Here is a 273,782-nt window from a genome sequence, read left to right as displayed (position 1 = left end):
TTGTAGAAAAACATTGTCAGGGTGGGATGGATCTTTGAGAATGCTGGCGGCCTTTCCTTGTCAGCGGGCCTGGTAGATGGATTCTGTAGTTGGGAGGTTGGCCTTTGTGATTGTCCAGGCCGAGTTCACCACTCTCTGTAACCGTCTATGATCTGTAATGGTATAATTGCCATACCAGGCAGTGATACATCCAGACAGCATGCTCTTGATGGCGCTCCAATAATGGTTGCCATGGGTATTCGCTGTTATGTCAAATGTGCTCAGCTGCCTGAGGAAGAAGAGATTTCATGTCAGGCAGGTGTCTTGTGGGGTCTGGGGCGTTTCGTGTTGGTTCTCCCTCCTGGGGCATGTCTCATGGGTCCCTCCATTTTTCGGTAGGCCCCAAGCCTGGGGCTCGCAGTAGGCTGCCTCCTGCTGGTCTGGCCTTCATCCCGGGTGGTCAGATGGGTCATGGGCACCACGTGGTCTGCTGCCTTTATCCAGTAAGCTGGCGTTGAGGATCAGGAGTTTCAAACCTGAGAGTTCAGGCCATTGATATTGCATGGAAACCTACTACCTGGATGGTTGTGGAGGACTTAGTTTGGATTGTGCTTTGGTTCCTCCCCTCCAACAATATCTTCATGTGTGGCCCTGCCAGGAGTCATTCTGCATCAAGCACTTCCGTATGAGAGAGGTCGCAATGCCCAGCCCATAAATCATCTGAATTGGACTCTTATGTGTGATGCCAGAAAGACCAGTATCCTATTGTGACTGACCAATGACCAGTGTTTCGGGTCTCTCATTTGTAAAGTTGCTTTCCACCTGGCTGTTGAACAATTAAAGGTGGGTATTGGAAATCTGAAATAAACAGAATGATGTAGGAGGTCTAGCAGTATTTGTGGGGAGTGGAATTATTTTCAACAGAGCACTTCTGCGGACACTGGAGAATTGAAACAAAAATAGAAATTGCTGGAGTTGTAGAGGGAGAAACATTTAACATTTCTTGTCCAGTGACCCTTTGTCAGAACTGGACGAAGTTAACTCTGCTTTTCTCCACGGATGCTGCCAGACTTGGTGTTTTTGTTTCAGGTTTCCAACAGTTCTTTGTTTCATTAGTTCCTTCCTACTTCACAAAAGTGATCGTACGAACAAATCCCAGAATTCTGCTCTCAGAATCTCCACTGATAGTTCACTTCTGCCCTCTGCTGCCAGGAAGAAGCAGCTGAGGACAATCTTTAAGAGTTAAAAGTTGTACACATCTGAATTCACGCAACATTGCAGATCAGAAATGATCTGTTTGATCCATTAAGTCTACCAATGTTTTCATGAACCTGAACAGTCTAATTTAATCCCATCCCCTCTCCACATTGTTTCAAGCAACTGTATAATTAAGATTCAAAAACAATTCATGGTCTTGTTTTTGTCGATGACTTATGGAAGAGAATTCCACCATCTAATTACCCTGTTCTAAATATTTTGCGAACCTTTTGTTCTTTGTGATTTTAAATTTGTCTTTGCTGGTTACAATCTTGCCTGCCAAAACCTATCACTTATTATCCTTCCATGTGTTCAGCTCTCAAAATCTGTAAGTCCCTCACGACTGCTGTCGTGTGAGTCGAATCCCACTGCGTGTTTTTACTTTCTAATCTGAGGAAAGGATTTACATTTTCAAGCCCCTAATTTTCTTTCTTGCCATTTTTTGAGAAAACCAGGCAGGTTGGTTCTTCCCTGTGAATGTATTGCAGAGATGCTTCATTTTCGTCCCTAGATTGAGTATTGTTACCCTAGGGTGGGGGGGGGGGTGTCCAAAACTAGGGGGTGTATGTTTAGGGTGAAAGGAAACATTTAAAAGGGACCTGAGGGGCAACTTTTTCTCAGAGGGTGCTATGTGTATGGAATGAGCTGCCAGAGGAAGTGGTGGAGGCTAGAACCATTGCAACATTTAAAAGGCATCTGGTTGGGTATATGAGTAGGAAGGGTTTAGAGCGATATGGGCTGGTAAATGAGGCTAGATTAATTTAGGATAGCTGAATGATGTAGAAGTCAGACCGAAGGGTCTGTTTATGTTTTTTTAGACTCCAGTTGTACATCACACAATGTAGTTCATGCCTTTCAGATGTGACAAAATGTTTCTCAATCATTGAACTACCTTTGTTGTTACAGCAGCGAAGTCTAGCAAATTAAACCAAAGCAAGACATGTTTTTTTTAAAAAAGAGTACAGGTTCAGGAGAGTGAAAAATGAATGGGAGGGGAGTTTCAGGAGATGGGAGGGGAGTTTCAGGAGATGGGAGGCAGTGAAAGGTTTGCCTTAGCCCAGCGTAAGATGTAGGACCTTGATGGGAACAGCATCTTCAGGAGATCCTCCTAAATCATTGACTCCTCCTCAGGCTGCGGAGGGAACATGGCAATCCCAATGGGTTCTGTGGCTAATCTGAAACTGACCACAGACCGTATTGCACTGTCTAAAGTTCAATCTGGATGGTTGCGGTGATTTTTACAAGTCTGATTTCCAGAAATAAAAAGAAATTGTAATTCAGAATTGAAACAAAATGTAATGCAAGTGCACAACTAGTTCATGAATATCTGAAAGGGGAAGAAGGTTAATGTCCCTTTTTTCAGTCGCAGAGTGTGGGTGTCGCTGGCAGGGTCAGTATGTATTGCCGTTGTGAAGGTGATGGTGAGCTGCCTTCTTGAACCAGTGCAGACCATGTGCTGTAGATAGGCCGCAATGCCCTTTAGCAGGGAGTTTCCAGCGTTTTGACACACTGGTACTGAAGGAACAGCGATGTATTTCCAAGTTGGGATAGTGAGTGGCTTGGGAGCAACTTGCAGGTGCTGACATTCCTATGTATTTGCTGCCTTTGCCCTTCTAGATGGAAGTGGTCAAGGGTTTGGAATGTGCTATGGAAGGATCTTTGGCAAATTTACAGCAAGAGTGGCTTGTTAAGACCAGCATTTCAGTGAGCAGTTGAGACCAGCCGTGTTGCTGTGGGTCTGGAGTCACACGTAACCGGACCAGGTAAGAATGGCAGATTTCTTCAAAGAAAATGAATGAACCTGATGGGTTTTTCTGATAATCAGCAACGGTTTCAACGTCATCATTAGATTCTTAATTTCATGTGTTATTGAACTGAAGTTGCCATGGTAGGATTCAGGTCAGCACCCACAGAACATTAGCTACATTTCTGCATTTTTAATGCCACAAGGCCATTGCATTCCTGCTTTCAAACTTTTATTTCACTGAGATTGTTCCTTTTTATTAACTTTAATCTGGGTTAGGAAACAGTGAACCCAATTCCCAATTAGACTTTGGAAATGGCGAAGTCTTCAGCGAATGTCTAGATAGACATCCATTGTGTACTAGATTAATTTAGGAAATAGCCCATAGATGACGTTTAGTTAATGCCTTATGAATTACTAATCCCTCACTGTGGGTCCACCTACAGCCCATGGACTGCAGCAATTCAAGAAGCCAGTTCACCACCACCTTCTCACAGGCAACTAGGGGCAGGTTGCAAATGCCGCACAATAGCAGCGTTCAAGAAACACATGGGCGAACACATGTATTAGAAGGGAATAGAGGGATAAGGATTCTTTTAAGTAAAGACAGCATTTTTATGGAAGGGCAAAATGTATCTGCACAGGCTTGGAGGGCTGAAGGGCCTGTTTCTGTGCTGTACTCTCTGGATGTAGGTTTGCTCGCTGAGCTGGAAGGTTCATTTCCAGACGTTTTGTCACCCTACTAGGTAACATCTTCAGTGGGCCTCCAGGCAAAGCACTGTTGATAATTCCTGCTTTCTACTTATATGTTTGGGTGTCTTTGGATTGGTGATATCATTTCCTGTGGTGACATCATTTCCTGTTCTTTTTCTCAGGGGGTGGTAGATGGGGTCTAACTCAATGTGTTTGTTGACAGTGTTCCGGTAGGAATGCCATGCCTCTAGGAATTCTCATATATGTCTCTGTTTGGTTTGGGAATGACATCAGTACAGGAAATTATGTCACCACAGGAAATGACATTACCAACCCAAAGAAATCCAAACATATAAATAGAAAACAGGAATTATCAGCAGTGCTTCGCCCGGAGGCCCACTGAAGATGTTACCTAGTAGGGTGACGAAACGTCTGGAACTGAACCTTCCAGCTCAGCGAGCAGATTTACATCCAGAACCTCAACCTGAGCTACAAGTCTTCTCAAAACTCGCTGTATTGTTCTCTGTTCTTCGCTGAACAGAACAGAATTCCTTCAGTGTGGGAACAGGCCATTCAGTCAACAAGTTGAAACCGACCTTCCGAAGAGTAGACCACCCAGACCTATTCCCCAACCATACATTTACCCCTAACCTGCACATGTTTGAATTGTGTAAAGAAACCAGAGCACCCGGAGAAAACCCATGCAGACATGAGGAGAACATACAAACTCCACACACACAGTCGTCCGAGGCGGGAATTGAACCCGGGTCCCTAGCGCTGCGAGGCAGCAGTGCTGACCACTGAGCCACAATACTGCCCCAAATGATAATCCCCATGTCCACATGAATGAATATAAAAAATAAACGCCAAAAGAATTGTTCCTAGTTTGAAAGAGTACTATAGTCAGAGGATTGGTTTTAACATATCTGAAATTACACGGGTGAGTTTGATTCAAGGTAAATATAATCCATGTCAAACACATTTTCTGTGACCATTGACTGCAATGAGCTAACTGGTGTGGGGCAGTGGTAGAGCCCCTGCCTTAAAGTTCCAGAGGTGAGTCATGCCATGCCTTTAGCAGGTTGGTTTTTAAAAAGTATTTGGACTCTGGGAGGGCTCTTGTAACTCAGTGATGTCCCGAACTTGGGTCTGCAGGTCCAAGTTCTACCTGCTCTGCACATGTGCGTTTAAGCAGATCGCTAACCTGGTTAGCATGGCCGAGTGGTCTTCAGGTTTCATTCAGGTACCGGTCTCTTTGGAGGATGGACGAGTGAATCAGATTATTTGGTGTCTTCATCGCAGTAATGTGGCCAAATGAATGTGCTGAATTAAGATTCCAGGGTGGATGTGACAAAGATGTTCCCACCAGGAGGAGAGACAAGGACTAAAGGGCATGGCCTCGGAGTGAAGAGACAACTCTTTCGAACTGAGATGGGGAGGAATCTCTTCAGCCAGAGGGTGGTGAATCTGTGGAACTCATTGTCACAGAGGGCTGTGGAGGCCAAGTAATTGAGTGCATTTAATGTAGAGATGGATAGGTTCTTGATCAGTAAGGGGATCAAAGGTTCCAGGCGAATGTGGTTGAGAAATGTAGCAGCCATGATTGAATGGTGAAGCAGACATGATGGGCCAAATGGCCTAATTCTGCTCCTCTCTTTTATGGCCTGGGGAGGTTTGGATTTGAATCCCACTGCTACCAACTGTACAAGTAATTTGTGATGGAGATTTTAGGGGAACCTCAACTCTGTTCCCCATAGATGTAGAAAGAATTCTGGAGGGTTTGTATGGTGCAATGATAGTGTCCTTGTCTGTTGGCAGGAGGCCTAGGTTCAAGTTCCACCTGTTCCAGAGGTGTGTGTCACAGATCTCGACAGGTTAGTTTTAAAAGGAAATGTCCAGGTGGGGGAATAGGGAATAAATGTTAGCCTTGCTTGTGATGTTTGATTAATAATAAAGACCTAGCTCTCGAGTTATTTTTGGTTTTGTGATTACTCAGTCAGGGTTACAAACCAGCCAGCATTCCATAAGGAAACATGCTGCTATGAGTAACCTCAGGAAGTAAGAATGACACAAAAGGCATTTAACAACTTTTTTTGAGGGGTTGGTGGTGGAGTCAAAGAGTCATAGAGATGTACAGCATGGAAACACACCCTTCGGTCCAACCCGTCCATGCCGACCAGATATCCCAGCCCAATCTAGTCCCACCTGCCAGCACCCGGCCCATATCCCTCCAAAACCCTTCCTATTCATAAACCCATCCAAATGCCTCTTAAATGGTGCAATTGTACCAGCCTCCACCACTTCCGCTGGCAATTCATTCCAATCACGTACCACCCTCTGAGTGAAAAAGTTTCCCCTTAGGTCTCTTTTATATCTTTCCCCTCTCACCCTAAACCTCTAGTTCTGGACTCCCCCACCCCAGGGAAAAGACTTTGCCTATTTACCTTATCCATTTTCCTCATGATTTTGTAAACCTCTATGAGGTCACCTCTCAGCCTCCGATGCTCCAGGGAAAGCAGCTCCAACCTGTTCAGCCTCTCCCTATAGCTCAAATCCTCCAACCCTGGCAACATCTTGGTAAATCTTTTTTAGATCCTTTCAAGTTTCACAACATCGCTGCGATAGGAAGAAACCAGAATTACATGCAATATTCCAACAGTGGCCTAACCAATGTCCTGTACAGCTGCAACATGACCTCCCAACTCCTGTACTCAATACTCTGACCAATAAAAGAAAGCATACCAAACGCCTTCTTCACTATCCTATCTACCTGTGACTCCACTTTCAAGGAGCTATGAACCTGCACTCCAAGGTCTCTTTGTTCAGCAACACTCCTGAGGTCCTTATCATTAAGATTATAAGATTTGCTTTCCCAAAATGCAGCACCTCACATTTATTTAAATTAAACTTTATCTGCCACTTCTCAGCCCATTGGTCCATCTGATCAAGATCCTGTTGCAATCTGAGGTAACCTTCTTCACTGTCCACTACATCTCCAATTTTGGTGTCATCTGCAAACTTACTAACTATATAAATGATGAAAAGTGTTGGACCCCGCACCGATCCTTGTGGCACTCTACTGGTCACAGACATCCAATCGGAAAATCAACCCTCCACCACCACCCTCTGTTTTCTACCTTTGAGCCAGTTCTGTATCCAAATGGCTAGTTCTCCCTGTATTCCATGAGATCTAAACTTGCTAATTAGTCTCCCATGGTGAACCTTGTCGAACGCATTACTGAAATCCATATAGATCACATCTAACGTTCTGCCCTCAATCCTCTTTGTTTTGTCAAAAAACTCAATCAAGTTTGTGAGACATGATTTCCCATGCACAAAGCCATGTTGACTATCCCTAAATAAATCCTTGTTTTTCCAAATACAGGTACATCCTGTCCCTCAGGATTCCCCCCAACAACTTGCCCACCACAGAGGTCAGGCTCACCGGCCTATAGTTCCCTGGCTTGTCCTTACCACCCTTCTTAAACAGTGGCACCATGTTTGCCAACCTCCAATCTTCCGGCACCTCACCTGTGACTATCGATGATACAAATATCTCAGCAAGAGGCCCAGCAATCACTTCTCTAGCATCCCACAGAGTTCTAGGGTACACCTGATCAGGTCCTGGGGATTTATCCACTTTTATGCATTTCTAGACATCCAGCACTTCCTCATCAATAATCTGGACATTTTTTCAAGATGTCGCCAACTATTTCCCTCCATTCTATATCTTCCATGTCCTTTTCCACAGTAAACATTGATGCAAAATACTCATTTAGCATCTCCCCCATCTCCTACAGCTCCACACAAAGGCTGCCTTGCTGATCTTTGAGGGGCCCTATTCTCTCCCTAGTTACCCTTTTGTCCTTAATATATTTGTAAAAACCCTTTGGATTCTCCGTAATTCTGTTTGCCAAAGCTATCTCATGTCCCCTTTTTGCCCTCCTGATTTCCCTCTTAAGTATACTCCTACTGCCTTTATACTATTCTAAGGATTCACTCGATCTATCCTGTCTATACCTGACATATGCTTCCTTTTTTTTCTTAACCAAACTCTCAATTTCTTTAGTCATCCAGCATTCCCTACACCTCCTAGCCTTCCCTTTTTACCCTGACAGGAATATATTTTCTCTGGACTTTTGTTATCTCATTTCTGAAGGCTTCCCATTTTCCAGCTGTTCCTTTACCTGCGAACATCTGCCCCAAATCAACTTTCGAAAGTTCTTGCCCAATACTGTCAAAATTAGTCTTTCTCCAATTTAGAACTTCAACTTTTAGATCTGGTCTACCCTTCTCCATCACTATTTTAAAACAAATAGAATTATGGTTGCTGGCCCCAAAGTGCTCCCACACTGACACCTCAGTCACCTGCCCTGCCTTATTTCCAAAGAGGAGGTCAAGTTTTGCACCTTCTCTTGTAGGTATATCCACATACTGAATCAGAAGATTTTCTTGTACACACTTATCAAATTCTTCTCCATCTAAACCCTTAAAATCCCCTACCATAACTACCCTATTATTCTTATAGATAGCTAAGGTCTCCTTACAAGTTTGTTTCTCAATTTCCCTCTGACTATTCGGGGGTCTATAATACAATCCCAATAAGGTGATCATCTCTTTCTTATTTCTCAGTTCCACCCAAGTAACTTCCCTGGATGTATTTCCGGGAATATCCTCCCTCAGCACAGCTGTAATGCTATCCCTTATCAAAAATGCCACTCCCCCTCCTCTCTTGCCTCCCTTTCTGTCCTTCCTGTAGCATTTGTATCCTGGAACATTAAGTTGCCAGTCCTGTCCATCCCTGAGCCCTTGTTCCTAACCATGCCCTGAGTTCATCTGCCTTCCCTGTTAGGCCCCTTGCATTGAAATAAATGCAGTTCAATTTATTAGTCCTATCTTGATCCTGCCTACCCTGACTGTTTGACTCACCTCTGATCTCAGCTGTACCCATCTCAGAACGATCTCTTTCCTCACTATCTCCCTGGGTCCCACCCCCCCACCTTACTAGTTTAAATCCTCCCAAGCAGTTCTAGCAAATCTCCCTGCCAGTATATTAGTCCCTTTCCAATTTAGGGACAATCCGTCCTTCTTGTACAGGTAACTTCTACCCCAAAAGAGATTCCGATGATCCAAAAAGGTGAGTCCTTCTCCCATACACCAGCTCCTCAGCCATGCATTCATCTCCTCTATCCTCCTATTCTGGGTGTAGGATCATTCGGCACGGCCGGTTTGGCGCAGACCCATTTAGGCACAAGTGATTTGGCGCGGCGGGTTAGGCGTGAGCGATTCAGCGCGGCCGGTTTGGCGTGAGCGATTCGGTGCGGACGGTTTGGCGCAGACCCATTTAGACGTGGAACTGTTTCAGCGCAGTTCATATTTATCTATCACTTATCCAGCTAACCCCTCATTGCCTTAGAGCCAGACTCAATAACAGTTCGTGGCTGTTCGTGCTACGTTCCCCTTGAGAATCCATCATCCTCTACATTTTCCAAAACAGCATACCTGTTTGAAATAGGGATGGCCACAGAAGGTTCCTGCATTAACCGCCTCCGTCTCTTATCTTTCCTGGAGTTAACCCATGTATGTGACTGTATCTGAGACTTCCCCCGCCCCCCCTTTCTTTAATTGCCGTCCGTCACATCCCTTGCTCTTGTAAATTCCTCATTGCCTCTAACTGTCTCTCCAACCGATCCATTCGATCTGATAGGATTCACAACCAATGGCATTTATTACAGATATAATTCTCAGTAACGCAAAAACTCTCCCTAAACTCCCACATCCAACAGAAAGAGCATATCACTCTACTAAAGGCCATTTTTGCATCTTTCAATCTACAGGCCCAGAAAATAGCACTGTCTTATTCCTCTACAAAACACTGTTCCAGGTTAAATTAATAATTATGGCTGATATTTTAAGTTTCATCAAGAGACATATCTCAATAAAACATATAATCAAGAAAGAACCCATTATACTCACTACTGCAGATTTTGTGTAGGTCACACTTAAAACATCCACTTATCTGTTTCTGTGCTGTGACCTCTCCCAAGGTTCCTCTAAGATCAGTTCTGAATTTCACTGTTAATTTTCCCTGATGCAGCCCAATGTCCAGTGATACATGAATTCAACAGAAAGGCAGTAAGTGCTAACTCTGTCAGTTAGCAATGTGGGATTTTTCTCTGTCTGTCTGTATCTCTCTCTCTCTCTCACACTCCTGCACTGGCCTTACCATGTGCTTCCTTTGTCTGTTTTTCTCCCTTTTAAAAGTGCTGTTGTTTTGACTTTTTTTTCCAAAGTTCCAAAACAAAGCAACAGCATATAAAACAGTAATTACTGCTCCTGGAATTCAAGGAAATCACCTCCAGCACCTCAAATACCTCAAAAAAGGAGCAGCTGTTACAGCCAGAAATATTTCTTGTCCTCCATCTTGGGGTGCAATGGTATTTTATTTTTTAGTTGCAAAATGATTAGAATCAGAGAGTTAAAGGCTGTTGTATGAACACATTCCAATGAATCCAATCAGGGAGTGGACAATCAGTTCCCATTCCATTAGACCTCAGAAAGGGCACTGCATTTCGCAATTGGACCAATGTGGGAGATTCAGGATGCGGTGACTCAAGGTCATGCATTGAAAACTCCAAGAATAGTCACCCAGGGTTACCCAGGGTTGAAAGGAAAGTGTAAAATGCTGGCCTCTCTCATTTTAAATGTTCTAAATTAAATCTGCTGATTAAACAAGAGGTATTAAAAACTGTCACTTTCCCCTAAATTCAGACAATTGAAATTCATTAAAATGAACGATTGAATCTGAGCTCTAGGCCCAGTTGGATAATGTGTTGCCAGGGCTGGATGTTTTAAAGAAAGATCGCTAGGCGGCTAACTCGGTTTTTCTCTCTCTCCAGATGCTGTCAGACTTGCTGAGTTTCTCCGCAATTTCTGTTCATGTTTCAGATTTCCAACATCCTCAGTCCTTTGTTTCATTTTACTGGGTTGGGAGAGGTTAGGGATTCGTAATCTCGTTCTATTGGTGATCATAAATAAATGGAATTGTGTGTACCTTGTGTTCAAAGGATTTTCCCACAAACTGGGTTATAATCAATATTTGTGTGTTCTTTAATATCTATAATCAACGCATCTGAATTGTACAGATATATAAGCATTTAATTACAGTGTTAATGGTAGATTTGCAGCTTACTGTGTGTCTAAATGCTTTAATTGTAGCTAGCTTCTGACTTGGTAAATATGTGATCATTGTGGGTGGCCTGAAGGCTTTGTTTTAGGTATTTACCTCCAATTTCTTCTAGCACCCATTTCCCAGCAGAAACCCACAAGTTAGGGATGTTTCCCTGAGGTCCAAGCCATCATTCCTCCATTAGCCAGCACCACTTGAACAGACTCAAGCTCAGAGGACACTGGAGAAACTCAGGAGATCTCCCAGTGCCTGTGGAGAGAGAAACAGAGTTAGAATTTTCATAGAAAGATAGAATGTAAGTGCATGAGTATGGCCATTCAGCCCTTTGAACCTGCTCCACAATTCAATATGAACCTGACTGGTGGTGGTCTGGCCACTCAGTGGTTAGTGCTGCTGCCTCACAGTGGCAGGGACTCAGGTTCAATTCCACTCTCAGGCAACTGTGTGGAGTAGACACATTCTCCCCTTGAAGGCACCAGGTTCCTGCCATAGTCCAAAGATTTATTGGCCATGGGAAATGTAGGGTTACAGGGATTGTGTGGGATGCTCTTCAGAGGATCAGTATGGACTCAATGGGCTGAATGGCCTGCTTCCACACCGTCTGGCTTTCTCCCCATGCCATTTGCTCGCTTTAGCTCTCAGAACAATATCCAACCCCTCTTGGAGAGTTGTTGAGATGAATACGTTTTGGAATTCCGAGTTGGCATTCAAATAAGTACATGACACAAAAACAACCCTCTTAATCCAAAACTATGCAAAAATATCCCCCAAATAACAAAGTGCAAACTGGACAAAGTTTCCTGGGTTTGCAGGTTCTCCTGCCGGGACTCATGGCGGGGGTCTCAGGGTCCGAAGTTGAACCGTACATGTACCCAGTGTGGTGCAGGGAACTATGGGATCACAACCCAGACGAATGTGCTGGAACAAAACGGGGAGCTATAACATGAAAGTAATTCGATCTTTCATTACTGGTTGTTCAGAATGATGTGAATGTTTTGCTCTGAGGAAATCAGATGTAAACTCCATCTCTCTCTCCACAGAAGCTGCCAGAGTTTGCCCACTCTTCTCCAAGCTTGTGTCAGATTTCCAGCATTTAGTTTTGATTTCACTCGGCCCAGCGTCACAGTGTTTGCTGTTGGTGGGGCCATTGCTGTCCATGATCCAGCTGCCCCATTTGCCTGTGGGCGTTATTATATTCTTTCCCAGAACGTGGCCTGCGTTTATTGTCCATCTCTAATTGCCGTGGACAAGGTGGTGATTCCTTCTTGAGTCCTTTGGGGTATAAGGACACCCCACATTGCTGCTGGAGAGAGACTTTGATTCTGGATTTCACCCGGCGACAGTGAAGGAACAGAGTGATCTTTCCCAGTCAGGATGGGGAGTGGCTTGGGGAGTGGGGAGGGGGTGGTCTATCTGCTGCCCTGGTCCTTCCAGCTGGTAGAGGTGGTGTGTTGGAAGGGTGCTGCTAAAGGACTGTTGGGTAGTTGCTGATCAATGATGTACACTGCAACCACTATGTAACAGCTCTGGAAGGAGCAGATGTTGACGGTAGGGCTACTGACCAAATGGGCTGCTTTGACATGGATGGTGTCGGGCTTTTTGAGTGCTTTTGAGGCTGTACCCATCCAAGCAAGTGGAGAGTATTCCCATCATATTCCTGACTAGAGCCTTGCAGATGATGGACAGGCGTCAGGAAGTGAGTTACTTGCCACAGTATTCCTAGCCTCTGACCTGCCCTTGCAGCCATTTTTATATGAATAATCCAGTTCAATCAATGGTAAAATCCTAGGAATATCACAGCGCCAGGGTCCCAGGTTCGATTCCAGCCTCGGGTGACTGTGTGGAGTTTGCACATTCTCCCCGTGTCTGCGTGGGTTTCCTCCGGGTGCTCCAGTTTCCTCCCACAGTCCAAAGATGTGCAGGTCAGGTGAATTGGCCATGGTAAATTGCCCGTAGTGTTCAGGAATGTGTAGGCTCGGTGTATTAGTCAGGGGAAATATACGTTAATACGGTAGAGGAGTGGGTCTGGGTGGGATACTCTCAGGAGGGTCAGTGTGGACTTGTTGGGCCAAGTGGTCTGTTTCCACGCTGTAGGGATTCTATGATTCTATTCTATGATTCAAACACAGAGTGCCCTTCAAAAATGAAGTTTAAGAAAAAGCTTTGGGATATCCTGAAGAGATGATGGGATATTATAAAACAACAGCGTTTAGACAGTACCTGTAGCAGAGTACAAATCCCAAAGCACATGGCATGAGTGATTATGAGCTGAAAATGTGTTGTTGGAAAAGCACAGCAGGTCAGGCAGCATCCTAGGAGCAGGAGAATCGACGTTTCGGGCATGAGCCCTTCTTCAGGAATGAGGAGAGTGTGTCCAGCAGGCTAAGATAAAAGGTAGGGAGGAGGGACTTGGGGGAGGGGCGTTGGAGATACAATAGGTGGAAGGAGGTCAAGGTGAGGATGATAGGCCGGAGTGGGGTGGGGGCGGAGAGGTCAGGAAGAAGATTGCAGGTTAGGAGGGCGGTGCTGAATTCGAGGGATTTGACTGAGACAAGGTGAGGGGAGGGGAAATGAAGAAACTGGAGAAATCTGAGTTCATCCCTTGTGGTTGGAGGGTTCCCAGGCGGAAGATGAGGCGCTCTTCCTCCAGCTGTCGTGTTGTTATGGTCTGGCGATGGAGCAGTCCAAGGACCTGCATGTCCTTGGTGGAGTGGGAGGGGGAGTTGAAGTGTTGAGCCACAGGGTGGTTGGGTTGGTTGGTCCGGGTGTCCCAGAGGTGTTCTCTGAAACTTTCCGCAAGTAGGCCTGTGTCCCCAATATAGAGGAGGCCACATTGGGTGCAGCAGATGCAGTAAATGATGTGTGTGGAGGTGCAGGTGAATTTGTGGCGGATATGGAAGGATCCCTTGGGGCCTTGGAGGGAAGTGAGGGAAGAGGTGTGGGCGCAAGTTTTGTATTTCTTGCGGTTGCAGGGGAAGGTGCCGGGAGTGGAGGTTGGGTTGGTGGGGGGTGTGGACCTGACGAGGGAGTCGTGGAGGGAGTGGTCTTTTTGGAACGCTGATAGGGGAGGGGAGGGAAATATATCTCTGGTGGTGGGGTCCGTTTGGAGGTGGCGGAAATGACGACAGATGATACGATGTATATGGAGGTTGGTGGGGTGGTAGGTGAGAACCAGTGGGGTTCTATCCTGGTGGCGGTTGGAGGGGCGGGGCTCAAGGGTGGAGGAGCGGGAAGTGGAGGAGATGCGGTGGAGGGCATCGTCAATCACATCTGAGGGGAAATTGCGATCTTTGAAGAAGGAGGCCATCTGAGTTGCACGGTGTTGGAACTGGTCCTCCTGGGAGCAGATGCGGCGGAGGCGAAGGAATTGGGAATATGGGATGGCGTTTTACTGGGGGCAGGGCGGGAGGAGGTGTAGTCTAGGTAGCTGTGGGAGTCAGCCAGTTTATAGTAAATGTTTGTGTTGATTCGGTTATGAGCCATTGATTATGAGCCATGAAATGAAACTATTATGGGTGCTATCACAGAAGATGACCAAGAACTTGGCTCATTGGGTTTTAAGAAGTATCTTTAAGTAGATAAAAGGGGTTTAAGGTGGCAGTTCCAGAGCTTATAGTCCAGGCAACTGAGGTTCGACATCGTGGAGCAATAAAAATGGAGCCCAGAGCTCGCTTAGCAGTGAGATTGGTAAACATTGTACGGCTGGAGGGAGAACAGAAAAGTGAGAAGTTGGGAAAACAAGAATTTACACAGTGCAAGCCCTCCTTATTCCTTCAGCCTAATGTAAGGAAATCCTCACAAAGTCTGTTGCGTTTGTAGCTAAGGTTCATATGCCAAGGTTTCTGAAAGTACTTCAATTTCTAAAAAGCATGATCGAAATGTCAGCACTGTAAACTCCTGACTAGCCCCGACCTAAGCAAGTGTGAGCTTCAGAACACTTTGGTGTTCCTTTCTTGTCAGTTACTCTGTTTATTAGTGAAAGAGCAGGAATTCGGGAGTAATTGAATCTGCTGAACATTATCAACGGTATAAAATGAAAGGGTAGGTGAGATCTGATTTCTACTGAATTGTTTTCTGCAGATTTTGTACTAAGTTACTATCCTCAAGATGGCAATGTTGCCACATTTTTACTTAGCAATATCCCTATCTCGACTAGTTAACACATTGAATTCCAAGCTGTCTTTAATGTTATTTTACTGGTTTTTAATGTGGATGCAACAAAAGAATGACATTTAGCCTAACTTTATCTGTTTGATTTCCTTCTATAATTTTTGTAATTCAAATGTCATTAGATTATGGCAACTTCTACACATTTTACTGTATTCACATAAATTAAATTAGATTCCCAACAGTGTGGAAACAGGTCCTTCAGCCCGACAAGTTCACCCCGGCCCTCTGAAGAGCAACCCACCCAGACCCATTTCCCTACAATTACCCCGACTCATGCACCAAACACTACGGGCAATTTAGCATGGCCAATTCCCCTGACCCGCACATCTTTGGACTGTGGGAGGAAACCGGAGCACCCGGAGGAAACCCACACAGACACGGGGAGAATGTGCAAACTCCACACGGACAGTTTCCCACGTCGGGAATTGAACCTGGGTTTCTGGTGCTGTGAGGCAGCAGTGCTAACCACTGAGCCACTGTGCCATAAATTGCTGTGCAATTGTTTGTGTAGGTTCAAGTGAAAATCACCAGGCAATGCGTTTGTGTCGAAGTTTTGCAAGCTGGTATCAGTGAGCAGGGGAGGGTGGAACTGTTCACTGTGTGTTGCTACTTTGCAGAATCATTAACAAAGTTCTCAGATTCCAGGAAAACCAGGGTGTGCTCCAGGAACCCTCCAGCCAGCCTGCAGATTGGCAGCATCCCCAGACTCGGCCTTACTCCCAGTCTGACCTTTCTGTCCTTGACCGGAAACTGACTGTAATCACGAGGAACCAGCTACGCACCATTCAGCCCAGATTCCCCTCCCATCTTCTCCACTCACCAACTCCAGCCCAGATTCCCCTCCCACCGTCTACACTCACCAACTCCAGCATAGCTCCCCCTCGCATCGTCTGCACTCAACAACTCCAGCACAGCTCCCCCTCCCATCTTCTACACTCACCAACTCCAGCACAGCTCCCCCGCCATCGTCTCTACTCACCAACTCCAGCACACCTCCCCCTCCCATCGTCTACACTCACCAGCTCCAGCACATCTCCCCTCCCATTGTCTACCCTCCAACTCCAGCTCAGCTACACCTCCCATCATCGACAATGATTAGCTCCAGCCCAGTTGCCTCTCCCCTCATCAAAACTCACCTACACCAGCGCAACTCCCCCTCCCATCGTCTATGTTCACGAACGCCACGTCAGCTCCCCCTCCCATCGTCTACACTCACCAACTCCAACACAGCTCCCTCTCCCATCGTCTGCATTCACCGACTCCAGCACAGCTCCCCTCACATCGTCGACACTCACCAAATCCAGCAAAGCTCCCCCTCCCTTTACTGCACTCACCAACTCCAGCTCAGCTTCTCCCTCCCATTGTCTACACTCACCAACTCCAGCACAGCTCCCCCTCCCATCGTTTCACTCACCAACTCCAGCTCAGCTTCCCCCTCCCATCGTCTGCACTCACCAACTCCAGCTCAGCTTCCCCCTCCCATTGTCTACACTCACCAACTCCAGCACAGCTTCCCCCTCCCATCGTTTCACTCACCAACTCCAGATCCTGCACCCTCTCCCATCATCTATACTCACCAATTCCAGCACAGATCCCTCTCCTATCGTCCGCACTCACCAACTCCAGCACAGCTCCCCCTCCCATCGTCTACACTCACCAACTCCAGCACAGCTCCCCCCCCATCATCTACACTCACCAACTCCAGCACAGCTCCCCCTCCCATCGTCTACACTCACCAACTCCAGCACAGCTCCCCCCCCATCATCTACACTCACCAATTCCAGCACAGCTCCATCGGGGGACAGACCCACTATACATCACCATCCAGGGCCAGACCCACTATACATCACCATCAGGGGACAAACCCACTATACATCACCATCGGGGGACAGGCCCACTATACATCACCATCGGGGGACAGACCCACTATACATCACCATCCAGGGCCAGACCCACTATACATCACCATCAGGGGACAGACCCACTATACATCACCATCCAGGGCCAGACCCACTATACGTCACCATCGGGGGACAGGCCCACTATACATCACCATCGGGGAACAGGCTCACTATACATCACCATCGGGGGACAGACTCACTATACATCACCATCGGGGGACAGGCCCACTATACATCACCATCCAGGGCCAGACCCACTATACATCACCCATCGGGGGACAGGCCCACTATACATCACCATCGGGGGACAGGCCCACTATACATCATCATCGGGGAACAGGCCCACTATACATCACCATTCAGGGACAGACCCACTATACATCACCATCAGGGGACAGACCACTATACATCACCATCGGGGGACAGGCCCACTATACATCACCATCGGGGAACAGGCCCACTATACATCACCCATCAGGGGACAGGCCCACTATACATCACCATCGGGGGACAGGCCCACTATACATCACCATCGGGGAACAGGCCCACTATACATCACCATTCAGGGACAGACCCACTATACATCACCATCAGGGGACAGACCACTATACATCACCATCCAGGGCCAGACCCACTATACATCACCATCGGGGGACAGGCCCATTATACATCCTACTTGCGGAACGTTTCAGGGAACATCTCTGGGACACCTGGACCAACCAACCCAACCACCCCGTGGCTCAACACTTCAACTCCCCCTCCCACTCCACCAAGGACATGCAGGTCCTTGGACTCCTCCATTGCCAGACCATAGCAACACGACGGTTGGAGGAAGAGCGCCTCATCTTCCGCCTAGGAACTCTCCAACCACAAGAGATTAACTCAGATTTATCCAGTTTCCTCATTTCCCTTCCCCCCACCTTGTCTCAGTCCCAACCCTCGAACTCAGCACCACCTTCCCAACCTGCAATCTTCTTCCTGATCTCTCCACCTCCATCCCCACTCCGGCCTATCACCCTCACCTTAACCTCCTTCCACCTAATGCATTTCCAACCTCCCTCCCCCAAGTCCATCCTCCCTACCTTTTATTTTAGCCTGCTTGGCATACTGTCCTCATTCCTGAAGAAGGACTCATGCCCGAAACGTTGATTCTCCTGCTCCTTGGATGCTGACTGACCTGCTGCGCTTTTCCAGCAACACATTTTCAGCTCTCACCTCCAGCATCTGCTGTCCTCACTTTTTCCCATTATACATCACCATCGGGGAAGAGAACCACAATAGACAATAGGTGCAGGAGTAGGCCATTCTGCCCTTCGAGCCTGCACCACCATTCAATATGATCATGGCTGATCTGCCTTAATCAGTATCCTGTTCCTGCCTTATCTCCATAACCCTTAATTCTACTATCCTTGAGAGCTCTATCCAATTCTTTCTTAAGTGAATCCAGGGACTGGGCCTCCACTGCCCTCTGGGGCAGAGCATTCCACACAGCCACCACTCTCTGGGTGAAGAAGTTTCTCCTCATCTCTGTCCTAAATGGTCTACCCCATATTTTTAAGCTGTGTCCTCTGGTTCGGCACTCACCCATCAGCAGAAACATATTTTCTGCCTCCAGAGTGTCCAATCCTTTCATAATCTTATATGTCTCAATCAGATCCCCTCTCAGTCTTCTAAACTCAAGGGTATACAAGCCCAGTTGCTCCAATCTTTCAACATAAGGTAATCCTGCCATTCCAGGAATTGACCTTGTGAATCTATGCTGCACTCCCTCAATAGCCAGAATGTCTTTCCTCAAATTTGGAGATTAGAACTGTACACAATACTCCAAGTGTGGTCTCACCAGGGCCCAGTACAGCTGCAGAAGAACCTCTTTGCTTCTGTACTCAATCCCTCTTGTTATGAAGGCCAGCATGCTATTAGCCTTCTTCACTACCTGCTGTACCTGCATGCTTACCTTCATTGACTGGTGTACAAGAACACCCAGATCCCTTTGTCCTGCCCCTTTACCTAACTTGATTCCATTTAGGTAGTAATCTGCCTTCCTGTTCTTGCCACCAAAGTGGATAATCATACATTTATCCACATTAAACTGCATCTGCCATGCATCTGACCACTCACCTAACTTGTCCAGGTCACCCTGTAATCTCCTAACATCCTCATCACATTTCACCCTGCCACCTCAGCTTAGTATCATCAGCAAATTAGCTAATGTTATTGCTAATACCATCTTCTATATCATTAACATATATTGTAAAAAGCTGTGGTCCCAGCACGGATCCCTACAGTACCACACTGGTCACTGCCTGCCATTCCAAAATGGAGCCATTATCACTACTCTTTTTTTCCTATCAGCCAACCAACTTTCAATCCAAGTTAGTACTTTGACCCCAATACCATGCGCCCTAATTTTGCTCACTAACCTCCTATGTGGGACTTTATCAAAAGCTTTCTGAAAGTCCAGGTACACTACATCTACTGGATCTCCCTCGTCCATCTTCAGAGTTACATCCTCAAAAAATTCCAGAAGATTAGTCAAGCATGATTTCCCCTACATAAATCAATGCTCACTCTGACCTACCCTGTTACTACTATCCAGGTGTGTCGTCATTTCATCCTTTATAATTGACTCCAGCATCTTTCCCATCACTGAGGTCAGACTAACTGGTCTATAATTTCCTGCTTTCTCTCTCGCTCCTTTCTTAAAAAGTGGTACAACATTAGCCACCCTCCAATCTGCAGGAACTGATCCCGAATGTATCGAGCTCTGGAAAATAATCACCAACACATCCAAGATTTCTCAAGCCACCTCCTTCAGTACCCTGGGATGTAGACCATCAGGCCCCGGGGACTTATCAACCTTCAGACCTAACAGTCTCAACAACACCAATTCCTGGCAAATATAAATTCCCTTCAGTTCAGGTCCTTCAGCCACTGTTACCTCCGGGAGATTGCTCGTGTCTTCTCCAGTGAACACAGATCTGAAATACCAATTCAATTCTTCTGCTATTTCTTTGTTCCCCGTAATATATTCCCCTGTTTCTGTCTTCAAGGGTCCAATTTTAGTCTTAACCATTTTTTTGCCTTTCACATACCTAAAAAACTTTTACTAACCTTCTTTATACTATTGGCCAGTTTACCTTCGTACCTCATTTTTTCTCTGCGTATTTCCTTCTTAGTAATCCTCTGTTGTTCTTCAAAAGCTTCCCAGTCCTCCATTTTCCCACTTATCTTTGCTATGTTATACTTTTTCTATACATCACCATCAGGGAACAGGCCCACTATACATCACCATCAGGGGACAGGCCCACTATACATCACCATCGGGGGACAGGCTCACTATACATCACCCATCAGGGGACAGGCCCACTATACATCACCATCGGGGAACAGGCCCACTATACATCACCATCGGGGAACAGACCCACTATACATCACCATCGGGGGACAGACCCACTATACATCACCATCGGGGGACAGACTCACTATACATCACCATCGGGGGACAGGCCCACTATACATCACCATCGGGGGACAGACTCACTATACATCACCATCGGGGGACAGGCCCACTATACATCACCATCGGGGGACAGACTCACTATACATCACCATCAGGGGACAGGCCCACTATACATCACCATCGGGGGACAGACTCACTATACATCACCCATCAGGGGACAGGCCCATTATATATCGCCATCGGGGTATAGGCCCATTATATATTGCCATTGGGGGACAGGCCCATTATATATCGCCATCGGGGTATAGGCCCATTATATATTGCCATCGGGGGACAGGCCCATTATATATCGCCATCGGGGTATAGGCCCATTATATATTGCCATCGGGGGACATGCCCACTATACATCACCATCGGGGAATGGACCCTATCTATAGCACAAACAAACGCTGAAGAATGTTTGAGTTTGTTAGTTCTGCGGAAGTGTCTCTGGAGTGGAAATGTTAAAGCTGCTTTCTGTCCAAGGATGCTGCCAGACCTGCTGAGTTCCTGCAGCATATTCCTTTTTATGCCACTCTCCATCAGGGGATAAATACCTTGTGCCCCGAAGGTCCAGTGACAGGGTTTAATAACGGTGCGTTCACAAACCTGATGGTGTTCTGAAAGGACGTGACAAACAGAGCTAATAAAAGGGAACTGTGTTTGGATTTTCAGAAGGCACTTGATAGTGCCACATGACAGGCTCTGGTACAGGATCGGAGCTCCGGATACTGGAGTTTCATGTATTTGCACGGATTGATGATTAGTTAACACACAGAACGGAGCTGAGATTAATGGGTCCGAATGACCTGTTCATGCTGTTGATTTGGTGTTGCCACAGAGTGGCCAGGTTTCACACTAATACTGATCATCTTGAGGAAGGTGGAATGAGGCGACCTCCCCTCACAACTGTTCAGCCATCTTTTAGTCGCTGTTTTCCCTGGAGCGTCAGAGGCTGAGGGGTGACCTTATAGAGGTTTATAAAATCATGAGGGATATGGTTAGGATAAATAGTCAAATTATTTTCCCTGGAGTGGGGGAGTCTAGAACTAGAGGGCATAGGTTTAGGGTGAGAGGGGAAAGATATAAAAGAGACCTAAGGGGCAACATTTTCACGCAGAGTGTGGTACGTGTATGGAATGAGCTGCCAGAGGATGTGGTGGAGGCTGGTACGATTACAACATTTAAGAGGCATTTGGATGGGTATATGAATAAGAAGGGTTTGGAGGGATATGGGCCGGGTGCTGGCAGGTGGGACTGGATTTGGTTGGGATATCTGGTCGGCATGGACGGGTTGGACCGAAGGGTCTGTTCCGACCTGTCCATTTCTATGACTTCGCTGGCTGCTGATGTCAGTTTCAAGGACCTTTGAACCTCAAACTGGTCCCAAGGAAATCCAGCGTACACTGAGGCCCCCATTGTGCTGCAATTCAGGCTAACCCTCACACCACCACCCCTGGGAAGAGAACTTCCAGGAACAGCCCCAGGGAATACCCCACCCCTCCAGGAACAGCCCCCAGGAACACCCCCTGACCCCTCACCCCAGAAACAAATCCCAGGAGCACACCCTACCCCAGGAACACCCCTCCGAGGAACATACCCCCCAGGAACAACCTACCTGAGGAACACTCCGCCCAGGAACACCCCCATCCCCAGGAACACCACCCCCAAGAACACACCCCCCAGGAACACACACCCCAGGAACACCCCCCCCTAGGAACAGCCCCCCCAGGAACACACCCCAAGAAACACCCCCCAGGAACAAACCCTGCGAACACAGCCTTGAGGAACACCACCCCCCAGGAACACCACCCCAGGATCATCCCCCCAGGAACACATCCCCCAGGAGCACCCCTCCCAGGAACTCCCCCCCGCCAAGGAACACCCCCCCCCAGGAACACACCCCCAGGAACACCACCCCCAAGGAACACCCTACCCCACGAACACACCTCAGTAACACCCCCCCCAAACCCAAAACACCATACCACAGGAACACACCCCCCAGGAACACCCCTCAGGAACACCAACCCCAGGAACACCCCGCCCCCAAGAACACCCCCCACCCCCTAGGAACACCCCCTCCCAGAAAAACCTCCCCCAGGGACACCCCCCCCAGGAACACCCACCCCCAGGAACACTTACCCAAGGACCCGCCCCCCCACCCAGGATCAACCCCACCACCCAAGAACACCCCCCAAGGAACACCCCACCCACCCATGAACACTCCCCCAGAAACTCACTCCCTAGAAACACCCTACCCCAGGAACCCACCCCCAGGAACACTCTACCACAGGAACACACCCCCCAGGAACACACTCCCTGAATACCCCTCCAGGAACACCCCCCTCCCAGGAACATTTTCCCCAGGAACACAACCCCCAGGAACACCCACCCCCAGGAACATACCCCCAGGGACACCCCACCCTCCCAGGAATACCCCCCACCAGAAACACCCCCCTCAGAAACACTCCCCCCCCGGAATACCCTACCCCAGGAACATCCCCCCCAGGACCCTCCCCCCTCCCAGGAACACCCCCTCCACCCAGAAACACCCTCCAGGATCACCCCACCCAGGAACACACCCCCCAGGAACCCAATCCCAGGAAAACCCCTCCAGGAACACCTCCCAAGAACACCCAACCCTAAGACCACACACCCCAGGAACACACCCCCAAGGAACACACACCCCCAGGAACACCCCCCCCAGGAATACCCCTCCAGGAACACCCCCCAGGAACACCCCTCAGGAACACCCCCCCCCCCCAGGTACACTTACCCCAGGAACAGCCCTCAGTATAACCCCCCCCCCAGGAACACCTTACCCCAGGAACAGCCCCCCCAAGGAATACCCCCCCAGGAATACCCCCCCAGGAACACCCCCCCAAGGGACATATCCCCAGGAACACCACCCCAGGAACACCCCCCAGGGTCACCCCCTCCCAGGGACATCCCCCCCAGGGACATCCCCCCCGGAGCACCACCCCCCCAGGGACAACCCCCAGGAACACTCCCCGCAGGAACACCTCCCCAGGAACACCCCCCAGGTTCACACCCCCCACCCAAGAACACTCCCCAGAAACACACCCCAGGAACACACCTGCCAGGAACAACCCCCGCCCCCCAGGAACACACCCCCCAGAAACACCCCCCCCCCCCCAGGAACACAACCCCCAGAAACACCCCCCCCAGGAACACACCCCCCAGAAACACCCCCCCCCAGAACATGCCCCCCCCCCCCAACCACAGGAACACAACCCTGCAGGCACACCCCCAGGAGTATACACAGGAATACCCCCCACCCCCCCAAGTAACACATTCCCAGGAACACAACTCCAGGGGTACACCTGCCAAGAACACCTCCCACATTGCCCCTCCACCCCAAGGAACACACCCCTGGCAATACAGCCCCCAGGAAAACACACAGGAACACCCCCCCCCAGGAACACAACAGCCCCACAGGAAGACACACAGACCGCCATCCGCCCTGGGAACACAGCCGCCTGCCAGTCTGACCTCACTCAGCCTCCGCTCATCATCGCTCTGGCACATTTGAACCTCCCCCTAACCATATCTCTCTCTAACGGGCGCCGGCTCTGTTTTCGGCCATTCCAGAGGGCAGGTAGGAGTCCACCACATTGTCGTGGGTCTGGAGTCACATGTAGACCAGGCCAGGTAAGGATGGCAGCTTCCCTTCCCAAAAGGGCATTAGTGAACCCGCTGGGTTTATGGCACAACTGTGGTACTTTGTCACAGTCACCGTCACTGAATCCAACTTTTATAATTGCGATTCATTGAGTTTTAACTTCATCAGCCACTGTGTTGGATTTGAAGCTGTTATCCTCTGAATTACAGTGCTACCATCATTCACACATCTCTCAGCCCTATACCTCCTGGTGATGACTTGAAGGTGTCTATTTGCACAGTTTCCCCACGTGTTGAGAGTATGAGGGCAGCTTCCTCTTTCAAACCTGAGAATCCTTGATATCTCTTCAGGCAGTCAATCCCCTCAGAGCTAAACCAGTCCGTCCCCTATGAGTGGTCTAACTGTCCAGCTTCTGTCCCTTTCTTTCCCAATGTAAATATACATCTTTTTAATTAGCTCTGGCTGGGAATTACCTTTTGCAATGAATGAACAGCGACAAGTCCCCGATTAGATCAGCTTTTAAAAGTGAATTAAATACAGTGCCCAAAAAGTACAGAAGATGCTGATGAATACTGGAGTAGGTGTTTCCTACAGCCGTAAATAAAGAAGTGCTCATTCTGCAGATGTCATTTCACAAAATGTGTCTTTATCTTAGACTCATCAAATCGTACAAACAGAAGAGACCCTTCAGCCCATTGACTGTACTTGCAAAAACATACTCTGACCCACACTAGCCCCACTTTCCCACACTAGACCCATAACCTTGACTGCTGTAATGTTTCAAGTGCTCAGACAAGTCCTGCCTAAAGGCTGCGAGGTTTCCCATCTCAATTGCCCTCCCACGCTGTGTATTGTAGCCCTCCGCCAATCTCTGGGTGAAAACAATCCCCCCCAAACCTCCTGCCTTTCACTTCACGACAATGCCCCCTCGTTACTGACCCTTCAACTGACCCGGTCTCTGTTACTGATTGTGCGGCCATTTTCCCCTCGTCTGCCTTCAGTGAAACCAATGTCTCAGGGAAGAGCCAGCTGACTATCCTCCAAAACAATCGAGTGTTTGGTTTTCTGTTACTAGCTGGACCAGGTCAGGGCTGACACTATAAGAGCAAGATCGAATCTGCCGGTGTTATGATGTTCATGAAGCTTCACAGGGGCTAACGCAGCAAAATGTGGTGCCCAGGAGGTCTCAGGGCAGGCGCTATGTCAAAGGGCAAGGTTAAAGGAGAAATGAGAGGAGAGGTTGGATGGACAGTTCAAGAGCATTAATGGGTCAGATAAAATAATAGAGGGCAGAATTTTCAGAGCTCAAATTCCTCAAAGGTTCATATGGCTGGAAATGCCTGCAGGGGTAGGGGAGAGACAAGGTTAAGAATCACTCATGACCATTTAATAGCAATGGTCTACAGTGCTGAGCAGGGAGCCAGTGTAGGTCAATGAACACAGGGATAAGGGGTGAACAGAAGGTGTTACAACTGATCAGAGCCCTGAAATCCTGTGGATATTGCTAATTTATAATTCCAAGTGTGTTTTTAAAAGGAGGGCTGATGCAGATGTAAACTTAAGTGGCTTTCCAGAGAAAGAGAGACCCGTGGAATATCCAAATAAAGAAAAACCCACATCGTTTGCAGTCACAAGACATTCAAAAGAGCTTTCCTGACAGTTAAGTATGTTTGAAGCATAATCCCAGTTGTAATCCAGTGTTAATTTTTAAATCTTAAAATCTGAGATCGATTAACTTTTATGAAGGAAAGAGATCTGGGCCAAAGCTGAAAATGTGTTGCTGGTTAAAGCACAGCAGGTTAGGCAACATCCAAGGAATAGGAAATTCGACGTTTCGGGCATAAGCCCTTCATCAGGAATGAGGAGAGGGTGCCAGGCAGGCTAAGATAAAAGGTAGGGAGGAGGGACTTGGGGGAGGGGCGATGGAGATGTGATAGGTGGAAGGAGGTCAAGGTGAGGGTGATAGGCCGGAGTGGGGTGGGGGCGGAGAGGTCAGGAAGAGGATTGCAGGTTAGGAGGGCGGTGCTGAGTTCAAGGGAATCGATTGAGACAAGGTGGGGGGAGGGGAAATGAGGAAACTGGAGAAACCCGAGTTCATCCCTTGTGGTTGGAGGGTTCCCAGGCGGAAGATGAGGCGCTCTTCCTCCAACCGTCGTGCTGTTATGTTCTGGCGATGGAGGAGTCCAAGGACCTGCGTGACCTCGGTGGAGTGGGAGGGAGAGTTAAAGTGTTGAGCCATGGGTGGTTGGGTTGGTTGGTTCAGGCTTCCCAGAGGTGTTCCCTGAAGCGTTCTGCAAGTAGGTGGCCTGTCTCCCCAATATAGAGGAGGCCACATCGGGTGCAGCGGATGCAATAGATGATGTGTGTGGAGGTGCAGGTGAATTTGTGGCGGATATGGAAGGATCCCTTGGGGCCTTAGAGAGAAGTAAGGGAGGAGGTGTGGGCGCAAGTTTTGCATTTCCTGCGGTTGCAGGGGAAGGTGCCGGGAGTGGAGGTTGGGTTGGTGGGGGGTGTGGACCTGACGAGGGAGTCACGAAGGGAGTGGTCTTTGCAGAACGCTGATAGGGGAGGGGAGGGAAATATATCCCTGGTGGTGGGGTCCGTTTGGAGGTGGCGGAAATGATGGCGGATGATACGCTGTATATGGAGGTTGGTGGGGTGGTAGGTGAGAACCAGTGGGGTTCTGTCTTGGTGGCGGTTGGAGGAGCGGGGCTCAAGGGAGGAGGAGCGGGAAGTGGAGGAGATGCGGTGGAGGGCATCGTCGATCACGTCTGGGGAGAATCTGCGGTCCTTGAAGAAGGAGGCCATCTGGGCTGTGCGGTGTTGGAACTGGTCCTCCTGGGAGCAGATGCGGCGGAGACGAAGGAATTGGGAATATGGGATGGAGTTTTTACAGGGGGCAGGGTGGGAGGAGGTGTAGTCCAGGTAGCTGTGGGAAGATAGGTCTAAGGCCCCAGATCAGCCATGAACCCATTGAATGGTGCAACAGGTTTGAGGGGCTGATCTAATGTTTCTACATTACATTGAAACATATGTTCCAATATGTTTCAATGTAATGTAGAAACAGCGGCAAGCAATTTGTGTACAGCAAGATTCCACAAGCAGTAATTCGGTAATGGCCTGTTAATGTTTCTCTGATGTTGATTGAGGGGTGAACTGTGCCCTTCTTCAAAATACTGTAGTGACATGGATTCTTTAATGTGTTTAACAGAAATGAGACCTCAGTCTAAAGTCCCACTGAAAGGCAACACTGCAGCACTCTCCCAGTACTGCACCAGAGAGCTGGTGCTATTTGGAGGCATAGAGTCATAGAGGTGTACAGCATGGAAACAGACCCTTCGGTCCAACCCGTCCATGCCGACCAGATATCCCAACCCAATCTAGTCCCACCTGCCAGCACCCGGCCCATATCCCTCCAAACCCTTCCTATTCATATACCCATCCAAATGCCCCAGCAGGTTTAGTGCAGTAATCAAGACGGAAATAGTATTCAAGGATATGAGAAAAAAGCAGGAAATTGGTACAACGCCATTCTGAGAGCCATTGAAAATGTGATGGGATGAATATCCTCCTCTCATGCTGTGACTCTGTGAAACGTTCAGAATACTTTGCGTCCCCTACTTGCCGCCCCTGAGGTGGTGGGGGAGGTGTTGAGTTGGCCCAGCGCTGGCCACATTCTGCCACCTTGTCTCAGTGCCAGGCTGGCCCAGTAACACACAGCACTGCAGATACCACATTCGGCCGACGTGTTCACCGCTGCTGAATGAGTTCTCACCTGCAGCAACTGGTATTAGATTAGATTACTTACAGTGTGGAAACAGGCCCTTCGGCCCAACAAGTCCACACCGACCTGCCGAAGCGCAACCCACCCATACCCCTACATTTACCCCTTACCTAACACTACGGGCAATTTAGCATGGCCAATTCACCTGACCTGCACATCTTTGGACTGTGGGAGGAAACCGGAGCACCCGGAGGAAACCCACCCAGGCACTGGGAGAACGTGCAAACTCCACACAGTCAGTCGCCTGAGTCGGGAATTGAACCCGGGTCTCTGGCGCTGTGAGGGAGCAGTGCTAACCACTGTGCCACCGTGCCGCCCTAATCTTGTAACACAACCCAGTGAGTGTGGAGGGATCGATGTTATCACAGCCCTATCCCTGCTCTCCCCTGACAGTCTATCAGTGATGAAGTGAGAACTGCAGATGCTGGAGATCAGAGCTGAAAATGTGTTGCTGGAAAAGCGCAGCCGGTCAGGCAGCATCCAAGGAGCAGGAGAAACGACGTTTTGGGCATGAGCCCTTCTTCAGGAAGGTCGATTCTCCTGCTCCTTGGATGCTGCTTGACCTGCTGCACTTTTCCAGCAACACATTTTCAGTTTATCAAGGATGCCTGGATAGCAGCCAGAACTGTCATGCAAACTGGCAGGTGCTGGAGAAACTCAGCAAGTCTCGCAACATTTACAAAGAGAGAAAAGCAGAGTTTAAGTCTAATATAACTGGTCTTGGATGAAGTCCAGAGGCAGCTCTCAAGAATAAGCCTGAGCATGATGGGGTTGTCATGTGAGGAGTAGTTGAGGACACTGGGTCTGTAGTCAATGGAGTTTAGAAGGAAGAGGGAGGGATCTCACTGAAAGGTACAGAATTTTGAGAGATCTGGACAGACTGAACATGGAGAAGATGTTTCTATTACTAAGGATGTGAAACTCATTGCCACAGAGGGCTGTGAAGGCCAAGTCATTGAGTGTATTTAAGACAGGGATAGATAGGTTAGTGAGGAGATCAAGGTTTACTGGGAGAATCCTTTTGAGATTCTGAGGGAGGGTCACTGGACCCGAACCCTTAAACTCTGATTTCTCGCCATGGACGCTGCCAGACTTGCTGAGCTTTTCCAGTAATTTCTGTTGCTGTTAGAGGGAAAAGGCAGGAGAATGAGATTGGGAAACACACCAGCCATGATTGAATGGTGGAGCAGACTCAATGGGCCGAATGGCCTAATTTTGATCCTATATTTCACGGTCTTGTGGAAGAGGCCATTCAGCCCATCATGTCTGCATTGACACTCAGAATGAGCATCATTAAACAACCCCAATCTGTCCCATCCCTCTTCATCATCAAAACTCTCTGCTCCAGGAAACATCCTGGCAAATTGCCTCTGCGCCCTCTTACCATATCCTAGTTTAGCTCCTGCACACCAGACAGAGCAAGCAACAGTCCATTCTTTGAAAAACAATCCATTCTTTGAAAGGATTAACACAAAATCACTTCATCTTCATGTTGACAGAACTTGCTGGGTGGCTATGGAAAAGGGGATCAGCAAAAAAGCCTCAAACCCTTCAGAAAAACAGGATCATGTGTCAATGAAAGTGTAAGAGGTGGAGAAAGATCTTTTCAACCATCCTGTCCTGTCCATCTTCTTACGACATGCCTCTGGAGCAGATGGGACTTGCACTTGGCCTCCTAGCTTAGAGGTAGGGGCTCTACCACTGCACTCTAGAGGTAGAGCTAAGGAAAGTGATCAATACATTGCATCTGTAAAATGACCGTGTTTATTGTGAGCACGAAGGGTATTGAAATTGTATTGATGAACTTCTGTGCAGAAGGAAGTTTGAAGTTTCAAAGGATTTTGCATAAAGAAAAATGTATTTCTTTACCCTTTGTGCAGAATTACATTTCAAATCCTTTGCCTTCAGACCATATTTGGCATGGGACGTATAGAATAAATATTAAGTGTTAGAATTACATTGTGGCAACTATGATGAATGGAAAGGCAAGTTGAATTTGACTACAATTGTTTGAAATGGTTTGTTATGCACCTCCTAATAAATGTTCTCAGTAAAGTCGGAAGAGTTGGGGGGAAATTAAATTATCTGCATGTTTCGTGAGTGATTCCAAGACTTTTAATCTCCCTTGTTTTACAAATTTGTTTGATATGTACTTCTAACAGCTCTTCAAGGGACTCAGTGTCACAATTTGTCTAGGAATGCTCTTGGAAAAGTACCTCGAGGATGTTTTTTGCCACATTAAATACAAGCTGTTGTTGACTGTTGATAGCACTTTACCTTAAACTGCTATTCAGGTTTTATCTTTTACAACAATAATTAACATCCTAACTCTCTCTACAAGTTCGCCTCACATGCTAGTTCCCCTCCAAGCCACTCATCATCCTGACTTGGAAATACATCGCTGCTCCTTCAGTATTGCTGGGTCAAAACCCTGGGTCTCCCACCCTAACAGCATTGTGGAGGGATCTGTCATCTGAATGTTCACTAATACCTTCAGGAGGATAATGAGAGAGGACTATAAACGTTGGACCAGCCAGTGCAGGCCACATCCTTAAGGGTATGTTAAAGATCTCCTCTTGCTGAATCAGCCACATGGCATTGCTTGTGTCCCCTCCAGCGCTTACACTCCACTCCCTCATCATAAACAAGACTGAACACATTACTAATCAGAGGGCTGTATGATATGGACCTGGAAATCTTCAGTAGGTCCTCAACTCTGCATAATTACCTCCTGCTTTATGGTTCCCATCACTGTTACCTCTTGCCTTGTCAATCACCAACCACAACTCTCCCTCTTATCCCTCTTCTGTTCCCCCATGCCATCTCCAAATCCTCATATTCCAGAATTACCTCTCTCTGTGTCTCTCCACCTCCTCTTAGACCCTTTTTCACACCCACCCCTCAAACCGAACTGTGAAATGGAGAAATGCACAAAAAGGGGAACAGAATGCTGGGGAAAGGGCAGGGTGTGTTGGGGGACCTCTTCAGAAAGCCTACACACCCTTTCTGGGGCTCAGCAGCTTTCTCCTGTGTTTGGAGATGCCGGTGTTGGACAGGGGTGTACAAAGTGAAAAATCACCCAACACCAGGTTAAAGCCCAACAGGTTTAATTGGAAGCACACTGGCTCTCGGAGCGATGCTCCTTCAGGTGATTAGATATCACCTGGTGAAGGAATGACGCTTCGAAAGCTAGTGTGCTTCCAATTGGACCTGTTGGGCTATAACCTGCTGTTGGGTGATTTTTCACTTCTCCTGTGTTGACTTGGAGGTGCCGCTGCTGGACTGGGGTGGGCAAGGTCAAAAATCACAGGACACTGAGTTATAGTCCTACAGGTTTATTTGAAACCACAAGCTTTCAGAACCGCTCCCCACACCCCCTCCCCACCCCCCCCATCCCCCCATCCCCCCACTCTCCTTCCTCAGGCAGCTAGGAGGGGAGTGGGAGCTACAAAAGCTTGCAATTTCAAATAAACCTGTTGGACTATGACCCGGGTCGTGTGACTTTTGACTTTCTCCTGGATCATACACTTCCTGGTGCCTCTGGTGACCCAGATTTCAGCTCCCCTTCACGAACAGGCTGGCCAATCGTGAAGTGCATTGGAAGAGTTTTCCCAGTTTTAAAGGTACAGTAACACATAAAAGCTCCCTTCGTGTTTCAGCATCTCATTTACTTTGTTTGGTGCCCCACACTGACTAGACGTGCTAATTAGCAAGTCAACTGCAGCTCGCAATCAATTGGATGTTCACCCTCCTCTGTTTTGACACCTGTCACAGTATATTAGGTTGCTTGGGTATTCCTCCCAGGGTTCTAACACCTCACGCTTCTCTGCTACTGAACGACCTGCTGTGATTGGGTAAACAGCCGGGCTTGTTTGACAACTGCTGACAGAAGAGCTGACTCACAATTACAGCATCGTTTATGAGCAAGTTGCTCCACAAATCGTTTACCTTCCTGGCCTTTTTAAAAATAACACGTTACACTTTGCTATTGGTGATACAAGGAGGGCCAACAAAGCCATGGTGTTTCTTTAAGATATCGTGTTTCATTTGAAGGAAGTGCATGTAAAAATCTATTGGTAATATTAAACTTGAGATTGCCACTTTTGTTAACTAAGGGATTGTGAAGTTTCATATTTGACTTGAATTTCTAAAGACAGCAGAACAGTTAGCACTGCTGCCTCATAGCACCAGGGACCTGGGTTCAGTTCCATCCTTGGGTGATGTCTGTGTGGAGGTTGCATATACACACCCCCGCCCCGCCCCGTGTCTCTGTGGGTTCCCTCCAGGTGCTCCAATTTCCTCACATAATCCAAAGATGTGCAGATTAGCTGGATTGGCCCTGGGAAATGTGGGGTTATGGGTTAAGGTTGGAACTCTTTGGAGGGGTCAGTTGAGACTTGATGGGCTGAATGGCCTTGTTCTGCAATGTAGGGGTTCTATAATTTGTTGATTACATATGTCCATCAGCTCTGATCTCATTGAACAACAGAACAGGCAGCAGGGACTGAATGGTTTTGTTCTTGTGACAACATGATGTAAAAAATGGCTTAGGGTGGCACAGTGGCTCAGAGGTTAGCACCACTGCCTCACAGCACTAGGGTCCCAGGTTCGATTCCAGCTTCGGGTGACTGTCTGTGTGAAATTTGCACATTCTCCCTGTGTCTGTGTGGGTTTCCTCCCACAGTCCAAAGATGTGCAGGTCAGGTGAATTGGCCACGCTAAATTGTCCATAGTGTTTGGTGCATTAGCCAGAGAGAAATGGGTCTGGGTGGGTTACTCTTTGGAGGGTCGGTATGGACTGGTTGGGCCGAAGGGCCTGTTTCCACACTGTAGGGAACCTAATCTAATCATTACCGATGTTGTGATATTTTCCTGGGTAGACCATTTACTTTTTTACTTGTTAATATTAGTCTCTAAAATTTTCCAAGATTTTAGAGTCATACAGTCATACAGCACGGAAACAGACACATTAGACCAACTAGTCCACACTAACCATGTTCCCTAACTAATCCAATCTCACTTACCTGCATTTGGCCCATATCCCCGCAAACCTTTCCTATTCATGTATCTGTCCAAATGCCTTTTAAATGCTGTAACTGTACCTGCATCCACCATTTCTTCTGGCAGCTCATTCCATACATGAACCATGCCCTGCATTAAACTGTCTCCCTTATGTCCTTTTCAAAACGTTTTTCTCTTACCTTAAAATGCCCCTTTGTTTTGAAATTTCCCAATTTAGGGGAAAGGCCTTTGCTATTTACTTCATCTATACCCCTCAGGATTTTATACACCTCTATATGGTCACCTCTTAACCACCAAGGCTCCAGCCTATTTTTATAACTCAAACCCACCATTCTTTTTTGATTCTTATGGTCAATCTTTTTTGAACCCTCTCCAGTTTAATAATATCCTTTCTATGGCAGGGAGACTAGAACTGCACACAGTACTCCAGAAGAGGCCTAGCCAATATCCTGGACAACCTCAATACGACATCCCAACTCCTATACTCAAAGGTCTGAGCAATGAAGGTTAGTGTGCTAAATGCCTTCTTCACTGCCCTGTCTACATGTGGCGCAAATTTCAAACAATTATGTACCTGACCCCTTCGGTCGCTACATGTTCTACAACACTACCCAGGGCCCTACCGTTAATTGTATAAGTCTTGCTCTTGCTTGTTTTACCAAAATGCAGCATCTTGCACTTATCCAAATGAACCTGAATCTACCACTCCTCAGCACATTCAAGCAATTCATCAAGATCTCTTTGTAATCTGAGGTAAGCTTCTCCACTGTCCATTTTATCACCAATTTTGGTGTCATCCACTGACTTGCTAACCATTCCTCCTGAATTCCCATCCAAATCATTTACATAAATGACCAATAAATGTGAACCCAGTACCATTCTCCGTGGAACCCCGCTGGTAACAGATCTCCAGTCCGAAAAGTGAGCCTCCAACACCATCCTCTGTCTCCAATCATCAAGCCAATTTTACATCCAATTGGCAACTCACCCTGAATCCCGAACTTTACTAATTAGTCTACCATGCAGAACTTTACTAAAGTCCAGGTAAACTGGGTCTACCGCTCAGTCCTCATCAATTTTCTTGGTTACTTCCTCAAAAAACTCAATCGAGTTTGCTTTGGACTTTTCAGAATGTGGGTTAAAAAATGGGAGGGGGTGGTCGGAAGGTCAGTAGTAGGTTCGGGGGTGGGGCGTGAGTAGATTTGAAAGAGGCAATAACAATGGGAAGGAAAATGTTGTATGGAGATTCACTTCAACAAAAAGGTACATTTATGAAGCCCCTTTAACATGGCAGAACGTACTGAGATGCTGTGCAGAAGTGATGATCAAACCAAACCTAGGACAGAGTAAGGTAAGAAGGCATTAGGGCTGGACATGGCTTGTTCAGTGGTAGTCATGACGTGGAGGTGCCGCTGTTGAACTGAGGTGGACAACACCAGGTTATAGTCCAACAGGTTTAATTGGAGACACACTAGCTTTCGGAGTGCTGCTCCAGGTTGTGCATACTCCACAACAATCTGATGACGGAGCAGCACTCTGAAAGATGGTGCCTCCAAATAAACCTGCAGGGCTATAACCTGGTGTTGTGTGATTTTTAACTTTGATCAGTGGTAGGTTTTTGAGGAATGATTCTGTGGAGGCAAAAGAAGCAGAGTGGAAATCGGTGAAGGAAGGAACTTTCCAGAATTAAAGGCATAGCCACCCATGATGGGGTAATTAAATTGGGTGATGTTTGAGAGACCAGAATTAGAGAAGCATGGATCTTTTTATTCGTTGATGGGATGTCAGAAGCGCTGACAAAGCCAACGTCTAGTATCCATCCCTAATTGTTTTTGAAAAGGTTTGTTGGGTTGAAGGAGATTAGGTTGAAGGAGATGACAATGACAGAGAGGGCAGGTCACCTAGGGATTTGAAAACATGGCTGAGAATGTTAATATTGGGACAGGACGATGTACTCAGGAGATGAGACAGTGTAAGAACCACGATACTGAAAGTCACAGGGTTTTAGGAAATGTTACACTTCTAATTTTGGAGATGGACCCAGCTAACGTTCTGGTGGATGTGGCTGGTGGGGGTGAGGTTGGAGTATAACAAACTAGGAACTGGCTCATGCTGACACAGTCAGTCTGAGGGCTGATGGGAACCAAACGTTTGCAGATCCAACCCTGTGGCCAAACACAAGTATTGGAAGCATAAAGGGGGCAAATGGAAGGCATCTATTGGAGCCATGTTGGCCAATCACATAATGAATAGAGGGATGTTCGCCGAGCTGGGAGTTTTTGTTGCAAACGTTTCGTCCCCTTTCTAGCTGACATCCTCAGTGCTTGGGAGCCTCCTGTGAAGCGCTTCAGAGGCTCCCAAGCACTGAGGATGTCACCTAGAAAGGGGACGAAACGTTTGCAACAAAAACTCCCAGCTCAGCGAACAGAACCACAACAACGAGCACCCGAGCTACAAATCTTCTCACAAACTTTGAATGAATAGAGGGAGTTATGACCATGCCAGTACTACTTGTCTACCCACCCACCCCATCCACCACCCACCACCCACCACCCAGCAAACTGGCTAGGCCACTGAATGGTGAAGAAAGAAGATGCGTTCAGCAAGAAGAGTTTTCTTTACTGTGGGAATTACTGGAGAGAGCAAAGGGATGGAAAACATTGAACTCAGTTGTATTTTGGGCCAACTCAATGCCTGACTCCATGCACACCAAGATCCCCCACACCCTATTATTAAAAACTTCCTTTCTTTTTGGTGATGTTAACCAAGGGACAGATGTTGGCCAAGCCACTGCTTGCACTCCCTGCTCTTGTCGGAATGCAGCCATTGGAGTGACACACAGCCACAGTGAAGGGTAAAGTTGGTGAAGAAGGAGTTGGAGCTGAAAATGTGTTGCTGGTTAAAGCACAGCAGGTCTGAGCCTGCCTGGCACCCTCTCCTCATTCCTGATGAAGGGCTCTGGCCCGAAACGTCGAATTTCCTGTTCCTTGGATGCTGCCTGACCTGCTGTGCTTTAACCAGCAACACATTTTCAGCTCCAACTCCTTCTTTGTGTGGAATGATGCTTCTCGATATCACCCCAAAATGGCCTGGCATTAGTATGAACATGTTCCTTAGCTCTTGATTCCCTGTTTGCTTCAGAAGGCAGAGTCACTGAATCTATTCATAAGACAGAGGTAGATCGATTCTTGCTCGGTTATAAGGCAGTGGATGGGTGTGTGTGCATGTGTATGTGGGGTGTGTGTGTGTGTGTGTGTGTGTGTGTGTGTGTGTGTGTGTGTGTGTGTGTGTGTGTGTGTGTGTGTGTGTGTGTGTGTGTGTGTGATGTGAGTGTGTGGGATGTACGTGTGTGGGGTGTGTGTGTGTGAGGAGGGTGTACGTGCGTGTGGGGGGTGTGTGTTTGGGGGGGTGTGCGTGTGTGGGGTGTGTGTGTGTGGGTGTGTGTGTGTGTGTGTGAGGTGTGTATGTGTGTGTGTGGGATGTGTGTGTGTGGGGTGTGTGTGGGGGGTGTGTGTGTGTGTGGGGTGTATGTGTGTGGGTTGTATGTGTGTGGGGGTGTATGTGTGTGGGGTGTGTGTGTGTGTGTGTGTTTGGGTGTGTGTGTGTGGGGTGTGTGCGTGTGGGGTGTTTGTGTGTGTGTGGGGTGTATGTGTGTGGGGTGTGTGTGCGTGTGGAGTGTATGTGTGTGGGGTGTATGTGTGTGTTTGTGTGTGGGCTGTGTGTGTGTGGGGTGTATATGTGTGTGTGTGGGGTGTATGTGTATGTGGACTGTGTGTGAGGTGTGTGTGTGGGTGTGCGTGTGTGGGGTGTGTGTGGGGTGTATCTGTATATATGTGTGTGTGGGTGGGGGGTGCATGTGTGTGTGGGGGTGTATGTGTGTCTGGGGTGTGTGCGTGTGGGGTGTGTGCGAGTGTGGGGGGTGTATGTGTGTGTGGGGTGCGTGTGTGTGGAGTGTGTGCATGTGTGGAGGGTGTATGTGTGTGTGGGGTGTGTATGCGTGTGTGGGGTGTGTGTGTGTGTGTGTGTGTGGTGTGTGTGTGTGGTGGGGGATGTGTGTGGGGGGTGTATGCGTGTGTGGGGTGTGTATGTGTGTGTGTGGGGTGTATGTGTATGTGGAGTGTGTGTGAGGTGTGTGTGTGGGTGTGCGTGTGTGGGGTGTGTGTGGGGTGTATCTGTATATATATGTGTGTGGGTGGGGGGTGCATGTGTGTGTGGGGGTGTATGTGTGTCTGGGGTGTGTGCGTGTGGGGTGTGTGCAAGTGTGGGGGGTGTATGTGTGTGTGGGGTGCGTGTGTGTGGAGTGTGTGCATGTGTGGAGGGTGTATGTGTGTGTGGGGTGTGTATGCGTGTGTGGGGTGTGTGTGTGTGTGGGGTGTGTGTGTGTGGTGGGGGATGTGTGTGGGGGGTGTATGCGTGTGTGGGGTGCGTGTGTGTGTGGGGGGGAGTATATGTGTGTGTGGTGTGAGTGTGGGGTGTATATGTGTGGGGTGTGTGTGGGGGTGACGTGTGTGTGTGGGGTGTGTATGTGTGTGTGTGTGTGTGGGATGTGTGTGTGTGGGGTATGTATGTGGGGGGTGTGTGTGGGGCGCATGTGTGTGGGGTGTGTGTGTGGGGTGTGTGTGTGGGGTGTGTGTGTGTGTGGGGTGTGTGTGTGTGTGGGGTGTGTGTGGGGGGTGTATGTGTGTGTGGGGTGTGCGTGTGTGTGTGGGGTGTGTATGTGTGTGTGTGGGATGTGTATGTGTGTGGGGTGTGTGTATGTGTGTGTGGGATGTATGTGTGTGGGGGGTGTGTGGGGGTGTGTGTATGTTTGTGCGTGGGTGTGTGTGTGGGTGTGTGTGTGGGGGGTGTATGTGTGTGGGGTGTGTGTGTGGGGGGGGTGTATGTGTGTGGGGTGCGTGTGTGGGGTGTGTGTGTGTGGGGGGGTGTATTTGTGTGAATGTGTGTGTGTGGGGGGGTGTGTATGTGTGCGTAGGGTGTATGTGTGTGTGGGGTGTGTGTGTGTGTGGGGGGTGTATATGTGTGGGGTGTTTGTGTGTGTGTGTGGGGTGTATGTGTGTGGGGTGTGTGTGTGGAGGGTGTGTGTGTGTGGGCTGTGTGCGTGTTTGTGTGGGGTGTATGTGTGTAGGGTGTATGTGTGTGTGTGGGGTGTATGTGTGTGGGGTGTATATGTGTGTGGTGTGTGTGTATGGGGTGTATGTGTGTGTATGCGTGTGTGTGGGAGGGTGCATGCGTGTGGGGTGTGTGTGTGTCTGTGTGGGGTGTGTGTGTGGGGTATGTATGTGTGTGTGGGGGGGTGTATGTGTGTGGTGTATGTGTGGGTTGTGTGTGTGGGGTGTGTGTGTGTGGGGTTTGTGTGTGGGGGGTGTGTGTGTGGGGGGGGTGAATGTGTGTGGGGTGTGTGTGTGTGTGGGGTGTGTGGGGTGTGTGTGTGGGGTGTGTGTGTGTGGGTGTGTGTGTGGGGTGTGTGTGTGTGTGTGGGGGGGATGTGTATGTGGGGGGGTGCATGTGTGTGTGTGGGGGTGTGTGTGTGTGGGGTGTATGTGTGTGGGGGGTGTGTGTGTGGGGTGTGTGTGTGGGTGTGTGGGCAGGGTGTGTGTGTGGGGGGGGGTGTGTGTGTGTGGGGGGGGTGTGTGTGTGTGGGGGGTGTGTGGGGGGTGTGTGGGGTGTGTGTGTGTGTGTGTGTGTGTGTTTGTATTCAAAGCACAAATGGAACAGCCAAATGGCCACAATTGCTCCTAATTAGTCTGGATGGTCACTGGAGGAAAATATCTGAACATTGCAAACATCTCTCTTTCAACCACATCTTTTTATTTTTAAACTATTCATAATGGCACTGGATTGTGGCGACAATTGAAGCCTTTCACTGTACTTTACCGTGTTGTTCATTGGAGAGGACAAGCAACAATACACCGTCATTGATTCCCACACCGGACCGAGTGTTGGAAAATGGAACCAGAATAACTGCACAGACTCAAAGGGCCGAAGGGCCATTTTCTGTGCTGTGGAACTGGGTGATTTAACCCATAGTGCTCCGGTTTCCTCCCACATTCCAAAGATGTGCAATTCGGGTGAATTGGCCATGCTAAATTGCCCGTAGTGTTAAGTAAGAGGTAAATGTAGGGGTATGGGTGGGTTGCGCTTCGGCGGGTCGGTGTGGACTTGTTGGGCCAAAGGGCCTGTTTCCACACTGTAAGTAATCTAATTTAATCTTATCCTATCAATGGAAGTCAAGATTTTCCAACCTTGTGTCCTCGTTGTTCAATCCCCCTCCAAAAGGAAGGAGAATGGTCTAAAACTCAGGACATTCATTCACTCATCCAGTCAGCGGTGCCCTTTTCAAAGAGGTGTCCCTTTAACCTGCTCTGCTCCACATCCCTGTGGGAGTTCTCCCTCAGGTCCAATCCCCTTTTGACCGAAGTGACAGAAGTCCACTGAAACAAGAAGGAAGAGCAGCAGGTTTACAACAGAGGAGGAGAAATTACTACTGTCAAAGGGAAGTGTATCTATGGAATGCACTGCCCAGGGTGTGGTGAATGCCAGGATATGGGGTACATTCAAGGAGGAGGGAGCCAGATTTTTAATTAGTAATGGGTTGAAGACTGTGGAGAGTGGGAAAATGGAGTAAAGGCCAAGCTAAGGTCATCCACGATTGTATTAAATGGCAGAGGAGGCTCAAGGGGCAGGATGACCTTCTCCTGCTCCTAGTTCTTGCTAGACCTGAGCCATTATCTCTGTTTTCTCTCCACAAATACTGCAAAACCCACTGAGTTTCTCCAGCACTTTCTGTTTTTTTTAAAATTAAATTTCAGATTTCCGGCATCCAATCTTCTGCTTTTAATGTACACAAAAATAGTGGGGATCCGCGAACTTGTAAATGAAGACAGAAAATGTTGGAAATATCAGGACACCTGTCAGCAACTGAGGGCGAGAGAACAGGGTTCTAATGAAAGGTCTCCAAACTCTCTCTCTCCTTCTCCACTGTCCAGTCTTCCATTATTTCATCTGAGGGAAATCTTAGTGCATTTGAGGGAGACAGAAAGTCTTGTTGAAATAAATAGTTCTGCCTCGATGATGAGTTTCATGTAATGAAGCCGGACCTCAGTCTCAATCATTTTGGAAACCGCTGCTGAAATGTTGGGCGGTCTGAAGATTAAACAAAGAAAATTGCAGGAAATATTCAGCGAGCCCTCTTGCACAGACGCTGGGCTACCTTAGACAGCAGAACGGATTTCTTTATATTAAGAAAAAGGCTAATAAGCGAAGGTTATCCATAGTGTGGATAAATGTAGAGCCTGCAGAGGGCAGGTTGGATTGCATACAATTTCTGGTTGAGCTCTCTCTCCATCCGGAGTGATTTAGGGGCGGATCATTACTGAGAGAGAGAGAGAAAGGGAGGGGGGCTGGAGGGGGGGGGAGTGTTGAGAGCAGTCGGTGGAGACAGAGAGAGAGTGAGGAGGACTCGGATCTCCAGTGCTAGTGGCTGCGGACCGCTGACTTTGATCAGAGAGAGAGAGGGGGAAGAGAGGGGAGTGAAATCGACGAGGGGCCAACTCCATCCTGATCAGAGACAGAATAAAGAGAGACAGAGACAGAGAGGAGGCTTCGCCTTCAGTAGGATTCTACAGCAGACAATCCGCTCTCCATCCCCTGTCTGTGAGTGTCACACCATGGGCAGACTCCCAGTGCTCTGCCTCTGTCTCTGCCTCTTCAGCTCCAGCCTGTGTCACATTGGAATGGTGAGTGTGACTTCCCTCCCTGCTGGGGAGGTGGGTACACCGGTGAGGGGGGGGGGTTATTGTGGCTGCAGAATTGATTCGGAATGGAGCCTGTGTTTTTCTCTGTCTGTCTGTGTCTGTGTTGGGGAGTGGAGGGGTTTTATTCCTCACAAACAGGAGAGCAAACTGTCACAGTGACACAAGTGGCTGCTGCCTTTGATTTCCATGGTCTTTTACATTGGAACCGAGCCCCCCCCTTCCCCGGGGGGAAGCCTGCTCTGCACTCCCAGGTGGGTCTCTGGTCTGTGTCACTGTGGATTAATCTCTTCACCCACACATGTATTCCATTCCTTCTATGTACCCAAGCATCTTCCACTTCTCTCTCACCCTCTTTTTCTTCCTCTGGTCTCCATTGCTCCCTCAATCTTCTCTTTCTCTCTCACCTCTTCCATCTCTCAGCCCTTCTCTCTATCTTCTGTGCCTTCTCCTCTCACCCCTCCCCTTCTATCTTTCATCTGCTCTCTCTGCTATCCATTATTCTCTCTCATCACTGGGTCTCTTGCTCTTGTTCCCTCTCTCACTATTTCAATCTCTCTCCCTCACTCTCACTCTGTTTTCTCCTCTCTCTGTCTCAGTCTCCCTTTCTCTCCCTCTGCCTCAGTCTACCCCAACTCTCTCTCTCCCTGTCTCAATCTCTGTCTCTCAGTCTGTCTCCGTCTTTCCCTGTCTCTCTCCCTCACTATATTAAACACAATCTCTTTTTTCATTCTCAATTTCTCTCTATCTCAGTATCTCTCTCTCTCCTCTCTCACACCGTATCCCTCCCTCTCTCACACACTATATCTCTGTCACCCTCGCTCTCACTATCTCTTGCTCCCTTTCTCTCACTTACTGCCTTTCTCTCTCACTGTCTCTGTTTTTTTTCTCTCACTACCTCAGTCTCTCTCAGTCACTAGCTCTGCCTCCCCCTCTCTCACTGTCTCTGTCTCCCTGTCCTCTAGTTCCTGCTTTATTTGATTACATGCTGGTTATTAAAATTGAGATTCAGCAGGGTCACTGAGTTCATCGGGCAGAAACTGCTATTCCTTACCTTTGAGAGATTTCTATGTTTATGAGAGAATGTGAGATCTTCTTTATTTCAGAACAGTTAACCCTTGATTGGCTGTGAATGGTTTGAAGGTGTGTGCAGGGTACTTGCAGAATGTTCATATTGGATGAACACTGGAGATGGCTCCTCAGTAGATTGTGATGTGCTGAATGTTGTACAGTGTATTATGAAGACACACATTGTGCTGAGCTAGAAACATGTTGAAATCTCATGTCTGATATTAACAGTAGTCATATTCGTGGGTACTGGTGATAGCTCCGTGAGAAGCGTTCTGATATTTTGTGTCAAAGCTTCATTGGTTCAATCACACTCCAGGTATTTGAGCTTTTAATCCAATACTGCCAATCCAGTGCAGTATTGAGGGGAGTCCAGTAATTTCAGAGGTGCTACCTTTCAGATAAGACTTTACACTTAGGGCTCATCTGCCATTTCAGGTGGTTGTGGTTGATCCCAAGGTATTCATTTGCAGAGGGATCAATGCTCCTTCCTGGTAGTCTAGCCTGTAATTGTCCCTCAATCATCATTAAGGCAGACAGACTGACCAGGACGTGATGGGCCAAATGGTCTCCTCCTCTGTCCTGAGGATTTTGTGATTCTCTCGGAGGTGTGTGAAAACCAGCAGGCACAATTCCCTGAATTACAACAATGTATACACTTCAAAAAGTATCTCCTTATCCATAGAAGGACTTTGGGACATTGAGGTTATATTAAAAAATTTCTTCCTTTACTGAAAGATGAGGAGATAGCGAACCACAATAACCTTTCCTTTCTCCACCCCCGAAAAAAGATCAAATTTAATAAAAATTTGATGATGTAGTGGCTAAGCCCTGAAGGCGATGATTAAAGTAGCTGCCTATTGTCACTGGCTGGAATTATCGTGGCAATCTCACTTGAATGGAAATATACCTGGGTCTCAATACAGAGTCTGTTGGGTCTAAATAAACCAACTGAGTGCTCCATTGTTCTTTATTCTTCCTTAATTAATATCCAACATAGTCCCGTTTGAGAGACTGACCTCATCCTGCTTGGAGCAGCTTGGCCGAATTTGTGTTAGATCTACAGCTGGATTACACGATTTCTATATATGAGTACAACGGTGCAGCTATATGCTGTCCGCTGAGTGTGGTGTTCTGACTGGCTCCCTGCGTCTGTAATATACTGATGTTTAATTCAGGCCCATAATTCAAGCTTCTATTGCACCATCAGATGATTCATGTCTGAGGAAGCACAGGCCCAATTGTACTGGCACCAGTCCAAAGTTACTGTACTCTAGTTGACCTCAATAACCTATGTTTTATGAGCCTGTGTGGGCTGTATTATGTGACCAAGTGTCTATATTTCAGTCCCACCTGTAACCTATAAATGAGATCAAAATCTGTTTATTACATCTGTAGCAACCCACCTGAGGGAAGACCGTGTCATACATCGTAAATCCCTCACCCATTAAAATGTTTCAAAGCCACTGCAAGCAGAACTTTCTTCCCATGGCTTCTCAACTCCCCATGTCAATGTTGACCTCACCCGTTATATCTGAAGCGAAGGCAAATGGACGGTGGTCCCCGCCAGACTGACCCAGGGCAGGGCCCACTTTAAATTTGTGATTCCCAGTTGCCTTCTTGTTACATCAAGTTTCTCCCTCTCCTGCTGGTCATTTGTCAATAAACCTGTAGCTTTAATTGTGTCGGCACATTGTGCAATGTTACGTAGAATCAGCAGCTTCTGCATGTGGTCACTACTGTTGGAAAACAAATAAAAACAGACCTGAAACAGACAAATCTGATACTTGAAGATTGTACTCTAATGGCGGGGAGGTGAAAGTGAGGACTGCAGATGCTGCAGATCAGAGTCGAGAGTGTGGTGCTGGAAAAGCGCAGCAGGTCAGGCAGCATCCAAGGAGCAGGAGAATCAACGTTTCGGGCATAAGCCCTTCATCAGGATTCCTGATGAAGGGCTTTTGCCCAAAACGTCAATTCTATCTAATAGCAGGTGTCTATTTCAGTGCAGCCACTCCCAACATTTGTATGCTGTTTTAATTTCAAAGCCATTATATAGAGAAAGAAATGAGAATATTTTATCCACAATTCAACAACATTTCCTTCCTCTCTTTCTGGTAGTTCCTTTCTTGGCCATTTCAGGTTATTACTTCCCTTGCCTGTTCTCTTTCTCTCTTCCTCTCTCCTGAAGTCACTGATTGACGTTGGAGATGAAAATATATTTGCGGCTTCACCTCTCCCTCATCAGCTTTACAGAGTGTATGGGGAAAGGATACTTCTGTGGAGCGATCTTTGCGATAAGCTCTTTGTTAGATGCATTTGTGTTATTTCTGTGTGTAGTGACCAATGGAGTGGTTGTCTGGCTACTTGACCATGGAGGCCATCACAGGACAGCCTGATCTAGTCTCCATTGTGCACCCACACAGGAACCATATTCAGTAAAATGATAATCAGGCAATAGCCAGGAGTGGGAAACCTGATGAGCTTTCAACTTGCACTCAAATGGCTCTCTGGCCATGGCTGTGGCTATCCTGGCTGAGGGCAAAAGATTGACTCTGGGACTCACAGAGCAGTATAGCTCAGTTACATGGACGGCATGGTGGTTCAGCGGTTAGCACTGCTGCCTCAACAGTGCTAGCAATCTAGGTTTGATTCCAGCCTCGGGTGACTATCTGTGTGGTGTTTGCACATTCTCCCTGTGACTGCGTGGGTTTCCTCTGGGTGCTCCAGTTTCCACACTCCAAAGATGTGCAGGTTAGGTAAATTGGCCATGCCAAATTGCCCATAATGTATAGGGATGTGTAGATTAGGCGCATTTGTCAGGGCTAAATTTAGAGTAATGGGAAATGGGTGGGATACTCTTCGGAGGGTCGGTGTGGACTTGTTGGGCTGAAGGGCTGTTTCCACACTGTAGGGATTCTAAGGTTGCTAGGAGTGGGGAGTTTTGGTCAGGGTTGGATGCTATTCTAGAGGGTTGGTATGGGCTGAATGGCCTCTTTCTGCACTGTAGGGATCCTATGGTACGTGCTGCCATATCCCTGCAAGTCATCACAGTGCTTCTGTATGGAAAGTGTCAGAGCCTTAGTCAGTGTGGAAACATTGTTTTGTTTTCACCCTGACTCCCCAGTCCAGGTCTGCACCCCACTGCAGTGCTGTAGTGACAAGAAGGGCTGTCTTTCTGATGAGAGATCAAACCAGGGCACTGTCTGCTCTCTCAGGAAACCGCATGCTGGGATTTGGAAGGTGAGCACGAGAGTTCACCCAAGCCAATAATTATCTGTCCCGTAGAGCTAAATAAACAAGTTAATCAGAGCAGTATCTCATTTCAGTTTGATATCTCACTATACTCAAAGTGGCTGCAGTCTTTTTTCAATTACATCAAATCAAGCTAAAATTACAATGTCAACATTCATTTCATTGATGAAAAGATGCTTTGGAAGATCCTAATGTTGTGAACGATGCAGGTTCTTTCATTCTTTCTGAGGCATACAACAAGGGGTCAGTGAAATTCAAAATGAGAGTGTGTTAATTGAACGAATATTTGTTGGAATTTTGTGGCAAATAGTTGAGTTTAAAGCTTGCATACTCATAAAAATGTGTAAAGAAGTATAAGTGTGTAGATTATTGTGAAGCAATGGGCCAACAAGACTCACTATAGAGTCTGAACAAAGGGTGTGACAATTGTACAGTTAAAAATATAGACAGACAGTATTGCTCTCCTGTGAGAGCTGTTCCTATCCATTAACAATCTGAGCTCTCATTGGATTTATGCTGTCATTTGTGTTTAACTGGAATATCTGTAAATGCCTGGGAGTGGGGGTAGGAAAATCAATTTCGGCCTTTCTGGGATTAAATTAGCAGAAACTGTAATTCTTACAGAGGTTTCGAAGATGCAAACTCACGTCAATATTAGGCACGTCATGGTACTCAGTAGTGGATTGAAGACATCCCCCATTTGCACAGCAGACTTTCACTAGTCAATCATTGTTGGCATTGATTTTTTTCACTTTTGAGGAACAGTGACTTGTATTGAAACTTTTTCATCCAAGATTCTGCTGTTTGAATCTTAACCAAGTCCCATTTATCCATCACCTCCCTGTGCCTATTGACCTATACTGGCTCCCGTCCAACAATGATTTTACTTCAAAGTTCTCCTCTTTGAGTTCAAATCCCTTTATGGATCCATACCCATCCCTCCCACTGCAGCTTTATCTAATCCTTCACTCCTTTCAACTTTCTGCCTTCTTCCAATTCTCCAACTCTTGATAATTCACCATTTATTTCACTTCACCATTCATGGCCATCTTTTTCAGCTACCCTACCTTCTCAGCTCTGAAATTTCTCCCCTAACTCACTTCAGCTCCTTTACCTCTACTCCCACTTTTGAAACAATACTTACAATCTTTCATTATGATTGTAGGGAAATGTTCAGTTTGATAGGGTCCACTGTCCATTTACCTTTGCTTCAGATATGAGGGAAATGGTGGTGAGTTGAAAAGTCGTAGGAAGAAAGATCGTCTTTCAGTGGTTTTGAAACAGTTTACTGGGTGAGGGATTTATTATACGTGAAGTGGTTTTGATCAGAGGTAGATTTTAATTCATCCTTTAGCAATATCTCTTCGCGTGGCTCAGTGTGAAATTTTTTTGATAATTTCTCCAACGAAGTGACTTTGGATCTTCTCTCGGTGTCAAATTATTACACAGAATCTTTTAATGGCAAAAATATGAGTTCAGAGTAGGCTGCTGAGGTAAAGACAGGAAGAAGAACTTGCATTTAAACAGCACTTTCATGCCCACAATGAGCTATCCAGCAAATAAAACAGTTCTGAGTGTGGATACAGTTATGATGCTGGGGAAAAATAGCAACTGATTTGAACATTGTAAGCTGCAGCGATCAGAAATGATGCCAATAACAAGGCAATTTGTTTTGGTGATTTTGGTTGAGGACTAATTAGGAAGATGGCCTACTCTTTTTTGAAAAACATCTGATCTTCTATATTCACTATATTTACTTATGCACTTCATTTGAAAAACAGCAGCTCAGACTGCAGCACTCTCAGTACTGGCAGGAGAGTGGATCTCATTTCCTCCTTCCTGCTCTCCCATTTTCTCCTTCTCACTGTCACCCATTTCCTCCTCCCTTCTCTATCTCCCCTGTTTCCACCTCACTTCTCTCTCCCCTTTCTGCCTCCCTCTCTCTCCTCCGCGTGTACTCTTTTCCTACTTTTACCTTCTCGCTCTCTCTCTTTCGTTCTCTTTCTCTCTCTCGCTTTTTCTCTCTTCCTCCCCCTTTTCTCTTCTTCTGTCCTTTGAATTCTGTTTTTATGTCATCCCAGAATTAAAGTACTTTGTCGGTTGTCCAGTACCAAGCTCTTGTTCTGAAGAAGGGTCACTGAACCATGAAACATTTCTCTCCACAGATGCTGGAACTGCTGAGATTTTCCAGCAATTTCTATTTTTGTTTCTGATTTCCAGCATCTGCAGTTCTTTCACTTTTTACCAAGCTCCTGTAGCCTTAGGAGTTGTATTTTTGTCGAGACTGTATGTAAATTGCTCTCTGACTGAAAATCCATACACCTGAAATCGATACTCAGAATCTTGCAGCTGAGGGAAGCCAGGTTGTGGCTGCCAATTTTTTTTTCCGCACACTGTTTGAAATGTTTGGCTGTGTTCACAGGAAGTTGATGTAAATTGTGAGATAATTTGCAGACTGGGTCAGGGAGAAAATGAATCTCATTTCTCACAGTTTGAACAATCCAGCTCTTAACCTATTGACTCCGCACATAATATCATGTTCAGAGCCTTGTGGCAGCCTGGCCATTGGGTTTCAAAGTAGACCGCTAGAGGAACGAGCGTGCATCTGAGTCACCAGCGTGTGAATATTAAGGAACTCAAACCCAGTGAGTGGCTGCATTTTTTGTCCTCTTTGCTGCAGACTAGGTTGGTCATGAGCCTAAAGGTTACCACACGCAGAGGCAGGGGAGAGGCAGAGATGTGTACCTGCAAACAGGTGCTGGAGGACCTCTGCAGTTATCTTTAATCCCTCGCTTACACAGGCTTCTATTGTAGGGCGGTCACTGCAGTGTATATTGTTAGTAAACCAAATTCTCACTTTACCAACTTGTGTGTAAAAAGTCAGGCATCACATGACACGGGGTGACAGTCCAACAGGTTTATTTGAATCCTCAAGCTTCCAGAGGGCTGCTCCTTTGCCGGGTGGAGACAGGCGCAGAGGCACACTTCACCCTGATGAAGGAGCAGCGCTCTGAAAGCTTGCGTTTTCAAATAAACCTGTTGGACTGTAACCCGGTGCTTGACTTTGTCCACCCAAACCCAACACTGGCACCTCCCTAACTTGTGTGCAAGGGTCCATTTTTCCCAACATTCTTCTCCCTGTCCCCCAATCCATTTTCCTCAATTTATGGAGCCCACAGCAATGCGAAGTGTTTTAACCAGTCCATGTGGTATACTCTGTGTATAGAAACCTCTCACACAGTCTCCTATTGGTCTTCAGTCTGTTGTCCAGGACTCCCTCACAAGTACAAGCAGTTTGTGTGCCTCCTCCTTACTGAGCTGTCATGTTGCTACTGAGTAAAATACGGTGCTGGGAGGTCGCTCTATGATCTTTTTGACCCTGTGTCCACCAGCAAAACTGGCAAGGATGTGTGTGGGGTAGGGGAGGGGCGAGGGGGCAGATTGTTCTCATGTGGGTCAGCTACCCAGCTGGAAGATAGAAGGAGGTGGTGGGGAACTGGGATACAGGGGCCTCAAGAAGGTCCGTCCCGAGTTGTCCTGAGAGATCACATTAAAGGATTCAGGCTGTATGTGATTTTTGAGAAGATTTGTAGCTCAGGTTGAGGTTGAGGTTGTAAGTTTGCTTGCCGAACTGGAAGATTTGTTCTCATACGTTTTGTCACTGTAGTGGGTAACATCATCAGTGAGCCTTCAGTGAAGTGCTGGTGCCCGCTTTCTATTTATGTGTCTTGGTCTGTTATGGTGTGTGATATCACTTCCGGTTCTTCTGGCTCTGATAACACCCACCTTAAGAGACATTAATAGAAAGCTCACTGATGCTGGTGGAAGTGAGGAGATCAGAGTTGAGAGTGTGGTGCTGGAAAAGCACAGTGGGTCAAGCAACATCTGAGGAGCAGGAGAATCGACGTTTCAGGCAAAAGCCTGTCCTCAGGAAATCCTGATCTGCTGTGCTTTTCCAGCATCACACTCTCTTCACCAAAGATGGTACCTAGCATGGTGACAAAATGTCTGAGAACAAATCTACCAGCTCAGCAAGTGAACTTACAACCTGATTCAGGCCGCATGTTTAAAAACACAGCTGTGCTTTGGTTGGATCCATTCACGATACCATGAAACCATTTAGTTTCTGTTTCGTTTATTTCAAGCCTCCAGCATCTGCAGACCTTTGTTTTATTTCTTGTGCTATTGAGGTTACTCCCAGACTCAGGAACTGTATGGCTTTATCAGTTTCAAAAGGAGAGAACGTGGAGAGGCGATTCGACAGACATTGACATCATGAGAGGCCTAGACACAGGAGATAGATAGAAGCTATTCACATTGATGGCAGAATGACAAGTACCAGAGGGCACCCACTTAAGGTGAATAACAAAAGAACCAAAGGTTACTTGAGGAAACTCTCTCTTTCCCACAGCATGTGGTTTGGTTTTGGAAGGTGCTGTCTGAGACTGTGGCAGAGGCAGGTCAGTCAAGCCTTTCAAAAGGGAATTGATAAAAGCTGAAGAAACTGGGAAAGGATGGGAAACGGAGTAGGGCTGAGAGGACTGAATTGCTCATGGTAATGAGCCAGCATGGATATGACCGGCTAAATGGCCTCATTCTCATGCTGTTTCCGCCTCTTGGTCTCTGGGAAAGTCCAGCCCACAGGTTGATGGTTCCTGACAGGGTGGAGTTCGGTCCAGGGTCATGTTGAGTTGAAGCAGGAACTGAGAATCCACTAGGCTTGTACATGCTAAGCCCAGAAAACCTTGGCTTGGGTATTTTCCTACGATGGTCTGAACCATTTAGTGGAGAGGAATGCAGCTGGTTTTGGTGGTGGGCAGGAGGTTTGTAGGAATATCCTGGTGGCAAGGACGTCTTGTTTCATTATGCTGGTCAGAAGCTGATTAATCTGCAGCCTCTCCATCATGTACAAGTCAGGAGTGTGATGCAATGCTCCTCACTCATTTGGGTGAGTGCAGCTCCAGCAACACTAAGAAAGCTTGATACCATCCAGAACAAAGCATCCATTTGATAGACGCTATCCATCGCTTTCAATGACTCCCCCCTTCACCACCAAAGCTCAGTGGCCGCAGTGTGCACTGTTGACAAGATGCACCTGCAGAAATTCATCAAAGATCCTGAGGCAGCAACTTCCAAACCCTTGATCACTTGCCTCTAGATTACATGGGAACACCACTCCCTGCAAGTTCCCCTCCAAGCCACTCACCATCCTGACTTAGAAATGTTCAAAGTTTGTGAGAAGATTTGTAACTCGGGTGCTCGTTGTTGTGGTTCTGTTCGCCGAGCTGGGAATTTGTATTGCAGGCGTTTCGTCCCCTGTCTAGGTGACATCCTCAGTGCTTGGGAGCCTCCTGTGAAGCGCTTCTGTGATCTTTCCTCCGGCATTTGTAGTGGTTTGAATCTGCCGCTTCCAGTTGTCAGTTCCAGCTGTCCGTTGCAGTGGCCGGTATATTGAGTCCAGGTCGATGTGCTTATTGATTGAATCTGTGGATGAGTGCCATGCCTCTAGGAATTCCCTGGCTGTTCTCTGTTTGGCTTGTCCTATAATAGTAGTGTTGTCAAAGTCGAACTCAAGTTGCTTGTCATCTCCGTATGTGGTTACTAAGGATAGCCAGTCGTGTCGTTTCAACCAGCTATCCTTAGTAGCCACACACGCAGATGACAAGCAACATGAGTTCGACTGGGACAACACTACTATTATAGGACAAGCCAAACAGAGAACAGCCAAGGAATTCCTAGAGGCATGGCACTCATCCACAGATTCAATCAATAAGCACATCGACCTGGACCCAATATACCGGCCACTGCAGCGGACAGCTGGAACTGACAACTGGAAGCAGCAGAGACAAACCACTACAAATGCCTGAGGAAAGATCACAGAAGCGCTTCACAGGAGGCTCCCAAGCACTGAGGATGTCACCTAGACTGGGGACGAAACGTCTGCAACACACATTCCCAGCTCGGCGAACAGAACCACAACAATGACTTAGAAATATATCACTATTCCACCAGTGTCGCTGGATCTCCCTCACAACATGTACCTACCACAGCAGTTCAAGATGACAGCTCCCCACCACCCTCTCAAGGGCAATTAGGAATGGCAATAAGTGCTGGTTCAGTCAACAAAGTCCCCTGGAATAATAAAGAAAAGGTGGCTGAAATTAGGCTGGTGTTCACTGAAGTGTTACGTTCTTTTGGGGTATCTTATCGGCCTGGGGAGGCTATATGTTCACTTTATTCCACATGGATCATAGTTACATGTAGGATGGGTTGTGTTTCAGGAATTAGTTTCTTTACCCAAGCGATAATTAGTACAGTTTTATTTCCTTTGCTCCCCTTCCTTCTGTTCTGGGCCACAGTCCTACAGAGGTAGTGCCAATCTTCAAGGGATATCCACTAATTTAATTTAATTTCTTAATCTCTGTTCACAAAGTCTGAGAGCAGGATATTCAAACATTCTATTTTGCATTATCTTCAAATTTTTTATTGATTGTCAGAACATCAGAGAGTCGTGCAGAAATTGTTGATGGCTCACTAAGCATCATCTAATCAGACTAACACATTGTTTTTTATCAGTCATGGGAAGGAGGGGTTGGAGTGTAATGAGTTAAAGCAGACTGTGTAATATGTTAACGTGACTCATTATCCAACAGCACAGGAAGTGATAAAGTGGCCTTGTTCTCTCTGTCAGCCTATTGGCAAGATGAAATCACAGTGAGGTCTTCTTTTGGAAAAGTTAATGTTTTCATCAAGTCATGTGGCAGGACACAATGTGTGTTGCTGACAAAGACCCATTTTTGACTTGCACCCATCAGGACAATTTGCAAGAATGCCAATGTAAAGACAAAAGAGCTTTTATAACATGTGAGAGGAGCACACTGGTTGGTTCACAAGTGGACTCTGATTAGCAGAGGCTTTGCCATGGAAGTGTATCATTAATATGATGACTGGCAGTTAACTGCTGAACTTTGCTTGTACTTAAACCAGGAAGATGAATTTGACTGCTCATGGTATTGACCTTTGGAAATGAACGAAATGTCTTTCTGCTGTATCGTTGAGTGGAAACAGGAGCAGTGTGTGCATATGTTCACTCTGTGTGCAAAGAACACAGTCCTGTTTATTAATATGCATAGCTTCCAGTTCACACAAGTGTACTTCATTGTCAGGCCCAAATTATAATCCCGAATCCTGAATTCATTGTCAGCATAATTCTTTGTGGCATTCAGGTTCATTTCTGTTTTCCTTACCTCAGCTGTAAATATTCTTTAGCAGCACAATTCGACCAAAAGTATGTTCGGGGATAGTTGTGGACGGGAACCAATGCTGAGTGTGCGGGGGTGAGATCAGGGTGATTACAGACCACACCTCAAGCCCCAGTGCCCTCGCATTGGCAACTTTGATTCTGCAAGACACCGGTCTCCCACAAGAGAACTGTGTCATACCTTTCATGTGTGAATTAACCCAGCTGCGAACCTCAGTCCTGGTGTCTTTGCTCAGGGAGTCTGAACTGGTGCACCCTTTCACATGCCTGTTATGGTCTGGAGTGATGGGTGGTGGGAGTAGACCCTCCAAAATCCTTTCTGCTGCACGCTGACCAGGAATCCCTTCCTACTCGTATTGCCTGCAGTCGGGATGTGTTAGAAGGATTTTCAGGTTGTTCATCCACATTACAAACACCATCTTCACTGCCTTTCAAATCATGGAGTGGGAATTAAATCCAGAGATTCTGAACCAATAGGAAGCTACAGCTGCTCTGCTACTCAGTATGGACTCAGAACTGAAATCAATAACTGCTATCTGACGTTATTTCACAATAATTTTACAATAACTTTCTGTAATTGACATTTTGTCCTCCTTGGCTAAAATCACCAATTCCCTTTTAAAGGTCATATTCTGTAATGTAATCGCTCAATTTGGTGATATATGATGCACAGACTGAACTGTGAACAATACCCTTTGCAAGAAGTAACCCATAACATATTCATCTGTAAGTCACCTATTTGCAGCTACCTCCTTCCCTTCACGCCTGCCCTACTATCCTGCAACATCCTTTGAATGCTACAGAGCTTCAAAACAATTTCTGCTTAGTTCCTACAAGCACTCACACTTGCAAAAATAATGAGACTCTTCAAAAAGATGTTAGCACTTACTTTTGAACCTTTTCCACTGGCACATCGTTGCTGGTATGAAATAATAATTCAGGATAGCAATTATTTCGATCCCTGCTCCTTTCTCACCCATGCAGCTGGGGATTATTGCTATTTTCCTGGACGTGTAACAAATGGTCCTGGAAATCTTGCATTGAATTTAATCTGCATCCTGATTTAAAATACATAGTGTTGACACTACAGCAATCAGCCTGCCATGAGGTAAAGATGGATTTCCAAGTGGAGATTGATGAGACTTACCCCTCAGTTTATTATGTGTCTCGGAGTAGTGTACCAGTCTAGTCACTGCTGTAATTGAAAATTTAACACCGAGGAGAAACATTATAGCAGCATCTTTTAGAAAAGCTACATGGTGCTGATATTTTTTATCTTCTGACCAATTGGACAAACACAAGAATGCCATATTTCCAATTGATCATAACAGGATCGAATGTGGACATTAAGAACCACACATCCCATTGTATAACTTATTATAATTGCTTTAAATTTGGCATTCTTGTGTTAGACCTGAGGAGTACATGATGAACATCTTCACCAAGACAGGACACTAGGCAGATAGCATGAGAGATGGCAAAGATGGATGGTGTTTTCACAAACGCATGTGTACACACACACACACACACACACACACACACACACACACACACACACACACACACACACACACACACACACACACACACACACACACACTAACCGCATACCTATACATACACATACGCTTGCACATATAAACATACACAACCATCTACCTACACACACCCACATATATACGCAAAAACACACCAACATGCTCACACATATGAATATACACACCACACGCACACAAACTCACACACAAACATATACAACTAACATACACATGCACAAACACAGACAGGCATACACCTACAGACACACATCCATAGACACCCAGTTTTTGAATCCCCGACTCTGTTAAACCCTTTCAGGATTGTGTATGCTTGAATATTTCAATCACCTCTCATTCTTCTAAACTCTAGGAGAATATCGATGCAATTTACTGAGCCCATCATCAGAGGATAGCCCGCACATCTCAGGAACCAAGCCAGTCAATCCTTATTATACTGCCTTCTGCGCAAAGATATTCTGCCTTAAATATTGAAACCAACACTATAATATTCATGGGATGGTATCCTCAAAGCTCTGTACAGTCGCAGCAAATAAAAGCCAAAGCACCATTTGCCTCCCTAATTCCTTTTTCTATCTGCGAGCTACTATTCAGTCTGAACTGTAATATTGTATGAATTGTTTTCTACTTTATTGTACCATTCCCCTGTTCTGATCCAAATAATGGGATTACTGTCTTTTGTTGACCAGAGACCAGGAGATGGGCATTGAGTTTGAAATCTATGTTCTGAAGAGGTGGTGGCTGTCAGTTACTGCAAAAAAAAACAATGTACTGTAGAAAGAAAAAATTCAGAAAATGTTGGACACATGTCAGGCAGTCTGTGTGGAGGGAGAGGGAAGCAGTGTTCACCTTTCATCAAAACTGGAAGACATTAGAAGTTCAACTGTTTTTGATCAAATGCAGAAACAGGGAGTGTGGGGGAAACTGAGAGTACAAAAGGTTGGTTCAATTGCAGAATTAAAGAAATGAGCTTTTAAGGCAAAAGGAGATGATAAAGGGACAACAAGGAAACAAAAGATTTGTCCTAGAGCACGTTTGCAGTGAAATCTAGTTTAATTGATCAACTTTTTTTTTCCCTTTTTACTTAGAGCCTTACTCTTTGAAACTGAGTATTTTAAGAAGGCATACAGCATTAGGCAACTTGGGAAAGGGGAGCGGGCTAGAATTCAAATATTGATAATAGGTTAGGGCGTTGTTTGCTCAGGGTATTTCAGGGCATTAACACTGTTCGCTGCTGATGACCTTCTCTAAATTCACAGGGGTTATTGGTCATGAGTTAATGCAGGAGCATGAACCAATAATCCCTCTGTCTTTACGAAATTCAGAAATAGCAGCAATCAGACATGTGACTCCTCAAGCCTGCTGCGAAATAATCATGGTTGATCTTCCAGATGAAGACCGTTTTTCTCCCTATCCTGACATCCATTGATTTTCTTCATGTCCAAGTATTTGTCAGTGTCAGTCTCGAATGCACTCAACAATGAAACAGTTTGCTGTCCAGGGGCAGGCGATTCTGGAGATCCTGTGGAGTGAAGGCCTTTCTCTTCATCTTGAGTTCTAAGTGCCTGGCTCTCCATGCCCAGGTTATCAGGGCCTAGTTACTGATTCTTCAACCTGTGGAAGTAGCCTCTAGGTATTTGTCCCATCGAGAGCGTTTTATACTTCGCAAGGGGTTCATTTCTCATTTTTCTGAACTCCGGAGAACATAGAGAAAGTGAGGACTGCAGATGCTGGAGATCAGAGCTGAAAATGTGTTGCTGGAAAAGCGCAGCAGGTCAGGCAGCATCCAAGGAGCAGGAGAGTCGACGTTTCGGGCTATTCTTTCCTGAAAAGAGACTCATGAATGAAACGTCGATTCTCCTGCTTTTTGGATGCTGCCTGTCCTGCTGTGCTTTTCCAGCAACGCACTTTCAGCTCTGGAGAACATGGGCCCATTCTGCTTAACCTGTCCTTGTGGTAAAACACTCTGATCCCTGGAATAAAAGCAAAACACTGTGAATGCTGGAAATCTGAAATAAGAGCAGAAAATCCTGGAGAAACTCAGCAGGCCTGGCAGTATCTCGGAGAGAGGAACAGAGCGAATTTTTTGATTCCAGTATGTCTATTCTTTGGTTCTGTAAACGTGAACTCTGTTTTTCTCTCTCCACAGATGCTGCCAGACCTGCTGAGTTTCTCTGCTTTAGTTTTGGATCTGAAGCATCCGCAGTTTGTTGGTTTATTAAATGGAAAGGTCCAGCATCCTTTCGTCTTATTTTGACAGAGATTCAAACAACTGCTCTACAGAAATCTTTCCGATTCTCCCCACTTAGTTCAAATTTTAAGGTTATAGAATGACTGGATGAGCAATATATTCTTAGCAGAATTTATTTTTTTTAAAAAGGAATTGGTGAATCATGGTTCTGTTTGTCTTTTCTCCTATCCTCATTCCTGAGAGTTGGATGATCGACATCCTTTGGATTGGTCCATATTTACAGGCATGTATAGTTATATAGCACAGGAATAGACCCTTCAGTCCAACTAGCCCACATAGAACGTGTTCCCAAACCAAGCTAGTCCTACTTGCCAGCATTTAGCCCATATCCCTCCAAACTTTTCCTATTCATGTACTTATCCAAATTTCTTTTAAATATTGTAACTGTGCCCACATCCACCACTTCCTTTGGCAGCAGCAAATGTGTTGCTGGTCAAAGCACAGCAGGCCAGGCAGCATCTCAGGAATCGAGAATTCGACGTTTCGAGCATAAGCCCTTCATTCCACACATCAACCACTGGTTGTAACAAAAAAGTTGCCCCTCAAGTCATTTTTAAATCTTTCTCCTCTCCTCTTAAAAATATGCCCCCTGGCCTTGAAATCCCTCAGCCTAGGGAAAACACATCTGCTGTTCACCTTATCTCTGCCCCGTCATGTCTCAGCTGCAAATGTGTTGCTGGTCAAAGCACAGCAGGCCAGGCAGCATCTCATGTCTCAGACCTGCTGCAGTGCCCCAGTGAAGCTCAGCACAAGCTGGAAGAACAACACCTCATTTTCCACTTGGGAAAGTGAGGGAGGAACACTGTGTGAGGGGCCGTTTGGAAATCTGAGACTAGAATGGGTCCAGGCAAGGGTATGTTCAAATGTTGAAATGGGAACAGTAAACAGCAGGTGCAAATTGCTGAAGTCTGTGTGGTGAATGTTTTAATGTGATTTGTAAATGGGTTCCTTTTGAAATGTGTTGACATTGCCACTCCACACTCTGAAGGAATTGTTTAAGTCTCTTGTGATTTATCAATGAACTACAACAGGGGTTACAATAGTTAATTAATCCATTGTAACTGCCAAATTACTAGTTCATTGATAATATTGTTAAAACTCCTAAATCTGGAAGTTCTTCCTGGATTTTTCCATTTTAAACTTCCAGTACCCAGCTGTATAATGGAAACATTTCATTAAATAACCAAGTCCGTCCAGTAATTTTACTGCATTGTCAACTACGGTGTATCAGCTTTATATAGAGACTCTACTACAAACACCAATCTAAGAATATAGAAGGTAAAGTCACCATAGTACCATTAGACTACAGGGCTACTATTCTGTTTCGAGAGAGATGACTAGTGATAGTTTAACCTAAGGGTCACCACATCTCAGGAGAATCTTTCATCGTAACCTCAGCCAGTGTGGGAACTAAACACTCACTTCCAGCATTATTCTACATCACAATCTGGCTATCCAGCCAACTGAGCTAACTGTACAGAGTTTAGACAGCTTATAGCTCAACCACCAATGGCAGAGTGATTAAAATCAGTGACACATAACAGTGCAAAACAAATTTATCTTTAGTGTTGTGGCGTTTACAGAGATAGAGAGGGGTGTAGGGGCTGGAGGAGGTTACAAAGATAGGGAGGATTGTAGGGGATGAAGAAGATTACAGAGTTAGGAGGGGTTATATGGCTAGAGAAGATTCCAGAGATAGTGAGGGATGTAGAGGCTGGGCAAGGTTACAGAGATACAGAGGGTTGTGTGGTTGGAGGAGGTTACAGAGATAGCAAGGGGTGTAGGGGCTGGACAAGGTTACAGAGATACAGAGGGTTGTGTGGTTGGAGGAGGTTACAGAGATAGCAAGGGGTGTAGGGGCTGGACAAGGTTACAGAGATACAGAGGGTTGTGTGGTTGGAGGAGGTTACAGAGATAGCAAGGGGTGTAGGGGCTGGACAAGGTTACAGAGATACAGAGGGTTGTGTGGTTGGAGGAGGTTACAGAGATAGCAAGGGATGTAGGGGCTGGAGGAGGTTACAGAGATACAGAGGGTTGTGTGGTTGGAGGAGGTTACAGAGATAGCAAGGGATGTAGGGGCTGGAGGAGGTTACAGAGATACAGAGGGTTGTGTGGTTGGAGGAGGTTACAGAGATAGCAAGGGGTGTAGGGGCTGGACAAGGTTACAGAGATACAGAGGGTTGTGTGGTTGGAGGAGGTTACAGAGATAGCAAGGGATGTAGGGGCTGGAGGAGGTTACAGAGATACAGAGGGTTGTGTGGTTGGAGGAGGTTACAGAGATAGCAAGGGGTGTAGGGGCTGGACAAGGTTACAGAGATACAGAGGGTTGTGTGGTTGGAGGAGGTTACAGAGATAGCAAGGGGTGTAGGGGCTGGACGAGGTTACAGAGATACAGAGGGTTGTGTGATTGGAGGAGGTTACAGAGATGGAGAGGATAGAGAAGGCTGTGGGCTGAAGAAGGTTACATGAGATGGGGAGACTTGGGAAAAAAACACAAAGCAGACCTAAGGGACTCTCTTGTGGCACAGGTGGGAGTGACCATACCCCTGGACTGGGAGGGTGGATTCACATTCTACTTATTCCAAAGGTGGGTAATAACATCTCTGAACACGTCGGTTGGAAAATATAAACAAAAACACAAAGCAGATCTAGTGGTAGTTAATAGTGATAAAAAAAAGTATGGTTGTTCAGTTGAGAAGAAAAACCGTTGAGTTGAATGTGAAAGCACTTCTGGATGTAAAAAGAAACAAAGCTAATGCAGAGTTTGTACTGCTCTGAAGGGGCATCACATATAAATTATTCAGTTGGAAATACCAGTGATTAATCGATGGAAAACAAATACCTTGGAGATTTGGTGATGAGAAAATAAACCATTTAGGTGTGTGTGACAGCACTTTCTAGATATTAAAAAAAGCAGGATTGGGCCTGAACGCTGTCCCAGGCTGGGAGAAGTCTAGGTATGCTATGCTATGCAGCTGTATTCAACCATGAATGCTGTTCCTTTCCAATCAGGTTTCCTGAGTTATTAGAGAAGATTTGGAGCAGGTTACAGAGATAGGGATGGGCAGGTTGGGGAGAGATGGAATACAATGGATGAGAATGAGGTGCTGCTTGTGTGAGAGCTAATGTAGTTCGATAAGCCCCTGGATGAGAGGGTGAGCTTGGTGTGAAGCAGCACATGAGCAGCAATGTTTTGGGTGACCCTAACATTTGTGGACTGCATTAGGATTCCCATGTAGAGGACTGGTGGAGAACTGACTGACTAACAGAATATTAAGTTTGCTGTGTGTGTCATACTCTCCTTATGTGGGCATCCCATGCCATGGTGAGACATTTCTCGCACTCAGGGAGTTTCCTGAACTCCAGAGTTTCAGATGCCCATAGCTATACATGTAGCACCAGCCTGCAGGAAAGCTGCCTTAAGGTCAGAAACAGGAACCACCCACTATCCACCAGAACCTATCTGTACATGGGTATACATTTCTCTCTGTTACACCCCTCTGCTCAGTCAGCGTGTTAATTTACTGACTTTAATTTAAAAACTATGGTGGTGCACGGGCTTTTATTTTTGATAAAATATTCAATACTTGTACTATTATGTAAAGAGATGGCATTTGTTCCGGTATCTGCACAGGATAAGGGTGGCTGTAATTGTCTGAATACAGGCAAGACAAATGCCAGTAATGAGTCTTTAATTGAGCATTTTAATGGAATGTCAAAATCTTGGCAATCCTCTATAGTATGAAGCAGAAAACACGTTGGAAATGCCAATGTTTGTCCAGCCAACTCCAACCACTGTTCAATAACAAAAACAGAAATTGCTGGAAAAACTCAGCAATGATCCTTCTTCAGAGCTGGACCTGAAACATTAACTCTGCTTTCTCTCCACAGATGTAGCCAGACCTGCTGAGTTTTTCCACCAATTTCTGTTTCCGTTTCTGTAATTCATTCAGCTTTTTGTCCACTGTTCAATAAATAGTTTATATTCTGCTCGAGTTCCTAATGAAGGTTCCAGAATATTCTCGGCTGGAATAGACCACAAAGCAATTAGATTGACATCTATTCCAACACCACCCCACCTGCCATCCAGTCCCAAACCATGTTCAGTTGGTATATCTAATTTCTTTTCCTCTATCATTGGTGGCCATGTCTTTTGCTACCCAGATTCTTAAGCTGAAAACATCTCAGACTTTTTGTTTCCAAAAGCCAACTTCCTCGAGTCAACTTTTGGACACCTATTTAAACAGCTTCTTTTGTCTCAGTGTCAGACATTGCAAATAATAATCATCATGTGAGGCTCCTTGGGATGTTTGGTGCTGCTAAGGGTACAATATAACGACAGATTGTCCCCACAACTGACTCCTGCTCAGGTACTGTTTCTCAGGTGTCAATCATTGCAGGTGACTTGGTTGATGTTATCAAGATATCCAGGTATGGGAAGGTTTCAGATATAAAAATAAACTGGAAAAGATGAGACTTTTTTCATTGGAGTGTAGGAGCTTGAGGGGTGACCTTGTAGAGGTTTATAAAATCATGAGGGGCATGGATCAGGTGAATGACAAAAGGCTTTTTCTCGAGGAGTTCAAAACTAAGCGTAATATTTTCAAGGTGAGAGATTTAAAAAGTACATGAGGAGCAATATTTTACACAGAGAGTGGTTAGTGTGTGAAATGAACTGCTAGAGGAAGTGCATGCAGGTATAGTTACAATGTTTAAAAGACATTTGGATAAATTCATGATCAGGAAAGATTTGGAGGGAAATGGGTCAAGTGCAGGCAGATGGAGCTCGTTTAGTTGGGAACATGGTCTGCTTGGACTGGTAGGACTGAGGGGTCTATTTCCGTGCGGTATGATTCTATATTAATGGGCCAGGTAGAGTACATCGAGAACTATTCCTACTGGCTGTGGAATTTAGAACTAGGAGACTTGTCAGTAAAAAGTAAAATTAGGAACCACTTCACACAAAGAGCAGTGGAAGTTTGGAACTGTATTCTGAAATATGCCATCACAAAAGATCCCAAGGTGCTTCTTGTGATGGTTATTATTTGCAGTGTCTGACACTGAGGTGAAAGGAGATGCTTAGGCAGGTGTCCAGAAGTTGTATTCTGAACTGTATTTTGAAAATGGCGATTGGTGCCAGATCAGCTGTAATGAAACTGAGATTGATAATTTTTTGTCAACCAGATGTATTGAGGGATATGGGAGGATGGTGGATTGATGGAGTTTGGTGATCTATCAACTGTGATCTCATTGATTGGCAGGACAGGATGTTGCCTGCGATGGAGCAACTGTTTTTTATTCACTCATGGGACATGAGCATCACTGGCTAGACCAGTATTTACTGCCCATTCCCAGTTGCCCCCTTGAGAAGGTGGTGGTGCGCTGCCCCTTTGAACTGCTGCAGTCCATGTGCTATAGGTAGACCCATAATGCCCTTCAGTGAGGCGAGGGGGTGGGGGTGGGGGGCGTGGCGGGGGGGAGTTATTTCAGGATTTTTCCCTAGTGACAGTGAAGGAATGGTGATATATTTTCAAGTCAGCAATGGTGAGTCGCTTAGAAGGCTAATGGAAGATCTGGTAGATGTTTAAAAGATTATGAGGAGCATGGATGGGGTGATAGAAAGTAGCTTAAACCTTTAGCCAAAGAGTCAATAACAGGGGACAACATTTTCAGGCGGAAATCTGAAGTTTTGGAGGAGACTGAAGGAACACTTTCTTCACCCAGAGGGTGGTGGGGTCTGGAATGCACTCCCTGGGAGAGTAGTTGCAACAGGCAATCTCATAACCTTTAAACAGCACTTGAATAAGCATGTGAAATGTCGCAACATTCAAGGCCTTGGGCATGGTGCAGGAAAGTGTGAGCAGTTCTTTTGTCAATGTAGTCTCTCCTGGTCTTTGCTATGATTCAATGATTCTACCAGAATCGATAGACAGATTGGATATTCAGGTTTCAGTCTCTCAGGGAATTAAGGGAAATGGAGAGTGGGTGTGAAAGTGGAGTTGAACTTCCAGATTAGCCATGATAGTTCCATGAGCTGCGGGGATCAGTCTTGCTCTTATTTCTCATGTTCCTACATTAAGCTCATGGGGCTGAATGACCTTGTCCCATTCCTACGTTCACAGCCTGTTAGTCCTGGCTGTCACAGCCATGAATCAAAGCTGGTCTTTTGCATGGTGTTAGGGAAGGATAGCCAGCGCAGGTATTCACCCAGAAGCTGGACTCCAACATGTGAAAATAATTTCGGGGCAGAATGGGAAACGTTGCTTTGGCTGGTCATGGTGGGAGAGCACTTATAAAGAGAGAAGGCATTGCTGTGTTCCCGGAACTAATAAATGATTCAGAGCTGATTTATAGATGACTAACAGATGAATTTTCTGCACATCCACGGGCAAAGTGTACACTTTGATGTTCAAACTGCAATTTATTCTATCTGTACTTTGATGAGAAGGAGAAGCAGAACTGACAGCAGATGAGGAAGAGGATTAACTTTGGTGAAACTCAGTAAAGATTGAAGTGTTGAGGTATCAGAGGTGCTAGTCTGAGTTCTTGGTGAACTGTCTTGATCACAGCCTGCAAGATTTTTATCTCTTTCTGAACTGCCCCCATCTACTGCGATCATCGTGAAGACGTGACCCCTGTTCAGAGACGTCTCCTCAAGTAGCAACTGCCTTTACCCAATGAGTGATCGTATGGCTTCAGAACAGGATGAGCCCATTCAGCCCCTCAAGCCTGTTTGCTCCATTCAGTTACTGATCTCTACTTAACTCCAATTACTTGCTTTAGCTCTGTGACCCTTTGTGTAACCCAAATCCATCAATTTCAGCTTTGAAAATTCCAATTAACATGCAACCTCAACAGCGTTTTGGAAGTGAAACAGCTGACCTTTTGCTATCTGAAATTCTTCCTGACTTCACCACAGAGTAAATGGTTTCAGTTTATTATATCTAGAAATGCTGTCAGACGGAGCCTCATGGCCTTTCCCACTAGCATATTTGGAAACGGCAATTTTCACCACCATCCGTAAATCACCACTGTCTTCCAATGGATTAACTTACATGCAAAGCCTGTTAAGGGCAAACTTAATCCTCTTCCACATCTGGATAGCAAGGGTGAGGGAGAGGGAGGGAAAGAGAGAGAGAGAGAGGGAGGAGGCTAAAGCAAAATGGAATTAGAAGGCAAGGAAATGGTTTCTACCATCCACACCTTTAATCATCCCTTAATGAAATTTCGACATGAGAGAGACTATGTAGCCTGCCCTGATAATTGAACCCTTTAGCCCTGGCATTGTTATTGAGTCCTTACAGCTCAGAAAGAGGCCATTCAGCCCATCTAGTCCACATTGACAGTCTGAAGAGCATCTTACTCAAACCCACCCTCTACCCTAACCCTGAAACTATGCATTTACAATGGCTCACCCACCCAGCCAACACATCTTTGAACTGTGGGAGAAAACTGGAGCACCTGGAGGAAGCCCACACAGACACCGGGACAACATGCAATCTCCACACAGACAGTCGGCTGAGGGTGGAATTGAACCTAGGTCCATGGTGCTGCGAAGCAGTAGGACTAATCACTGAGTCACCATGCCATTCCTGTAATGGTGTATTCATGAAGCAATCCCCAAGGCCAATGTATTCTTCATGAGGGGTAGTATCCCAAGCTTCTGGTCCCACTGCAGTCTACCCTAACTCTTTTCATTGAGATTGGGAATCCTCCCCAGTTCAACCAACTGAGATGTTTGGGATGCAGCATTCTCTGGGAGGGGGTGTAGTCTTTCGCACGCTTCTCTCATTTCCCATGGTTTTAACATCACACCCTGAGGGCTGACTTGACTCTCTGTTCATTGGACCTAATTTAAGGTGTTGAAACATAGGCCAGGCTTCTTTCTCCCCTTCTTCAAGCAGATGTGAAGTGAAATATATTCCATCATGGTTAAGAAGCACTTCATTCCAGCATGTCCACCCCTCAAATAAACCTCTGGCATTAGCAGAAATTCCAGTGACATTCCAAACCCCAAATTAAAGGGGGGAGATTTCTGTTTTGAATTGGATTGTCCTTGCATTAAATGAGAATTATTTTCAGCTTGTATAATGGAGAGACTGCATTCCAAATCTTCAAAGATTTCAGCATCTGGAGAAACGTTTGAACTGCTTGGCATCAATTATTAACGTTTCCTGAAGAATCTGAAGTCGGATTATAACAGCGCAGTAACTTTTCAGATCTGACATGCTGTCGGTCCAAGTTAACAGGATCACATCACTCTTTCTCTGCAAGCTATCAGAGAGTTCAATAACAGACCTCAATCCCTTTAATGGAGATTCCAGTTTCATTTTAAAGTTTTACCTTTGTCCATATGCTGTAATGAAAACATCACGGCATTGACAGCTTCAGGGAAGAAAACTGAATTCCTGAGCAATCTTTGGCAGTTATGCAAATATCTCAATCTGCTGCATTTAAGCAAACGTTCACATCCATCTTGGAATAGCCATGGCTGTATAGTTAGTCATAGAATCACACAGGGAGGAAGAGAATCTTAAGCCCATCGAGTCTGCATCGACAAAAGCTACAATAACTCTACACTAGTCCCACTTTCCAGCACGTAGCCCATAGCCTTCAATGTTATGAATAGAATAATCTTCAACTTCACTTTCCTGGCTTTTCCCCATCACCTTTGATTCCCCTATTGATTACAAATCTTCTAACCCCTCCTTGTGTATACTTAATGACCCAGCCTCAAAAGCCGTCTGTGGGAAAGAATTCCACAGATTCACCGTCCTCTGAGAGACAAAATTCCTCCTCATCTCTGTCTCAAAGACAGTAAGTTTAGAGGAGATGAGAGACAAGTGTTTTTATACAGGGGGTGGTCAGTGCCTGGACTGCACTGGCAGTGGAAGTGGTGAGGCTGGTACAATAGCAATGTTTAAGAGGCATCTTGTCAGATATATGAATAGGCAGGGATTAGAGGGATGCAGACAGCATAGAGGTAAAAGGTTTTTAGTTTAGAAAGGCATCATGTGTCAGCACAGTGTTGGTGGGCTGAAGGGCCTGTTCTTTGTTCATTGTTGTAAGGTGACCCCTTATTCTGAGGTTACACCTTTAAGTTCGAGACTCTCCCACAAGGGGAAGCAACCTTTCTGCATCAGCCCTGTCAAATCCTCTAATCCTCTCTGTTTCTATAAGGTCACCTCTGATAGTGACTGAAGGTAATGGTATAGGGTCTTGAGATTGTTTTCCTTGGTTTTTTTTGCGATTTGGTCAACACTGGTGGGACAGCGATAATTGCTTTGTTTTCTATTTGTTTTTATTTCCTAATATTGGATTGCTCCTGAGAGCAGGATGGTGAGTCTCCTCAGTGAATCATTGCAGCCCTTATGATAAGAGTCTACCCCTGATAGTGAGTATCTCACCATATTGGCCTAGTGATGATAGTGTTACACATGCTTTATCTCAAAGAGAATGGAGCATAAAAATGGGGAGGATTTGCTAAATCTGTACAAATCACTTGGTCCCTTTATGTAAGGAAAGATATGCTGACATTGGAGACAGTCCAGAGAAGATTCACTCAGCTGATGGCAGGTGTGGAGGATTGCCTTCTGAGAAGTTGAGTAGGTTAAGCCAATGCCAGTATGCCTATCCTTAAATAAAGGACCCAAGTGATTTGTACAGATTTAGCAAAACCTCCCTATTTTTACACAGGCCTCTCTGGTGTTGGCCAAATTGCGAAGAAAAACTCAGGAAAAAAAATTCAAGACTGATAGCTTCAGTGACTATTGAATTAACCAGAGCTACAGTGGACAATTTGTCTGATCAACTAATTGTTGTTTTATGTCGTCATAGACTTACCAGACCATAGGGGCTGCTCTCCCATTAGAGAGAAGTGACTGGTGGCAACTTAACCTGAGGACCACCGGACCTCAGGCGAGGGGAGAGGTTGGGAAGGAGAGTCCTTCATGGTAACCTCAAACCGGTGATGGGAATTGAACCCACGCTGTTGACATCACACTGCTCTACAAATCCAGCTAACTAAGCTAAATCAATTCCCCAATAAACTCATAACCCCGTCTCAGATTGAAGCATGATATGAGAGCACAGAGCCAACAGTCATAGAGTAATAGAGATGTACAGCATGGAAACAGACCCTTTGGTCCAACCCATCCATGCCGACCAGATATCCCAACCCAATCTAGTCCCACCTGCCAGCACCTGGCCCATATCCTTCCAAACCCATTCATATAGCCACCCAAATGCCTCTTAAATGTTGTAATTGTACCAGCCTCCACCACTTCCTCATTCCATACACAAACCACCTTCTGTGTGAAAAAGTTGCCCCTGAGGTCTCTTTTACATCTTTCCTCTCTCACCCTAAACCTATGCCGTATAGTTCTGTACTCCCCGATCCCAGGGAAAATACTTTGTCTATTTATCCTATCCATGCCCCTCATGATTTTGTAAACCTCTATAAAGGTCACCCCTCAGCCTCTGATGCTCCAGGGAAAACAGCCCCAGCTTGTTCAGCGTCTCTCTATAGCTCAAATCCTCCAACCCTGGCAACATCCTTGTAAATCTTTTCTGAACCCTTTCAAGTTTCACAACATCTTTCCGATAGGATGGAAACCAGAATTGCTCGCAATATTCCAACAGCAGCCTAACCAATGTCCTGTACAGCCGCAACACGACCTCCTAACTCCTGTACTCAGTACTCTGACCAAAAAAGAAAGCATACCAAATGCCTTCTTTATTATCCTATCTACCTACGACTCCACTTTCAAGGAGCCATCAACCTGCACTCCAAGGTCTCTTTGTTCAGCAACACTCCCTAGGACTTTACCATTAAGTGTATAAGTCCTGTTAAGATTTGCTTTCCCAAAATGCAGCACCTCGCATTTATCTGAATTAATCTCCATCTGCCACTTCTCAGCCCATTGGCCCATCTGGTCCAGATCCTGTTGTAATCTGAGGTAACGCTCTTTGCTGTCCATTACACCTCCAATTTTGGTGTCATCTGCAAACTTACTAACTGTACTCTTATGCTCGCATCCAAATCATTTTTGTAAATGACAAAAAGTAGTGGACCCAGCATCGATCCTTGTGGCACTCCACTGGTCACAGGCCTCCAGTCTGCAAAACAACCCTCCACCACCACCCTCTGTTTTCTACCTTTGAGCCAGTTCTGTATCCAAATGGCTAGTTCTCCCTGTATTCTGTGAGATCTAACCTTGCTAACCAGTCTCCCGTGAGGAACCTTGTTGAACGCCTTACTGAAGTCCATATAGATCACATCTACTGCTCTGCCCTCAACAATCTTCTTTGTTACTTCTTCATAAAACTCAATCAAGTTTGTGAGACATGATTTCCCACGCACAAAGCCATGTTGACTATCCTAATCAGTCCTTGCCTTTCCAAATACATGTACATCCTGTACCTCAGGATTCCCTCCAACAACTTGCCCACCACCGAGGTCACGCTCACCGGTCTATAGTTCCCTGGCTTGTCTTTACCGCCCTTCTTAAACAGTGGCACTACATTTGCCAACCTCCAGTCTTCCGTCACCTCACCTGTGACTATCGATGATACAAATATCTCAGCAAGAGGCCCAGCAATCACTTCTCTAGCTTCCCACAGAGGTCTTGGGTACACCTGATCAGGTCCTGGGGAATGTTCCACTTTTATGCATTTCAAGACACCCAGCACTTCCTCCTCTGTAATATGGACATTTTGCAAGATGTCACCATCTATTTCCCTACAGTCTATATCTCCTTTTTAAACATTCCTCTGCAAGCATCTAGCCTTCAAGAATTTCTGGGCTCTGCTTCAAAAATGCTCTAAAATAATTTTTGCATTCAATCCACCCTTTAAGTCAAGAACTTTTTTGTAACCCCCTCTCTACTGATTTATTATTTATTTTCAGTTTGGCCTGATTGTTGGAAGAATCGGTCAGTATTTATCATGCGTTTTTCTCTAAGATAGCAACGAACTGTCAGACCAGCCGTCAGCTCAGTTGTTCTCTCGTTTTGTTGAGGACTAATTTGGCAAACACTCTGCAATGCCTGGTTTAGGAATTTCGCTCACATATTGTTGGCAGAATTCAGTAGCAAACAACGCACTAGCAACCATTTCGTCCAAGAGATGAAACCTAATGTTTATGCCTCTTCCAACCCCTCTCCATCTAACCCCAGCAACATAATCATCCATTTCCCATCCTGTGTTTACCTTGTACACACTTGAATATATTGACCCCATGGAGGTCACACTCTAAATATTTTGCAATTAATTTGTTTTGAAGCAGGTGGGACATGATCCGACTCACAGGTAGGGACACTACCACTGTGCCACAATAGCTTAACCTGCTTAGGGAAAGAGTTTCTCCTGAATAGCCTATTCTATTTATTAGTGACCACATGACATTAATAAATCTTGGTTCTGATATTAATCCATCAAATGCTTTAATAATCTTGGAGAAATTCAGCAGGTCTGGTAGCATCTGCGAAGAGAAAGCAGAGTTAATTATTCCAATCCAATGATCTTTTTTCAGAATGTTCTGAAGGACATCACTGGAGCCTAACAGTAATTTTGCTCTCTCTTCACAGATGCTGTCAGATTCCTTTAGATTACTTACAGTGTGGAAACAGGCCCTTCAGCCCAACAAGTCCACACCGACTCGCCAAAGCGCAACCCACCCCTACATTTACCCCTTCACCTAACACTAGGGGCAATTTAGCATGGCCAATTCATCTGACCTGCACATCTTTGGACTGTGGGAGGAAACCAGAGCACCCGGAGGAAACCCACACAGACACGGGGAGAACGTGCAAACTCCACACAGTCAGTCGCCTGAGGCGGGAATTGAACCCAGGTCTCTGCTGCTGTGAGGCAGCAGTGCTAACCACTGTGCCACCGTGGCACCCAGATCTGCTGAGTTTTTTCCCAGCAATCTCTCCTTTTAATTGTTTCAGATATCAGCATGCACAATTCTTTGCTTTATCTTTAATAATCTCGAAGCCTTCTAATCAGGTTAACATTTAAAATAAAAAATAATTTTTATACAAAAATGCATTCCTCTATTCAGGAAATCAGTAAACACAAGCATCACAAGAACATTGCAATTTGAATATAACAGGATGTATAAAAGAGAATTCAACATGCCACACTTTCCACTTAATTCAAATGTTAAAAGGCTCAATATTTACAAAATTAGGTGAATTGGCCATATTTCCTCCTCTCTCTACAAGAATCTCAGGGAGTCCCTCTCCCACTGCATTGCCCATAGTGTTAGGTGCATTAGGCAGAAGGAAATGGGTCTGGGAGAGTTATTCTTCAGAGGGTTGGTGTGGACTGGTTGGGCCTGAAGGGCCTGTTTCCACACTGTAGGGAATCTAATCTAATCTAATTCCACATTAGGTATAAAACCCAGAAGCCGAGCTCTTCAAGTTTGAAACTAAAGAAAGTTCAATAGATGAAATGTTCTCTCCACAACATGTTTGTGGCATCTGAATATCTACTCCATTTTCTCGAATTCTTTGTGAGGCACACAGTCATGGGGATCAGCCATTCCCAACTTTCAGTGGTGAAGTACTAGAGATGAAGGGCTTTTAGGCAGCAACGTTTCATGACAGCTGTAACTCATCAAGTCGTATATCAGTCAATCTTCTCTCTCATGCCTCTCTGTCCTTGCTGAAACATAATGGGCAGAACTGTATTTGAAATGTGAGTTCATGAAGACTTTATCCTCTGCAAAGAGTGCTTGGACTAGTACACTTCCTCCACCCCACAAATTTCAGATCTTTGCAAATTTGGAAGCCCGATTAACAGATGTTGGTCTCTGTGAATTAACAAGTTGAAAAGAAGCAGAAACAAGCAACTTGGTTTGCAGAACAGGCTAGACACATGTCACCAGAACTAGACCATAATTCAGCAGAATTGAAAGGAATAGGTTACTAAAATGTCCAATTAAGTTCAGTAAAGCTAAGAAAACGCCTATCTATTAAAGAATAAAGTGATTCTTTTTTAAGAGCATGATTCACAAAGCAGCTCGTTTATTTTTCATTAGCCTCTGTGGGCCTCAGAGAAGCTGGTTCTGTGATTCCAGCCTGAGGGCACTGGTTTATAAAGCAGAGTATAACAGGAAGTTTCATCGCAATGAAGTCCACGAAATAAAGTTTAATCAAAACAATCTGGTCTGAGGGGGTTAACTCAAGGCTAATTTAATTTTTATTTGAGAGCACTGAAATTTCTTGTCATGGGAGAAGACTGAGTTAGCAGGGATGGCAAGCAGAAAGGAATATTTGTGAGAAATATTCCAACAAAACTGGGGCAGGGGGTCTAGTGGAAAAGTTAATGTAAAACAGTCATGTTCCAATCACATTTACATGTTAGCTGGATCTGCACACACTCAGTGACTAGGGCTGTCACTTGGTAGAGTTGCTCCAATTACGTATCTATTGGTTTCAAAGTATGATTGGGTTGCATGTAAGAAATGCAAATGAAGACAATGGAATATTTTTGTTGTGAGATTAAAGATGCAAAGCCTGAGTGGATGACTGATTGGATGATATTTTGACTGTTTCATCAATTATTTTCTCCAAACCATTTTCTCTGCAGAAGATTTCTTGTGAACATTGGCACATACCCAAGGACCCCTTGGAAGTATTTACTGGTTCCAAACTGTAATCACCCACTCACACTGTTTAAACATTCAGTCCTGTAACCAAATACTCTTCTGCAGATGTGGCTCTGGGTGGTATCTAGTAGTTTCAACTCTTCCTCCTTCTTTGCACTCTCCCACTTGCCCACTCAGTGGTGGTGAGGAGAGTGGCAATATTGCTGTGTCCCTTCAGCAACTTCTGTTTGTGTTTGTTTCATGGTTGTGGTAATTGGATTAGCCAGTACCGCAGATCAGAATCACTTTAATCTTGAATCATGCAGCAATCCACTCATAGAGTCATAGAGATGTGCAGCACGGAAACAAACCCTTCGGACCAACTCGTCTGTGCTGACCAGATATCCTAAATTAGTCTAGTCCCATTTTCCAGCACTTGGCCCATATCCCTTTAAACCCTTCTTATTCATAGACCCATCCAGATGCCTTTTAAATGTTGCCATTGTACCAGCCTCAGCTACTTCCTCTGGCAGCTCATTCCATACACGCACCACCCTCTGCGTGGAAAATTGCCCCTTAGGTCCCTTTTAAATCTTTACCCTCTCATCCTTTAGTTCAGCGCTGCCCCGTTCCTTGTCTATTTGCCCTATCCATGCCCCTCATGACTTTAGAAACCTCTATATGGTCACCCTTCAGCCTGAAACTCAGAGGAAGGGACCTTTCAGTTAATCTTTCACCAATCATTTTATGTTTCTTAGACATCCAACTACAATCAATCCTTACAGAGTTTTGTTTAATTCTGCTTTTGCCGAGAAAGATTGATCTACCTTCTTGCTGAGTTCCCAAAAGCTTCCAATATTTTCTGTCATATTTGAATACAGAGGTTAGATTTAAACGTGATTTTGGTTTTGGTGCCACAGTGCTATCACATCACTAAACTGTCATTTGTATTTCTGAGTCTGAAGGGAGTGAAACATCGTGTTTAGCTTGTAAAAATCATGTCTTGTTATTTTTTGTGGCTTTAAAAACTGTGGACTTTAAGGGGAATAAGATGTTTTCAAAAACAAGGATTTACCAGGGTGACTGCATAATTTCCCAGCAAGGAATTCAATAACTATTGGGAACTCTTTTTCTGTGGGTTTGAGCTCCTGCAATGTGCAGCCAATCAGGATTCAAGGAGTTGTTTAAAAATGAAGCTGATTGGTTCTCAGCTCACTGAGTAGGTTGGAACTGGAAACAATGCCCAGAGATACAGGCAAAGAAAGAGAGGAACACACAGCAATGTGTGTAGTGGTTCTAAGTTTGGGAGAAGATTTGTAGCTCGGGCGCTCGTTGTTGTGGTTCTGTTCGCCGAGCTGGGAATTTGTGTTGCAGGCGTTTCGTCCCCTGTCTAGGTGACATCCTCAGTGCTTGGGAGCCTCCTGTGAAGCGCTTCTGTGATATTTCTTCCGGCATTTATAGTGGTTTGAATCTGCCGCTTCCGGTTGTCAGTTCCAGCTGTCTGTTGCAGTGGCCGGTAAATTGGGTCCAGGTCGATGTGCTTATTGATTGAATCTGTGGATGAGTGCCATGCCTCTAGGAATTCCCTGGCTGTTCTCTGTTTGGCTTGTCCTATAATAGTAGTGCTGCCCCAGTCGAATTCATGCTTGTCATCTCCGTGTGTGGCTACTAAGGATAGCTGGTCGTGTCGTTTCGTGGCTAGTTGGTGTTCATGGATGCGGACGTTAGCTGTCTTCCTGTTTGTCCTATGTAGTGTTTTGTGCAGTCCTTGCGTGGGATTTTGTACACTACATTGGTTTTGCTCATGCTGGGCATCGGGTCCTTCATTCTGATGAGTTGTTGTCTGAGAGTGGCTGCTGGTTTGAGTGCTAGAATGAGTCCTAGTGGTCGCAGTAGTCTGGCTGTCAGTTCAAAAATGTTTTTGATGTATGGTAGTGTGGCTAGTCTTTTGGGTTGTGGCATGTCCTCATTCCGTTGTCTTTCCCTTAGGCATCTGTTGATGAAATTGCGTGGGTATCTGTTTTTGGCGAATACATTGTATAAGTGTTCTTCTTCCTCTTTTTGCAGTTCTGGTGTACTGCAGTGTGTTGTGGCCCTTTTGAATAGTGTCCTGATACAACTTCTTTTGTGTGTGTTGGGGTGGTTGCTTTCGTAGTCTGTGTGTGTGGCTTTCCTATATACCTTTGTGGTGAATTCTCCGTTCGGTGTTCTCTGTACCATCACGTCTAGGAATGGGAGTTGGTTCTCCCCAGCAGAAGCTCCTGGTCTCTGCAGGCATCGAGCGATTACTGGAACCATCGTTACCCTAACAGGATGAGACAGAGTAAATGTAGGAAGGAGAGTCCTGATAACCAGGGAGTCCTGAACCTGGGGTCACAGTCAAAGGATACATTGTGGGACTGAGATGAGGAGAAATTCTTCACCCAGACGTGGTGAGCCTGTCACAGAAAATGGTGAGGCCAAAACATTGAATGTTTTCAAGAGGAGATTAGTTACGGTGGGATCAAAGGGTATGGTGGGAAGGTGGGAGCAGGAAAACTGAGTTGGATGATCAGCCACGATCATAATGAACATTGGAGCAGCCTCAAAGGGCCAAATGATCTACTCTTGCTTCTACTTCCTGTGTTCGTGCCTCCTTGCTGTTGTTGCTGTATGCACACAGCAAGGGGAATGTATAGAGTAAGAGCCAGGTGTGCTGTAGTATGGACTTTCTGAGCAGGCAATGCCTGGTCTGATTGGCTCCTTTCTGTTCTCAGTTAGCTGTGGCAGTGGAGGAGCTAACATTGGCCTTTTCTCACCCGGGAGAAAGTGAGGACTGCAGATGCTGGAGATCAGAGTCGAAAAATGTGGTGCTGGAAAAGCGCAGCAGGTCAGGCAGCATCCGAGGAGCAGGAGAATTCTCTTTTTGACAGTTTTCTCCCCCTGGACCAATGTGGACAGTGACAGCATTCCTGAGGACCCAGCTACGGGAGGTGATCCTTTAGAGAGGTTGGGTCCACGTTAGCCAATCAGAGCCTTGTAGTCAAATAACATCCTGGCATTTCTGCTCCCAGTGCCTGCATAAATAATGGCCAACTGGTTGGGGGATTAGAGGGAACCCTCTGCCTGAGGCAAAAGGAGGAGAAGTGAAGACCCTCAGGCATTATTCCAGGCACTAGACAATTCCAAGGTTAGAACTTCTCAAAAACATTTGAACCTTCTCAAGTCTATTTGAACACGGGTCATTTCCCAAAGTATTTCTGATAACCCCCAGGCCCAATCTTGACCTAAAGTGTGACATTTGTACTTTCCTTGTCTGGAGTGAAATCTTCAATTGGTATGTGGCCATTCATTAAAGTTTCTATCTTCGATTACAATGAGGCCAGATTGTGACAAGGTGGGGACCGCACACACAGTGGAGACGTTGAGAAAGACATGGGGAGGAATGATCCATTCCAGGCTCTACATATGGTATCAGACATGATAGAAGGCACTGTTTCCTCTTGAGGACAGGATACGTATTCCTGTACGACCACATGCTTTTAAGCTTGTCACATGTGCACACTAGCTATTGCATGAGTTAGTTCTCACCTCATAGTGAGGGAAACAGAGAAACGGACAGAGAGAGAGGAACAAGTGAGGTGAGTGTGAGAAAGAGGAAGGGAGACAAGTTTAATGGCACATAGAGAGAAACAGAAGCACGCAAGGAATAAGACAGAAAGGAACAATTGAGATCCTGAGCGAATCTCAGATAATTTACCCTGAGGTATGTTCACTCAATTCTAATTAGTGGTGCTGGAAGAGCACAGCAGTTCAGGCAGCATCCAAGGAGCGAAATCGACGTTTCGGGCAAAAGACCTTCATCAGGAATAAAGGCAGTGAGTTTGTATGTTCACTCAATCTAAAAGCACCATTTTGATTGATTTTTCTTTATTCATTTGTGGGATGTGGGTGTCGCTGGCTGGGCCAGTATATTATTGTCTGTCCCGAGATACCCCTGAGAGGGTGGGGGTGAGCTGCCTTCTGGAACCGCTGCAGTACATGAGCTGTAGGTAGACCCACAATAGTGTTAGGGAGGGAATTCCAGGATTTTGATCCAGCGACAGTGTAGAATTGGTGATATATTTCCACGTCAGGATGGTAAGAGGCTTAGAGGTGAACTTGAAGGTGGTGGTGTTCCCATATATCTGCTGCCCTTGTCCTTCTAGATGGAAACGGTTGTGGGTTTGGAAGGTTGAATTCATTCATGGGATGTGAGCACTGCTGGACAAGAAAAGGCACATTCCAGACAGAGATTGTGTGTCAGTCTCTTCACCAGCACAGTCATTCTGAGGGCAGTGAGTGTGACACACAGAGACCAGGCATACTGAAGGATTTGACAGGAAGTGCCCTTCTCACTAGCAGCTACGCCACGCTGTGCCGTTGAATGGTTCTGGCTTTGTCCTCACAGTCACAAGTCTTCAGCCAGTGTGTTTCCTTTCGCTTGATACATTGTGCAGTTTTGCTGGCATGTCAGATTTGGTGTCACTGGTCAGCTTGCCCCCACAGATCTGGATTTTCCATGTCCTGTCGGTCGAGAATCTGTTCCAATGGGTAAAGTGGATAGTTTCAGCTCAAGAGCATTGTTTGCCAAGGAGGTCAGACTTTGGAAGAGACTGTAATTTGGGGAGTAAACTTTTATTAACGTGCATATGCATCATAGCTGGAGCTCTTTACTTCATTCAAACACATTAGATACTTTAGAGCCTTAACAGAGTAGGTACGGAGAGTGAATTCAACCAACAGTCTGCAGATGCTGAAGATCTGAGATAAAAAGCAAAAATGACTGGAGAAGTTCAGCAGACTTGGCAGTATCTGTGGACAAGGAAACAGAATTAACGTTTCAGGTCTAGTGACCCAAATTCAAAATTGAATTCCGAATTCTGCAGGAAGTTCACTGGACTCAAAGTGTTAACACTATCTCCATGGATACCTTCAGAGCTGCTGAGCTTCTCCAGCAGTTTCTGTAGATACTGAAAGGTTGATTTCCCCTTATAGAGAGTCGAGGTCTCCCATAAGCATTTCCCGAATGACTGAGTTAAAAGCCTTTGTAAGGTCAGTGAAGGCCATGGAGAGTGGCTTGTGTTGTTTCTGGCATTTCCCTTGGAGTTGCTGAGCAGTAAAAATCATCTTTATTGTCCCACGGTTTGGTCAGAAGCCACATGGGCTTTCAGGAAGAATTTCCTCAGAGATTGGGAGATGGTTGCCTAGTGTGGATTTGAACAAGGATCTTCCTGGTGATGGAAACTCCTCGCTAGTGCCCACAGTCCACTTTGTCTCCTTTATTGAAGATCACGATGAAGGCAGTGTCCCTGAGATCAGCAGGGATTCCTTCCTTGTCTGAGATTTTCAGGAGCATTTGATGGAAATGGTGTGTAGGATCCGCTCCTCCATGTTTGAGAATCTCTGCTGGAATCCCCCGCTACTTTTGATTCTTCGTGCGTCTAATGGAGACTTCAACTCCTGCTATGCCATGTGGGAACACCAAAATCATTTTTGACGGGCAGGGGTTGGGAGGTTTACTCAAAGACCTCAATGACTATGACTAAAATGAACAGCAAGTGAATCAATAATTGCTGGAAAAAAGTTACCTGATCCAAAACACAGCACTTCGGATAGGGTAGCACTCCCTCAGCACCACCAGCTCTGTCAGTCTCAATTGGTGGCGCTGGGCTTGAACACCAGCAGCTGCTCCAGCACTAATACTTGAGGAACCTCCTGAAGGAGGCTTTTCATTGCAACCCAATGCTTGATTATTTACTAACCCAGTCCAATGATTCATAATGACACTGAGTTAAGAACACTTTTCTCTTTCACTCTCTCCTGTGTTCTGGGGGAGTTTTACAAGCTCAGCGTTTTCTCAGTCTCATATGACCCTATAAGGCTTGAGGGCCTTACTCATCTTTCTCGATATCCCTTTACATAAATACGTCTGCTTTGTTTCTGGTCCACTCTAGTGTTTGAACAATTCTCTTTTAAGTGCCTGTAGAAAATGTCTGTGGAGAATGGATTATCATCAAGGGAGTTAAAAAAAGTAGCAAAGGCATAACTGAAAGGCCAGGTGACTGCAGTGAAAGGAATTTGGATGAAAAGCTGGCCTCTGACAATTTTATGGTTCCTTTCGAAAATCTGAGGTGATGGATATTTTGTTGCTGTGCAGTTGAAAGGCATGAAGGGCAAAGTATTAATTCTCCGTTCACTCAATCCTTTAGGAGGTTCCTCAAGTGTTAGCTCTGGAGCAGCTGCGGCTGAGTCATCTGCTCCTGGTGTTCAAGCCCAGTGTCAGCAAATCAGACTGACAGAGCCGGTGGTACTGAGGGTGTGCTACCTTATCCGAGGTGCTGTATTTTGGATAAGGTAACTTTATTCAAGAAATGGTCCCCATTTGCTTACTAAAGTGAGTGAAAAGGAGCACGATTTTGAAAAGGAGCAAATGGGATCTGCCTGGTCACTTTTCCAATAATTATCCCTCAATCAATGACACAAAAACAAATTATCTGGTCATTAACGCATTGCCATTATGGTAGCTTACTGTGCACCAGTTGGCTGTATCCCACATTCTCCATATATTTTCTGATACAGCTGTAAAGCTTCTGAAAACGTCCTGTGGCTGTGAAGGACGTTTTATAAATACAGTCCTTGCTTTCTCAATATTTACTCTTGGCTGTACTTTCCTCTCAATTTTACTTCCTCCCTGTGCCCTTCAACAGCCCATCGGGAAATCTCTCACTTGGAAAGCTATAAAACATTGTAAATATTTGTGTTCATTTTCAAAATTTATCATGCCCAGCATGACATTTTTTAAAAACTGAAACAATAACATGCAAGTAATGTACTTGTCGGCACTTACTTATGAAGCACGCCTTTATCTTACTAAACATTATCAACAAAGTCCATTTCAGAGTTCTGTGGTTTAACACGCAGCACAGTCCTGTAAGGGGCTGCTCCCATTCACCATTATATTTGATTTACACTCCAAGCTGAATAGCTCCCATGCAGAATTTAAGTTCACAATCTCAGTAGGTACTGCTAAAGGCAGCCATCAAAGTAGATGTCACTGGTTGTTGTCCTGTTACTGTCTGTGGGAGCCTGCTGTGTAGAAAATGACCACCCTGCTATTTATTTAACAGCAGTGATTACACTTCAAAAGCAACTGGGTGAAACACTTTGCGATTACTCTGAGGGGAAGGGGTTGGCAGTTTCAGACTGCGATGAGGAGAAACTTCTCCACACGAGTCAAGTGTCTAATTATTTGATGAAAATGAACAGCAAGTGAATTAACAGCTGCTGTGAGATAGATTGACATGGCAGAATTTGATGGGTATTTGGATTTCCGGGATATGGGGATGGTGTAGGAAATTGTAGTTGTGATGGACAATCAGCTGGAATGTTCTGGAATGTTGGAGCAGGCTCTGGGGCCAAGTGGCCTATTTTGGTTCCTTTTTCTTCTGTTGTCAATAGACAATAGCCAATAGGTGCAGGAATAGACCATTCTGCCCTTCGAGCCTGCACCACCATTCAATACGATTATGGCTGATCATCCTTAATCAGTATCTTGTACCTGCCTTATCTCCATAACCCTTGATTCCACCATCCTTGAGAGCTCTATCCAACTCTTTCTTAATTGAATCCAGAGACTGGGCCTCCACTGCCCTCTGGGGCACAGCATTCCACACAGCCACCACTCTCTGGGTGAAGACGTTTCTCCTCATTTCTCTCCTAAATGGTCTACCCCGTATTTTTAAGCTGTGTCCTCTGGTTTGGCATTCACCCTTCAGCGGAAACATGTTTCCTGCCTCCAGAGTGTCCAATCCTTTAATAATCTTACGTGTCTCGATCAGATCCTCTCTCAGTCTTCTAAACTCAAGGGTATACAAGCCCAGTCGCTCCAGGCTTTCAGTGTAAGGTAGTCCTGCCATTCCATGTGACACCATAAGACCCTTTTGTTTTCATCTGAACTTTACCTGATGAAGAAGCAGTGCTCTGAAAGGTTGTGATTTCAAATAAACCTGTTGGACTATAACTTGGTGTCATATGACTTCTGACCTTGTCCACCCCAATCTAACACTGGTCCCTCCACCTCATGACTGTGGTCAGGTCATGCGGGGAGGTCTAGGAAACAGAGTGAACAGCCAGCTCCGTAAAGCCAGGGACATCACACATGGTGGGTCCAGCTGTGAGCTGGTCTGTTGGTGAAAGAGGAAGGTCTTAGGTATAAACGTGACTGAGTCTACATTACCCAACGCAGTAAAGCTAGATTTGCTGTAGTCCCATTGTGGGTGGCACAGTGGCTCAATGGTTAGCACTGCTACCTCACAGCGCCAGGGACTTGGGTTCAATTCCAGCCTCGGGCAACTGTCTGTGTGGAGTTTGCACATTCTCCCTGTGTCTGTGTGGGTTCCCTCTGGGTGCTCTGGCTTCCTCCCACAGTCCAAAGATGTGTAGGTTAGGTGCATTAGTCAGGGTAAACATAGAGGAAAGGGTCTGAGTGGATTACTCTTCGGAGGGTTGGTGCCAACTTGTTGGGCCGAAGGGCCTGTTTCCACATTGTAGGGATTCTATGCTATGCTATTCATTTCTCTCTTTAAAACAGAGAGAGAGAGAGACGACCGCTGGTGGCTTCTACTGAGGGTCCCCACGCCTCGAGCAAGGGGCAAGATTGAGAAGGTGGGTCCTTCATGGGGATGGAGCCCATGCTGTTGGCTTCACTCTGGCAACTCCATCCAGTAGGTGACCCCTGAATGTGAGCTAAAGGCTAATGTCCCATCAGAAACAATGGTGCCTCTTTCCTATGTAGGTCAACATGTCAGACAAGGATGTGGATGCGATGCTGAAGGGGAAGCAAAGAATAATGAGAATGAAAGTCCAATGAGGAGGATTATTATTTTACAGAAAGCTAGGGAGATGCTGGAAGTCAGAGTCTTCAAGTCTCTTGATTGATCTTCCAGTCACTACCTTAAGAAAATTCACAAATAAATAAGAGGTTTTGTTTTACAAAAAGTTGCTTCTGAATATTTTTCTTCATTTCATCTGCAAAACATTGGAAATTGTGAATAAAGGTTGTTTTCACATTGGCTAACCAGCTGCAGCCAACTCCATCTGCTATTGCCTTTGAGAGAAATTTCTTTGTTCATATTTGATGTATCTGAAAGATAGGCGTGCTTACAGATTCTTGTCTTTCCACTGTTGCAAACCTGAGACTCTCGCCGATGTTATTGTACACTGAGGAGGTCCTGTTTGTAATTCTAGGCCAGTGATGGGTGCCGCTAGTTTAAAGGAGCTATCCTCCTGTTTTGACTCAGGCACCTGTTATTGAGGGTGCTGTTGAACATGTGGAATTGCTACATAACTGGGGGCCCCTCCGAGGGGTCAAAGGAATGTGGATTCCAGCATAGCTCTGAGAGCTGTGGCCTTTTGACTACCTTCATATACAGGTTCCTGTTTGTAAATTTTGACTCCTGGGTCTTGTGGGCTGAGTGATGACTATGCTGAACGATCACAACTTGTCACACCCACCCACTTCCGCCTGCTCCTTTTGCTGTTCTGAGCATCTCATGTACTTGATCCAACCTGTGGCTCCTACTGGTGTAACTCGTCATTCCCAGCCGCAGGCTGTGATAGTGTTGGTAGCACTGTCGCCTCAGAGTTTAACCCCCCTGTTAGAGACTGTGAGTGCAGGTACAAGACTGACCCAGGATTAATGCACTGGTTTGTTTTTTTGGACAAGACATTAAACTGACATCCCATCTGTCTTTTCCAAGTGGCTATGAATGATCCCTTGGCATCACATTGAAAAAGAAGAGGGTGATTCTACCTGGTGTGCTGCCCACTATTTATCTCTCAATCAACAGCAGGAGACAGATGACCTGGCCTCTTACCGTATTGTTGGTGTGAGAGCTCCCTGTGCAAATATTGTCTACTGCTGATCATCCAACATTAGAATGTGAATAAAGAGTACTTCTTTAGTTTTAAATAGCTTTGAGATGTTCAGGGCTTGTGAAAAGTGCTACATAAGTGCACTTTTTGTTCTCTCTTTTGACTAGAGTTGCTGGGCTGTTTCAGAGAGTTTTATTCTGCAAATCTATCATAGCTCCAAAGCTGAACAGGAACCAGCACATGGCTAGGACTGGATGGGAGGTGTTACTAGGAGTGGGTTGAGAACTGATGAGGGAGAGTGGGATCACATTTGCTTTGCTGTTGTACATTGATTTTAAAATAACTAATATTAGCCACTCATCTTTCTGCATCGTAAAATATAGAACATTACAAAGGACATTACAGACTAATATGGAAAAAACCTAGAATTTTATACTTTAAAACTCAAATCCTTGGAAGCCAAATTTAACTCGTTCAAAATCTATCCACACAAGCAGTATTAAAATTGGGCCATTGATGTTTAATTTCTCTCTTTTGTTATGTGGGGACGGTATACTCAACTACCCACTTCATCTCTGCTACAGCTACCTCTCTGATACAGCTCCTTGGAGAGTTTAGTATTCATTCAGGGAATGTGTGTGTTACTGGCTGGGCCAGTGTTTATTACCCTTCCCTAATTGCCCTTGAGAAGGTGGAGGTGAGCTGCCTTCTTGAATTGCAGTATAGATACCCCCCACTGTACTGACAGGAAGGGACTTTCAGGACTTGGATCAGTGCTAGGAGTTGAATTTATCCTTGTCACTGTTTTAACATAGAATCATAGAATCATACAGCCTGGACACAAACCCTTCGGTCCAACCAGTCCATGCTGACCATCATCCCAAACTGAGCTAGTCCCACTCTGCCTGCACTTGGCTGATAACCTTCCAAACATTTACTATTCATGTATTTATCCAAAAGTCTTTTAAATGTTGTAACTGTACCCGTATCCTCCACTTCCGCTGGAAGTTCATTCAGAACATGAACCCCTCTCTGTGTAAAAACATTGCCTTGCACGTATTTTTAAAATCTTCCTCCTCTCACCTCAAAAATATGGCCCCTAGTCTTGAAATCCCCCACCCGTGGGAAAAGACACCTGTCATTCACCCTATCCATGCCCCTCATGGTTTTATAAACTTCTATAAGGTCACCCCTCAGCCTCCTACACCCCAGTGAAAAAAGTCCCAGCCCTATCCAGCCTCTCCTTATAATCCTCCATTCTTGGCAATACCCTGGTAAATCTTTTCTGAACCCTCTCCAACTTAATAATATCCTTCCTGTAACAGGGAGACCAGAACTAGACACAGTTCTCCAGAAGCACAGTTACTGGCCATGTTGATTTTTATCAGTAGGAGAATTTCCTCCCGTATTAATGGAGGAAGGCAGGAGCAAATCTTCCCCTGTGAAATCATTTAATCCCTCAGTGAAAGTGTCCTGGGTGTGGCTCTTAAACATTCAGAAATAAAATATTCTGAACCCACTGAACAAAGCGACTCAGCATCTAGCCTTGACCAAGATCTCTATCCAAGGGCATTGAATCTTTTTTTGGAGTCGAGATTAATTTGATGGAATGTGCTGTCTATGCATCTTATGAGTTTTAAGCAAATGTTTACAAGTTCCTAATTCTTAACAGTTGTGGTGCAGAAAGACCCATTTATATTTTGGATCAGGCTTAGAATGATCAACTGTGCCTGCTCATTTCAAAGGGAACATCTCTGGGACACACACACACACCAAACAGCCCCACCCTCCTTGTGACTGACCATTTCAACTCCACCTCCCACTCCGCCAAGGACATGCAAGTCCTGGGCTTCCTCCACCACCAATTCCGAGCCACCTGATGCCTGGAAGAAGAACGCCTCATCTTTTGTCTTGGGACTCTCCAACCACACAGCATCAATATCGACTTCACTGGCTTCATCATCTCCACGCCCCCACCACACACACACACACACACACACACACACACACACACACCTCATCCCAGATCCAACCTTCAACTCGGCACTACCCTCTTGAACTGTCCTACCTGTCCATCTTCCTTCCCACCTATCTGCTCCACCCTCCCCTCTGACCTATCACCATCACCCTCACCTGCATCTACCTATTGCCTTCCCGGCTACCTTCACCCCCGCTCCCAGCCTATTTATCTCTCAGTCCCCTTCCCCACCCCCAACATTCCTGATGAAGAGCTTATGCCCAAAACATCAACTCTCCTGCTCCTCAGATGCTGTGCTTTTCCAGCGCCATACTTTTTGATTCTGACTCTCCAGCATCTGCAGTCCTCACACTATCTCACCTTCAACATACAGGATTCTGAGTGGATGTGGAGAGGATGTTTCCTCTTGCGGGAGAACCTAGAACTAGGGGTTTAAAAACCACTGGTTTAAGACATAGATGAGGTGAAAGGTTTTCTCTCAGAGGGTCGTGAGTCTTTGGAATTCTCTCCCTGAAGAGGTGGAGAAAACAGTCTTTGAATATTTTTAAAGTAGAGATGAATAGATTTTTGTTAAGTAAGGGGTAGGAGTTAATCAGGGGCTGGTGGGATTGTTATAATCCTGCTTTTGCTTGGATTCATACGTTCGTAACCCCATCTCTACCAGGGTCCAAGTCAAAGAGTAATTTTTTCACAGATTTCTAAAATTTTTAAAATTAAATTTTTACAATTTAGCATTTTTAAAATGAATAAATGAAAACTTACAGAGGAAATGAAAAAGATAATGTTTTTAAAGCATGCTATGATTTTTCTGATTATCAATATTTCATTCCTGGTGACTCCAGGGTGGTCTGATTGGGAAAACAGATCAAACTGGAGTCTCTCAGACAATGGGTGTTCAGCCGTGGCTGTACCTGGTGTGTGGTATTTGGTACTGAATTGTGAGTCTGGTGTGTAGCCTCTTGACAACAATAATCTGCATTATTTATCAAGGCCACATTTGTCCGAATATAGAAACAAGGAGCCCTAACAAAGCTGGAGTCAGTAGAAATCAGGATCAAAATATCTCCACTGGCTGGAATCATACCTGACACCTAGGAAGATGGTTGAAGTGATTGAAGAAACGTCGACTGTCCTCCTTGGATGCTGCCTGACTGGCTGTGCTTTTCCAGAGCCACACCTTTTGACTCTGATCTCCAGCGTTTGCAGTCCTCACTTTCTCGTAAACATTGGAGGTCAGTCATCTCAGCTCCAGGACATCTCTGCAGGAGTTCCTCAAGGGAGTGTCCCAGGCTGAACCATCATCAGCTGCTTCATCAGTTACCATCACTCCACCATAAAGCTGGAAGCGGGGATGTTCACCAGTGATTGCCCAGTGTATAAGGGGAGGCAATGGTCTAGTGGTTAATCCAGAGACCTAGCTAATGATCTGGGAAATGGTTTTGCACACCGACATGGCAGATGATGGAATTTGAATTCAATAATAAAAAATAATTTGGAATTAAGTGTCTTACAATGACTATGAATCCATTGCTGCTTATTGGAAAAACTCATCTGATTCACTGCTGTCCTTGATGGAAGAAATCTGCCAACCTTATCTGGTCTGGCCTACATGTGACTCCAGACCCACAGCAATGTGATTTACCCTTAACTGCCCTCAGGGATGGGCAATTAATGTTGGCCTACCCAGCGACGCCCTCATCCCGTGAATGAATTTCAAAACAAGTTCAGCACCAGATACTGAAGCAGTCCATGTTCAAATGCAACAAGATTGGGACAGGAGAGCTGAAAGAACTGCAGATGGTGTAAATCAGAAAAGCTCCGCAGGACTGGCAGCGTCTGGGAAGAGAAATCAGAGTTCATGTTTCGGGTCTGGTGACCCTTCTTCAGGATGCAACAAGATCTGGACAATATCCAGGCTTGGGCTGACAAATGGCAAGTAACATTCAGGCAGTTTAAGTGCCAGACAGTGACCATCTCCAACAAGAAAGAATCTAACCATCACCCCTTGACAGTCAATAGCATCACCATTGCTAAATCCTCAACTACCAACAACCTGAGGGTGACAGTTGACCAGAAACTAAACTGGACTGACTATATCAATTCAGGATATCAATTCCTGATGAAGGGCTTATGCCCGAAACGTCGAATTTCCTGTTCCTTGGATGCTGCCTGACCTGCTGTGCTTTAACCAGCAACGCATTTTCAACTGTGATCTCCAGCATCTGCAGACCTCATTTTTTACCTGACTATATCAATACTGTGGCTACGAGAACAGGTCAGAGGCTAGGAATACTAGAGCAAGTAGCTCACCACCTGACTCCCTCAAGTCTGTTCATCAGCTACAAGGTACAAATCAAGGGTGTGATGGAATTCTCCACACATTTCTGGATGAGTGCAGCTCCAACAACACTCAGGAAGCTTGGCACCATCCCGGACAAAGCAGACCACATTATCACAAACATCCTGTCCCTCCACCACTGATGCTCAATAACAGCAGTGCGTACCATCAACAAGCTATAATACAGAAATTCACCAAAGATCCTTAGACAGCACCTTCCAAATCCCCACCACTTCCATCTATTGTGACAAGGAAAGCAGATACATAGGAACAACCACCCTTGCAAGTCCCCCTCCTAGCCACTCACCATCCTGACTTGGAAATATAACATCGTTCCTTCAGCGACACAGGGTCAAAATCCTGGAATTCTCTTCCAAAGGGGATTGTGGGCCTATCTACAGCACATGGACTGCAGTGAATTCAAGAAGGCAGCTCACCCCCATCTTCTCAAGGGGCAACTAGGGATGGGCAGTACATGCTGGTCCAGCCAGTTATGCCAAAACAACCCACGAATGAATTTTTTAAAAATTGCACCTTTAGCAAACTTAAATATCCCCAAGTCAGTTCAGAGCGGTGTTCCAGATCAAAATCAGACACAGATACGTAAAGATACTGTGATAAGTAAGCAAATGCCTAGCCAAAGAGATAGGTCATAAAGCCTGCCTTGAGAAACAACACAAGGAGAGAATCTAAGACATTTCGGAAAGTAATTGTAGTGTTTGGAGCCTAGACATGAAAAAGAGAGCAGAAACAAACTTCGATAGGTGCCAAATATTAACCCGAGTCCTTACTGAATTCATGAGCAATTGATTCTGGGTTTGAGCTTCAGATTGATGTGTGCTCCTGAGTGTCAGGGCATGAGACCTGAGGGGTCATTCAGAGAATGGTTTGTTTATATAACTGGATGATAGAGGTCAAGGTTCACATCTGTGAGAATGAAGGAGATCAATGGTTACAAATTTCTGGAACTGGTCAAGTGAAGGTGGAACCCCACAGAGATGCCTTGAAAATGGTCAAGCTGATTAATGGGCATGTGCATACAGAGTGTAAACTTGGTGTATAGAAAGCAGCACTGAGATATTCATATATAGGATTTCTCAAGGTTTGGGTTAGGGGGATAATTCCTAAATATTTTCTTCATGATGATACAAACTGGATTTCGACACCCGTTCTCTTAAATGTTTTAAATACATTAAGCCATTCCTCTGCAGCTGACAGCCCTGCTTTTACAATTGCTAGTATTTTGAAGGTGGTTCTCCCCAAGTTAAGACAGAGATAAGGAATTTCTTCTCACAGAGGAAACGGAATCTGTGAAATTCTTTACCACAGAGACTGGCTCATTAGGTGAATTCAAACCTGAGATAGACGTTTAATCACTTAGGGAATCAATGACCTTCAAAGATTGGGGCTGCACGGTGGCTCAGTGGCTAGCACTGTTCTCTCACAGTGCCAGTGACCCGGGCAACTGTGTGCAGTTTGCACATTCTCCCTGTATCTGCATGGGTTTCCTCTGGGTGCCCTGGTTTCCTCCCACAGTCCAAAGATGTGCAGGCCAGGTGAACTGGCCATGCTAAATTTCCCAGTAAAAAATGAGGTCTGCAGATGCTGGAGATCACAGCTGAAAATGTGTTGCTGGTCAAAGCACAGCAGGCCAGGCAGCATCTCCTGATGAAGGGCTTATGCTCGAAACGTCGAATTCTCTATTCCTGAGATGCTGCCTGGCCTGCTGTGCTTTGACCAGCAACACATTTTCAGCCATGCTAAATTTCCCAGAGTGTTCAGGGATGTGTAGGTTATGTTCATCAGTCAGGGGAAATGTAAAAGTAATAGGGTGGGGGGGAACAGATCTGATACTCCTCAGAGAATTGGTGTGGACTTGTTGGGCCAAATGACTTGTTTTCACACTGTAGGGATTCTATATGAAAAAGGCAGGAAAGTGGAGTTGAGGATTATCAAATCAGCCATCATCATCTCATTGAATGGAGGGCTGACACGATAGCTGAATGGCCTACTTGTGCCCCTACACCTTTTGGTCTTAGTTTATCAGGAGATGAATTTTGATTGGGTGTGATTTTGGGATGAGGTAGTGCAGGGTGTGACGTGACATGAGGCCGTGTATTAGAATGTCAGGTTTACCATCCGGATTTAGTGGACCCTGCTAGAATGAACTGGGTGACCGCTCAGCCCATTGCTGTGAGACAGCGAGGGGGGGTGGGGGGAAAGGGGTGTGTGTGGGGTGTTGCTCCGGCACCTCGTTCCCATAGCTGGGCGAACCCAGCACTATTCAGTCAGAATCAGGAGTGGACCGTTGCAGTCCACTGGTTAATTAATCTTTGATAAGAAAGTGAGGACTGCAGATGCTGGAGATCAGAGCTGAAAATGTGTTGCTGGAAAAGCGCAACACCTTCTTCCTGAAGAAGGGCTCATGCCCGAAACGTCGATTGTCCTGCTCCTTGGATGTTGCCTGACCTGCTGCACCTTTCCAGCAACACATTTTCAGCACTGGTTAATTAAGCTCATCATTAAGCCAGTTCTCCTGAGCCATTGTTCCTGAGCCCACCTGGATTTTGTGGTGGTTCAAGGAATCTACTGAACCTCTACAGTTGTCCCGTGTCTCCTGAAGGCCAATCCCCTACTGGGGTTTGTCAACATCGTCCCCTGGGGGAGATCCTCTTTCATGTGCACTGGAGGTCCAACTGGAGATCCAGAATTGGGAAGGGTGACGTCCATTGAGTACCACACCCGTGTCCTTACATTTACTTCCCTCTCCCTCCTCTTCCAGCACTGCATTTCCTCCCGGCCACCAACACTGCTCTGTCTCCAGGGGTTCAGCAATGCTCCTCAGCGAAGGCTCATGTGTATCACCAGGAGAAGCCACCACTCATGGTGGGGCCACCAGTAAATGTGGAGCTGCCCAAGTCTGATTGGTCAACAGCTCTCACTGGGTGCAGCGAGGAGTGGGATTTCCATTCTATTGTTTCCATTAATTCTGTGGTGGGCTAACCTTTCCATCAAAGTGCCTGATTACACCTAATGGGGAGCCAGTAGCATTGGAGTACTGGCAACCGTTTCCCAGGTCCTTCTGAACTCATGCCAGAAAAAGAGATGATTGTGTGACTTGTTGCCAGATTTTATCATCTAACATTCCTGCCCAGGGGTGTCTTAAAGTAGTATAGAAGTGGAAATCGTTATTGTTATAGCGGAATTGATTAACTTCAATGAAGCATGTGCCAAGCCACAATCTGGTGTTTGTGGTTAGAGTGTGTCTATCCACTGTGCTGAGTGTATCTTTTATTCACTGTGTGACATGGATGTCACTGGTTGGTCAGCATTTATTGCCCGTCCCTAGTTGCCCCTTGAGAAGGTGGTGGTGAGCTGCCTTCATGAACCGCTGTAGTCCATGTGCTGGAGGCACACCCACAATTTCCTTTAGGGAGGGAATTCCAGGATTTGATCCAACAACAGTGAAGGAATGGCAATATAGTTCCAAGTCAGGATGGTAAGTGGCTTGGAGGGGAACTTGCAGAGGGTGGTGTTCCCATGTATCTGTTGCTTTTGTCCTTCGAGATGGAAGTGGTCGTAGGTTTGGAAGGTACTGTCTAAGGATCTTTGGTGAATTGTAGACAGTAACACTGTTGCTACAGAGCGTCAATGGTGGAGGGAGTGGATGTTTGTGGATTAGATTAGATTATTTGATTAGATTAGATTACTTACAGTGTGGAAACAGGCCCTTCGGCCTAACAAGTCCACACCAACCCACCGAAGCGCAACCCACCCATACCTCTACATTTACCCCTTTACCTAACACTACGGGCAATTTATCCTGGCCAATTCACCTAACCTGCACACATTGGACTGTGGGAGGAAACCGGAGCACCCGGAGGAAACCCACGGAGGATGTAGTGCCGATCAAGCAGGCTGCTATATCCTGAATGTTGTCAAGCTTCTTGAGTGTTGTTGGAACTGCACCCATCCAGACAAGTGAGGAGTATTCCATCACACTCCTGGATTGTACCTTGTAGATGGTGATCAGACTTTGGAGAATCAGAAGATGAGTTACATTCCATAGAATTCCAAGCCTCTGACCTGCTGTTATAGCCACTGTGTTTATGTGGTGAGTCCAGTTGAGTTTCTGGTCAATGGTGATCCTCAAGATGTTGATAGTGAGGGATTCAGTGATGGCAATATCATTGAATATCAAGAGGCAGTGGTTTGATTGTGTCATTATTGGTGATGGTCATAGTCTGACACTTCTGTGATGCAGATGTAACTTTCCACTTGTCAGCTCAAGCCTGGATGCAATTGGATATGGACTGCTTCAGCATCTGAGGAGTTGTAAATGTGCTGAACATTGTATAATCATCGACAAACATCCCCACTTCTGACCTTATGATGGAGCGAAGGTTATTGAAGAACCAGGCCCAGATGGTTGGGCCTGAGGAACAACTGCAGAGATGTCCTGGAGCTGAGATGACTGACCTTGAACAACCCCAATCCTCATCCTATGTGTCAGGTATGACAGAGAATTTCCCCCCTCGATACCCATTGATTCCAGTTTTGCTCAGGCTCCTTGATGCCACACTTGGTCAAATGCAGCCTTGATGCCAAGGGCTGTTCCTCTCCCCTCCCCTCTGGAATTCAGCTCTTTTCTCCATGTTTGGACCAAGGCTGTAATGAGGTCAGGAGCTGAGTGGCCCTGGCGCAACCCAAGCTGGGCGTCACTGAGCAGGTTGTTACTGAGCAGTTGCTGCTTGATAGCACTGGTGATGACATCTTCCATCACTTCACTGACGATCAAGAGTGCTGATTGGGGCAGTGACTGGCTGGGTTGAACTTGTCTTGTTTTTTGTGTACAGGACATAGCTGGGCAATTTTCTCCATTGTTGGGTAGTGTTGTAGCTGTGCTGGAACAGCAGGAAAGCTTTGGAGGATCAAACAGGCTTTGACACGCCAAGTAAGGTGTTGATGGTGGTGGGGTTCAGTGTCAGGGCAGTCAATCTGAAAGCCACACTGCTGAGACTCAAAAGTCCCATATATTGAGTGGCCATTTAAGCCAATGCATGTGTTGCCCTGGAAGATTCATGGGCACAATGAAGCCATTACATGTCTTATGGTCTTAATTGGAGGTGTCTTGCTGTGAGCAAGACACTGTTTTCACAAGACCATGGCAGTTCAAAACCCTTCATTGCTTTCACACGGGACAAACAGACCCTGTGTGGAGCAGACTTTAAAAGGGATCTGGTACTGATTTGAGGAACCGGACATCGTTACCACTTCTCCACAGTTGTGTGCACAATCACAAACAAAGACACCTGTTTTCCATTTACAATTTTCTAAATGAGCTTCTTTTCCCTTTCTACCTCCAGGAGAAACTTTCTTTCTCGCCAATTATCCAGAGACATCGAAAGATGTGATGAACTTTTAACTTTTTGAATCGCCTAATTAGCTTCCACCAAAATGCAGTCATTAATTTTGATTCATTTGAACCCATTACCGACAAATCAGAGGCTAACAGTAGGTCTTCTCCACCATATCCTTCATGCCTGCAGTCATTTCCCGACATTAGCACTGCTCTCTGTTCTACTGGCATTAACACTGAGCTCATGAATTATTGTGAGCTGCCCTAGTAAAGGAACCTTCTTATAGAATGACAGCATTGCCACGGCACATTGGGGGTTCATTTGACCCATCGAGTCTGTGCTAGATCTCCTCAAGACCCTTTTAGTTAGCTCCAATCTCTCATCTTTACCATTGCCCCGAAAATCTTTTCTCTTTAGGCATTTAGCCAGTTCACTTTCAATGTTAGGATTAACTCTTTACTCTCAGCTTGCACATTCCAGTTTATCATCACTTACAGAATCATAGAGATGTACAGCTCAGAAACAGACCCTTTGGTCTAACTCGTCCAAGCTGACCAGATATTCCAAATTAATCTAGTCCCATTTGCCAGCACTTGGCCCATATCCCTCTGACCCCTTCCTATTCATATACCCATCCTGATGCCTTTTAAATGTTGTAATTGTACCAGCCTCCACCACTTCCTCTGGCAGCTCATCCCATACCCGTACCACCCTCTGGGGGAAAATATTGTCCCTTCAGTCCCTTTTGACCTGGAAATATTTTTTCATCACGATTCTCATGCCAATTACATTAAATTGGTGCCCTCTGCCACTTTACCCTTCCACTCATAGGAAGGTTTTCCTCTCTCTACTCCACTGAGAACTCCTCGTTCTGAACATCTCTATCAAATCACCTCTCAACCATCCCAATAGTGTTAAGCTGTTACTCCATGATTTACACCATGGGCTCTTGTTTAGTGTTTTACACTAGGATGTGAGATCTTGTCAAATGCCTTCAGGAAATTCCAAGTGCACCTCATCAATGGTTTCCCATTTATCCACATTGCTTACTACTGCCTCAAAGAATTCTCGTAACTTAGTCAAACACAATTTCCCTTTCACAAGTCACATCAACGCGGCTTTTTTTTTTGGCTTCCTGCCACATTGTGATCCACCAGCCACATGTTTGCCCCACACATTTAACTTATATAAATTATGTTGCAGACTTGTTATATCCTCTTTACAAACTAATCTCCTAACTACCTTTCTTCCTCCAGTGAATTTACCAACCACACATTCTGGCAAGTCTTTGCCGATCACCTTCTGAGACCAAAATTGCAAGCCAAATTTGAAAACTAAGTTAATTAAAGCCTTTCTGGATTTTAATTAAACTTAATGGTAAGGTCCTAGAGAGTGTTGCTGAACAAAGAGACCTTGGAGTGCAGGTTCATAGCTCCTTGAAAGTGGAGTCGCATGTAGATAGGAGAGTGAAGAAGGCGTTTGGTATGCTTTCTTTTATTGGTCAGAGTATTGAGTACAGGAGTTGGGAGGTCATGTTGCGGCTGTACAGGACATTGGTTAGGCCACTGTTGGAATATTGTGTGCAATTCTGGTCTCCTTTCTATCGGAAAGATGGTGTTAAAGTTGAAAGGGTTCAAAAAAGATTTACAAGGATGTTGTCAGGGTTGAAGGATTTGAGCTATGGGGAGAGGCTGAACAGGGTCAGACTGTTTTCCCTGGAGCGCTGGAGGCAGAGGGGTGACCATATAGAGGTTTTCAAAATCATGAGGGGCATGGATAGGGTAAATAGACAAAGTTTTTTCCATGGGGTCCAGAACTAGAGGGCATAGGTTTAGGGTGAGAGGGGAAAGATATAAAAGGGATCTAAAGGGCAACCTTTTCACACAGAGGGTGGTACATGTTTGGAATGAGCTGCCAGAGGAAGTGGCAGAGGCTGTTACAATTGCAACATTTAAGAGGCATTTGGATGGGTATATGAATAGGAAGGGTTTGGAGGGATATGAGCCGGGTGCTGGCAGGTGGATCTAGATTGGGTTGGGATATCTGTAAGGCATGGATGGGTTGGACCAAAGGGTCTGTTTCCATGCTGTACATCTCCAAGACTCTATGACTCTAAGTTTCCAAAATACATTTTGGGGATTGCTTGAATCCTTGGGATGACGTCATGAAGACACAATGTAATTTACAATCAGACAGCTTGAAGCTCTCACACTTGAGAGAAACATGGGTCTAAGACTAGTGCTTTAAATGTAAATAAAAGCCATTATAAGAGTATAAGGAAATACTGGCAGAAATGAACCAGGAAATTAGGCGAAGGGATAGCACAGTAGAGATATGGTTGCAAACATTTAGAGAGATACCTCAGCAAAAATACACCCCCATGAGAAAGAAGGATTCTGGGAGAGGGATTTATCCTCCATGGCTGACTAAAGAAGTTAAAAGTAGCATCAACTTAAAAACAAACTGCGAGTAGAGGGAGAGAGGGGAGAAAGAGGATGGGGGGTGGGGGGGGCAGGAAGAGAGGGGTGTAATGGGGAGAAGGAACCACGGCCCACTTCCCCCCACCCCGCCAACAACTTCACAGGCCTCCCTCTGTCTCCTATTATTATCTGCATCTCACACCTAACCACACCAATCCTCAGGGCCTCACTCCCTCACATGAGTTAGTTATCATGACTATTTGATCACTGCCATTTTTCACATTGGCAATTAGTTCTTGTTTAAATGCACATTTGGCAGTTCCAGTAAACAGGAATGCACAAATTTTGAAACAGTGCATGGTGCACATGTATTGGACACAGCCTAGAATGTAAGAGTTTCTCCCCATATTTAAAAAGGAAAGGAGGAATGGCAGTAAACATTGACCCTCTGGGGAATGAATCTGTGAATAAATAAATAATGGGAAATTGATGAAATGAGGCAAATACTGAACAAATGCTTTATGTTTGTCCTCACTGTAGAGAAAGAAATAACATCCCAGAAATAACTGAACCAAGCGATGAAAATGGGAGAGGAACTATCAGCAGCTTTAGCCTAATATCTGTCATCAGGAAATTGCTGGAATTTATTATTACGGACACTTAGAAAACCTAACATAATCAGGCAGAGTTGACATGGTTTAGTGAAAAGGAAATCCTGTTTGATGAAGTTACCAGAGCCACTTTAGGAAGTAACAAGCAACTGAACAAAGGGAAGTTTATTGATGAGGTGTACTCGATTTTCAGAAGGCACTTGACAAGATCATTGGGCGGCACGGTGGCACAGTGGTTAGCACTGCTGCCTCACAGCACCAGAGACCCGGGTTCAATTCCCGACTCAGGCGACTGACTGTGTGGAGTTTGCACTTTCTCCCCGTGTCTGCGTGGGTTTCCTCCGGGTGCTCCGGTTTCCTCCCACAGTCACAAAGATGTGCGGGTCAGGTGAATTGGCCATGCTAAATTGCCCGTAGTGTTAGGTAAGGGGTAAATGTAAGGGTATGGGTGGGTTGCGCTTCGGCGGGTTGGTGTGGACTTGTTGGGCCGAAGGGCCTGTTTCCACACTGTAAGTCTAAGTCTAAGTCTAAGAGCTCATGGGTAAGGAGTAGCGTCCCAGCAAGGATGGATAAATGCTTAGCTAACAGGAACCAGAATAGGCATGAATGGGCCGATTCCAGGTTGGCAACATGGAACACTGGGTGCCATTCAAATCAATACCTGAGCCTCACAATGACATGAAAAAAGGGGCTGAATGTGTGCAAACCGACATTAGCACCGCTCTCTGTTCTAGCGGCATTAATACTGAGCTCATGAATTAGTGCGAGCTGCCCCAGTAAAGGAACCTTCTTAATTTTTTAGATTAGACTTACAGTGTGGAAACAGGCCCTTCAGCCCAACAAGTCCACACCGACCCGCCGAAGCGAAACCCACCCATACCCCTACATTTACCCCTTACCTAACACTACGGGCAATTTAGCATGGCCAATTCACCTGACCCGCACATCTTTGGACTGTGGGAGGAAACTGGAGCACCCGGAGGAAACCCACGCAGACACGGGGAGAACGTGCAAACTCCACACAGTCAGTCACCTGAGTCGGGAATTGAACCCGGGTCTCAGGCGCTGTGAGGCAACAGTGCTAACCACTGTGCTACCGTGCCGCCTTATAGCATATTGGGCTGAATTACCTGTCCCTCTGAATGTCAGTGCTGGAGTGTTGCTTACATCATTAGGCGGCACGGTGGCACAGAGGCGGCACGGTGGCACAGTGGTTAGCACTGCTGCCTCACAGTGCCAGGGACCTGGGTTCAATTCCCGCCTCAGGCGACTGACTGTGTGGAGTTTGCACGTTCTCCCCGTGTCTGCGTGGGTTTCCTCCGGGTGCTCCGGTTTCCTCCCACAGTCACAAAGATGTGTGGGTCAGGTGAATTGGCCATGCTAAATTGCCCGTAGTGTTAGGTAAGGGGTATATGTAAGGGTGGGTTGCGCTTCGGCGGGTCGGTGTGGACTTGTTGGGCCGAAGGGCCTGTTTCCACACTGTAAGTAATCTAATCTAATCATACCAGACCTGGAACATTAACTCTGCTTCTCTCTTCACAAATGCTGCAAGATCTGCTGAGTTTCTCCAGCATTCTCTGTGTTTGTTTCAGATTGCCACGGTACATTGTTTTTATTCTTGATTAAATCTGTTGCCCATCTAGTTGCTTAGACTGCAGATTTAAATTGAGTGTGACAAGAGGTAATTCATTTGGTGAGGCTGGAGAATATTATTTTACACAATGATCTGTGCATAAGGCAAGACTATGTTTTACAGGCCAAGCATGCCCTTAAGTCAATTCAAGTTCATTCTGATAACCCCATTCTCTTTTGAAAGTTCAGTTTTTGTTGAGCAGTTACAGGATCCAAGCTCAATATCTGGAGGATTTACCTTAAAAAAAAGGAGTAGGCCATTCGTCTCCTTGAGCCTGCTCTGCTATTCGATAGGATGATGGCTGATCCGACATTCCTCACGTTCACCTTCTTGCCTTTTCCCCAAAATTCCTGATTCACCAACTGATGAGGAATCAGGATTCTATCTCAGCCTTAAATATCCACAAGGACTCTGCTCCCACAGCTCTCTGTGACAAGGAATTCCAAAGGCTCACAACCCTCTGAGAGAACAAATTTCTCTTCATCTCAGTCTTAAATTATTTTGCTTTGTTGCACATGTTTTTGGGGATCTCATGCTGCAGCTCGACTCCCAGCTGATGTCTGTCAATAGCATTCTGACCTCATTCTGTAGAAGCCATGACCTCAGCTGATGCTGTGTTGAAGGTGTGTTGGGTGCAGGAGGTAACTATCAGTGAGATACTGAACTGAGACGTTGTTGTTCTGCTTTGGTCGCTCCAGTGATCTCAAGAATATCACAGCACCCTTTGGATCAGATCACAGAGGTTATCTGTTGTTGTGGGACATGCAACTACAACAAATTCTGTTGTGTTATATCTCTTGGTGAAGATGTGAGTATATGTTTAAGAGACACTACGTCAGTATGCCTTTAAGAGATATGCATATAATGTCAGTGTACCATAGTATGTGACTTTAGGATGCAAAAGTCTTAGACACCGTATTACTGAGGATCATTTGAGCATGCCACACTGGAGGATTCATACTGTTCTTGCTAACTGAATAGCCAAAGTCGATAAAGTGAGGAGCTGGAAAAAAGCACAGCAGATCAAGCAACATCAGAGGAGCAGGGGAGTCGACCCAGGGTCCTGATCTGAAATGGCGACTCCCCTCCTCCTCTGATGCTGCTTGACCTGCTGAGCTTTTTCCAGCTCCTCACGTTATCCTCTCTGACTTGCCAGGCATCTGCAGGCCTCACTATCTCCAAGTACTTGAACTGCATTATACTAGCCCAGTCACCTGTGTGTCTATGAATGAATTAATTGCATATAATCACCAACTGTAGTGAACATGTTTTGATTCTTTGAATACCATGCCACCCAAACCCTGTTTCCTGTGTTATGTGGGATAACATAAGCATTGCCACATCGCATCATGGAACACTGCTGGAGGCAGAACCTTCTTCAAGTATCACCGAGATAAAGCTCATTGCAGCATCCAGGAGCATGGTTTGACAGCTCATCGCTCCCATTTTGCCTTTATGCTTCTGTATCCACTCTAGCACTTACATACACTCTCTCCCCCCCTCTCTCTCTCTCTCTCTCTCTCCCTCCTTCAAATCCTTTCCTTTTCTTATTTTGCCTCTCGCTTCCTTCTAAATCCGTCCAGAACTTTACAAGGTCTGGCTTGCTTCAGTGTTGCAAAGTAGAGAGTTCCCCACAAAGAGTGAATTGCAAGGAGATGCAAAACTGTGGGAAGCATTCTTTCCAATTTCCACTGACTTGAACCTGAGAAAATTCAACAATTAGTGCTAAAGTTTCTGTTGGGCCTGAGGGGCTTGCTTTGAAAGTCTCAGGCTTTGAAATCGGCAAAGTTTCAGCACTTGCGGCTCACTGCTGTTTTCCTGGGATCTTCAGACCCTGCTGTTGATCACAGGGAACAGTGGCAGTTTCACAGCTCTCTGCTTTCCTCACAGTAAATATCTGAGGATGTGCATAGTCCTCACGTCTGTGCCTCCAGTTTCTGAGTGACATCTCGTAATTCAATGGCAGGGGATGAAAGTGAATGGTTGAAATGGAGACCAGCAATTTGCGAGTAATTTTGTTTTTCTAACTATTTTGATAACAGAGAAAACACAAGCCATCCATGGGTACTAACTCTGTCCATCTGTCGGTTGATCCAAAGCAGAGGTGGGGATGGCAAGAGGCTTGACTGCTTAGTGTTTCCAGCTGCTTTATATTACAGAAAAGGACCTTCGAGAGGAAAAGCTACAGTGATGTAGCTTAATAGCAGGAAGTGGGCTGTGTAATAAATCTGCCCTTTTCCTTGCCTGTGTTCTCGATTAGAAACGGATGTGCCTTTGAAAGTCAACAATGTACAAGGCAGCACTTTGTAAATCTCTCTTTTGCCCCTTTGTCTCTCCTGAAGACAATATCCTGAGTTGGATGTTTAATACAGTGTCGCTGTATCAAAGAAAACATGGAAAAAGGCAGCACCATGAGAGCATTTGCAGCACACAGAAGGCAACAGTTCAAGAAGATTACTTCACCATCACTTTTTTGGAGGTGTTAAGAATTGGACAAATTCAAACAGCGTAGTCTGTATCCTAGTGTTTTAAGTTTTAGAAATTCTCTTGAAGCCTCAGGTCTTGGGAAGTTATTCCATGCGCACTGCCAAAACCAATCAAGGTGGATTGTTTTCAGCAGTGGAGGGGTGGGGGCTGACTTGGGGCAGGGGCTGTGACCTATCTCCATAACATTCTTCACCTCATCTCCTCAGGGCTAACTGCAGAATCTTCTGTTGGCTCCCTCGCCGTTCAGCATCTCACAGGAAGCCGATCTGGAACTTTGCTGATTTCAATGAAATTGTCAAGATACTCCAACAGGGAATCATATTCATCCGGGGTTTACAAGGGCTTTGCTCCAGTTAAGTGACCTTGTCCAATCCAACCTTCCGACTCCTTCCCTTCTACCCTTCAGTGATCCCTTTACTCAAAGTTAAAAATCACGCAACACCAGGAAGGGTTTGGAGGGATATGGGCTGGGCGCTGGCAGGTGGGACTAGATTGGGTTGGGATACCTGGTCGGCATGGACAGGTCTGTTCCTGTGCTGTACATCTCTATGACTCTATGACTGGGTTATAGTATTTTAATATAGATTTTTAACTTTGTCCACTCCAGTCCAACACCGGCTCCTCCAACTCATGGCTACCCTTTACTCAAGCCATTCTCTTCCCTCTCCCATAAATATCAATGCGTTCTGCTTCAACATTGCAGGAGAGACTTGAGAATCTCAACTTTGTTCAATGGAAATATTCTCTGACCCCACTTTTAGGGTTTTCTGCAAAATGACAGAAAGGCCAGTAAAGAGAGTTCAAGGAATCTGGGAATTTAATTAAGGATTAGCGGCAGGAAACTAATGATAAAACCCAATTAGCGTCCTGGTGTGGTACAGGAGGAGAGAATTGACCTCTGCTAGTCTATTATGGACAATTCAGGGCACTGCATCTCAGGGAACTACGTTCACTGCGACAATTCCACTTGTGTGCAGTGTTCTCGGTGGAGAAAGTGAAAGCATCAGAATGGAGCAGTTTGGGATTAAGAGGGCATTTGGTGGAGCAGGTAGCCAATGTAAGAAATCTTTTCTATTCCCAAGTGGATCAGTAGATCAATGATTTAAATAAAATAATTAGGAAAGAAAACAGATGGGAGTTGAGACCTTGTTTTTACCCATGGAGGATTCTTGGGCTGTGCACTACATGGAGGGATGGTCGAGTCAGATTGCAGGGAAGTCCCATGTGAACATTGAAACGTTCCAACACAATTTCTTCAATAAACCATTTGATGCTTTCTTTAAGTATTTGACAAAGGCCTCCAAATGGGGGGACGTTAACTAAAATAAGTTTGTTTTCCTGCTGTATGATTTGTTTCAGGTTTATTTTTAAGGTTATTCAACTTTGAGTTAAACTTTCACACCTGCTGCAAGTATCAAATATGATTCTACAACCAATGGTCAAGAGAGTGGAACAGCCAGTGTCTTTGATAGGGTCAGTTGGAGACATTAGAATAGTGCTTTCATTATCAACGGTGCTTTAAAGAGCAGTGTACATCAAGCCTTCAGCACTGTTTGGTCATTGTTGATCATTTTGGATTATCATTCTAGGCCCAGCAACCTCTCAACCTCTAGTACCCCTCCACACCTTTCTCCCTCATGAAGTGTTCATCAATCTGAGATCAGCTTATGGATCCAATATCCCTTTTGCACCCTTGACAAATGACCAACTGGGATACAGCGCTAACTGATGAAGACAATGGGAATGTCACGTCAGCTGAGTACAGAATGCTAATGAAACCAGAGAACGTAAGATATAGGAGCCCATCATGTCTGGTCCATCAATCTGCACCAACTAAGGTTACCATGAAAGATTTTCCTTCTCAACCTCTCCCCTCACCTGAAGCATGGTGACCCTCAGGTTAAAATCAGTTTTGAAGATGGACTGTTCCACATATCCGACGAAGAGGCAGGCATAGCTGGGGCCCATGCTTTTTGAAGATGGACTGTTCCAACTACTGATGTGTAAGAGTTACGGGTACTGAAATGCATGTCACACCTTCATCAATTCGTGCAAACATTGTCTTGATTTAGACACAGGGGCACAATTCTGGCTTCGGCAATGGGACTGAGAATGGAGGCAGATGACTCTTTAATTCTCCCTCCAAAATGGTGGCTTTAATTGAAGAGTTTTCCAAGTTTCTAAGGCAATGCCTAACAATGAAGATGGCCTCTCTCGTTCTCCTCTCTCTTACCTGCTATTGGCTCTCCATATTCAGTAGCCAGTTCTTTGCTCTGAATTGGACAGGGAGAATGACCTCTGGCTGCCATTGACAGATTCAGGGAAAGTCAGAGCCTGCTGAGTCTAGATCATTGGGGTTTTAATCCTAAACCTGTAATCCATTTGATGGGGTTAATTGCAACTTTGTCTGACAGTATAATGTGTGTGCATGCAAATCAGCAGCCCTTTTTATCTATCTCAGTTTTTATCAATGGAGATTTCTTTTCCCTAGCACATGTAAAGATATCTGATAGCACAAGATTGGAGAAATGTGCAAGCCCAAGGTTGTGGCTGTGAACATAGGGAGCAACATTTCAGTGTCTTTGACTGGCAGGTTGTAGTCTTTAAATAATCTTTATTTTACCACCATTTCCCACGTTATTCATTCCCTCCTGTTGCTTGAATGATGTTGGATCAATACAGAGATCAATTTGCATGTCATGCTGGGAGCCCAGCCCTGATAGATCGGTGAATGAATGTCTTAGTCCAGTACCTTTGTGATCCGAACTGAAATTAAGAATAGTGACTGGGGACCTGCAATCCCACAATGCCATGAGCTGCAAAGTGTCTTAAAGTATTTAAGGCAGTATGTGACATTTTGGAATGCGTGGTGTGATGTAGGAGTCATGGCAGTTAGCAAACACCAGTGATTTTCAAAAATGTTCAAGGTGTCATTGGTTAGATCAACATATATAACCATTCCCTAATTACCTTGAGATTAGTTAAGAGTTAACCACCAGCGTCACATTAGGCCAGACCAAGTAAGGATGGCAGATTTCTTTCCCCAAAGAAAATTGGTGAACTAGCTGGGTTTTACAATAATTATTCCATGGTCCCCATGAAGCTAGCTTCTTACTGCATTCAAATATCACCGTGTGCCTTGCTGGGATTTAACCCCATGACTCCAGCACCTTGGCCCCGGGTTCTGCATTATTAATTCTGATATATGGGTGGCACGGTGGCTCAGTGGTTAGCATTGCTGCCTCACAGCACCAGGGACCCAGGTTCAATTCTACCCTTGAGTGACGGTCTGGGTGGACTTTGCAAATTCTCTCCGTGTCTACGTAGGTTTCCTTCAGGTGCTCTGGTTTCCTCCCACAGTCCAAAGATATACAGGTTAGGTGGATTGGCCATGAGGTATGCAGTGTTACAAGGATAGGGTAAGTGGGTGGGTCTGAGTGGGATGTTCGTCAGAGGGTCAGTGTGGACTCGATTGGCCAAATGGCCTGCTTCCACGCTGCAGGGAGTCTATGCTAGAAAAATAGGATTAGTTGTTTTTGACCAGCTTGGATGGGATGGGCTGAGAGCCTTTTTATGTGCTGTAGTCCTCTCTGACTATGACATGAGGGCTGAAGGGCCTCAATATAGCTCCCATAAATCTAAACCAATCACTGAGAAAATCAGGTATCATCTCTTGGTAACGTGGCAGTTGTGATGGATCCAGGATTTCCTGTTTCATTTTTAAGGTCTGTTCCCTTGGACCGAATCTCTTTAAACACCCCACTTCCTTATATTCCTGTTGTGTGGTGACCCTGCTGAAAATCTACAGGGCAGTGAAGATCACCTCTTTGTACATGAGAACATTATATTGCCTGGTAGTTCAAACAGCAGCATGTATGTGAGCGAGTTCTTTCAGACTCCCCAACGCTGCAGCTCAGGAGCACCGCATTGTAAAGCAGTTCAGAATGGCGAGATTGTGGGCTGCATGGCATCTCAGGCTAATCCTTTATGTCCTCTCTTAAACATGGAGCTGCAAAGGCTGGCGTTTCCATTGTGAATAGATTAGCTGAGATCAATGGATGGCCATTCAGCAGTTCTAAGTTAGTTAGTTCACTCTGCCTTGTCTTTTGGTGATAAAATACCTGCCTTTGCTAATTTGTCATTGGAGTGGGTTGTGGCATTTTCTTGATGTCTGTACTATTTATTCCCTCCTGTTGGTGATTCTTCATGCACATCCCTGCCAGGCACTGAACCTGAAAAATAGCACTGACATTAACTCAGGGGAATGGGCGTGGAGTGGTGCTGGCATTTCATGTGTGCTGAGTTGTTGTCTCAGAAGTAACCACTAATGCTCTGTCTGTCTTCCTCATTGCCATCTCAGAGTGTGTGCCACCTAAAGCTGAGGTGACACTTGCTGCTGGAGAAACAAGTTCAGGTTATAAGACTTGATTGGGCTTTCATCTTTAATTGATATATTTTAATACTTGCATACTCTGTAATAGCTGAAAATGTGTTGCTGGAAAAGCGCAGCAGGTCAGGCAGCATCCAAGGAACAGGAGATTCGACGTTTCGGGTATAACCCCTTTTACAGGAATGAGGAAAGTGTGTCCAGCAGGCTAAGATAAAAGGTAGGGAGGAGGGACTTGGGGGAGGGGCGATGGAGATGTGATAGGTGGAAGGAGGTCAAGGTGAGGGTGATAGGCGGGAGTGGGGTGGGGGCGGAGAGGTCAGGAAGAAGATTGCAGGTTAGGAAGGCGACGCTGAGAACCTGCAATCTTCTTCCTGACCTCTCCACCCCCACCCCACTCCCGCCTATCACCCTCACCTTGACCTCCTTCCACTATCGCATCTCCATCGCCCCTCCCCCAAGTCCCTCCTCCCTACCTTTTATCTTAGCCTGCCAGGCATCCTCTCCTCATTCCTGAAGAAGGGCTTATGCCCGAAACGTCGAATCTCCTGTTCCTTGGATGCTGCCTGACCTGCTACGCTTTTCCAGCAACACATTTTCAGCTCTGATCTCCAGCATCTGCAGACCTCACTTCCTCCTACTCTGTAATAGACTGACTTCTACCAGAAACTTTTTAAATATAAAACCTTAAGATATCTTGAGAATGTGACTTAAAAGAAGTTCTGGGATTTATATATTAATGAACCGAAACCTGCAACCCTTTCTAAAAGATGAAAGACTTAACAGTAATCTAGGTTTGTTCAATATATTGCTTCAGTTGCAATGACACTGTGATCTTTTGCTATAAATTCTGTCTCTTATGATTCAACTCTACAGCTACCTGATGAAGGAGCAGCGCTTCGAAAGCTAGTGCTTCCAAATGAATCTGTTGGACTATAGCTTGGTCAGAGAGTCATAGTTATAGAGTCATAGAGATGTACAGCATGGAAACAGACCTTTCGGTCCAACCTGTTCATGCTGACCAGATATCCCAACCCAGTCTAGTCCCACCTGCCAGCACCCGGCCCATATCCCTCCAAACCCTTCCTATTCATATACCCATCCAAATGCCTTAAAAATGTTGCAATTATACCAGCCTCCACCACATCCTCTGGCAGCTTATTCCATACATGTCCCACCCTCTGTCTGAAAAAGTTACCCCATAAGTCTCTTTTATATCTTTCCCCTCTCATCCTAAATCTATGCCCTCTAGTTTTGGACTACCCAACCTCAGGGAAAAGACTTTGCCTGTTTATCCTATCCATGCCCCTCATGATTTTATAAACCTCTATAGGGTCACCCTTCAGCCTCTGACACTCCAGGGAAAACAGCCCTAGCCTGCTCAATCTCTCCCTATAGCTCAAATCCTCCAACCCTGGCAACATCCTTGTAAATCTTTTCTGAACCCTTTCAAGTTTCACAGCATCTTTCCGATGGGAAGGAGACCAGAATTGCACGCGATATTCCAACAGTGGCCTAACCAATGTCCTGTACAGCCATAACATGACCTCCCAACTCCTGTACTCTGGTGTTGTGTGATTTTTAATTTTGTCCACCCCAGTCCAACACCAGCACCTCGACATCATTCTAACAGAACATTTGGGTCAGGACAAGATTGATTCATAAATATTTCAGAAATTGGATCTGTTCCCATTACTACCTTGGTTGGCTTAAAAGGGAGCCTTGTGTTCAAAGCTTATCGAATTTCAATCATTCATGTTTAAACACTGTGACAGCCCTGAGCTTTGTTTGAGCAGCATTTTAGAAAAAAACTGGTAGGTTGGTGTGATTGCGTCTGCACCACACAATGTTGTTAATGTTGAAGCGGGTTTCCTGGCCTACATTCTGCAGCCTGGTATCCACGTGTATAGAGTATCAGCTAGGAACCTTGAATATCACAAAGACATTACGTCTGGGATGTGGGCAGAGCGATAAAGAGTTGGTTACACTTTCACATCAATTCCTCAGCCACAAGCAGATGTGAAGAAGCATTTACATCCAGCAAGAGTTGCTGCAGTGATTTAAAATACAATGGGCTTATGTTTGACTTGAGTTAACATTAGACAGGCTTGCCTTGTGAACGCACCCTTTCTCCAGAGGGTACTGTGGGAGCTTCCACCTCTACCCTTCCAGAAAGATAGGGGGCAGGATTTGCTCTTTGAATGGGTCAGGGTCAAGATGGATCCCAGCCTTGCCTTGTGTGGGACACAGGGACCCATCAGTGATACACTCTGTGCTGACTGGAAGTTCTGAAGACTTGAAACATTAACTCTGTTTCTCTCTTCAAATATGTTGTCAGACCTGCTGAGTTTCTCCAGCATTCTCTGTGTGTGATTCAGATTTCCAGCATCTGCAGTATTCTGCCTTTATTAACATGTGGTGGGGTTGGCTGTGATTCCATCCACAGTCAAATAGCCCACCAGCACTCAATTTCTGATCTGTGGTTACAAGGAGGGAGGAATAGGGGACAGTAGTAGGGGTGGGAGAAAGAAAACATGCCAAAAGATTTGAGTTCCATTCAGACCTATTCTAACTGGAAGTGAAGGTGAGATGGGGATTTTAGGGTAATTAACAAAGTAACATTGTCATCGACGTACTGCACAGCCACAGGGAAAGAGCAGGATGGATTAGATAGCTGCTGTTTCAAAGGGTCCTGAGTCTTATCTCATCCTGAGTCGTCTTGGGGGCGTTTTACTACACTCCAGGCGCTACATCAATGCCGGTTTTTGATATCTTTACACAAGTGCAATGGGTGGAATGGCCTTCTTCCATGAGTTTCGGTGATCACGGATCTGACTCTGGCTGTGGAGAGAAAGGAGGGTTAAAAGAAAACGGTTTCCTTCGTTGCTGATGCTGGATTTCCCTGGGTCCCTTTTCAGCAATGGTGCCAGTGTGCTGACTGTGTTACTAACGTGTTCAAATAGCCACAAAGAGCTTCCTACTGTCAGTCTGGACCCACAGAGTGGCTGCCGTCAGGCGTAACCAAGCAGGATCGTTGAAAAGACGCTGGATTCTGTAGCCATCTGCTGAAGAGTGACATTAATCTGAGGCTTTGAGCATCTCTAATCCGCTTACCTGGTCGTGTAGTAAATTAGAAAACGCTGACTCCTTTATGAAATGGCTGCTTCCTGTCGATTTGAGAGGGGGAGGGAGAACTGTTTGAACAGTCAAGTCATTTTCTCCCGAGCTCTGGGGTTTCATGAATCAATTAGAGATTTCGAAGGAATTCCTGAAGTGACACATTGCTTTAAAAGGACTGTCGCTGAAGGCAGCTCATCACCTGCTAAGTAGATGGTAATTGTAACCAGCTGTTTATGGCCTCTTGTCAGGCATCCATTTTGTCAGAGGGAGGTGGAGTGAGCCAGCTCAGAGGAAGGGCAGTCAGCCCATCGATCAATGCTGGCTCTTTGTGAGAGCTATCCCATTAATCTCACTCCCAGCTGTTGCCATAGTTTCCTGGAAATTTTTGCCCTTCCAGTATTCATCTCAGTATCATTGAAATGTTAGAAAACATGGGTCTCAGCTTGAGTTTGATTTATTACTGTCACGTGTACCGAGATGCAGTGAGAAGTGTTGTTTTGCGTGTACTACAGGCAGATCGTACCATACTAAGTACATCAGGGTAGCAGAACATAATGTAGAATACGGTGTTACAGCTGCAGAGAGAGTGAGGAGAGAGGAATCAACATTAATATTTGAGAGGGCCATTCAAAAGTCTGTTAATAGCAGGAAAGAAGCTGTTCTTGAATCTGTTTGTACATGTATTCAAACTTTTATATCTTCTGCCCAACAGAAGAGATTGGAAGAGAATATGATTGGGGTAGGAGGAGTCTTTGATTATATTGGTTGTTTTCCTGAGGCAGCAGAAAGTATAGATGGAGCCAATAGATGGAAGGGTGGTTTGTGTGATGGATTGGGCTGTGTTCACGACTCTCTGTCATTTCTTGTGGTCTTGGGAAGAGCAATTAGTCCAAGATTTGAACCCCTGACCAGTAGCAAATTTCAATCAAAATCTAGAAGTGAGTAACATGTCCCTGGACCAACAAAACAAGGAGGGCTGGGTTTATGTGGCACCCTTCATGAATTTGGGATGTCCCAACGTATTTTGCAGCCTAGAATGCACTCTTGGTGTAATGTAGGAAACATGACAGCCAAACACAGGCATCTCCCGTCAACAGCAGTGTGAGAATGACTCGATCTTACATTCTTTCTTTGTGATGTTAGAGGCCTAGTGGTATTATTGCTAGATTACTCAGCAATGCCTGGGGATCTGGGTTCAAATCCCATCATGCCAGAATGTGGCATTGGAATCCAATAAAAATCTGGAATTAAGCATCTGATGATAACCATGTTAAAAGTCACACAATACCAGGTTATAGTCCAACAGGTTTATTTGGAAGCACTAGCTTTTGGAGCGGTGATCCCTTCACCAGGTGGTTGTGTAAATCTTTCTGACTTTGTAAAAACCGATCTGATTCACTCAGGGAAGGAAATCTGCCATCCTTACTTGCTTTGGCCTTCATGTGACTCCAGCCCCACAGCAATGTGGCTGACTCTTAACTACCCTCTGGGGCAATTAGGGATGGGTAATGAATGCTGGGTCTAGCCAGTGATGCCTACTTTAAATCTCCTCTGTCACAACAATTAGCTCTTATGGGAGATTAGGACTTGAACAGTCTAAGGAGAAAGTGAGGGCTGCAGATGCTGGAGATCAGAGTCGAGAGTGTGGCGCTGGAAAAGCACAGCAGGTCAGGCAGCATCCAAGGAGCAGGAGAATCGATGTTTTTGCCCAAAACGTTGATTCTCCTGCTCCTCGGATGCTGCCTGACCTGCTGTGCTTTTCCAGCACCACACTCTCGACCTTGAATAGTATAACCTGAACCCCTTTGTGGGTGCCAGGCACTGCATTGTAAAATTAATGGGAAAAGGAGCTTTGGAAATGCGCTTCCCTTGCTGAACCTAATAAGGGAGCCCCTCACTGGCTTACCCTCACTGACTTTTCATACCAGTGAATCATCAAACAACAGTTTGCACTTATGTAGTATGTTAATGTAATAAAACATCCCAAGATTCTTCTCAGGGGTGCCATCAAACATAATGTGGCACTAAGCCACACGAGGAGTTATTAAGGCAGATGATTGTTTAGATAGATTCATAGCAGCACAGAGAGAATGGCGACAAGTGGTATGGTAGGTGACGGCACGGCGGTCAATGGTGAAGCGAAGAACATTAGTGATGCACCAGGGACAAGAACTTGACTTCAATGAAGGAAATATCTGATGATGGCTATAAAACCCTTGCCAACTGTTGGGGGTACTGGTCTGACCTACATGGGATTCCACTTCCACAATGCGATTGACTCTTAACTACTCTCTAGGCAATTAAGGAGGGGGAAATAAATGTTGACCTAGCCAGAAATGCCCATCTCCTGGCTGGAGGACCCCAAATGAAAGAGGGTGGTGGTTTTCACAGAGGAGTGAAGTATACAGGCTCATCCCTTTTCCATTCCTGGTCAGCTGAGTTCATGGTGTGGACCATGCTGAGTAAAAGAATGATCAAAACAGAGGCTCCTACTCCTAGCAGCCAGCCAAAGGAGAGAGGCCTACCACAAAGCAGCCAACATCTCAGCTGTAGCCATCAAGCCACGCATCATACAATCCCTACACTGTGGGAGCAAGCCACTCAGCCCACACCAACCCTCTGAAGAGCATCCCAGTCTTTCCCTTCAGCCAATTCACCTAACCTGCACATCTTTGGAGCATGGGAGGAAACCAGAGCAAACCCTCATAGACACTGGGAGAATGTGCAAACTCCACACAGACAGTCACTTGAGGCTAGAATTGAACCCAGGTCCCTGGTGCTGCGAGGCAGCAGTGCTAACCACTGAGCCACTGTGCTACCCAACAAGGTTAAAATGTTTTTTGAAACAGTACTAAAAAAATGATTAAGTGTATTGGAGCAAACTCTCATCGAAGTGAAAATATAATTTGATAGGTTTTTCCAAGTTAATTCTTGTTGGATACAGGGCACTGGGTAGGGACCAATCCATCAAAATACTTCTCATGCATTTTTATAGCACTTCTGATGACCTCAGGAAGTCTTAAAGTACTTTAGAGACAGTGAAATACTTTTTGAAGTGTAACTTATAGATGTCATGTTGGAAATGAGGCAACAAATAGCAACCTCTCACACACATAGCAAAGTTATAAAACAGCCAGACAATCTTTAATTGCTCTCGGAAGAGGGATAACTATTGGCACAAGACACTTCTCTGAAATACTATCCTGGCATCTTTTACATATTTACTTCAGCGGCTGTAGAAATTGTGGGCTATGAGGAAATTTCCAGACTGAAATCAGTGGATTTGTTTTAGATATGGAATATCAAGGGTGCGAATACAGAAAAATGGAATTAAGGCACAGGTCAGTCATGATGTGTTTGAACAATGGAATTAAAGAGTATTGGAGCTAGAGTGGAACGGAGAATTGAGGCCACAATCAATTCAACTGTGATCTTATCAAATGGAGCAAAAGGCTTGAGGCCTACCCCTTAATTCATGTGTACATGTGGATGGAGCGGTCTTGAAAAGCAGACTGGCATTTCCTGTTGTTAGCTATCATTGCTGAAGAGAAGCAAGCTCTTGTACTTATACTCATCATGCCCCCTGTGTCTAAGGTGCTACATTTTAAGTGGAGTCCATTGTCATCTGGTCCAAATGTAATTAGTCAGAAGTTGCTCTGATAGATGGGGGAGCAATCTGAGGAGAGAAATTGAGGATATTTCAATTGAATGGTGGATCATGTGAGCTAGTGTGACTTTATTTCCCATGGTGCATTGAAACTGCTAAATGTACAAGTTCAGCCCCAGTAGATAGGCCATATTCCCGTTATCTTTAAGAGTAGCTTCTGGTAATGTCATTCTTAAGTTACTCAATCAGCAGTCTGTGAATTCCAAACCTTCTGCTATCCAGGTTTGGAAATTAGAATTCAGTTTTTTTAAAAATTAAAACAAAATCTGCTGCAACTAAAAGTGGTCACCAAGTCATTGGATAGCTTTTTATGTTGTTCAAAACAAACAGGTGTCTTTCAGGAAGGAGAACTGCTCCCCTTTCCTCGTTCAGCCTCTACGTGACTCCAGTCCCACGTCAAAGTGGCTGGCCCCTGAAGTGGCAGACTGGGAGCCACCCAGTTGTGTCAAACTATTCCTCAGAAGTGGACCCAGCGCTCTACTTTCCCAGGACAGCCTCAGGATAGACATTTCCGGTTATATCCACACATCCTCAGAGTATGTTTTTTAAAAGGAATTGTTGACCCCTGGATATTTAAATGCTCTCTGAATGTCAGTGCTGATTAGTCAATAACCCATACCACTAACCAGCCTTAATGAGTTACCTTAGGCTCTGAATGTGTGGTATAATACCGTCATTGTGAAGCCGAAGCAATCACTCAAGGTCAAAACTTTCAAATCCCACCTTAGGGAACTAAGGTCACTTTTGTCAGTCATAGATACTTGCCTATAAGTTGCTAGGTTCTGTATTCCGATTCCACTCCAAGGCTTAAGCATGAAGATCAAGTCTGATACTCTAGTGCACAGTGAACTTTCAGATATGATATTTACCCAAGAGTCTGTCTACCTACTGGGTGGATGTAGAATAGCAAAGGAGTGCTCCTGTATTTATCTCTCAAGAAAAAAAGAATAATTGGTTGATTGTTGCATGGCTGTTGATGAGCTTGCTGCGTGTAAATTGGCTCCATTTTCTTTCCCACACAACCCTACAAGACAATTCCACTGGTAGTAAACTGCTTCTCTTGAGAAGGAAGTCAGTCCAGCTTGAACTGCTACATCAAATTCTTCCCTCCCTCTCTCCCTCCTTCCCTTCTTCCCTTCTTCCCTCACATCCTTTCTCTTACCCCTCGTTCCTTCCCTTCTTCCCACTTTTCCAATTTGCATGCTGTTTCTTTCTTTACTAGCAAAGGGAATGACTAGCAAGGTGTCTCACCACCGTTGACTCAGGGCAGTCTTTGCAATTTTGCCCGTGATGCCCACATCCTGAGAGCCCACACATCTCCGTGCAGTTGCATTTTGTCTTTGAGTTTAGAGTGACACGACCATCTCCAATGGATACATGGTGGTTTCCTGGGTCAAAGATGATCTAGCTTTGATTTTAGCACATTCAGCACATTCGCTGATTTATACTGTCACTACTTTCAAGTTAGCCTTAACCCAGGGTCACTATGTCCGTGCTGAAAAAGGACGGCCAGCTTAATCTACTCTTGGCTATTCTGTTGCCCAATGGAATTATTTTTCCTTGTTTTCACTCTCATTTATCTGGCTGAAGGAATCCAATTGGGAAAAAAGGTCACCAAAACAGCTACCCTGAAATCTCAGATGCAAAGCTTCAGTTTAAGAAACAGGGGATTGGGATCACACATTGTAAGGCTGGGACAGGTGTGATGGCCTTTAGCCCATGCTGTACGATTCTATGATCGGGAGTTCACTGACTGACAGGACATTCAAAACCATTTCAGTAACAGATGTCAATATGGAGTTGGATAAATACATTGACAGGCCAGGCATGGAATAGAATAGCCTTTATTATCATGGACACTCAAATGAGTGCAGTGAAAAGTTTATAATGTTGCCTCTTGGTGCCATCTTAGATACAGGGTACCCGGGCACAGAAATAGCTTAAAAAAAGACCACCATGGAAATATGGAGTTTAAAAGTCCAGAATTAGAATAAAAAGTATCTTCAAAGCTCTCACGTTATAGTCCTTTTTCATTGAGTCTGTAACCACCGGGCTTCAGGACACAAGGCCTTGGTACCTCCCTGCACTGGGCTCTGTCCAGGACTCACCACCAGGATTCAGCCCACTCTCACTCTGCTCCCTCACTGGGCTCTGTCCAGGACTCACCTCCAGGATTCGGCCCACGCTCACTCTGCTCTCACACTGGGCTCTGTCCAGGACTCACCTCCAGTATTTGGCCCACTCTCACTCTGCTCCTGCACTGGGCTGTGTCCAGGACTCACCTCCAGGATTCGGCCCTCTCTCACTCTGCTCCTGCACTGGGCTGTGTCCAGGACTCACCTTCAGGATTCGGCCCACGCTCACTCTGCTCTCACACTGGGCTCTGTCCAGGACTCACCTCCAGGATTCGGCCCACTCTCACTCTGCTCTCACACTGGGCTCTGTCCAGGACTCACCTCCAGGATTCGGCCCTCTCTCACTCTGCTCCTGCACTGGGCTGTGTCCAGGACTCACCTCCAGGATTCGGCCCACTCTCACTCTGCTCCTGCACTGGGCTCTGTCCAGGACTCACCTCCAGGATTCGGCCCATGCTCACTCTGCTCCTGCACTGGGCTCTGTCCAGGACTCACCTCCAGGATTCGGCCCACTCTCACTCTGCTCCCGCACTGGGCTCTGTCCAGGACTCACCTCCAAGATTCGGCCCTCTCTCACTCTGCTCCCGCACTGGGCTCTGTCCAGGACTCACCTCCAGGATTCGGCCTACTCTCACTCTGCTCCCGCTACCAGCTCTGGCCATGGCTTATCTCCTGCCAGAGCTGGTCTCAGACTCCGTTTAGGTACTTCAAGAAGTTGAAAGATGGGGTGGGGAGTCAGGAAATACTGCAGCAAGAAGAAAAACAGGAAAGAAAGAGGAAAAGAGGCTGGTAACTCAGGAGAGGAAAGAGGAGGAGAGTGGGGATAAGGGGCCTGTACTGTGCTATACTGTTCTATGTTCTAAGTTCTAACTGGACAACTCCTCCAAAGAGATGCCACAGGAATAATTGGCTGAATGGCCACTTCCAGCACTGTATGGTTCTCTATTTTTGCTTTTCATGAGCTGCTGTGAATTTACAACTTTGCCGCACCTACGCCTGTAGTCATTATGGTCCTGCATTTTCAGACTGTGATGGTGATATCACAACAGCTGAAATAGATACTCGACCTGAATCTGTATTTAAAATAATATTTGCACAAGTTACACCAATTGAATTGGCATTGGTGCGGAGCTCGAGCTTTGTTATGTCCCTGACCCTTGTTGTTCGGTCAAACAACTGAGTTCAGTTCTCAAGCAGTCACGATATCAGACTTTAAACAACAAAGAGGAACGCACAAAGGCTTTCCATTGACAGTGTTATAATTTTCCCATATCAGAATGGCGCAATTCAAGTCCCACCAGGAGTGTGGGTGAAAAGCAGGCCCTAAGATATCAATGACTAACATGAAGGAGGTTAATTTATCAGGAAACCAATAAGTTGATTCTACCTTTCCCCATTCAGTAATTGACACAAAACAACTTTATCATCAGGTTTGGTCCCAGAGTAAACTGAACGACCGTACATTTGATTTAGACTGAGTGGATATTTATGTACTCACCTGCAGATCTTTGGTGTTGACAAGGCAAGTTGGAGAGGCTGAGTTTGATAGACATATGAATTACAAAGCTGCCAGAGGAAGTGGTGGAGGCTGATACAATTGCAACACTTAAGAGGCATTTGGATGGGTATATGAATAGGAAGGGTTTGGAGGGATATGGGCCGGGTGCTGGCAGGTGGGGCTAGATTGGGTTAGGATATCTGGTCGGCATGGATAATTTGGACCGAAGGGTCTATTTCCATGTTGTACATCTCTATGACTCTATAATAGAATCCCCACATTGTAAAAGCAGGCCATTCAGCCCATCAAATCCATATCACCTCCAAAAGCATACCACCCAGCCCTATCTCTATAAGCCTGCACTTCCCGAGACACTATGGGCAATTTAGCCCTTCCAATCCACTGAACCTGATGGACTGTGGGAGAAAACCCACACAGACACGCAAGACAGTGGTTAGAATGAATGTCAGGTTACTTTCTCTTAAATCATGCAGCAATCTTCCAGCATACTTGGGTTTTCAGAACAATTCTTTTCCTATTTCAGCCCACAATTAAACATGCAGAAAAAAAAGGAAATGTCAGTTTACACATTGGATATCTGTGAGTGATGCATTGCTGGAAAACCTATCAAGGATTTACTTTAAACACCATTAAGTAGCAGGAGCTGGACCATTGAATACATGCAAGGCTAGGTTGGACACAGCTTTGATTGACAAGTGAGTCAACAGTTACAGGGCACAGGCAGGCTAATGGTTAGCCATGCTGCCTCACAGGGACCCGGGTTCCATTCCAGCCTCGGGCGACTGTCTGTGTGGAGTTTGCACATTCTCCCTGTGTCTGTGTGGGTTTCCTCTCACAGTCCAAAGATGTGCATGTTAGAGTGGATTGGCCACGCTAATTTGCCCAGAATGTCCAGGGATCTGCAGGCTAGGTGGGTTAGCCATAGGAGATGCAGAGTTACAGGGATAGGGTGATGGGCTGCGTCTGTATGGGGTGCGCTTTGGTGCGAACTCGATTGGCCGAATGGTCTCTTTCCGCAAAGTAGCGATTGTATGCCTGTATGATTTGAGGTGGAGTAAGGCCACAGTCCGATCAACCATTACCTTTATCAAACGACGGACCAGGCTCAATGTGCCAAGTGGCCTGATTCTGCTCCTGTTCCTTATGAATCTTAAACGAATGGCTCTTCCTTTGCCCTGTTTGCTATTCTGTCAGTAACTGGTTTAATTGGGCAGGCCATGGTTCACTGTATAACAACGTAGCTGCTTTCTCTGATCGATGATGGGAGTTCAAACAATGAGAACTCTGCAAATCTGTACTCTTGTGATAAGGCAGCTAGTTTACTTCAAGGTACAAGGGCTGTACAGATTAGATGCTTACTGGATTTGACTGAAATGTGAAGCAGACTGACCTGGACTCCTTCTATTCACTTCAATCTGCTTTTGACTTATGGTACATCCCTCGGAGAAAGCAAAGTCGAGATTTCAGAATGTAAAACCACTTGTACCATGTATTCCGTTAACAAAGGCAGCTGTAACGCTGGTTCAGTTGAGTTCAAGGCTGTCAGGATTGGAGTAATAGACCAGTAATAGATCAGGCAACAGCTTGAGTGTGAACTCAAGTTTCCAAAACTGATTCAGATGGGAATTGGCGAGACCCCAGACATGGTACATGGAATGCCAACAAGGCTAATGCTTTGTGTTAGAAGATAAAATTATGAAAGGCTTAACACAAGGAGAAAGAGAGCAGCTTACATAAACTGTGAAAGATCAGGAAAGAAATGATCCCTGGAGCCTTGAAAGGAGGGCGAAGCAAGACATCAATGACAACAACAATGCCGTGAGTTTGTATAACCTAAAATATCCAAAAGGAAGTAGTTATCAAATGCAGTTTGACTTAAGCCACACCAGCAGATAATAGGATTGATGATCAAATGCTTAGTTAAAGAGGTTGGTTTTAAGGAGCATCATAAAAGGAAGAGAGAGTCCGGCAGAGACTTTGAGGGAGAGAATTCCAGAGTCCAAGATCCAGGCAAACAAAGGCACAACTTCCAATGGTGAAGTGATACAAGTCTATTGGTTTGGTTAACTATGAGGAATAGAATCATTGAGTCATACAGCACGGAAACAGAGTCTGGGTCCAACTCACCCGTGCTGACCAGACATCCCAATCTGACTAGGTCTCATTTTCCCATATCCCTCTAAACCTGTCCTGTTCATATACCCATCCAGATGCCTTTTAAATGTTGTAATTGTACCAGCCTCCACCACTTCGTCTGGCAGCTCATTCCATACATGCATCACCCTCCATGTGAAAAAGTAGCCCCTCACGTTCCCCTCTCACCTTAATTCTATGTCCTCTAGTTTTGGAGAATGCTTTGGCTATTCACCCTATCCGTGCCTCCCATGATTTTATTGATGAGATTAATCCAAAGAACTAATTCAAGGCAGCCATTGACAGCAAGATAAGAGATGGTAAAATGAAACAGATAGTTTGGGACTGATGTCAGAAAGCACTTCATCACACAGAGTGGGCCATGTCTGATACTGGTGGGGAATAGTGGATGAATCAACATCTCAGGGAGAACAGAGGGAAAAAGTGTTATAGCTCACTAGCAACAGCTTTTCCCTCTCAGTCATCCTGTGACTAAATCATCAATTGACACAAAGTGAGTACAGAACAATTTCGATTATCAAAACACCAGTTATCCAAATTTGGGATTATGCGAACAAGATCTCAACATCCTGTAAAAATGTTATCCGTTATCTGAACAATTAGTTATCCGAACAAAATACTCCCACCCGTCTCGTTCGGATAATCAAGGTTGTTCTATATTAGGATTTATTGAACTGAATGTGACCATGATATTTGTTTACTTGTAAATGAAAGACTTAACACAAGGAGAAAGAGAGCATCCAAGCATAAATTCCAATATTGCGTGGCCAGATTTGTAGGAAAGACAGCCTCCTGGAGTTCTCCGATGTAATTATGCTAAACACAGATTGATTCACTTGTAATATTCTACCCACAAGTGTATTCATTCTGATATTACGTAATTACCCACTTTGCTCTCTAGATAGTTCAAGTGTTGATTAGTGTTGTAACATAGCTGCTCATACGGACTGCACTCTGGGCCCTGTGTAAAACTAAAGCACTGAGGTGCAGAAGGTGATGCAATGGCAGGTTCAACTCCTTAGTCAAAGCATTTGGTTTTAAGGAGACTCATAAAGGAGGAGAGTGGAATGTGTAAATGTGCAGAGATTTACAAAGCAAATTCTAGAAGGTAAGGGCTTAATTCTTATGGTTTGTGGGATGAGGAAATAATAGAGCAGTTAAACAGATCTTTTGCATCAGTCTTTATGATAGAAGATAATTCAAACATTCCATTAATACGAAAGGAAGTGGAAGAGGAATTGAGTACCATCACCATCACTGAAGACGTAGTATTAGAAAAGCTAATGGAGCTAAAGGTAGATTAGTCCCCTGGCCCTAATGGCTTACATCCCAGGATCTTAAAGGAGGTTACTCCCGTGATAATGAATGCATTGGCTGTAATTTTCCAAACATTGTTGGATTGTACCAGAGAATTGGAAAACTGCTAATATGACACTCCAATTCAAAAAGTGGGTAAACCTTAGGCCAGTTATCCTAACATCTTTTGTTAGACAAGTATTGGAATCAATTATTAAGGAAGTAATTGGAGAACATTTGGAAAATCAAAATCTAATTAAGCAGAGTCAGTGTGGTTTCATGAAAGGAAAACCAGGTCTGACTAATTCGAGTTTTTCAAGAATTTTCAATCCATGTGGAACCAGTAGATGTGTTGTATTTGGACTTCCATAAGGCATTTGACAAGGTACCTCACAAAGGGTTAAGTCATAAGATAAGAGCCCACTGTTTTGGAGGTACAGAATTGGTTCATAGCCAGGAATAAGTGGGGAAAGGGGATCTTTGTCAGGTTGGCGAGTGGGGTTGCACAGCGATCAGTGCTGGGACTGCAACTGCTTGTAATGTATGTTAGTGACTTGGAGGAAGGAAGTCAATGTATTGGAGCCAAATTTGCAGACAGCACTGAAATAGGTGGGAAGGCAGGTTGCAAGAAGGATGCAACATTTTTCAGGGAGATATTGATAAATCAAATAAGTTGGCAAAAGGTCGGCAAGTGAAGTATCTGGATACAAACGTACTAAAATTAAAATCTGTACAATGACTATTTGGAAATACCACCGCCAACAGAACATAAAGAGCTGATGTGAGTTCCCTGGGTATCTATGCCTCACAGATTTCACTCTGAGTACAAACATGTTCATGAATAATATTTCAGATTTCCACACGAGTCAGTTTACAAAAGTACAAGTGTGCATACTCAGAGCAGGAGAAGAGTCTTTGACTCCATGTTCTAAGATTGATCTGATTATGCCCTGTCCTGTGCACATCTTTGAATCTTTCGGCAGTCAAGCATCATTCTAAGTATGCATTAAGATTATTCCATGACCAAGCTTCCATCGTTCTCTGGGGAATAGAATTCCACAAACTAATGAATCTATCAGAGAATAAAAAGAGTTCTCAACATTTTCATATGAAATGGAGGGGGCACTCTTGTTTTTAATGGCGTCCCTAATTCTGGTCTCTCCCACAAGAGGTACCATCCTGTCAACATCCAGACTATTAATTCCTGTCAGGATCCTTTATGTTTCAATAAGATCATCGCTCATTCTTCTCAACTCAAAGTATTCAGGCCCAATCTGTTCAACTTTCCTTCATAAAATAAGCCCTTCATTCCAGAGATCAGTTGAGGCGAATTTTCTCTGAACTGTTCCTAATCCCATTTTATCCTTTCTTAAGCAAGGAGACCGATACTTCAACACAATACTCCAGATTCTGGGAAAAGGGTCACTAGACTTGAAACGTTAACTGTTTTGCTATCTACAGATGTCACCAGTTACTGTTAAGTTTCTCCCCCATTCGCAGTTTGTTACAGTGCTCCAATGCAGTATCACCAACACCCTTTTCATTTGTAGGAAAACTTCCATCCTTTCATATTCTACTCCCCTTGCAGCAAACAACAGTATTGTATTGCCTTCCTAATCACTTCTGCTCCATCTGCATACGAACTGTAACAGATTTATGTTGTAGCGCATCCAGATCCTTCTCACTGGTGGCTCTGCAAATTTGCTCCATTTCAATAACACAACACTTCCTGCTAGCCCAGAAGGGAGGAAAAACAGTAATACTTAGAAATGAACATTCAGGTCACACTGGAACTCCTCTTACGAGGAGTATGCAAGGCAAGTCAAACCTGTACGTGTCATTTGCAAATTTCACTGCCTTTTCCTTCTGAGAAAATGGGTGAGTTCAAATTTTCTGGGAGAAAGTGAGGATTGCAGATACTGGAGATCAGAGCTGAAAATGTGTTTGCTGGAAAAGCGCAGCAGGTCAGGCAGCATCCAAGGAGCAGGAGAATTGACGTTTCGGGCATGAGCCCCTCTTCAGAAGTTCAAATTTTCCCACATTGTACTCCAATTGCCAATTTTTAGTCACATAACTTATCTGTAACCTCCTCATGTCCTTCTCAGAATTTACTTTTCTATCTATCTTTACGTCATCAGAATATTGAGTAACCAATCGTTCATCCAAGCCATTGATATAGATTGCAAATAGTTCAGGCGCCAGTAGTGATCGGTTTGGCCTTGTGTTGGTTGAATGAAGTTTTAAAAGAATTTGGTGTTTGTTTACATTTACAACATTTCTGGGTCACCAGTCCAGGGACAGTGACATACTGGAAATGTTACTTCATACCAAATCCAGAACTCCGGACTAAGCAATTCAAATTCCACCACCACAGCCTGAGGAAATGTAGATTAAATGAAATAAATCTGAAATGCCACACAAATTGTTCTGCTAGAATGTGTATCTCGTTAACGCGAATTCATTGCAACACGATTGACGAACTGGGGACCCTGTTTCTAAAATGCAAACTTTTAAAACCTGCTGGCTGTAATGCAGTGACATCGCCAACAGTTTAAGCACTGTTTCTAAAGTGTGATTTTTCTACAATGCAGGGCTGCACAAGAACGCAGCCATCCCATTGTAGAAGAACCACCTGTACTAATATAATTAATGACAATTATAAAACTGCCAGTTTATTGAAACCCGAATGGGTTCATTAACTGTCTTTGGTGACTTGCTTTGATTTACATGTGACTCCAGAATCACCACATTATAGTTGACACTTAACTGCTTCTAAAATGGCTTTAGCAAGGCACTCAAAGGCAGTTAACGCTGGGTAGTAAATGCTGATCTTCTCAGTGTTCCTCATATTCCACAAACAATTATAAAAACAAACCCCAAACTGGAGATCCCTGCCAATAAGAAGGCTGGTCCAGCTCCTACTCCCATCCTTTCACATCTAGAAATAGTCTCCACAGAAGCTGCAGATGATCATTGAAAAGGTTTGAGCTTCCTGTGGCTTCGGAGTTGGGAACTTGAACATTAAAAGTGAACTCTTGCCTTAATCCCCCAGAACGTCGGAGCCACGGGTTCTGAAATCCAATGACGCCGAGTTCTTGTTTAATTGCTCTGTGTAGAAACCTGACTCTTCTTTATTGGGCCAGAAACCTGATGCCCGGACGTAGATATTCCTTAACTTTAAAAATGAAAGATTAAGTCTGGATCTTCCGTTCCCATTTTCTGTTGAAAGCCCGGTCTCTCTTTTTCTCTCCACTTCACTAAAAGGATCTTTCAGAAGCATTTTAAATCGCCAGGCCTTGCCTGCATTGTGGGTTAAAGTTTAAATTTGCTTCAGTCAGTGTGGTTCTGCATTCCTCTGGCTACAAGTAAATTGGTTTCTTTGTGTGCTTGGCGTGGACCATTGCATTCATTCAGCTGCTGGGACTCAATACTCTTGTTTGATGTTTCCTCTTTGGTGTGATTTATTCATGGACTAAATCCTTCTTAAGGGTTGACTTGATCTCTTCATCCGCTGGTGACTTGTTTCTAGTAGAGATGTCTGCAGCAATGTTGCCGTAAAGTGTTGCATTCCCTTGAGTAAAACCAGGTGCGCAGATCTTTTGTAGCTTGTTTTAATCACAGTAATTTATAGAATGCAGAGGTTCAAACTGCCCCCTCCTTCCCCTCACACACACAAATAATCCGGTGCCAAATGTTCAACTTTACTGGATTTAAAACTAAGTTAAAATGGCCACAGGGTAACTCACATACTCTCAGGATGGATATGACAGATTTCCTGGCAGACTTGGAACAAAACCATCAGAGTTCGCTCCCGTGCACTGGTCGGTATTTAACCACCAGTCCATCAGCGAGGGAAGGTTGTAGAAGCAGATATGACAGCAATGTTTAGACAGACACATGATCAGGCAGGGAATAGAGGGATAGGATCATGTGCAGGAGGATTGGATTAGTTGTGAATGGCATGGTCCGCACAGACATGATGGGCCGAAAGGCCTGTTGCTGTGCTGTACTGTTCTGTATATCACAAAAAACAGATTCTCTTCTTCCAAAATTCCCCATTCCTCTCCCCTCATTCATCACTCCCTCACTCCCTCATTCCTCATTCTCCATTCCCCTCATTCCCCTGAGTTCCACTCCCTTGGCAACCCACCCCACTCTCTGCAACCCTTGCTTCCTACTTCCTGCTTCCCTCATAACCCCAAATGTTCGCTTCCTGGGATTTTGAAAACAAACTTAAGGCAAGTGTATTAAACTCCTCAATGCCATAAGTCTTTTTTCACTCACTCATGAGATGTGGATGTCACCAGCATCGGCCAGCAGTTACTGCCCGTCCCTAGTTGTCTGAGGGAAGGTGGTGGTGAGCTGCCTTCTTGAGCAGCTGCAGGCCACATGCTGTGGGTAAACCCATAGTCCCCTTAGTGAGGGATTTTGACCCAGCACCAGTGAAGGAACAGTGATATATTTCCAAGTTAGGATGGTGAGTGGCTTGGAGAGAAACTTGCAGGTGGGGTGGTGTTCCCATGTATCTGCTGCCCTAGTCACAGTAAATGGAAGTGGCGGGGGATTTGGAGTGAGTCTGATGTGGGAAGAGTCGCAGGCAGCTGTCTGGTAGTGACTTCATAGGTACTGTGACTGTACAGGCTGTGTGTGACAGTACAAGCAGTGTGATAGTACAGGCACTGTGACAGCACAGGTTGTGTAACAGCACAGATACTGTGACAGTACAGGCAGTGTAAAAGTATAGGCACTGTGATAGTACAGGTACTGTGATAATATAAGAAGTGTGACAATACAAGCAATGTGACAGTACAGGTAGTGTGACAGTACAGGCAGTGTGATGGTACAGGCAGTGTGACAGTACAGGCAGTGTGATGGTACAGACAGTGTGACAGTACATGCATTGTGACAGTACAGGCTGTGTGATAGTACAGGCACTGTGACAGTACAGGCTGTGTGACAGTACAGGCACTGAGATGGTACAGACTGTATGACAGTACAGGCAGTGTGACAGTGCAGACACTGTGACAGTACAGGCAGTGTGATGGTACAGGCTGTGTGACAGTACAGGCAGTGTGACAGCGCAGACACTGTGACAGTACAGGCAGTGTGATGGTACAGGCTGTGTGACAGTACATGCACTGTGACAGTACAGGCAGTGTGACAGTGCAGACACTGTGACAGTACAGGCTGTGTGACAGTACAGGCACTGTGAGAACCTTGTACAGTTGTGATGGCAGCAACTACCGCCTTTGTGTAATCAAGAGGTGAATAAAGCCTTCTGGTGTTCCATTATGGAAAGGTCTCTCCAATAAATAAACACTGCTTACACTTTTGTACTGTGTTCAAAGGTTTCACAATCCCCTTTACTTTAATCCAGGAATAATCAGAATTTATAAACACAGTTCAGTGAAGGCACAGTCACTGGTGATATAAAGCTCAGTGCTATCTTAGGTATATTTTTTTAAAGTTAAGTTGGCGTGGGCAACCGAAAGCATTGTTCATGCAACAAAGAAAGCAACAGACATTGAATTGGAAAAGAAGGATTGATGTACTTCATATAAAGGGAGTTGGAATCAATGTCAGGCATGTACTGGCTGCTGCAGATCAGTTTTAGAAGGAAGCTCTTAACTGAGCATTTCAAAGCTTAAGATGTTTCTCCTTTGAATAATTGTCTGTTGGCTTTTAGTGGAAGATCTGGTCCTGTTCTCTGGAACATATGGTTTAGCAGCCTCCATAATGTGTACATCAATCTATTAATTACATGGTTTCCCTAAAAGAGTCGAGCCCATATAAATTTCACAACCAAAGCAATACAGTAATCTGAAACTTTCTTCAACTCCAACATTGAATAGCCATTCTCTTCCCCAGACCTGAAGAAAATTTTCGAGTTGCAGTTAATTGTGATGAGAATGATGTCTGTCAATAATTTGCTGGAATGGCAGTAGTTTTTATCATGAGGGATTTTGAAATGTTTACCATGGCATTAGAATGACTCTGTTTAATGATTATTCTCTGAAATTGGGAAATTGTAGGCCATGTCCCCTGATATGGAAAGCAGATGCTGTTCTTTCACATTGAGAGGTGACATTGTACAGTCACTCAGTACGATTTTGTAATAGGCACAGTCCAAAATCTGATGTATGCACTGCCCATTCAGGCAGCTTCTTCCGAATCCAAACAGCTATGGATGAATAAATGTTCTCACTCTCTCTGTCTGTGACCCTCTGACCACTTTAGAAAAAGTGCCATTTTGAACTTGAAATGTTAACTCTGTCCTTCTCCCTGCAGATGTTGTCCTTTCTTTGGGACTGTCTGGCTTCCCTCCCATCACAAGAAACACTTTGTTCACTTCATCAAAGTCCCTTGTAATCTATATCACCTTGATTTAATTTCTCATTAATATTTTGCGCTCTGAAGAGAATCGATCCTGCATGTCTAATCTTTTGAGTAAGGATCGAAGCATTGGTGTAACATCTTGTACAAACATAGCCATCCAGTGTTGGTTCACAGCCAATGAGGTACGCCTCAGTGTAATCAACATGGGTGGCACGGTGGCTCAGTGGTTAGCACTGCTGTCTCAGCACCAGGGACCTGGGTTCAATTCCCACCTTGGGCAACTGTCTGTGTGGAGTTTGCACATTCTCCCCGTGTCTGCGTGGGTTTCCTGCGGGTGTTCCGGTTTCCTCTCTCAGTCCAAAGATGTGCAGGGCAGGTGAATTGGCCATGCTAAATTGCCCATAGTGTTAGGTGAAGGGGTGAATGTAGGGGAATGGGTCTGGGTGGGTTGCTCTTTGGAAGGTCGGTGTGGACTTGTTGGGCCAAAGAGCCTGTTTCCTCACTGTAAGTAACCTAATCTTAAGATGTTGTAATGTAGGAATCAGTTTGTGTTGATGACCAAACATTCTGTTTTGTTTTTGGTGATATTAATTAAGAAATAATTGCTGAGCTGCACACCAGCAGTGACATTCCTTCTCTTCTTCATACCCACCTGGGTACGGTGGATGGGTATCAGTTTTTCACATGAAAGCCAGCATGTCTCTGAGAGTGCAGCCCTCCCTCAACACTGTGCAGGAGTGTCAGGCATTACAATTGAAGACTGTGTGAGACTTCGACTGCGACCTTCTGACTGAGCGACTGCAGTATCCTATTGCTGCTACCATTCGAAGAGGCTAACGAGATCAAGTCCTCCACATATCCCCTGGTTCCTTCACCCCTGATCTTAAGTCTATATTATCTAATTGGTCTTGTGTTTCCACTGGGTCCAATATTCTGACTGAACAGTGTGAACCTTAGATTCACGTATTCCTGCTGCCCCCACTGAAGCACAGGATCACCAAAGTTGGCTTCTTGTTAAACTCACTATTTAGATTAGATTCCCTACAGCGTCGAAACAGGTCCTTCGGCTCAACAAGTCCACACCGACCCTCCGAAGAGTAACCCACCCAGAGCCATTTCCCTCTGACTATTGCACCTAACACTATGGGCAATTTAGCGTGGCCAATTCACCTGACCTGCACATCTCTGGAGCACCCGGAGGAAACCCACGCAGACACGGGGAGAATGTGCAAACTCCACACAGAGAGTCACCCGAGGCTGGAATCGAACCTGGGACCCTGGTGTTCTGAGGCAGCAGTGCTAGCCACTGAGCCACTGTGCCGCCCCCAGAAAACAGTTTCTGACTGTTTAAAGTGAGGGTGGTTCCAAGAACCTGAATATCCTGTGGAACTTTGAACTGGGGAATACGAATGAGAACAAAGCATTGATTTTGTCGAAGTTCTGCTCAGAGCTTTATGGGAAAGCAACTTAAATTCTTCAAGCTTTTGTGTTTTGTCATTCCTGAAATGCCCTTTGTATGAATTGTGCTTGTAATACCTGCCTAGCAGCTGCCAACATCTGACCTCATGCAGTGGCTGGATCCCTTGAAATAGATTGCTATTGGCTTTCCTACAACACTGGCTGGTTTCCTGTGGAGCTGGTTTCAATGAGTCACTTGGTTACAACAATAGAGCAGTGTGACAGGAGAATGTTATCAGAGGGACATGTGCTTTCGATACACAGGAAAATGGCCACAATTAGTTGCTTGATGCTGTTGCTCAATTATATAGAATTGGCAGCACAGAAACAGGCCATTGCGCCCATCTGGAATGCTCATTCTCCGCAGGTACATCTTCCCATCTACTTCTCGGTACCTTGCTGCATATCTTTTCATGAATGCTGGGATCTGGTAATCACCTAATCACCCTCCATACTGGAGGGCACCCATCCACTGTGTGGGAGTTCTGTTCTTAAGTAAGTGTCACATGTACAAGAGTTTCAGGCAAGCAACGAGGACCATCTATATACTGCCTCCTGGTCATTCAGTATCTAAGTGCAGCATCCTCACCAGAAAAGTTTGAGAAAATGGCTGTTTGATTTGAGGTATCCACTGAATATGATTAGATTATTTACAGTGTGGAAACAGGCCCTTCAGCCCAACAAGTCCACGCCGACCCGCCGAAGCGCAACCCACCCATTCCCCTACATTTACCCCTTACCTAACACTACAGGCAATTTCACCTGACCTGTACATCTTTGGACTGTGGGAGGAAACCGGAGCACCCGGAGGAAACCCACGCAGACACGGGGAGAATGTGCAAACTCCACAGTCAGTCGCCTGAGGCGGGAATTGAACCCAGGTCTCTGGCGCTGTGAGGCAGCAGTGCTAACCACTGTGCCACCGTGCCACCCACTATGTTGTACAGAAATAAAATTTTCCCTCTCTCTCTTTCTCTCTCTCTCTCTTTTTCTTTCTCTCCCTTTTTGGATAGACAAAGTCTTTTCCCTGGGGTGGGGGATGTCCAGAACTGCAGGGCATAGACCAGCAGTCATAGTGGAGTCAGATACATTAGGGACATTTAAGTGACATTTGGATGGGCATATGGAAGATAGTACAATGAAGGGTATGTTAGCTTAGTCTGATCCAAGAGTAGGATAAAAGGCCAGCACAACATCGAGGGCCGAAGGGCCTGTGCTGTACTGTTCTAAAAGCCAGGGAAATGGCCTCTATTTGCAGTGGTATTAGCTGGATTAAGCTGATTGGCTACATTGAGCTTTCTTTTGTTCATTCATGGGATGTGGGCATCGCTGGCTGGTCCAGCACTTATTACTCATCCCTTGGGACAGAGACGCGACCCGTCTCCATGTTCTGGAATATTCCCTGTCAGCTGAGCTGCTGGATAGTCTTAGATACCTATGGAAACGAGAGTTGGCAACAGACTGTGGACAAGGAGGAGAGAAAACTGAGCAGAGGGTTTGGAATGGTGGGGTTGAGATCCCATTTAATCCCAATCTTGCCCCAGGGAGGGTAGAAGGTGTTTATAATTTTAATACTTTGTGAAAAATTGGCTTTACTCCTCTCAGATGCCACTACTGTTTCTGATTTGTGTACCATATACTAAGAATCCCTATCATTAATCATTCTGAGCACAGAGACTGACAGGATTGATTGGGCTTTTCAATTTTCTATTCTATCCACATGCAGGCTTGCTCTCCAACTCTTTCAATCTGTCTCTCTCTCATACTCACATGCTCCATTTTACTTTTGATAGAAATCTAATACAAAGTGGAGGGAAAGTCTTATTAAATTTGACATTCTGGATAATAGGAATTCTGAGAATCTCTGCAAGTAGCCACTAAATCAATCAGCTTCCAGAAAGACAGTTCCGAAAAAGTAATTCAAAAGCAGAAATTGCTGGAGACATTCAGCTGGTCTAGCAGTACCTGTGGAGAGAGACACAGAGTTAATGCTTTCCCTTCAGTGACCCACCCTTCTGCAGCCGCTCCTATCCTTCCCAACCTCACTCTCCCCTTTAAACTTACTCCTTGATCAATTTGTTGGGCATCTGCTTTAAGCCTTAATTTATTTTGTGAAGCATCTTAAAGCTGGCATGCAGCTATAAACCATTGCTGTTGTTGGCACAGCAAGATACATTGGGCATGAAGAAGTGTCGCTGAGCCCAAAATGTTAACTCTGCTTTTCTCTCCACAGATTTTACCAGACCTGTTGAGTTTCTCCAGCAATTTCTACTTTTGTTGCAGATTTCCAGCATCTGAAGTTCTTTGGTTTCATGTTTACTGTTCTTTAGTTCATCTGTGTCACTTGATAGCTGCTCGGTCTAGAGAGAGATCGACCTGCTCAAACATATTGATACACACCCTTGGAGCAGGTGGGATTTGAACCTGGGCTTACAGAGGTCTCGGGTACAGGAGTAGGAATGTGTTGTTGCAGTTATACAGGGCCTTGGTGAGGCCACACCTGGAATATTGTGTGCAATTTTGGTCTCCTTTTCTGGGGAAGGATGCTCTTGCTTTTGAGGGAGTGCAGTGAAGGCTTATCGGGCTGATTCCGGGGATGGCGAGATTGACACATGAGGAGAGATTGACTCAATTAGGATTGTTTTCGCAGGAGTCCAGATGAGTGAGGGGGGGCTCTTATAGAGACTTATAAAATTCTTACAGGGCGATGGTAATGTGGAGCTAAGACCTTGATCAGATCTTCCTGCATGTTGGAACAGGCTCGATGGGCGAAATGGCTCAGTCATTTTCCTAATGCTGTCAGTTGTGGAGGAGAGCATAATTAAAGGCCTTAACTGTAAGGTAGTCACCAACAAATCAAACAGGAATTCAGAGGAAAGCTCTTTACCCAGAGACTGTTGATGATGTCAAACTTGTTACCACTGGAATGGTTAGTTATTCGGCTGGGTGCATGTCAGGGGAACACGTAGACAAAACCATAAGGGAGAGTGGTTTAGCTGTTAAAGCTAGTAGTGGAAAGGCAGGAAGTACAGCATATACACATGAATTTGTTGGGCTGAATAGCCTGTTTCTATGCTGTCCATCCTGTGTAATCCAAAGGAGAAAGAAATAATGAGAATGACATGCGAATGAAATAGTTTATGGTGAAGGAGAGTTGCTTAATAATAATTAAATCGAACTAAGGAAGAACAGGGCCATCTGCAGCTTGAGTTGTATCAGATGCAGTGGAAAGACTGAGTGCCTTCAGTCATTCTGGTTTCAGGAGTATTCTGCTGTTCTTTGGGGCTGATTTCGGTTGGATTAATTGGAAAATGTTTGCAGTTAAACTAGTAACCTCTACGATATCCAATTTACATAAATAACTCCACTCTCTCAACTTTGCCTTGCAGTTTTAATAATTGCCACTAATCACTGGTCTTGTTGCAGATTGTTTATATTATTTAACTGCAGACTATAAGTATCTTCAGCAAGGCCAGTATTTATTTCCCACCCTGAATTACAATGGAACAGCTTGTTAGTCCACCTCAGAGAGCAGTTAAAATGGACTGGAGTTACAAATGGATCAAAATGGAACAATTCTATGGCATACAAAATAGTTTTCATGAGGTTGGAGGGAAGAATTGGATTTAACATGGTATCATCCATTATTGCATGGATTTCAGCATTGCTGGTAAAGCAAGCATTTATTATCCTGCAATAATTATTTCAGAAGATAAGAGCTGGGAGCAAGAGGAGGCCATTTAGCCCCTTGAGCTGCTCCACCATTCAATATGATCATGGCTGATCATATCTTGGCCTCAACTCCACTTTCCAGCCCCTAACATCCTTTACCCTTCAACCCATTACTCATTAAAAATCTGCCTATCTCCTCCTTACATTTACTCAATGTCCCAGCATCCACTGCACCCGGCTGGTGAACTCTGCAGATCCACAACTCCCACGAGAGAAGTCATTTCTGTTTTAAATCTGCCGCACCTTATCCCAAAACCGGAACAGCTTGCTGAGCTAGAGCAGAGGGCACTTCAGTGGATCAAGCACATTGCTGTGAGTCTGCAGCGACAAGGAGGATGGCAGGTTCCTACCTCTGAAAGAGCGTTCGTGAACCAGATGGGTATTTACAACAGTCAGAGCTCTGCAATAACAGGAACGTCTGTTTCACAAAGCCCGACTCTGTTCAGTGTCTGCCAATAATGTGCTTGTGCGACAGACTGATCGAGTTCACAGTCTCTCTTCAATGAAATCAGCTGAACGCTGGGCCTTGATCCTTGGGTCATATCTCCAAGAAGCTGCCAGATTCCTCCGCTGTGTAAAGAAAGGAGCCTTTACAAACTGTAACAGGCCTTTAACGTGAACTTCCGGCTGGGATTGGCAGGATACTGGCCTGATCACACCAGCCCTGAGAGTACAGTGGCAAGTCTCATTAACCCTTCTCCTGCCGTCACGGCTTTCAATTTAAGAGCAAGTTTCTCTCTTTTTTTTCTGAAACAGTTCTGGTGGGTTGGCCGTGCGGAGGTCAAAGAAAATCTTTTCTGGATTTCCCAACAGAGAGAAAACAAAAATGCTGTTACTGAGACTGCACATCCTGTCAGGGGTTTTAATGCTGCTCTGGTAATGGGGGCCCCCTTCTCCTCTTTCCCCACTTTACAAATTGGTAACTCCTTTGGGATTTATCAGCTCAATGCTAGGCTTTCATCATTACTATTCATTCATGGGATCTGATCGTCACTGGTTGGATCAACATTTATTTCCCAACTCTGACTACCATGATCACCGAACACAGATCACCGATCACAGACCACAGATCACAGATCACAGATCACAGATCACTGATCAAACACAGATCACCGATCACCGATCACCGATCACAGATCACAGATCACAGATCACTGATCACTGATCAAAGATCACAGATCACAGATCACAGATCACCGATCACCGATAAAAGATCACAGATCATTGATCACCGATCACTGATCACTGATCACTGATCACTGATCACTGATCACAGATCAAAGATCACAGATCACAGATCACCGATCACCGATAAAAGATCACAGATCATTGATCACCGATCACTGATCACTGATCACTGATAACAGATCACAGAGCACTGATCACTGATCACTGATCACTGATCACTGATCACTGATCACAGATCACAGTTCACTGATCACTGATAACAGATCACAGAGCACTGATCACTGATCACTGATCACTGATCACAGATCACTGATCACTGATCACTGATCACAGATCACAGTTCACTGATCACAGACCACAGATCACTGATCACAGATCAATCACAGATCACTGATCACAGATCACAGATCAATCACAGATCACGGATCACTGATCACACATCACTGATCACAGATTACTGATCACAGATCAATCACAGATCACTGATAACAGATCACAGAGCACTGAACACAGATCACAGATCAATCACTGATCACTGATCACAGACCACAGATCAATCACAGATCACTGATCACTGATCACTGATCACTGATCACAGATCACAGATCACAGATCACTGGTCACAGGTCACTGGTCACAGATCACTGATCAATCACAGATCAATCACAGATCACTGGTCACAGATCACTGATCACAGATCACTGATCACATCACTTGTCACAGATCACTGATTACAGATCACTGGTCACAGATCACTGATCACTGATCAATCACAGATCAATCACAGATCACAGATCACTGATCACTGATCACAGATCACTGATCACATCACTTGTCACAGATCACTGATTACAGATCACTGGTCACAGATCACTGATCACTGATCAATCACAGATCAATCACAGATCACAGATCACTGATCACAGATCACATATCACTGGTCACAGATCACCGATCACAGATCAATCACAGATCACTGATCTCAGATCACTGATCACAGATCTCAGATCACTGATCTCAGATCAATCACAGATCACTGATTAATCACTGATCACTGATCACTGATCAGTCACAGATCACAGATCACTGATCACAGATCAATCACAGATCACTGATCACAGATCACAGATTAATCACAGATCACTGATCACAGATCATAGATCACTGATCACTGATCACAGATCACATATCACTGGTCACAGATCACTGGTCACAGATCACTGATCAATCACAGATCACTGATCAAAGATCAATCACAGATCACTGATCACTGATCACAGATCACTGATTAATCACAGATCACTGATCACTGATCAATCACAGATCACAGATCACTGATCACAGATCTCAGATCACTGATCTCAGATCAATCACAGATCATTGATTAATCACAGATCACTGATCACTGATCAATCACAGATCACAGATCACTGATCACTGATCACAGATCTCAGATCACTGATCTCAGATCAATCACAGATCATTGATTAATCACAGATCACTGATCAGTCACAGATCACAGATCACTGATCACAGATCAATCACAGATCACAGATTAATCACAGATCACTGATCACAGATCAATCACAGATCACTGATCACTGATCACAGATCACTGATCACTGATCACTGATCACAGATCACTGATCAATCACAGATCACTGATCACAGATTAATCACAGATCACTGATCACAGATCAATCACAGATCACTGGTCACAGATCACTGATCAATCACTGATCACTGATCAATCACAGATCACTGATCACTGGCCACAGATCACTAATCACAGATCAATCACAGATCAATCACTGATCACAGATCACTGATCACTCATCACAGCTCAATCACAGATCACTGATCACAGATCACAGATCAATCACAGATCACTGATCACAGATCACAGATCACTAAACAATCACAGATCACTGATCACAGATCACAGATCACTGAACACAGATCATAGATCAATCACAGATCACTGATCACAGATCACTAATCACAGATCAATCACAGATCACTGATCTCAGATCACAGATCACTGATCACAGATTAATCACAGATCACTGATCATGATCAATCACAGATCACTGATCACAGATCACTAATCACAGATCAATCACAGATCACTGATCACAGATCGCACATCATTGATCACAGGTCAATCACAGATCACTGATCACTGATCAATCAGAGATCGCAGATCACAGATCACTGATCAGTGATCAATCACAGATCACAGTTCACTGATCACAGATCACTGATCACTGATCACTGATCAATCACAGATCACTGGTCACAGATCACTGATCAATCACAGATCACTGATCACAGATCAATCACAGATCACTGATCACTGATCAATCACAGATTACAGATCACAGATCACTGATCACAAATCACAGATCACTGATCACAGATCAATCACAGATCACTGATCACAGATCAATCACAGATCACAGATCATAGATCACTGATCACAGATCAATCACAGATCACTAATCACTGATCAATCACAGATGACTGATCACAGATCAATCACAGATCACTGATCAATCACAGATCACAGATCACTGATCACAAATCAATCACAGATCACTGATCACCGATCACCGATCACCGATCACCGATCACAGATCAGTAAAGGTGACAGATTTCACTCTCACTCAGGGCGTTATTGAAACAGATAGGTTTTTTATGATGAAAGGCAGATTTTACATGGTCACCACTGGCCAACTTTTTAAAAAGAATTGAATTCAAACTTCATCTTCCTGTGGCAAAGTTCGAACTCACATTCCCAAACTTTCAAAAAAATATTTCACAATTAAACTTTATTCATAATAAGTATCATTGTATGAATACCTAGTGACAAATGCCATTCAGTTCTGGACAGTAGCCTATCAAGGAAACCCACAAGCATTGGAGTTTGACCCTACCCAAACAAACCAAAGACATCTCTTACATCGATTAGAGCAGGGCACCAATCAACCCCACCGCCCTGTGGCCCAACATTTCAGCTCCCCCTCCCACTCTGCTGAGGACATGCAGGTCTTGGGCCTCCTTCACCGCCGCTCCCTCACCACCAGACGCCTGGAGGAAGAACAACTCATCTTCTGCTTCGGAACATTTCAACCCCAGGGCATCAATGTAGACTTCAACAATTTCCTCATTTCCCCTTCCCCCACCTCACCCCAGCTCCAAACTTCCAGCTCAGCACTGTCCCCATGACTTGTCCTTCCTGCCTAGCTTCCTTTCCACCTGTCCACTCCACCCTCCTCTCTGACCTATCACCTCCATCCCCACCCCCACTCACCTATTGTACTCTTTGCTACCTTCCCCCACCCTCCTCTCTGACCTATCACCTTCATCCCCACCCCCACTCACCTATTGTACTCTATGCTACTTTCTCCCCACCCCCACCCCCTTCTCATTTATCTCTCCACTCTGCAAGCACCCTGCCTCTATTCCTGATGAAGGGCTTTTGCCTGAAATGTCGATTTTCCTGCTCCTCGGATGCTGCCTGACCTGCTGTGCTTTTCCAGCACCACTCTAATCTAGACTCTGGTTTCCAGCATCTGCAGTCCTTGTTTTTACCTACATCTCTTACATAGACAAGCTGCGATGATGCTTCTTTAGCAAGGTTAGGTTTTCTTTGGTTTTTTTTTCAGGAGGTCATAAAGACACAGGTTCTGGAATGTCTGGGGTTGATCCACTTGAGGAAGCTTTTAGGTTTTAAAGAAAGAAATGATTGTACAATGAAAGGGGAGTGGCCAGTTCTCCCAGCTCAGCTTTTCTCTGGTTTGGTTTGGTTTTAGCAAGCAGCGTTGTGAAGCTGCTAGACCCAAAGAAGAGTCCGTGCTGATTCTCCCTCTCCCTGACATCTCTCCTGCAAGGCCCTGTGTTACATTTTACCTTTTGTGACAAGGGATGTTTATGGGGACGGTTGAAACTATTGGGAACAGCATCATTAATTTGGGATAATCTGTTGGGTTTTCGGATGGGTTAAGTTATTCTTTATTCTGTTCTCTTTTGTTTGTGGCCCATTCGGTAATCATGCAAATAAATTCTGATTTGTTTAAAATTGAGTGGTTTGACCAGCTGCATCCCTCCTGGAATATCTGATTCACACCTACGTAAAACAACGAGCAAAGTTAGGGTCTGGGCTACTTTCATGAAATGGGTCTAACCTGGTCCATAATAAAAACTATAGTCACATGCATTTGAGGCATGCCCACAGAACTTTAGCCTGAGGCTGAATGTTACTGGTGACATTAATACTATACAACGCCTTCGGAAGACAGTAGTGCCAGCGGTGCCAACCTCCTTGTACCATTATGGTTGTCTTGTTGATGTGGACCAAGATGATGAGCATAGGTGGTCATTGTATCAGAAGTAGCGTTGAGGGAGAGAGTGACCTGTTACTGTGAAAAGGAAAATAAAACAGGACTTCTCATGATCTTCGGATATGCAAACCCGCTTTGCAGCCAGTGACATGCTTTTGACCTGTCAGCACGTGGAATGGGAAAAGTCCACCATGAGGAGCCGGTGGGAGGAGAAGGGTGCCAAGGTAACTGGGGCGGATTCACTGGGGCCAGTCCAATTGGTGAGATGGAGTGAGGCCTGAGATTGGGAGATGGGGAGGAGTAGGTGGGGGAGATGTTCCCTGTTGGGAGCTCCCACCATTAGACACAGGGCGAGCAGACAACACAGTTGCCTACCCTCATATTATGTTCCATTGTACCGATCTCTGCAGCGATCACTCACTCCAAAGCCAGGGAGGGACTTCAGCACATGGCTGATAAGTGTAGCCAGGGCAGTCCTCACTTGATTGGATGATGCAGCAGATTCAAGGGACCGAATGGCCTTTTCCTGTGCCTGTGTTTAGTAATTGGATAACAGACTGCGCAGAAATGTCCTCACCGCTTTCATTGACATCAAAAACTGTGAATCCGTCTTAAAGTGCAGGGCACAAAGGCACTCAGATATCATCATTCTGTCAGTTTTTCCCAAACGGTTTAGTCGTGTCCCGATCAATCTTACAGCCTCGATTTATTTCAGTGCCTGAGTGCTAAAGGCTGGATAAATCCATCTTTCATTTCCACTTCCCCTTTATTATTGGGTATGGGGTGCTGTATGATAGGGCCAGTTAACTTTGTGTAGCTCACTGGGTGACTCATCCAGGGAGATGGGAGAAGAACTGCAAGGGCTTGAATGTTGACACAACATTTCAAAGAAAAACGCGTAATTCTTTTTCAGAGATGGAGATCCAAGCACAAGGCAAAATAATTGAGGAGAGTAAGGCAATTAAGTTAAACTGGGAAAGGACAATCATAGGGCTTGCTTCACTTGTCACAGAATCTAAGTAAGAAAATGGTGAAATCTACTCTGTTAATTTCATGCTGATGAATTAGGAAATTGCCCGGTCTATTAAGAACTGAAACAAAATTCAATACATTTGCATGTGAATGATTTTTCTTGCTCTGTTCCTTATTATAGAATTGCTACACAGCGGAAAGAGGCCATTCGGCCCATCAAGTCTACACTGACCCTTCATAGAGCATCCTACCCAGGCCCAACCCCTACCTATCTCCTATATTTACCGTGACTAATCCACTCTAACCTGCACATCCTTGGACTGTGGGAGGAAACCAGAACACCCAGAGGAAACCCATGCAGACTCGGGGAGAATGTACAAACTGGTAGTTCAGTGGTTAGCACGGCTGCCTCACAGTGCCAGGGACCTGGGTTTGGTTCCAACCTCAGGCGACTATAGAATATAGAACATAGAACAATACAGCGCAGAACAGGCCCTTTGGCCCTCGATGTTGCAGCGATCTGTAAGCATCCCCCTATACTATCCCATCATCATCCATACGCTTATCCAAGGATTGTTTAAATCTCCCTAATGTGGCTGAGTTAATTACATTAGCAGGTAGAGCATTCCACGCCCTTACCACTCCCTGAGTAACGAACCTGCCTCTGACATCGGTCTTAAATCTATCACTCCTCAATTTGTAGTTATGCCCCCTCGTACAAGCTGACGTCATCATCCTAGGAAAGACTTTCACTATCCACTCTATCTAATCCTCTGATCATCTTGTATGTCTCTATTAAATCCCCTCTTACCCTTCTTCTCTCCAATGAGAACAAACCCATGTCTCTCAGCCTTTCCACATAAGACATTTGCTCCAGACCAGGCAATATCCTGGTAAATCTCCTATGCTTCCAATGCTTCCATATCCTTCCTTTAACGGAGTGACCAAAACTATACACAATATTCCAAGTGAGGCCACATGAGTGTTTTATACAATTGCAGCATGACATCACAGCTCCGGAACTCAATCCCTCTACCAATGAAGCCTAACACACTATATGCCTTCTTAACAGCACTATCAACCTTCAGGGATCTATGTACATAGTCTCCAAGATCCCTCTGTACATCCACACTACCAATAATCTTTCCATTGACCCAGTATTCTGCATTCCTATTATTCTTCCAAAGTGAATCACCTCACATTTATCTGCATTGAACTCCATCTGCCACCTCTCAGCCCAATTCTGCAGTTTATCCAAATCCCCCTGCAACCTACAACATTCTTCCACACTGTGCACCTCTCCACCAACTTTAGTGTCATCTGCAAACTTACTAAGCCATTCACCTGTGTCTGCGTCCAAGTCATTTATAAAAATGAAAAACAGCAGTGGTCCCAGGACAGATCCTTTTGGCACACCACTAGTAACCGGACTCCAGGCTGAATATTTTCCATCAACCACCACTTGCTGCCTTCTCTCAGAAAGCCAGTTTCTAATCCAAACTGCTAAATCACCTTCAATCCCACACTTCCACATTTTCTCCAACAGCTTGCCATGTGGAACTTTATAAAAGGCTTTACTGAAGTCCATGTGTACCACATCAACTGCCCTACCCTCATCCATATGCTTGGTCACTTTCTCAAAAAACTCAATGAGGTTTGTGAGACATGACCTGCCGTTGACGAATCCATTTGTAGACAATGACGACTCAAAATCAAGGCCAAAGACTGCAACATCTCCTCCCTATCTTACCAGAGAATCCTCGGATAAATCCCCAGGGGACTTATCTACTTTCACACCTTCTAGAATTGATAACACCTCCTCCTTATTAGCCTCAATTCTGTCAAGTTTAATAACCTGTTCCCTAGTCTTCTTTTTATTCCTCACATACCTGTAGAAAGCTTTAGGGTTCTCCTTTATTCTACCTGCTAAAGACTGCTCATGTCCCCTCCTTTTTTCTTCTTAACTCTTCTCTTTAAATCCTTCCTAGCTAATCTGTAACTGTCCATCGCCTCATCTGAACCATCTCATCTCAATGTCACATAAGCCTCCCTCTTCCACTTAACAAGAGATGCAATTTCTTTAGTAAACCATGGCTCCCTTACCTTATCACTTCCTCCCAGTATTGTGCACGTTCTCTCTATGCCTGTGTGAGTTTCTTCCAGGTGCTCCAGTTTCCCTCATGGTCCAAAGATGTGCCAGTTAGGTGGATTAGCCATGCTAACTTGCCCATAGTTTCCAAGGATGTGTAAGCTAGGTGAGTTAGCCATGGGAAATGCAGAGTTACAGGGTAAAGGGATGGGTCTGGGTGGGATCCTCTTCGGAGGGTCGCTGTGGACTAGATGGGCAGAATGGCCTACTTCCACACTATAAGGATCCTACATTCTGCACTCCACCAATTTCCAAGTCAGTATCCCAAAGATCTTCTGTCCTGAAATTCCTCTTCTCTAATCTGCTGCTTAACCCCCAACTACTTAAGGAAAGAAGGAAATTGTATTTGCCTGCTATGCCTGGAGAAGTCCCAAAGCACTTTACAGTTGATTAGGTATTTGCCTGAAGCATAATGGAGGAGATGTAGGAGCCAATTTGCACACAGCAAGCTCCCAGTAACATTAACATGCTAATGACCAGATAATGGGTCTCAGTGATAAACATGGGCCACATCACTTTGACAAACTCCCCTGCTCTTTGATGTCAGTGTCCTGAGATCTTTCACACTCAACTGCAAGACTAGACATGTCTGACCATGCACCTTATTTTAATGTATCAGCCTGTGAGAGTGCACTCGAGTCTCGAGAATTTTACTCACAACGCACTTACTTCTCATCCGAAGGTAAAATTGCCACCTACTGAGCTACACCCTGGTAACTTTGCTAATTTTACCTCTTTAATCTTTAGAAAGGTCATCTTTTGCTTGAAAGAAATCAGCATAATGGAGTCCACAACCATTCGACACGTGCTCATTAAGTGAGGTGTCCACAAATATTATGGAATATTATGGTTACACTGGAGGGGGTGCGGAGGAGACTCACAAGGATATTGCCTGGGATGGAGTGTTTCAGCGATGTAGAGAGACTGGGTAAGATTAGATTAGATTACTTACAGTGTGGAAACAGGCCCTTCAGCCCAACAAGTCCACACCGACCCGCCGAAGCGTAACCCACCCATACCCCTACATTTACCCCTTACCTAACACTACGGGCAATTTAGCATGGCCAATTCACCTGACCCGCACATCTTTGGACTGTGGGAGGAAACCGGAGCACCCGGAGGAAACCCACGCAGACACAGGGAGAACGTGCAAACTCCACACAGTCAGTCGCCTGAGTCAGGAATTGAACCCGGGTCTCAGGCGCTGTGAGACAGCAGTGCTAACCACTGTGCCACCGTGCCACCCACTAAATAGAATTAGTCTGACCTAACATTAGGAGACAGACAGACTGGGTTGTTTTCTTTGGGTTGTTTGGGTCGTTTTCTTTGGAGCAGAGAAGGTTGACGGGGAACCTGACGGAGGTGTGTACGATTATGAGGGGCACGGACACAGTGAAGCAACAGCTCCTCTGAAGAGTCAACAACAAGGAGCATAATTTTAAGGTGCAAGGAGGTGGTTAAGAGGGGATTTGAGGGAAAACATTTTCACCCAGAAGATGGTGGCAGTCTGGATTATACTGCCTGGAAGGATAGTTGGGATAGGAAACCTCACAACCTTTAAAACGTACTTAGATGAGCACTTGAAGTGTCAGAACATTTGAGGCCATGGGTCTAGTGTGGGAAAGTGGGACTTGTGTAGATAATGGGACAATTGTGGCAGTAGATACTGGACTGAAGGGTCTCTGTTGTACTGTATGATCCTATTTGCCGGATTGTTCATAAGAGATGGTGTGGCCACTGTCTCCAACTCTGGAATTGCCAGAGCCATTTTTCAGGATAACGCTGCCATTACCTGGGTTGAATTTTAACCACTGTGCACTTTTACCTTTCCTCTGTCACACAGTTACTTCCCCAATTAATGAATGGACCTTGATCTTCCTCTTTCGCCCAGTCCTGTTATCTGGTTTTACTTCCATGATGAAGGCTCCTGATAACTCACTGGCCAATGGCACTAAGTCATGTACGTACAAACATATCGACCAGGAACAAGAGAAGGCCCCTCGGCCCATCAAGTCTGCTCCCTCATTCAGTAAGATTAGGCCTGATCTGATTTTAACCTCAGCTCTACATTCCTACATGCAGGTCATTGTTATCACGCGCGCTCCATCAACACAAATTCACTGTGATGTGACGAATTGGGGGTGCCGTTTCTAATTCAAACTTTTAAAACCTGTGTTGGCTGTAACATGATAACATCACCAACACTTTAAGTGCTGTTTATAAAATGTGTTTTTTTATATAATGTGAGGTTGCATTACAACCTTGCTTTACAGAGGAACTGACTGTATCCATAATAAAATGTAATCCTCTTTGTCATTAGAGTCCATCTATTTAAAGATTCTGCAGCTACTGTATATTGAGGAAGGGAATTTCAGAGACTGATAACCTTCTGAGAGGAAAAAAGATATTTCTTTATCTCTGTCATAAACGGGTGACGCCTTATTTTTAATCTGTGACCCCCCCCCCATTCCAGAATCTTTCACGAGAGGAAACATCCTTTCAACATCCACCTAGTCAAGTCCCCTCAGAGTCTGACATGTTACAATTAAGCCACCTCAGTCTCTTCTAACCTCCAGAGAATACACTGCAAGCCCGTCCAACCTTTCCTTATCACACAATCTGTTAATTCCAGGTATTAGGCTGGTAAATCGTTTTTTATATTTCATGATAGCATTTGCTTATTCCTGATTTTTTTTAAAGCTTAGACAGTAACTTAGTTTTTATATGTAGGTGTCTGGAGGAACCTACAAAGCAGCAAGGCCAATGGGTTCTCCTGACCTGCTGCTTTTACAAGAAGTGATATTTACCTTAGTCTGGATTAGAGTGATGCTGGAAAAGCACAGCAGGTCAGGCAGCATCCGAGGAGCAGGAAAATCAATGTTTCAGGCAAAAGCCCTTCATCAGGAATAGGGCCTCTATTCCTGCTGAAGGGTTTTTGCCCAAATGTCAATTTTCCTGCTCCTCGGATGCTGCCTGACCTGCTGTGCTTTTCCAGCATCACTCTAATCCAGACTCGGGTTTCCAGCATCTGCAGTCCTCGTTTTTACCATATTTACCTCAGTGTCCACCGCCTGGGATGGAACTCTGTCCTGTCGCAGCCTCTGATTGTTGGCTGACAACTGAGCTTCCCTTGAAGTGAGCATGGGCACAGAGCGACCTGATGGATCCTCCATGGGTCACTCACAAGTTACCCTGACTGCGCGAGTGGATCAATAAAAATGGCCAAAGACTTCGCACATCGAAATTCGCAAGCAGGTGTAGAGGAACATTGCCCATATCGACCTGGCTGGAGATTAGAGATGTGGGGAAGTTTTGGTTCTACTGTGCAGCCACCTACAGTCAAATAGCCATGATACCCATTGCTGGCTGTAGAAGCATGGTTACCCAGGCAGTGGAAAGCCTTTGCCAGCTTCAGCCATCATTGTTGACACACGGGAGAGAAGTTAATTTCTGTTTCTTTATTAGTACTGCCTTTGTATCCCCAGTATTCTTTACAAAAATGTTGCCAGGTTTATTGCTCAGCTCTAGTTTCTGTTAGGAAGCCATTGCTGACTGTGTGTTGGTACTGTGTGGGGTAGGCCTGGGACCCAGAAGGAGGGGTGACACATCAGCCCCTCAGCTCAGGATGTGGTGTGACTGAGGGATGACAGTGCTCCCATCCTTTGAGGTGGTGGGCTGCTGAAGAGGTTGATGTTGTAGCCGTAACCATGGTGGGGTGGGGCATGATGGTATATATCTGACCCACACCCCATGGAGTATGGGTGCTGCCCTGGCAGCGAATTCTGGGTTTGGTTAGCTCAATTGACTGGATGGCTGGTTTGCAATGTAGAGTGATGCCAACAGTGCGGGTACAATTCCCACACCAGCTGAGGTTTCCATAAAGGACTCCCCTTTTCAACATCTCCCCTGTTGGCCCTCACATTAAACCCCACCAGTCATCTCTCTCCCTCTAATGACAGAGCAGCCTGATGCTCTGGTAAGACTATAGTGACTTTATGTTTGATTGGTCACTTCTGGGTGGACGTATATTTGGAGATTGTCTCTCTGCCCCAAACATTGTGGGTGGCACGGTGGCACAGTGGTTAGCACTGCTGCCTCACAGCGCTAGAGACCCGGGTTCAATTCCCGACTCAGGCGACTGACTGTGTGGAGTTTGCACATTCTCCCTGTGTCTGCGTGACCTGCACAGTCCAAAGTGTGCAGGTCAGGTGGATTGGCCATGCTAAATTGTCCCTAGTGTTAGGTAAAGGGGTAAATGTAGGGGAATGGGTGGGTTGCGGGTCGGTGTGGACTTGTTGGGCCGAAGGGCCTGTTTCCACACTGTAAGTAATCTAATCAAGCAGCCTGTGTCTTTTTCTGGTCCCAATCCAATAATTTCTAAAACTAATGAGAAAAGAGAAAAAGAAAATGAATTAGCACTTGAATGCTCCAGTGATTTTCTTTTCCTGATTCACCATGGTGGAGGTTAATTTACAATTCCTGTATGTTCCAGAACAAGCCTGGGTGACTGGTAAGGCCTACAGCTGGAGGATGTTCTGTCTATCAGACCAGAGATGGCCATTATCTGACCAGAATTGTGCTGGAAAAGACGAGGCAACCTTTTAAAGTTTGTGGCTGCACAACTTGTGAAGTTAATGGAATTCCACAGTGTCAACATTACTCACAATTAGCCTAATCCATCGGAACGGTATTATCCGAGTTGTGGGATCTGGGGAATATTCAAGCGAGGGAAGGACAATGCAGTGCTCACAGCAGATGTCTGATGGGATTGTGGGATGGGATTTTGGGCATGGGCTGCGGCCTTTCGAAGGCTCTTTTATGTTTCCTTATTGGCTGCCATTGCCATGGCAACATACAGTATATGGTTCCCGTGACGATTGTTGCATGAGCAGTTGTTGAGGCCTCAATTAGAAATTATCGACCGGCGACATTAAGTGTAGGAAGGTTGGATGAAAACAAAGGCGTAAGGTGCAGACATGGCTCTGAATCGAGACTTGACAAAGAAAATTGAACAAAATCAAACAAATAGAAGCTGAGATCAGCTGATTGCATGTCCAATAAAGGGGGTAACTTTCATAGAAACAAGAAATTATCGAAGTATTTACATGTGAAATGGAGGCAGGGCAAGGTAAGTGTGGGGCTGTTTATGATTTATTGACGAAAGGGGAATTTTCCAGAAAATGTAATTAATCAAAGAGTAGTTTTCATAACCAGGAATGTGGGTAACACAGCAATGAAAAATGTGTTATCCATCCCATTTGGACAGAATCCTGGCATACCCTTCTTGTCAGCACTGGGGGGTATTTACACCTCACTGTGGGGTATTTATACCTCACTGTGGGGACTCTGTCAGCACTGGGGGGTATTTACACCTCACTGTGGGGTATTTATACCTCACTGTGGGGACTCTGTCAGCACTGGGGGGTATTTACACCTCACTGTGGGGTATTTATACCTCACTGTGGGGATTCTGTCAGCACTGGGGGGTATTTACACCTCACTGTGGGGACTCTGTCAGCACTGGGGGGTATTTACACCTCACTGTGGGGTATTTACACTTCTCTGTGGGGACTCTGTCAGCACTGTGGGGTATTTATACCTCACTGTGGGGACTCTGTCAGCACTGTGGGGTATTTATACCTCACTGTGGGGACTCTGTCAGCACTGGGAGGTATTTACACCTCACTGTGGGGTATTTACACCTCACTGTGAGGACTCTGTCAGCACTGTGGGGTATTTACACCTCACTGTGGGGTATTTATACCTCACTGTGGGGACTCTGTCAGCACTGTGGGGTATTTACACCTCACTGTAGGGACTCTGTCAGCACTGTGGGGTATTTACACCTCACTGTGGGGACTCAAACAGGCAGCTCATGACCACCTTCCCAAGGGCAAATAGGGGCAGCTAATAAATGCAATGCTTACATCCCATGAATGCATAAAACGTAGTCCTGCGACAGTGCAGTGATGGACTTGCTCAGATTAATGACACCACTCAGAGCAACTAGGCCTATCCAAAGGGCATTAAGTGTCAACGAGTGATGTAGGACTGAGGATCACTTGGTGTTTAGTGACGGCAGCTTCCCTTCCCGAGACATTAGTTAACAGCAATTAAGGTGCAACAATGTGGTAGCTCAGTGGTTAGTACTGCTGCCTCACAGCACCATGGTGGCATGGTGGCACAGTGTTAGGCGGCATGGTGGCACAGTGCAGGCGGCATGGTGGTACAGTGCAGGCGGCATGGTGGCACAGTGGTTAGCACTGCTGCCTCACAGCGCCAGGGACCTGGGTTCAATTCCCGCCTCAGGCGACTGACTGTGTGGAGTTTGCACGTTCTCCCTGTGTCTGTGTGGGTTTCCTCCGGGTGCTCCGGTTTCCTCCCACAGTCCAAAGATGTGTGGGTCAGGTAAATTGGCCATGCTAAATTGCCCGTAGTGTTAGGTAAGGGGTATATGTAGGGGTATGGGAGGGTTGCGCTTCGGCGGGTCGGTGTGGACTTGTTGGGCCGAAGGGCCTGTTTCCACACTGTAAGTAATCTAATCTAAAAAAAAAACCAGGGATCTAGGTTCGATTCCAGTCTCGGGTGACTATCTGGGTGGAGTTTTTGCACGTTCTCCACGCTTCCAGGTGAGTTCCCTGCCAGTGCTCTGGTTTCTTCCCACAGTCCAGATATATGCAGGTAGGTGGATTGGCCATGCTAAATGCAGGGTTATGGGGATGGGGTAGATGGCTTGGTCTGGGTGGGATGCTCTTTAGAAGGTCACTGCAGATTCAATGGGCTGAATGGCCTTCTTCACACTGTAGGGATTCTATGATTCTAGTCCAGGCAACCTTCATACTTCTTCTTATTCTCTGGTGGAAGCCCATAAATGAGCAGAAATACCTGCCCTGATTGAACAACACACCAGGGTATCATTCTAACTGAGGACCTCTGCATTGCTGGTCCAGTATGTATCCTACTGTGCTTAAAACTTACAAGCAACAATTTCACCTGAGCAGCTTCTTGTGAGCTGTAATTGGGTCACTGGGGATTCACTGAGCTGTGATTTTTACATTTTTTTTCCAATATTTCTTCGAAAGAATGTGCAATTTGAAAGTGTTTTTATGCTTGTTGCTGCTGTATGGTGCCTTGCATTGAGAGCTGTTCAAAAGGCAGGTCTTATGTTTTGTAAAGCACCTTTCACAGACTCTAGGTGAACCAAAACACTTTGTAGTCCAGCAGAGTTGATTCCTCACGTGAGATATCCAGCTGCCAATTTGTGCACAGCACGCTCCCACGAATACGGTGTGATCGTCCTCATGGGTTTATTGGTGTGGTGTGATGGATGCATTTGGCCAGGACCTTGGGAAAATCTTTTATCTCTACACAGTGCTGTGGTACCTGAGTAATGGGGAGATGATAGGGAAGTGGGAATCTCACTGCACTTGTACCCCAGAGATTTAAGCTAATCCTGTGACACAGAGGTCCATTGTGGTACCTACTGGAACTTCAATTCAATTCATTAAAAAAATCTGAAATGTAAGGTTAATATCTGTAATAGTGTGAAGAATAGCTTCGAGTAAGGTAGCTTTCTATTTGTCATTTCTACCATTATGCAACTGATACAGTGTTCCTCCAGGACCAAGGGTGGACAGCACAAATACACAATTGTACATGGCATACAGTGGGTACAAAGTGCCAAAGATGCAAGTTACAGCATAATAGAAGACTGATAAATAATAGACATTCTTCTAGCAGCAAAACAGAAGAGTTTCAGATGGGATAGAGTCCTATTATACTGTGTTAAGGAGCCTGATGGCTTGGGGGAAGAAACTGTTGCACAGTTTGGCCACGAGAGACTGAATGTTCAGGTATATTCTGCCAGATGGCAGGAGGGAGCAGGGTTTGAGTGAGGGGTGTGTGGGGTCTTCTACAATGCTCTTAGCCTTTTGGATGCAGCGTGGACTAAATGTCTGTAATGGAGGGGAGAGAGACCCCAATGATCCTCTCAGCTGTCCTCACTATCCGTTGGAGGGTCTTATGATCTGAGATGGTGCAATTTCTGAACCAGGCAGTGATGCAGCAGCTCAGGGTACTCTCAATGATCCCTCTGTAGAATGTGGTGAGGATGTGGGGTGGGAGGTGGGCTTTCCTCAGTCTGCACAGGAAGTAAACGCTGCTGGGCTTTCTTGGCTATGGAGCTGGTGCTGACGGACCAGGTGAGATTCTCCATCAGGTGGATGCCAAGAAATTGGGTGCTCTTCACGATCTCCAGAGGGGAGCCATCGATGTCCAGCTGAGAGTGGTTACTCTGTGCCCTCCTGAAGTCAACATCCATCTCTTTCGTCTTGTCCACTTTCAAAGGCAGGTTGTTGGCTCTGCACCAGTCCATTAGCCGCTGCACCTCCTCCTCGTATGCTGACTCATCATTCCTGCTGATAAGACCCACTATCAGCCAAGTTAATGATATGTTTTGAGCTGTGCATCGCTGCCCAGTCATGTGTCAGCAGGGTGAACAGCTGTGGGCTGAGCACACAGCCCTGGGGCGCCCCTGTGCTCAGTGTGATGGTGTTGGAGATACTGTATTCAATCCAGACTGATTGAGGTCTCCCAGTCAGGAAGTCCAGGATTCAGTTACACAGGGAGGGATTTAGGCCAAGTGGACTCAGCTTTCCAATCAGGTGCTGAGGAATGATAGTGTTGAATGTAGAACTGAAATCTATGAACAGGAATCTGATGTAGGTGTCCTTGTTCTCCAGGTAGGTGAGGGCCAGATGGAGGGTGATGGAAATGGCATCATCCATTGAGCAGTTGGGTCGATATGCAAACTGCAGTGTGTCCAGGGATGGGGAGGGGGCAGCAGGGTTTTAATATGTCTCACCATGAGCCTCCCAAAGCACTTCATGATGATGGATGTGAGCACAACGGGGCGGTAGTCATTGAGACAGGATGCTGAAGGTTTCTTTGGCACAGGCACGATAGTGGCAGCCGTGAAGCAGATTGGAACTATGGCACAGCTCAGGGAGATGTCCCTGAGAACATCCACCAGTACATCAGAGTATCCTCTAAGCACTCTGCCAGGCTAGGTCCAGCAGCCTTCCGTGGGTTGACTCTGCACAGGGTTTTCCTCACGTCGGCTGCAGCAACCACCATCAATTGTTATAAAAACTCATCTGGTTCACTAATGTCCTTTAGGGAAGGAAACTGCCGTCTCTACCTTATCACGTCTGGCCTACATGTGACTCCACACCCATATTGTAGCAGTTAGGGATTGGCCTAGTTGACAATGCCCACATCCCGTAACTCAGTATTTTTAAAAAAGGCCAGTGAAATTGCAGTGAAGTTAGGGCTGGCTGATAGCTTAGTCTGGGATGGCCATATCCCATGAACAAATTGAAACAAGTCTAAAGGGCTTTCTGAACAGATTTGTCTATCGCAGTGTGATGCTGTGCAGTGATCTGCTGGGAATTCTTCCCAGGAGATAGTGAAAAATTGCGATCTAACTCCCTCAGCGCAGTCACTGAGGCCTGGATAGTTCCCAGCACAACCTCTGAATGAGATCACCTAACCTGTGGGATTGAGGTGGGGCAGAGTAACAGTACACCTAACCTGTGGGGACAGATGGGAAATCAAACTATTCCCATACAATAAAGTATATCCGTGAGTGTAGTCTCTGTGTATGTTCGGCAGGAGTACAGACTTGTTATGACACTAACCTCGGGGACTGCTGAGGATTAAATAACTATAGACCATTCAGAATTTCTGGTGAACATTGGAGCTAACATAGCAGAAGAGGAGGAGGTGAAGAAAGGACTGGCATTAGCATCAATAAGCAAAAAAAATATTTAGACTAGTGTCGTGAAGAAACGATGATTTGTCACAGCTGTACTGGTTGAGTTAACAATCCGGTTGCTTTAGAGGGTGTTTGAAAGCGTAAAAGATATTTTATTCATGGATAAATTTGCTTTAGTGCTTGGTTGTGAGTGAATTCAATTCCATTCAGAGGTGAGATCATGCTAAGTGGATTATGAAAAGCTCTCACTGAGGGGAGGTGCTGGAATGAGGGTGTGTATTCTCAAAAAGAAATTGTCCCCATGTGAATTCCAGAACCGTGATGTCATGGTTTTCAGGTAGAATGTTTCCAGAGAGATGCTGTGGAGCCTGTCTGCTGCTTTCGCTCGGATTGATTAAACTCTGAGACTCCCCTCCCCACAGGCCCCTGTCACCGCCGTCAGAAACAAACACCTAGATCGTGTCCTTTTCTCTTTGAACTTACCCCCTCACTCGAATCGCTGAGCTGAGGCCACTTGGCTTATTGAGCCTTTTACAGCTTTCATTTCGCTTTTGGCTGGCTCAGTGTCAGGAAACCGCTTTCTCCTGCTGTTATTCTGGACTTGCACCCGAGATTCTTTTCTGTCGGGGGTTAGCGAGAAAAGATGTGATTCTGCGGTGAATTCCAACATAGAATGATGTAGAATGTACAGCACAGAATCATTCAGTCCATTCAGAGATGTCCCCTTGATGACTCAATTCATTGATGAATTGGCACTGATGGGATTATTACATTTTACAGCAGAAGGTATTGGCATTTCATCCCTTGAGTAATTCTGGAAAAAAGCACATTTGTGTCAAGAGCTTTTGTCTTGCATTCATCAGAACATTAGCAAAAATCCCAAAATAAATGGGAACAATATTTTCTACAGTACCTGCACTGTACACAATTTACACTCTATACAGCACTGTGTATATTTGGTATTCTATACTGTGTGTACATCTACAACCCAGGGTGCATTTATATAGCACTGTCTACAGGATGCCCCAAAGCACTTCATAGTCATCTTTAAAGGGGTAGCCATCGCTGTAACAAGGGAAAAGTGGCTTCCAGTTTATGCACTGCAAGATCCCACAGAGAGTGACGTGATGCTCACCTGTTGTAGTGCTATTGTTTAAGGGATAAGTATTGACCAGGACATAGTTGGAGAACTGCCTGCTCTTCTTTCAGATATGCACTAGGATTTCTTAAGGGCTGATAGGGCTCAACACCTGAGGTAGAAGGCAGCAGCTCTGCCAATGTAGCACTCTCTCTGTACTGCATGGGACTGTCAGCCTTGACTTTGCCTCACATCTCTGGAGTTGGTCTTGAGCTCAGGACCTTTTGTCTCTCAAAGTGAGGGCTTTGCTTGTTCGCCTAAGATGAAAGCTGAAAACTGTGTTGCTGGAAAAGCGCAACAGGTCAGGCAGCATCAAAGGAGCAGGAGAATCGACAATTCGGGCATAAGCGTCGATTCTCCTGCTCCTTTGATGCTGTCTGACCTGCTGCGCTTTTCCAGCAACACAGTTTTCAACTCTGATCTCCAGCATCTGCAGTCCTCACTTTCTCCCCGCCTAAGATGAAAGGCAAGGAGTCATAAAGGGACAGTGTCATCTGCAAGCTGCATGCATGGATGTTTCTCTCTCGTCAAAGCACTATATAAATTCAGGTTATTGTTGCTGTCACCATTGTCTTCTACCCTAAGAGAGAGTCTAGGACCTGAGGACACAGCCTCAGAGTGACAGGATGATCATTTGAACTGAGACAAGGAGGAATTTCTTCAGCCAGAGGGTGGTGACTCTGTGGAACTCATTGCTGTCGAGCGCTGTGGAGGCCAAATCTTTGAGTGCGTTTGAGACGGAGGTGGGTAAGTTCTTTATTAGTTAGGGATTCAAGGATTACAGAGAGAAGGAAGGAAAATGGAATCAGCCGTGATCGAATGGAGGAGCAGACTCGATGGGCCAAATGACCTCATTCTGCTTTTATATCTCTGGTCTTATGGTCTAAGGAGGCAAATAACATTGGTATTCATGACCATCATACTTACAAATGTTTAGGTAAGAGTTTGCCAGAGATTTTGGACAGGGGATGTCAAATTGGAATACAGCCTTTCAGTGTCACCTCACACAACGTTCATCCAAGTGGACTCAGGCCAAAGTATCTCCTGTCATTTCAGCCCTGTTTCCCACTGGATCACTTTGGATTCTGGGAGATCTGACTTTTTGTTTTTACCTATTTTTCTCCAGAAAAGAGAAGTCTGAGGTATCATCTAATTGAGGTCCCTCATATTCTAAAGGCCCTTGATAGGATTATCACACCGAAGATGTTTCTGCTTGTAGGTTGAGATAAGGAAAAGACTCGATACATATGACTGACCAATAGGCTGGCTTCTCTGTGTGTAAAGTCACTCATTGGCAGCTGCCAGATCTGTTTTTAAGTAAAAGCTGGGGCCTATCCCTGGCATCTTGTGTTCCAAGGTCCAACTTAAAGAAAGACTTAGGTCTGTTCTTGCAAATCACTTCAGCAACAGGCCATTGTGCACATTTGCTGCTTACTGACCATTGCTCTGTAATAGGGAGGCCCCTTTAAGATTGTGTTCTGCTCTTTCCTTGGGTGATGAGGGAGAGGAAGGGCTGGACTCTAGTCAGGCCAGAGCATTGAGTACAGGAGGTGGGAGGGCATGTTGCGGCTGTACAGGACACTGGTTAGGCCTCTGTTGGAATATTGTGAGCAATTCTGGTCTCCTTCCTATCGGAAGGGTGTTGTGAAACTTGAGTGGGTTCAGAAAAGATTTACAAGGATGTTGCCAGGGTTGGAGGGTTTGAGCTGCAGGGAGAGGCTGAACAGGATGGGGCTGTTTTCCCTGGAGCGTCAGAGGCTGAGGGGTGACCTTATAGAGGTTTATAAAATCATGAGGGGCATGGATAGGGTAAATAGGCAAAGTCTCTTCCCTGAGGTAGGGGAGTTCAGAACTAGAGGGCATAGGTTTAGGGTGAGAGGGGAAAGATATAAAAAAGATCTACCGGGCAACTTTTTCATGCAAAGGGCTCTGTCCTTGAAGAAGCATGTTTCTATTTCTGTAGGTTGAGCTACCTTACTCTACTGCAAGTTACCTAAAATTATAGCTTCTCAGTAGGGGTCAGTTAGCTCAGTTGCCTTGACAGCTGCTTTGCAATGCAGAGTAGCACCAACAGTGTGACCTTGATTCCTGCACCAGCTGAGGTTACTATGAAGGTCTCTCCTTCTCAATCTCTCCCCTCGACTAAACCACCACCATTTCTCTCTCTCTATCTCTCTCTCTCTTCCTAATGAGCAAGAACAACTATGGTGGCTTAACTTTTACAGTTTATTCTCTGGACTTGGGAATCCTGTTGGACTATAGTTTTATTTAATTAACCATGGGATGTGGGCCTCACTGGGTAGGCCAACAGTTATTGCCCATCTGAACTTGCCCAGAGGGCGGTTAAGAGGCTGTCATATTGCTGTGGGTCTGGAGTCACACGTAGACCAGACCAGGTAAGGGTGACAGATTTCTTTCTCTATAAGACAATAGTGAACCAGACGGGTTTTCCTGTTGTAGAACAGGGAGACTTAGGGGCTCAGATACATAGTCCATTGGACGTTCTATCACAAGTAGACAGGGTAGTGAAGAAGGCATTTGGCATGTCTGCTATCATTGCTCAGTCCATTGAGTAAAGGAGTTGGGATGTCATGTTGATGTTGTACTGGACTTTGGTGAGGCATCTTCTGGAGTACGGCGTACAGTTCTGGTTGCCCTGTTATAGGAAGGATATTATTAAATTGGAGAGGGTTCAGAAAAGATTGACAGGGATGTTACCAGGATTGGAGGGTTTGAGTTAGAAGGAGAGGCTGGATAGGCTGGGACCTTTTACACTGGAGCATAGGATATTGAGGGGTGATCTTATCAAGGTTTATAAAATCATGAGGGGCATACATAAGGTGAATAGCAAATGTTTTTTGGGAGTTCAAAAGTTGAAGGCATAATTTTAAGGTGAAAGAGAGAGATTTAAAAGGCAACTAAGGGACAAGCTTTCCACACAGATGCTGGTTCTCTTGTGGAATGAATTGCCAGAGGAGGTGATGGATGCAGGTACAGTTCCAACATTTAAAAGACATTTGACAGGAAAAGTTTAGAGACATTTGGGCCAAACGCAGGCAAATGGGACAAGTTTAGTTTGGAAACTGGCCAGCATGGACAAGTTGGACTGAAGGGTCTGTTTCCATGCTTTATGAGTCTCTGACAACCAACAATGGTCTCATGGATATCATTATGGTCTAATGATTATTACTAAATTCGAATTCCACTGTTTGCTGTGGCAGGATTCAAAACCAGGTCCCCAGAATCTTATCTGGTTCTTTGGATTACTGTCAAGATTAGAGTGGTGCTGGAAAGACAGAGCAGGTCAGGCAGCATCTGAGGAGTAAAAGCCTTTCTTCATTCCTGATGGAGGGCTTTTGTCCGAAACATGGATTTTCCTGCTCCTCAGATGTTGCCTGACCTGCTGTGCTTTTCCAGCACCACATTAATCTTGATTCTAATCTCCAGCATCTCTATACCCACTTCTGCATTTTTGGATTATTGGTCTAGTGACAATACCACAGCAAGCCATCACCTTCCTGATGACTGTTGAAACAAGACAATTTAAGGTCCCATTGAGATATTCCCACGGGATATCTGACATGTCAGTTACGCCTTATTTGCTTCAAGTGATATCTGTTTCAAGATTGATCTGAGACACTCTGGTTTATGATAGTGATGTCATGTCTTTACGTTCGCTGTTCCTTTTCTCTTAAAGTTTCCACAGGTGCTGAGGCCCTGCAGAAATTCATTCTGTGTAAATGTTTTCTCAGTAGGGTTGTGCTGAGGCCCATTTTATGGCCTTGGGTATTTAATAACATCCATATCTCATAGACTATACAGCAATATGCAGTTTCTATCTTCAAACCAAATTGCCAGGGGTCAAAACTGGATCACAAGAGTATAAATGAAAATAATATGTCACAGGATTCAAAATGATCCTGTAATTATGATCCAACAGAATGGAAAATGCAAATGTTTCACCATATCCTGTCCACTCCAAAAAGCATAGTTTTGTGTTCTGGCTAAAATCATGAATGTGATTTATTAGAAGTAATATAATTACGCTGAAACAAAAAGTCTCAACTAAAAGATATTGGATATCTATAATTATGACTTAAAATACTGGAGAAATTCAGCACGTCTGGTAGCATCTATGGCCAAGAGACCCTGAGTTAACATTTTGAGTTATGTATGACTTCTTTCGAACCAAAGAGAGTCATAATGGACTTGAAATGTTAATTCTGTTTCTCTCTCCACAGATGCTGCCAGACTTGCTGAGTTTCTCCAGCATTCACTGTTTTTATTATTGGAGGAAAAAACCAAGTGGGTTGCTGGTAATGCACATGTGAAGCAAACAGTAACACTTGAATCAGTCCAAGACACTTAAACTGCCTCCAGGTTGTGTTTCTTATGCTGCTTGTAGTAACACCTATGTATAAAATTGTTTTTGATTGATTTGTTGATACCATCATTCAATATTTATTTTGTTTTACAACAAACCTTTTGCAAGCTGTAAGTTAACCCAATTTATTCAGCATCTGTTTAATTATCCTGCTTGGACATAAATCCTATTTTTCAAGCCTGAAGAGTCAGCCAGTTTTGTATTTATTAAATTAGCAGAGATAGGAGTAGGGAGTGGCCTTTGATGTACCACTCTGTGTGATGTCGTTCTATTTAAATAGACTTGTTGTGCATGTGTTTTCCATGGCTGTACCCTCTCATTGTCCCCATGAAGACTACCTTCAGATATTGCCAGATAAATATTTCAAGGTCACAATTGGTGTCACATTCCAATGCATCATCAGTTGAAGTGAAATAACAGTCAATCACAACATTTTACTTCACAACCTTCTACTTTCTATTTCTATTCACGGTGGCTCAGTGGCTAACACTGCTGCCTCACAGCGCAAGGGACCTGGGTTTGATTCCATCCTCGGGTGACTGTCTGTGTGGGTTTCCTCCGGGTGCTCCAGTTTCCGAATTGGCCAAGCTAAATGGCCCATAGTGTCCAGGGATGTGCAGACTAGGTGGGTCAGCCATGGGAAATGCAGGGTTACACAGACAGGGTGTAGGTCAGGGTGAATTGCTCTTTGGAGAGTCGGTTTGGACCTGTTGTGCTGAAAGGCCTGTTTCCACACTGTGGGGATTCTATTCTGTGAAACAAGGCCAGGATAGCAAATTAATTCATGTAGTGGACGAGTTTCATTTCAATTTGTGTGCAGTGTGGTGAAACATAAGGCAGTTAGCTAAAGCTAGTAGCTGTTTGATATAATGAGCTACAATTGCAACATGGTCTACAGTCCAAGGTTTGTGTACTGGGTTGATTTCTCCACTAGATTGGATAATGTGAATCAAATTTCAATCAAGTTAAATTTACTCTGTCGCTCAGTGTGACTGCGATGTTTTAACACAAGTAACCATTAGCTGTATGCATTGAGGTGCACTGCATGCAGCACATTTTATTGTGTTCCCAAATGTGAACATAATTTTCTGAAACTGCCTGCTGTACACTAACCTCCCCAATCTCGGTCAGTGCTGTGTGGTGTTCAGGAGCTCATGTTTGGAAGACTCTATATTTGGGTTTTCAAAACCATGAAAGTTGTGTGATGTAGAAAAGCAAGCATATGTATGTATATGCATGTGTGTACCGATATATGTGTGTCTATGTCTGTGTGACCCTGTGTATCTGTGTGCGTGTGTATGTCTACATATGTTTCTGTCTGTGTGTGTATTGACATGTATTTGTTATTGTGTGTGGCAACATGTGTTTGTGTATGTATGGGTGCCTATGTGTGTCAACATGTGCTTGCATGTGTGTGGTTACTTATGTATGTGTGTATCTATGTGGTAGTGTATCTATGTGCCTGTGATTGTGTATTTGCCTGTTTGTGTGTTTTGTGTATGTGTGTATCTGTGTACCTCTATGTTCACATCTGAGTGTGACAGCTTACCATCAGTAGTCAGTAGGGTTTTAATGAGGAATTACTTTATTTAGGAAAATGTAGTAGACTAAAGATAAATGAGCCTTTTACATTTTAAAAACCATTTAATTAGTTGCTGTAGCTTGGGCTATCATCCAGGATTTCATTTTTCACCAAGATGGAAAGGTTTCAGATCACTTTCTCCTTTCTGTGTCTCATCAGAGATAAAAATCCTGAAGCTGTGGGGTCCCATCAGCTTGCTGCTGCGATGGATTACCTTTTGCTCTGTCTAATGTGGCTCTTGCCTCACTCACAAACCTGGCTGAAAGCCAACTTCAGTTCACCCTCTCAGAAAGGATTGCGATTCGTTCCACACGGCTTTGGGGAGGAGTATGGTCAAATAAGGTGCTGTGGCCATTATGTGAGAGTAGACATTCCCTCCTCTGTGCCGGGGTTCACACAGTGATGAAGAAAATCTCAAGTTATGAAGCTGGAGAATGTTGGCCCTGAGGAATTCATATCTCCTCGGTTTCGCTCACTGCCTGCCTTCTCCAAAACCCATTTAATTTTGTGGACACACAGCCCAGTCAGTGCTCATCATCGATGCTCACTCTAGTGAAATTATTTTTACGTTGCATTTAATTAGGGCCTGAATGAGTGCTTTGTAGGACATTGGCATTTCGCCAAGGCTGAGAGCTTTTTTGATTCACGGCACTTTCCCACTTGTAACTACTGTAGCAGACTCAAATTTTAAAGATCAGCCCAGTCCTAATTAAAATCGTGGGTGAGGTACTGAGTTAATTACCATTCTGAGTGTCTTTGTTTATGCTCAGTCTTAGCTCATGCATTTATCTCTGACATTGAGACGGATTCGATTATTGGCCTCCAGAAACTGTAGCTTTGTGAATGAATTCTGTGGAGGTGCTTCAGACCTGGGCATACACCTCGAATCTGGGCTTGTTCCCTGTTAAACATTGGAAAACCAGGCAAAGTGAGGATGGGATCAGCTGTTACGTTGGGCACATTGCTGGGTGAGGCTAACATTTCTTGCCCAGTCCCAGTTGTCCTGAAATGAGCAATGGATTGTTTAAGAGTTGACAATCTTTGCTCGAGTATTGTGCAGCATTGTGGGCACGACACTGTACGATAGATGGGAACACAGAGTGCAGCAGTGGCTCACAATAATGGTTTCAGGAGAGAGGAACACAACGATTGAAGAAATATTGTTTAAACTGTTGAGGAACTGTTGCTGCTCGTAAATGGAGCAAGAATGAGAGGGGCGCAGAGTTAAAGTGAGTGATGGGCAAAGGAAGCAGGGCTGAAGGGAGGGAAATGTCTTTCCCACAGTGAGCAGGTCGGGGTTGGAGTGCACTGCCTGCAGGTTTGGTGGATGCAGTTTCAGTTGGAGGCATCCAAGAGGGAATTGGATGATTAATTGGACAGGATTGGTGTGCAGGGACATGGGCGGAAAAGACAGGAGATTGGCGGCAGGTAATGATGGTCATTTGAAGAGCAGGTATGATGGGTTGATGGCCTCTTTCTGTGCTAGAACACTTCAGTGTACGGCTGACGTCACTTAGAGATCAGGCTGGGAAATACATTAGTGTCCTCGCTTTATGACAGCTCCACGGTCACTTTAATTGATGCCTACTTTGTATTTCAAGATTTCAAAAACTAAACTTAAATTCTGAAACTGGCTTTTTAGAAGTGCATTCATGGGATGAGAATGTGGCTAGCAAGTTCAATGAGAAGGGGATCCCTATTTGATGTATCTATTGCTTGAGATGTTTTGAAAACAATTGCTAAGGGCTTCTGTGGCTCTCCCGCGGTTCTGGTCAGCTAAACATGTAGGTGGGGAATGGAACTGAAGAAATTTATCTTAGTTTATGTGACATTGTATAACTCCATTGACCCTCCAGACCACTGGGGGAGCTGCTGCACCTCTCTCTCTCCAAACTGATAATCTTCAATACAGTTTTTTTAATGGCAGATTAAAAGTTAATTATTCTTTGTTGGAAGTCAGTGTAGTAAGGCTGGGTGGAGCTTTGTTATCTTGTCTTTAGGATACACTGCGTGTTATTGCTGGTGGAATTTACTGTAACCTATATCAGCTTGACCTTTTAGTCGCTTTTTTAAAATACAGTTGTTCACAGGGATAGATAGAGTTAATACTCATCTATAAATAGAATGAATTTTAAACAATTGAAGTGCATGAAGTTGGAGATAATTGTGAACAAAGGGCAGCTGAGCTATTGTTTCAATTTTGAAGGAGCCGAGACATTTCTGTTTTCTTGCAGTTTCTTTAGTGTGAGGTAGTTATTTAAACATTATATCCCTGTCAGATGACATAAATTCCACTCCAATTCCCTCAGGTTTCCGGTCGGGCCTGGCATTCTGAGTATGAAGTATTAGAGTGGCCTTGGGGGCGATGAGCATGATGTAACCAAACTGACACGGCTGCTTCTAGCTGGAGAGGGAGGATGAGGAGATTTTTGACTGTCTCTAATGGAAGACAGGACACTTACTTGGAGCTGACCATCCCTCCCAGCACTCAGCAGGGGCAGTTTAGCCACTCAAATCTTCCCACCATGCTTGGCAGCTAATTGGCGCAACTGTCATCACTCACTAACCAAGATGTCACAAGATCGCAGTATACAGTGAATGGAAGCGTTGCCTTGGAACAATAGTGGGTGCTTAATTATGGTAGAAATTCTTCTCTCTGGAGATATGAAGGAAAGCCTTAGGCCTGTGGCTTACCTGCAGAGATGCTGAGGACATCTGCCAGACACAGCAGCGATGAAAGTCCAAACCGCCTACAGTGAGCTCTCAATATGTTGGTCACGGATAATGATGAAAACTCTGTGCGTTCTGCATGAACTCTCTCAGCAGAAAGTTCAGACGCTGATGGCATCCCCTGTGTTGTCCTGTGTAACTCTTTAACTGCACTGGAGAGAGGGTAAATGGTTGTGTGCATTCAAAAAATACTTCAAAGTGCAATGATGAGCATCAAAAACATTCACACTGTGAAGACAAAACAACATCCAGCAGATATAATTGTAAAGTTTGTTCTTCCCAGTTTTGGTTCTGTCCCTGGGCAGCATTGTGAACCAGCACTAGGGGGCAGTATTGACAGCGGGCCCTGATTCAGGGAAATCGATTACCTCAGAAAAGGAGTGTCCAAAGCATTGGGAGGGATGGCCTGCATTTATATAGCAGTTTCCACAGCCACTGAACAACTCAAAGCTCTTTACGGCCAATGGAGTACTTCCTTTAAAAATGGGCCACCATTGTGTTGAGGGAAACATGGTCGCTATTTACACACACCAAGATCTCACAGACAGATATGAGAAAATGACCAGATAATCTGTTTTGTGATGTAGATTGTGCTGTTAATATTGTCTCAGACACAAGGGAGAACATCTCTGATCTTCTTCAAAATAGTTGCTGCGGGATCTTTTATATCGTCCCCAAAGTTGGAAGATGAAGCATAGAATCGTATAAATAAATACAGAAGAGGCTCTTTGGCCCTTCCAGTCTGTACTGCTAAAACAATACCTACACTAGTCCCACTTTCCTGTACTATGCCTATAGTTTTGAGGCTGGAAGTGCTGTTTAAAGGCTGAGGTTTCTCCCTTCAACAACCCTCCCAGGGCATTCCAATGTTGGGTGAATATATTTTCCTCAAATGCCTTCTAAACCTCCTACTTTTCACTTTAATTGTGTGCCCCCTTGATCCTGAACCTTAGTTTAACAGCGGATCTGAAAGACAGCTCCTCTGATGCTGCACTGGAATATTAGCTTCAACCCTGGGGCTCAACCTCCAGAAAGGGACATGAACTCAGCACTCAAGTGGGTTCCAACAAGGATCCCACTCACTGAGCCACAACCATAGAGCATGCACTGGGTCTTTCAATGAAGTTGAGAAGTGTTCTGACCTTTATAGAGCAAAAGCAATAGTTGCAAGGTATAGCATGTTGAGGATACCAGCATGCTAAACAGAAGAAGAGAGAAAAAATCCTTTTCACACAGCGAGTAGTTAGGACATGGACTGTGCTCCCTGGATATACAATGGAGGCAGGTTCAATTGAGACATTCAAGAGGGACATTGGATGAGTATTTGGATAGAAATAGTGTGCTGGGATTTGGGGAAAAGGCAGGACACACACACACACACACAGACACAGACACATACACACACAGACAGAAATACACACAGACACAGACAGACACGCACAGAGACAGAAATACACACAGACAGATACACACACACAGACAAAAATACACACAGACACACACACAGACACAGACAGAAATACACACACACACACACACACAGAAATATACACACAGACAGACAGACACACACACATAGAAATTCACACACAGAGAGAAATACACAGACAAAGACACACACAGACAGACACACACACAGCCACATACAGAAATACACACAAACACACACAGACACAGACAGACATATACACACACACACACACACAGACATATACACACACACACAGAGACAGATACACACACACACAGAAATAGACAGACAGAAATACACACAAACAGAAATACACACAGACCGAAATACGCACACACAGACACACACGCACACACAGACAGGCAGGCACACAGACAGAAATACCCATACACATACACAGGCAGACATACACACACACAGACAGTAATACACACAAACAGACACACAGAGACAGAAATACACACAGACAAACAGGCACACACACATATACACACACACACACACACACACCCCCAGGCGATTGAGAGCATTACCCCTAAGCCATTTGTGACAAAAGGCAGCGGTAAGTTTACCTATCACATATCTGCCCTCCTCCATCTCCTGTCGGACACTGCTCCAAGTAAACCCGGGGGAATTAAAGGGTATTAAAAGTTAAACAGTTTAAACAACATTTTGAACATTTATTGATTTGTGGAAAAAATATTGGAAACAGGATAAACAACTTGGGGTGTCTAGGAGAAGGAGATATTGTGGGAAGATGTTAGTGCAGTGGTGATGTCACAGAGTTTTAATTCCAAGGTCCAGGCCAGTCTCAGACACAGATTCCAATCCCAGAACTGGAGCTGGTGGGATTTTAATTAAATTAACAGAAAATAAAAGCTAGCATTAAAAAATGTCAATGCAGTCTATAAAGCCACCGTAAAGAGCTATCTGATTCACGACATCCTTATCAGTCTGGCTAAATATCACACCAGACCCACAGCAAAGGAATTAACTCTCAAATCTCTGGAATCAACCAAGCAAGGAACTACGTTTGAGTGCAATGAGGGATGGCTAACAAATGCTGATCCAGCCAGTAAGGTTCACATCTCAAGAAAGAATGTATTTTTGAAAATCTTCAATATCAGACTCTCATAGAATTAAAACCCAAGAGAGGAGGCATCTGTTCCCTTCCTGGTACAAGGCATTGTTTGTACCTGACATAAAGTTCTGTTTATTCACAGAATCATAGAATCCCTACAGTGTGTAAGCAGGCCGCTCAGCCCATTGAGTCCTTACTGACCCTCTGAACAGCACCCCGACAAGACACACCCCTCTCCCCTGTCCTTGTAAACCTCTATTTCCTATGGCCAATCCATCTGACCTGCACATCTTTGGACTGTGGGAGGAAACCGGAGCACCTGGAGGAAACCCATTCAGACACGGGGAGAATGTGCAGACATCACACAGACAGTCAGTCACCCAATGGAGGAATTGAATATTTGAGTCTGAACTCTGATTCACTAAATCTATTGCACTGTCCAGTCACATGTGGGAGGACAGCCAATATACCCACTACCAGCTAATACCAGATGTCTTGAGATGTAGCTCTCCCTCATGAACTCTCCAGATTGCTGCCTTTTTGTTCCCTTTTTATTCTTTCATCACTAGTGAGACCAGCTTTTGTAGGCCACCAGTTGTCCCTTTGATTGAGTCAGTCATGCTATTCCTGAGAGTAGTTAAGAGTCCACTGCATTGCTGTTTGCCTGGAGTCAGATGTGAGCCAGATCAGATGAGGTTAAATTTCCTTCCTTAAAGGAAATGAATAAAGTAGATGAGTTTTTAACCACAATCATTGATGGTTTTAGTGGTCACCGTTATTCAGGTTTACTTTTACTTGTAAATTTTATTATCTCAATTTAAATTCTTATGCGCTGCCTTGTGTAATGTGAAGGTATATGTTAATGCAGAGTGTTAATCCGGGTCTCTGGATTAATATCCAATGATATTATTACCACTGCATCCCCATCTCCTCATTGAGGCTTTGAGCAAAGGCAGAGCCGCCTGAATCCGTGCCCTCTCTGGGGAACTCCTCATTGTGAGAGTCTTTGACTTGCCCACTGTTTTGGGGTTTTAATGTAATTGAAAGGCGCTGTAATGTTTGTGTATTGAGGACTCGTTTTTTTTAATGGGTTTCCGGTGAGTTCGTAGCTCGCCTCACGTACCCCGCTGGGACTATAATTAACCTTCCAATTTTACTGACATCTTGTGAGGCGTTTAATGGAGGGAACAATTAATTGAAACATCATCACCGTCTTTTGATTGTAAAGCACTCCCTGGGTGAGGTCATTGAAAACCACAGGGAACGACCTATAAGCAATCTGTAGGCAGAAGAAAACATCAGTTTCAAAGGAAAATATCTGAATTATTCATTGCACTGGGAAGTAAATTGCAGGAGGCACAAGACTCGATCTCGGGAGAAAGGATTTATAGAAAATGGGAATTTGCTTTTGTTTCATCTGACCTGGAGAGAACCCATTAAACTCAACGCCAGAAGCAGATCCGTAGTGATATCATCTGTTTATGAGTCAGTTTATTTATTTCCTTTACTCTCCCTCTCTGTCACATGGAGGCTGTAATTCATTGTAGGCAAGGGCAGACTTGGTGGGTAGTTTCACCATTGGTAATTTGTAAAGAGTAGCCCTCTGTGTTTTCTGAGAGGCGCAGGGTAGGGGTGACAGGGTGATGTTAGTCATTGGAGGCCAGGCAACAAGAGCAGCTTAAATATCACCTTTGGAATCCAGAAAGGCTGTGCCAAATTGTAGCATTCCTACAAGTTTACAGCAGCAATAACATATATTTATATTGCACTTTTAACATAACAAGAACATAGGTTGCTTTTCAGCTGTAGTGTAAAACAGAATATGACATTCAGTAACATAAGGACATGTTAGCTCAGTTGACTGAAACCTTGATCAAAGAGATAAATGCCCACCATCATGACGTGTGCTCCAGCGTGGGTCTTTGGGTCCCAGTCTCCTCATGTCTCTCAGTCCTCTGCCAGTCTTTTCATTCACCAATAACTTCCTTCTGTTTTCAAGCTAACCTGTGTTGATATTCCCTTCCTGCCTCTTCTGATTTTTTCCCTGAATTTTTCTTTATTATTATGTATGGCTTCTCTCGCTATGGTTTGTGGTGATTTATGAAACTTGCCACTGTATTTTTAATGCAAAAGTACACATCACAATAAATTTTTATTCTATTTCTATTCTATTCTAAATCTTCCCTCTGCAACATTTCTTATTAATTTGTTTTCTTTCGAGATATCCACTACCCAGAGCCTCTATCTGTTCCTAAATATCTTCTGCAAATCTCCTTATTTGTTTACTCCCCCCAGCACTTCATCATTCGTTACCTTTTCTGTCCAACTGATCCTTTCCATTCTCCCCCAGCGGCGAATCGCAAAGCTTTTTAGCGTGTTGTTCTCCTCTTTCCATGACGTCCAGGTCTTACATCCACAAAAGGCAATGCTCTAAATCAAACTGTGTGGAGTTTGCAGAGTCCCCCCTGTGTCTGCGTGGATTTTCCCCCACAGTCCAAGGATGTGCAGCACGGTGGTTAGCACTGCTGCCTCACAGCGCTAGGAAGCCAGGTTCCATTCCAGCCATGAGCGTCTGTCTGTGTGGAGTTTGCACGTTATCCCTGTGTCTATGTGAATTTTCTCCCACGTAGGATGTGCAGCACGATGGTTAGCACTGCTGCCTCACAGCGCCAGGGAGCGAGGTTCGATTATAGCCTCGGGCGACTGTCTGTGTGGGTTTCCACTGGGTGCTTTGATTTCCTCCCACAGTCCAAAGATGTGAAGGTTAGCTGGATTGGCCATGCTGAATTGCCCATAGTGTTCAGGTTAGGTGCATTCGTCAGGGGTAAATGAAGAGCGATAGGTTTGGGGACTGAGTCTGGGTGGGTTACTTTTACGAGGGTCATTGTAGACTTAGAGTCATAGAGGTGTACAGCGTGGAAACAGACCCTTCAGTCCAACCTGTCCATGCCGACCGGATATCCCAACCAAATCTAGTCCTATCTGCCAGCACCCGGCCCATATCCCTCCAAACCCTTCCTATTCATATACCCATCCAAATGCCTCTTAAATATTGCAATTGTACCAGCCTCCACCACATCCTCTGGCAGCTCATTCCATTCACGTATCACCCTCTGTCTGAAAAAGTTGCCCCTTAGGTCTCTTTTATATCTTTCCCCTCTCACCCTTAACCTATACCCTCTAGTTCTGGACTCCCCCACCCCAGGGAAAAGACTTTGTCTATTTATCCTGTCCATGCCCCTCATAATTTTGTAAACCTTGATCAGGTCACCCCTCAGTCCCCAACATTCCAAGGTTGGGATGAAGAACCTGTAGGGATTCTATGTTCCAAGTGCAGGTTAGGTGGATTGACCATGTTAAATTACATGGATTAGACTGGGATTTCTGGGGATAGGGTAGTTTTGACACATTGGGGTAAAAACAATGTCTGCAGATACTGGAAACCAGATTCTGGATCAGTGGTGCTGGAAGAGCACAGCAGTTCAGGGAGCATCCAATGAGCAGCGAAATCAACGTTTCGGGCAAAAGCCCTTCATCAGGAATAAAGGCACCTTTATTCCTGATGAAGGGCTTTTGCCCAAAATGTCGATTTCGCTGCTCGTTGGATGCTGCCTGAACTGCTGTGCTCTTCCAGCACCACTGATCCAGAATCTAGTTTTGACACATTGATGTGTGGTCACATCAAAGCTTCGAGTTTTATTTCTCATTAACATGGAAAGATTGAACTGACTAGTGAGTCTTTTTTTGTCGATAAGGGGAAAACTGAGGGGTGTCCCAAAAAAAGGTTTTGTTTTATGAGTTGGCAAGGGTAAATGCAGAGAAAACATTTCTACTTGCAAGTGAGGAAAGAACTAGGGGCTATGATTGTATCATAATTACAAAAAAACTTCAGTAAGGAATATAGGAGAAAAAGATAGTGATTGGAATGTGGATTTCAATACCACTGGGAGAAATTTGGATGAATTACACAGGTGTAGCCAAGGAGAAGATGGATAAACCCATGAGGGAGACAGAAATGGAAGGTTCTGTTGAATGGGTGAGATGAAGAGGAAGGAGGTGGCTCTGGTGGAGCATAAGCACCATAATAGACCCTTTCGACTGTTTTGTTTTACTGTACAGACATTGAAATGCTTTATAATGGCACTTTGAATTATGAGTCAAGAGACTTGCAATTTGTAACTCAGTTGAGTTGTAGGTGAGAAATGGATCACAAAAAATAATTGAAAGCAAATGGTTATTTCAGATGAATTTTATCAAATATCCTTTGACGGTCTTCCTGTCTAGCACATACAAAGCCTGCACTCTGAGCAATACGCAGATGTCACTTGGCGCCACATCATCAGTGTGCTTCCTCTATAATGCTGTGAGACACTGATGCATGGTTTTAAGAAACTGGGTCAAGTAACTTCTGCTAGTATCAAGCATCATGAGAGTGAAGACTTGCCCCTTGCTTTAGTTGTGTCAGCTCCATTTATCCTCAAATAATGTTTCTCTCCACTTAGCACTGACCTCATCCACTTTTGTTTGTCTCTTATGTAAACAATTTGGATGAAAATATAGGAGGTCTAGTTAGTGAATTCACAGATGACACTAAAATGTGTGGTATAGTGGACAGTGAAGAAGGTTTGTAAGATTACAAGGAGATCTTGGGTCAATTGGGTCAATGGGCTGAGGAGTAGCAGATGGAATTTCATTTGGATAAATACCAAAAATGTATTTTGGTAAAACAAACAAAGGTACAACTTATACGATTAATGGTGGGCCCTGGGTAGTGTTGTAGAACATAGAGACCGAGGGGATTCAGATACATAATTCATTGAAATTTGCGTCACAGGTAGACAGGGTAGTGAAGAAGGCATTTAGCACGTTTACCTTCACTGCTCAGACCTTTGAGTATAGGAGTTGGGATGTCGTATGGAGGTTATACAGGATGTTGTGAGGCCTCTTCTAGAGTACTGTGTGCCGTTCTGGTCTCCCTGTTAATTTGGACAGGGTTCAGAAAAGATTTATCAGGATGTTGCTGGGACTGGAAGGTTTGATTATCAGGAGAACCTGAATAAGCTAGGATTTTTGTCACTGGAGGTTGAGGGGTGATCTTACAGAGGTTTATAAAATCATGAAGGTGAATAGCAAAGGTCTTTTCCCCAGGGTGGGTCCAAAACTAAGGACATATTTGTAAGGTGAGAGGAGAAAGGTCTAAAAAGGATACAAGGAACAACTTTTTTACTCAGTGAGTGTTTCATGTGTGAAATGAACTGCCAGAGGAAATAGTGAATCCAGGGTACAGTTACAATTTCGAAAAGACATTTAGATAATTACATAAGTAGGAAAGGTTTGGAGTGATTTAGGCCAAGTGCAGACAAGTGGAGCTAGTTTAGTTTGGGAAACTTGGTAGGTGTGGATGAGTTGGACCAAAGGGTCTGTTTCCATGCTGTATAACTCTATGACTCTGTAACAACTTGATGCCCTGAAGGAAGAAACTGATTGTGACAGTTGACACATACAAGTCTGACTCATCTCCTATGCCTCAAAATGGAACTCCTCCAGTATCACCAGAACAATCATTTCTAATTATTACCAGTTTTTTTCACTGTATATTTTACCCGGTTGGAATTGACAAAGTGTGCAGTTGGTCTTAAGAATTAAAACTGATCATAGATTTCTTTCAAAGTGATATTCTTGTGTATTTTCTCATTTTGATATGTTGGACTGTGGCTCATTGGTATCTTACCTTTTGGTATTTAAAAAAACATTGTCTCAACAACCCTGCTGTCCATTGTGTTGGTTCTGTGAAAGTGCAAACCAACTCCTACAACCTCCTGTTCTTTCCCCACTTGCAATTTGTTTTTCCTACTTTATCCAGTTCTCTTTTGAATGCTACTGTTGAATTTGTTTCCAGTACACCTTCAGGCAGCGTATTCCCGATCATCACAGCTTCAGTATAAAAACATTCTTCTCAACTCACTTCTGACTCTTGGCCAATTGCCGTCAGTCTGTGCCCTTTACTTACTGACTACTCTGTGAGAGGAAACCTTTTCTCTGTATTTATCCTTATCAAACCTCTTCCTGAATCACAACCCTCTCTGCTCAATGGTCTCATTCTGTATTGAATTAACTTGGCCTCCAGAACTTGTAACAAAGTTTGGCCAATAGATTATTTGTAAAGATGGAAATAATGAATTACAGCCATTTCAACAAGGCTCTTCCTCAAATCCATTGAAATTTTTTGCTTTCATCCTTTTTTCTGGCCTGGGTTTAATAAAGAGAAGCTCTGTTTAGAAAAAAACATACTCTTTAAGAGCTTCTTTATGAGCTGAGCTGACTGAACTCCTTTTCAAAAGCTGCATTTGCAGAATCACTAGTTGCTGCAAAGCACTTCCAACTCATACGGATAGTCCAACCTCATAGTGGAAAGGCTGTTTCAGAGCCTGACTTCAGTATTGTTCCAGTTATTATAAGTACATGAATAGGAAAGGTTTGGAGGGATAGGGGACATCCGAAGGCAGATGGGACTAGTTTAGTTTGGGATTATGTTCGGCATGGACTTGGTTGGACCGAAGAGTCTGTTTCCGTGCTGTATGACTCTATGACTACCTTAGTAGTGAGCACAGAGTGATGTTAGAATGACGTGGTGACATAGGGCTTTTGAACTGATAAAGTGATGTGTTTATTTTGTAAAAATATGTGATTGCTAGATTGTACCTTTATTTGGGAAGTCCCGTCCTGGGAGTGAGGCCCGTTGAACTGCTTTCTCTTCAAAGCAACATTACCGGGGATTCCGTGGCTGCACTATAACACCAGGGATCTGTAACTTCCTTGATTCTCCTCCTTGTTTTTAAATCTCCATTGCATTGCCTCTACCTATCCACAAAACTTCATTCAGCACTCTAATTTTAATTATGCCAGCATTGGGAGCCGCGCCTTCATTCTGAAACTTCTTCTGCAAACCTCTCTGCCTTTTTCCCATTCTCTCCTCCTTTTAAGATGTCCTTCCGTTTTGACCAAGCTTTTGATCTTCCATCTTGATATTTCCTAATGTGGTTCATCAGCAAGGTAGCATCTGCCTGAGTGTGGCACCCTTAGCAAATATGGAGTCAATGGGAATTAGGAGCAAACTTTTCACTGGTGGGAGTTATACCTGGCACACAGGGAGAGGTTGTGACTATTGGGGGTCAGTCACCTCAACTCTAGAACATCTTTGCAGGAGTGTCCTAGGCCCAACCATCTTCAACTGCTTCATCAATGACCATTCCACTATCATAAGATCAGAAGTGGGAATGTTCAACGATGATTGCACAATGCCCAATACTACCCACAATTCCTCAGATATTGAAACAGTTCATGGTCAAATGCAGCAAGATCTGGACAAATCCAGGCTTAGGCTGACAAATGGCAAGTAACATTCGCGTGATATAAATTAAGCAAAGACTATCTCCGATTAGAGAGAATCTAACCTTCGCCTTTGACATTCAGTGGCATAACCATCACAGAAGTCCCCTAGTATCAACATCATGGAAGTTAACCATTGATCATAAATTGAGTTGGACTCACAAATACTGTGATGACAGGACGAGGTCAGAAGCTAGCAATTCTGCAGCAAGTAATTCCCCTCCTGACTCCCTAAGGCCTGTCCACCATCTACAAGGCACAAGTCAGGAATGTGATGGAATACTCCCCACTTGCCTGGATGAGTGCAGCTCCAACAACACTCAAAAGCTTCACACCATCCAAGGCAAAGCAACTGCTTGATTGGCATCACACCCACAACCATCCATTCCCTGCACCACTGACAATCAGCAGCAGCAATATGTACTACCTACAAGATGAACTGCTGAAATTCACTAAAGGTCATCAGGCAGCAGCTTCCGAACAAATGACCACTTCCATCTTGAAGGACAAGGGCAGCAGATACATGGAAACATCACCGCCTGCAAGTTCCTCTCCAAGCCACTCACCATCCTGACCTGGACATATATCAGCATTTCTTTAGTGTTGCTGGGTCAAACTTCTAGAATTTTCTTTGTAAAGGCACTGTGAGTGCCACTACACCAAATGGACAGACGTGGTTGAAGAAGATGGATCACCTTCTCAAGGGCAATTAGAGATGGGCTATAAAAACTAGTCTAACCAGCGAAGCCTGTATTCCTGAATTAATAATAAAACAATTGATTGATAATACTCCAGTACAGTTAGAGCCATAGAAGAGTTACAGAGAGTATTTAGCCCATTGTGTGAACACCAACTGACTGAAACAGGTACCCATTCTAATCCCTGTTTCGAAGACCTGGTCTGTAGCTTTGCAGTTATGTTGCTGCAGGTGCAAATCTATATTCCTTTTAAATGAAAATGAGGAGAAATTATTTCTCTCAAAGGGTTATGAATCTGTGGAATTCAATACCACAGAGTGCAGTGGATGCTGGGGTAATGAGTAAGCTAAAGGAGATGATAGGTAGACCTTTAACTCGTGATGATTATAGAGAGTTGGCAGGAAAGTGGCACTGAGGCCAGGATGAGATCAGTCTTGATGGTGTTAAACGGTGGAACAGGTTCGAGAGACCAAATGGCCTCCTCCTGTTCCTAGTATTTATGTAAATGGATTTCTGCCTGAACCACCAAACTGAGCAATTCCCTGGGATTCTTTATTAGATCATGTGATTGCACGTTCTTGTGAGTTAATTGGATGTCAATCATAATAAAAGTGTTCCGTAATTGATACCCAGAGTACCATTATTACTCTCGCTGTAGTATAGGTTGAAACATCACCAAGCAATTTCTCTTTCATCCTTTCAAGGTGAAAACGGTGTGGCTTATCCGTTAGGATGTGTGGAGGACATCTGTCCCACAGGGTCACATCATATCAGTGCCTGGGTTCTGGCTCCCTGTCAGTCAGAATCACCTGACTCCACATTGTGCCCAGTCAATGTGTCTCACAAGTTGTTACTGATATCGCTAGATTTTAAAATTTCTTCCATTCTTTCTCTTTTCCTTTCTTTACTCTTTCTTCCGTGCTGAGATCTGTACGTAAAGACAAGAACAGATAGCTGTCTCTACTGCCCTCTCCACGCCGGGTCATGTCTGTCAACAAAAATATTAGGAAGAAACCTGGTCATTATGTTGAAAAGAACTAAAAGAATGGTGAGTGCTGTAAATCTGAAACAAATCAGAAATTGCTGGAAAGGCTGAGCAGGTTTGGCAGCATCTGTGGAGAGAAATCAGAGTGGTGGGTGGCACGGTGGCACAGTGGTTAGCACTGCTGCCTCACAGCGCCTGAGACCCGGGTTCAATTCCCGACTCAGGCGACTGACTGTGTGGAGTTTGCACGTTCTCCCCGTGTCTGCGTGGGTTTCCTCCGGGTGCTCCGGTTTCCTCCCACAGTCCAAAGATGTGCGGGTCAGGTGAATTGGCCATGCTAAATTGCCCGTAGTGTTGGGTAAGGGGTAAATGTAGGGGTATGGGTGGGTTTCGCTTCGGTGGGTCGGTGTGGACTTGTTGGGCTGAAGGGCCTGTTTCCACACTGTAAGTCTAATCTAATCTTAACGTTTCAGGTTCGGTCACGTTAACTCTGATTTTTCTCCGCAGATGCTGCCAGATCTGCTGAGCTTTTCCAGCAATTTCTAGTTTTGGTCATTATTTTGTCAGACTTGGGTCAATGATGAGGGAGAGAGCTCGTCAGCAGATCATCGAAGTTCCATCATTATCCACAAGATCTTAACTCAACATAACCTTATGCTTTAGTGTTCTTCTCACCTTCAATTCCTCTTTATTGGTTCCATGAGCAAAGGATTGAAAGCTAACATTTGATTTGACATTGTGAAGAGCAGTCCTTGTTTGTTTGGAGATCATTATTTGACATAGTGTAGCCTGTGGCATCAGTGTCTTGTGTAAGCATTGGATGATATTGTTGTATTGTGGCACAGATTGGGTTCCAGGCAGTGTCAGTTACATACCATTAGGATCAACCAATTCACAGGTCGGTGTCAGTGCAAAGGTACAGGATCTGACTTCACTCATGATAATATGGCTGAAAGACTACGCCATAAAAATGTAGAAAATAGGAGCAGGAGTAGGCCATTCGGCCCTTCGAACCTTCTCCGCTATTCAATATGATCATGGCTAATCATCCAACTCAACAGCCTTTACCCACCTTTCCATCACAACCTTTGATCCCTCCAGCAAGTGCTGTATCGATTTCTGTTGGACTCCGAAATCATGCAAGTGTCAGCCTCGCCTGCTTTCTATAGTAGCAAATTCCACAAGCTCACCACTCTCTGGGTGAAGAAATTTCTCCTCATCTCAGTCCTAAATGGTCTACCTGTAACTCCCCACCTTTTGGAACATCCTTTATGCAGTTTTTATCTCCTTATCTGAGGAAGGATGTTTTGACCCTCCCTAGTCCTGTTAGAACTTTAGAAGTTTCTATGAGACTCCTCCCTTGGTTTTTTGAGCACCAGTGAATATTACCCTAACCGCTTCAACTTCTCCTCCTTTGTCAGTCCTACCAAGCCAAGGACCAGTCTGGTAAACCTTCGCTGCACTCTGTCTGTCGGCAAAACATCCTTCCTCAGATAAGGAGATAAAAACTGCCTGCAATATTCCAGGTGAGGTCTCACTAAGGCACTGTAAAATTACAGCAAGATATCCATGCTCAGTGAACGGGTCAAACTGGTCATTGCCTCTCTACCCATCAAATCCTACAGAAGAGCACTTTTGGACAAGCCCAAAGAATGTGTCATTGATAAACTTCTGGAGGAAGGACACAAATTCAAAGCATCTGGCGCAGGCCAGCAGCACTTGCAAGTGTTTGATTATGGAACAGTGATTGCAGCCATCAATGGGTTCAGTGGAACATTCAAATCTTGCACGAGGTGTAGTTTGTCTCATCCCCCAAGACAATGTCCAACATTTTGTGACGTATGCAAGCTGTGTTCCACAGGATGGCATTGGAATGAAATGTGTAAGAAATGCACTTCCCCAGAGAATCTCAAAGTGCACCACAATGCTCCCCAGCAGCATATGGAGATCACACCAGTGTACAGTGTCAAAGGATGTTCCCTGAATTCCATCCATGGCACATAACATACCACGTGGACACAATCAAAAGAAACTGAAATCTTTATCTCTATTCGAGCGATATATCCCAAAAACAGTGGACAGTATTCACTGTATACCAAGACTGACATAGGTGCAAGTGCAAACATTATTGTTTTATGTATTTTTCATGAGATACACTCAGGAAACTGACACAGGTTGGTGCAGTCCACAAACAATAAGGTCATGCTTCCAATGGGTCTGACGTCCTACTGCATTGGTGCAATCCTTGTTAAAACCCAATACTGCTCCTCAACATGGGCACTTGAAACAGAAGCACATCTCTCATCGATATTCAAGGATGCACAAATCTGCATGTTATCACGATCCAAGAGGTGACAAACACATGAGTAGCCACACCAAAGGTTCCAGCTGGCAATGTCGATGTCACAGCTAAGCAGAGCAGCTCCAGTTAGATCGGTAATGACCAGCAACTACAGCTGAAGACGACCATCATTCGCTGGTGACAGGTCCCTGAGCCAGTGCATCGTCCTGCTCATTCAGAGAAGAACTAGGACTCTCCAAGAATGAAATCTTCAAGCAAGTGGTAATTCCACAAGCTCTGATTGAGACATGCCGAACCATTTATGTATCTGTCACATGGACACAGAAAGAAAGCAGGAGATTGCCTTGTGAATCCACGTTCTGGCCCAGTATAAATAATAGCATTGATAAAGTCATGTGAAACATGTCATTTCCACCGCTGTCAACAATTAGGAGAAATTATTTTGAGCCAGGAGATTCCGTCATAGGTGTAATGCAAGACTGCCTCAGATATTTTTCATGTTCAAGGATAAGATTCCATTCCGGAGACTGACCATTTCATCTATTTCCCATTTCGGTGATAATTTAAAGATACCATTAGTGCCACACTGATGGCCATATTCAATTTGTTTGGTTTGGTGACTGGTACTCCTTTAATATGAAAAATGTTCTATCCCATTGTGTAGATTTGTGTATTTGATAGTCTTCAAATAGGGTTTACACTTGTTTGAATCTTATTGTACAGAGCAACCTTAGTTATTTGTCTGCGTCTGGCTTCCTTAAAGTGCCATACTTGCTGTAATGCCTCCCCTGTTGTTCTTTGTTCTAACCCCCTGAAAAAGAATCTATACTCACATTCACTTTGAGCCAAGGGAGAGCTACTTTGTAATAAGTCACAAATTCGGTGGCCATCAAATTCCTGTCTTGAAGGGTAACCTGATTAATCCCTGACTCTTCCCCTTACCCCTTTAATTATCTTAGCCTAAGATTAAATGTCATCCGATACTTTACCTGCAAATATCTCCAGCTGAGGAGGCAGAAATAAAATGGGGGTAAAAAGCTTATTTGTCTGGTCAAACTTTTCTTAACTGGACTGCTGACCATTAGCTATCAACCATAAAACTCCCACCTCCTCCTCCAACCTTTTTGATCTTCAGTCCAACTCTTTAGCAGCCAACATTGCGTTTTTAAAGGGAGCCCAGTTTATTGAAATATATATTAAAAATGTCTTTCAGTCTGTGGTAGCTATTTACCAGCCCCCCCCCCCCCCCCCCCCCCTCCCCGCCTCCACACACACAAGTATATACACAGACACACACACGCACATACACAAGTGCATGCACACAAATACACTCACACAGACACACAAGTACATACACACACACATGCACACGCACATACACAAATACATGCACACAAATACACTCACGTACACACGTACACAGACACACACACAGACACAAACACACACATGCATATACAGAAATACATGCACACAAACACAAATACACACATACACACACACAGACATGTACACAGATACACATACACACATGTACAGACACACACAAATACAAACTTATAAATATACATACACGCACACAGTCACACACATAAACACATACAAATACACACATATACATTCACAGGCACAGGTATACGCGCACACACACACGCATGCACACACGGACACATATGCTCATTGACACATACCTCTCAGTTAATGTACAAAATAGCTCTGGAAAACCACAGTTAATTACTAACTATTCACCAGAAATGAATATGAAGTGCTTTGAGTTGGTTTGAACAATGTTGGATATATGCAATCCTCAAGGAACAATGATTTTGTTTTCGTCTTCCTTTGAATTTCAAGAAAGCCAGACCCACCATTACCCCTTAAGCCCCTCCCCCCCATGGTTTCTAAAGTGAACAAGAAAGCAATGGGTAGTCAGGAGAGGTAAATGGAATCCATTACTACACATTCTGACCTCTATTGACCTCCGAGGCGAAAGGCAAGAACAGAATACGAGAGAAGTAGACTCAATAAACCTCTTGACATCAAAGTCTTTATTGGGCCTGGCAAAAAAGAAATAGACATCAATGATTAGGATTAAGGTGGCATTTCCATGGTAACCACTTTTATTTTACGGAATACATTAACACAGTTAAGTACTGTGTTTCCTTCCGAGTCCCTAATTGTTTCTCACTCATCTTGTTTACAGCAAAATAAAAGAAAAGGTGAAAGGGATAATTAAATGAAGGAGAAAAATCCACTTGTTAGGAGGGTTTGAGAGTTTTTACTGCACAATGACCAGCTGCTCTCTGCCTGGACTCTATCACTTGCTCTGTCGATTACTTTTTATGGTGCATTGAGGCTGTGTTAATAAGACTTTACCCTGAAGCTACTTCCAGACATCAAACCACATTAAGCGCCGTGTGTTTAATTTCACAGAGTGAGTTGCAGAACGGATCAGAAATCGTCAGTGTACCATGCAGTTCTGAGGTTGTCCATGACCACTCTTCCCACTTCCTTTTACATTGCTCTCCATCGAATAATGATGGCTGACAGAAAAAGGAAGCCATCACCTGGATTGTGATCTTAATCAGGCACGTTTTGGACGGGCGCAGTTGGAGTCTTGCTTTGAGCCAGTGATATTAAAGTGAGCATAAAAGATCCAAGGTTGTGGTCCTGCCACAGATTTGAGCTGGTGTTAACACTGTCGATTGGATTCACAGCACTGCTGACAATAACTGGGCTGTCCAGGTAATGTTGATGTGACATGGCAGTACTGCGCATGTATCCATGTGGAACGGGCTTTGTGCCCATTTTGGCACTTCGCTTGTTCTGACAGCATAACGGAGCCCCGCACTCATATTCAAAAAAAGCCATGTAAAGTTATAGAGCACCATTGTGGTCCTTTGATCCCTATGGGATGGTTGTCCATTGGATTTGGTATTTCTACAGAGGCAGTACTGCTCATCAAGTCAGGAGGGTCAGACCATCACTGTCACAATGAGGTAATAATGCAAAGCGGTAAGATAGCTCGCTCCTCTCTGTTGTGTCTGGGGATGGGGGGGGGGGAGTGATTGGCACTGAGCAGTTTACACAATGTCAGGACACCTGGGCTGTGACCATCACTGCTCTGCCATTTCTCATGCACCATGTGCTGGTTAACCTTCTTTGTCACCAGTGCTCCATGGTTGACATGTACAGTGTCTACAGGATGCGCTGCAATGACATCCCAAGGATCTTACGATAGAACTTCCCAAACCCACAATCTGTCCCATCCAGACAGCTGGGAGCACTATCCTTTCCAAGTTCCTCTCCCAATGACACACTACTGACCACATAACAACCACTACTGCATGGTTGTTAGGCCAGAATGTGCTACCGAGCAGTATTTACAGGCAATTAACACTATCTCCTCCAGCTCATAATATAAACAGAACCAAAACCTGTTCTAGCATGGTTCTTTAAACACCCCTGCTTTCTTAACAATGCAGTCAATTTAACAGCCGGGCTGATAATGTTTAAGAGTAAAATTTGTTACAAATGGTTGAATTTCGAAAGCTGTGGGCCCTGCATCAATCGCTGTGCCTGGTTCATTATTGATGCTTTGAACCAGTCACGATGAAACTGCTGTTCAGACATATCCCAAACGCACACTTCATTTTCAAACACGGAAAAGAGTTTACATTCTTAGTGGTGCCTTTCCTGACGTCAGGACTTCCCAAGGCACTTGCAGCTGATGAAGTACATTTGAAGTTATAATTACTGCAGCAACGTCAGGAAATGAGACAGCCGATTTGCTCCTGGCATGATCCCACCAGCTAAGCAGGCATTGAGTCTGTTTTAGTGCTGTTGGTTGGAGGATAAATCTCAGCAAAGGCGCACAGGGACCTCACCTGCTCTTCTTGGTAGCGGATGTTTGTGTCCTCACCTGGCAAGGATCGGAGTCCAGGGAGGGGAGGGGTGGTTGCTGGACCCATCTTAAAGATGGCACCTCCAGCAGTACAGTAACTTTGTGTGATTGGATCTGAGGATGTATACAGTGATGTGACTCCGACATTGGCAGTTGCACGCTCTTGGGACTCTGAGAAGAGAAGATGGAATAACTACCAGAGATCTGTAATGCTGTGTACCATATTATGGAAATAATTATGGAACTCTAGAGAGACAGGGTAGAGACAGACTTGGGGTAGGGACAGTCTCCTCTAAGACAGCAGCCTGTACAGTGCAGGAGCAAACCCTGACAGTCAGACCGCATTGCAGACAGAATTCTTGAAGGCATCAGCATAGGGTTGTATCCACAGAGGTAGGTCAATCTATGGTACCAGCACAAACCAGGTAAAACAGGCCCTCAGCACTGCCCTGAGCTGACAGCTGGGTTCACATGCCCCAGTCTCTGAAATGGACTTGGGACCCAGAGCTTGCTGAGTTAGTGGTGAGAGCACGATTCATTGAATCACAGCAGACACGGCTTACCGTCTTGGTGGGTCCCAAGGAGATCTGCCCCTGACCTTTCTGCCTGTGTGCATTCATCACTCAGAATGGTCCTCAGAGACTTGTATTTCAGCAGGGGGGAAGGTGGTGGTGGTGATGGCCTTGTGGTATGTTCATCAGACTGTTAATCCAGAGACCCAGATAATTACCTGGGGTCCCAGGTTCAAATCCCACAACAGCAAATGGTGGAACTTGAACTTAACAAAAATCTGGAATCAAGAGTCTAATGATAATGTCTGAAAACCCATCTGGCTCACTACTGTCTAATTAGAAACTACCATCCTTATTTGGTCTGGCCAACAAGTGACTCCAGACCCACAGGTGGATTCTGCACTGTCCCCTGGGCAATTAGGGATAGGCAGTAAACGCTGGCCCAGGCAATGACACCCTCGTCCTGTGGCTGAATTGAATAAAAGCTTTTAGTTAGCTCTTGCTGGAGTGTAACTGTTTTGCTGGAGAGGAGAGGGGGGAGCATTGAGCATCATTTTAAATAATTTGGACATGAAGACTGAGCCATGTGTTTCCCAGCAAGGTTCAAAAATGTTTCATACCTGAGTGAAGGAACAGGAAGCCGTGCTTTCACTGGCTTTGTCTAAATGAGCATACGCAGCCAAGTCAAAATTAACCAGAAGTGAAGAGGGAAATACATAACGTGCATTTCCTCAACGTGAAATTGCTGTAACGCGATTAATGATTGGGGATACTATTTGTAAAGCGCAAACTTTTAAAATGGGTCTTGGCTATAATGTGGTTACAGTGCCAAGACTTTAAGCGCTGTTTCTAAAGTGAGACTTTTCTACAATGCGGGGTTGCACCAGAGCGCAACCATCGCTCTATAGAAGGACTGACTGTAATAAGGTCTGCTGTTTGGAAATGACAGGCTCAGTAAGTGACTGAAAGATCAACGGGAGTCGAGAACAGCAGAGAGACAACTGTGTGGTAACAAAATAGTCAGGGTACCCTTTAGCCACTCTTAAGTTTTGTGCCCTGATTGTGTGGATAGTGAAAGGCTGCTGCTAATTCATACGGAAAAGATTTTTTAAAGGAGCAAGTGATGTTGCACAGCCAGGTGAACCTTTTTGGCATCAGGCAGGAAGTATCTAATGACCATCCTACATTGATAGCTTGCTAGATTCTTAGTATCAGAAACCAGCAAGGCCTTAACTCAGTAACGGTAAAACTACCTACAAGGAATTTACATCTTACTGTCATACAAAATATTTAAATTTCAGTGTTTCCCATGTCTCGCGGCATATGATACAGACAAACCACATGCTTATATAAAACCAGAAGTCATACAATACCAGGTTATAGTTCAACAGGTTTGTTTGAAATCTGTGTGACTTCTGACTTTGTTCAGCCAATCCAACACTGGCACTTCCACATCATGGCTACACAAAACAGAAATGTTATTGAATCTCAGCAGGTCTTGGCAGCACCTGGAGAGAAAAGCAAAATTAACACTTTGAGTCGAGTGACCCTTCAATCAGGAAGAGAGCTGGGCAATGGTGGCAGGGGTGAAGGGGTTGCAGGTAGCGAATAGAGCACATCAAAACAGAGCCCAGAGAGATGAAGCAAAAAGGGTCAGGGAACCAAAGAGATCGCTGATGATAAGTTGAGAGAGAGATAAATGCTCAATAGGGTGCTAGCAAGAAGCATGTGTCTATGTCTGTGTCCATGGCTTGATGTTTTTCCAGAGTGATTACCAAATCTTGTGTCGCCCATGTTTTAAAATGGCAGTTTGGTATCACCTTCACTTGTATCTGCCTTAAATTCCCTAACAGCTTTGGAAGAAACCCAATGGATTGAAAAACTGCAAATGTGCGGCTTCTGTTTAGGAAGGGAGTTGAACAGAGCAAGAGCCTAAATCATTGGGAAAATGCAAGAATACGTTGTGTCATGGTACAGCAGGCAGGGCCAACGTGGTTCTGTGAAAGGGCCATCATGTTTGATAATTTCATTCAACTTTCTCTGAGAAATGAGCAAGTAAGAACCAGTTGGTGTGTATTGTATTTGGATCTCCAAAATGCATTTCTGAAGGTGCCACATAAAATGCTACTGAGCAACATAAATGGTCAAATTGTTGGGGGTGATGGAGACTGGTCAGAGATTGGGTTAATGCAATGTTAAAGCTGAAAGCCAACAGGTGTCAGGGAAGGGGGAACCAGAGGAGAGGAGGAGAGTGAGAGACCAGTGGGAGGAAAATCAGAGGCCAACAATGAAAGACTGTGTGTGTGTGTGTGTGTGTGTGTGTGTGTGTTTGTGTGGGGGGTGGAGGGGTGTGGCGGTGTCGAGATGGAGCTCAGCAGGGGAGAGATAAAGACTGAAGTGGAGTGAAGGGCAGTGTGAAGAGATAGAGACCAACAGAGAAGAGTGGAAATTGGGGTCTCAGGTAAAGACTTGAGGATAGTGAAGAAGGTGTTTAGCATGCTTTTCTTTATTAGTCAGAGTATTGAGTACAGGAGTCAGGAGGTCATGTTGCAGCTGTACAAGACATTGGTTCGGCCATTTTTGGTCTCCTTCCTATTGGAAGGATGTTATGAAACTTGAAAGAATTCGGAAAAGATTTACATGGATGTTGCCAGGGTTAGAGGGTTTGAGCTCTAGGGAAATGCTGAACAGGCTGGGACTATTTCCCCTGGAGTGTCAGAGGCTGAGGGATGACCTTATAGAGGTTTATACAAATCATGAAGGGCATGGATAGGAACAATAGACAAGGTCTTTTCCCTGGGGTGAGGGAGTCCAGAACTAGAGGGTATAGGTTTAGGGTGAGAGGGAAAAGATTTAAAAGGAACCTATGGGGCAATTGTTTTCATGCAAAGGGTGGTACGTGTATGGAATGAGCTGCCAGAGGAAGTGGTGGAGGTTGGTACAGTTACAACCTTTAAAAGGCATTTGGATAGGTATATGAATAGGAAGGGTTTGGAGGGACATGGGCCAAGTACTGGCAAATGGGGCTAGATTAGGTTAAGATACAGGTTGTACCAAATGGTTTATTTCCATGCTGTACATCTCTATGAATCTATGAGATGGAAATAAGCAAGGAAGGTCTGGGGAGAGACAGAGGGCCGTAGTTTGGGGTGGGATGATGGGAGAGCTACTGTGATAAAATCAAACAAGGGAATCCCCATTTCCTAAAAGGTGGAAAAAGTGCCCATTGCTGCCATCTCTTCCCACAATCACATGAAAGTAAATGTCAAAATTAAATCAGGAGAAAAGGCGGCATTCCAAAATTAAAATGTAGAATGACCGAGCTTTGAGACAGGCCAATTCCTTACTTTATAAAACTCATAAACAATGTGTAAATAATTGAGAATTTAACAAACACAACCTGACAACATATGATTTATGGACTTTAATACAAAATAGTGCACACTGTGTACCTTTCAATTCTAATAAGGATGGCTGTATTTTGCAACAGACTGTAATTATTTGTGTACTGAAATGTTCATAATTGTGCATTTTTTTATTAGTTTGTACTTCAGTTTTATTCTGATCATGGTTTATAACTACAGCTTGAATTATGACTCCTTGTTGTATTTGTATTATCATCACTGCCTGCCCCATGATGATTTTTCAATAAACCAATTATCTATTTGTCCATCTGTCTAATTCCTTTACCTCTTCTATTTATCTATCTATCTATCCATCTATCTATCTATCCATTTATCCATCTATCCATTTATCCATCTATCCATCTATCTATCTATCTATCTGTCTGTCTATCTATCCATCTATCCATCCATCCATCCATGAATGGAAAACAGAGATTCATGATAAATGGATCATTCCTGAAGAAGGGGTCATGCCCGAAACATCAATTCTCCTGCTCTTTGGATGCTGCCCGACCTGCTGCGCTTTTCCAGCAACACATTTTCAGCTCTGATCTCCAGCATCTGCAGTCCTCACTTTCTCCTCGAAGATTTTAACCTACTGCGAATCCTCTTGCAACGATGCTTTCCTTGAAGAAGCTCTCTTCCTCCCTCTACAAGGATTTCAGTGAGTCCCTCTCTCACTGCACACCCCAGGTCATCTCCTCTGCCCAGAAGCTCTTCAGCCACGTTCTCAAACAGACTCGTTACCACAGCCACATCTCCTTTCCTGAAGAAGGGCTTATGCCCGAAATGTCGATTCTCCTGCTCTTTGGATGCTGCCTGACCTGCTGCGCTTTTCCAGCAACACATTTTCAGCTCATTTACAGGTTAGCAAACTGTAACTAGTGGGAATGCCATAGAGGCATGGGCCTTCAACTATTAATAGTCAATATTAATTACTAGGATGGAGGGACTGTTTCTATTTGAGTTGAACTCTGCCAGTGAAACTAATATAAGGAGGAAAGGAATTTTTGAAAAGCAAGCTGTGGAGAGATGTAGATTGGTTAAGTAAGTGAGCAAATCAAAAAACACAGTTGATGTGGATAACTCAGAGGTTGTTCAACTTGGCAGGAAGGATAGAAGAACACAATATTGTTTAAAAGGAAAGAGACTGCAGAATGCTGCAGTATAGAAGTATCTGAGTATCCTTGCATGTGAATTGCAAAATGTTACCCTGCAGGTAAAGCAAGTAATTGGGAAGGCAAATGGAATGTTGATCGTTGTTACAAAGGGTTAGGACTACATATTGATCATGGACCTGAATTTATGTATCCCCTTACTGTCCAAGAGCAGTATGTTCTGTAATGTAAAATTCACGTGCTTTCACATCCTTAGAGTGTGGATTCAAATTAAATATTCCAGTTATAATTATCTCAGTCTCTAATCACCAATCTCCCATGTGACAAGCCTGAAATTTCTTGAATGATTTTGAAGTTTTTACCTTGAAGTGAGGGTCTTGTATGGTGAGCAGGTTTCTTGTAGTTGAATTTCTGGGAAGTTGGTTCCCGGGTGAACTTGAAGTTAGAACAAGTTGGTGAAGTCCTTCTGTCTGTTGAAATGTTCCAATTTCAAGGCAATGCTCTTAATTACCTTTGCTACTTGGTGCCCTGCAGCTAGTTCATGGTCTGGCTTTCTGACCATTGACTGCTGGTTCAATAAGTTATCTAAGAAAAAGTCTCACAAAGTACATCTTAAGGCTTACTGGCACTAACAACAGCAGTGCTAACAGCACTTACTCACCAAGGCTCCTTCAATAGCTCCTTCCAAACACATGACATCTGTCACCCAGAAGGATGAAAGTAGTGGGTGGCACGGTGGCACAGTGGTTAGCACTGCTGCCTCACAGCGCCTGAGACCCGGGTTCAATTCCCGACTCAGGCGACAGACTGTGTGGTGTTTGCACGTTCTCCCCGTGTCTGTGTGGGTTTCCTCCCACAGTCCAAAGATGTGCGGGTCAGGTGAATTGGCCATGCTAAATTGCCTGTAGTGTTAGGTAAGGGGTAAATGTAGGCATATGTGCGGGTTGCGCTTTGGCGGGTCGGTGTGGACTTGTTGGGCCGAAGGGCCTGTTTCCACACTGTAAGTAATCAAATCTAGTACCACATGGGAATCACCTACAGGTTTTCCTCCAAGCCACTCACCATCCTGTCTTGGAAATATAATTCTTGTTCCTTCAATGTCGCTGGGTGAAAATCCTGGAACTCTCTCCACACCAGCATTGTGGGTGTTCCTACACAACATGAACATTTCAAGAACGCAGCTAGCCACCACCTTCTATTTGATAACAAATACTGTCCAGTCCACACACACACTCACACACCCACACATGCTCACCCATACATATACACGCACACACCCATACATATACACACACAAATGCACAAACGTGCATACATGGACACGCTTACCCATACATATACGCACACACGTGCACACATAGAACATAGAACATAGAACATAGAAAGATACAGCGCAGTACAGGCCCTTCGGCCCTCGATGTTGCGCCGACCGAATCCTACCTAACCTACACTAGCCCAATATATACATACACACAGCATAAATACACACACATTCATACACATGCACATACACACACGAACATATTAAATGGAGTATGTCAGATGGTTAAGGCTGCTGAAAGCACATGATGCCAGGATCGATTTCTAGAAAGATAGAATTCAAAGCAGAGCTATTAATTTAAAATTGCATTGAATTTTTGTGAACCTTGGCATGGAGTATAATGGGTGTAGATCAAGGCAGAGAAACATTCACTGGAATGATACCAGGGCATCTATCTGGACAGTCTGAATGACTGGGGCTATTTTGTCCTGTGAAGACTAAGGGATGAATGAGAGAGATTTCTAAGACTCAAGAGCTTGAAAGGATCAATACAGAAAGGATGTTTCCACTTGCAGTTGAGATCAGAATCAGGAGCCATAACTCTAAGGTGGGTATTGCTAAATCCATTGGAGAATTCAGGAGAAATGTTTTATTCAAGGGAGTGTGGAACTTGCAGCCTGGAAGTGCGGCTGAGGAAAATAGCATTGATTCTTTGAGGTGAAGCAAGATGAGTACATGAAGGAGGAAGGGAATCGACGAACGTGCTGATGAGTTTAGAGGGATAAGAGTGGGTAGAGATCTACTTCGGGAATATAAACACCAGTATGGGCTAGTTGGGCCAAATGGCCTGCTTCTCTGCTGTAAAATCTTTGTAAGAATAGCTACTTGTGTGATGTCACGAGAAATAGTTGGAGTGCAAAGACTCCATAACGCTGAATAGGTGAGTATGAGAAAAGGAATGGTGAAAATTAGTTCCTTGACTAAATGTCAAACAGAGCAATCATTGAATTGAAAACATGCCCAGGTTAGAAATGGAGTGAAGGGATTCTCTGGTGGCAGATAGATATATTTTGTGATGTTTTCACCATCTTAAGTAAGTGTTAAAACTAAAGCCCTTTGATGTGTGGTGAGAAGGGACCAATGAATATAAATGAGTGAAGTCAAAACGAGTCAGAGTGGCAGTCTGATCTCCCCCTTTCAGAATGAGGACTTGTGAAATAACAATATAATAATGGCAGTCTTACTGTGTTACCCATACAGGGACTAATGCTCCTTGGACATGAGTAAAGATCTCACTACCAATGATTCAGTGAATGAATCTGGAATTAAAAGTTGGTGGCTTGACATTAAAACACATCCTGTCTGCCCCCCCCCCCACCAACCTCCACCCCCATTCCCGATAGGAATGGCTAATAAGCCAATCAGCTGTTATCATGTTGGCATAGAAAAATGGAATATTAATAAAAACAGATGGACCAATTATCATCAGCTTAGTCACTGGAAACAACAAAGGCAACACTCTGCAAGTTGAAAGTTCACCGTATCACTGGGGGCTTTTGATAGAATTGGGAGTACTGCCCCACAGACAAGTCAAGCAACAGCCTGACTCACTCAATCCCAGCACACATTCAATGTCCCAGACCCTCACCGATGGGAGACACCCACCAGAACTAGCAGTGAATGGCCTGGGGAGGGAGCCGCCCAGGGTATCCGTCACCCTGGGAGTCCTCACAGCTGACTCTTGATCCCATGATGTCTCATGGCATCTGGTCAAACATGAGCAAGGAGGTTTCTGCTGATTATCACCTACTACTGTTCCTCAGCTGATGAGTAATTGCTGTTCTGTGTTCAACACTACTTGGGAGATGCACTGAGGATGGCTAGGCACAATATATATAAGCTCAGTGGACTACTTCCTCATGCTGAATAAAAAGTGGATTGATGGCACCACTATTGGCTGAGTCCTGAGAGATGTATCAGCTGACTGGGCCTGTGGCTGCTGCTGAGAGAACTAATAAGACACATCAATGTAATAATGTTCTCACCATGCTGCCTTCTGCACCTGGGACTGTCTGTAACTTTACTGGGCAGGGGGAATCACTGCATAAAAATTCCACCCTGGCTCATCACTGCCTTCTGAAGGGCAGTTAGGCATGGACAATAAATGTTGCCCTTGCAATGACACTTCCCATGGAAGGATACAAAGTTGTGAATGATTCGGGGTGAGTTACAGGATAATAGAGTGATCAGTGATTCTGGCGACAGCTCGGAACCTGTTTCAACATAGAGCCCAACGTTAGATTACTTCGATCCTTCTGTTTGGTTTTCTTTCAGAAGCAGGCGATGGTGAATCGTTCAGGGTTGGTGCTGGTGACATGCCAGGAGCTACAGCTGTCTCTGCCTTCTCCTGGGTCAGTGACTCACAGACATAGTCAACTAGTGTTCCACATGGTGGCACAGCAGCTGAGAGTATCAGGCCAGGTCATTGGCAATAGGCTGTTGTAACCTGACTTTCTTTACTGTGAGGAAGCAGATGGCCTGTATCTTTTGAATAAAAAAAAGTGTGCAGTCATCAAGCTGTTTCATACCTTCCACAACCCCCATGATAATGTGCACACCACGGTAGATCAGGCATCACTGAGAAGTGCATTTCTTTCCAAAGTTTTTAATCGCATAGAATCAACACCACACAGGAAGAGGCCATTCTACTCAAAATGTCTGTGCTAGCTCTCTGAAAGAGCTGTCCAGTTAGTCCCACTCCCCTGCTCTATCCTTACAGCCTTTCCATGTCTTTCCATTGCAAGGGGCTAATCCAATTCCCTTTTGAAAGTTAATGTCTAATTTGCTTCCATCTCTCCTTAATGATCTGGCCCCGATCATTACAACCCACTCTGTTCATTCTCCTCAATGATTACTCTTGACAACTATTTTAAATCTCTTTAAATGGATGGAGGTTACTCAAATTCCCTCCTCTTGTTCCTGCCCTGCTGGTGGAGTCCAATAACCTAACCTTGTTCCTTGTCAGGCTAGGATCACCCCAAAGCTGAAAATGTGTTGCTGGAAAAGCGCAGCAGGTCAGGCAGCATCCAAGGAACAGGAGATTCAACGTTTCGGGCATAAGCTCTTCTGGGCTTATGCCCGAAACACGAATCTCCTGTTCCTTGGATGCTGCCTGACCTGCTGTGCTTTTCCAGCAACACGTTTTCAGCTCTGATCTCCAGCATCTGCAGTCCTCACTTTCTCCTGTAGGATCACCCCAAAGGCATGTGTTTACCCACAAACAGTTGTGAGCGGCTTTGTGGCTTCTCTGTTCATGACGTAAGATTTTTTAATGAGCAAAATAATGGGTATTTTTATTGCTTTGGGCACCAGACCACTGTTCTCGTTACCAGAGTCTTGCACTCGATCAACACGCAAGTCTGAGTATCTGTTGTAATATACTCAGAATTAGTGCATGTAGACAGATATCCTTATCACAGGGAAACTGTGACTGCAGGGGTAAGCTGATGATTAGTCCCACAAGTCAACTTGCTCCATTACTATTAATTGCTGCCAGCAAATAAAACCAGATGTGATGTCCATTTTAAAAGGGTCTGTCAGTGGTCTGAAAGGGGAAGCCATGCTATTAACAAACATGTGTGGCTTTTAAATGTGATTAACTTACTGAGAGTCCAGGTGGTTCTTATCTGGTCTCTTTGGGTGCATTACAAACGGAAATTCACTTGCCTGTTAAATGATGTTGAGCAGAAGCCTATTAAACACTGACAGACCTGGAGCAGTTGACACATTTATAGCATCCCTGGGACCATGTTTGAACAAAGAAAGCCTTTGATTCTGTGCCAAGCCTGTGTGAAGTAAATGCTTCTTTGTGTCACAGAGCATCTCAGTCTCAGGGGCTGGTACTGTGTGGTCAGTGCCAGGAAAAGGTGGGTGCCACTAGGAATCGAAACAGTTGCCAAGTCATTAACAACAAGTTTCATTTATATAGCACACTCGGCTCAATAAGGCTGTTCTGAGGTATGTCACAGAAAATCTTTTTGGATGAGTTCTGTCACCAATATGCGTGAGGACATAAAGGTGTTGATTGGGAAGTGAGTACTGACTTGGAGGTTAGGGAAACGTTTCTTCCCTTCAAAATGGGATCTTTAACAACTATTGGAGAAACCCTGATATAAGGTTTAAATTGAAACACAGCATCTTTGGTGGTCCGACAAGCCTTCAGCACTGGACTGTTCAGCCTGGATTCTGAAGTGGAGCCTGAACCTTAAACCGACCGATTCAGGGAAAAAGAGTTCTGCCTCTTTTAAATAAAAATCCATGGGCTCTGAGTGTCACTGCAAAGGCAGGTATTTGTTGTCCATTTCTTGGGAAAGGGTTGGTGGGTCATCTTCTTTAACCACTTCACTCCTTAGGGTGCACGGACACCCACAATGTTGTTAAAGAGAGGCTTCCAGGATTTGGACTCAGTGAAGGAACTGCATTATAGTCAGGATTGGTGAGTGGTTTGGAGTGGAACTTGTAGGTGGTGATGCTCCAATGTATTTGCAGCCTTTGTCCTTCTGGGGGCTTCAGGCCATTAGATTGGAAGGTGCTTTTGAAGGGCTCATGAATGATGTCAGTAATATCACCTGAGCCACTGGAACATGTTACTGTCACTGTAGAAAGATACATGTTCAACCACAGGAATAATTTACAAATATGGAACAAAACAGGGAACTATTACAGTGGTTCTGTTCGCCGAGCTGGAAGTTTTTGTTGCAAACATTTCGTCCCCTGGCTAGGAGACATCATCACTGATGATGTCTCCTAGCCAGGGGACAAAACGTTTGCAACAAAAACTTCCAGCTCGGCGAACAGAACCACTACAACAAGCACCCAAGCTACAAATCTTCGCACAAACTTTGAAGGGAACTATTACCTCAGGAGTCCTTTATCTAAGGTCCATGATGTAAAAATCAGACAACACAGTGGTTCAATTCCAGCCTTGGGTCTGTGTGGAATTTGCACATTCTCCCTACGTCTGTGCGGGTTTCCTCTGGAAGCTCCGGTTTCCTCCCACAGTCCAAAGGTGTGCAGGTTAGAGTGGAGAGGCCATGTTAAATTTTGCATAGTGTGCAGACTAGGTGGGTTAGCCATGGGATATGCAGGGTTACAGGGATGGTGTGGAATGGTCTGTTTCCACGCTGTAGAGATTCTATGAAAAATCTATATAGTAAACTACTGAAGGAATGAAATGCAGGTTTTATGATATTTCTTCGAGGAGAAAGTGAGGTCTGCAGATGCTGGAGATCAGAGCTGAAAATGTGTTGCTGAAAAAGCGCAGCAGGTCAGGCAGCATCCAGGGAACAGGAGATTCGATGTTTCGGGCATAAGCCCTTCTTCAGGATTCCCTGGATGCTGCCTGACCTGCTGTGCTTTTTCAGCAACACATTTTCAGTTTATGATATTTCTCCCAAGCATAAATTCTGTTTCTATATCATTTTTGACCTGGCGTTCCTGGAGTAGGTTAAATGCAGGACATGCTGTCAACTTATGTTCCTTCTCTGTGTTGGAACACTTTTGACTATCCCAAAATTAATTGGCCCTGATGAGACGGACCTTTATAAGACAGAATTACAAACTGTTAAAGATAGCGAAGTGAAATATTTCAATGAACATTAACATCTGAGATTTGCAATGGATGAAGAGGCCTCATGTGAGGAGACGTAATTTATTCTTTTCTCGTCACTTTAATGGAAGTCCTAAGTGCTCTGAAGAATTATTCAGACCTTTGCATGGAAGATGTGAAAAAAAAGCTAAGTAAAAATGAAGCAAAGAGTGACTTAAATGAGTTTTATGGCATGTCTTTGAACCCTTTCCAATCTGCCCCATGTCCCAGAAACAGACTGTGTTTGATCATTTGGCTCACATTCACTCTGCTCACCTTTCATAGTCTGACCTCTTCAAATTTCCCAGCGCCCTTGTGGATAAGCACAACGCCTGTGTAAATAAAAAGAAGAATTAGAGGTGCTGGAAATCAGAAACACAAACAGAAATGGTTGGAGAGACTCAGCTAGTATGGCAGAGTTAACATTTCAGGTCCAGTGACCCTTCTTCAAAATGGTCAATGTTTATGGTATCTCACTGTGCCGACAACAGCAATGGTTTATATCTGTCTGCCATCTGTAAGATGTTTCACAAAACAAACTAAGGCACAAGGCGGATGCCCCACAACTTGATCAAACATGGTGGTTTTAAGGAGTCAGTTCAAAGGGGAAAATGAGGTAAAGAAGGGTAGACAAGGCTTTCCAGAGAACCTGGGCATTTGGAAGCACTGATACCGATATAGGGGCAAGTAAATTGGGAATGACAAGAAACCGGCAGTGGAGGAGCTGTGGGATCTTGGAAAGTTCTAGAATTGGTGGAGAACCCAGACAGCAGGTGTAGTTTGGAACCAAGGATAAGAACTTTAAAATCAAAACAGTCCTTGACCAAGAGCCTGTGTAAATGTGGTTTACTGTGAGTTCAGAAATGGACACCAGAATTCTAGATGACCTCAAGTGTACGGAGGGTAGAATGTGGGAGCCCAGTCTGGGAATTTGTTAAAATAGCTGAGTCCAGGGGTAATGAAGGCATAGCTGAGCGTTCCAGCAGCAGATGAGCTGAGGCAGTGGAGCAATGTTAAGGTGGTGGAAATGGGTGATCTTAGAGAGGCACAAATATGAGGTCGGCTTGTGTTCAGATGTGAAAACGAGGCTGCAAATGGACTGGCTCAATCTCAGCCTGTTAACAGGGAGAGGGTTGGAGTCAGAAACTAGGGAACAGAAATTGGAGAAGGAATTAAAAACAATGACCTCAATCCTCCCCATATTTAAGTGCATGGAATTTCTGCTCATCCTGTACCAGCTGTAGCTAAACAGCCTGATGGTGGGGGAGATGAAAGAGCTGGTGGTAAGGTAGAGCTGGATGTATATCATTCATGAACAAACTAACACTATGCCTTTGGATGATGCCATCAGAGACCAGTTATATAGACGAGAAATAGAATAAGACCAAGGATAGCTTCTTGAGGGAGACCAGAAGTAATGGTGCAGGATGTACCTTGCAAGTCATATGTTGAATGTTATCGGAAGTACTTGAGAATGCTCCCACCCAGCTGGCTGATCGTGGCGAGGTGTTAGAGGAGAATGGTGTGGTTGGTATCTGTGACATAGTCTGCAGAGAGATCAAGAAAGGGCAAGGAGCCGTACTCAAACAATGTTGAGCAGTGAGTGAATCTGTCTTTGAAAGCAATTCAATCAACCAGGAGAATGCAATCACGGGAGTAGACAATGAAAAGCCAGCGCTGTTGGTCAGAGAGACTGAACCTGTGAGAGGTTGGTCCTCCAATCCCAGATTCTGTCTCTCCTTTCTGATTTGATACGGAGGAGCTGGTGTTGGACCAGGATGGAGAAAGTTAAAAATCACACAACACCTGGTTATAGTCCAACAGGTTTATTCGGAAGCACTAGCTTTCGGAGCGCTGTGTCTTCATCACGTGGTTGTGGAGAAACTACCTGATGAAGGAGCAGCACCCCGAAAGCTAGTGTTTCCAAATAAACCTGTTGGACTATAACCTGGTGTTGTGTGATTTTTAACACATTCCAGGTGAAGATTCCCTTGCTCAAGAAACAGAATCTGTGATTGGAGGAAGCAGCATGGACAGGTGACAGGAAAAGTGCAGATGCTACCCTTGCACCTGAAGCAATCTTTACCATAATCTTCTATCTATAGGTGACTCACTATAAAACCTAATGAATGAAGGTTTCTGTGCTGTTGGCAAGGGAGAGGAAGAACAAATGGTGAAAATAACCAGAACAAAAGACAAAAGGGAAGCTAATGGTAGCAGAGGATGGTAGGTGTCAACAGGAAGTGTTAATAGCAGTAAATAGATCAGCTCTGTTGAGTGCAAACTCAAGCAAATAAGACACTGATGGGTATCGGGACATGATAGAATGGGGGTGGGGGGTGGGGTTGTAATCCAAATGGGCCCTAGAGTTTGTGGTCTGAAGTTGTTGAACTAAGTATTGAATCTTGAAGGGTCTAAAATGCCAAAGCAGAAAATCCGGTCCTGTTCCTCAAACATTGCATAGGGCTTTGCTGAGTCACTACACCAGACGTGGAAAGAAATATGATCATCAGAGCGTGGTGATGTAATGAAATAGCAAGAAACTAGCAGGTCACTGCCGTTTTTAATGGCAGAGCAGAAGCTCCTCAAAGCAGTGACCCAGCCTGCATTTGGCCTCACTAATGTAGAGGAGATTGCTTGTGGAACAACTCTCTTCATCCCTCCCCCTAACCACACAAACACCCCACGTCTCATTGCCTCTCAGCAGAGCTCACCTATTCTAGCTGCCTTATTTCGGAGGTGGAGGGAGTCAGCTCCTAAATGCTGCCTAGTGAGCTTAAGGACATAAGCAACAGGAAATGGGGTGAGCCATGCAGCCTTTTCAAGCCTGTGTCACAGTTGAGTGAGACTATGGCTGAGATCACATTCCAACCTGAGGCCCTATCCCTGTACCCTTTCATTGCATGGATCGTGGTCTCTGCTTGACTTTAAATATTCTTCACCATAAAACCACAAATCATTCTTGCACCTAGAAGGATAATACCCACAATGTCCATTACTGCAGCTTCCATTTTAATTCAGGCATCAAACCTGCTTGAAGTTACCAACCAAGCACTGGACCATTTAGTGTAATTACTACCATGTTCCCAGTATTTTATCTTCATTACCACGTTGCTGTGGTATTGTTAATTAAGTGCTGACACCACTCTGTGGAAAGTGATGCTATCGCACGAATGAAAAGTCAAACCCTATCAGACAGAGACATGTGGTTTTATAGCTCTCACTTTGTGACCACCCTCTGGGAGATGATGAGAGTTATAGGAAGACAGCTGAAGCATTGTACAACTGTTTAAATGCAAATTGACCCAACTAATTCACTTTCAAGTGTTTACTAGGAGGCATTTCAACTTCCCTCCTTCCTTCTGCAGCAGTTTGACTGTCTGCGGGAGTGAGACAGAGCAATTCAGGCAGACACCTCCACTGTGCAGCCAGGTGGCTCAATGGTTAGCGTTACTACCTCACAGTCCTCGGGTCCTGGGTTCAATTCCAGCCTTGGGGGACTGTCTGTGTAGAGTTTGCACATTCTTCCCCTGTTTGCATGGGCTTACACTGGGTGCTCTCATTTCTTCCTGCAGACTAAAGATGAGTAGGTCAGATGGATGAGACATGCTAATTTACTGTGGTGTTCAGGGATATGCAGGCTAGGTGTGTTAGCCATGGGAAATATAGGGTAGGTGGATGGGTCTGGGTGAGATCCTCTTTGGAGGGTCAGTGAGGACCAGTTGGGCCGAATGGCCTGTCCCCACACTGTTGGGATTCGATGTTAAGCCTTTAGAATCCAGAGCTGTTTTCTGAAGTACGGAGATTGACCAAGATGTTGCCTGGGCTGGAGGATTTTGGCAATGTCAAAAGATTGGATGGAGTAACGTTGTTTGCTTTTGAAAAGAACAGGCTGAGGGGAATCCTGACTGAAGTGTGGTAAATTGTTAGCGGTCCAGGTAAAGGGGCTAAACTCTCTGCTCAGGGATCCATGAGTAAGGGACAAAGATTTAGGGTTCGAGGCAAGAAGCTTAGAAGATTCAAGGGATCTGGAACTCACCTTTTGAAAAGGTAACAGAGACAGAAATATATCCAAGACACTGAAAAGGTGCTTGGGAGATACACTGAAGTATTATAACCGAGAAGGCCCTGGATTAAGAGTTGGAAAGCTGGATTAGAGACAAAGGTCTTCAGATGCTGGAATCCAAAGTAGGGAAACAGAAGGCTGAAGGAACACAGCAAGCCAGGCAGCATCGGAGGTAGAGAAGTCAATGTTTTGGGTATTAACCCTTCTTCAGAACTAGGCAGTTCTACATCTCGGGAAAGCAGGATTTAGCTGGATGGCTACTTGTTATTCACCAGAGAAATGAAGGGCTGAATGGTCCCTTTCTGTGCTACGAAAAGTAGACTAGGATCAATTTACATAGAAATGTCTCCAGCTTCCAATTTGCCTCACCAATGACAAGCTGCACTAATGAAACTGCTCTGCAGTAATCCATCCAAGATTTTTGCCTAGGTCGTTCAAAACTAGGAGCCTGGGTTTGCATGCAAAAATTAAAACCTTGCCCCCATTATTGTGGCTTCATCAATGCTGTGGATGCGAACATACTCAACTGTCTTACTGAAGGTGCATCCAAAAATGTGGTACAGTACTGAAAACCTCCTAGCCTGAATGTCCAGGCCCATACGAAATATCAGGACAATCTAATGAACAGGAAATATAAACATAAGTCATGTTAAAATGAAAACAGAGCACACTGGAAACATTCAACTGCATTTGTGAAGGGAGAAAGATCAGTAATGAGTTGGGCCCTGAACGAGAGGAAGGCTTGCATTTTTACGGAGATTTTCTTGACCTCAGTAGGAACATAATAGGAGCAGAAGTCATTCTTCAGCCTGGTCTACCATTCATTTACCTCAACTTCTAATTCAACCCCTTCCCCACTCAATCCCTTGATTCCCTTACAAACCGAAAGAACTGTGGATGCTGTAAATCAGAAACAAAAATAGAAATTGCTGAAAAATCTCAGCAGGTCTGGCTGCGTCTGTGGAGAGAAATCAGAGTTAATGTTTCAGGTCGAGTGACTGAGTTCTGAGGAAACATTAACACAGATGCTGCCGGATCTGCTGAGCTTTTTCAGCAATTTCTGCTTTTGCCCTTTGATTCCCTTAGTGTCTGTGATTTAAGGCGTTTTATACCTGTGAGTTTAGGTTTTGAACAAGGGCCACGCGGGTTTTGATCTGTGTGCATGAATGGGTTTAATGATTACCCTTTCAGTACTTTGGGAAGCGAGTGTAAGAGAGAGAGAGAGATCCTGGATGTTAATAAGCATTTGTTTTCATTGAGAGAGTTTTCCAAGTTGAAGAATACTAGCTGCTTTCTTAGAAACATCAAAAATAGGAGCAGGAGTAGGCCATTTGGCCCATCAAGCTTGCTCTACCATTCAATATGATCATAGTAGATCATGAACTCAGTCCCGTGTTCCCACTTTCTCCCCATACCCTTTGATTCCATTGGCCCTGGTAAGTTAGACACATCAGCTTTCATAGCTCGAAGAGCTTTTGATTTCATTTTTTGAATATCCTGGTTAGGATGAATGCACAAAGTAGTTTCTCCGAGTTAGAGCGATTAGCTCAGAAATGTTCGGAAATAGGTTACCTCGGGTGGAAGGGCTTTCTTACTGAGGACTAACTAGTCTGACTGCCTTAGCTGTAGAACTCCACACTGTACTTTTAAAGTGGAGAATAATGCGGATTTTGTAACAGTGAAACAGCACGACTCAGTAAGGCTAAAATAAAACTAAGAACAGTGGCAATCTGTAAACAAAAGCAGACATTTCTAAAGAAACTCAGCAGGTCTGCCTGTTTTAGTGATGACGTGACACTGGACTCGAAACATTACCTCTGTTTATCTCTCCGCAGATGATTCAGACCTGCTGAGTTTCTCCAGACTTTATCTGACAGGCTCGGCGAGGTTCCTGCTAAATTCAGGGCCGCAGTGTGTATTCCTGACCAATGAGGAAAGGCCAAGGAACATGCGGCTTTGTGTAAAGTGGGCTTCCTCCTTCATGGGTGTTTTATAAGGAGTTGGAAATGTGAAGGTAGTTTTCAGAGAGTTAAGTGTTGTCTCAGGAAGGAAAAGCCTTTCAGTTGAGTGTAGACGGTAAGGATGCTCAAAGTGCTCTTCACACTTTGCTCCAGCCCTGGGTTTCCCATCTCCACCCTTTTCCCTCACTCCTTTTGGAAATCATTGTTTCTTCCAAGTTCATTTATTGCTCCTAATGACCAATTTCCTCTGCTCTTTAATCCCTTCCACCCTACTCCAAGAGAGTTTGCTTCCTTTTTATGATCTTTCTGCTTGATCTATGCTTATACTTGGGTGTAACTCTTAGAGAAACATCAACACCAAATTAGAACATGTAGATTGATAACATTGTGGCTTTTGGCCTTTTTAGATAGAGTAGATTACTTACAATGTGGAAACAGGCCCTTCTGCCCAACAAGTCCAAGCAAACCCACCCACCCAGAACCAGTCCCCTACATTTACCCCTTTTCCTAACACTACGGGCATTTAGCATGGCCAATTCACCTGACCCGCACATCTTTGGACTGTGGGAGGAAACCGGAGCACCCGGAGGAAACCCACGCAGACACGGGGAGAACGTGCAAACTCCACACAGTCAGTCGCCTGAGTCGGGAATTGAACCCAGGTCTCAGGCGCTGTGAGGCAGCAGTGCTAACCACTGTGTCACCGTGCCGCCACAACTGAATAGCTCTGTTTTAAAAAACAATCTCATTTTATGGTGTGGCATTTTCTGTTTCAAACAAAGAACCCTGACAGATAGTGATTTTACCTTGGGTAGTTATTCATGTTGATGATACGAGCAGTGTGCTCATGGTAAAAACAGGAGGGATTCCTGGTCAACCACATCATGGAAAGAATTGGGTGGGGTGGGGGTGGGGTGGGGATGGGTTGGGGTGGGGGTGGGGGTGGGGATGGGGGGGGGTGGAGAGCTGGTGAGTGCTCCTCACTGGTTATGGAACTCCCAGGTTGAATCTTTGCTTTGAACTCTACCATGGAGAGTGCAGTATTATCCTTTGCATCTCAAGGTTGGGAGATGGGCAGGGTGTTTGGGGAACGAAATTCCCACACCTCACCACTATCAAACTGGAAAAGGCACTGTCGAAGTTGAAGGAACACAGGATTGTCTTCTGCTGTGCTTCCCCTATAGCTAAATAGCCCAACGTTCACTACGTAGGCCCATCACAGCCTCTAGAGTCAAGAACATGAGAGCTGATAGTGCTAAGAAATTTCAGACCAGTGTGAGTCAGTGTTTTCGGGTACTGAGGCTGGGGAAGACAATGAAAGCTGGGGACCAAGCAACCAGGAAAGAAATGAGCTGGACCATTGTGGGGGAGGGGCTGGGCAGTGATACAACTGTCTCCCTTCCCTCCCCCCATCACATCAGGCTCACCTCCTGCTCTCTGAGGGTGTTCAGCACTTGGTAAGACTAATAGCCTTAGTCAGGACACTGTAACCTCGAGATATTTGAGACACTTTCTCAGCAATCTGTTTCGTTCTCTGTGTTTTATACAAATGCTGTTGAGACCATTAATCATGTAACCACTGACCGCTGGTTCCTCTAAGGTCAAACCATGTTGATATGGAGAAATCTGGTACAAATCCTTGTGCTGTGGAGGAATTAATTTATATCCTGCTTTATTATCTGGTAAATCACTGCAGATTATTGCTTAATTATCACTTAGTAATCATTTGTATTATTCCTTCTATAATTTTTTTTGCTTTCTGTTATTTCCTGTTTAATCCACCTTAAATACTCACTATCTTTTTGAGCTATTTTCTCTCCAGTGCCTGCTGTTCCCTGCATAAATTTCTTCAACACATAGTGCTCCCTGTGTGGTACCAGTCCAGTTATTTTCCGTACAATCCAACCTCAAAGCTTCTTACAATAGATGCTTGAGAAACTGTGATTCCCTGAATAGATTGTGAATAATGTTACCTTTTGGAGATTCCCAGCAAAACATTTGATGGCTTTATCTTCATCGCTCTCTCCCTGCAAATGTAAACCTAATATTTCTCAGGGTCTCTCCAGCCTTGGAACTGATGGGCTCTCATTCTGTGAATTGCCACTGTGGGGTCTTTCAAATGTTCTCATGTTAAAAGTGACTTGGTCAACACTGCTCGTGGTGCTGTATGTTCGGTGTCTATAAATACAGAGAGTGAAGAGAGAGCCGTGTACTGTGAGCTGAGGGCTTCACTATAACGGAACTGGTTGTAAAGTAAAGAAACGTGCGTGAGAAATTTCCAACCTCCAGAGATAGTTGTTGTCTGTGCCCTTTCGGTTCCTTAATGTGCCACCAATAAATGAACATAGTCTAGCAGAGCACTGGGGGTAAGGAAAATAACAAGAGGATGAGAATACAATGGGCAAGGCACTGACCAATAAATATACATTCAAGTAATCAAGCACACCAACAACTACCTCTATTTATAGAGCACCTTTCCTGGGATGAACCTTTATGGGAGTGTTATAAAGTCACAATGAGATCTGAGGACAGGTGGCTAAAAGCTTGGTTAAAGGTTTCCCTCTGTTTTTCTCTCTCTGCAAATGCTGCCATACCTGCTGAGTTTCTCCAGCATTTTCTGTTTCAGCATCTACAGGATTTTGCTGTTCCTTAGCAATTCTGACAGGGGGGTTTGTGGAGAAGATGTTTCCGTTAGTAGGTGTATCGCGATCTCGGGGACATGTTCCAGAATAAGCAGACACTGACTAAAACTCTGATGTGAAGGAGTTTCTCCCTGAGAGCAGTGAATGTCTGGAGTTCTTTATCGCAGAGAATTGTGGAGATGAGGTCACTGACGGAGGGTGTTAGCCATGATGTGAAGATGTCAGTGAAGGATGAAGGGGCGGGGAGGGTTCACTCTGAGAGCTTGTGATTTTAAATAAATGTGTTGGACTATAACCCAGTGATGTGTGACTTCTGACTGAAAGAGGAGGAAGGCAGATTTTTGAAACATCGTCCAGTGAGGAACTGGGACAAAAGAATATTTGAAAACTGGGCGGATTAGTCATGATGTTATAGAATGGGCAGGGGAAGGCTTGAGGGACTGAATGAGGTAAAAACAATGACTGCAGATGCTGGAAACCAGGTTCTGGATTCGTGGTGCTGGAAGAGCACAGCAGTTCAGGCAGCATCGTTGCTGCTTGTTGGATGCTGCCTGAACTGCTGTGCTCTTCCAGCAGTAAAACGTGAGGTCTGCAGATGCTGGAGATCAGAGCTGAAAATGTGTTGCTGGCTAAAGCACAGCAGGTCAGGCAGCATCCAAGGAACAGGAGATTCGACATTTCGGGCCAGAGCCCTTCATCAGGAATGAGGAGACTCATTCTTCACACTCTCCTCATTCCTGATGAAGGGCTCTGGCCCGAAACGTCGAATTTCCTGTTCCTTGGATGCTGCCTGACCTGCTGCGCTTTTCCAGCAACACATTTTCAGCTCTTCCAGCACCACTGATCCAGAATTGAGGGACTGAGTGGTCTACAGCCGCTCCTATTTCTTATGTTCTTACATTAATTGACTGCAAAGTGCATTAGCCCTCCCACACGCATGAAGAATGTTCTGTAAATGGTTGATTGCAAATATAGAGGTTTTTAATGGAAATGCTTGATCCATCACAATGTCCTGGAAAAGATGCAGCCTGCAGAATAAACGTACACACGGCACGCTAAAACATCCAGCCTATACACACCCTAAAAGTTAAAAAAACAACAACAAAGCAGGATGTGGCTTTGTGTGGTGGACAATAGAATCAATCAGAATCAGGGAAGTAACCCAGAAAATACCGACTCCCATCAGACTTCAGCGACTAGCTTTGATTTCCTAAGGAGACCTTTGTTTTTATCACAAAGAAAGGGAAGCAGAAAGTGGCGTGAGGACGTGGATCCAAATGATGATAAATGACACAAGCAGCACTCCGTAGGATTTCTGTTTCAGGCTAAGAATGTATGTCATTTCTCCTGTTCCTTTTCTGTGATTCGCACCATGTTCTTTGTAACCCTGCAATATCCTGGGCGGTGATGTTTTAAAAATATTCACTCTTCTCTCCACCCCTTCCTCTTCCTCCTTTACATCATCCTCTGCACATTGAGGTTATGGTTCCTGGGGGATCTTGCCCAGAGACCTTAAGCTGATGGTAAAGAGCAACGATGATATGTAATCTTTCAGGGCATGGTAGATGGGTACTGCTGGCAGAAATATTCCGAATTTTTCCATTGAATATTCTTATGCCTATCCAGGATGGCAGAGGCAGATTGTCTCAGTCTTTTGGTGAGTTTCCTAAGGCCCTGGTAAGGGTTCCATGCTCAAGGTTACAGTCAATGGGGTAACCAGTGAATTTTCAGTGAGGAAAGCAGAAGATCTAAACGGTCAAGGCACTTGTGTCTCTTGTGGGCGGAGGGCCTGGGAGAGGAGAATTTGACTTTTCTTTAAGCACTCATGAGGAGGGTAGTGGGAAACCTCTGCAACCAATCCTTTTGCCCGGCCATCTTGAATTTTCAAAGGAGAGGCTCTAACAAACGACAGACCGTGAGGTGTGGAGAAACGAGCAGAGGACCTGGCCTGACACACACCATGAGGACATTTTGACAAAAAAAACACTGAAAAATAGTCCATGAAATAGCTGACGGAGAACCAGCTGCTCTTCCATTTGACAAAGGGGCTGTGGGAGATCTTTGCAAAGACATGAGAGAGAGAACACATGTGTGCTCCTTTTGCAGGGTGAAGTGTTTCCATAGAGACCTTGAGTGAGGATGTTTTCCATAAGAGCAACACATTGGAGCCAATCAATCTACTCACTCAGATGCTTTACTGCGAACATTGAGATTGCTTGTTCCCCATCTTTGTGCCTCATATCGAAAGATTCCTGGCCGGAATACTGATCAATCCACCAACACAATTTGGTGAAGTGTCTTGTACCATCATGTTTGTGTCGGATAAATAAGGTGACTCACACCAGCAACTGTTTCTCCACCAGGGAAAGCCCTGTCACTGAAACTGTTCAATACTGGCCCATTGCCAGTTACCATTTAATGAATGATACTTTTCCTTCTCCCTCCTACGATTTTCTGTTGTCATCTTCTGACAGAATTCACCAGCGTTGTATTGTCAGTGCTATATTAATGTTTTATAAAGTGCTCATCAAGGGAGACTTATATTTAGTTATCACCTTTCGTAATCTCACAAACCATTTACAGCTTTGAAGCACATAGCAAGTGCAGTCCCTGTTCAAAATGTAGCAAACACACTGCCTGCCAATCTGGGCACAGCAAGATCCCACAAACAGCACTTCATTAACGACCAGATGATTGGCTTTAATGGTGCTGTTGAGGAATAAGCATGGTCCAGGACACCAGGAGCAGCGTCACTGGTCTTCCCTGAATAAGTGCCATGGGCTCATGCACATCCACCTGAGGTGGGTCTCCCTTTTAAAATCTCACCTGGAAGCCAGCACCTCCAAGCGCGCTCACTGGGCCGAGGTTTTGTGCTTCTTGGCTGGGGGCAAAGAAACCCATGAATGATCCCAACGGCAGCAATTTCACACTGGGACCATCGTTAGTTGTTTTAAAGACCTCCGCACGTCTGGTTGAAGAAACTCCCCCCAATACAAGTCACTGCCCAATAACTTCACATAGTGGTCACTGCTGGGACTATGGGCAGCCCCGCTGTGTCGATGTGCACAGGAAAAACTGGGCTCAGGGCACTCAGAATCCTAACCCTGGCAGTAAGGGTGGTAGCTGAAAATGTGCTGCTGTTTAAAGCACAGCAGGTTAGGCAGCATCCAAGGAACAGGAAATTCGACGTTTCGGGCCGGAGCCCTTCATCAGGAATTCCTGATGAAGGGCTCTGGCCCGAAACGTCGAATTTCCTGTTCCTTGGATGCTGCCCAACCTGCTGTGCTTCAACCAGCAACACATTTTCAGCTCTGATCTCCAGCATCTGCAGACCTCACTTTTTACAGTAAGGGTGGTAGGCTGGATTCGAGAGATCGCGGACATAGAGGGATAAGTTCATGAGATATACAGCATAGAAACACACCCTTCAGTCCAACTCGTCCATGCTGACCAGATATCCATCCTAATCTAGTCCCGTTTGCCAGCATTTGGCCCATATCCCTCTGAACTCTTCCTATTCATATACCCATCCAGATGCCTCTTAAATGCTGTCATTGTACCATGAGGGAAGGGGTTAAAAAGTGGGGGGCGGGGGGGTTGGGGGTGGGTGGGTGGGGAGATGGTCCTACTGGAGAAAGGGGGGTGCTGACGTCAGTGACCTTGGGGTACAGGGAAGGAGTCACCCAGGACTAGCCTAATCCCAGCGCAGTCCACTGAGGAAGCGAGGCCTCCTGTCTGCAAAAGGAACCCTATAAAGACCATCAGTGGTGGGACATGGCCCTTATTAGGCCACCAAAGGCTTTTCATAGAATGGGGGGGGGGGTTCACCCACTAAAGCTGGGACCATCTTCTTGGAGCAAATGAATAGCTCATTGGCAGCTGTAAGTGTATATGTGTGTGTGTATACCTGCGTGTGTGAGTGTGTGTGTGTGTGTGTATCTGCGTGTGTGAGTCTGTGTGTCTGTATTTGTGTGTATGAGTATGAGAGAGAGAGTGCGTGCATGCGGGATTGTGTGTGTGTCTACATGTGTGGCTGTATATGTGTGTGTGTCTCTGTGTGTATGCGTGTGTGGTTGTGCATTTGTGTGTATCTGTGTGTATGTATGTGTGGATGTGCATGTGTATTTGTGTGTATATGTGTGTATCTGGGTGTATGCATGTTTGGCTGTGCATGTGTGTGTATCTGTGTGTGTATGTGTGTGTGCATGTCTGTGCATGTGTGTATCTGTGTGAATGTGCACACATGTGCCTGTGTATCTGTATGTCTATGTGTGTATGTGAGAGAGTGTGCGTGTATGTGTGCACATATCTGTGAGTGTGTCTGTGTCCATGCATATGTCTGTGTCTGTGTGTGTGTATCTGTGTGTGTATGTGAGGGACAGTGCGTTCATGTGTGCGTGTGAGAATGCACGTGTGTGTCTGTGTTTGGGTATGTCACTGTGTTTGTGTCTGTGTGTGTGTGTGTGTGTGTGTGTGTGTGTGTGTGTGTGTGCCTGGTGTGTGCGTGTGTGTCTGTGTGTGTGTGTCTGGTGTGTATATGTATGTGTCTGGTGTGCGCGTGTGAATCTGTGTGTGTACGTGCATGTGTGTCTGTGTGTGCATGTGTGTGTGTCTGGGTGTGCATGTGTGTCTGGGTGTGTGTCTGGTGTGTGTGTGTCTGAGTGTGTGTGTGTGTCTGTGTCTGTGTGTCTGGTGTGTGTGTGTTTGTCTGGAGTGTCTGTGTGTGTCTATGTGTGTGTGTGTCTGTGTGTCCTTGTGTGTGTCTGTGTGTGTATCTATGTGTGTGCGTCTGTGTGTCTGTGTGTGGGTCTGTGTGTGTGGGTCTGTGTCTGTGTGTGTGGTGTGTGCGTGTGTGCCTGTATGTGTGTCTGTGTGTGTGTCTGTATCTGTGTGTCTAGTGTGTGCGTGTGTGTCTGTGTTTACGTGTGTGTCTGTGTCTGTGTGTGTGTCTGTGTGTGTGTCTGTGTGTGAATCTGTGTGTGTGAGTCTGTGTGTGTGTGTGTGCGTGTGTGGTTGTGCACAAATGTGTATCTGTGTGTATGCGTGTATGTGTGTATTTATGTGTATGTGTGTGTGGATGTGTATGTGTGTGTATCTGTGTGTATGTATGTGTGTGCATGTCTGTATCTGTGTGAATGTGCACACGTGTGCCTGCGTATCTGTATGTCTGTATGTATGTGAGGGAGTGTGCGTGGAAGTGTGCACATATCTGTGAGTGTGTCTGTGTCCAAGCATGTGTCTGTGTCTGTTTGTGTGTGTGTGTGTGTGCGCGTGCGCGTACGCGTATGTGTGTATGTATGTGTCTGGTGTGTGCGTGTGTCTGTGTCTGTGTGTGTATGTCTGTGTGTATGTCTGTGTGTGTCTTTGTGTGTGTCTATGTCTGTGTGTGTGCGTGTGTATCTGTGTGTGTGTCTCTGTGTGTATGCGTGTGTGTGTCTGGTGTGTGCCTATGTGTGCGTGTGTATCTGTGTGTGTGTGTCTGTATGTGTGTCTGTGTGTGTGTCTGTATCTGTGTGTCTAGTGTGTGCGTGTGTGTCTGTGTTTACATGTGTGTGTCTGTGTCTGTGTGTGTGTCTGTGTGTGTATCTGTGTGTGAATCTGTGTGTGTGTATCTGTGTGTGTGAGTCTGTGTGTGTGTGTGTGCGTGTGTGGTTGTGCACAAATGTGTATCTGTGTGTATGCGTGTATGTGTGTATTTATGTGTATGTGTGTGTGGATGTGTATGTGTGTGTATCTGTGTGTATGTATGTGTGTGCATGTCTGTATCTGTGTGAATGTGCACACGTGTGCCTGTGTATCTGTATGTCTGTGTGTATGTGAGGGAGTGTGCGTGTATGTGTGCACATATCTGTGAGTGTGTCTGTTTGTGTGTTTGTGTCTGTGTGTGCATGCGTATGTGTGTGTGTGTGTGTGCATATGTGTGTATGCGTGTGTCTGGTGTGTGTGTGCATGTGCATATGTGTGTCTGGTGTGTGCGTGTGTGTCTGTGTGTCTGGTGTGTGCGTGTGTGTGTCTGGTGTGTATATATGTGTGTGTGTGTCTGGTGTGTGCGTGTGTATCTGTGTGCGTGTCTGTGTGTGTGTCTGGTATGTGTGTGTGTGTCTGTGTGCGTCTGGTGTGTGCATGTGTGTCTGTGTGTGTGTCTTTGTGTGTGTGTCTGTATCTGTGTGTCTGGTGTGTGCGTGTGTGTCTGTGTTTGTGTGTGTGTGTGTATCTGTTAGTGAGTCTGTGTGTGAGTCTGTGTGTGTATGCGTGTGTGGTTGTGCATATGTGTGTATGCGTGTGTGTGTGTGTATTTATGTGTATGTGTGTGTATCTGTGCGTATGTATGTGTGTGTGCATGTCTGTATCTGTGTGAATGTGCACACGTGTGCCTGCGTATCTGTATGTCTGTATGTATGTGAGGGAGTGTGCGTGGAAGTGTGCACATATCTGTGAGTGTGTCTGTGTCCAAGCATGTGTCTGTGTCTGTTTGTGTGTGTGTGTGTGCGCGTGCGCGTATGTGTGTATGTATGTGTCTGGTGTGTGCGTGTGTCTGTGTCTGTGTGTGTATGTCTGTGTGTATGTCTGTGTGTCTTTGTGTGTGTCTATGTGTGTCTGTGTCTGTGTGTGTGCGTGTGTATCTGTGTGTGTGTCTCTGTGTGTATGCGTGTGTGTGTCTGGTGTGTGCCTATGTGTGCGTGTGTATCTGTGTGTGTGTGTCTGTGTGTGTGTCTGTGTGTGTCTGTTTGTGTGTGTGTCTGTGTGTGTGTCTGTGTGTATCTGTGTGTGTGTCTGTGTGTGTGTGTGTGTGTGTGTATCTGTGTGTGTGTGTGTGTGTATCTGTGTATATGCGCGCATGTGTGTGTGTGTGTCTGTGTGTATGCGTGTGTGTGCATGTGTCTGTGTGTGTCTGTATGTGTGTACGTGTGTGTGTGTGTACGTGTCTGTGTGTGTGTCTGTGTGTGTGTGTATGTGCGTGTGTGTGTGTATGCATGTGTGTGTGTGTATGTGTCTGTGTGTATGCGTGTGTGTCTGTGCGTATGCGTGTGTGTGTGCACATATGGAGGCACTCATGGCATGGGACAAGCTCAGAGTTTCTGATCTGATGGGCATTAATGAGCATTTTTTGTAACAATCCAGCAATGTTCCTGGTAATTTCTTCAGGCCCTACCTCATAAACTGCAAGGAATTCCATTGCACAATTGGCCACGGGGAGATTTTTCAGTCGCACAAGTGCCTTCCTGTACCTGCTGACCCAATAAAGTGCCAGCCACTGACTGAAGGGAATATGTTCACACTGGGATTCAGCTGGTAGCTCACACAAATAATTGTTCTCTCCACTTGAGTCTAGATTGTGTGTATCCCTCGGCTATTTGACCACAGCGTTCATCCCAGTGGAATCTGATTCTCCAACAGGCTGGAGCTCCACAAGTGATCAATCCAAACAAGTTCCAGCTGATTGTTATCCCTCTTCCTTGAACTGATTTAACCCAACGACCGCACCATTGCTTGTGCCGCAGGGTGACTCCTGTACACCCTGAAACACACGCGTACTGACTGAATTAATCCCCTAGTTGTGGCTGCAATAAACTGCACTGTCACTCTTCCCGCTTAGTAACAGGAACAACATCAATGAAATTTGCGATTGTTCTTTAAAAGAATAAACTCCATTCCTCTGACGACACCACTCGAACACAAAGCCCCACAGTGCAGGCTCACAGCAGCCTGGGGCAAGCCATTAATCTAATATCTGCTAATAACAGTTGAACTGCTAATTTTAACCAGACACTTGGCTGCCTGCATCTTCAAACCACATGGACTAGTTTGATGTGAGACTGAGTAATTACCTCAGCATTTGCATGGGTGGAAAAGGATATAAATAGATGGCTCCGTACATAGGTCTGGGCCAAATTGTCCTGTTTATAGCTGCACAGTTCTCCAACTCACCCACCTCCTTCTGCTTTCAGCAGCCTGCACCTAGCTCACTGGGTGGGCTATTCTGCTAAAGGGGGCACTATGCCAGAGCCAGAACTTTTTATCATCAAGGCCGACATGACAGGGACTGCCAGGGTTGACACGATGACCAGAAACAGATGGATTTACTTTGGTTCTGCTGTTTGAACATCATTTCACGAAACAGTAGCCCAGGATAAATAAAGGTACCTTCACTTAAATAGCAAAAGATCAAGATACCAACTTTTTTTTTTCATTCATTAAATGTGGTCACCAGCAATTATTCGAGGAAAAGGTGAGGTCTGCAGATGCTGGAGATCAGAGCTGAAAATGTGTTGCTGGAAAAGCGCAGCAGGTCAGGCAGCATCCAAGGAACAGGAAATTCGACGTTTCGGGCATAAGCCCTTCATCCTGATGAAGGGCTCATGCCCGAAACGTCGAATTTCCTGTTCCTTGGATGCTGCCTGACCTGCTGCGCTTTTCCAGCAACGCATTTTCAGCACTAGCAATTATTGCCCATCCTGCAGTTAAGAGTCAACCACATTGCTGTAAATTCGGAGTCACACATAGGCCAGCAGGTTTCTTTTTTGTAGAAGGCCATTACTGGGTGGGCCTTACCCCAACAATCAGCAATGGGCTCATGGTCATTATCAGAGCCTTAATTCCAGATTCATACTGGATTCAGATTCCACTACCTGCCATGGTAGGATTTGAACCCAGATCCCCAGGACATTAGCTGGGCCTCTGGATTAATAGCCCGGTGATAATACCTCTAGGCCAGCACCACACCCCCAGAGCATTTTAGGGCATTTCACATGGCAACGAAATACTTTGCAGTGCAACGATTGCTGTCATGTATAAAGCCATTCTGCACAGAGTAAAATCCCAAAGGCATCAATGAGGTGAATAATCGGGTTGTTTTCAAAATAGAGATGTTTATCTGCAGCCCAACGGGACATCAGGCTGTGTTTTTATTAACTTAACCATTTGAGGAAAACTCTAAAGATCATTTTAGGAAAAATGTCTTGAATTATCTTGAGAATTAAAATAGTTTTTATTTCCCTGCGTAAACTCGGTGTTAAATTTGGTTTGACCTTCATTCTTGTAGTGTGCTTTGCCAGATTTAACTGTCTTTAAATGTGTGAATAACAATGCACATTGTTGGTGTTATACTAATCAAAACATTTTTAACAATTGACACAATATGCTATACCGAACCCCATCTCAACGGATCTGGTCAATTTGATCTTTTTCCTCGCATTGTCTGAGAATTCCCAGGCAGCGTCTTGTGCCTGGTTACCTCCCAGGAGGACTCTGCTGAACTAGGGGTCACTGTGTAATAATCAGGGGGTCAACCATTTACGGGAGAGAGGGGGGGAGACCTTTTCTTTCTCTCAGAGGGTTGTGAGTGCTTGAAAGTCTCTTCCTGAAAAGATAATGAAAGCAGCGTTTGAAAACAGAGCTAGATGGATTCCCAGTGAACAAGGAGATGAGAGGTTATCACTGGGACGTGGGACTGTGGATTTGAAGTTAAAGTCCGATTAGCCATAATCTTATTAAATTGTAGAGCAGACTTGAGGGGCCGAATGGCTGACTTCTGCTCCTTGTTTATGGAGAAACCCACACTGGAGAAACAATCTCTGAATCTCCAACTTTACACACACTGTTGTCCATATGGACAATGCCATCTGTTTTTATCCTCGTAGAATTGTAGAAATCTTTAGCACAGAGGGAGACCATTCAGCCCATTGTGTCTGACATGGAGCCATCTAACCTATTCCTACTTCCAAAGTAAAACCCAAAAGAATTGCAGATGTTAAAAATCAGAACCAAAAACAGAAATTTTCCACCCTTTTCCTGGGTCTTGGTGCATACCTATGTTGATTACGGCATTTTAGCTGCATATCCAAGGAGTTTTAGGACAGAGATGAAGAGTAATATTTTCTCTCAAAGGGTTTGTGATACTTTGGAACACTCTGCCTCAGATTATGGTGAAGGCGAGGGATCAGTGCGTGTTATTAAGGTGGAGGTAGATCGATTCCTGATCAGCAGGAGAACCGAAGGTTCTGAGAGATAGAGGGGTTGTGGGCTGCGAAACACAAACAAATCAGCAATGATCTTATTGAATGATGCAGCAGAACTGAGGTGCTTGCTTCTGCCACTAATTTGGATGTATATTTGCTCGCACTCGTTAGAAGTTACGAAGATTTCTGCCTTGATCATTCTTTAAAGCAATGAGTTCCAGATCCCACCAGCTTCTGGGGCAATCGGACCCTAAATTGCTGCTTCCAGTTAGTGACCCTTCAACCAAGGGGATTAGAACCTTCCTTCCCACTCCATCAGGACCTATCAAAATACTATCCATTCAATTTGGACTCCCTTTGGCCTCCCGAGTTGGAAAGGAAGCAATTCTTGTATCTCCAAATCTTTCTGTATAACGAACATTCGCCAGTCCCCAGTAAACCCCTCTGTACCATTTGAATGCAGTGACCAGAACCTCACACAGTGCTTTTGTATGTTTTATACAATTCTGGACTAACCTCCCAGCTCTTATATTTAGTGCTACAACTAATAAACAGTAGTTATAATACCATGTTTCCTTGACAACTTTATGACACCACCATGGGATGTGGGTGTCACTGGCAAGGTCAGTATTTGTTGTCCATCCCAAACTGAATGGGGGGGTTAAGGGTCAGCCTCATGGATGTGCAACTTGAAGGGCTTATGCCCGAAACGTCGAATTTTCTATTCCTTGGATGCTGCCTGACCTGCTGTGCTTTAACCAGCAACACATTTGCAGCTGTGATCTCCAGCATCTGCAGACCTCATTTTTTACCCGAAGATTTTAACCTACTGCGAATCCTCTTGCAAGGATGCCTTCCTTGAAGAAGCTCTCTTCCTCCCTCTACAAGGATTTCAGTGAGTCTCTCTCTCACTGCACCCCCCAGGTCATCTCCTCTGCACAGAAACTCTTCAGCCACGTTCTCAAACAGACTCGTTACCACAGCCACATCTCCTTCCTATTCATTCCTGATGAAGGGCTTATATTTCCTATTCCTTGGATGCTGCCTAACCTGCTGTGCTTTAACCAGCAACACATTTTCAGCTGTGATCTCCAGCATCTGCAGACCTCATTTTTTACCTGAAGTCACATTTAGGCCAGACTAGGTCAGGACAGCAGATTTCCTTCTCTAGTGAAACAGTGGGTTTTTAGAACAGTCTCTGATAGCCTCAGGTCACCATTACAGAGGCTAGTTTTCAATTCCAAATTTTATTAATTGAATTCCAATTCAAGCGTACTCTGTGGAACTCATGATCTCCATAGAATCCAGCTTGCTCGTTTATATCACATTACCAATGCACCTCATCCAACCACGTTCACTGATATCATTCATGGCTTGGTGCCAATAGCTAAGCCCGCACACATCGCACCCTTCACACCACAAAGAATCACTGCTGGTTTTTGAAAGAACAGTTTTGAGAAGGCAATCTCTGGAGCTGTTCATCATTTCTCAGTTTAATTATTGGGAACAGCATTCATTAAACTGCAAATGGAGAGGTCATTTACAGTGTTGTTATCGATTATTTGTGCTTGTTATACGAATGGGATAAAAGAACAAGCACCATTGGCACAATGAAGCATTTGTTTTCTAACTAAATAATTACCATTTAATTATTTGGACTGCATGCACAACTGTTGTTGCCAAATGCAAACTGTTCCATTTAGAGTAGAATATAATTTCTATGAGGGTATAATGGGCCATGTGAGTTTATAGGAAAGCTGCTGTTGCCTGTTTATTTTTCTGCCTTCCTCAGTCTGTATTATTCAGATTCTTGCTCCCCAGGAGCAAGGGTTTTGTATCAAAAGACCTTTCCACATCTTGGGGGAGTGGGCCATAGAACACCGATACTCCGAGAGGGTCCATTGGGGTCCTTGCTCTTGTGCAAGGTGTTCCTGAAGAAGGGCTTATGCCCGAAACGTCGAATCTCCTGTTCCTTGGATGCTGCCTGACCTGCTGCGCTTTTCCAGCAACGCATTTTCAGCTCTGATCTCCAGCATTTGCAGACCTCACTTTCACCCCAAATCTCAGTCAGTTTCCTATTCCTCCAATGGCAGTGGGTATGGTAACCTGAACCTGAACTGGGAAACATTGGGGTCAGTGTTGGTCACACACCTCAGGAGGAACAGTCGCTGGTGTTCTCTAGTGTTTCTGACTGGGCAGAGATGGTGGCAGTACAAAAACAACATACATTATCCGTGCTTGTACATTTCTCTGAAGGTTGGTCTAAATTGTTTCATAGACCCTGTTCTCATCAGTAATAAAGTCAGTGAACAATACAAATTGATTTTGGAACTTGTTTATTATTTATTCATGGGACATATTTGTAACTGGCTAAGACAGCATTTATTGTCTTGGGGAAGGTAGTGGTGAGCTTATCCACCACTACAGAACCTTGCGGATAGAGACACACACAATGCCATTAGGAGTTTGACCCAGCGACAGTGAAGCAACGGCAATATATTTCTATGATTTGGAGATGCCGGTGTTGGAATGGGGTGTGCAAAGTTAAAAATCACACAACACCAGGTTATAGTCCAACAGGTTTAATTGGAAGCACTAGCTTTCGGAGCACTGCCCCTTCACCACCTGATGATTGAGTGGTGTTCCGAAAGCTAGTGCTTCCAAATAAATCTGTTGGACTATAACCTAATCATCAAAAACACGGAAATAGAAAAAACACACCGGATCATCAACGCCACACTCACAGGCATCCGATTCACTAGAGAAGTAGAAAAGGATAGCCAACTCCCATTCCTAGACGTGATAGTACAGAGAACACCGAACGGAGAATTCACCACAAGGGTACACAGGAAAACAACACACAGACCAAGTCCTAAACTATGCAAGTAACCACCCCAACACACACAAACGAAGCTGCATCAGGACACTATTCAAAAGAGCTACAACACACTGCAGTACACCAGAACTGCGAAAAGAGGAAGAGGAACACCTATACAAGGTATTCGCCAAAAATGGATACCCGCGCAACTTTATCAACAGATGCCTAAGAGATAGACCACGGAACGAGGACATGCCACAACCAAAAGGACTAGCCACACTACCATACATCAGGAGCGTTTCAGAACTGACAGCCAGACTACTGCGACCCCTAGGACTCATAACGGCACACAAACCAACAGCCACGCTCAGACAACAACTTACTAGAACAAAGGAGCCAATACCCAACATGAGCAAAACTAATGTAGTTTATAAAATATCATGCAAGTACTAGGCAAAACACTATATAGGACAAACAGGAAGACAGCTAACAATCCGCATACATGAGCACCAACTAGCCACAAAACGACACGACCAGCTATCCCTAGTAGCCACACACTCAGACAACAAGCAACATGAATTCGACTGGGAAAACACTACTATCATAGGGCAAGCCAGACAGAGAACAGCCAGGGAATTCCTAGAGGCATGGCATTCATCCACAAATTCCATCAACAGACACATCGACCTGGACCCAATATACCAATCACTACAGCTGAAACTGACACCCGGAAGCGGCAAGGACAGACCACTATAAATACCGGAAGAAACACCAAAGAAGCGCTTCGCAGGAGGCTCCACAGCACTGATGATGTCTCCTAGCCAGGGGACGAAACGTTTGCAACAAAAACTTCCAGCTCGGCGAACAGAACCACTACAACAAGCACCCGAGCTACAAATCTTCGCACAAACTTATAACCTAATATATTTCCAAATCGGGATGGTGAGTAGCTTGGTGGGGAATGTGCAGGAGGGGTATTCTCATGTATTTGTTGTTCTTTATCTTTCTGGATGATATAGCCCATGGGTTTGGAAGTTGCAATCAGAGCAACACTGGCAAGTTACTATAGATAGTACACAGTGCAATCACAGTGAAGGTTGAAGGTGGTGGGGTTGGTGCTAGTAAAGCAGATACTTTGTCCTGGATGGTGTCAAGCCGTTCAAGCCAGAGAATCATACAGTATACACTGGGCCCTCAAACCCATTGAGTCTGTATGTTCAAAAATATACTATTGCCTACCCTAGTCCCCTTTTCATGCACTACACCCATAACTTTGAACGTTACTGCACCTCAAGTGCTTTTTAAATGTTGTCAGGTTTCCCATCTCAACTAGCCTCCCAGGCAATGCATTGTGGACCACCATCTCGCGGTGAGAGTGTTCTTCCTCAAATCCCCTCTGACATTCTGTCTCTCACTTTACGACTACACCCCCTTGTTATTGACTTTGACAATGGTTAAACCTTGAGTACTTCTGGAACTGTACCCATCCAGGCAACTGAGGAGCATTCCATCACACTCCTAACCTGTGCCTTAGGGATGGTGGACAGGCTGGGGAGTCAGGAGGTGAGTTACTTGCTGCAGGATTGCCAACCTCTTCTGGACACAATATTTATATGATTAATCCAAACCAATCTCTGGTAAATGGTAAACCCCCTCCCCCAGGATGCTGATAGTTGGAGATTCAGAGATTGTTTCTCCAGTGGTGGGTTTCTCTAGCACTTTTTGTTTTTATTTTAGATTTGCGGCATCCACATATTTCGCTTTAATACTGCTCTCTGTTGTTCACTTGTCTATCTCCTCACATACCTACTGTCTGCAGCTCATCAAATACTGGAGCTAATTCCTTTTGTTGTTTGCCTGGACCATTTTAAACTTCAAAACATGCATTTAACCCAATTCTAAGGCTGACAAAACTGGTTGAGACATAGGGAGAGACGGTGACTGTGTTGTATGCTTATCAATTCTGTTTCATGTGATACTCCTTAATGAGCTTAAAAGCCCACAAATCTACAAGTGTCATTGTGTATTAAAATTTAGCATTGTAAATCATTCCCATTTCATTTATGTTTGCGCTGTATGTTTGACAGTGCGTCTGAATCTTTCTGATTTCTCTCTCATGTGCCTAACTTTTTCAGAAATGCCAACGTGATTAAATACTTTGATTAGACAGGTTTGAATTTATTTATTTTCTTGTTCTGTCTGTAATGGCCTCCTCGGGCTGTCTGGAGAGTGGGAATTAGGAGCAGATTCAGATTTTAAAGTTCACACAGGAAATGCTGGCTTGAATTACCAGTCCTTTGATCCAACAAGGGAGCTTGTTCTTCAATGCAGCTTGTCACATGAGAAAGAAAAGCCACAAGTTGTGGACTGAACAGCAGTGAGTTATGTGGGTAGTTTGGAATGGATTTCTGCCATCTTCCAGTCTCTTGCCTTCCGACATATTCAGATAAAGACTGGGGCACTGATACATGGCACTGAAGCCAACCCCTGGCACTTGAAGTAACAACTCAAAGCGAGATATAGAAGATTATTAAAGGCACTGATGTAACGGGTATTGTTTCTTATTATGACATGGATTACAGGCATAACTATAAAATCGTGATTAACAAATCCAGTCAGGACTTCTGGAGACATCCATTAGCCAGAGAATGGTGAATCTACTGCCATGCAGACTGGTTGAAGTGTAAAGCTGAGATATCTTTAAGAAGGAAGATGGATAAAGATATGAGGGGGGACTGGAAGAGGAGACAATGTTGACGGAATTGATAGTCATTTGGAACATAGAGGCCAGAAAAGAGCAATCAATCTGAATGACAGACCTTGGTGTCATACTCTCCGTGTAATTTTTCCTCTTGTGTAGGATGAGACCACAAGATATAGGAGCAGAAGTAGGCCATTCAGCCCATCGAGTCTGCTTCACTTTCAATGAGATCATGGCTGACCTTACAATCCTCAACTCTGCTATCCCGTCCTCTCTCCATAACCCTTGATGCCCTTGCTGATTACAAACCTGTCTGTCATTGAACATGAAAAGGTTATTTGAGCAGATCTAACTTTCTTCTCAGCCTGTCCTTGCTGTGGAGATAAATTCACGACAAAGTCAAAAAGACTGCATGGTTTCGAAACAAGTGGTCTGCACTCAGCAGCTGCAGCTGTCAACCACACTCACATTCCTGAAAAGGGGAGATGGTTAAGGCAGTACCTATATCTAACTGTGGCTGCAAAATTATGATGGTTTTTCTGGATGCATCAGTACATCCAGATTGTGGGCGGCACGGTGGCACAGTGGTTAGCACTGCTGCCTCACAGCACCTGAGACCTGGGTTCAATTCCCGACTCAGGCGACTGACTGTGTGGAGTTTGCACGTTCTCCCCGTGTCTGCGTGGGTTTCCTCCGGGTGCTCCGGTTTCCTCCCACAGTCCAAAGATGTGTGGGTCAGGTGAATTTGCTATGCTAAATTGCCCGTAGTGTTAGGTAAGGGGTAAATGCAGGGGTATGGGTGGGTTGCGCTTCGGCGGGTCGGTGTGGACCTGTTGTGCCGAAGGGCCTGTTTCCACACTGTAAGTAATCTAATCCTTTAGTCTAAGAGTCAGCCACAGGGTTGAGTTGAGATTGTTAATCCTCATTTCCATTCAACACCCGTGGAAGAGTGACTTCAGCCTTCCAATGTTATTAACACCTCAGCTGAGATCAGTTCGCCAAACATCAGATCGAGATCAAACCTGGGATTCCTTTTTTATGCAAAAAGATCAGGACCCTTGAGCAACCTTGTGATGATATCACAGCTGCACATTACTGGGTATAAATACCACAGCATGGGTGAAGTTAGAATTTCTGGAAATTAGTAGACACACCGGAATGTGTCCCTCCCTGACAACTCATTGACAGCACATGGATCTGTACCCTTTCAGATGGTAGATTAGTCAATACCTAAAGTAATTATATTCAAAAACTGGAATTGCTGGAAAAACTCAGCAAGTCTGGCAGCACTTGTGGAGAGAGAAGCATGTTTCAAGTCCAGGTATATGTATATATTAGCATGAAAAATTAATAAATAGTGTTACTGTGAAGTTTAAGCCTGAAAATTGTCCTTGACTTTGCTTTGATCCAAACCATGTCATTAACATACAATTAAAAGATGTTGTTGAGGTGGATAAGCAATTCATAAATGATCTTATCACCACCTACCTTCCATTAATGAAACCATTGATACTTCTTATGGAATTCCTCAAATAGAATTAGCAACTCTGATGCAATGTATTCTTAGAGATTTCTTGACAAGAGATTGCCTTCTCCTTTTCCTCTGGCCTTTCTCACTACATTGGGTAAATCGTAAGAGTCCAAAACCATTCAGTTTGATGTATCTATTCCTGACTGTGCATTTCCATCTTGCATCTTAATCGGTCTCTTTTTCACAAGTAAGAAAGGGACTGAGGGAGTTCTAAGTAAGTGGCTTGCAGCTCTCTCTCCTCCTTCGCAAACTACAATCTTTGATTTATAAAGGGCATGATGTTCCAATGGTCAGTGTAACTTAAATAAAAAGACAGTAAAGTTTTTTTAAGAAGGGGCAGAGGGAGTACTAGCCTGAATTCAGTTACAGAGTCATAGAGTCACAGAGATGTACAGCACAGAAACTGACCCTTCGGTCCAACTTGTCCATGCCAGCCAGATTCCCTAACCTAATCTAGTCCTATTTGTCAGCATTTGGCCTATATTCCTCTAGAATCTTCCTATTCATGTACCTATCCAGATGCCTTTTAAATGTTTTAATTGTACCAGCACCACCACTTCCTCTGGCAGCTCATTCCATACACACACCAACCTCTGTCCCTTAGCTCCCTTTAAATTTTTTCCCCTCTCACCCTAAACCTATGCCCTCTAGTTATGGAATCCCCCACCCCAAGGAAAAGACTTGTCTATTTATCCTATCCATGCCCCTCATGATTTTATAAACCTCCGTAAGGTCACCCCTCAGCCTACGACAGACATTCCCAGGAAAACAGCCCCAGCCTATTCAGCCTCTCCCTATAGCTCAAATCCTCCAACCCTGCAACATCCTTGTAAATCTTTTTTGAACCAATTCAAATTTCACAACGTCCCTCTGATAGGAGGAGACCAGAATTGCACGCAATATTCCAACAGTGGCCTAACCAACGTCCTGTACAGCCACAACTCCTATACTGAATACTCTGTCCAATAAAGGAGAGCGTACCAAACAGCTTTTCCACTATCCAGTTGACCCAATTGTGAGAGAGGGTGATGAAAACCAGGCGGCACGGTGGCACAGTGGTTAGCACTGCTGCCTCACAGCGCCTGAGACCCGGGTTCAATTCCCGACTCAGGCGACTGACTGTGTGGAGTTTGCACGTTCTCCCCGTGGCTGCGTGGGTTTCCTCCGGGTGCTCCAGTTTCCTCCCACTGTCCAAAGATGTGCGGGTCAGGTGAATTGGCCATGCTAAATTGCCCGTAGTGTTAGGTAATGGGGTAAATGTAGGGGTATGGGTGGGTTGCGCTTCGGCGGGTCGGTTTCCACACTGTAAGTAATCTAATCTAATCTAAAAACCGTTACAAGGACGTTCCAGACCTCTATGTGGATAGATTGGAGAAGCTAGGATAAAGAACGGTGGACACAGATTGAAGGTAACTAGTAACAGAAGGAATGGCGACAAACCACTTTCCTCAGCAGACTGATTGGGATCTAGAAAGTGCTGTCTGAGAGTGTGGTGGAGACGGGCTTTCAAAGAGAAGTGAATAAGCACCCAAAAAGATAAATAGTGTTGGTTTACTGTGAAAGGTGGGTGAGAGGGAGTATTTGATTTGCTGAGAGTCAACATGGACACTGTATTGAAGTGAATAGAATGAGCTTCATTGTCACATATACTCATATGAGTGTCGTGAAAAGTTTATAAGTCACCACTTACAGTGCCATCTTCGGTACAAAGGTTCCTAGGGACTAATTTAGGTTGAATAGCTTCCTTCTGTGAGAAAGTGAGGACTGCAGATGCTGGAGATCAGAGCTGAAAATGTGTTGCTGGAAAAGCGCAGCAGGTCAGGCAGCATCCAAGGAACAGGAGAATCAACGTTTCGGGCATGAACCCTTCTTCAGGAAAAGGGAAAAAGGCCTGAAGAAGGGCTCATGCCCGAAATGTTGATTCTCCTGCTCCTTGGATGCTGCCTGACCTGCTGCGCCTTTCTAGCAACACATTTTCAGCTAGCTTCCTTCTGTGCTCTAATCATTCTATGATTCAGTAAATCACAGCCCTTTCTGTTGGCTTCTTTACCCTGCACTTTTGGTGTTTGCGTCAATCAGCTCATGTCAATGTGGCCATGACAGTAAAAGTTCAAGGAGCAAAGTTGGAATGGCTGGGACCTCCACATCGGAAACAGCCGATGAATTATGGGTACTGCCAGTTTACCGAAGGCATTAAGGGATGCTGGGAAAAGGTTAGCCTGTGACTCCTCATTTCCTGGTGTCATGATTTGATGTGTTTATTCAGCAAGTGTCCAGCTACCACATGTTGCTTGATTGGGCACATATGTTGCTGAAGCTGAAGACTTGAGTCATTGAACCTTCATAAAATCTGAAACATGCCGCGGCGCCCCTGACCCCCTAACAACCTGAGGTCAAACTGCATTATAGTAACTACTTCCAGGTTAAAAATAAACAAATAGAAATAAACAATTCCAGACCAACCAAGTGGCAATGAGAGCTTTGATTGATTAATCGTGGAGATTAACTTATACAACGAAAATAAAACATTAATTCCTCTGGGGCCAGGCATCTGCTGGAGGCCTAGTCTCCCACACACCTCCATACATCAAAACTGAGGAACCTACATGGAGGGTCATTTCATACACTACAAAATCGCACCAAACAGAGGTAATGAGGTAGATATAGCAATGATGGCTGGAGGATGCCCTGCTACATTTGGAGTTTAAAATCCTGCTTGTTGTGAAACTTAAGGATGAAAGATATGACAGCAAAGACTTCACAGCTTTGAGGAGCTGCAGATCTGTGTGTGAATATATAACCATATGATAACTCCCTGAGATGCAACCCTACTGAGGTGACGGGGTCTCCATGAGAGCTCCGTCTCACCTCTTTTTGGGAAGGTTAGTCATGTGGTGGCTCAGTGGTTAGCACTGCTGCCTCACAGCACCAGGGCCCTGGATTCGATTCCAGCCTCGGGCGACTGTCTGTAAGAAGTTTGCACATTCTCCCTGTGTCTGTGTGTGTTTCTTCCAGTGCTCCAGTTTCCTCCCACAATCCAAAGATGTGCAGGTTAGGTAGATTGGCCATGGGATATCGAGGATTACAGGGGTAAGATAGGGGGTTGGCTCTTGTTGGTATGCTCTTCAGAAGGTCAGTGTGGCCTCAATGGGTTGAATGGCCTGCTTCCACACTGTAGGGATTCTATAATTCCACATGGGCATTGGAATGAGATGTTGAAATAAGGTTAACATCGTTGAGCTTTTAATTTAGATCCAGGTCAAAGCTCTGGGGAAGAAAATAAAACAAAGAACTGTGCAGTCTGAAACAAAACAGAAACTGCTACAGGAACTCATCAGGTCTGGCAGCATCTGTGGGAAGAAAGCGGAGTTAATGTATGAAGTCTAGTGACCTTTCATCAGAATGGACTCTAGCAAATGTTCTGGAGACCATGGATTCAAATCCCATCATAGCACACAGTGAGATTTGAATTCAACAACATTTGTTACTAACTGACCAAATATAACCACTGTTCATTGTCATAAAATCTCATTTGGTACCACTAGCGTCCTTCAGGGAGGGAAATCTGCAGGCGTTACCTGGTCTGGCCTATATGTGACTCCAGACCCACAATAATATGGTTGACACTTAACTGCCCTCTGGGTAATTAGGGATTGGCAGTAAGTACTGCCCAGCAATGCCCACATTCATGAATGAAGATATATTTCAAAAGCCAGATTTGGGGAGACTGGAGCAGGGGGCCCACCAGACTGTCAGACAAACAGAAGCTGGTCTCTCAGTGGCTGCTGGACAGTCACCCAGGGCTGAGGTGAGTGATGGCAGAACGGCAGAGAAGTGGCTCCATGTTGGCACTCCATCTGTGCCCCCACTTTTCTGACACTGTGCCAAGGGGGTGCCCAAAGGTAAATGCTGGCGAGCAATACAGAGTTCTGTCTGTAACATCCAACACTGGGTCTGCACTTGTGGCAGCAGCTGTGGCCTGATTGGTGCTAATTATCCCGTGAAGGGTCTCAGTGAGTGGCAGGACAGGGCGGGGTCAAAGAGCATTCCAGCCATAGTCTTACTCAGGGTGGAGTGGGGAATGGCAGGATCCTGCTGGATTACCCTCTCTCCATTTCAGTTCTCTCTCTCACCACTTTAGGAGAAGAAATGTGAATATGCCAGGAAATGAGCTAGGAGCAAAACTAGGCCACTCAGCCAGTTGAGCCTGCCCAGCTACACAGTAAGGTCAGGGCAATCTGAATACAGTCTCTCCTGCACTTTCCTGCTGCTCTAATACCATCAGTGACTCCATTACTCAATAGAGTCTAATCTACCTTGGTATTAAATTAATGAAAAGCCCTACCTCCACTGGCCTCCCGTGGAGCAAGTTCCATGAACCTCTAAGAGGAAGAAACATCTCCTCAGTTCTGTCTTAAATGGGAGCCCCCTTACTGTTAAACACTGCCCCATTGTTTTAGTTTGCCCCCTCGATCCCTGAATTGCAATGGGATGAGGATGAGGAATAGTATGATACTTTACTTCTTTTGTATTCCAAGTTGTGCAGCTACTCAGGAAGAGCGCTGCAGGATTTCGGAGGCAGAAGACTCAAGAGAGCGTTCCTCCTGGGAGATTTACCAGCTCCAAATCCTTTCTGGTCACGTGCATTTGCTTCCTTTAGCTCAAAGAGCTTTTCCGCTTGATTGGCAGAGAAAAGATTACCGTCTATGTAAGAGTTCTGAATGTGATTGTTAGACAGTTACATTATTAGGAAAGGATGTAGTTTTCCAATTATTGTGACTTAGCAGTTTGATCGAATATTACATATTATTGGAGTGTCATACTGCTGCCGGTTCCCATGACTTAAATCCAATTGTAAATTGACAAATTGCACTGTGTTTTGCTCTTTAGAGAGGGACAGCTATGTTCTTGCATTTTCTAAATGACAGACAGTTACATACAATTGTGAGGAGAAAGTGAGGACCGCAGGTGCTGGAGATCAGAGAGTGTGGTGCTGGAAAAGCGCAGCAGGTCAGGCAGCATCCGAGGAGCAGGAGAATTGACGTTTCATGCATAAGCCCTTCATCAGGGATAAGGCTGGGGGGTTTAGAGATAAATGGAATGGGGGTTGGGGTTGGCGGGGCGAGGGGAAGGTACTGAGAATTCTCCTTCCAATCCTCTCACTTCCTGCAAACCAAAGAAGTAGCCATGGGCAACCGCATGGGACCCAGCTATGCCTGCCTGTTTGTCGGATACTTGGAACAGTCCATCGTCCACAGTTACAGCAGCACCACCCCCAACTGTTCCTCCACTACATTATTGACTGCATCAGCGCTGCCAAGTACTCCCACGAGGAGGTTAAACAGTTCATCAACTTTACCAACACCTTTCACCCCGACTTCAAATTCACCTGGACCATCTCGGACACCTCCCTCCCCTTCCTGGATCTCTCCATCACCATCTCCAGCGACTGACTAACCACAGACATCTACTACAAGCCCACGGACTCCCACAGCTACCTAGACTACACCTCCTCCCACCCTACTTCCTGTAAACACACCATCCCTTATTCCCAAGTCCTCCACCTCCACCACATCTGTCCCCAGGATGACCAATCCCACCTTAGAAAATCCCAGATGGCCTTCTTCTTCCAAGGTCGCAACTTCCCTTCCCACATGGTCAATGATGCCCTCCAGCACCTCCGCCCTTGAACCCTCAACACGCAACAAGGACAGAACCCTCCCTGGTCCTCACCTTCCATCCCACCAACCTCCGCATACATTGCATCATTGTCCATCTCTTCTGCCACCTACAAACGGACTCCACCACCAGATATATTTTTTCCTCCCATCCCTATTAGCATTCCAGAGAGACCATTCCCTCCGCAGCTCCCCTGTCAGGTCCACACCACCCACCAGCCCACACTCCATTCCTGGCACCTACTCCTGCCACCACAGGAAGTGCAAAACTTGCACCCACACCATGCCCCTTACCTCTGTCCAAGGCCCCAATGATCCTTCCACATCCGACAGAAATTTACCTGTACCTCCACCAATGTGACTTACTCTATCCTTGGACCCGATATTGTCTCCTGTATTTTGGGGAGATAGGACATCAATTTGTGGATCATTTCAGAGAACATCTCTGGGACACCTGCACCAACAAACCCCACCGCCCCATGCCTGAACACTTCAACTCCCTCTCCCACTCCGTCAAGGACTTACAGGCCCCGGGCCTCCTCCATCGCCAAACCCTAACCACCCGACACCTGGAGGAAGAATGCCTCATCCTTCGCCTTGGGACCCTACAACCACGCGGGATCACTGTGGATTTCAACAGTTCTCTCATGCCCCCTCCCCCCACATTACCTCAGTCCAAAGACTTCAACTTGGCACTGCTCTCCTGACCTCTCCATCACCGTTCCTATCTATCTGCTCCACCCTCCTCCCAGACCTATCACCTTCTCTCTCACCTTCACCTACTATCACATTCTCCGCTACCTTCCCCCTAACCCCACCCCCTTCCATTTATCCCTCAGTCTCCCGGTCCACAAGCCTCATTCCTGATGAAGAGCTTATGCCCGAAATGTCGATTCTCCTGCTCCTCGGATGCTGCTAGACTTGCTGTGTTTTTCCAGCACCACACTCTTGATATATAATGGAGAGCAGTATCTGTCTCAGTCTATTACATTGGGATGTACACATTTCCTTTCAACACCTTGCTGCTCTGTCCTCACCTGACTATGTTCCACCTTCTGCCCCAGATCAAATGAGAGCAAAGTTAGCAAATGGCAGTGGAGTATTTGACCATGAGCTCCATTTGATTTGATTCAGATTGTGACCCAGCTCACCCGATCTGTAGTTCCCTGGTTTTTCCTTACAGCCGTTCTTAAATACTGGCACCATAAGCCAAGTTCCAGTCTTCTGGCACCTCACCTGTAGACATTGATGATACAAGTATCTCGGTAAGGGGCCCAGCAATCTTCTCCCTGGCTTCCACAAAGTTCTGGGAAACATCTGACCAGATCCAAGGGAATTATCTAACATTATGCACTTTAAAACCTCCGCACCTCCTCTTCGAAAAGACATGACTATTTATTTCCCCAAATTCCATCGCAAACATTTTTCCCCATTCGTCCTTCCCCATCTCATTTCCACACATTACTGACCCTACATGCCTTCTGCCCTGCCTACTCACCCACCTTGACACCTCACCATCTCTCTCCCACTTACACCAGCACTAACAGCTGTGCCACTTTCTTTCCTCTCAGTCAATCCCTCCCTGTCTCTCATTCTGGGAGAAAACAATCCCCAAAAAGGCAAGAACCAACAAGTAGCTGGTGGGAAGCAGGACATTCAGTTCCTCACCTGCTCCCCATGAGGAGAGGACCCTGACCATGACCATGACCTTCCCAAACAGCACACTGACCCGGCCTGATCCCCTGGACTCACGGGGGTCTCCCTTGAACTTGACTGAGGATTACTTTCCCCTTGCAGTTTGAGATGTGACCATTTGCTGGAAATGTGTGCAGTGTGGTAGCTGTATCTGCTGCTGACACATGGTGAAGGTGTGAGAGTGACGGAGCACAGAGCTGTACAGCATCACATTTACCCCTTGGCTGAACAAGGCTCACAATCACAATAAGCTTCCGAACTCAGTGTCTGTGCTAAAAAGGGCAAGTCAACGTGAGCCTGTTAGCTCTGGCTGTGGGGGCAATGCAGTAAAAAACTCAGCACAGCTCAGAGTTGTGGGCTGGCCCAACCCATGAGCTGCAGGTCCAGATCGGTTCTTGATTGTAAAGGAGATCAAGGGTTACGGGGAGAAAGCAGGAGAATGGGTTTGAGAAACCCATTCGCCATGATTGAATGTCAGAGCAGACTCAATGGGCCGAATGGCCTAATCTCTGCTCCTATGTCTCATGGTCTTCTGGTCTGACCTTGTGCACCATGTGACCTTGCAGCAGCAAGCCAATGAGAGGGCTTGGTCATGCTGTATAAAACAGGAGAGAGTTCTGCTCTGGTGGTAACTCATCGTCAGAGCTGGCATTGCAGAGGTGGTTTGGAGATGTGCCGTGGCTGGGCCGAAGCATGTTGGATGCCAGCACCTATAATGTGGGCTGTGTTTGTGGGCCCTGTCCTGGAGTGTGCCCTGTGAGGCTGCTGCTTGGCACCCAAGGTGAAAGTCTGGAGGAACAAGAGGGGAGCTGGAGTGTGCCAGGTACACGCTCGGGACTGTCACTTCAGGAATTCCAGCCTCGGGTTTCTGCATGGCACTGATAGAATAGGAGCCTATATGTTACTGAGGGAGATTAGGACTGAAGGAGCAAGTATCCTGACTAATAGGCATCTCGCTGCTCACTAGCCACAGTCTCCTCTCAGCGTCTGGAACTCTGTGAGAACCCTACTTTGTCATTTCCATTATCAAGAAAGGTGTCGCCCAAATTCTCACAGGAGTCTTCTAAATGTCTCACTGTGGACCACATTGTTCAGGGCTGGGAACATTACACCTCGAGTGTTTCACTGTGCCCATGTGGGACTGGCACTGGCAGTAAGGTATGCTGAGAAAGGAGCTGGGGAGGGAGGTGAGGAGGGAGGTGGGGAAGGAGGTGAGGAAGGAGCAGAGGAAGGAGATGGGGTATCTAGGGAGGAAGCTGAGGAAGGAGCAGAGGAGGGAGGCGGGGAAGGAGCTGGGGAAGGAGGTGGGGAAGGATAGGAGGGAGCTGGGGAGGGAGATGGGAAAGTGAGGAGGGAGGTGGGGAGGAGGCTGAGGAGGGAGGTGGGGAGGGAGATGAGGAAGAGGATGATGAGGTGGAAGGCAGTGATTGGGTCAGGGTGGCGGTGCTGCAGTACCATCTCCCAGCCTGTTCTGTGACACGTGTGCTGGGAGAAGGGAACAGAAAACAAATCTGCATTTCTAAGTCCTCAAATATGTCAGAAAATAAGTCTATTTGTCTGAATTAAAGTGAGTGCCAATCCTCTGGGAAATCAAGTTGAAATAGATTGAAGGGCTTTGATGTTGTGAGTGAAGATTTCAGCCTCAAACAGTATCTCTGTGGAATGAGCGACATGACAGCAATCCCACTGAGTGTCACATACAGCACTGAGCATCAGATTGGATTACAGCATAACATCCACTTCATGGCAATGGCTGGATGTTAATAAACCATTAAAGGAGTTGGGATTCTTTTTCATTCTCACGCAATGTGTTACACAGTTTGAGGACGGCGTGCCCATTATTGAAGAGAATCTGATAATCTAGTAGATCCTATGAATGCAGTTCCAGCATTACCAGATCCTGCCTCGGACAACAGACAAACTCTAAGTCCTGCATAGGTCACCACAATGTCAATGCCACCCCGACCCAGCGAATGATCATGCGATAATTGGAGTTGTGTTTTAGAATTCATGTCGGGAATCCCAGAGTTGAGTTGTCTCCTGAGGACTGAAAAAAATAGAAAGAGTTTCTGCTCTGATGTTAAATCATTGTAGCAGCTGGTTGATGAGTTAAGCAGTTACATTCGCCTGGCCGTTCCACTTAATGAGTGGGCACAAGCAAAACTTGTGAGTGAGTTATAAAGCTCTAAATTAATTAAGAAGTTCCGATGAATTCTTCAGTCATATGATTGAAGCTCGAATATTCTTGGGAACCCAAAGATTCAATTAAATTTTCACTTTCATTTTGCTGTCTCTCGTGATGAACATCTGCTTTGCTTTCCTTGTTCCTCTCAGCTCCTGAAAGCGCTGACACTCGAGTACAGGCCATACGCGTTCTTGGTGTGTGAGTAAGGCAGGTGTGTGGCACTATTGTGAGGAAAGCTATCACCTTTCACTTCTCTTCAATATCACACACAGGCTCACATAGCAGGAGGAGACACTCAATACTTACTCTCACACAAAGCCCCCTTGATTCAGCAGAGCTCACAACATACACTGAAATACATTTTCACTTAAAATTAAACTCACTTGAGCAAGATGGTGCAATTATCATTTACAGACATCTCTCAGAATGATGCTTTCTTATTTTTACCAGTAAATGTGAAATGCTGCTCCTTGCAGTTTGAAGTGAGTACAATTTTCCACTCTATCTGTCCCTAAGTGGAAGATGTCACCAAATAATTGATTGTGAAATACTGACTCACCTTTATTCTCTCTATAAAATGGTAAATTTGTCTTTGTTATTGAGGTAGATTTTCTCAGCAGACTGTAAGGGAAGGGGCACCGTGTCAGCTTTGTACAAAATTGCATTGGATATTACCCAATTACAGGCTTCAAGTCCCACTCCAACATCCTGATAAAAATATGCAGCAAATGCACTGGGCTACAGATCGGGACTCACCTTTAAGGTGATTCAACCATTGGAACAGGAGAAGGCCAGTCAGCCCCTTGAGCCTGTTCCACCACTCAATGAGATTTTGGCCAATCTGTGGCCTAACTCTATTTGCCCATTGTTGGCTCATATCCCTTAACATCTTTGCTTAACAGAAATCTACCTATCTTACCAATTTTTATAGATGCACTGTTGAAAGCATCCTATTCCTGATGCATCACAGTATGGATGGCAACTGCTCTGTCCAAAATGTTACGGAGAGTTATGAACACAGCCCAGTCCATCACGAAACACAGTGGTTCTTCCATTGACTCTGTCTACCCTGGCTGCTGCCTCTGGAAAGCAGCCAGTCTAAGCAGCCCCTCCCACCCCGGTTATACTCACTCCTACCCTCTTCCATTGAGCAGAAGATACAAAAGTTTGAAAACACGCACTAACAGATTTAAGAACAGCTTCTTCCGTGCTGTTATCAGACTTCTCATGTATCGGAATTGATCTTTCTCTGCAGCTTCTCTGTAGCTGTGACACTATATTCTGCATTCTGTTCTATTACCCTGATGTACTTATGTAAGGATGTTGTCTGGTATGGTAGGAAGATCGTATGAGGAAAGGCTGAGGCACTTGGGGCTGTTCTCATTGGAGAAAAGATAGTTTGGGGTGACTTGATAGAGGTGTACAAGATGATTAGGGGTTTAGATAGGGTTGACCATGAGAACCTTTTTCCACGTATAGAGTCAGCTATTACGAGGAGGCATAGCTTTAAATTAAGGGGAGGTAGGTATAGGACAGATGTTAGGGGTAGATTCTTTACTCAGCGAGTCGTGAGTTCATGGAATGCCCTGATAGTAACAGTGGTGGACTCTCCCTCTTTATGGGCTTTTAAACAGGCATTGGATAGGCATATGGAGGATAGTGGGCTAGTGTAGGTTAGGTGGGCTTGGATCGGCGCAACATCGAGGGCCAAAGGGCCTGTACTGCGCTGTATTTTCTATGTTCTATGTTCTATGTTGTGTGGTTAGCAAGTAAAACAATATTTTTCACTGTATCTCAGTACATGAGACAATAATAAATCGAACCAAATCAAATCTATCTCAGATTTTAAAATAACAATTGATCCTGCATCAGTTGCCATTTGTAGAAGAGAGTTCCAAACCTCTACAACCCTTGCACCTATACACTTAATGGTAAGGTCCCAGGGAGTGATGCTGAACAGAGACCTTGGAGTGTAGGTTCATAGCTCCTTGAAAGTGGAGTCACAGGTAGATGGGACAGTGAAGGCGGCGTTTGGTATGCTTTCCTTTATTGGTCAGAGTATTGAGTACAGGAGTTGGGAGGTCATGTTGCGGCTGTACAGGGCATTGATTAGGCCGCTGTTGGAATATTGCGAGCGATTCTGGTCTCCTTCCTATCGGAAGGATGTTGTGAAACTTGAAAGGGTTCAGAAAAGATTTACAAGGATGTTGCCAGGGTTGGAGGATTTGAACTATAGGGAGAGACTGAATAGGCTGGGGCTGTTTTCCCTGGAGGTTTGGAGGCTGAGGGGTGACCTTATAGAGGTTTATAAAATCATGAGGGGCATGGATAGGATAAATAGACAAAGTCTCTTCCCCGGGGTCGGGGAGTCCAGAACTAGAGGGCATAGGTTTAGGGTGAGAGGGGAAAGATATAAAAGAGACCTAAGGGGCAACTTTTTCATGCAGAGGATGGTATGTGTATGGAATGAGCTGCCGGAGGATGTGGTCTAGGCTGGTACGATTGCAACATTTAAGAGACATCTGGATGGGTATATGAATAAGAAGGGTTTGGAAGGATATGGGCCGGGTGCTGGCAGGTGGGACTAGATTGGGTTGGGATATCTGGTCGGCGTGGACGGGTTGGATCGAAGGGTCTGTTTCTGATCTGTACATCTCTGTGACCATATGACTCTAAGTGGTTCCTAACATCCCTCTTGAATGGTCTGGCCCTAAGTTTTAAACTACTTCTCCTAGTTTAAGATTGTATTCTGAATAATTCATTTAGATTTTGTTGTTTTGAAAAAAAAGGTAAATAACTCAGAGATAGGAATTTAGTGCTGGAATTATTTTGCATGATTTGAGTTGAGTTGCTTTTGAGGAAGAGGAATACTGTTCAAATTTTGGAATGTTTTCCATTTGTCAGAGGATGCAGTCAATTCTTTCTGATTGTCCTGTTACTTCTGACAATTTAACTTCTCACTGAATGTTTTACTGCATCATTTAGTTTGACAACAGGACGTGTTTGTAGCCATTTGAGTGGATAATATGTTTGATACAGTACAGTGAAGCAGATTGGAGTCACATTGCTGATCTTTGTATACTGGGCGGGAAGTCACCTAGCCTCAAACTCCAAATGGAATGAATTAGTGGGACCACTACCTTAGGGGAACGATCTGCGCAATTCCCGAAACAACACCTTATCATTATATCATACATTTAAGTCAACTACCCTAAAATGTTTCATGTGAGTGTCAGCAAGCACAACTTGAATCTGAACCATATCAGAACCAGGTGACCAAAGGCTTGGCCAAAGAGATAGATTTTAGGGAATGAGTTAGAGGAGAGAGGAGGATAGGAGAAGAGATTTAGGAAGGAAATTTCACAGCTTAGGGCTCTGTCACTGAAGGAATAGCAGCCAGTGAAGGAGAGATGGAAGTCAAGGATCTATAAGCAACTACTTTGTGCAGTTAACGCAACAATGCATGGCCTTGGCCTGCTCACCATTTCACACTCTGTCCCATTCCCTCCTCCAAACCCCCTGGCTGGGAACCGTACAGTTTCCAATCATTGTCTGGCACCGAAAGTCCATCAGGAACCTGGCCTGTTGAGAATTGTAGCTTAACCCCTTTCCTGTTACCTCTTAGCATGGAGTAAGTGTCTGTCACAGCTTCCATAGTCATTGAAGCAGTTTGGGTGAAGTTCAAAAGAAAATAATTCTTTTAGTTCCTAAACCTCTCCCCACCTCCCCACAATTTTTGGAATGGTCCTATGTGTTTAGCTTTATGAGGTATTTTATTTTTCAAGCAGGCTCCAGTGTTCAGTGAACTTGACTAACAGAACAGAGATTGTGCACACGTGTCAAGATGCATAGCCCATCCAATTTCAAACTCATCCATAAATCAGTAACTGAAGCCTGTGGTTATTCCATCTGGAGGTTCCTCAAGTATATGACACACTGAAACTGCATGTAGTTACCAGGGCAGCTGGTTCTCATTAATGGGAAATTCACAAGGTCAGAGAGATACAGTCCAGTGTCAAATTCAGCATTTGGCCTGTACGAAAAAAGTAATCTTACAGAAACTGGTAATAATTAGTGCTGTGTTGCTGAATTATTTAAAGTGACAACAACATACCGTGAAGTTTGATTGAGTTCCCTGCAATATTAAGAAGCCAACTCACCCAACAGCAGAAACTCAAACATTGGAGACACACAGAAAGAGACGATTTCCTGGTCACGTCTCCTTTTGGCATCACCTCAAGTATCTTCCTGCAATTAGAAGGACAATAATTCTCGTTATTAAAGGTAAACACAATAACATTCCAGAAACAGCAGTAAGGTGAATAATCTGTTATGGGTAACATTGGTTAAGAGAGTTCAAGATAAATCCTGTACATCATAGTACAGGAACACGAGACATTGAACCAGGGCTAGATATGTAACTGGAACATCAATTCTGCTTTCCCAAATTATTCCCATTTTCCTATCTTGGAAAACAGTTGGTGCAGTTCTGACAAAGAATTACTGGACTCAAAACATTAACTCTGCTTTCTACCCACAGATGGTGCCAATCCTGCTGGATTTCTCCAGCAATTTCTGGTTATGCTGGATTTCTGGATAATACTGGTGCCCATCTTTTACTTAGTTGATACACAAGCAGTGGTTAGCACTGCTGCCTCACAGCGCCAGAGACCCAGGTTCAATTCCTGCCTCAGGCAATTCTCTGTGTGGAGTTTGCACATTCTCCCTGTGTCTGCGTGGGTTTCCTCCCACAGTCCAAAAATGTGCAGGTCAGGTGAATTGGCCATGCTAAATTGCCTGTAGTATTAGGTGAGGGGGTAAATGTAGGGGAATGGGTCTGGGTGGGTTGCTCTTTGGAGGGTCAGTGTGGAGTTGTTGGGCCGAAGGGCCTGTTTCCACGCTGTAAGTAATCTAAATACTGCAGAGACTGAAAGTCCAAATCAGAACATAGAAAGGCTGTTAAAACAAATGCAGCCAGACTTTTTCCAGCAATTTCCATGTTTGTTTCTGATTTACAGCATTCATACCTTGTTTTGTTTCAATAAGTTTCAGTTTAAATGCGTTCAAACAAAATCAAAATTGATGCCCTCCACCTGCATGTAGTTAAGACACAATCGATATACATTAACATTCATATCTCCTGATCCCCTCAGTGCTCAATAATCCTAAATCTGAATCTTGATTATTCTGAACGATTTCACAGCCCTCTAAGGCTAGGGAATTTCAAACTTCCAGCAGCTCATTAACATCCTTCTCTTCTAGGATAGGAGTTAGGTGTGCACCCTCCACAGCTGAATGGGTTGTTCACACTCACCAGGTATATTGCCTTGTGCAGAGGAGAGGAGCCACCTAGCTTCGCGTGCCATTCAATGTGACCATGGTTGGTGTGTAATATAACTTCCTGTGCAAGACCCCATTAAAATTAATGACAACCAACAGCTTTCACTACAGTTCAAAGGCATGTCTTTTTTACTTCCACTGACAGCGGACGTCATTTTCCATGTTCCCAAAACACTGCCAAATAATTTTATCCACAAAATACATTTTGTTGCCGTTATCAATGGCTATCTCTAAGTCCAAGGATGTTGTGTAATCTTGAGTGACAAGTCTCTGCTGTGTGACTGAACAGGTCAGTTCTTAAGCCACAAATATTTGAGCACATGGGACAGGATGTCCCACGGGTTAATGGGATCCAAATGCAGGATTCACTTCCCTTTCTAAACCTGTGTATCGCCGCCTCTTGGCCTCATTATGAAGGCATTGTGAATCAAAGCATGATCCAGCTTGATGGACACGTTGTTCCATTTTTGATGATTGACCTACCAGGCATTTATTTTAAAAAATGTATTCATAGCATATAGGTGTCGCCAGCTGAGCCAGTATTCATTGCCCGTCCCTAGTTGCCCTTGAGAAGGTGGGGGTGAGTTGTCTTCTTGAACTGCTACTGTCTATGTGCTGTAGGTTGACCCACAATGCCCTTCAGGAGCGAGTTTAATACCAATGTTTCTGTGTTTCATGGGAGAGCTTCAGAGTGTCTTTGAAGCATAACGAAGAAAGGACTGAAAGCACTATTTTGAGAATATGAAAATGCGCTGTGTATTGCTCTGTATATATTGCAACAGTCACATCAGCGGGAGTCCTGAGGTGTCAGAAGTTCTTGTAAATGCAGCTCCCTCTGAACCAGAACAGTACCGTAAAGTCCAACTCATTTTCCAATTTGATCACCAGTTTGCATTATGGAGAAGCTTTAGTGAAATGTCTTCATCAAACAAAATTAGTAGCAGAAAAGATTAAGGAAAAGTGAGTAAAAACTGGGTCAAAGAGGTCCGATTTTAGGTGTAACAGAAGTGAGCCATAGTACTCTGGTATTGTTGGCATGACACTGAAACCTATACATTCAACTACTGGGCTGCTCATTAGTTTGGGTGGTAACTGACCCATAGAAACTTTAATTTGACAAGCAATAAGCAATACCCATTTCTGACCTGATATCCATCGTATTGCAATAAAGAGAGACACATTCTTAAAACAGACTTTAGATCTTATGGGTTTGGAAGGTGCAGTCAAAGGAGTTTTGGTGAGTTGCTGCAATGCATCTTGTCGATGGTACACCCTGCTGCCACTGTGTGTCAGTGGTTTAAGGGAGTGTACATCTGTAGATGGTACACCCTGCTGCCACTGTGTGTCAGTGGTTTAAGGGAGTGTACATCTGTAGATGGTACACCCTGCTGCCACTGTGTGTCAGTGGTTTAAGGGAGTGTACATCTGTAGATGGTACACCCTGCTGCCACTGTGTGTCAGTGGTTTAAGGGAGTGTACATCTTGTAGATAGTACACCCTGCTGCCACTGTGTGTCAGTGGTTTAAAGGAGTGTACATCTTGTAGATAGTACACCCTGCTGCCACTGTGTGTCAGTGGTTTAAGGGAGTGTACATCTTGTAGATAGTACACCCTGCTGCCACTGTATGTCAGTGGTTTAAGGGAGTGTATATCTGTAGATGGTACACCCTACTAACAATGTGTGTCAGTGGTTTAAGGGAGTGTACATCTGTAGATGGTACACCCTACTAACAATGTGTGTCAGTGGTTTAAGGGAGTGTACATCTGTAGATGGTACACCCTGCTGCCACTGTGTGTCAGTGGTTTAAAGGAGTGTACATCTTGTAGATGGTACACCCTGCTGCCACTGTGTGTCAGTGGTGTAAGGGAGTGTACATCTGTAGATGGTACACCCTGCTGCCACTGTGTGTCAGTGGTTTAAGGGAGTGAATGTGGAAAGTGCTGAACTGGATGCCAATCAAGTGGGACTGCTTCGACCTGGCTGTTGCTGAGCATCTTGAGGGCTGTTGCTCCTGGCTTGTCAGCTCTTAACAACAGCATCTGCAGCCTCAAAGCCAACATGACAAACAGTGTGCCTTTTTGCAGATGAGATAGTGTAAGCTTTGGCAGATTTCTCTGTCGGAAGACAGGAGGGTGAAAGCGGCCTGTTGACTTGCAATGCAGTTCCCGCTGATCACTTGGCCCCAAGATCAGGAGTGAGATTCCTGTTTGACACTGCCACTTTCACACTGCTGTGTTCCAACAGCAGGACCCATCATCTCATCTTCAAAAATACACACTGCTTGACACGTTAGATTTGTTACTGCAGCTGCTATTGATAATGGCCGGGTCAATTGATTTGTGACAGCCAAAAGAAAAATAACTGCAATGGAACCTGCCCATTCACCGAAATGAGTGTAACAGATTATTGCCCCCTGGGATAGATTCAACTGCATGTTGTCCAGCTCCTGGTGAAATCCTGATGTGTTTACCATCTGTGAGCCTTACACTGAAGGAGCAGGCCTACATACAGTCATAGAGTCATAGAGATGTACAGCATGGAAACAGACCCTTCGGTCCAACCTGTCCATGCTGACCAGATATTCCAACCCAATCTAGTGCCATCTGCCAGCATCCAGCCCATATCCCTCCAAACCCTTCCTATACATATACCCATCCACATGCCTCTTAAATGTTGCAATTGTACCAGCCTCCACCACTTCCTCTGGCAGCTCATTCCATACACGTACCACCCTCTGCGTGAAAAAGTTGCCCTTTAGGTCTCTTTTATATCCTTCCCCTCTCACCCTAAACCTATGCCCTCTAGTTCTGGATTCCCAGACCTCAGGGAAAAGAATTTGTCTATTTACCCTATCCATGCCACTCATAATTCTGTAAACCCAAAGGTCACCCCTCAGCCTCCGACGCTCCGGGGAAAACAGCCCCAGCCTGTTCAGCCTCAAATCCTCCAACCCTGGCAACATCCTTGCAAATATTTTCTCAACCCAGAAAAGATTCACAAGGATGTTGCCAGGGTTACATGAAAAGTGCTGGCAGATTAAATGCAAATTCGGGATAGAGATTTCAGCCCAACACAGGCAATGTCATCTCCATTTGGAACTCAAGCCTGGTTAGATTAGGTTAGATTTCCTACAGTGTGGAAACAGGCCCTTCGGCCCAACAAGTCCACACAGACCCTCCAAAGAGTAACCCACCCAGATCCATTTCCCTCTGACTAATGCACCTAACACTATGGGCAACTTAGCATTGCCAATTCACCTGGTCTGCACATCTTTGGACTGTGGGAGGAAACCGGAACACCTGGAGGAAATCCACGCAGACACAGGGAAGATGTGCAAACCCCACACAGACAGTCACCCAAGAGTGGAATTGAACCTGGGACCGTGGTGCTGTGAGGCAGCAGTGCTAACCGCTGAGCCATCCCATTGATCTTCCCATGCCGCCCCATTGTTCTGCTCCTCCCCATTGAAATTCTTCAGCATACCCTTCAATTCCCTTCTCCCTCTGATGTTTGTCCACCTTCCCCTTCAGTGCCTGGGTACAATCCATCTCCACGTTCCACACTCCCGCCACTCTTTAATTCCAAGTGAGGTTTCTTGGTGACTTTGTTTTACTTTTTCTTCACAAGTGGAAATATTTCTCTGTATCTACATCTGCGTGGAGGTTGTGGGGTTTAGATTAGATTAGATTAGACTTACAGTGTGGAAACAGGCCCTTCGGCCCAACAAGTCCACACCGACCCGCCGAAGCGCAAACCACCCATACCCCTACATTTACCCCTTACCTAACACTACGGGCAATTTAGCTTGGCCAATTCACCTGACCCGCACATCTTTGGACTGTGGGAGGAAACCGGAGCACCCGGAGGAAACCCACGCAGACACGGGGAGAACGTGCAAACTCCACACAGTCAGTCGCCTGAGTCGGGAATTGAACCCGGGTCTACAGGCGCTGTGAGGCAGCAGTGCTAACCACTGTGCCACCGTGCCGCCCACAAGCTAGGGGCTTGTTTCAGCTAGGGGCTCATCAACACTCCACACTAAGTTACCTCAACACCTCTTTTTTAGATTTGATTTATTATTGTCACATGTACCTGGTTACAGTGAAAAGTTTTAGTTTGCGTGCAGTCCAGGTAGATCATCCCATACAGAGATCATGGGGCGATTGAACAGAATGAGGGATACAGAATTACAGCTGCACAGGAAGTGCACAACAAGCAAGATCAGCATTAGATTTGAAATTAGAGAGGTCCATTCAAAAAGACTTATGCCTTAAACATCATGATTTGGAGATGCCGGTGTTGGACTGGGGTGGACAAAGTTAAAAATCACACAACACCAGGTTATAGTCCAACAGGGTTAAAAGCTAGTGTGCTTCCAATTACACTTGTTGGACTATAACCTGGTGTTGTGTGATTTTTAGCCTTAAACATTGATTCTCCTGCTCCTCGGATGCTGCCTGACCAGCTATGCTTTTCTAGCGCCACACTCTCAACTCTGATCTCCAGCATCTGCAGTCAGTCCTCACTTTCTCCCGGGTCCATTCAGCAGTCTAATAACAGAGGAGAAGAAGCTGTTCTCAAACCTGTTTCAGCTTTTGTATCTTGTGCCTGACCAAAGGGGTTGTAAGAGATTATAACTGGGGTGGGAGGGGTCTTTGATGATATAGCTGCCTTTCTGAGGCAGTGGCAAGTGTAGATGGAGTCAATGGATGGAGGTTGGTTTGTGTGATGGACTGGGCTGTGTTCACAACTCTCTGCAGTTGCTTATGATCCTGGGCAGAGCAGTTGCCATGCCAGGCCGTGATGCATCCAGATAGAATGCTTTCTGTGGTGCTTCTGGCAAGGTTGGCGAGAGTCCTTACGGACATGCTGAATTTCCTTAGCCTCCTGTGATCTTGCTCCAGGAGTAAAGATTAATCTCCCAAATGGAGCCACCCTGTGAGAAAAATTGTGCATTTTCTTTTGCTCTTTTAAGATAATGTGTGAAGATATTGGAAATAGGGAATATTAACTGTTTGGACACATTCTTTTAGCTGTTGCTTGGGATCACTGCTATCATCAAGGCCAGACTTCATTGCCCATCTCCAAGTCTGCTTAAGGTGAACCAACTAATAACTGAGTGGTTTGTGAGGCCATTTCAGAGGGCAGTTAAGAGTTAATTATATTGCTGTGGGTCTGGAGTCACATTCAGGCCAGACTGGGTAGAGTCAGCAGTCCCTGAAGAACATGAATGAACTGGATGGGGGCTGGATGACAATCCATTAGCTCCATGATTATTATTAAGGATCTAGTTCAAGAAACTGATTAGAGTCTCCTGCTCCGAATGTTCATATTTCAGAATTATTTGTGGGGATTTTAACTGTTTGTCCAGGTGTCTGCGTTACTAGCTCAATAATATTACCCACAGGCTGCTGTCTAGCCTGAACTGGGGTTCACTTGGGAACACTTTTCATTCTCAGCCACAAAGTTATGGTTCAGGTTTCACTTGAGGACTTGAGCGCAACAATCTAAGCTGACACTCCAGTGAAGTACTGAGAGAGTGCTGCACTGTCAGTGATTTGTTTGGAGGCAGACTGCCATATCACAAAATCGCCAACAAGATGCCCAAGTTTTAATGGTGAGCCGTAGTTTTGAACCGAACAGGAAGGGCTGCATTTTGTCTATGGAAGCAGAAAGGTTGGGTTGAAAAGTTAGCACCACCTGGAGGTCACTTGCTGAATAGTCAAGGCAGAGCCTGAGGTCACAACTTGTCTGCCCTCAGTGCCTGATCTCAGCACAATATGGAATCTCAGCTCAACGTCAGCTGACAAATGGAATTGAGAAACTAAATTGGGGTCGTTGGTATGACCCTGTTGGTACCTGTTGGGATCAAGGTCCCTGACAGTTGCTTCTAGTGTACCTCATCCAGATGTTGTGAATCTGACAGTCTCACACACATTCACAGTCACACACACTCACACTCACACTCATACTCAAAGGCACACACACGCACACATACATGCACACACATACTCACAGATACACACACAACTCACAGAAACCAGTCATGATTTGGAGATGCTGGTGTTGGACCGGGGTGTACAAAGTGAAAAAATCACACAACACCAGGCTATAGTCCAACAGGTTTAATTGGAAACACTAGCTTTCAGAGTGACACTCCTTCACCCACCTGATTTTTAACAGAAATCAGCACACACACACACACACACACACACACACACGGATTCACACTTCCTCTCTCTCACACACACATACACATACACACACATATAGATACACACACAACTCACAGAAACCAGCTCAGACACAGACAAACACACACACAGACTCAGACACGCGCACATAGACTCAGACACACGCATGGACTTAGACACACACACACACATACAAACTCACAGATTCAGATACATGCACCCAGTCACAAACAGTCTCACAGTCTCAGACAGAGACATAGACTCAGAAACACACAGGCTCAAACACACACACAGTCACAGTGACTCAGACACACACAGACTCACTGACTCAGACACACACAGACTCAGACACACACACAGTCTCAGACACACACACACAAACCCAGACACACACACACACACACAGACAGACTCAGACACACAGACACACACAGACTCACACACACAGACTCAGACACACTCAGACTCAGACACATGCACACACACACACACAGACACCAAATCCAAGTCTCTTCTCACATGTCTTCAGATATACATCCCAAAATAGGTCGTTGGCTAGCCTGGGAATCTGAACTGGTTCATTTTTCTGCTCTCCCCCAGGGAATGGGCAGTGAGTTTAGCATTTGCTCTGCTCACCATGGTCCCCTGGCGATTAGCTGCCTGGAGTCAGGGAGCTGGGATTGGAGCTGGGAACAATTCCCATGTGCTGAATGGCTCATTGCCAGCTGACTTGGCAACCAACACCCATCTGAACCAATGGACAGACCAGGAATAAATCTCAATGGAAGGAAGAAAGAGGTGACTCTCACTGGGGACCATTAACCTGAAATAGCTCAAAAACGTCTGCACCTCTTGTCATGTTTCCAATGAGCTGCTGTTTATGCTGCATTTGTAAGGAGAAATCTGGCTTGGGACTGAGATTATCCAGATAATCATTTACATTTTGGAGAAAATTATAGATTTAAAATTTGAAAGAAATTGGTTGAGTGGCAGATTTAAATTTTAAAAGTGTACTGTTTCACAGGAAATCAAAATGACGTTGGGATTTAAGGGGTAATGGGACAGAGGGTGGCCTGTTCTCGGGATTTCTCTTTGATGTTTCCTCAGTTTGCAGGATGAGGGGAATTGAATGAGGGATTGGAAATAACTGGATTGTTGGACAGAGAGCTAGTATGGACTGGAGAGGGGAGTGGCCTTGGGGAATATGATTTGAAGATCCTGATGGGACCAGGGGTCGTCACAAAGGAGATCAGTTGCCCCTTTGACCCTTTTCCTGATGTTTACCATTCAGCTAAATCAGCCAGGCCTCCCTGAGAGGCTGTTAATTGACCAATTCAGGGTCACAATAGGCCAAAGGTCAGGGGCTATGCAAAACATCCCCACTCCACTAACATTCCCCCCAACACTTTCCCACTCTGCTAATATCCCCCCAACACTCCCCCACTCCGCTAACATTCCCCCCAACACTTTCCCACTCTGCTAAACATTCCCCCCAACACTTCCCCAACACTCCCCCACTCCGCTAACACTCCCCCAACACTCCCCCACTCCGCTAACACTCCCCCAACACTACCCCACTCCGCTAACATTCCCCCCAACACTTTCCCACTCCACTAACATTCCCCCCAATACTTTCCCACTCTGCTAAACATTCCCCCAACACTTCCCCACTCTGCTATCGTTCCCCCAACACTCCCCCATTCCGCCATCGTTCCCCCAACACTCCCCCACTCCTCCGTCATTCCCCCATCACTCTCCCACTCCGCTAACATTCCCCCAACACTCCCCCACTCCTCTGCCGTTCCCCCATCACTCTCCCACTCCGCTGTCATTCCCTCAACTCTTCCCCACTCCACTAACGTTTCCCCCAACACTTCCCCCCCGACACTTCCTCAACTCTCCTGAATTCTTCCCCTGCTCCCAACACTCCCCCCGCCTCAAGACTCCTCCCACCCATGACACTGCCCCACCCTGAGACTCCCCCCTACATACACAGCGAGTATAACAAATGTAAAACATTCCACATTTTGCAACTAATGAAGTCATCCTCAAGTGCTGTCAGTGTTGGAAGGTCAGGCCATAGGAGCCAGTTTGTACAAAGCATGCTCCCACAAATAACAACTTGCAAATAATTAGCTAATCTGTTATAACTAACGAAAACAGCAATTGTTGGAGAAACTCAGCATATCTGGTGGCCTCTCTGGAGGGAAAGCAGAGATAACGTTTCGAGTCCAGTAAGCCTTCTTCAAGACTGCTTTATGTAGCGTTGGTTGAGCAGTAAATATTTGCTGTGGGCCCTTTCCTGCCCGTGAGAGTAAAAGCAGTGTTGGTTTCATATCATATTAAAGGTGACACTTGCGATAGGCCATTGCATTGTACTGTCCTGCAGCATTAACAAGGTTGATGTATGTGGAGAAAGTGAGGACTGTAGATGCGGGAGAGTCAGAGTTGCAAAGTGTGGCGCTGGAAAAGCACAGCAGGTCAGGCAGCATCTGAGGAGCAGGAGAGTGGATAAAGGCCTCATGTCCGAAATGACGATTCTCCTGCTTCTTGAGTGTTGCCTGACCTGCTGTGCTTTTCCAGCGCCACACTTTTTGACTCCCCTTTGATCTGACCTGCAGAAATCTGTAGTTTAGCCATACCCCTCTGAGCTTAAACTTACTGGTTCCATAACAGTTTTGAAGCCTTTGCTATTTCATTAGTGTTTCCAAAGAAACACTGTAAGCAGCAAAATCATTTTCTAATCCCCTCTGATTTTTAACCCATTGCTGAGATGTGGACCTTGCAATTCCTGAAGAAGGGCTCATGCCCGAAACGTTGATTCTCCTTGTCCTTGGATGCTGCCTGACCTGCTGCGCTTTTCCCGCAACACATTTTCAGCTTGCAATTGTTGCCCACCTCTCGCTTTACTTGAGAGGGCAGTGATGGTGAAGCCTTGCTCTCCACATGGTGTCGGGACATTCCCACAGCACCGTTAGGGAGGGACTGCCAGGGTTTTGACCCATCGATCCTGCAGGGACGGGGATGTTGTTCCAAAGTTAGACTTCCTTCTTTGCATGCCCTTCACTGGCTCAGTTGAGGGCAGGGATCGGGGGCTGGTCACCCTTCTGTGGTGACTCAAAGTGACCAGTCTTTGTGTACAATCCTAAACAGTGGGGATGTCCAAACTGCAAGGTGTCAGTCTATATTTTGAAGGGTCCACAAAGATGATTAGTCCTGATTTACCTTTGAGACTGTTGGAAGGTGAGAGCTGGTTCTGCCATCACTTTCTGATATTCATTAATTACTGAATAGCAACTTGAGGTTTGGCCCCGGTCCCACAAGGGGGCAATTGGAAGCCTCCATTGGTTGCTCTGACTCTGCACAGACCAGAGACTGTACACAGGAGTTTTCTTTATTTACCTAAAAAGGAAAACCAGCCAACGCGTTGGAAGATTTCCTACAAATAGTTGAAACCTTCCCAAGCTCAAATTCCAGCTGCGATGGAAACTCTCTTAACATTGTGAAAACTGCCTGGCTTCTCTTCCCTGTCACTGTGTGGCTGGATTAAGATCGTCTTACACACTAAGTACCGCTCACCCGCATTGAACAGAAAACTCTCGATGTCCACACACTTTCAGTCAATCCACTTGCAACTAATTCTCTTGCCACTTTCACTAATTCATCCATGTGTCTCCTTTTCCTCTCACTTTCTCTCTTTTATGGGGGAGTTGCAAATGCCACTTCTATGTTGAAAAGAATTAATTTTGGACACATGTTAATGTAAAAGCAATAATAATAGCTCACAATTCAACTGGGGGAACGAATTACCAAATGTTTTGAAGGGAGAGGAGTGTGAGTGGAATTTTATATTCTCACTATATCATTGGCACCAGATGAGCATGTTATAGAATCCACACAATGCAGGAAGAGGCCATTCAGCCCATCGAATCTGCACTGACCCTCTGAAGAGCACCTCACCCTGACCCCATCCCCACCCTATCACCATAACCCTGCGTGGGGTTTTTAACCAACACTAACCCACTTAATCTGCACATCCCTGGACACTAAGGGCAAACTTTTAGCATGAGCTGAAAATGTGTTGCTGGTTAAAGCACAGCAGGTTAGGCAGCATCCAAGGAACAGGAAGTTCAACGTTTCGGGCCAGAGCCCTTCATCAGGAACGTCGAACTTCCTGTTCCTTGGATGCTGCCTAACCTGCTGTGCTTTAACCAGCAACACATTTTCAGCTCTGATCTCCAGCATCTGCAGACCTCACTTTTTATCCAAACTTTTAGCATGGCCTATCCACCCTAACCTGCACAGTTTTGGATGGTTTTGGACATGTTTTATACAGCCACTCAGTAAAAGATTCCTGTCACCTCCTGGAGAAGTCAGATTGTTTCATGAACAGCGACACTAGTCACTAAGCTGTCCTGAATGAGCTCGTCTCAGGTCAGATGGTCTTTTCAGTTCTGTGTTTGACCTCAATCTTGTGAGTTCCTCATTCACTTGGTTAATTTACTGACACACTGCAGTCAGTGCATGCTTCACCCGCTGACAGTCCCGTCTACATGAGGTCTTCAATCACTGGGCTGTCTTTGCAAACTCTCACCACCCGCTCAAACTCTGAGCCGAATAATCGGGGATATCTAATGCTCCAGGTAAAGAATGATTGATGCGGAAGTGCCCCTGGGCCTGGGGAGGAGGAGACAGTTGTAACACAGTGACCTTCCCTCTCACCCAGTTTCCTCCAAAACACTGCAGATTGTGAGTTGGATGAGGATGGAATTCTGTTTGGTTCCCCTGTGATAAAAAAGCATGCTTGCACACAATGGGGGGGATGAAGAGGGAAGCTGTTGGAGCCGTTGGGACCACGCCCAACCCAAGCATTTTTCTGGACATCAAAGTTATGGAGAGATTTAATAAATTCTGAGTCGGACTGGATTGGAAGAATCTGTTTCCACTGGCAGAGTGCCATTCATCAGCAAAAGCAGGTTTAAGATGCTCGCCAAAAAGAAGCAGAGAGGAGATGAAAGGAAATGCTTATAAGCTGCGAGCCATTGTGATTTGGAGTGCACTGTATGAGAGGGTGACAGAAGCAGCAATTTTCAAAAGGAAACTGAATATATTCCTCTTGAAAAGAAAAGCAACTGCGGGAAGCAGAACAGAGAAAAAAAAGATCTGGTACCAGTAGGCCTCTTGCTTGTGATGAGTTGATGTGTTTTCTTTAGAACCCTCTACAGTGTGGAAGTAGGCCATTCAGTCCATCAAATCCACACCAACCCTCTGAAGAGCATCCCACCCATATCACCTATCCCTGTAACCCTGCATTTCCCATAGCTAATTCACCTAGCCTGCACAGTATGGGACAATTGAGCACGGCCAATCCACCTAACCTGCACAATCTTTGGACTGTGGGAGAAAAGTGGAGAGCCTGGAGGGGACCCATGCAGATGTGGGGAGATTGTGCAAACTGCACACAGGCAGTTGTGTGAGGCTGGAGTTGAACTTGGTCCCTGGTACTATGAGACAGCAGTGCGAACTGAGACACCATGCCATCCCAAAGTTTGTAATAAGACCATAAGACATAGGAGTGGAAGTAAGGCCATTCGGCCCATCGAGTTGACTCCGCCATTCAATCATGGCTGATGGGCATTTCAACTCCACTTACCAGCATTTATCAATTTTAAAAGTTTATTAGTTTTTGTTAAGATGGTGTTATGTCTAAATATTGAGCACCAGCCCTGCTTTTGGAAAGATGTCATTAAACTGGAGAGGACTCAAAAGATTTACCAGAATGTTGCCAGGAATGGAGGGTTGGAGTTATAAAAATAGGCTGGGACATTTTTCAGAGTCGAGAGTGCGTTTCTGGAAAAGCACAGCAGGCCAGGCAGCATCCAAGGAGCAGGGAATATTCCTGATGAAGGGCTCCGGCCCAAAGCGTCGATCTCCTGCTCCTCAGATGCTGCCCGACCCGCTGCGCTCCCTCAGCACCACACCCTCGACTCCGATCTCCAGTATCTGCAGACCTCACTTTTTGCTGGGACATTTTTCACTCGAGTCATTGAAATGTACAGCATGGAAACAGACCCTTCGGAACAACTCGAAGTCAGGCAATTCAGAGAGATGGAAAAACAGTGTAGATTATCAATGCTCACTAGCTCTTTAAAGCCAGACATTTGAGTAAAATTTACTGTAGATTAGACACATAACCATCTGGCAGTAAGTAATAAATTTCTGATGACAATATCCCTTTAAACTATCACAGCCGATTTTAATTGCATGATGTGGATCCAATATATATCATGTAATGCAAACCCTAATTCTGTCCAAACCTGTGTTACCATAGTATAAACCAGGAAGATTTTTGTTAAATCCTGATGGTGTTTAACATGAATTTTCTACCCTTGATTGGTTACAATTTCAGAGTTCGCTTTCTATTTGATATTGAGACAATTCACAGGATTATTTTACGTTAGAGCGTGGGAAAGAGAAATCGCTTGATGTTACAAAATAACTATCTTGAGGCCACCAAAACAGTATTGGCCAGGTCGCTCAACCGCACTGCAGTGCTCTCTCCTTGGGCAAGGTGTATTGTCATTTCATCAGCAGCCTATTTTGGATAACTTCATTTGTTCAGCTTGGTTTTCGATGATGGTATCAGTTTACCAAGTCAGCCTGAAGACTGAACACTCATACGGACTGCACTGTCAATTGGTGAGGAACAGACCTACTACACTGAGTTTGTAAATAAGTCAAATGAATGAGACCTCAAACTGGATGCACACCCATCCCAATAATTTAGGGTATGATTAAATTGAACTGCACCTTAATGCAGCAAATACAATTATGTTGAAATATTCAATTTTATTCCCTGATACTACAGTTTGTTAGAAGATATAGTCAAATTCCAAATCTTATGATTTAGTTTAGTTTAGTGAAAATTCCCTGTATGTCATCATATGTACATTCTTCAATTCACACTGTCCTCTGGAGACCCTCAGATAGTCTTGTTTGAGAGCTCTGCCTATTCTCAACTGTGGAGTTGCCAGTATATTGGACTGCATATCTAATGTAGTATTCAGTTGTCCCCAGAATAATGCCCAGAAAATAAGGGATGAATTGAAAGAATCATCTGCCCCATTACCAAGAATTTGCCCTCAACGCAGTTGGTATGGCTCACATCTAAAAACAAGCACAAAATTCCAGGCTGGTGCTGAAGTGCGATTATTAAAGTGTGCTACACTGCCAGAGGTTTGAACCAAATGTTGAACTGATGCCCTTATAGTGACACTATTTCAAAAGCAATTCATTGGCTGCAAAGAGCCTTGCTATCCCCAGTGATTATAAAAGGTGCTATATAAATGCAAGTCTGACTTTTATTTCATTTTATTTCAATTCTTGTCCACTAACATAAGAATTACTTTTCTCAAAGAAGCTTGTGACTCTTTGGAACTCTCTTCCTCACAAGGCAATGAATATTTTTGAAGGCAGACGTAGATCGAATCTTGATAAGCAAGGGAGTGGTGTTGGATAAAGAATGTAGAGTTGGGGAATCAGTCAGATCAGCCATGTCCTTACTGAGTGACGGAGCAGGCTAAAGGAGCTAAGCGCCCTGCTTCTGTTCCTCATTCATGTGTTCGTTTGTAAATTCCTCATTGAGAACTTGAAGAGTGCAGCAAGAGAGGTGATGTGCGAGTGGTATTATCACTGGGCTGTAAATCCAGAGACTTGGGTAATGTTCTAGGGACTTGGCTTCGAATCTCCCCATGACAGATGGTGGAATTTGAATTCAATAAAATTCAGAGTTTAATGACTACTATAAATTAATTGCCAATTGTATGAAAACCTATCTGGTTCACTATAAAATCCTTTAGGGAAGGAACTTACTGTCCTCACTTGGTCTGGTCTACATGTGACTCCAGACCCACAGCAATGTGGCTGACTCTTAACTGGCCTCTGGGCAACAAATGCTGCCCAGCCAGTGACACCCTCATCCTGTTACAGAATGAAGGAGTCCGGGGTTTGGTTGGTCTGTTTTTGCTTAAGAAAGGAGGGAGTGAAGAAGACAGGATCTTGGGTTATCTTTCTTGTCTCCAATCAGTCAGGAGGATGTGTTCAGAGCTGTAATCAGTATCAATCAGAGACCCCAAGGCCATCATCTGTGGCTGGGTGAAACGTTTGCACCATGTTTAATACAACTGACAACATCCTGCAATGCAATCAGATCCATCGCCCTGTCAAAACAATGGCAGAGAGTATTTTAAGCTCTAGACTGGGCTGAAGGGTTGGTGGTTACAGGGCTGTCACTGGTGATACTGTGGTGACATTAAATCACATCGGTTTATGTGTTCTTCTGTCCTTTGCTGCATTGCCAGGAATATGTTAAATGAGCCTAGTGACAGCACGTAGACGTCTGCTGTGCTTTGAAGAGCTGGATCATTTCAACAGTTAGTTTGGCGCTGAGCCGAGTCCCTCTCAAACACATTGAGTGCCGCTGTACTGTTGGCTAAGGGGAGATGATGATTGTGCCGCTGGAAGGTCTGACTGTTTCTTGTTAGCTTCCTCTCTCCTCTGAGCAGGTGAGGCCCAGACGAAGTGACTGTGCCAGCTGACAGCACAGCTCAGCTCCTGTCACACGTTCAGGTTGAGCCTGAATATTAATTGAGGCTGGGGATATGAATGTGCAGCTCTTCAGAAAGGGAGCTCAATGTCTCCTGCCCAGAGACTGTTTGCCTGGAAACAGCTACAATTGCCAATGAATCGACCATTTTGACAGCACCTGCCAGACTGGCAGATCCAGGAGGTTGGAGAGTAGCAGACTCACGAAAACTTCAGATTCGTTTTCTCCCTGGATTATACACGGCCTCGCTGTGGGTGTACAGTATATTGCTGTTGCTTCAGTATTGCTGGGTCCAAGTTCTGGAATTCCTAACCTGGCACCCTTATGACACACACCTCAGCTGTGGACCTACAGTTGACCGCAGTTGACTGATAATTGACCAAGGTAAAAGCAATGGCTGCTCTCCACTCTGCAAGCACCCTACCTCTGTTCCTGATGAAGGGCTTTTGCCCAAAACATTGATTTTCCTGTTCCTCGGATGCTGCCTGACCTGCTGTGCTTTTCCAGCACCACTCTAATCTAGACTCTGATAACTGACCAAGCAAAATTTAGATTCCTGTCTACTTGTTAAATCACTTTAAGAATTAACTGGACCATTGCAATAGGTTCAACCACATCCAAGCAGTTATTTGAAGGGAGTATGTTGGTGATAGAGGTGTCTCAATTTTTGTTTAAAGTTGAAAATGGTTTGTACTGAATAATCCAGCAATATTTCCGCTGCCCTCAGACCTACCACTCAGCTGCTGATGTCCTGACTGTTTTGCTGTCCAGTGATCTGTGTTCACTTCTGAGCTTTGTGATTTAAGAATTGAAAACAATGTCAATACAAAATAGAAATAGAAAAATATTTTTTATTTTCCCAATCCATCCCCCCTTCATTCCAGCGTGAATTCTGCTGCACAATACTCCTCAGCCTCCTCAATAAATGGGGCTGATTGTCAAATCCAGTTCTTTGATGCTAATGTTGTTTATTTGTCTCTTCCACCCCAGACCTACCACACATCCCGACAGACACAAGATCTGGCAACGTTAACAGATCTCGAAGGATCAGGGTCAGATGATGAGGATGAAAATGTCTACTCTGGTTCTGGAGGATCAGGCTGTAAGTTAACTATCTATTGTGTTCCTGTTAAACGTTCCTCACTCCCTGTAGCGAGTGGGGTATTTGATTTTATTCTAAACTACCCCAAAAGCCAGCAAACAGCTAAAGCTGGAGTTTGATACACACGCCCCTCCATCTCAACACCGCCCTCCCTACCATGGCTCACTCACCCTTTTTAATTCCAGATTTTTAACGATTAAATTCAAATTTCCCTGTCTGCTATTGTGAGATTTTGAACCCATGCTCTCAGAATACTAGACTAGGATTCTGGATGTATAGCTCAGTGACAATACCACTGTCCTACCACCCTGATAACTGCTGGGCTAGTTAGCAAATCAAAGAATGCACGTGTGTGAATTGTGTCTATCTCATTCTCAACCTTACCTTGATTTTACTTATGAATCTTTCAAAAAAGCTTTCAAAGAGCAGAACCATATCTTTGTAATTCTGTGTTGTGACTGCAGAGAACACTTTCTGGGTGGATGTTTAGATGAGCGAAAACCTGCTGGTCCAGGGTATCTGACTCATGCTGGAAGGATCTGATCGCAGTTATCTGTAAGAATAAAAGGATGGTTATGGTCGGGGATTTTAGCTTTTCAAACATAGACTGGGACTGCCACAGTTTTAGGGCTTTAGATAAAGAGGAGCTTGTTAAGTGTGTACAAGAAAATATTCTGATTCAGTATGTGGATGTACCTGCTAGAGAAGCTGCAAAACATGACCGACTCTTGGGGAATAAGGCAGGGCAGGTGACTGAGGTGTCAGTGGGGGAGCACTTTGGGGCCAGTGACCATCATTATATTAGTTTTAAAGTTGTCATGGAAAAGGACAGACCGGATCTAAAAGTTGAAGTTCTAAATTGGAGGAAGGCCAATTTTGACAGTATTAGGCAAGAACTTTCAAAAATTGATTGGAGGCAGATGTTCGCAGGTAAAAGGACGGCTGGAAAATGGGAAGTCTTCAAAAATGAGATAATAGGAGTCCAGAGACAGTATAGGTGTAGAGAATGCTGGATGACTAGAGAAATTGAGGTTTTGGTTAAGAAAAAGACGGAAGCAATATGTCAGGTGTAGACAGGATAGATTGAGTGAATCCTTAGAAGACTATAAAGGAACTAGAGTATATTTAAGAAGGAAATCAGGAGGGCAAAAAGGGGACATGAAATAACTTTGACAAAGAGGGATAAGGAGAATCCAAAGGGATTTTATAAATACATTAGGGACAAAAGGGTAACTTGGGAGAGAATAAGGCCCCTCAAAGATCAGCAAGGCAGCCTATGTGTGGAGCTGCAGGAAATGGGGAGATACTAAATGAGTATTTTGCATCAGTGTTTACTGTGGAGAAGGACATGGAAGATATTACAGAGAGGAAGTTCTGGATGTGTTAAGACAAATAAAAGTGGATAAATCCCCAGGACCTGATCAGGTGTACCCTAGAATTCTCTGGGAAGCTAGGGAAGTGATTGCTGGGCCTCTTGCTGAGTTATTTGTATCATCGATAGTCACAGGTGAGGTGTCAGAAAACTGGTACAGGTTCATAGTTCTTGAAATTGGAGTCCCAGGTAGATAGGATAACGATGAAAGCATTTGGTCTGCTTTCCTTTATTGGACAGAGCATTGAGTATAGAGTTGGGAGGTCATGTTGCTACAGAGCATTGGTTATGCCACTTTTGGAATATTGCATGCAATTTTGGTTTCCCTCCTATTAGAAGGATGTTGTGAAACTTGAAAGGGTTCAGAAAAGATTTACAAGGATGTTGCCAGGGTTGGAGGGTTTGAGCTACAGGGAGTGGCTGAGTAGGAAGGGTTTAGAGGGAAATGGGCCAAGTGGGACTAGATTAGATTGGGATATCTGGTTGGCATGGTCATGTTGGACTGAAGGGTCTGTTTCCGTGCTGTACATCTTAATGACACTATGACTGTAATGATTCATCATTGTTCATTCTTAAATTAGCTATTCCCCCAACTGAATCTTTATGTGAAGTAAATCTTGACATTAGCCTCAATTCTTATTTTTGCCTTTATGTCATCGGAGGAGTGAATATAAGTTGAGACTAATTGCAGAGCACTTCCAAAGATGGGCAGAAGGAACCAATAGTCTCTTCTGTGATGTATCACTCTAATTCTATATAAAAACCTTAGATGAGAAAATAGCTAATGAGTCCACTTAATTCTTTTCAATCCCAATTGTACTTTGGTTCCAACTATACAGCTCGGAAGAGATTTGACACCTTGCAGCCTTTGGTAAGATAAGCTTCTCATCTCTATCCTGTTCAGTTTGTCCTTTGGCATATTGAATTGACAAGCAGCAAGTTCCTTTACTTTGAAAGTAGAGGGAGAGGTTGAACAAGCTAGGGCTGGTTTCTCTGGAGCATCGGAGGCTGAGGGGTGACCCTATAGAGGTTTATAAAATCATGAGGGGCATAGATAAGCTAAATAGACCCCCTTGGGATGGGGGGAGTCCAGAACTAGAGGGCATAGATTTAGGGCGAGAGGAGAAAGATATAAAAGAGACCCAAGGGGCAACGTTTTCATGCAGAGGGTGGTACGTGTATGGAATGAGCTGCCAGAGGAAATGGTGGAGGCTGGTACAATTGCAACATTTTAAAGGCATCTGGATGAGTATATGAATAGGACGCTTGGAGGGATATGGGCCGGGTGCAGGCAGGTGGAACTAGATTGGATTGGGATATCTGGGTCGGCATGGATGGGTTGGACCGAAGGGTCTGTTTCCATGCTGGACATCTCTATGACCCTAGGACTATACAGCAGAAGAAAACCCCAAGAAGATGTGTTGCGAGGGTAACCGTACAACATCACATTGAAAAATAAGATTAGCTTCCGCCCCTGCTTTTACCGAAAATAAATCTCAGTATGTGATCATTTACTCTGTAATGGTCAGCAGCATCAGTTCTATTGATGGAAATGCCATGAGGTAAATGACTGTTTATGGATCCAGTTGCCCTTTGGTGATAATAGCAGATCATTGAATGGATGGTTAGTAGAGAAGGAGTTTGGTTTGAAGGATGCCCATATTCAGTTATCCCTCCTCTGGGGGTTGGCAGCAAATGTTGTGTTACTTCCCTCATGGAAACGGTAAGAAGATACCAGCTATTATTTTGCACACACTTGTATATTTATAAGCTTATTTTTTTAAATCTCTCTCAAATATAATGTGGAGTTGTCAGTGTTGGACTATAATTTGGTATTGTGTGATTTTGAACTTTGTCCCTCTCAAATACTTATTATTCTGACTTTGCCCTTTTCGTTTGTTACTCATCCCATGTTCTCCATCAGGGTGGCGAAATCTTCAATCTGCTTCAGTCCTCTTTAAAATTCCTGCAACATTTCCCACTTCCACTTCTGTGCTCTCTCTTCATTATTATGGAATGCTTGCCTCTAAACCATTCAGTTTGCTCGCTTTTCCTAATCTCTCCCTTCCAGCTTTGGCATCCATTTCTTTATGTCCATGCGTGCAGGGCTTTGTGGGTGATTGCCAGTGTGCAGGATTTGGGATCAATAGAAGTTGTTGCTGAGTCCTCCACAGCCCCCATCCTGATGCACAGATAGAGGTGGATACTGCCCTGTGGGATGTACATTGCCTCATGTGTGAGAATCAAGTCATTGTATTTTTTTTTGTTTGCCATTCCCATATTTTCTAGAAATGACAGAATCGCTGAACTGATTCTCCAAAGAACATTCTCCACATCTTATAGTAAAAGTTAACAAATTAGTCTCTTGTTTCTGAAACTAAATGTCATGTTTTTCTCGTGTTACGACCCCCATAGAGACCAACCACTTAGAGAGATGAAAAGAAAACCATTTGGACAAGATTTCACAAACCAACAAAGTCAACATAATTCAAATATTGATTAACCAGCAAACAATGTTTCAAATTGATACCACAGTTTCACTTTAAGCAGCCGATGGAACAAGGATATACTTCAAATAGTTTCAAGTGCTCACAATATCTCCTCAACAGATGTGCCTTCATTTGCTATCACACATTGTTTCCAATTCTGCCTCCATTATTAGAACCTCTCATTCCTCACTCAATAATTTCTACAAATGAGTCATATTCACCAGCTGCCACACTCCATCTGATGTTGTCAGACATGGTTAACACTTGTTACAACGCGGGGTAAACTCTCCAGCTTAACCAGCAACACAAAAAAGATTTATCCCATGCAGTAATCTGTGAAAATTCAAGAGGCTAAGAACTAATTAAAGTACAAATTAACAGCCTTATTTCTTAAAGTATAACAGAGAATAATTAACTAACAATTATTTACAATTCCTTCCTCTAACCTATCTTTTCCCTTCTATAATACTAGTCTGATAAAAGCCCCCGATTAAGAGTTACTAAAAATTCAAGTTTTCAAAACCAGCCAGATATCAAATCTTCTCTTCATATCTTCATCAGTCTTCTTTTCTTCTTCTTAGGGATTTCTGTTTCGCAGATTACTGATCGATAATGATAACTTAGAGAAAGCTATTTTCCAGACTGTGTCTACATGCTGGTGGTGTGGCAGTTCTCCTCCAAACTGTTCCATTTTCCCTGGTATTATACCCCAAAGCATCAGATTGTGCCATTGGCTTTTAAGATTGGCAATATACTAAGTTCAAACTGGATTGGAATTTGTGTTTTTTTTGGAGTATAATTTAAACTGGCCCAATTCAAATCTGTATTTGTCTCCAGGTAACCCTAGCTTCAAAAATGTGTTGCTAGCTTCAACCCAGTGTTACATTGTTACCTTATTCAGAACACTTGGTGCTGTCAGGTAGTTTGCTAGCTTTTAACTCTCTTAAAGGTACATTACACCCACATCTTCATAACACACTACCTAGGTAGAAATCTATGAGTTCGCTCAGAATCAGGTCTCAACAATCCTCAGCGATATAATCCCCACAGATGTCCTTCTGTGCTATCTGTAAATGATATGGTGGGCTTTGGCAACACTCAAACAGCAACAGTGGATGTGTACAATCCATAACCTTCAGCTCTTCCAGTTTTAGCTCTCTACCTTTTCCAACAGTGTAACGCACAGACACAGTAACACAGTCTTCTTATTGGACTAATTCAACATCAGCATCTATTCTTGTCAGCCAAGCAGAAAACTGATCCATTCTGGTTATTCTTGCCTGCTTCCACTCACACCAATTCTGTGTGTTCTGAAGTATCAGGCTAGAACACCACCCACTGCAGTTAGTTTTCTATTTGTCTTTTTCCTTCTTAGTTCTTCATCCCTCATACCCTCCGTCAGAGTATTCCCCCGTTTCATTTTGATGCTGTCATCCACCAAAAAAAAGTTCCACAAAACAAAAGGGTCTTCACACAGGGATGAATCATTCCTGGTTCAACATTCCCAGTAATGTGGAAATTGGAAGAACCATAAACTTGAATTAAAATCATGGCAATGACAGTTTTATTTGGTTTCAGTCCGATCGTTTGCTGACATTTCTTTGGCTAGCCTTCCCTTTTCCCTCATTAAATCACGTTCCCTAAATAAGAATGGAAAAAGTAATTTGCATTATTAACTCCGGCCACTTGAACTGGAATTGAATGAGAAAAGCTGGGGCTGAGCTCCCAGTGCCATTCTCTGTGTTTGGATCATAAGACGTAAGAGCAGAAGAAGACCATTCAATCCCTCGAGTCTGTTTTATCATTCAATGTGATCAGGGCTGATCTGATAATCCTCAACTCCACTGTACTGCCTTTGATTCCTTTCCTGGTTAAAAATCTGTCAGTCTATCTCAGAGTCTCGAATATACTTAATGACCCAGCCTAAACAGCCCTCTACAGTAAAGAATTCCACAAATACACCATCTTCTAAGAGAAGATATTCATCTTCATCTCTGTTTTAAATGCACAGCTCATATTCTGAAAATCTGCCCCTAAAATGGCATATGGTTAACTGGGCCTGACCCCATCATCTTGCCAATCAGAAATGGTCATGGTGTTTTCCAATTACTTGTGTCGCGTTTGTTATTTGGTTGCCATGCGATGCCTCAGCTTACGGATAAGCCTTCATGTGTGGGTCTTGATGGTGAGTTATTTAACGATGGGAGTGTTTCAGGCCAACTTGTCTGAGTCCTCTCCTGGTAAGTGCAGACAGTTTGACTTGAACACAGAGCAGTGATCAGCATTGTCAATGCTGACTGCTGTGTAAGTTGATCTCCCTGCCACTTTCAAGCTTCCATCAGCACTCTGTCATAGTCAGCTCCACTGAAAGTAAAAACCCTCTGATTTTACAAAACCGCAGATTGCATCCTTGTCTCCAACTGGAGTTGATCCCTGCTATTTGAGTTGATTAGAGGGAATGCTGATTTTGTGGGTTTCCCAGGTCTGTGCGTGACAGCAACTTCCAAAATTGGAAGTTAAAACAAGAACTGGAGAACCAAGGCTGATAGTGTGTCCAGAACACCAGAGTGGGAGCTTAATCCCAACTAGGACCCAACCAACATTGGAGCAGGGAAATAATCTGAGCAGAGTCTCATGGGCAGAATGTTTGCCCCAATATGGGGTACAAACAGCGATGGTGAGCACCGTTTGCTACGGTGTTCGAGGAGAAACCAGCAAGTACCAATGGAGGGAAGGTAAAGGCTGGATAGGGACTGGGGAGCTGAGTGGAGGTGACACAGAGCGAGAGAGAGAGAGAGAGAGATAGACAGAAGGAGGGAGAGAGGAGGAAAGCAGCAGGCGAGAGAGAGGGAACAGTCCTCCAGAGATAAGACTGTCAGATCACTTCTCCACCCACCCAACCACTGGCCACTCTGTGGATGGATTTCCTCCCACCATTGCTGACAGCCTCGGCATGTTTATTTCAAACTAAAACAATTCTGAGAGGTCACCTAGTAGTGGAATCAACCTCTATTTTTCTGTCTCCGTCTGTCTGTCTCTCTCTCTCTCTCTGTGTCTGTTGTCTATCTCTGTCTCTCACTCTCTTTCTCTGTCCCTCTCACCTGCAATAGCGGGCTGTGTTATTTGCAAATCTTCGTACATGCACTGGTAAGGACAAGTTCTGGCAAGTTACTGACTAAACAAGGTAATATCACAGTCAGGTGACTGTTCCCAACACAGTGCTGGGTCAGGGTCCCAATGTAAATGAAAATTCCTGTCCACTGTGTGTAACCTCCTTCCAGTGGTCAGAGGATGTTGAGTATCAGTGAGATCATCCTTCCTTTTGTTTATGGGCTTCTCATCACTCAGCTCACAGACAGTGTCTCTAATGTTGGTCCGTGGTCATTGCTGAGTTAGCTGTATATTATACACCACACACCAAATTCCTCTCATTGCCTTCATTCTACACAATCATATAATGGTACAATCCCAACCAATCACACATGAAGAATAAATTATTAAGGAACTGTTCCCCTGCCAATGAGATTAGATTTAATTTTATTGTCAGGTATACCTGAATAAAAGAGTACAGGAATACAGTGAAAAATGGACAGAGTTGCCACTCTCCTGTGCTACCTTAGGATACAATAGTTAGAATTAAAAACAAGACAATGCTTTTAGAAATGGGTGGAGAAATGTGCTAAACAGGCAGATCAAACATTGTTCAAACTTCATTTTCAATTTACAAATGTTCTTAAAATTAATTTGGACCACTCACCTCCCCTTGATTTGCCAATTTTGCCAATAATCTCCAGGTCATCACCAGCACCAAACTATGTTATTGCCTTAAGTTGTGCTGTACCTCAGTGACTGGACTCAAAGCATTAACTCTGCTTTCTCTCTCCACAGATGTTACCAGCTGAGTTTCTCTGGCACTTCCTCTGTTTGTTTGTTTTTCTGATATTTCCACCAACTGGTGATCTGACCTGATCATAGTCATTCTGGGACATGATCCCTGCACTGGCAATGGGGGACCTCTCAACACAGGCAAAACAGCAAAGGCTCTTTCTCAGAGATCACTTGGTGAAAAAGAATCTTCTAGAAGGCCTGATTCCACCTTCTCCTCTGGTCTCTTGCCTGTTCACAATCCTGAAGGAATTGGCAACATGTTATTGTCAGATCTGGTTGTATGTTTTAGTAGGACAGGTTAATATGGAGTAGCCATTCTAGTGTGAGATCTGATGTGTGCATGTGTGATGTGTCATATATAAGTATAGCCATATGCTGTGACCTGGAATGAAAGGATGTTGGAAACATTTCATTTTAACTTCCAAAAGAGAAATGATAAGCAGTTGAAAGGAAAAACATACCTGCCTATGGGCAGAAAGCAAAGAAGGGGAGCTAATCAGATAGCACCTTCAAAGAGCGAGCACAGGCTCAATGAATGCGATGGCATCTATATGACACTCCCATCCATGGTTTGTACAATCTATGGTCATCAGGTTAAACTCAGTGTTTGTGTTTTTCTTTTCAGACTTTGAGTTTGACACTGAGCTGCGGTTTACCACCAGCATGGCCAGGCCGGTTACCTCTCCGCCATCCACCACATCCTTCGGCTCGCTTCAGCCGATTGCCTTCACTTCCCTGGCGGGCGGCAGCACGGCCAGTTCACCCACACCGTCCGCCTCCACTCTCACCAGGGCAGCAACCTCGACAATGGCGCCAGTCCCCATCACCATGCCAGCTGCTGCCTCCACCACAACTCTCCTGGCAACGACCACAAGCGCCTCGACAACCGCCAGCGCCATCACCACCAGCACTGTCGCCATGCCGACTGCCCGTACCATCGCCATTGTGCCACTCGCTACTGCAGCAGCAACCACAGTGCAGTCAATCACAAGGAGTGCCACCAGAGTTAGTGAGGTGGCCAGACCAGCATCGACAGCAGATGTACACACAAGCCAAGCTTCATTGGCAAGCTTCACAGAGAGCACTCAGAAAACCCTCTCACATGTCCCTTACATCACAGAGGTAAGTTGTCATATTTAGATAACTGAGAGTCTCTGTGTTACATATTGTATGCTATGTCAAGATAGTATCTCTTTCAGAGTTGACTGATGGCTCATCAGCCAGGTTTCTGAACTGTGCAGCGTGCACAACTACAGAAATAAACCTCCCTGTTGGGGTGTAGAAGACAAATTTAATTCTGTGTTCTTTAATTCTGACTGGAGCCTAGTGCAGAATACTCTGGAACACCAAATGTTTACAATTTCCTTGTCTTCTTAGTTGCAAGTTAAATGTATGACATTTTGGAAGACAACACTTGGGAATTAAAATGGCATTAGAATTTTGAATAGATGTAATTTCCAGGAGGTGGGAGCAAAGTAAAGTTGGTCAGGCCTAGGGCCTGCTTATAACCACTGCCTATGGAAAGCACATATTGCAAGGAGTCCTTTCAACGGTGGAAGTGCTGGGGGCCCCTGAGGGATGATCCTCGAGAATTGTCTGATGGAGAACATGGGGGAAGTGGACAGTCTTTGACTCTATCTGAACTGTTACTCTGTGCATTGGTCAAAGGGGACTAAGCCCCAGATTAATGAAAGATAAACTTTGTACAGAGGTCATAGGTGATCAAGATGGCAATGCCATCCGAAATGAGTATGGAAGCAAGTGTCCCGAAATTTTCATGTAACAGTGGCTGCCAAGATAGGAGATGATACAAACAGGCCTGCTGTTACAATGGGTTCCAGGTTAATATGTGTTAATAGATGTTCTGTTACAATGGGTTCCAAGTTAAGACATTAAAAATAGAAGTGAGAGTAGAGAGTTCAGCCTCTCATCTGAGTCTCAACCTGTCTAGCCTTTACTCAGAAGACAATCCCTCCACACCAGCAACCACTCATTATGAATCTTCTCTGAACTGTCTCCAATAAAATTATATCATTCCTTAAATAAGGACAACAAAACTGCTTGCGCACCTTGTACAGTTGCAGTAAGATTTCCCTACTCTTATACTTCAACCCCTTTGAAATATAAGGGCCAACATTCCCCTTGCCCTTCCTGATTACCTGCTGTCTCTGTTGGTTACCTTTCTGTGTTTCGTGCACAAGTCCCTTTGTGTTGCAGCTTTCTGCAGTTTATTTTCCATTTAAATGAAACTTTGTTCTTCCTTCCAAAATGAACTATAAATTTTCCCACATTTTACTCCACTTACTTAGCCTATCAATATCACTTTGTAAACTGCTTATATCCCTCTCACAATCTGCCTTTACACCTATTTCAGTGTCATTTGCAATTTTGGCTACAGGACATTCATTTCCTTCCTCCAAGTCATTAATATATATTATGAACAGTTGTAGTCCTGATACTGATCCCGATGAAACCCCACTGGTCATGGGTCACAAACCTGAAAAGGAGCCTATTACAATTGGCTGCCAGTTAGCCTGTTACAGCATATAGGAAGAGTGATACTTCAGGAAGAGTTCTGGGGGTTAGAAAGTTCCCAGGTTAACTTGTCAGTGAAGGTGTTATATCAGAACAATGCCATCACCTCCTCCTGCGAAACACCCATCTGATGAATTTCCCTGCATCTCATAAAAATATAGAAACGTGTGACAGGGTATGACAGGGTGGATACAAATAGGATGTACCCCATAAGGGGTTAGATATTTAGGATTGAGATGAGGAAGAATTGCTTTATTCAGAGTGTGGTTAATCTTTGGAATTCTGTACCTCAATGAGTTGTGGAATCTCATTTAATTAAGTTCAAAAGTGAAATCCATATGTTTCTGGACACGAATGAGATTAAGGGATATGGAGATATTGTGGGAAACTGACATTAAGGAGATGATTGGTGATGATCTAAAATGACAGGGCCGAATGGCCTACACCTGGTCTGATGTTCTAATCTATTTCATGAGACAAAAGCTAGAGCGCATAGAAGTAAATAATATAAAATGGACACCAACAAATCCAACAAGGAATGATGTATTTTTTTAACCCAAAGTGATGAGAGTGAGGACTCCAGTATCACCAAAAGCAGTAACCAAGGGAAACAGCATTTACAGGAAGCTGGATAAACACAAAGGAGTGTGGTTCATGTGGAGCATTAACAGAAGCAAAGACCAATTGTGCTGAATTACCTGTTTTGGTGCTACATGTGATATAATTCTCTGTTTGTCAGTTTGAAAGCTCACTCTAATGGCATTATCAATACTTTGGCTTTAATATCAGGTCAGAGTCTGGGAATACCATGGCGAGTAACTCACTTCCTGACTCCCCAAAGCTGTCCATCATCTATCTACAAAGACACAAGTCAGAAGTGTGATGTGGCTAGATGAGTGCAACTCCAATATCATTCATGAAACTTGATGCAATCCAGGACGAAGCAGCCCCTCAATTGATTGGGCCACTATCCACCAACTTAAACAATTACTCCCCTCATCAATTGGCACCGTGTCAGCAGTGTACATCTTCTACCGAATGCACTGCAGCAACTTTGCCATAGTTCTTTCAACATCACCTTCTAAATCCACGATGCTTCCCATCTCAAAGGACAAGGGCAGCAGATACATGACTGAAAATGTGTTGCTGGAAAAGCGCAGCAGGTCAGGCAGCATCCAAAGAGCAGGAGAATCGACGTTTCGGGCATGAGCCCTTCTTCAGCTCATGCCCAAAACGTCGATTCTCCTGCTCTTTGGATGCTGCCTGACCTGCTGCGCTTTTCCAGCAACACATTTTCAGCTCTGATCTCCAGCATCTGCAGACCTCACTTTCTCCCAGCAGACACATGGGAACACCACCCCCTGCAAGCTCCTTTCCAAGCCACTCACTATCCTGACTTGGAAATACTTCACTGTTGCTGGGTCCAAATCCTGGAATTCCCAACCACCCCCCCCCCCCCTCCATGGCATTCTGGATGCGCTAGTTATTTTCTTTTTTTTATTTAGTCTTGGGACGTGGGGTCACTGGGTGACACTGGTCACTATTGACTGGGCCAACACTTATTTTCCCTTGAACAAAGTTGCATGCTAAGGCCATTCCACAGGACAGTCAAAAGTCAACCACTTTGCTGTGGGTCTGCAGTCATATGCAGGCCAGACCAGGTAAGGACAGTAGATTTCCTACCCTCTGTCTTCTACCTTTGAGCCAGTTCTGTATCCAAATGGCTACTTCTCCCTGTATTCCGTGAGATCTAACCTTGCGAACCAGTCTCCCATGGGGAACCTTGTCGAATGCCTTACTGAAGTCCATATAGATCACATCTACTGCTCTGCCCTCATCAATCTTCTTTGTTACTTCTTCAAAAAACTCAATCAAGTTTGTGAGACATGATTTCCACTAACAAAGCCATGTTGACTATCCTGAATCAGTCCTTGCCTTTCCAAATACATGTACATTCTGTCCCTCGGGATTCCCCTCAACAACTTGCCCAATACCGAGGTCAGGCTCACTGGTTTATAGTTCCCTGGCTTGTCTTTACCGCCCTTCTTAAACAGTGGCACTACATTTGCCAGCCTCCAGTCTTCCGGCACCTCACCTGTGACTATCAATGATACAAATATCTCAGCAAGAGGCCCAGCAATCACTTCCCTAGCTTCCCACAGAGTTCTCGGGTACACCTGATCAGGTCCTGGGGATTTATCCACCTTTAACCATTTCAAGACATCCAGCACTTCCTCCTCTGTAATCTGCACATTTTGCAAGGTGTCACTGTCTATTTCCCTACAGTCTATATTGTCCATATCCTTTTCCACAGTAAATACTGATGCAGAATATTCATTTAGTATCTTCCCTATTTTCTGTGGCTCCACATAAAGGCAGCCTTGCTGATCTTTGAGGGGCCCTATTCTCTCCCTAGTTACCCTTTTGTCCTTAATATATTTGTAAAAACCCTTTGGATTCTCCGTAATTCTTTTTGCCAATGCTATCTCATGTCCCCGTTTTGCCCTCCTGATTTCCCTCTTAAGTGTACTCCTACTTTCTTTATACTCTTCTAAGGATTCACTCAATCTATCCTGTCCATACCCGACATATGCTTCCTTCTTTTTCTTAACCAAACCCTCAATTTCTTTAGTCATCCAGCATTCTCTATACCTACCAGCCTTCCCTTTCACTCTGACAGGAATATACTTTCTCTGGATTCTCGTTATCTCATTTCTGAAGGCTTCCCATTTTCCAGCTGTCCCTTTGCCTGTGAATATCTGCCTCCAATCAGCTTTCGAAAGTTCTTGCCTACTACTGTCAAAATTGGCTTTTCTCCAATTGAGAACTTCAACTTTTAGATCTGGTCTATCCTTTTCAATCACTATTTTAAAACGAATAGAATTATGGTCGCTGGCCCCAAAGTGCAGTGAGGGGCATTCCCAATATTGGAATAGATTTCACTGCAAAGCTTTCTCTGATAGTTCCATGGTCTTTCTTGTCAAAGCTTATGTAAACCTGGGATTAACAGCAGCCGCGCAGACTTAAAGAAACATGAATAGCCTCTCCCTGTGAATGGAGACATAGCTCAGAAGGAACTCAGGATTGTCTGTGTCTCTACCATTTTATACAATCCACTTCAGAATGAGGAAAACAAAACTCACAGACATTTGTCTAGGTAGCCAAGCTTCAAAAAGTTCTTTGCAACAGAATTAGTGAACCCTGTTGGAACTGATCTGTGCCTGTTTCCGGCTGAATGTTAGATTAGATTCCCTACAGTGTGGAAACAGGCCCTTCGGCCCAACAAGTGCACACCGACCCTCCGAAGAGTAACCCACCCAGACCCATTCCCCTTTGAATAATGCACCTAACACTATTGGCAACTTAGCATGGCCAATTCACCTAACCTGGACATCTTTGGATTGTGGGAGGAAACCGGAGCACCCGGAGGAAACTCACGCAGATATGGGAGAATGTGCAAACTCCACACAGACAGTCACCCGAGGCTGGAATCAAACCTGGGACCCTGGTGCTGTGAGGCAGCAGTGCTAACCACTGAGCCACCGTGCCACCCCAATATTATTATCAAAGCTGCTCCTCCTCCACCCATCTAGACAAACACAAGAAGGTGGAATTTCAAAGAATCTCAATTTATGTCACTGGAGAAACTATAGTCCCTCATTACTTTCTCATATCAACATCTTGGCCAGTCAGTGTCCTTTCTGCCTGTAGTGGGTAGTGTCCCTACCTCTGAAGCAGGAGGCCCGGCTTCAAGTCCCACCTGCTCCAGAGGTGTGTAATAACATTTCTGAACATGTTGAGTAGAAAAATAAACTGCCTTTGAAGCTACTTCCATAGTATTTGTCTGTATTTACAGTTTCCCACCAGTAATCGCACCATAGCCCCATAATTTTGTATTTCCCAGTTGTTTCGAATGATACAGAGAGTCCCCAAGGCTAAGAATTGTTTTTGTACAGGGGACATGATGCACTGCCCAGTAGCTTGTTTGCATTCTGAGTTGTTTATTGCATTCTGAGTTCTGACGAAAAGTCACTTGACCCGAAATGTTAACTCTTGATTTCTCTCCACAGATGCAGCCAGACCTGCTGAGTTTTTTCCAGCAATTTCTGTTTTTGTTTCTGATTTACAGAAACCACAGTTCTTTTGGCTTTTTTTTTAAGCTTGTTTGCAATTGCTGGTTTTGCTCACATCTGGATCATAGTGACTGGCTGATGCTTGGGAGCGATTTTAACTTCAATCTAAAGGATCAGGCAAGATCCTTTGGGATCAGAGTCATTGTTGAATTTGTCTCCCATCCACTGGGCATAGGTGTAATCTATTCCACCTATTGAGGAACTGACAGCAATCTTGATCTTGCAATAGATCCACTTTAACTGTGCATTGACGTCAGTGAGTCATTTTGGGATGGCGTAAAATAGTTTGATTAAAACGATCCCCCGTGTCTCAGAATGAAGCATTGTGCATCCTGAAAGCAGGAAAGCCAAATTGGAGAGCTTGCTTCTTTTTACTTGCTGTCAGAGCTGTCATTACCATAGCAAGCTAATCAGAGGGGACTTGGATATGAATCTACTTTTCAATGAACAATTGCAAATCACTTTTTCTCTCAAAAATTAGCACACACAGAAAGATGACTCCAGTGAAATAGTCAAAGTGACGACTGTCAACAATGAGGTGGAGGCTCCTGCTGCAGGAGGTCCGAGTGGAGACTTTGAAATCACCGAGGAAGGAGAAGTGATCAATCCAGAGGCAAATAATGAAGTGTTTGCTGTCGTCACACAACCAACCGGGAGGGGCACTGGGAAGAAAGGCCTCCCCAATGACATAGACAATGCAATAGATTCGGGGAGCTCATCTTCAGCTGCACAGTTACCCCAGAAAAACATACTGGAGAGGAAAGAGGTGTTAGTAGGTAAGCTGCTTCCTTTAGTAGTCTTTGCTGCATAGATTCGGACACAGCGATGTATCATTGTGGTTTTTCCCCAGACGCAGAGTCGCCTTGACTTTATACCTGGTATCAAGAATGTTGAATACCAGATCATTCTGGTAGGTGTTACTTCAAAGGGCATCATTACCCAGATTATAGGAGCTCTGACATAGGCTGAGAAGTGTCCATCAGCTTATTCAAGGAGGTTCTTCAGCAGGTTTTAAAGGGAGGAAGTTCAGTTTGAATGGATTCTGTGTTCAGATGTGAATATTGCTCAGTGTAATTTGCGAGTTTATTCTATTTAGGCCTTTCCTTCACAAAATCAGACTTTAAAATTAAGTTGAAAAACTCTGAACTAAATATTAAGATACTGTGAAAGGCATAGTGAGCACAGTAAAGACCAAGCTGAGTTTGGTCTCACTTCATAAGTAAAGGTATTGAGTATGAAAATGAGGAAGTTATATTGAAGTTTTATAAAGTTTTAGTTATGCCATAATATCCACGGGGGAGATGGTAGCATAGTGGTAATCCTGTGGCCCAGGCTAATAAATGGGTTCAAACCCTGCCACAGGAAGATTTTAATTCAGCTAACAAATCTGGAATCGAAAACTAGTGAATGTGACCAAGAGGTTATTGTTGATTGTTGGAAGAATCCATCTGGTTCACAAATGTTCTTTAGGGAAAGAAATCTGCCATCCTTACCTGGTTTGGCCTATATGTAACTCCAGACCCACAGCAATGGGGTTGACTCTTAATTGCCCTCTGCAGGCCACTCAGTGCAATGCCCAAGGGGCAGTGAGGGATGTACTTCAAGTGTTCCCATTGCCAGTGATGCCCACAGATAATGAACAAATTAACAGTGTCTCACCTAGTTCAGACTGTGACACTTCAGGAAGAACATAAGGGTCCCTGAGAGGGTGCAGTGGGGATTGACCGGAATGGTTCCAGGGATGAACTACAAGGTTCACATGAAGAATGGTAGTTCTCCATGGAGCTGGGGACATCCAGTTGAGTTAACAAGATTACGAAGGGTTGAGATAAAATTGACAAAGGAGAGTTTCCATTTGTTGATGGTATGAGAACTATGGGATGTCGATCTAAGGTCTTTGATAAAAGGTCAGTTGAAGGAATATGGAATGGGGTGTGAGGAATAACTCTGTTTTGTTGCAAGTGGTCATGCCTGAGGTTTGTGTCCTGTGATAACAGTTGAAATGGAAATGACAAATGATTTCAAAAGAAAAATGACTGAACACTTGAGGGAAATAAACTTACAGGATCACAAGGATAGAACAACGGACTGGAATGTGCTGACATGGGCTTGATGGGCCAAGTAGCCTCTTGTGTGCCATAATGATTTCATGACTTGGTGTATTGAACATGCCTTTTCATGTGCTTCCTCTTTCTCTGCCATCAGATGTATTTGTCCACAGTGAGCTGATAAATGCTGTAGCAGAACCCTGCTTCTGTTTTAAGGAACTGGATGGTGCAAGTAAAACAGATGTGGTCTCATGTTTCCTTAGTATTGATGTACTGGACAGAGTACATCAGAAAACAGGATAAACACTCCTTCGAGAATTGACGTTATTTAAGGAAAAAAATATACCATCTAATTGCTCTTCCACATTGTGCTGGAAACACAGGGTAAAAACCCAACCATTTACTGATTGATGGGCAGCTTCACAAATGGAATGTTTTCCCATTCCATCCACAGCCTTTCCCACTTTGATGACAAAATAAAGTAATGCCCGTTCTGAAAGTTCAGGAAAAGCAATCTTTCAGATTCATGACTATTTCCTCAAATTCTCTTTAATTACTCATACTGAATCTATTCATGAATCTAAATTTCTCTATCAAGTCTTTTTCTTCACGTAGAGTCATAGAATATTATTGCATGAAACAGGCCCTTCAGCCCATTATGTCCATGCCAGTCATCAAGCACCTATGTACTTTAATCCCATTTCCCAGCACTCAGCCTATAACCTCAAATGCTGTTGCATCTCAACTGTTCTTGAATGTTGTAATGGTTCCCATCTTTTACTTACCATTCAGCAAGTGAGTTCCAGATGCCAGCCCCCAGCACCTGGGTGAAACAAATTCTACTCACTCTCCTGTAAACCTCCAGCCCTTACCTTGACCCTATGCCTCCTGATTATTGATCCCTTGGCTGAGGGAAGATGTTTATTCCTATTGAGCCGCTCAGAAATTTGTACACCCCAATGAGGTCCCTGCTCAGCCTTCTCTGCTCCAAGGGAAACAGCCCCAGCCTGTCATCTCTCTCTGTATTGCTGCTTTACTCCAGCCCAGGAAACATCCTGGTGAATCTTCTCTCTTGCTGTCCAGTGCAAGCACGTCCTTCCTATAATGTGGCAACCAACCCTACACACAGCACACCAGTTACGGCCAAACTAACATGATATCCATCATCACCTCCTTGCTCTTGCATTCAATTCTTTGAGTAATAAAGGCAAGTTTCCCATATGCCTTCCTAACCACATGATCATCAGTGCCACTCAAAATCTTACCATTTACTCACTTACCTATCAGTCCTCCAAAAATACACACTTCACACTTTAAGTATTAAGTTCCATTTGTCACTGTTCAACCCATCTCACCAGACCATCTATATCATCCTGTTGTCAAAACTATTCCTCCTCTCTTTTTGCCACATCACTAATTTTCATGTTACTGAGAACTTACTGATCGTACCTCCTACATTTATGTCTAGATCACTAATCCAATTTATGAACAACAAGGGACCAGCGATAAACCCTGTGATATGCCAATGGATACAGGCTCCCAGTCATAAAAAGCACCCGTCAACCATCACCCTCTGCTTCCTACCACTCAGCCAACGCAACAAGGGCAGAATCCTCCAATCCTCACTTTCCACCCCACCAATCTCCGCAAACAACAAACGCAATATCCTCCACCACTTCTGCCACCTCCAAACGGACCCCATCATCAGAGATATATTTGCCTCCCCACCCCTATCAGCATTCTAAAAAGACCATTCCCTCCGCAACTCCCACGTCAGGTCCACACCTCCCACCAGCCCACACCCCATCCATGGCACCTTTCCCTGCCACCACAGGAAGAGCAAAACCTGTGCCCACACCACTCTCCTCACCTCCATCCAAGGCCCCAAAGGATCCTTCCACATCCAACAGAAATTTACCTGTACCCCTACCAATGCCATCCATTGCATCCATCGCACCCGGTGTGGTCTCCTCTACATCCGGGAAATAGGACGCTTTCTTGCGGATCTTTTCAGAGAACACTTCTGGGACACCCGTACCCACCAACCTCACCATCCCGTGGCTGAACACTTCAATTCCCTGTCCCACTCCATCAAGGACATGCAATCCTGGGCCTCCTCCACCACCAAATTGTTACCACCCAACACCTGGAGGAAGAATGCCTCATATTCCGCTTTGGAATCAAACGGAATCAATGTGGTTTTCAACAACTTCCTCATTCCCCTCCCCTCACAATTTCCCAGTCCCAAGCCTCCAACTCAGGCACCGCCCTCCAGACCCGTCCATCACTGCCCCCTCTGACCTATTACCTTCTCCCTCACCTTATCCACCTATCGCTTTCCCAGCTACCTCTCCCCAACTCCACCTCCCTCCCATTTATCTCTCAAATCCCGGCCCACCCCCTCATTCCTGGTGAAGGCTTTATGCTCGAAACATCGACTCGCCTGCTCCTCGGATGCTGCCTGATCTGCTGTGCTTTTCCAGCACTACACTCTTCAACTCTGATCTCCAGCATCTGAAGTCCTCACTTTCTCCCAGGTTTGAATCCAGTTTGCCAAATTGTCCTGGATCTTATGGGTTCTTATTTTCTTGATCAGTCTCTCATGTAACACTTTGTCAATTATAAACTATTATAATGCAGGCTACATCAACTGCAGTACTCTCATCTACACATCCAGTCACCTTCTCAAAATACTCAATCAAACTTGTTTGGTGAGATCTCCACTGACAAAACCATGCTATCCTCGATTAACCCTGGTCTCTCCAAGCACCTATTCTGTCTCTCGGATTTTTTCCCTCAGTAGTTTTGCTACCACTGATGTTAGACTTACGTGCCTGTAGGTCCCTCATTCCCCCCCCCCTTCCTTTCATGAATAATAGTACCACATTAATTGTACTCAAGTCCTCTGCCTTGTCTCCATATCTGTATTTGAAAATTAATGTCAAATCCATGCAATCTTCTCCCTTACCTCACACAGAGCTTAGGGTACATTTCATCTCGGCCTGGAGATTTATCCAATTCAAGCCCACCAAAACCATGAATATGCCATCCCTCTTAATTGTAATCTAATTCTTTAATTTGTTAAAGTTGCAATTCCTGATTTCTATACCTACATTCTTCTCCTAAGTAGTGAATACAGAAACAAAGTAATCATTTTAAAACCTCACCCACATCTCCCAGCTACACACATTAGCCCATTAAGGTCTAAAATAGCATACTTTTTCCCTGGACATTCTCTTGCCTCTAATATATTTATAAAACACCTTTGAATTATCCCATATTTAATTGCCAGTGTTTCACTCTCCTAATTTATTTTTGAGATAATCTACTGCAATTTCTACACTTCCCTGTGCCATTTGCTATTATTAGGCCTTGATAACTACAATAACATTCCCTTTTTTTGTCCTTATTCAATCCTATACATTGCTTCTCTGTGCCAAGAAAAACAATTCCTAACTGCTCTGGTCTTTTCACATCACTGATACCCCTCATCCTTGATACTATTGAGACCAACACTGCCCCTTATTATTTAGCTGAATGTCAGTAAGATGTTGCTGGCACAGATTGGCTGCAATGTATTTCTGTTTAACAAAAGCATGCCAAGAAATCTTGCACTTTGAAACATTTAACAATGCTAATATGTTACATATCACCAAAAATATGCAATTAGATATAACAAAAAACTATAATCATAATTATTAAACACAAATCTACATATGTCCCAGATTCTTGTCAGCATTCTGTCTCATATATGATCTAATTACATTCTAAGGAACTTTTGTTTTATTCATTCATTGGATGAGGGTGTCACTGACCAGACCAGCATTTATTGCCCATCCCTAATTCAGAGTCAATCAGATTCTGTGGGTCTGGAGTCACATGTAAAACAGACGAGGTAAGGAGGTCAGTTTCCTTCCTTCAAGGGCATTCATGAGCCAGATGGGTTTTTCCTAGAGAATTGACAATGGATTTATGGTCATCATTAGAGTCTTAATTCCAGATATTTATTAACTTCCACCATCTGCAGAATTTGAACCAGGGTACTCAGAACATTACCAGGATCTCTGGATTAGTTTCCCAACGATTATATCACAAGGCCATCCCATACCTGATTTGCGGCTGTGAATATAAATTAGTCACCCAAACAAATCAATAAGGGAACTTTGGTGAACATGTGCCATTTGCTACCACAAGGAGTGGTTAATGAAAATAATATAGAAGCTGAATAAATGCAGGAGGGATTAAGGAAAACAAGGTTATGTTGAAAAGGTAAGATGAAGAAGAGAATGGGAGGAGAAGTCTGTTGTATAACTATTGGCATGGACCAATTAGACCAAATGGCTGTTACAACTTTATAACTTCAATCTAATTCTGTGGAACTATGAGCTACATCTTCCAGCCGTTACATTTATAACTCATTGGCCTGAACTGAAAAACCCCTATGCTCGGATCTGTTCGACTTAGGGAACTGCCTGCTAATAATGATGTGGGTGTAACTAAACACCACAGGCTGCAGTGGTTCAAGAAGGCCTTCTTCAGGCAACAAACACTGGCCCAGTCAGTGACCCCATATCCCAGGAATAAATAAACAAGCCTTCCCTGTTTCCCAAATTCTTGGACACTGAGCATTTTGGATAATTTTGACAAAATTGTCCAATAATATCTTAAAGGCAGAGGACAGGTTTAAACAGCACTCCTTACATAGAAGCAAGTTCAATGGTATGTTTAACAGTAATGGATTAGTTGCAGGGCTGCAAGAAAGGAACCAAATGGGTAGATCTTTCAAAGGGAAGTAGTAGGCCGAATGGCCTCGATTCTGTGCTTTCAAATACATGAGGAGTGAATTCAATCCACAAATGATGGTATAAATCTGTTTGATCCTGTGATCCACGTCTACCTGGAGACTACACCTATCTTGACTCCCCTTGTTTAATGGTGCAGGAGGTAAACTGTTATTAACCCTTTTCCGTTTTCTCCTACACAGCGGTTGTTGTCGGGGGGGTAGTTGGAGCACTCTTTGCTGCCTTCCTGGTCATGCTGCTGATCTATCGAATGAAAAAAAAGGACGAGGGAAGCTACACATTGGAAGAGCCGAAGCAGGCGAGCATAGCTTACCAAAAACCTGACAAACAGGAGGAGTTTTATGCATAAACAAATCAAGAGTGCCTCTCTTTGCCTGGACTGTCAACAGATCGTCTCTGAAATAAAAAACAAAAAGAATAATGATCCCAAATGATGTCGCTCGATTAAAGTTCTGCTAAGTAGCAGAGTCATGTTTTAATGCTGGTATTTTTCACGTGTGTTGTTGACTTTCCTGTCGTTGTCCAACCTAAGCCTTCTAAAGGAGTCTGTAGTAAGGGGCTATAAAATGCAAAGCACAACTGCTTATAGACAACTGCCACACTGCGTTAGAATTTATGTATAGTGCAGAGCATTGGAAATAGTCCTCATGGTTGAGAGGTGCTGAAGGCTCATATTATTAAGAGAAAATAGTTTTGTTAAAAGTCAATTTTGCTCATTTAGAATGGTCACGTTTCGCATCTGGTTTAAACATTGGTGCAGTGCCAAAGGTTGGACTGCAAAAACAATCTTCAGAAATTCTGTGAGCAACGTCTTGGTACCACGTTATCTGTTGTTTTCTGTTCTTGAATACATGTAATATATATATATCTACACACACACACACGTGAAAGTGCTTGACTGTCCTCTGAAAATAGACAATCAATATCTGATGTCTATAAAGTTACTGTACTGAAATTGTATGAAAGCTAAATGGAAGAGTATTAAATTCTGATAACCTAGCTGAGGTGTGAAGGTCACCAAACATATCCTTAAATTAATGTTGCTGAATTTTTGATACGTTTGTGTCAGATTGAATAAAAAGAAGTCTTGTTTTGGAAAACACTTTCCTACCATTAACACCTTGTTTCCTGTGATTCAGCCAAGGATTGGGGGAATTTGATTTGAGGGATGGAATTATGATTAGCAATCAACAAGAAAAAAGCAAAAAATCCACCCTGCAAAAATATGCCTGTGTCCGGGGCACAAGCTCTGAGTGCATCACATTCACCAGTTATGGTCACATCCAACACTTGGGAAGGAAACACTGAGAAAAAATGTGAGTGAGTGGCGAGAATCTTCTCTCCATTCCTGTTATTCTATCTCTGGTTGCTCTTCTCAAGTGACAGAATTCCTTCTCTTTCTGTTTCTCTTTTTCCTCTCTCATATTCCTTTCTTTTTCCTCTCTTTCCTTCTTCCTCTTCTCACCTCTTTCATTCTCCACCATAAAAAAGTGAGGGAACAGTATCATTAAATAGAACTCTTCCCTCTACGTACCTTGACAATTTCCAGTGCCAAAATGTTAATAGACTCTTCGTTCCTGCTGTAAACTTTGGGATTGTCTCATCTCACAAATAATGACCTTGTATGTATCCTGCTCACAAAGAGGAAGCAGTGTTGAAGAATTCAACACAATTGAATTAATAGGAAGTTGTGCACACAGGACTTGGGGAACTGCTGGTACAAGTGATGTATCTATGAGAAAATTGGGTTGGATAATGTGACAAACCCTACTGAGAGTTCATGTTAATCTTTTGTCATCTGAATGTATCTTTGTTTCTTGAAGTCTGTCTGATATCAGAGACAGAAACAACTAAAACGTCAAAGTTCACTTGCCACAATAATAGCTTGTGAAATGTGGCATGGTTGGTTCAGTGAAATTTGGTGTTGAATTGACATACTGTCCAGGGAGGTAGGATGTAGATAGAGAAACCTAATGTGGTCAATACACTGATAAAGTGTTACATCTGGAGCATTGAGATTGTCCCCAGGATTTGTCTGGTTTTGGATCAAAGGAGAGGTGGAAAGTAACTTTTCACTGTCAGAAAGGTGAAATGAAAACAAAAGTAAAATGCGCAGTTTGACCGTCAGCATCTGGAATCAGCAAAGTCAAGACACCATTTTGGTTCAAGATTTCAGCCAGTTTTTGAAAATTCAATCAGCCTTTGGCATGCACAATATTGACTGAGCTGCTTCTGTTTGGTTTTACGATCCAGTGTTAATGGTTTCTCCTTTTATCCCCGGAGAATCTCTGAAGATGTATCTTTAATTCTCAGAAGAGCCAAACAATTACTGACGCTGTCACCTCCCATGTTACAATCTTTCTTGACAGCATCATTGCTGGAATTAACGTTTGGTTGAATCTATGGTGGCCCTGCCTGCCAACACCGAGATCAGGACAATATGAACATAATGCTCAAGGTTCTGCTTTGAGTTTAACGTATAGACCTTTCTGACTTTTAATTTGGCTTCAATCGTGTGAACATTGGTATCAACCCAGTGGTAGTTACAAGTGTGAAAGAAAAACACTTTAATACACTTTCTGTCAGCTTTTCCATTATAAATCTTGTGCTCCAAATTTGTAATGTAAACTTATTGGATTGTAATTGTGTTTTTCACTAGTGGAAGCACAACAGTGCCATCACTGGTGGGATTATGTAATCAAAACAGAGTAAAGATTACAGTGACCCTTTCCATAATCAAAGTGTGGACTGGAATTTATAGTGGTGCAGTGGGGGGGATAAAAAAAACCAGATGGACAGGCAGAATGTATGACGCTAAAGTGGGAATTGAGTCATGTTGATTCTCCCTGGTCCACTTATCTGCTGCTATCCAAACCACTTTCACCTGAGGGTTACAAAGCTGAGATTTTCCTTTTCCTTGTCTTAGTGGGAGGGTGAGTGTGTTAGATGGTGACTAACACTCCATTCTCACTGTCGAGATAACTCACCCTCATTAAGAACTGACAGATAAGAGTGAGGACGAGTTCTTGTCCTGTTACAGGCCTCACTTGGGTTTCAGACAGCTGATAGGCAATCAGAGGCCAGCAGTATTTGGGTCCTAAAGTCTGTCAGCTGAGGCCTGCTCCTCACTGTGTGTGTATGTTGGGGTGGGGTAGGGGGTGTCCAGCAGTGAGATTTCTATCTTCTTGTCATGGAACAAGGTGGCCATGGGGGTCCAATTAAAGGGAGGGGGAGGGGGAGGGGTGGCTTTCAAAGGCAACTACCTCCCCACTGTCCATGCCTCTGATTGGCCCCAAATTGGTGAAATTGGAGGTATCCCTCCCTAACTCAACAGGTAGGTTGCTGCGGTTACCTGGGAACTGAGATAACCACAGCAGTGGTTCTGGAGGTGGAGATTTGAATCTTTTAAGTGCCCAGTAATGACTACTGAAGGGTTTTAATTGTTGCCAAATGGAAGTTGCCCAAGTTGGAGTTCTTGGGCTGTGTCCATATCTCCAAGCCACAAGGCCCAAGTTGAAGATCTAACTGGTCCAGAAGTATGTAATAACATGTCTGAACAGGTTGATTAGGGGAAATGACATCTGAAAGTTGTCCACAGGATCTTCCTGCCCAGAAGGTAACCATAGAGGCAGCTGGGGTGGGAGGGGATGTGAGGAAAGGTGGTGCGTTTTCCCTCAGATAAACTTGCTAAATTATTTTGCTGTTGTGCCACCTCGTTTGCCATTTCCGGGGAGGAGAAAACTCTTCACTCTCTCCACAGTCTGTCACAGGACAGCGGACTAGCTAAGTAACTCCAGTTCATCCTGAGAATCAATTACAGAATAAAAACTGACAGCTTAATTGGGTTTGGATGAACTTCCCTAGGGTTCTCTCAGAGTTTATAGAGGCCAGGATAGGAATTTAAAAATTTATTTTCTTGATAATGCCTTTTTTTTTCAACACAGCCTCCAATTCCAGTTGTGCTGTTACGTAGAACCATGACATGTTTTGAATCTCAAGTCAGGAAACAGACTCTAAACTCAAGAAAGAGCTCCCACTCAGTGGATATAATCAGAGGCTCTCAATGAATTCCTGATAAAAGGTCAAACTATCGAGCATAAACGCCATTCACAAACTGTCAACATCTTACCTCCATCTTTACTTTCTTCAGTCACCGTAACCACCCTGGTTAGAGCAGATAACAGGAAGCGAAAAGCCAGTGCATGTCATATTGCTGTTTATACTTCAAAGACAAATCTGGCCGCTTCTGGCTTTCCATTCAGGTTAAATTAAATTTGTTAACTGATCAACCAGAATTAGAGTCCAGGCAATGGACTTAATGGAATTTGGAATAGAAGGGAAAATGAATGGCATTCGTTATTCCTAAACTAATTACATAACAGTTTCATCATAATGACATTCTTACCCCATGGTTTGTGCTTGTGTGGATGTTCCAACCTAGTCTTCTCTCACTCAATCTCTTCTCACTGTATCTTGACATGGGAAAGATAACGCAGGGTTACATGTTTTTGTCATTGATTTTTAACTGACATTGATTTATGTGGACAATAAGCTGCACAGGTGACTTGCACCTTTAGTAGGGTTCGGTGTGGAGGAGTGGGGGGTAATATACAATGCATGATTGTAGCCCTGAATTGATCAGTCAGTCAGTTCAAAAGGTCATAGGCTAAAGCTCAGTTTTTACAAACTGAAGCTACAATTTTAATAATTCCATTAACCCCAAAATTTATCTTGAATGTCTTACCTTGGGAATTGGAGACTGCTCTTTTAGAATATTTTGGCACTGCAATGGAGAGAGAGATTTCTCAATCCAGAATTGGATGCTGCTCTGCATGAGGCATTTCTACTCCTGTTATTGTGTAGCTGTCATTTGACAGGACCGTGTGTAGGGGGCCGTGCGACGAGATGGATTTGTTTGTCTTGATGACCCAAGGTTTCCGTTGCTCTTTGTCTGGCAGCAGGGGTTGGAGGCTGGAGCAGTGGTTCAGTCCAGGCTTCTTCATCCAATTGTGACCCACCCCCAAGACTGACAAAATTTCTTTGGCGACTTGGAGAAATTTTGTTTTGCTTACCACTCTGCTGACAACTGACTCCCCTCGAAAATCATACTCCAGTTGCTACCAGCTTTAACACTGGACAGCATCAATATTGTTATCACACATTGAAATGTTGAACAGTAAAACCTAATGGACCTTACAGGTAAAACGAGGTTTCCAATTGTAGTCAGCCATACCTGATTGCTGCCACTCATGTTTAATCACGTATGCTCTTTGATTTTAAAGGCTAAGTTAATAACATTGTGGTGGTACACAGCTTGTTTAATATCCCCATTCATGGGAGATTACATTCTTCGGCCCTCCTACACTCTTAATGATAAATTAGAAAATTCAATGATCAGATGGAGCCACCCATACCCATACAGTCTTATAGTCACACAGCACAGAAACAGACCCTTCGGTCCAACTGGTCCATGCTGGCCAAGTTTCTCAAATTAAACTAGTCCCATTCGCCTGAACTCAGCCCATATCCCTCTAAACCTTTCCTCTTCATGCACCTATCCAAATGTCTTTTAAATGTTGTAACTGTATCTGCATCCAGAACTTCCTCTGGCAACTCATTCCACATGCAAACCATCCTCTGTGTGAAAAAGTTGCCCCTCAGTCCCCTTTTAAATTTTTTTACTCTCACCGTAAAGATATGCCCCCTAGTTTTGAACTCCCTCACCCTAAAGGAAAGACGTTTGCTATTCATCATATCTCTGCCCCTCATGAGTTTATAAACCTCCATAAGATCATCCCTCAACCTCCTAAGCTCTAGTGAAAAAAAGTCCCAGCCGATCCAGCCTGTTTTTATAACTTGCACCCTTCATTCCCATCAACAAACTGGTTAAGCTTTTCCAAAACCTTTCCAATTTAATAATATCCTTCCTGTAGCAGGGTGACCAGAGCTGCATACAGTACTCCAGAAGTTGCCTCACCAATGTCCTGTACAATCTCAACATGATGTCCCAACTCCTATACTCAATAGTCTGAGCAATGAAGGCAAGTGTGCAACACAAGTATTCTTGAGGGGTCAGTCGTCCAGTCTTTACCAATTGTCAGTATGTTTGAATGGATTTGAAAGTGGAACTGGGTAGACATTTGCAAAGCTATAGGTTAACGGGAGGAGATGGGTTACTTCGGAAAGATAAATCTCAGTGATTTAGAAGCTGGGAGGCATTCTAGACATAGGCAAGAGGGGGCTGGAGGTGCCATGTCCTACTGGGCAAGTGGCACAGAAGGAAGGATGACATGGCACCTTGGTGCCACCTGGGGCAAACAGGCCATTCCCCAAGTGAGGTGCCCCCTTCCATCCACTCCCTTCCAATCAAATGGCCATGCTTAGCTGTATGTTGGCATCGGTGGTGTATTATCGGAGATAATAGACCTTTTAACAAGCTCAACTGACCTTTCATTGTTTATTGAGCTACAGTGAGTGGGCTGGCAATTCCAACATCCACCCACCTTGTTTATTTAGAGGGGGAAGCTCTGTGGTTTTCAGAAGGGTGATAGTCTGGACATCTGCTGCATTTTATTTGAAACACAGCCAGGGGTAGGCCACTTGCAGGCCTTAGTCAATGTTGCCTGTTACATTAAGTTGCTCTTCCTCTTCTTGTCTGACCTGTTTGTTTCCCAACGCCATACATTCCAGATTGCGTATAACCAACAAGCTCAAATGAAATATCAGTCACAAAAATGGATTCTTTTCACCCCGACATGACATTAAGTTAGGATCAGCGCAGTGGCTCGGCAGTTAGCACTGCTGCCTCACAGTGCCAGAGACCCAGTTTCAATTCCCACCTTTGGTGACTGCCTGTGTGGAGTTTGCACATTCTCTCCGTGTCTGTTTGGGTTTCCACTGGATGCTCCTGTTTCTTCCTACAGTCCAAAGAGATGCAGGTTAAGAGGAATGGCCATGCTACAAATTGCCTTGCAGTGTGCAAGTTAGGCGGATTAGCTCTGGTAAATGTCAGGTTATGGGAATAGGGTGGATCTGGATGTGGTGTTCTTCAGAGGGTCAGTGGAGACCTGATGGGCCAAAAGGCCCTTCCTGCACTATAAGGATTTAATGATCCTATGATTAAGTAGCTTCAGCTGTGACAACAACTGTGTTGGTCTCCGAGATAAAGGTCAGGAGAGAGAAACTGACCAAAGCTTTCCCAGCATCTTGGGTTCCATTGCTGCCCTGTTCCTAGCAATGTTTGGCGGTGGGACAGGGAGGTTGGGAGGGGAACCAGCCATTCACATCCACAGGCAACAGGTAGCATCACAACCCTGATAGCTGACCACCTGGATAGCACTCATTAGCCAGTTGATGGAGGTGATCAGGCAAACTGGGCTGCCTGTAGTCAGACTCATTCCAACTTTCCCAGAGACGTCCAGATCCCACATTGTGTGAGCGGTGAGACATTAGCATTGGGAAGTCTGCAGTTAAGGCTAACCAGGGGCTGCCACCACTTCCACATTGCCATAGAGAGTGCCGGGGATCGAGACAATCCTCTTCCTCATCACCTCCCACTTACTGTGGTTCTCCCACTCGAATCCAAATCTCTGTAGCTACCTACAGTTCCCTCAGGCACAGCGTAGCTTGCCGGCCTCCCTGCCATGCTGGGTCTATGTTGACCATCAATAACATCTGCAGCCCACCCACCTTCCCCAACTGGATGGTGTACAACTGTGGTGATAGCTCACAAATTGTCTGTCACTGCAGCTGACTAACACACCACTGAAACGCTCTCAGGTCTGGGAGCCAGAGAGAGTCGCTGCCTTGGGCTGCTGACACCTATAGCAAGACTCAGCCTGTGACCGTCCTGATTAAATAATGAAGCAACCGCGCTTGAAAGGTTGCCCATGGTCCATTACATTCTCACCTCCTTAAAATCAATATTGTCTTGTGGTGATTTAGGCAAGTTTTTTTTTCTGTGGTTTTGAAACAAAATCTCAAAGTGTAAAGGTTTGGAATAATTGGCTCTCCATCGCTTTCTAATTATTCAGACAACATGTTGGCAACTTCCTGTTTGGAAGCTTGAAAGCAAGAGAGGGAAAGGTCCCTTTGTCCCCTCATGCCATCCAGTACTTCAGTCATCAACTAATGGAGTGAACACTGTATACTCAACTCAACCTGACAGAGAATCGCCACAAAAAGGGGAATATTTGAATGACCTCTGATTGCTTTTATCCCTAGAGTTTGTTTCTCCAGGCTTCTGATTTTATTTTTGCCTGTTTAATGTCACTGTTTCATAGAAGTTAAATAAAACAGGCAAAAGAATGAACAGGAAGTTTAAAAACAAACAGCTTTCTGATCCAATCGTAGCTACATAATCCACATTAGTTTTCTGCCTTAAGTAGCACATGATTCCCAGATTTCATTTCGCTAAGAATTGCTGATATTTGCATATAAATGCAAAGTGCTGAAGGGACTCAAGGGTTGGACTCTTGACAAAGAGTCATATTGCGCTCAAAACATTAACTCTGTTTTTCTCTCTCTTTAGATGCTGCCAGACCTGCTGGGTTTCTCCGGCACTTTCCATTTTTATTTCAGATGTCCAGCGCCTGCAGTATTTTACTTTTATTTGAGCTTCGTTCAGCTTCATTTTCTAAAATCTTAAGTATCATCAACACAATTGGCACCAGGAGTCGGTCCCATTAATTGTTGCTGTTGGCCAAATGCAGTTGATGAGCTCTCAGCGCAGTCTCGTGTGGTGAATAGAGATTGGGGGCGTGCCTGCATTGGGCACTGCTGTCTTTTCAGGATTATGAGAACTGGACCTTAGCTGCATGTTACAGCTCATTGCCAACACTAACACCCCTTGCTTTGATTAAGTTGAGACATTGGCTACTATTCTGAACTTTTTATTTCTTTATTTTTCGAATTCATTCCTACAATTTTGTACTTTTGAAGGTCTGTAATAGAATATAGAAAAGTACAGCACAGAACAGGCCCTTTGGCCCACGATATCGTGCCGAGGTTTAATCCTAATGTTAGAATATAATAACTTAACCCACACACCCTTCAACTCATTGCTATCCATGTGTATGTCCAGCAGTCGCTTAAATGTCCCCAATGACTCTGCTTCCACCACCAACACTGGCAACACATTCACAACTCTCTGCGTAAAGAACCTACCTCTGACCTCTCCTCTATACCTTCCTCCTAATATCTTAAAACGATGACCCCTCGTACCCGTCAATCCTGCCCTGGGGAAATGTCTCTGGCTATTGACTCTATCTATTCCTCTCATTATCTTGTACACCTCGATCAGGTCTCCTCTCTTCCCCCTTCTCTCCAGAGAGAAAAGTCCAAGCTTATTCAACCTTTCTTCATAAGGCAAGCCCTCCAGTCCAGGCAGCATCCTGGAAAACCTTCTTTGCACCCTCTTCAAAGCCTCTGTATCTTTCCTATAGTAGGGCGACCAGAACTGGACACAATATTCCAAATGTGATCTCACCAGGGACTTGGAGAACTGGAGCAAAACCTCGCAGCTCTTAAACTCGATCCCCCTATTAATGAAAGCCAAAATGCCATAAGCTTTCTTAATGCTGGATTTATTTCTTTATTTTATTTCTTTATCTCTAAGAATCTGTACTCAAGAATCTCCACCTAAGATGATGCCATAAGTGGTGACTTGTCAACTTTTCTCTGTACCCATGTGAGTAAATGTGACAGTAATACTGATTCAAGTCAATTCAATAAAAAGATTGGGCTTGGGAAATCTCACCAGAACCAAAACAGCTGAAGAGGAGTCCATTCTCCATTCTGAAGAAGAGTCATACTGCTCCTGAAAGTTAGAATGTGATGGAGAGCAAGTAATTCCAAACCTATGGTTCTGACACTGTGAAATTTTCTTTTAAAACTGCAGAAAAACTTGGCCAAGTGACTTGTACTGTTGCACACGTTGCCTGGCAATGAAATGTTTTCAGCAGCACAGGCCACTCAAATTGGCTTGCTCCTACAAACGTCCTCATTGTGTTTTTCCCGCCCTGGAGTTTTATTGAGGAGCGTTCGAGCTCTGAATGAAGGGTCAGAGTCGGTTCAAGCCTTCCTGAGGCTGTGATGGGATTGGGACTGAGGCAGGGCTGAAATCCAAATTCAACCCAATATTTATTTTTAATGTTGCAGTGACAAAGTAACATGAACACAGTGGTCGAAGTTTTATGATGAGGATTACTCAATCTTGGTTTAATGTAAATACTTAACAACAGGTGGAAGCTGCGCAGTGTGGGCTTCAAATCAAACTCAATGCATTTGCTTTCCATTTCTCCACTTCCATCCAATTCCAAGAAGGAACGCTTCTCAGATTTTTCATAAGGTTGAATGACATATGGAAATCTCAATAACTCTCTACATTCTCATTTTGCCAGAGTGGAGGGTACGTTTACACTGTTATTTTTTCTCCACTTAGGAATCACTTTGCTCAAGAAATCCATCAAATTCATGGGGAGGCTTGAGAACTGTGGACAATGTCCTGTTGAGTATTAATGGATGTGCTTGCTGTTGTGCTTTATATTACACTGTTGTCACAGCTACCTCAGTGACACAAGACAAAGATAATCAATCTCTTGAAATAGAATTGTGTCCCACTAGAATTCTGCCTGGAGGACAGGAGAATGGCCTTCCCGTGATAGTTGAAAATGAAAACAAAATGACAAACACACTTGACAATCGAACTCGAGGCACTCAGTGCTGTTTCTGTGGGATTTATCACTTTGTCCACATAATGTAACCAGTGAAATAGTGTGGTCCACCTGGTGGATCTATAAAGAAAAATCAGAACACTCCGAAACTCGCCCTCTGACAAATTCTGTAAATAGTTTTTAAAATCTGTAT

At 44.8% G+C, this 273,782-nt stretch overlaps 1 protein-coding gene across 1 annotated transcript; it reads left to right on the top strand.

Moving 5' to 3' along the window:
- The first annotated feature begins 40,309 nt into the window (after nucleotides 1-40,309).
- LOC132829938 (syndecan-3-like) lies at nucleotides 40,310-263,395 on the top strand. The gene is made up of 5 exons (XM_060847363.1): nucleotides 40,310-40,617; nucleotides 241,538-241,649; nucleotides 250,024-250,520; nucleotides 256,548-256,842; nucleotides 263,099-263,395. The coding sequence occupies exons 1-5, from the start codon at nucleotides 40,549-40,551 to the stop codon at nucleotides 263,263-263,265; spliced, it is 1,140 nt and encodes a 379-aa protein (XP_060703346.1). The 5' UTR covers nucleotides 40,310-40,548; the 3' UTR covers nucleotides 263,266-263,395.
- Nucleotides 263,396-273,782: the final 10,387 nt, after the last annotated feature.

The sequence above is a fragment of the Hemiscyllium ocellatum genome, chromosome 30, assembly GCF_020745735.1.
Source record: "Hemiscyllium ocellatum isolate sHemOce1 chromosome 30, sHemOce1.pat.X.cur, whole genome shotgun sequence".
Classification (NCBI taxonomy): Eukaryota; Metazoa; Chordata; class Chondrichthyes; order Orectolobiformes; family Hemiscylliidae; genus Hemiscyllium; species Hemiscyllium ocellatum.
This window is presented reverse-complemented; position numbering and strand designations above follow the sequence as displayed.

Excerpts from the sequence above, each read along its gene's own strand:
- LOC132829938 (XM_060847363.1), top strand. The coding sequence starts at position 40,549 with ATGGGCAGACTCCCAGTGCTCTGCCTCTGTCTCTGCCTCTTCAGCTCC. Across the intron at positions 241,650-250,023 it reads TGGTTCTGGAGGATCAGGCT|ACTTTGAGTTTGACACTGAG; the intron begins GTAAGTTAACTA and ends TTTTCTTTTCAG. Across the intron at positions 250,521-256,547 it reads ATGTCCCTTACATCACAGAG|CACACACAGAAAGATGACTC; the intron begins GTAAGTTGTCAT and ends CTCAAAAATTAG.